Genomic DNA, 288,358 nt, shown 5'->3' with positions numbered 1-288,358 from the left:
ATTTGTGTGGGTCTCACTGTTCACTGCTAACACTAATTAGACGTTAGAAATTTAGTGTCACCACCTAGTTGGTGACGCTGAACAGCTCAGCAACAAAGCCTGAGAGTACTACTGTTCTTAGACCACAGCCCTTGACCACCATGCCAGGTATGCAAATAGGGATCAAACAGTTAACCCAGTGTGCATTTGCATTGCACACTGCAACTGGCTTTTGGAGCGGAATCCGAAAATATTAAAGTCACTCAAGCTGTTATATGTGCTGGCACCTGTGTAAAGGCGTCTAGAAATAATCTATACATAAGAAGGTATTCTATGTTAAATATGGAGATTCAGACTGAGTGCACCATTAAAACACTATTGGCTGTGTCTACAGTGCTCTGAGAGTCTGAGAATAACTAAAACATGTAGCTCACAAGAATATGCACTTTAGTATTGCCTACAAAACATACAGCTCCTGGGAGGAGGTGATGCCAGACACACTGAGGAAGAAGGTTGGCTTAGTTACCTTACAGAGTTTCTGCCTGAACAACTTCATTTGTTAAAGGGTGAAATGATTTTAAGTTTTGCTTCCCAGCAGGATCCAGTGCTTGGCCAACATCCAACCCTGTGGGCTAGAGCCCAGCTCAGACTGTATATGCATCCAAGCAAGGCATCCCTTTGACTGAAACACAGATAGCTACTTGCACTGACTCATCAGTAGTTATTCAAATATCTAAGCACTTCCTTGGAATATTATGGTACTTAGCTGTGACAACTCATTCTTCAGTTGCCAGTCTACACAGAAATTGTTTTGCTGATATTTTATCTTGGAGGCATTATTAGATGTGATGATTATGGTAGGTCAATCCAGTTCTCTCATCTGCCTTTTCAGTTTTCCAAGTGGTTGTATGAAAAACAAATTGCTCCAAACCTCCACTTAAAGATATATTTCCTGGTGAAATAAGTTCTGTAGCAATGGGCATGTATTATTTAATGAGAAATAGTAAATGAAAAAAATGCTGTATTTTGTACCTTCTCACAACAGGTAAGTGTATGGCTTTGCAGTTTTAGCTCAGTTTAATGTACCAGTTACTTAAGAATTATTGTATTCCCTTCTCATTCACAAAGAACTAGAAGAACATGGAAAAGGTAAGAACAAGCAATAGGGAAATGGAATTTGAGCTTCCTGACTTGCCATCCTGGACCCGAGTGAGTTGCGGTCCTGGTCTTCAGTCCCTGGAGATGATCTGAATGCACCCTGCCTGTTGCTGGAGTCATGCAAGTTCAGTGTGTGACAGTTCTTGAATAATTTGAGAAATGAACCAAAGCTGGTTGCACAAACCTCGTCATATTTCATGCAGACAGTTGCCAGTCTCTGCACCGTTTGCTGTTGTTTGTCATTTGTGTCTTCTGTCACTTAGATAAGACATCACCAAAAATAAATAGCCAAATCCATGGAACAGAAAAAATGTGATCGCTCTGCAAAGCTTGCTGTGCCTTTTTTCTCTGCAAAGCTTGCTCTTTTTTTTTCTCTCCATGTCTATATATTGTGTTATTCTTTCCCTAAGCTCTAAAGGAAAAGAGCAAAACCACAGATGTACTCGCCTTTTAAACAGACTATAAGAAAAACGTTATTAGGTACTCTTAGTTCAAATACACATAGTCACTTTTTTAAGTTAAAGGTTAACTTTTGGTTTGGATAAAGGTTTTAAAAATCCAGGATCTGTAACATTTATCCTGTATCTTTTGAATAATATTTTCACTGCACTAGCACTGGTCTTCAACCTATAGGGCAACGTGTTCAGAGAAATCAGGCTGCTTTATGTGGAGGTCACTGCTAAGTAAAAGTGACCTGATTTTCTCAGACATCAGCTGACTGCAGCCCTCTCTGAAGAATTGAGAGCTCTGTGTCCAAGCCTAAATTTATTTGGGTATCTATACCTAGATTTAGGAATGCATTTTTAGCATCCAAGTCTGAACATTTTGGAAATGTAAAAATTGCTGCTGGCAAGAGAGAAAATGAGGAGAAAATCTGAGTTTCATCAGAGTTATCACTGAGACATAATTGACAAACTGACCTCATTATTTAATGGAAAATCATGCACTAAGGAACTGATTCTGCCTAGATCTTGTAGATAGTGTGAGACAGAAAAGCCCTATCCACAGGATCAGGCCAAGGGTCGTGGCAACACAGCATTTCTTCCCTGCTGATTTCTTCCCAGGTGTTACCTGCCCACAGGGGAATATGAAGCAGAGTTAGAGGCAGGGCAGAACTGCATTTTTCCTCTGCCTTAATTTGCCTTTTTCAATAATGATGGCCAGTCACTGACAGGGAGCCATGCTGCATCTTTCACAAGAATTACAGAGCTACTGCTCTGGATATACATATTGGATCAAATTCCTGACAACAAGTCTGCTGTGGGATTTCAGCCAGAGCACAGGGACTGCTGCTGGCTCCCCTTGTCCCAGTGTCTCAGGGAAGCCCAGAATAACCACAGCCCAAATTCAGTCTTAATTTGTTATTTACCTCATAAAATCCCCCAAGAAGAACTGAATGACCCCAGAAGCGCTATCATCACTCTGCTGCTTAGCAGGGCTCTTCAACTCAGTGACACGATGCATCAATCCTATTTTGTCAATCCAGCTCTTTCAAGCATTAGCATGGGGACCATTACACCATGCATAGATATGAGAGCATGATGGATGCTTGCCTTCCTCAGACAAAGAGCAAAACAAAGCCTGAGTCAGGATGTGGCTCCTTCCTGGCAATGATAATTGAATGACTTTATTGGTGTAAGAACAAATGGAATAAAAAAATAACAACCAATTTAGGATAGAAATTTGAAAGTGGTGTGGATCGTGAGAGCAGTGAGGTTTTGGAGCAGCTGCCCAGACAAAAGGGAGCAAAAAGTCCTTATTATTTTTTTAGAAAAGAGATTTTAAGATGTGGTTTTCTGAGCAGGCAAAGATTCGGTCCCTTCCAGTCATATGTGGATGGGAGATCTGCCTTCCCTCCCAATACCCACATTTATGTGGCCATCTTCCAGATGTAAGTTTGCCTAGTGCTCGATAAAACCTGTGTTTATGTGCACAAATAACACATTCCCCAGACAGCCAAGGCTGGCACAGGCCTGATCACTATTTATATGTGTCATGCTGCTGCTCACCTCTTGCACATCTTCAGCATCCCTTGGAGGAGCTCTGCTGTTTAATTAAATGTAAATCTGCAGGCAAGGCTTAGCTATTATTTTATGCTCGCAATGCAGTTACCTCTTTTATCTGGGTCAAAGTAAACCCATTACACTGTATATTCTGTACATGGTAAGAATATTTACCTAATAGAAACTGTAACCCTTTAATGTTTTTTAAATGACGTATTGATTTGCCTAACCTTGGGGTCAATCTCATTTCTAGCCATGCAGATGAACCCTGGAACACTTGCATATTTTGATAGAAACGTTTCAGGACCAAAAAAGAGATGCTCTTTTGTGCAAAAATCATCCTTGGGACTTTTCCTAAGTTCAAGACTTGCACACCAGTGCTATATGGGTGCCCTTCTGCCCATACCCTTCTGATGTAGGACAGGCAAGGCCTATTTCTCTGAGCAGGTTCAGGAACCCTTGCAGGCTCACCTCTGTCCAGACCATTCCCAATGGGCATTTGTACAACTTTCAGTCTTGTACAACTCGAATCTAAGAGAGATTCTCTATGAAACATCTGTTCCCATTTCAAAGTCCAGTGACCACAGTCAGAGGCAACCCATTGAAGCTGGTCTCACTCATATGGCAAAGTTCACTGCTGGAGGTGTGAAATTAAAGTTTACATAGGAAAAGGCAGCTGATTGTCTTCCTCAGGGACCTAACAGCTGCAGATTCTACAGCCTGTTTTGCAAATGATACTACTTAGACATATTTGTTATTTGCAAGTTTGTCCTAAAATCTAAGATTTGTCTTCTCTCTTCCTGTTTAAACTGATTTTTTGTCCTGCTGTACCCCCACAGGCTGCCTTAGAAAACCACCCCAAACTCTTTTAATATTGTTCCATTATGTCCTTATTTAGATGCCTCATTTCTATACCAAGTTAATCTAATTTTCTTATTTTTTTAGGTTTAATTTTCTATATTTCAGATAATTTCTATTGTTCTTTGAATGCAATTTCTTCTAGAGTCTTTCTGGGTACAAAAACTAAGCTTTAAGCTGCCCAAGCTGTAATTCTCTAGATCACAATTTCTTCCACTTGAAAAAAAAATGTCTTTTTAATATTTGCCCTTCTCCATTCTTCTGGGACTTCATTATTTTTTGTAAATGCATTTTTTGTATTTTTTAAAAATCATAATTATTCAAGCAACATAGCTTGACCTGTTCCATAAGGAACAGAGGGTGTGTTGAGGGTGTGTTCATCTTGCACTTTCAGTCTGAATATATCCCACACACCTAAACAGTCTTTAATCTACTCTTTCCCTCTCCTGATGTGGACTTGCCTCCTCAGTATTCATCAGCTGTTTAAACAACAACGTCTATGAATATTTTTGTGAAAGCTACACAAAGTAGGTCGAAAATAAGCAGTTTAAACCTCTTCCTGATAATTATTTTTTCTCCCTTTCTCATAAGAGATATATGGGTGAAAACATACTCTATTACTTAACTCCTTATGCATTTAGCCGATATTGCATTTAGTTGCAATTTTTGCTCCTTTCTCTTTGAAATTAATTTTACTCCTCTGCTGTGGCATTCAGCTATAAATACTTATATTTACTAGCGCTGTTTTCACTTTTTATTTCTCTCTGATTTTCTGGTTCTTCAGGTGTGCCTCATCCAGCCTGTATGGCCACTGTGGTGTTTTCCTATTTTTATTCCACAGGAGGACAGAATGGTGTTGTGTCCTTGATATTGGTTTGTATAGGATTTGCCATCTCTCCTGATCTACTTTTTCCCCTTGGGATTCTTCTCTGTGGGCACCTTTCCTCCCAGTCTGGAGGCTGTTGGCCCTTTGAAGCACACTGCTAGCAGTCATCATCTGATCAGATTCATTCCTTCATCTTAGGACCATGAACTCTATCAGGACAAGATCGTTTTCACTCAGGTTGCTTTTTGTAGATTTTTTAAAAAGTCCCCATCCAGCACTGTGAAACCCAAGTCAGCCAGGGACACTTCTAGAGCCTCCAATCTTGAGGACAGAGAGAGTTGTGCCCCAAGCAGTCCAAGGTATCATTGTGCTGTCTGAATTGTGCCGTATTGCTTTTTCTATGAATATCAGGAAGAGGAAACGTGCCAAGAAAGCAACAATAGATGCTTGGTATTTGCATCTGTACGTGCAACAAAGGGAACACAAAGCAAACATGCTGACTATACAGAGGAATATGTATAACACGAGTCTCCCTCCCAGAAGGGCTAAGAAATGCGGACATTTGTGCTGATGAAGGGAAGGGGTGGCACAGTGGTTTTAGCAGCAGCAGCTTTATGGGCAACACCATTTCCCTTGCACAATTGACCTCACTGTCATGTGAAACCCTGGCTCCCCATGGCAAAGTTAGGCAATTTTCCCATTGAATGGTGTTCAGGTCAGTTACCCTTTCTCTTCTTCTTTTGGTCCCCTTTTCTATCCCTCAACACTCTTCAAGTAAGGGGTTGCTTATTTCCCTGCTCTCTTTAAATGCACAGGGTGCTGGCAGCCCAGCTTATTCCTTGTGGAGCTCTGGGAGATGAAATCTTCATCAGATGCATATTTTTTTGCTCTGGTAAGCACTCATCTGTTACTGAAAGAACTATCATTCACTTCACTAAATTGAGTTGCTACCCATCAGCAATTGCAAAGACATAAGGAAAAACTACATTCAGGAAGTGTTACAGCAAATAGACAAATTTGGAATAAACAGTACCAACTATTTTGCATGTTTCTTCTTCCTCAGGTATTATCTCCTTTCTATTCTTCTTCCTCCACTCCCACCACCATATCTTACTTGTTGGTCACTGAAGTGTTTCATGCCCCCAGGTAGTAGAACAGTTCATTGACAGTATGACATGAACTCTCTCCTGTTCAAGTCTGTACATAGCTGTATTCATGTGGTATCTGAGTATAGCAAACAACATTGAACAAAAGTGCTGGTGCCCCAGAAAGTTATATGCTTTCCCTAAAAAATATAGCAGGAGAAAGAGTGTAGAAATTAGATTTTTTTTCTGTTTTCAGTTGTAAAAATTGTCTCAGAAAAAACCCTGTTCTCAGAGGGTCCCTATGTAGGGTGCACAAACAGGCCCTTAGCACCCGTTGTTGGGAACAAGATGCCAGCAGGTCTCCTCTGGTTGAATTATGGCTCTTTACAGAAATTTTAAGTGTCACTTCTCTAGCACTGGCACCAGTGCCAGCTACAGCTGATCAGAAAGTTTAATGAAACCTGCTGAAAACCTCATGTGAGCTTTCTTTCTGGTGAGGGCTGGCTGGCAAAGGTGCAAAGGCACAAAGTCCCTAGCACTGGGGTAGACTTCCCCCACCTGCTCACAGTCTGAAGTGCTTGAAACCCCTGCATTTATTCTTTTTACTGACAATTGATATGGGATAATTTTACATTCTTAACACAGCTATAGAAACCTACGTCTTTGCTCTTTTAAAGCTTTTCTGGAAAGAAAACAGGTAGGCCTGCCATGCCTTGCCAAGACAAGGTGGTGCCCACACATATCCTCTCAGCTTTTATTTTTATAACTGTGTAAGATAAGCAGATTGTCCCAGTGAAACCTGCTATTGCCACCGTGTTTCTCAACATGAATACCACCCAGGTACTTTGATTTGGTTGAATAAATAATTTATATAAGCATGTATATGTGCATGCCTACGATGTGTTTACTGAGGTGGCTGATGCTGGCATTTGTTCAGCTAAATACTATTTATGCTTTGGCACAAGAAATAATTTTATGCCCATTACAATCTTGAGCTCCAAACCCACTAGAATAAGCATCCTGACATTTAGAAGAAGAATAAGCATGTCTGCGAATGCAATATCATCATAGACCTTAGAGAAAGCTGAAAATATTTAAAAGGAAGATGAACAGCTGCTTTAAACTGGGAAGGTGGGAATTAGTTCTTTTTTACATGATGTTTTTTACACAATAGTTTTTGACTTTGTGTCTGCATTGTCTCTGCACTAGACTATAGATCTTAACACTCAGTTTTAGATCCCAGCTGGGTATTGAGCATTGCTTATAATCCTTATGTACAGAATAGTTTCGCAACTTGAAATGAATATTTTTGCATGTGTAAACTTCTTTCTTTCTTTAGATGTGTCTCTCTCTCTTAATGTCTATTTCCTCCTAGTAAATGAAAGCAGCATCAGAAGCACAAACACACTGCCCTGAGAGCTCTAGTAAAATCTGCTTCAAACTATTTCAGCACACACTCTGAAATAAAGCCTACCTTGGCCCAGTCTCTGACTCAGCACTCATAAATACTTGAGCCCTGTGAGCACTGGATATATTTGAGCAAAAACTGCACTACTCCAAGTGCAGCGATACACAGTAAAAACCCAACCCCAATTCCTTTTTGCTCCCAAGATCTCCCTTAAAGTAAAGACACAACAGAAGTGTAAATGCTGGAAACCAAGAGGGTATTGCAACAAATACCCCACAGAAGAGTACCTTTTTAGGAGGGGGCAAAGCTTAGCAAAACTTTCATACCACAGAGATAACTACTTGCATGAAGGCAAGTTTCAACCATGGTAAAGTGAACCACTTAAAAAAAAAAAAAAACCAACAAAAAAAACAAAGAAAAAGATGGGAAAAGTTCCAAATGCCCATACTGAATATTTACCTTTAAACAGTAAAATGTATCATGAAGCATACCCTGATTCAGAGCAGAAAGAACCATGCCATGAAAGTAAACTCTTTCCTGGCTATCGTAGCTGCATAAACTCTAGTTTATATCCAGATAATAAAATGAAGAGCTTACTGGTTTCCAGGCGGATAAAAATTGGGCTCAATAGCAAAAAAAGAAACACAAAAACAAACCAAAAAACCAAAAACAAAACCCAAAACAAACAAACAAACAAAAATCTTGTCAAGTTTCAAAAGCAAAATAGTGAATTTTAAAATTGTCTGTTTGCATCTCACTGAACCTTGAAGAGATCTGGGCTCCTCAAGGTCATCTTCTCAATGGTGCTTACTGCAGGCTCCTGTCTCTCAAAGGACATCTATATGCTGGTGTTTTCAGAAGTACCCTATAGGCAGTGGTCCACACAGGTTGCTGAATTCTCCCACCAGCTTGCAGGCCATACTGTGATAGGTAAACCTATTCTCTTCCAGTGTCTGATATTCCCATCGCAAAAGCATTGATGTTTCCAGTGTCAATATTTGCACAGGCCCTCTTGCATTTTATCAAGTTCCCTGCTTTTCCCATTCAGCAATGCCTTTCACGTGCATATTTTTTTTTCTTTTCACGTCCTCTACTGAGTAGTTTTGCTCTTGTCTGTTTTACAAATGCAATTTCTTGGCAGCGGTATTAGTTGACACCTGAAAGTATATTTTTCTTTGACTATATAACATCCATTCAGCCTTGGGGAAAAATAAACAAATAATCTTATATCTTTAGCTTTCTACATGAATTTGTGCAAAGCACAGATAACAAGGTTATTTATACATGTGTTTGGCAGGACAAAGGATTCCTATTTTTGAAGCATGGGAGAGATGGGAAAACATGCTACTTCCTTCATTTTATGAACTATGGGCTGGTAACACGTCTGCCACTTCCTCCCGACGACTGTGCATGGAGCCCAGCCCTGCAAAGCCTGAAGAATTGACTCAGGATGCCTCGTTCCTGCAGGTTACTGCTGAGCTTTTCGTCCCAGGAGACTGACTTAGTTATGTCAGGGGAGAGAAAATCCAACCCAGAAAGCAACTACTATTACTGCATGTCAGAAAATGAAAAGCCTGATGCATTACTGTACACAAAGTAGACTATGAGACGAGACACCCTGTCTTTTGCACAGGTCCTTCACTCACGTATGTGACAACCTGTGATAGGAGAAAGTTGACATCAGAGGTATAAATTCAGCCCACTGACTGACGACTGAAGTAACTTGCATGCTTTACCACATAAACAACTCCTGAAAGCTACATTTATTTATAAGACAATACCTTAAAAAGACATTACTCTTTCTATTGATTGTTCATTTTGTAAGCTGCTTGGAGTGGAGCATAGAATAAGTGCTGGGTTTTTCCCCCAACATCACACACATGAGAATGGAAGATTTTTCCCTCCTTTAAATAGCAGAACAAACACTGAGAAACACATCCACCTAAGGTTTTATAACAAATTCTGCATTTTGCTCAATTACATTGCAAATTTTCCCCAGTCTGCGGAATTCTTCAATATACTCACACCAAAGTTGAGAAGTTCAACCGACCACCTATCCCATAACCTGTGCCTTGCATGCAAAGACTTTTTGTGGAGTCCTTTTACTTCATGAAGAGGTCGTTCAGGCAGCTTTGGTTTGCCTGTTTTACAGTGTATTGTTTTGGTTGGGCTATTGGAGGTGCCTTGGCTGTGTGGTCAATCCCATAGTCTTCTGCGCAACATATACAGCTGCCAAATAGTCCTCATATCCCTGAGTTAGCATCTTCTCCCTCCCTACCTATTTTTTTCTGATACCCATAGCCTGACCCAACCTTTGTGTTTTCACAGGGCACTTAACTACCAGCCTGAGGGAAGCTGGAAGAAGCAAAGGAAGGAAGTGAGTAGACCAGGAAGCCACAAAGCCGATTTCCCGTTAACCAAATGTGCAAATTCCTGTAAATTTTCCACCTTCTCTGAAGCCTGTTTGAGGTGAGGAAGACTGAAATGTGAAAGTCTCCCATAGCCTTCTGTAGGTCACTCAGCAATTCATGTCTTATTGAGGCTTCCAGACAGTATCCAATACTGATTTTTGCGAGCAGGGCCATATCTCAAGCTGTGAGTTTTCAGCCCTGGACTATGCACATAGTAGAAGAGAGAGGCACAGTGTGGTCTCAGCCTGAGGTCCACTGGGCTCTGCTTTCTTCCCTTCATCCATTCAAGTGATCCATGTCTGGCAGAATGTTGGGGTCCCTGTAACCCTACCATGTGCCCCGTTAAAAGCCTGGTGTGCACCGCAGCACATAGCCATCTGCTAGAGGCACCATGAAGTTAATTGAGTTGTGACCCATGAATTGAATGAACGTCCATTCCGGTCACCCTACATGATTGAGCAGAGTGACTCCACTAGAAAGATCGGACAACTCCTTCCCCCATGTAATTCAGTGTTTTCCTTCCTAGCTGTATTAACTTGTATTTACAATAGCTCTCTTATTTTTGAACTCATGTAATTCCTTTTTCTTCTTTAATTAGACCTTGTTCTTAAGTAGGCTACACACATACCAGACTACCATCTGATAAAATGAACAAATTGCCTCTTTAAAAGGAAGATGATCCCCAGAATAAGGGAAGCAGAGAGGTGATCAAAGCAAGATGCAAATGTGATAAAGACAGGCTGATATCTATTGCCTTGTTCCAGTAATATCACAACAGACAGGCTTATAAAAAATCAGTTCTGCTATGTAAAGTCAGCTGTCAATCTCCAGCAACGTTGCTCTAAACAATGTGGTAGTGTTGTTTTTTTAGGAAAAGGAAGCTAAAAGGAACATCCTCTCACTCTAAAATAAGAGACATCCATTTCAATTTGGAATTCATGCAGAATTTGAGAGTTGAACCTATTTCATAAACAGATTAAATTTATTTTAGAGAGCAATATTTTTTTTTTCTGGACTTAAGCATAGTTTTGCACTTTTTTTTTCCAGAGACCAGGAAAATATCAGAACAAAGATATCACTCCTCAAGATAATTTTTTGCCATGTTTTGAAATTTACACTTCACAGGTGAAAACAAGATTTTTGTGGAAAATTGGTGCCAACTGTTAATATCTAAATAGGATTTATTGTTCAGGATGGACACAAAGGAGCTCTGTGGAACTCCTAGGCAGACAAAGAGTTGCTGGGCAGTTTCATGTCACACAATGTATGTGTATATATATACACATACGTATGATTCATCCCCATTTCCTAGAAAGATGAAATGACATAGTAAATCCACATTGCTGGATGAAAGATTATACTTTTCATTAGCATGTAGTACAACCTCATAGACAATTATCACCATTAAAAGAAAGTTATTCTAAGAAAATCTATATAAAATACTGTTTTTCTTGGACAAACAGAAACTATTCCTCACCAGAAGCTGTGGAAATCTTCCTGGGTAAAAAAAAGTTACTTCATTCCCTCATCCTGAGAGACACTTGCTAAAAACTAATCCAAAATGTCTCTCTTAGTCTCTCCTCCATGTCAGAAATATTTGACTGTGGGTTACACCTCCTCTGGAACTGGAATTTAACAGTTCATTCATGATATAGGCAGTTCCAGGTTCTTGCATTCCTGAAAGCAAAAACTAACTGCTCTCCGTCAACCCATGCACAAACCCCAGATTTTCCTTTTCAGCTTTTGCACCTGGCAGCAAAGTCAGTTTAAGAATTCCTTGTCCCTTCTCTTCCTTGGGTGCTTCCGTTTCTTCCCGGGTGCTTCATTCCTGCTGATGCACCACACTGCCCCTTTGTCTGCACTGGCACTGCTGCTAGAGGGATGTGTGCTGGGAACCGGCACTCAAGCTGGTTTTTAAAAGATAAAAATATTTAGATATTTTAATCCATATCAGTCCCCTATCTGTTTCCCAGCAGGGCTCCTTGCAAAAAAAAAAAAAAAAAAAAAAGCAGCATTATGAAGGTCATATCCTACAACAGAAAGGCAGGAATGAGGGGTTAATGTGGAAAGAAATCTTGAAAGTGGCTGAGAAGCTGACTGCCTGAGTGCTAGGTAGTCCCTGGCAGAAGGTAGAAGGACACATCACAGAATGAAGACAAAAGACAATTATGTTTTTTAAAAGTAGGGTCCCAAAGTAATACTCAGTGAACCAGAGTTGTTAAGTGCTATCATTTCTTTGCTGTGCACTGTGGACTGTGATTTCTGTGCTGTGGACTGTGGAGACTATTTTTGACACCTAACTTGTTAAAATAATACACTCTTTAAACAGGAAGGTGTCAAAGTGCAGCATTCCTAAAACAATATCATGATGCCATTTGTATCCCAGGGACTACAAATTATGGCTGAATTTCCATGGTAATCTTTGCAGTCAAATTTACTCTCCATGTTCAGATTTTGGGTAAAAAGGAAAATTCCTCTTCCCATCTCCTGGGTAGAAGGATGATCATTCACCATATAACAAGTTGTATAGCTTTATAACGGTTTTACTATGTGAATTAATTTTACTTGCTAGTCTGTTCAGCTGTATCTGTTTGGGAAATACATCAAAAGATGTCTTGAATTTGATTCAGGAGATATAGCAAAAAGCATTGGCTGAACAGACTGACTCACTTTAGGGAGGTGAAAGACACTATGAAGGGAGGGAGGTAAATTAGACCTCTCATGTATTACAGTAAATGCTCAGCACATGGAATGGACCAGATAGGAGAAATATTCCATGTACAGCTCTATGTGAGTCATTATACCTTACCAGGTGACTGATCAGCACATCCCCAAGGCTTTCCTGTGACTTCAGTATGTCCCACTTGTGATTAGATATAGCGTCATTCAAATAGAGAATCATTGGATTCTTATTTTCTTCCCTCTTACATCAAGCACTCCAGGAGCCAATGCAGTCAGAGGGGTGTAAGGGTATTAGCTCTAATTCCCAGGCTTTCATGTGAGTAGCCTGTTATTGAACCTTTACAGCAAAACAGATTATTTTCATGCTTTATCCCTAGGATTATTTCCTCAGCTTCCCTCCTACCTCTCGACGAAATAGCAGTACCCAGCATAGATTCAAGCAGGAAAGGGTAGGCTTAAGCAGCCACCTGATGCTCTCTGAAGAGACCACTGTCTGGATAGATATAGAAAATCCATTGTTTTTTTCATACTACAGTCAATACATTTTTGCATTGAGGATTAATCTCTAGGAGCCACTGATGGGCATAGTAAAAGTGCAGGTTGTTAGTCTGCTTATGAGCAGGAGTCAAAGGCTGATAACTTTCTGAATACTGGGAAGGACTTTCTACTGCAGGAATAGACTGAGCTCTGCCTGAAGACCATGTTTTGTTTCAAAACCCAGGAGTGCTGCTGTTCCTCCTGTTCCACTTCACGTCTGTTGGGTGTGTCAAGTCACGCAGCTGCCATGATGAATAATTTTGTAAACAACCTTCTCCTGGAGGCTCCAAAAAAACACCCAAGTAACACCCTCATAAGAGGGTGAGAGTGAGCAAGAGCAAGAGGTCTGAAAGGAAAAGCAGTTAGAGAAGCACTTTCAGTGATCCGTAGGGGGGGAAAGATTGCAAGACACAGTGAGATGCACATGAAGGTGTAGGTGCTTAGGTGCAGCAGGGCTGGTCCTGGGGCAGAACAGGGATGTTCATCTCCCTCCAGATGGACTGCAGGAGTCTGCACTGAGCTCCTGGGTGACCCCATGCTCAGCAGGCAAAAGTATCTTACCCAAGGAAGTGCCCAGCCTCGGGGGGACAGCATTTGCTGCCATGAGCAGCGGTTCTGGTCTGACAACCCGCTCTGCCTGAGAGGGATGAATTCACCTCTAGAGCATTTGGCTTTCATGGGGGAGAACCTTGCTGGGTTTTGGCCAACCTGCTGCTCAGCTGGCTGAGCAAAGCACATCCATGCCCTAGGGCCAGACCCAGCACCCTTGTGCAGGAGATGCTGGCTGAGCTGCGAGAGAGCTTCTCAGTAGAGAGGGAACGCACATCCCATCCCTGCTTCTGCCCAAGGACTTAAACTCTGTTTTTCTGGAGAAATCTGAAAAAAACTCTCAAACCCCAGAGAAGGGTGACATGCCAGATATAACTCTCTGACTGAGCTTTCTTGATGGACAACTTCAGGTCCCATCCCCAGAAGCATTAACCTCATGGAGCACCCCAGCGCTCTGTGTGGCCCTCCAGGGGCTGCTGGCCATAGGGCACTTTCAGCTCAGCAGCCTGTTTGCTGCTAGTCAAGATATTGCTTAAGCGATGGGCCAAATATTCTCGTACTTAGATTTACTCAACAGAAGATTCAAATCTGCACATAGAGAGCCTTAACTCATCTGTTTCAGTGATCCACATGGCTTTAAGGGAATTAGCCTTCTTTTTTTGACTTGGGATTACCTGACTCATCCACAGCTGGGATACGTCAAAATGCAGATTGTTTGAGGAAAGAGAGATGTTTGCAACTGATTCAATAGGAATTTTCCATCAGCAGCATTCCCCTGTCCAGGCGAGCCCTGAGGGTGCATTTCAGATGTGTCCTTGACACTGAGAACCTCCTAAGCTTCTGGGGAGACCAGGTTTATCCTCCAGGACACAGGGACAGCTCTCAGCTGGACTCATCATTTCGCTGCTGGTTTCACAGAACAGGTAGCAGCTGAGAAGTGCCTTTTTTCTCTCACCTCATGAAATGCAGATACAGACATGTGAAGTACAAGCCCACAAAATGGGCTAACCAGCACTGCTTTGGAGTCATGGACCTGATAAAAATGTTCTCTGTGTGTCAAAGGAAGTCTCCCTGAAGCACACTTCATTCTCAGTTGTAATAATTTATAAGTACTGTGATATTAGCCTCACTGTGTTATAAAAGGCACTGAAACACTAAACCACTGTATAGAAGATTAGGAGATTCTTTTTATAAGAAAAATATCTACGCTAGTTCTCTAAATAATGTCTAGGGGGTTATTTTTTTAAATGACCTTGTGTATTTTGCTCTCAGCTTTTGTTACATTGTGTTAATGTGTTCAGAGTAATTTATAGAATTCAAAAAGGCAGGAAAAATCCTTCATTTTCTTATAAGAGCAGACATTTTCTCAACCATTACCAGTAACTGGGTGTTAACAGAAACGCTGATACTGCAGGCCTCCTGATAACACCAGTAAAACGAATTGAATTTTCTGTACTTAAAACTTCATGAAGAACATATGTATATATATATATATGTGTGTGTATATGCACAGATCATATATGTTTTAAAATAGAAAATTATTTGAAATATACAGCCAAGATTGTTGCTACTGTCCATAATAAATAGAAATGTAAAGAGAGGACAAGACTGTCATTCTTGTACCAGCAGCTTTATGAAGGGAACAATGGTACAGAGCTGTGAAGGAGTCTCCTGACAGGTGCATGATGCTGAAAGATGCCGAGCACAGAAAAGAAAGAGTTAAACGCACAGATTCTGTGTTTAAAGCCTTCTGATGTAATAATAATAATAATAAAGATGATCATCAGAGAACTATTACTATAAAATCTTTGCAGAATGAGTAGATGACTGCTTAGTAAAGGACCACTGGAAAACATACAAAAATATTTGTCATATCAAGTGAATAAAAAATAGATAGCCTAAAGTCTCCTGCCTTTTCTCTAATAAAACTTTTTATCTTGATGCTGGACATAACATTTTCAATGGGTTAAAAGCCTGAGCCTCTTAGATGTCCTACCCCCATGAGATTTGTCTAGACAAACCAAGCACTTCCTTTCCTAAAGGATGTTCATACCACAACAGGAAAAGCCACAAGACCTCGGTCATCTCCTCTTGTGTAAAATCCCACAGCAGGAGAGGGGGTGGGGGTGGGGGAGAGCCCTTGCAGTTTTCCCCATCACAAGATAAATAGAACATTTGAACGTTTCATAGAATGATTTGGGTTGGAAGGGACCTTTAGGGGTCATCTAGTCCAACCCCCCTGCAGTGAGCAGGGACATCTTCAACTAGATCAGCTTGCTCAGAGCCCCATCCAACCTGACCTTGAATGTTTCTAGGGATGGGGCCTGCACAACCTCTCTGGGAAAACTGTTCCAGTGTTTCACCACCCTCAGTGTAAAAAATTTTTTCCTTATATCCAGTCTAAATCTACCTTCCTTTAGTTTAAAACCATTACCTCCTGTCCTGTCACAACAGGCCTTGCCAAAGATGTTGTCCCCATCCTTCCTATAGTCTCCTTTTATGTACTGAAATTCAGCAATAAGGTTTCCCTGGAGCCTTCTCTCCTCCAGGCTGAACAATCCCAACTCTCTCAGCCTGTCTTCATAGGAGAGGTGCTCCAGTCCTTGGATCATTTTTGTGGCCCTCCTCTGGACCCTCTCCAACAGCTCCATGTCTTTCTTGTGCTGAGGGCTCCCAGTATTCCAGGTGGGGCCTCACCAGAGTGGAGTAGAGGGGCAGAATCACCTCCCCCGACCTGCTGGCCACGCTTCTTTTGATGCAGCCCAGGATACATTTGGCCTTCTGGGCTGCGAGCGCACATTGTTGGCTCATGTGCAGCTTTTTGTTCACCAGTACCCCCAAGTCCTTTTCTGCAGCGCTGCTCTCAATCCCTTCATCCCCCAGTCTGTATTGATACCGGGGGTTGGCCCGACCCAGGTGCAGGACCTTGCCCTTGGCCTCGTTGAACCTCATGAGGTTCTCACAGGCCCACCTCTCCAGCTTGTCCAGGTCTCTCTGGATGACATCGCGTCCTTCTGGTGTGTCAGCTGCACCGCTCAACTTGGTGTCATCTGCAAACTTGCTGAGGGTGCACTCGATCCCGCTGCCTATGTCATTGATGAAGATATTAAACAGCACTGGTCCCAGTACGGACCCCTGAGGGACACTGCTCGTCACCAGTCTCCATCTGGACATTGAGCCATTGTCCACTACCCTCTGGATGCGACCATCCAACCTATTCTTTAGCCACCGAACAGTCCGCCCATCAAATCTGTATCTCCCCAATTTAGAGAGAAGGATGCTGTGGGGGACCATGTCAAAGGCTTTACAAAAGTCCAGATAGGTGACATCCATAGCTCTGCTCTTGTCCACTGATGTAATCACTCCATCATAGAAGGCCACTAGGATGGTCAGGCAGGACTTGCCCTTGGTGAAGCCATGCTGGCTGTCTCAGATCACCTCCCTGTCCTCCATGTGCCTTAGCATAGCTTCTAGGAGGATCTGTTCCAAGAACAGATACTGATGCTGGAGCTTGCCTCTGTAGGCCCAGTCCTGCTCCATGCATGGCAATCAGCCAAGCCCATGATTACAGCTCTCTATCAGCCATGGTCCTTTCAAGATATGATGTAAAAAAACCCCATGAGCTACATTAAACCGATATTTTCTATAGCATAAGACCCAGTGAAATCTTAATAAAACTCCAGTTCCTGTAATGCTTTCTCTGTAAAAGGCAAGAATAGGGCTCATAGCTCCTTCCACCCTTTTCACTTTCCTCTTTCCTTTATGTGCTATGCACAGTTTGTTCCTTTAGGTGAAGAGGTGGGACCTGAAGTTTGTCTTCTGCATCAATCCACTGTCTCTTTTTCCATGCCCTGTTAATATTAAGGGTTTTTTTAGCATCTAAGAAATTAACATCCATAGTTTTGAATGTTGCCACTACCCTTTATTAGCTATATTGCTTTATAGTCAATGGGGACTAATACAAGAGTTGCAGAAGTAGGTAAATTATAAAAGATACGAGGTAAATTGTGTAGCAAGGGTTCAATATGACAGCAAATAAGCAAATAGTTTTTGCAGTGAAAAGTGATGCCATGAAACAGTGTTGCTGTTATGAGTGTTAAGAGTGTTTTTGCACTCATTACCTCTCATTAAAAAACCTTTTCCTCACTGGAACACAGCAAAACCCCATTTCACACTCAGTGCCTCTGTAAAGGCTCAGCCCTGCAAGCACCAAGGTGAACCCTCACCACTGGCACAGCACCTCCTCCGAGGCTGCAGAGGCTGAGATCCTGTTACTGCTCCTCTGCTTCACTCAGCTGTAGCATCCTTCACACCTGCAAAAATCACTGATGGAGGAAAGGCACTGGGGTTAATAAACAGGGGTGAAAGAATTAGCTGGAAACCACTGGGAAGCACAGATTCAGCTGAGATTATAACTGAGTTTGATGACTCCTCATGACCAGGAAACATGTTGCAGAATGGGGAAAAGACAGAATGTCAAAGTGTCAAGTAATCTGCTAAATAACCTAAACAGGAAACAAAAGACAGCACCTTCATCGACATGGCCTAAATAGGACAGGTCCACCTTCAGATAAGATTACTTACACATTCTTCTCTAAGAAGTACAAGGTCTCCACCTTTGACCTATTTGAAGTAACTGTGGCCTCAGCAGGTCTAAAGGTATCAGCTCTGGCTCTGCTTGGTGCTTCCTCAACAGTTTCAAAGCAAAGGCTTTGCTTCCCTGTTCCCTTCCTCTGCCACGCTGGCTCTCACTAGACTGCTAAACAATTGACATTTATTTAAAATTAAATCAACAAGGAAAACCAAGGATTAAAAGTCCATGTATGACCAATTCAGCTTCCTGATGCTGCTTTAGGCACACAACACTACAAAATTATATTACCACTTAATTGACAAACAATTTCACATGCCAGGAAAATCATTAGGTAACAAATCCAAATAAATGGGCTCCCCTACCATGAACAAATGAGGGGCTGAAGTTATCTGGCTCATCAGATGGATGGCTTCACTGTTCATTCTGATTAACTTTTGTGCCTGTGCCAAGGCTGAGTTGCTAGTTACGCTGTACACTTGTTTTGTGAGTGGATTTAAGAGCCAAAGAGAGATTTCAAAGGCAGTCCGGCTGTTGCATGAATACACACAGCTCTGAGCATGGCACAGACCTCAGGACAACACCTCCTATGAGTCTATCCTTCCAAAATATCAGGTGATCATAGAGCTGATTGCTGCAACTTTCAGAAATGTAGATTTTAACTCAAAACCACCTTTGTGAGCACGGCAGGTCCTGCTGATCACAAAGCATGAGAGGGAAAATTTTTGCAGCAGTCCTGAGTTCTCTTAATGGTTATAAAGGGGTTTCTTACTGGTGCTTTACTGGTTTCCTTCAGAGCACAGCCTTTTTGAGCTTGTCCCTTACCTGAACACTGTAATTAATAACCAGTTTTTGGGCTGACTGAAGCCTTTGGGGTCAGTGAAGAAAGGGACTTCTATCAGCTTTTGGGCAGCTTCTCCAGTGTCAGTGAGCTGAGTAAACACCAGCACCTGGATGTTTACCTTGGAGTGACAGGTGGGAGGAAAGGCCTCTTGTGGACTCTAGGTGAACATGCTTTTCAGACTCATGGACGGGGATCAACAGGTCTGATTTGTTGCCTTTTCTTCTTGTAGCTGCTTATAATCAGAACTACTCATGGATAGAATAAATATTATGACTACATTTTCTTCTGTTAATTACAAATGAGAAACAGCAGTGAGTCATCTTCAATCACAGGGAATAAAAAATGAATCGTTACTAAAACCAAAACCAGTGTTTGTCACACCAACACCATTTGCATTTATCTCCTGCCTTCTTTCCAAAGCACTTTGCTGGTTTGCAAAGTGCAAAGACTTCCTTGCAACTAATGAGGATTTCACACTTGCAGGATTATGACCTCATTGAAAACCCAGGAAAAAGCAAGAACCAGTGAACTGCTAAGCAGAAAAGATGACGTTTTCATGAAAGGAGTCAGAGAAACAAAGCAGCTTCCGAGTCGGGAGATGTAAATGTTGGTTGGCCACCAGGTGAGCCAGGTTCACGCTGAGGAGACAGGTACTGCCAGCTCTAAGCAGGAGTCGCTCTCTATGGGTTAAAGCCAGAGATCTGATTAATCCAAAGGTGTGTTGGGACAGGCAGCATGGGCCCACTCCCTCCTTTGCCTGGGCTCCAGGTTCCCACTCTATACCTCATCAGTGTTTTTGGTGATAGCTCATGGCCAACATCAAGCAGAGAATGTCACTTACCAATGGGCAACCAAGGCTTCAAGGCAGCCAGAGCTTGGGCTGCATAGACAGAGCTACAGATGTCTCACCACCTGTACCTCCATGTCCAGCAGCAGTTCAGAGAGGGCAAAGGACTGGTTGTCTTCTGCCTTGCTCAAAACCAGAGCAAGGGACCATTCAAGAAAAGCAGAATATGTAAGATTCACACATATGGAAATGGTATTAATGATTTTTAAGCCACTAGCACTCCTTCTTGGAAGGTAATAATAAAGAAAAGGACTAAAAAGAATTCAAACTGGAACTGAAAATTTAGAAGCCATTGAATGTTTTTGGTTGCATTATACTTTGGAAGCTTTGGAAATACTGTAAAATTCATGCTGTATCTCTGAGCAGGTGAATGTGGGAGAGGTTGGAGGAGCTGGGAAAAAAAACCTGTGGGCAGATGATTTGGTAATTATTGACATGAGGGTTCTTGTGCTTCCCCTCAGAAAGGAGCTAATCCTTTGCAGAAACAAGACATGAACATACACTAAAGACTAAATTGTTCCAGCAATTGTTCTTGCTCCTAAGCATCCCCAATAATATAAAGGAAAGGATAATACCAAAATTGCAATCTAGCAACAAAATTTCCCTCTAATCCTCTCAGTTTTCCACTTAGGTTTTTAATGCTTCTTTAATGCCTAAAATTGCCCTGTGAAGTAGAATGTAAAAATAGTTTTCTGGCTGCTGTATCACCAATTTTTCATATTAGAACAAAGTAGTTTAAAAGAAAAATGCTTACTTCCCTACCTGTCTGTTGGGGTTTTAGGTGTTGTGGGGTTTTTGTTTGTTTGGTTGGTTTTTTGTGTTGTTTTTTTTTTTTGTTGCTGGGTTTGTGGTTTTTTTGTTGTGGTGGTGGTGGTGTTTTTTTTTAGCATTTATTTGTTTGTTCTTTCTTTTTTTGGTTTTGTTTTGTTTTAAAAGCATGGTGGCTTCTTTATGTTTTGTGCTCCATCCACAGTGATAAAAATTCTTACGGTGAGTTTTGACCTTAGAGATACTTCTATAAATTAATTGATGTCATGAGCATCTGAACACCTCCACAGTCTCCCCAACAGACTCTCAGAAGCAGTCTGCCCTAAACAGCAAGAACCAATAAGCACCTCTATTTCTCATTGATTTCCAGTGACCACTTCTTGCACAACAGTGATTATATTTTATCTTTGAACTGACAATCTCCATAATCTGCTTTAGTTTTAATGACATGAACTAGGACCTCCATGTTATATGAGTGGAATTCAGTCTGGCTCTTACTATGTATATGTGTCAGCCACAATCACTTTGAGGTATTGTGGTTACTTTTCTCCAAAAGTATCCCTACAGTAACAGTATAAAACACCAATACCATTCGATAATAATTTGTACAATGCCATTTGGATGGGCTAGATGGCCAGTCATCAAAGCAGAGTGGACTCAGAAGGTTGCATTTTAAGAATATCTTAATAAGTCTACCAGGGACATCATCAACACATGGTGCGATAAGAAAACAATGTGTTGTGTTTTTACTGTAATTAATAATAATGATAATAAGAATAACAACTATGTTACTAATAATACATGGATGTATATCCCATTTTTCCCCATCAGTCTTGAAATACTTCTACAAAGGTAGGTGAGATATGTAATTTTTTTTCTCTACTTTTACTGGAGTTGAAATAATTGGCAACCAAATATCTGCTTTTCCCTGCCTAGTTAGAGTCACATCACAACTCTCATTTTCTTTGAGTATCTGTTATTTTTCTCCAGTCCCACAATATGTGTAGCATTATAAAATAAATAGATTGTAGGGCCGCTATATAAAATTTGCAGCTGCTTAAACTACGAAGGTATGGGAGGAAATAACTTGCAGCAGAGCTGAGCTGTATTAGCAATTTTCCAATTATAATGCTGAGAGTGCACGAGAGCTAAGAGATGCTAGGTGTGCATATTATAAGCAAAGGATGAATCAGTACTGGAGACTTTTGGCCTACCTCATCTCATTAAGATTTAATAGCTGGTTTGTGTATCACACTCTGGTCTTACGAGGTCACCACTCAGTGCTCTTGCTGACACTGCTGAGGAGACAAACTCATGGCAAGCTGATGGAAATAACCTTTTTTTTTTCCCTGAGGTAGTAAGTTCAAGAGAACCTGCCAGTTTGAGAAGAATGGGAACAGGTGTGAGGAGAAGCTGTATTTTGGACAAAATTCCTGACACACTAGTCTAAAAGGGGCATAAACGTGCAATGCTTCTCTTTGGTCAGTACATTAATGACCTGAAACATGGGCTGTAAGTCCTGGGGCAGGCAGACCCTCCTCTTGCCCCCATACAGGTGAGGGGAGCTGGTCACACTGGTGGGGTATGGCATGGGCTAGGCACCAGCCCTGCAGTGTCAGAACCACAATCAACTGAAACTATGATATTTCTGTCCATCTCTCTCAGAGGATCCACAGGCACCAGGGAGTCCTAGTGCTGATTTAATACCCGGAAAAATAGTTGTAGCAGCACTTATTATTATTGGTGCTATAGCAGCACCTAGAGACCCATCCTGGGACTGGGAATCTCTGCCCTGGCAATAGGCAAAGAGGGGATGAAAGGGGGTCCCTGCAGCAATGGGATTACAGTCTAAATGGAAAAGACAGATAAAAGCTGGAGGGGGAAGGACATGAGGAGCAAAATGGAGAGCTTGCACTCACCAGCAGATAGTCTGGGCTACACTTGGATTTAATGTCACCTAAACACAAGGGGACACACAACTTGCTCATGAGGTGGCTGTGTTGACATGCAGTGTTTTTGCCAGAAGTTTCACATATAGGGTTCCCTTTGGGCTTAACTTGTCAGGAAAAGCATTGTTAGAAATTAAACAATATGAATTGTTTAATTTCTATACACCAAAACAAGTTTCTTGTTCATTGAAATAATTTCATCATTGAAAGAGCTAATGATAAGGCTTTATGGAAAATAAACCTTTACATACCAGTATTTATCAAAATCAGCTGGACTTTCTGAGTGTTGTTACAGTGAGCTGGAAACCTGCCATTCTGGATTTTATCCAAGCTATTGTAAGAATAAATAACTTTTTCTCCCTGTTGCCTGAAATGAACAAACATTCATCAGAATATTTCATTTTTGTTTAATTCAGGAAGTGGACAGAAAACCCCAAAATTCTCATTTTCTAATACTGAGGTATTTTGATTCGTGGTAAAGACACAGACTGTATTTTGTTTAATGTATTTCCAATGTTAGGATCCTAAAGTCTCATGTCTGAAAAACTAAACATAAAATTAGAAGTTTAATTACAGATATCCATGAAAATACTGGCCTTATTTCCCTTCTGATCTTATAATACATTCTTTAATTTTCTTTTGTGTATCCCACCACCAACCATAAAACTTTCTGTGTGTTTATAGAAAAGACAGAAAGAGTATTTGGCATAGTGTTTATCAATTTTCATTAGAAATAATATTTTTCCAGTTTTCACAAGTAAGGCTTTATATGAGTTAGGAACCTAATGGGACTTAATGGAAAGTGAGTATTTCCTGTATCTTGCAGACAATGCTTTCAGGAATCAGCATTTCTAGAAATAATAAAAAAAAATCTTTTTGGTTTACCTTTTTTATTTGTAATTAATGCTGTCTTAAGGGAATTGTTTACTCTTTAGTGCCTGTGCATGGATAGGAGTGATACACAGCAAAATATAAGCCTTACCAAAAATAAATAAATCCAGGAATGCTTCTGTGTTTATTTTCCAGTGGCTTCCCCAGAGTAGTGTAAAATTAGATAAATATGCAGAGTCTTCGCTGATGCTGTGGAGTGAAGGATATCCTCTGCCCTGGGAGAGGGAGGCTCCAGCAATCAACCTCTTTGGTACAGTCCCTTAAAATAGCTATATTAGCACAAATTCTCAAAATCTGGTTCTCATTTTTAGATTCTTTCACTAGGAGAGGAAAAAAAAGAAGAATATTTTGTAATTTTTCATCTCCTAAACACCAACATTCCAGTCCTCACCTTGAAGCATCACCCTCAAAGGACGCTACAACAAGGTAACAGTATAGTTTAACCACACTAACAATTCCCCAACCAAATGGCATTCCCAGGATGTCACATCTGCTAAACCTAATGCTCAAATCACTGTGAAAGGTCCTCTGCAAAGAAATGGGCTCAAGTGGTCCACAAACTGTTTTTGAGAGAGCATATCCCTCTTCTAAGCACTCTTTCTTCGGAGTCACATCTACAGGTTCTAGTAAGAAAAATAAGAAGGTCCCTTCAGGGAGAAATAGGCGCTGTTTTGGAGTTTGCTGGGCTTTTTTCTCCACGCAGCGTTCTCCGTTGGCCACAACCGCCGCGGTGGCCCTGGTGGCTGGAAGAGCCCGCGGCCACCACCAGGTGTCAGCACAGAAGAAGGCTCCGAGGGCCATTTCCCTCCAGAGCCCCCCGGCCCTGCCAGACAGGTTTCTCCGAAACCTTCTCCGTCTGGCTTCACCGCTCTTTGCCGAACTGAAGGCTCAGCTGAAGACGGTTTGGTGTCTCAAAGATCCTGCAGCCAAGCTGCTGAATGATTCCCAAAGCAAGCTCGGAAAACTCGTGTGGCTCTCAGGATTTGGTGTGCAATGCTTTAATGCAAGAGAAGACAGGTTTGGTTTGGTTTGTAAGTGAATGCCTCATCCCGTGCCTTTCTCTGGCTGGAAATGTATCTGGATTTTGGTCTTTCTTTGCTAAATAGATTTCAAATGTAAGCCTTTAATTTTTTTTATTGGCTATTTACTGTCACACCTTACATATTTAGAGAGCTGCCCAGAAGAGCTCTCAAAGACACCATGCAGCCTCTCTTTCCATGGCATCCCACCATCAGGACTCAAAATGTGGCAGGTGAGGCAATGTGCCTGTCTTTCTGCAGTGCTGGTGGGAGCTGTGGAGGAATCAGCAGGACCTCTTAACAGTGGTCAAAGACCACGTACTCATAGGTACAGAGATCACTGACTCCCCTCTGCCATGGTCCACTGAACTCTCCTTCCTTGGGAGGCTTCCACTGAAGACCCACTCTGTGCAAGTGTGCAGGACCCTTGCTTAGATCATCACTCTGTTAGTGCTGAACAGAATTTTTAATAAACTCAGTATGGAAACTTCCATTAACTACAAGGTATCTAAGAGCTAGGTACAGCTTCCCAGGTGGGCGTAGTTCTTTCAGTCAGTGTGAATTAGTCATGGAGGTAGCTTGTACTCTTCACACTGTCTGACTTTAAATATGGTTCCAAGTGATGAAATTTCAATTAAATTTAGTTTTCACAAATTTAATAAATGTGAGGTTTTCTTTTTATTTGCCTTAAATTTGCTTGCCCTTCCTTTTTCAGCTGCCTCAGTTGTTCTCCTATTTACATTTTGCTGACCTGTGTGTGTTTAGAATTTTGACATTTATTATGTTACAGAGTGAACTAGTTTTTCGGTTAGTAAATAGCACAAAGTACTGTGCAAAAGCATGTGCTAGCCAATATTTGAAACAGTCCTTAGACTTCTGGTCTATTACCTATTCCCTATTCTTTGTATTGCAGCACGTATGCCCAAAATTAGCCAGGTCAGACATGTAGAAGAATAATGATTAGTCTAAGGAAATAATTCCCGCAAATTGGCGATTATGTGCATTGTTGGTCACTTCACCAGTAAAAATCAAAATTGGAAAAAAATGAAAGCTTCAGATATCCAAATTGTCTTTTATACTGAATAACCCGAGCTGTGGAAATAATACTAGGGAATGGGAACATCTAGCATTTTGACTTTACATAAACCAGGAACCTCTTAATTCTTTGATTATCACAGTCATGACATAACCAAGAGGACTAGGAAACAAATCTCCTGAAGTTGGGAGTTTGGTGCTATTTTGGAGTTGAGGAGTAATTGCAGAGCATGAAATGGGACCTGGGTCACTGGTGATACTACGCTGTCAGCAGCAACTGGCTTTGCAGTCCTCTCTGCACTCCTGTCTGTTGTTTAAAGGGAGGTACTAGGAAAAGACTCTTCTCATTCTGATGAAGCTCACTGATCATGAAATAGAAGACAAGTTCTCTGAAGAACTAAAGATTAGATTATTTCAGTTGCCAGTATTTTCCTGGATGATTGATATTCTAAGGGAGGGAGGGAAGGTGCATGGGTACCCGATGAGAGCATTAGAGACAGAATTAATAGCACTCAAGTGCCGCTTCCCAGTTCAAAGATGTGGTTGTGAAGGTCACGTTGTTTGCTCATGAGAACATACAAAAGCATATGCAAGTACCTCAAAGTAGTTTGGTGTCAATCAGATTGCACAATGTACTAGTTTATTCAGGACGAAGTAGTGACCCAGGACAGTGGAACGCAAAGGGGAACTGGCTGCAGGTGAGCTCTCTGTATTGTAGGAGAATGATTTGCTACAACCAAGACCTGAGCAAAATGAAATAAAGCAGATGAGATGCAGGCACAATACAGAATCTTTGGGGAATCCAGAATATGTATAGGAATATTGGTCAGTAATTAAAAGTGCTTGGAGTCTTCAAAGGATTTTGTGATGTTTATGAGAAAACTGATACCAGGTGGAACACCTGCAGAGACATGGTAAAGAGAGCATTAGAAAGATTGTAGAAATAAATCAAAACATAACAGAAAAAGAATGGTTTGATAAAGACTGCAGGAAAGCAACTGAGATTGACATATAGCAAGGCTGTAGCCTTCAGAACCAGAATTGAATTCTGGATGAGAAACACTCTAAAGCCAGAGGGAGAGTCATGAGGCCAGCAGTATAAGGAGAAAGGCAATACTTTCGTGGCTTGGGAAAAAGATGAAACAGGATAGCAAGATTAGAAAAATAAACACATGTTGTAAGTGTATCGATGCATGGAAGAGAGGATATTAACCACATCTATGTCTGATAAAGAACAAATAAGGAAACCTTTCATTATAAAAAACTCAATTACAGAAGAGCAAGGAGGAGTGCTTTTATGTGTCCACTACAGGGAGATGGTTAATAGTGAATAAAAAGCTGTCTCCCAGACACACGAGCTATTTGTGGAAGAATTAAATTTTGGAGTGACTCAAGAGGCAATCACGAGCTGAGGAACAACAAAACACCAGGTGCTGATAATGTTGCCACTGAATTATTAGAAATGGGAAGGAATATGACAATTTTTTTTCATGATTTAGAGTCTTGAAAAAGAATTCCAAGAGAATGAAAGCAGGCAGTCATATTGCTATTTGGAAAAAAAGAGACAAATCAGAAAGAACACCACCCTCATTTGCTCACTCATTATGGCCAATAGTGTCCTGTTGCTGGTATTTTTTCATCATCACATTCCTATTACTGAGGATATGTATGAAATGTACGTTCTGGAAAAGTGTATCTTCTGTGAATTGGGTGTTGTCATTTTGTCATTACCGGTGAAGAAAAAATGTTAAGATGATTAGAATGCCTGTATAATTTTCTTACATTTTTAAGATGGTGCCTGAGCTGAAATGGAAGCATGTGGAAAACCTGGTGCATTATCAGAATGGTGTACCTGTTTGTTTGGAGTGCAAAATATAGTGTAGAAAATACAGAATTGCGTCTGTCCTATTTTGGAGACTTAGGGCAATGCACTAACCCTGCTGCTGGTTTATGTCTTTCTGGAAGGGGTAGTACAGTTACAGCAAAACTCCCAAAATACCCAGTTTTTGCAAACATAAAACCATATTTTGGTAATCATGTGAAAGGGAAGTGAAGACTTGAAGAACATTATGAGAAAACTAAGACCAAAGTGCAATGAAGATAAAATCAAATGCACAGTTACATTTGGTTCAAATAAAGAGGACAGGGAGAAATATGCCTTTAACAGAAAAGAAAGTACAAAATTTGTAGGAGGTGCAAAGAATCCCTAAAGCCTTTAGCACTATGATTTTATGTTAGAAGTTTTTAAAATTTAAATCATAATACAACTTTAAATCACGCCATTCACTAGACAGAATCACAGATTGTGTATATACGAAAAGGAAGTTTCTTCATACATAATTTCATTTAACTACATTAAAATGCTACAAAACATCTATATTTCAAACCATGTGTTATACCAAGAATAAACAACTTTTTGAATCCCTGGTCTTGCATTCTGTTTTAAGTCAATGCAGAGATGTCCATGTATATAATGTTCAAGTAGCATCAGAAAGTGCCAGTTATTTAAAACTCACCCTGCAACCAGCCTTATAGCTAACTTTAAGGATGTGAAGTTTCCCTTTTCTGCTCATATTCCTGATGGTAGCCCAGGGTCCAAGTGTAATGGCACAGTACAAGGTTGGCAGCTCTGGCTTAAAGAACAATCAAGTCAGTGTTATGAGGCGCATACATTTATTTTTCCAGACTATAGGTCTGATCCCACAAACTCCACTGAAGATTATTATCCTGCCTTTTTTATGTGATTACAGTACAGGCAGTATAAAACTATTATCAAACACTGTGTGCTGGAGCACTGAGCTCCCACCTGCACCTATGAAAAGGATGATCATTTGGATGTACTTAATACCCCCTGCTTGGCTGAGAGTTCAGAGCAGCTTTCCATTAGAGGAAACAAGGAAAGACAGCAACAAGCACAAAGGAGACTCTTTGATGAGCAACTGCCTAGAAAAAAAAGCACAGAAAGATGGAAAATATTATGGGCACCTACTTTTCCTAAAAAAATATAACTCAGTTTCTCAAAAAAGGCTGCAAAATTAGATGTCATACGCCTTCTTCCTTTCTGAGGAAGTAGTTGCTTTATTTTCACAATAGGCACCCAGATCTATGGGAAGGCAGTTGGTTTCTGAGACCATCCCTGAGCCTCTGCAGGACCCAGGTCTGCCTGCTGCTGATCTGGCAAAGAAGGGAGAAGCAAGAACCAGCCCCAGCAATTGCCTGTGACGCCGGCTCCTGCTCTCCAGCAGCCTAAAGGTGCTGCAGAGATTTCCTACTCTTTTCTTTCTTATACCCTCCCTGCAGCTGGCTAAAGCAGCAGCTGTGTGGGTAGGAAATTAAAATGGGACCGGCACAGATTGCAGAACAGAGCTTCAATGACATGGAAGGCCTCGAGGCTGGAGTGAATTTACATTACCAGCCTCCAGAGAAAGTGTTCCTGTGGAGGGACAAGACCAGGATTGGTGCTGGTATGAATTGCACTGAAAGGAAAGCCTGGACAAAGCACATAATCTGCAGTTGCTGTGCCAGAGAAGGAAAGTTAATTCCCAGGGTCCCACTTGGTGCTCATGCTGGGCAGTTCCTGCGGGACCTTTCTTTCCATCAAAGAGCTGTTTGTCAGTGTATTTTGCTTGTGCCACATTTGTGGCATTTTTCATTAATACGCTGGATTTTTATTTCTTTTCTAATCCTCTCCAGAATGCTGTATCAGCGGCAGTGTAGGGTTTGCTTACTCCTGCTTTCACCATTGCATTTCTATTTTCTCAGATGGTATAATTACAAAATACAGAACTCATAGCAAGGATTATCACACTGCTTTGCAACCCCTGGATAGGAAGCCAGAGAAGATAAGTCTTTTCAGCTAGAAAGGCCTGTTACTTCTGGCTTTTTTCCCAGCAAAGGCAATTCCAGGTTGAAATCAGAGAGGCGTCTTTTGTAAACTGAGGCCTCTAGCACAGACAGTAGGCTTTTAGACTTTCAGGCAGGGCAGCTGGGGAACATTTAGCTGGGGTGTGCTAGAGGAGCATCTTAGGATTGCATTTAAGACTGGAAGGATTCATCTAGTTTGTCCTTTTCCCTGAATCAGGTTTACACACGTACTTCACAGACTGACTGTGTAGGAGAAACATTTCTGTCCTGTTGTGGTTAGATGTTATATTTCTGTCCAATTTCCAATGTGGAATAATGGAGGCTCTTACTGTGTTTTTCCCTTGGCTGTGTAATTAGGGACTTGGTGCTGCCTGGAGCCCTCTGTGGCAAGGGAGGGAGAGAAAAGTTTTTAAATGCATTAGGAGGTGTGGGTGAGAAAGCAGAGCTATCGAAGATATCGAAGAGCATCATGGGGCAATGATGAAGTGGGAGGGAGAAAAGGTAAGAAAAAATGCATTAAGTATGAAAAAGTGCAGGAAATGCTTCTAAAGTGTGGAAGATCTGATCTCAGCTGATCTCCCCATAGCTCTGTTGTTGAAGATCAAAACCACTGCAGCACGCTCAGAGTGCTCTAAGCCTTGGTAACATGCAGGCAAGGGCCTGTCCAGCAGCATCTCTACACCTTGCTGTCTATGGAAATCCACTCCTGCTTTGTGGATAAAGGACTTCAAGCGTCCTGGGTCTCCTGATAGTAAAAAAGTCACCTTTTTTTTTTTTAAAAAAAAAGTATATTTAGATAGTGAGAGAAAGCAGACCAGAATCTGATGGGTTCATTTTCTATATATGGAAAAGTTTACAAGAGAAAACTGCAGTCATTCTATCCAGCAACTAAATAACAACTTCTGAAAAGAAAAGACACAGCATAATCCAGTTGTCTAAAGGTTAAGGGAAAATGTGAAGTGTATTACTGAGAAAAGTGATCCAAACCTTTAGTGGTAACAAGGTGACTGGCAATAACATTGTATTTAATAAAATCTAAAAAAGAGCTTTTTCTTGCAGAATTACTGCCTTATTTTTAAGTGAGGTAAACTCTATTTCTCCTGTATTGCATTGATTTTAACTTTGCTTATATACACCTTGGAAAGCAATAAAAGTACTTTTTTCTTGTATAAAATAGAATACAAGTAGACGGCAGCAAATGTGTCCTTTTTTTCCTTTTTGAAAATCCATTTTTCTGTTAAAAACCCCCAAAAGTTAGACTCTAGGCATATTTTTGGCTGAAAATGGAATCATCTAAGTTTTTCTTTTGAGGAATAAAGAAATCAAAGCTGTCTGCAGAACACAGGCAGTACTTGCAAAAATACTGTTTTGCTGAAAACTTAATTTCACATCAAAATCAATTTCGAGAGAAAGCATTTGATCAGCCAAAGTACCTAGCCCAGGCTGTTTGATACTCCAGTTGGGTCCTGTCCCTATTGCTGCTCCTGCTTGACAGTAATCTCCCAGTGCTGGGGCTGCCCCATCCCCCTCCAAATCTCATCATCTGCCCCACCAAGCTGCAGATCAACGCCCAAGCTGTAGAGAACAGCTCTGCCTTTGGACTATTTACTAACAGGGGATGGAATTTGGGGAAGGATGTTCCTAGAGGTTGTCTTCTGAAGACAGCTGTGGATCCACAGGATAATTTATACCCTCAATCCTCCCCTGCATGAGGATTGCAGATGGTTGAGCATCTCATATTCCTCAATAGCTGTCCACCATTCTTTCAGCTGCACGTTACTGTTCAAGAACCAACTGAAACCGCAGTGAGTCTCAGCTGTTCAGCACTTCTCTCATCACTGGGTATTGGGAGGAATCAGTCCTGGAGCTTGTCTTCTCCATCCTTCAGTCATTTCACTCTATTTTGGTCTTTTAGCATCTGCATCCTGTAGACAAAGGTCAATATAATGGCTTAAAAGCTGCTTTAGAAATCTATATGATGATTAAGCAGTATATCTTAGACTGGAAAAGCGATGGAGTTTGATAGGGGATAGTCGTGCTGTACAATCCTAATGATGATGGGAAGGTTTGGTGGCCGGTAAGGTGGCTCACATTGCTGTGTGACCGATGAATGCAGCAGAGGAGATGGTTGGGTAAAGTCAGGTCTGTTTCTCTGTCCATGTCTGGCTCCACCTCTCTCATCTCCTTGCTTGCACACAGATTTTACTACAGGATCACTAGGAGGTATTAGTCACCCTGACGTGAGAAAAATAGAGAAGAAACACAAGAGAAAAACTCAAAAAGCACAAATCAAAGGCTAGCTCCATTTTTTCCTCTCAGGAAAAATGGACTCCCTCAGTCATTTACAGTACAAAGCAAATGTCTCCAAGATTTATACCTCTGCATTGGCTTGAAAAATCCTTCACAGGTTTCTGGCAGTCTCTTGGAAAGTGTCTGAGAAACTCTGACATAACATCACCTCTGAATGGCAGATCTGTCTGAGTCCCTCACCACCCAGTCAGGATGTTCAGGGTTTCCAAGGAGGCTTTCTTTCCAGTTCTCAGTGTTGGACAGCATCACTTCTGCGTAGTTTTACAGCTGAGAGAAAGGATTGCTTTGATCATGATACAATGAATTTTGAATAAACAATCACCAAAACAAATCAGGCCACTGCGGTCTGTCCCTCAGGCTCAGCTCCATAAATGAGGAAGATTTCATTCTGCTTTTCAGTGATAGTTTGTGGCTTGACAAGTTTGTTTGCAGAATTGCTTCACAAATGTGGGACTGTACCTTGGCAGAGCAACAAATGTTTTCATGAAGACCCAATGATTTTCAAAAACTGACCTCTGAGACCATCATTATCAAGGATTAACATAAAAATATTATTTTCAAGTGTTTTTTAAAGTTACAAATGACAACGTACATGAAAAATACAAATACAGACTGAAGTATGTTGAAAGTAAGGCAAACTTGAAAAAATGTATTTATTATCAGATGGTTAGTAGAATATGGAACAGCTTCTGTAATTTCCTTTTCCCTTGACCCTTCTCACACTGATGCATCATCCAATTATGCATTTATCTCATAAAGTTATTGAAGAAAATCAGTTCTGAAAAGTCTTCTTATTGATCTTCGAGTACCATAAAATTCCTGTTCCTGTTACAACAACAAAAAAGCCCTTTTGGGGCTCAGCTATAATAAGGGAATGAAACGTAGCATGGAAAATGCCCAAGCAAAGCCACAGTCAAATGCACCTGCGTTTCAGCCAGCAGTTTGAGAGTATTTTCTTGGGAGTATGTTGGGAAGTCAGTTGTCAGCTCACTTCAGAAAAAAGCAGAAACAAATTAATCATTAAAATTGGCAAGCAAAGCTGATTATTTAGAAGAATCAGAGACCTCTCAAACTCCCCTGTTTTGTTGGTTTACTGCTATACCATGTACCTTAATTAAAGAAATAAATGGCTGAGCTGCTCAGGGTGGGGGTGGGGGGGCGTTGGGGATTCCTCCCAGACTCAGTTATTCCTCAGAGCAACCAATGCTTTATTAGATCATAGGTTATTTGTGCCAGATGGCTTCTCTACCTACTATAAAGTTTGAAATGAAGGAAAAAAAAAAGGTGTGATCCACAAAATTGGCAGTTCTGTTGGTAGTGCAGATTAGCACTGCTGAAGAACAAATGCATGAATTTTGAGATTCAGATCTGTTGTTCCTAAAACAAATGATACCCAGGCAGGCCAAAAATTCCAAAACATTGCTGACTGAAAAGCAGAGCCCAAGACTACAGTGAAGAGCCCAGGATCTCACCTGATGGACTCTGTAGTCCCGTGAATCCCTCTTGACCACTCCCAAACACCCCTGCCCCTTTGATAGTCCCCATGGCCTAGGCAGTCTCACGTGCTTGCCCATGCACCCCCTGCTGCAGGACCAGGGTGTGAAAGGCTTATTTTGTGCACTGTAACAGTACTACTGAGCTCCAAAAATATGCTCATGCTAAGGTAAACATATCTTTTTATTTCATAAAAAGCACTGAATTAGCTTCTCCTACCATAGTTATTCATAGCAGTTGCTCCAGCTTTGCATAACATTACAGTAATTTTAGAATAGGCTCATCTGCCTGTGGGCAGCAGTGAGTGAATGGCCATGCTGAGCGCTCGACAAAGGGACATGAATTAGAAAGACTGTCTTCAGAAGACTGCCACATGCTGCTTGGCCACCCTTGTTAACCCGTTTGTGGTAACGAATGAAAAAATAGTCCTCAAAATAAATAAAAAAAAAAGCCCAAACCAACCCATAAACTTGTGGCATACTAAAAGGTTGATTTACTAGCTTGGGTACCTGTTTCTGAATAACAGCTAGGTTTAATAATCTTGGTTTCCATGCATTTATCCAAGTTTGTGAAGCCTTCCAGATATTGATCTTTCTGATGTTTTGTATATAGAAGCATGGAACAAGCCTCTAGCCCTGGACATTTTGAATTCTTAAGCTTTTCCTAAATGAGGAACAAATAAGATACATTACCAGTGATGTGACTGTGCAATTTTTTTATTCATAAATCTGTATATACAATCTAAAGCAAGTTTCCATGGCTGGTCTTTGTAACCTGCTCATCATGAGGCCTGCAAAGCTTAAAATAAATGCTAAAAACAGATGCACTGAGTGCTCTGCAGTGAACAAAGCCATATTTGAGCTTGGGATGGTCTGCTTGTGTTGGTACACATCTTAGCTGCTGCATGGTAGGAGGCATGACACGCACACATGTACCGCTGCAGAACGACACTTAAAAGCTTGTTCTGTCTTTTACCTCATTCTCCCACTCCAACTTTTCTCACAGAAAGCATAACCTTGATACATTTTCTTGACAGACAGGGAGGATTTTCCCGGTAGGAACCCAGCTGTAATAAGAAATGCAGGCAGGCAGTGCAGGGGGTTTCACGCTGTGTGTGCAGTTTGAGGGCAGTAAGGGGCTACACAGCAACTATCACCGTCTTGAAAGTGGTGTTTTAAGATATTAGAGGCTCTAAGGGAAGATTTTTGCCTGTTTCTAAAACAGATGGGAAAAGTTAGAGGAATGCAGTCTGAAAACTTCTCCTTGTGAACGTTCTCTACAAATCCACAGCTGTGAGCTGAGCTAAAGAGTTACGGTCATTAGATATTGTCATAATGGCATTTTTTAATTAATTTTACTGTTACCTTTGCTCAGAATTCATCTACATTTTTGGAGGAGAGTGCAGAGAGGGTAAAAAATAAATGTTTCTCACAGCACTTTCCATAAAGAATTCAGATATTTGCCTTCACTCTGGATGGGTAAATGTTCTTTGGCAATTGATTGCATTATCGATCTTCACTGCATGAATATAGTTAAATAGGAACCATGGGATCTATGTGTAACAAACAGAAAAGGCAAACAGACATGAAAAAACTACAGTTTTTACTTTTTTTTTTTCAATTGCTTTAGTAATCTATATGTGCTGGGGAAGGAGAGAGTAGGACTGCATTTAAAGGTACCAAGATGTAATTCCGCTCATTTTAAAAAAATCTGACTTTAACAAGAAATAACACGTTATGCCTATGTACTATGTCTGTAAACTTAACTCTGACTTTCAGTCTCATCCCTTCTGCTTGTACAGCAGTGTTGTGCCCTCATTCATTTACTTCTCGGGCAAGTCAGTCAAGATGAATGAGGAAACCAGTGGGATAAAACAATATTCAGCCTGAGTAAGGAGAGCCAAATGTGGTTGATAGCCTTCTGCTCATACTGGTCATTTCTGATGGAAGGTGAGGTTGGGCTGAATGAGTAAATCAAAACTGCTTCCAGTCCACACAAGTAGTTCATATTTGTATTTTAAAAATACAAGACCTCTACTGCATATAGCTGAACTGATCAAGCCTGTTGAGCAGCTCTATCATGCCAAATACATTGCTTTATATTTTTTACTGCTGTCTTCAACTGTGTCTGCAGCTTGTGCAATTCTTGCCAGACTATTGACCCTGTAAGGTGTGCTGGTAATGTGTCTTGCTACAGATGTGATATGACAACAAAGTTAGGACACAGGATGGAGGTACATAGATTATTACTAGGAGTAGTTGTATTCTCCTCCTAGTCCCATGTGCCAGAAAGCTGTTCCAAAATAGATTCTGTGGAATCCTAAGACAAATGAAACAGATGGAGATGTAACTACATTCTTCTGTATTATCCTGAGTACACTTAAGCCTAATTGGCAACTACTGAGTTTACTAGCTTGGAACATGTACAACACATCTTCAAGTTTTTCTGGTTTATGTTTATAAATATTCTCATTCTGTTAATGACTTTTTTTTTTCTAAATACACTCATATTTTGTTTGAGTAAAGCCCATACCTGTGTAGCAGAAATCTGGCAGTCTGAAACACTGTATGAGGAAGTAATATGACACAAATCCATCTCCCTATTCAAAGAGACAGTAACCTTTCATTATAAGCTCTAATTTGTGTTGAGAATTCAGTCCGTACTAAAAAGGAGTTTTTTATATGAAACTATCACTTTAGTTGACCTCATAAGTAAAGATCTTTGTGCAAAAGCAGCAGCAGAAGTTATGACTTATCACCTGCTTAAGTACTCTCATTTATTAAAGGACAGTGGAAAAGGTCCAAGAATGGCTCCAGTTAAGTACCAAATTCCCTTGCTAACAATAGTGTTTTAGAGAAATTGCACCTGTTGAACTGTGTTGCCTTTATGTTACAGAGGAACAGGTTGTGGTTTTACCTTCAGGAGCCTCAGATAGTATGCAAAAAGGAACTGGCATGCCAGAACAGGATGGGGAGGAGAGCGAGGCAACTTGGAAACTCCACCACCATCCCAGGTCACCACTGCTTGGGGCTCCCAAAGCATGTGGACACTTTCTTTCCCTTTGGAGAGAATGCCCTGGGGCTGCTGGGGTCCCCTTGGTGCTCACCTTAACGCAGCTCTGGGACTGGGGTCATGACTAAACTGAGTAACACATGTAAGCATGACAGCTGCCTCTAAACCTTTAATGAAATTGTAATTATGAACCAATTTACAACCACAAGTACACAGCTTCACGTCCTCTCTTTTGAAGGTTTCGTGCCCGAGAAATGACAGCTCCAGCAGTATCATCGCTGCTATGGGAGCAGGGGTTACATCAGAAAAGACTCGGAAAGGCTGAGGCTGCTTCCTCAAACACCAACAGAATGTTTAAGCTGAGCTGCCTCCACTGGGATCCTCATTCAGAGTGTCCAGGGAAGCTCAGGATATCCTTAACCAGCAAGAGACTGCTGAAGGAATTAGGAGTGCTTGTAGGCTGCCAGGATGACTGTACATAGCTCTTTACTGTAGCATACAAAACCATCACAAACACTAGCAGCCTTGAGAACAAGCATCTAAGTGCGCACAATAGGAAAAATGAAATCCATCAATGGCATTTACTTGTCCATTAATAAAAGATATTCACATATGGTGAATAGCATGTTATATGGTTCATTTGCAGCTTCATAGTAGTTACATGATTTTCAGTACTAGAAGATCTTTGAATCTAGATTTTTCCAAAGGAGTCAAATGGACTTGATTGAAAGCAGTTTCTTGAAAGCAAAAAATTATGCATTGACTCCATTTAACACCATGCTATATGTCTGTGATAATTAGTGACAAAAAATGAGAAAAATTAGAGCGTTAATCATAATATGGTGGTGTCAGTTTTCCAGAGACTTTAAACTTAGCTATGCAGCAGATTTTTTTATTTTACAGTGTAATTAAATTACATTTTTTGCTAGATGTGTATTAAATTAATATTTATGAATCTTTTGTGAAAAGAGATTAGAGTAGGTCTGAGAGTAACAATAACATTTTTTCACCTCCTCACACAGAAGAAAAAGAAAAATATGGTATAAACTGACAGCATGACATAAAGAGCCATAAACATGACAATATAAGTCCCCAACCAGCATCACACCAGAGGTCCCGTTTCCAAGCTGAAGAATTGTAATCTATTTAATCTTTATTGCAAAACCAAAAGGAAAAGAAAGAGACAAAGCGAGTACTTCAGAAAGGCTCTGGATTTATCTCTGGTTAAAACACTTCAGAAGAGGAGGTCAACTGGAGCAAGAAACTTAACAGCCTAACTCAAAAAATAATTTCAAGTTTTTAATTGTAGCATTTTTAATTGCAAACAGAGCTTATGTATACTGGCAGGACAGGAAAAGCATTTTAAGCATCTCTACAAGCTTTCCAGGACAGCCTTTCCTTCTGACTTTGAGGAACTTGTCAGAATTTATTCACAATCACATTGTGAATAACTGCTGAGGTCATGAGATCTCAAATGACATTAGGGATTAGAGATAGAGGCCAAACAGGACCCTTGCCCACTCAGCATCCAGATGACAACTGAGATCAGTTGTATAATGCTTCCTTATGACATCAATAGCTATTAAAACTGAAAGTGATTGCCTGAACCAACCAGCTAAGCCAACACTAAACTTTGTCAATAACACGACATGACTTTAAAATGCAGTGACGGATCAAAAAAATAAATGAGGAAAAAAGAATACTCTGAGATGTTTGTCTCAATTTTATGCCAGGTATGACTCTCTGGGGGAAGAAGAGGCTTTGGAGCTTAGTGGCTGTATCTCTTCCAAGCACAAGAATCCAAGAGAAAGGATCTTTACAAGACAATGACTTGTCATAGAGGGATAACATTGCTTTAGTAGATGCTGGAGGGAACCATAGGATTGCACTTACATGGCCTGTTTAGGCTATGGATTGCATTAGGAGGCTTGTTTTTGGTTTTATTTTTGTTTTGTTTGTTTTTTAAACAGATAGATGAAATACTGTTTCATGTTTCAAGAAAGAAACATTCTTTTACCATTCTTCAAAGTTTAAATTAATCCTAGAAAGCTGAATGGCTTTTGCTATTCCTAATTGGAATCCTTTATTTTAAATACATTTATTTAATTTTCAATTGAATTGAGAGTTATTTTGAAGACAAGTCATCTCCTTTTGCAGAAAATATTGCATTTGCTTCTTATTTTTCCTGCTTTTGAAAGCCCTATTCAGATATAAAGACAAAGATGAAGCTACAGGCTTTGCTCTTAAAAATGCTTCTCTGTCACTACCTTTTTGATGCACGAACATGATAAAACTCTTTGATGTAGCCTTGATGAGCTCCAAATGTTCTTGGACTCATGCAAGCAAAATGGATATAGCTTCAAAGCAGAAATTCTTTCAGCTCTTTTTGTCTATAACAGATGAGCACCACTTAAACGGAAAGAAAACAGCAGAATTTGTTCTTAAAAAAAAAAGTGTAGGGATTGAAGATATATTTCATTATGTTTACTGCTGTGTGAAGCAGGTTCTACAATGATCTGTTCGTAAGAAATAAAACTCTTCTATTCCAGTGGTGTTTGCAAGGATATTTCTACATGAATTATATGTACATTTTAAAAATGAAATATAGTTTTTTACTGCTTCATGGCAATCCCCAGTTGGGGAGCACACTTCTGTCTTTGCAGAAAGAGAAACATCCAGCAGTTTGAACAAGAAAGTGCAAATCAGGATCTGCAGCTCTATCATCTGCTACTGATTTAATCAACATGTATTGTAAATGAGTTCTCACCCATAAATACAACATCAAGAAAATGTGTGGCTGGACTTTCAGCCTGTATTAACACTCAACAAGGCTATTGACATCTGCAGACAGTGGACAACTTCAGACAACATACTGTTATTAAAACACATCACTCAAAATGAAGCGGTTGTGATTTTAGCTTGTTTCTACAAGAGAAGCACTCCAATCAGCCATATAACTTGTGAAGTCCTGAAAGACCAAGGATTTTGCCATTACAAACTTAATGGAAAAAGGAACAAAAGGGAGATTCCATTTTGCTTGATAAGTCATTTGAATATATTTGAAGGAAATTGGTTTGACAAACCTCAAGACAGAACAGACTTTAAATCAATGGTTAAGATGAAACAATCTTCTATATGCAATGAAATAAGATGTATAATAATGGACATCCTTCAGTTAAGACAATCTAATCAGTGGGAGGAGGGGGGGGGCAGTATAGGAGAAAATCCCCTCAACCTCCTATTACTTTTCTCATCTGTAACTAGTCACTGTAACTAAATCACCCATTATTCACTATACTGAAAACAACAGGAGATTATTCTATGAATCAAACTTATTGCTTTGCTTCCTCTACCCACTAGCTGAAATATAGCACTTAACAGAAATTGTACCTGCATTAAACTGACATATCTCTGGACAGTTTTGGTTGGTGAGTGAATAGCTGGGTGGGTGTTTTAGAGATGGTCCCTGTCAAGCGGGAAGGAGACTAGAAGTAGATGGAAATTGTTCAGTGGAACTTTTTTCCTCCAGGACACACCAATCTGGTGAAAAATAAACATCTTTTCTGGAAAGACAATGTGTTCAACAAAAGTTTATGCAAAACAAAAAATTGAAAAGCATGTAACATTTTGAAATGGTATGCTCCAGTCTTTCTTGATTGGAGTATTATTTAGTTTTCCATTGCTCCTTTCAACGTTGTTTGACCAAAAAGCAGGAAAATCGTGAGTATCTTTTACACCAACCCATCACTGTTTGGTACGACAGTACTTGGAAATATCTTGAATGATTCGGAGTCCTATTTGTTCTCCAAGACTTCTTTCCATGGAATGAAATAAAGTTTTAAATTAAACAGTTTCCCTTGAAAGAAAAAAAATGGAGCTGGACTGAAGTTTCATTAAAAAGAGGGTATCCAAAGATGCTCAGTTTTTCTAGTAGCTGGGGGGATAAAACATTAAGGAACCATAAAGGTCATCAAAGTACCATCCTTGAGTGACCTGTAACCAGCTCATTTATTAGGAACTTTCTATATAGTGCCAGGCCAGTGTCTTTCCACTTCTACGAAGTAGCCAATGCTGCTATCCCTCTCTGTGTTTTGAGTTGGAGGCTCTCAGAGAAAGGATTCACATGATTTTGTGCTCCCTAGACATGGTGTTCTTGTCTTGTCTTACTGTGTGAAACATGCAACCCAGGAAAGAAAGGAAAAATCTATGCTGTTCTTACAAAGTCATGATTTTCAGGACAAAACAAGTCAATGCAGAGCTTGACTGTTTTGCTAAGACCGCTGGCAGCTACCATTTTCAGAGGCACAAAGCAAAACTGCTATGTAACACAACGAGAAATGAAAAGGAAAATTAGGGCAGTGGAAAACACTGTCAACAGATGAATGTCTGAGAAGAATATCCTCACAGCAAAGCAACACAGACCTCCTTGTCAACAGTCATTGAGCCAACCTCTGGAGCCCAGCAGTGTGCCGAATCCATTACCCCCACTAAAAAGCATGCAATACAATTCAGTCCTTCAAGAACTTCCTCAAAATTGAAATGATCCACACATTTTAGTTTCTGCTAAGCATTGCTGGCATCATTGCCCATGCTGAAAAAAATAACACTTTAAAGGGGGACCTGCCAGTGTCCTTCTAAAACTAAGGCAACTTGGTAGTTTTGTCTGAGGCTTATAGAGAAGTTCTAACTTGTTTTCAGTTGGGGACGTAGGGCCAGTTTTGGGTGATGGAAATAAATATCGAAAATGAAAGAAAATGTTTGCACAAGCCTCTAGAAAGCAAGTTATGTTGTTTTCTACAACTGTCATGAGCTGGAGACAAATGCTTTCCTTTCTTAAGTGTGACAGTAAATCCAGGATGCTGGAAGCAGATTTGCAACTCACCTGCCATTGCCATGGCTGTGATTCACATGAGGAATTTTGTACTCAGAGCTGTACACGGTGCTCCAGAGCTGGCTGATCCTGCAAGTCTTCTGCCTATCTGTGGATGCTTGGTTTGTAACTCTCAGCCTGCAACTGCTATACAGAGAGCTCTCCTCGGAGCAATAAAAAGTAAGAAAATATTTTCTCCTGCAAAAGGAAAAAAGGTATTCTAGGTGCTTGAAGAGGTGCTGGTAGGCTAAAACCTGGAGAAAAATTGAGCCCTTTTCTGTCCTGTTATTTAGGAAAAAAAGATTGGGGTCCTCTTAAAACATATGCAACTTTTTTCAGACCCTTTTTTTTGGCTCCATTATGTAGCTGACAGTCTCAGCCTTGCTGGTGAACTTCCTCTGGTGATCTAGAAGGAGTGGTAGAAGAAGGCTGCTGGTTGTCTGGCTTGAAAGAGATGCAGGTTGTTCTGTCTAATCCCACCAGAAGTGTCACTGTACATATTTTTAGCTGGTTTTTTTTTCGTACCTGGCAAAGAAAGCCGGGGGCTGATAAATTATTCTCTTACCTGCTGGCTACATTTCAATGAACAGAGCTGCAAGCAGATATTGCAACAGCCTTCAAAAAAAGCACTCTTACTCAGCACTGAAGACTTTTCCTAATAACAAAGTAAAACTGTGAGAATGTCTTTTCACTCAGCATCATGCTAGAGAACTGCCAGAGTTCCCCGGATCCCACCAACAATGGTAATTTTTGCAATTTAGTGGAGAACAGAAACTGGCTGAAGTCTTTCAGCCACATTGGTTTCTGGTTACTGTTCCTATGTTTGTACAGGGTTTCTCTGTGCCTTTCCAGGCTGGGAACACAGGAGCTTAACGGTCTGCCACTGCTATCCTAGGAAAATGGGGTATTTTGGTTCTTCCCACCTGCAGAGCCTTGTCTCCTGGGTTCAGCATCTGCAGGCAGTGGCCAAAGGCTATTACTATTATTTCCTGTATTGTTACAGTGCCTAAAAATTGAAGGCAAGAATCAGGCCTGATTGCGATGGGAGTTGAACAAGCACAGCTGGAGAGTCCCGCTCTGGAGGATTTATGGGCCCTTATAGCAGGAATCCTGACTATAATAATTTACAGACTTACACTAGCAGAGCCTGTGGCAACATAGCCTGTGGAACATATAAACAAGGTGTGGAGCAACTCAAGGAAATGGCACAAAAGGATATTCACATTAAACAATTCATACACCAAATTTAGGAGATTAACCTCACTTTTTATCCACTGGATGGTGGGGAGGATCCAAGAAGCAATTCAGAGCCCTTAAATTAGACTCCTGCACTGAATCACAACCTGAAAAAGCTCTTGTCCCATCTCTCCTGAAAAAAAGAGCACTTCCAAGTTGGACACAAACAGTAGGCACCAAGTTTAGGCAGTTTTAACACCTCCACATACACAATTTCACAGAAGGTGAATCCTGATAATGAGTTTGATGAAAAGTGAAGTTTTATCAAAATTTAAGTGTGTTGTGCAAGGAAGTTAGTTGTAATGAAAGGGCTGGAAATAACAGTTGGAAGTTTTCATTTCTACCCAATTTTTTTTTACCTTATTACTACATAGAATACTGATTTTAACTTTATAGCTAATGTTATGTCATTTGAATGTGAGTCTAAGTAAAATTGATGGAAGGTCCTTAAAACTAACAAAATAAAGTGCTTTTTAGGTATTATTATTATTATTCACCTACACAGATGCTGTTTACCTCTAAAAGCTAACCTAAACTGTATCTGATATATAGAGAGATTTTATAAGAAATAAGATTTCTCCATATAAGAGAGACATCATATCATACTTTGGCTTATTGGAAGTTTTGCAGTGTCAGCCTTTTTACCACAATTTGGAGTTAACAGAAGGAAGATAAGAATGAAAGGCCACAGCAGTTTGGGCTGAATGTCTGTACAGCTCAATATCCTCTTTCTGATTGTGTCCCAGAGCATGTGACTGAAGGACAATATAGACATAGTTGAGCATGTGTGTGTGCTGAATACGCCAAGCACAGTCATGGGCCTCAGGACTTAACAAGCCCAGTGTGGTTTCTATGTAGTCCGTAACCCTTAATGAGTTGCTTTTTCCTAGACTTGTCCAGTTTCCCATGAGTCCATATAAACTTTTAGCATCATAGCACTCTGCAGCCAGACCATCCACATCCCAAGCTTTTGCAAGTATGTTTTTAATCCGTCTCCATTCAGTTTCCTTTGATGCTCCCTCTTCTTTTACTGGGAGAGACAGCTTCCTAATTCACTTTCTCCCTGTGACAGTCATGGTTTTATGGATTCTGCAATTTTTGGAACACTGGAATTCTATTCTACAGAAGTTTCTATGGAGTGGACCTCCAGTTCTCAATCATTTAAATAGAAGGCTCTAATTAGCAATAATGCCATCCCCTTCAACAGATCATCCTCTAGTGGCTTTGGTACCGTCTTATGGGTAGCGTATGAGGACATATATTTTTTCTAGGTATCAGTTTTTTAGAATTGATTTTTGCTTAGAGAACTGCAGGAAAGCATGTACACACACACACAAAGACTGTTATTTGATTTCTCTGTTAAAAGCAGAGGAAAATCCAATGCTTGCCAGTTTCATATTGTTCACATGGTTCCTAAACATGACAGGAGGCTGTGAAAATTCCCCCTAACTGCAGGCAAAGAAGTCTTTCATTTGGTTTGTGTTTATCAAGACTACATTGTACCATGAAAGACAGAAGATTTGCAACTTTTGAGGGTATTTTGGAGTCCAGACACTTAGTGTTATTAAAAAAACAGAGGCTTTCTAGGGTAAAAAACCCTGAATTGATTAACTCTACTTTTAGCTGAAGAAAGTGATGTATGTTCTACTAGTGCCCAGGCCATCTTTCAGCAAAATACCTTTCTATCATCTCAGATGGCTTGCTATTATGAATCTCACAAAGTCTGAGTATACTTTGAAAATATTTTCAAATGTTATTCTCCAAATACCCAAAAATGATGGCAACTCCGAAGGCTTGCTCATATTTTTGAAGCTACTGTGGCTAACACCAAGGTATCTATCAGATTCACCTTCTGGGTAAATCAGGTGGGGCAACTGAAGACAGAAATGTTTGATTTGACTGTTGTTGCTCAGAAATAAAGTGCAGAAATTGAAGGCATTATAAAAAAGAACAGGGCTGAAGAATTTGGGAAAAATTTGTAATTTATAATAAGCAGTATCACTTCCGAAAATTCAGTCTTTCATACTTCTTAGGGATATCATCTCTTATCAGCAAGGCTTCAAATAAACATTGCATCATTATTTGCTGTTTTACCAGCTCTTTTATGTGTATTATCTACCATGATTTTCGTTTCCTTCCATTTTAATCAACAAATCTGGAATAATATGAATAAGCAGCAAATTTCTGCTAAGCAGTGCTGGAAGAGCTTCACTGGATACAGATGCTCGTGTTTAGGATAACTGTCAGGTAATTACAGCTGGGTTGCTGCTGGCTGCAGTTGGAGACAGAGGGCAGGGAATGGACCTGGAGCTCAGCTGTTTGTACTGGCTTTCTTTGGCTCCCAAGGAGCCACATACTGCTCTGTGAGAGTCTCAGGAGAACGAAAAATGTGTGATGTTTTAGCTGGAGCAGCTTCGTCTCATTCTTTCAGAAGTCTGTGATGTCCTATGTTGTTATTGCTATTATTAATAGCAATGTGTGCTGCATCCAGCACGCTAATTGTGCTTATTATTAGTAACAGATGCTGCAGGATGATATCGCTAATGCAAAAGAAGAAATAAAGCAAGAAGTTAAACAACTGTGAAAATGTTCATTGCTTCTTCAATACTCCATTAATCCCAAAGCAGTTATAAAACTCACTGTTGGATATTGGCTATGAACCAATGTGACAGATGGTGAATAAAAATAAGAGTCTTTTAAAAACCACCCACAGCAATATATTTCACTTTTATATTTTAGGCCTGCATCTCCGCTCCTAGCCATGAGGTAACACAGCATAAATACAGATGTCTTTGAATAACTGTAATGAAAGGAAATCCAAATGATATTTAAAATAAAATACATGGACATTGCTTAGAAATAAGTAAACTAATTTTGGAATTTATTTTCAAAGCATTACAGAATTTGTGTTACCTGATAGGACTAATATGATATTTAATTAATTGTGTACTGAAAATTCAAATGGAAATAGAGAATTGTCTTTGAAAGGCTGATCTCAATGTGACCCAAAAAGTCATACCCTTCTTACAAAAGATGTAGTGCAAGGGAATGTTGTTATAAGGATTACATAAAGGAAGAAATGTGCATCAAAAACTAATCTTTCTACCCTGCACCCACTTTTCACTACTGTACTTGTTTTTCAGTCCCTGTGTTACTGATGCTTCTACTGTCAAGCCCACTGCTGAGGTAAGAGTACACCGGATTACTCTTCTCCTCTTCCTGTAATTTTCAACATTTTCTAATTTTGTGGCATTATAAAATGTTCTACACTTGAAGTATGGATATACCTTTAGAATTTTCACATGCTAAGTCTACAGATACTGTGTTTACACACAGTGTTATACTGTGTAAAAATAATAAAATTAAAATAATTATTTTAGCTTCAACTAAAACTATTCAGGTATCCAAGGAGAATATGGTTTAATATTTTTGGATAAAAACCAAACAAATTTCAAAACATCAAATGTTCTGTTTAGACACTCTTTCAAAAAATGGTTCTGATTTCCAGAATCCAGAAAAAGTTTTTCATATTTCTAGACTACACAAAGCAGTTGCCCCACATTATGCTGTCAGCTGTAGGCAACAAAAAGGTACCGATGGAAAAAATCCCACTGTTTGATGAAATAGCCACTGACTGATTTACTGTGCTGACCTACTGTGCTCCTTTCCATTTTGTTATTTAACTCCATGATATCTGAGATCCTTGCTTTTAATTACTGAACTCCTTCAAGTGTGTCCCTATCTACTGCCCAGAGGATCTGCCTCTTTTCAAAGATATACTTATCTAATATGCCACTTAAGGCGCCTATTTATGTATCTTCAGGTTAAATAGGGAATGTGAGTGCAGTGATTTATGACAAAGAAAAACCATTTGCTGGAAAAATCATGGGCCTGGATTCCACCAGGATGAAAAATGATGGATGCAGGATTCCACCATGTCTCTCAGTTTACGACCATCTGGGCAGAAAGCAAATAACCAGTAACAGCTCTTCAGATGGCTTACATGAAATATATCTGCGGGCTGAAGTAGAAAGGTATACAGATGCCCAGAAAACGTATCATTACGACCTGAACAACAAAGCAACACATGTTGGGCAAAAGCCAGGAGGAAACTTGCTCCAGCTGGCTGTCCCAGCTGCAGAGCCTCGGCTGGCCTCAGAGATGACCCCACAAGTATGGTTTAGGGCTGGGGCAGGCAGGTCTGTGCTGCTCTCGCACGTGCCTCACGTGCTGGGTGGATGAAGAGCAGCACAGCGGCAGAACGGTGATGTCAGCTCTGAACAGCTTAAAAGTGCCAATATCATGTGAACTACAAAAGGTCAGATCAAGATCTTTGGTCTTTTCTCTTTTTTTCTTTAATGGCTAGATATATTCACAAGACAAAATCCTTATGTCAGGTTTGATTGGCTGAGTGTAGTTACAGGCACGTAGCCCATGCTGTCCTGCCAATCTCAGGTTTAGACCCAGCTTTGTCCATTGCTCCTGGTACTGCCGCAGGATTTTCTTATACCAGATATTTTACTGTTAATGGGTTATTTTATATTTCTTTATTGCTTTTTTTTTTTCTTCCCTACATGACTTTCTTAGCAGTACTCCTAAAGGAATAAGCCAATAGCTGCACAGCAGTACTGGTGAATCTTCTAACATCTAGAGCATACACAATTAAAGCTCATTATTCCAGCTTGCTTTACAAGATAATACATTTTTTTAAAATCCTACTACAAGTTAAGCTCCAAAATGCTAATTAAAAACAAATTAAACATCTTTACATGTTTAAAAGCTGTAAGAAATTTATATTGTGACTGAACTGTCAACAATAACCTTTTATTAGCAGTTCTGTGCACTGTAAAACTGCCACTCACATAGGAAAGGGAGCAGACACAGTACATCTCGAGCATATGGAAAACGGTGTCATAGATTATAAAAGCAGAAAATCTGAATATATTTCCATTAAAAGCTTTGATAGTCATTAACTGATTGTAAACAAAACATCAAACATCAGGATAAAATCCATAGTCTATTAAATATCCTAAACACAGTTTGTTCTAAGTAGTTGTATGAAGCAAACACCCATGTGACAGTGTTGAAAAAATTGCAGCATAAACCAGGTATTTTACTACAGAAACCACAGACGGTCCCACTCCAGAACAGTGGACCCAAGCGTGATATCTGGTCCGAAAGTTAACATCAACACTCTGACTATTTACAGTGGGCAACATGAACAAAGCTGAGTGAAATTTCTGCATCCTTTGCAGATATTGAAAATCCGCCTATTCTTTAATTGTGTGACCTTCTAAATGCATCCGACTACCTAGACTGAAGTCGTTAAACCTGAGGGTGAATGGCTCAATCCTGCACCGCTGCAATTATTTCCTGGGAAAACAAGATGCCATAGGAGAATGACCTGCTACAGCTGAAGTCTTCTACTCCTCTGCATCTGTTTATGCCAGAAAATAATTTGGTATAAATCACCACATAGGAAACACAAAGCAGCAGCCCACTCACCCTCTCTCCTCCTGTCTTATGAAGTCCTGCTCCTGCAGGTCTGTAGTTATTCATACCAGCAAGTTTCACCAGCATGTGCTTCCACTGCTGCACATGGAATCCCTGAAGACACTCCAGCACTGCCACTGAGGCTTTATGCAAGAAAGACCACAATGAAATGGAGGGAGCAGGGCACCAGGACCCCACTGGAGATCTGGAGAACAAGGAGTAAGCGACTGAAACAGCACCAGCCGTGCTGCATGCAACGACAAGATTTAAGTGTGTATTTTTTTCTGCACTCAAGGGCCCTTAGCAAAGGAAGCTCTACTCTTACTTCTGTGCCAAAGCAGACATAAAATGAACACAATCATATAGACAGCAGGGGCAGCTGGTAATTAAGACCCAAGTACAAAATCAGAGGCATGTGAATATGGGCATACAGATACACCTGCATGCCTCTAATTTGTCAAACAGCACTTATTCATTGTATCAAAGCATCATGATCCCCTTATCACAAATAGGTATATATCAGAGGGATGGCAAACCTAAGGTAAGTCTGAATCCTTTCTACATTATGTAGTTCAGGTAAAAATAGAACTCAGTTACCAAGTAAATCTGATCTTACAAAACTGAGCTTTTGTTTATTACAGTTAAGACAAAAATGTAGCCTTTTGGCCAGACAAAATTATTCAAGCTTTAGTAACACAGCTAAAATCATCCTAGGTCTGCACCATTATTATCGGGGTTTTGCAAAAAGCCTACAAGGCTTTGCAAAGTCTTTGTGGAGATAAACCTAATACGCAGAGTCAACCATTCTGCTTCAGAGGAACAAAAATGTATCTTTCATATTCCTGATACCAGAGCTTGTAATGAAACAGAGAACATGATTTTATTCCTTTTGCTTTCAGCTATATCTGTAATTCTTTCTTCTCTTCTTTTGGTGGTTGGCAACAAAAGAATTTATTTTCCTGCTCTGTGCTGACTGAAGTGACGTGGTCCTTTTCTTCCTTGCCCTCAGCACTGCCTGAACACTACTGTATATTAACAGAGTGTAAGACAAGCCATTAGGTATTAACTAAACTTCACAGGGTGAATCAGTGGCTATTTTACAAAGCAGAAGTGTGGGACGAATGAAGGTGAATCCTATACTCTCTGACCTGCAAGCAGTCTAAAGCAGAGAGCCATCGTGAAACAAAGCGGGCAACTTCTGTAAAACTTTAATCCTCTTTCCTAGCTTCAGCTTTCTGGAGACACATGTTGCTCACCACGTGGCTGTTACCCAAATGCCTGTTCTGTTGATTAACCAGTGATTTGGACCTCCAATGTAGTTGATAAAGCATTTCAAACCTGTCTTTATGAAGTACAGTGATTAAACAAAATGGACACACAATCATTCCCTTCTAAAACAGATAAAGTATTTCTCTAGAGCTTTATTTAGTCCCTTTTTTTATTCTGAAAATAATTAGATCCTCAGAGTCAAGTGCCACACAAGTTTGGTACATGGGTTCATAACGGAAGGTAATGAAATGAGACATTACACCAAGTGTTCCCCAGAGGCATCTTAAAAAGCCTTCTCCTTGCACCATTGCAGCCACCTCCAGCTAGATCATTCAGAATGAAATGTTTGATTAACAGAATGTATCCAACACAAACCCGTCGACCCATGTCAGCCTTAGAAAGAAACTTCCCTTCTCTGAACCCAGGTCTGCTGAAGCCAAAATATTTGCATTAATTTCAGCAGACTCAGGTGGTGACATGCAGAACCTGCCAGGATAATCACCCCTACAGCCTTTTCAACTTCTCCAAATTGTTATCCTGGATAACAACTGCAATCTTATCATTTTAGACAGGGAGGGCCAGGAGCTCCTTTGCATGTAAAACATATGGTTTACATTTTACGTATGTAATTTGAGCCCTGCTGTCACAATAGGATAATTCCTTTCCTCCTCTGTGTGTGTTGGCAGGGAGGATAGGGACAGATGCTATGATTCCCAATATAAAAACGGAAAATTTAATCACAGAGAGATTAAAGATAAATATTTATTGATTTGAATGTCCTGTTTGAAGTGGTGGGGTCTGAATTTCCAGAAAGCTTTGTGTAATTTAGAAATATATGTGTTCAAAATAACACAAATTGCAGAGATTCCAGCTGCAGCTGTGATTTCTGTGCTTTTATAAATCAGAGCTCCCAAGTCAGACAGCTGGGAAATGGGTAACACAGAGACTGCCTGTGAAAATTTTGGTTTACCTGATCTGCCCAGGGCCACGCAAGACCTCAGTGGGGAAATTAGAAACAGGCTCCAGTTTCTGGGCCAATGTTCACTGTCATATGGTGACTCCTCTCCTTTAGTACCCTGCCTGATCCTCTGCTCAATGTCCATCTTCTGGAACAAATTAAGCAGAATTCATTCAAACAGGTCCTGATTCATTCCCAAAACAGCTCCACACCAGGCAGCACATGAGGCAGGAATCCGAAAGTTAAAAAACACGATGACCACGCACAATGCAATTTCTAAAATTGTAGTTTTCTCTAATTTCTCTATGTTTTTAAAAATGCTTTCTCAGTGTAAAAACAAACCCCAAAAAACCTGACCGCCACCCCAAAAAAAAACAAAACAAACAAAAAACCCCAAACAAACAAACAAAAAAACAAACCCCCAAAACCACAGTAGCTCTTTAATATAAAGGAGTCACAGGATGTGGCTATGTCATCTTTTTCTTGTTTGTTCGAGCAAACTGAGGAAAATCCCAAAATTGCATCATATTGATGAATATTGGTCCCAGCAGGAACTTTCTGATTCACTGCTCCTTGAGCTAATGAATCCTCAGTAATGCATTATCATCCTCCCTGAGGAGCAGCCCTAGAGAGGGAAAGAGATATCCTGTGAACAAGTTACGCAGGAGTTTGCCAGCAGGAAGAAATTATAAGCCTTTCTCCAAAGGAAAGGCAAACTTACTGGAACTATCAAGCCATATCTCTTCCCTCTACCCACCCCTTCCCAGCTCTGGCTTTTGACCCCTCTTTATTAGGCAGTTCTGCTCTAGCTGAGCTTCGGATGTTGAGATTGATGGGTGAATGAGGGTAGAAAGCCCCCTCTTAATTCTGCATCCAAACAAAATGCAGCTGGCAGTGTGCTCCCCTGGGGAAGGTCTTGCTTAGCTTTATTTACTCATTTATTTTTCCATCAGGGAAATCTATCTGTCAGACGTTAGTAAGTATCTAGTCTGTACAAGATGTGAGAGCAGTGATAACAAAAGGTATATCCCCAGTGTCTTCTTTTTCATATATTGCTCCAAAACAAGCAAACCAAACAAAAACCCAAATCTAAAACACAATGCCAACATTTTTTAGGCAATCAGGATAGTGTATTTGACACCAACCTGCAGCATAAAAAATTGGTAGACTATGTTGTCGAAACTAAATTAAAATATTCAGTCTCTGGCAGATGCTTAAAAAGAGAATTTCTGTTAAAGTGCTTAAATTCTAGCAAAGTTATATAACTGGAAAAAAAGTAGAAATAGTAGTGAGAAAAACTGAGTAGGTTTAAAATAAAACTAGATCTGGAAGCAAAAATTGTATTAAACTACTTTTTTTCAAAAGTAATGCATATACAGGTTTATGAAAATTATTCTTAAATTCATGCTATATTTTGATTTTTGTCACAAGAAAAACAGCTTTACCAAGAAACTTAGGGTAATTTTTTACCACTTTTAATGAATTTATTTTCCCTTGATGTGACATTTTGACAAACAATTTGCCTAACTTTGAAACTTAAAAAAAGAAGCAAAAAAAAGTAGGAGAAAGTTTACCTTTCCATTTCAGGAGTGAAAGTTTAGAAGTTTATTTTCAAGTCAGATCTTCAGGAATTATTCTTTTGCCTGGTTACCAAATCAGAAAAAAATTCTCTCATACAACTCTAAATAAGTGTCATTCCTGATCATTCCCTCAATTCTCTACTTTCATTTAAAAATATGGAAGTGAACAGATTCACTCTTTGGCCCTGATCCAGTGATGACTTAAACATATGTATAATTACACCTTTATTCACAAAGTACCTACATGGTTTTATCACATGACTGGGTCCTCTTGGAATTTGAATCTGAATGTTGATGAGGCAGGTAAAGTGCCCCCTAATGTTGCCTCAAAGCAGTGGCCTCCCATTTTTATCCTAAAAATCAAATCACTTCATAAGACAGAAAATGAACACTTAGTCAGAGGCAGGATTTATTTCCAGGATAGCTGATGAACCTGTGACAATTTGGTATGGCAGTGATTTCATTCCTATTAAGTCAAACAGGAAAAGGCTGAGCACATGATGGTATTTGGCAGATGTTTTTGCACTGAAGGAACAGCTGTTCTTGTAAAGGTTTCTGTCTCTCTGGACCCTGACTTACAGAAGTGGTTTCATGTCATTTTATTCTACTGGAGAGGGAAAGAGGCTCAACAAAAAAAATAAAAATGCACTTTTATTAATAGGTGAACTTTGTACCATTGGAAGGTCTTTTGCCACAGGGTAGAGATCAGCCACTGAAATATTTGACTGGCTGCCACCAGCCCCATCTTGTCAATGGGACCAATTAATCAAAATAATACCACTAAAATAAATCACGTCACGAACATCTCTTTCACGAAAATTCTGGCTTCCTCAGCAGCAGACTACTCAAGTGGGTTAGAGCAGCTATGCCAGGAGTTAGTAATATGGAAGGAGGCACCTGTATCCTTAACACAGTCTAGACTGTGTTAGAGGAAGAAGGTACAAAACCCCACTTGAGAAGAGGCAGTTGACCTGCTGAGTCAATGTATTCATTAGGCCAACAATCCCAGGAAAAGCTTCTTCCTCACAGCACTGGCTTCAGCTGCTGTGTGCTGCTTCAGGGAATTCTGGCAGCCTATTTCATTTTTATCAATTAGCAATTAATTAGCAGTTTCTTACAGGAAGCATCTGATAAACAAACATAAAATAAGCTCATAAAGAATTCCCTGAAGATGACCTCCTCTTCAAAACGTACTTGAAAAGAAAAGCTAACATAAGAACTTTTAAAAAGAGGAAACCAAAGAAAACACTCTTTAGTTTCAAGAGATTTAGGTAAAGTAGAAGATGGATGGTCTTTGCATCTTTGTCAATCGTTCATTTATACTTGACAAATACAAAGACCTTTGAAAAGATGAAGGTGGCACTAGAATTGACCATGTTCCCTCCTTGCACAAGATTGCAAAAGCTTTTTCAAACAACGGGGACAGCACCAGAGCTAGGAATAGAGCAGGAGAAAACCAGCTATTTTAAAGGAAGCCTAAAAGACACCTTTTTGTGAACTGTTTTAAGGCTACTTGAAAGGAAAATGTAAAATGCTTATTAAGACTACTTATTAATCACGTCTCATTCGTTTTCACTCTGGGTCTTGCCTGAGCTTTAGTGCAAATTAGGTTCCTTGAGGTATAAGGAAAGCACAATACTATTGATTTAATCGCTCCCTTGCTCTCATACACGTGACTTGTAACCCACAAAAATCTTCTCACCCTCCCAAAGAGCACAAGAGCAACAAGAAACATAAAGCTTGCACAAGAAATATAAAGCTGTAAGGTTTATCTTTTCAAAGTAAAGATTGTCCACAACCTTAGCTGCATGATCCTTCATTTCTGATGCAGTGATGAAGTTATACGATGCCAAATTTGTTTGAAAGCTAAAGAGGAAATGTTGGGACCAAGTATGGTATTTTACCATACGTAAGTCACCATAAGAACTGTGACCAATCCTCACCATTCTATTTTCTGAGCAAACGTGGAAATTTGGACAGCTCATTCTCCCTGTTGAAAACTCCCTTTTCATTGAGAGGGGATGGAGGGGATCTTATTCACTCATACATTCGTTGTTCTTACCCAGCTGGAGCAAAAGCTGGGACACCAGCTCCAGCTGTAGATTCACAAGTGGAGGGCTGGTCTGCCACACCAGTGGCTCCGAGGTCAGGGTTTGGAAAGCCTCTCAGAGGGTGCTTTGTTCTATGAGGTGTGCACATCATCCTCTAGACTAGTCTGTATATAGCAGCTGTTGCCCTGGTGGATGCAGGCTTAGTTATACAAGTCACTGTCGACACTGTTGTGTGCCTGTTGTCTTGTGCAGATTCAGCTGTTTCTTGGTGTTGTGAGCTTACTGGTTCCTGCATACTCAATAGCCTCTGAAGCTTAGCACTCCGGGGAGATTTTCACACACCTCTTTCTCAGCATGCACTTTTCCCCTCTTTGGCCTCCTGTTTTCTGGTGGCTTTTCCTTCACCCAGACTTAGAGTCACACAGAGAAAAAGGGACTTCTAGGACATCCCTTTCTAGTACAGTGTGCTTGTCAGAGATGGCTTCAGCCATCCCCAGAATTTGCTTCTCTATAAACACAACAGTAGAATACCTGCAGGGCAAAATGGTGCTGGTTGAGGACAGCATGGTGTGCTGCAGGTGTGCTCTTGCACAGGTGGAAGCACTGGGTTGCTGCTGGAGGCAGAGTGGGCTCCCGGCAAAGACAATGGCAACCACTCACAGAGAGAGGAGGGCAGGATCCTGCCAGCCCTAGAACATATCTCTTCTCTGATGTATATGTTGATGTTGCCAAAGTGCTCCTTTTACTGAAAGCTGGGTGTCCCAGCTTAAGCAGTAATGCTGACCCATAGCTGGAAAAGCAGGCCAACCACACAATTAGAAATCTCATGCAGCCAAGCCACCAGGCTTTGCATCATGAATCATGTCAGCTGCCACTTCGAAGAATCATTTTGGACTGCCATTTATGCCTGCACGTTTTATCAGCTTAACATAGGGTTGCTGAATTAATAATTTCTCCTTTTTTGAAGGAATGGCCGTTAAAAGGGAGCACAGCTGTGAGTCCTCTGGAGGATCTAGCCATGCCAATACCAAGAGGGGAGTTTCAGAATAGTAGCTTTAAAATCCTCCTGCCAAAGCAGAGCAAGGAATGATCCAATTTACCCAGGTGCATGATCAGGCTGTCCATACAAAAGACATTATCTGCATTCCAGGTGTCTGGGAAGATTAGTAATTCACTCAAGTGTGTCTCTGGTGGCTGAAGAGCACATCTGAATCCCCTGCTATATCTCATGACTACACAGTTGGGAATGCAATCAGAAATATTATGCAAAAGCTTCTGCATGATAGTGGCAGGCACTTGTCAATCTCAGCTTGCATGATGTGATGCTGAAACGTTAAGGCACATAAGTCTTGGGTTTCGATTCTACATCTGTGCCTGGAACAGGGTAAAAGGGGAATTTAAGGCACCTGAAAAATAAATTGCCATCCCAAATAGACACCATGCAGTTAAGAAATTAATGCTCTGGATACCTCCCTGACCAAGACTCTCCAGGTGCCTAGATCTATGTACCCAAAATGTCCCCAGTCAGACCATCTTGCAGCCTACCTCTAAGCGCAGCTAATGTCGCACCATCAGATCTAGAAGACATTGTCAGATTTCACCTCACACATAGCCATTATATCAGGGTCCCATGAACCTGTAGTAACATAGTCGCTGCAAGATAGCGTGGCTGAGTAACTAGATAACTCACTTGTCTAGAGGGGGGAAATGGAAGTCCTTCCTCTCAGACACTTCATATTATACAAGCACCTGTCTTATACATTTTCTTTTAACAGAGTGCTCTTGCTTCACTTCCTAATCATTAATCTCCAGTGCCAAGTTTCCTCTTGCACATTCTCACGTTCACCCAAAGGATCTTACATTTTCTGCACTGCAGTTGAGATCCAATGGAAAGGGAAGGGGTGCCTCACAGGGGACAGCCTGCTCACCCATACACTATCCTGCAGGGTGAAAAAGCTGGGTCTGCACTGTATTAGGCTGAAGTATAATTGAACCCCCATCATCCGTACAGTGGCTGGCTATTATACAGCAGAGGCAGCAGTGGTATAAGCCTCATCCTTAATCTTTATGGTTGGCTGGTTCAATGGAGGATGGATGTTGTGCTCCCATCCTAAGGCATCAGTCTTTTCCTGTGTATTTTACAGGGAACCACAGTGTTTCTTCCACGACTCTGTATTTCATCTAAAACCTTCAGTGAATCTTGCCTGTGCTTGTTTGTCTGCAAAGAACAACCACAGCCCTGAAATACACTGAGTGAAATGGTGGATAAATATAACCATTTGAAAAGGTCATCCAGTTACTAAAATTGCACTCTATGAACAAAAGATGCCTGAAGATAAAATCATCTTCAGTCATTTTCTAGTAATGAGAAGTACAAGTTAGCTGGGCTTTTTGATAGCAGTAGCTGAACTTTGCTCTCAAATCTGTATGACAACAGTTCTGAGAATGGTGATCTATGTCAGCTGAGGAACAGCATTTCTCCTCAGGGACAATATTCCTGTCAATATATGTAAATCTTCTCAAGATTCCAGCTTTAATTTCACAAACACTCCATCAGAAAGAAAGCACAGTCAATACCTATCTCACAAAGGAATCCCTGGCAGCAGTTACATTGCTTATGATCTCTCTTGGATTTGGAAAACCCACTCCATGAAATGAGATGACATTGTAAAGAAATAGAAAACAGGCAACTTACACGTTGCTCTCACTTCCTTCCCTGAGTGAATGCTTCTAGCACACCTGGAGCTTTTGAGTTTACCTGATAATTATATGATGTTCTTAAAACATTGGTAGTTGACTATTCTAACTACTAGAAATTTGCTTTCAGGGAAGAAGTTCACCACTTAAATAGACCTTGAATCAGATGTTTTCCTTCCAAGCTCCAGTCTTAGCATCTGAAGCAGTCATCATGCTATCACTGCTTTGGTTGTAGAGCTTAAATATGTGCAGTTGTATCAGTTCTTCTCTCTGCTCTAGACCCTGTCCTGTCACATGTTCTGTGTGAACTGATGCCTCCATCTCTACTGAGTCTTGCTGAAATCATGATGGTGGCTGAGGATGAGAGATGGCCAAACTTCTTCATTTGAATCTTATTCATAAAATTGTTATTGGAGGAATATAAATGACTTCTGTTATCCAACAATGAATATTAATGAATAGGGGAATATTATTTCTTTGTTGTTTTTTTTTTTTTCAATGAGGGCTAACAAAAATTTTTTCAGACTTCTATTTTTTCATCAAGAAGGAAAACAAGCTAATCTATGAGGATGATTTTTCCACTTCAAAATGTGTCCGAAGGTACCTAGAAAGATTAGTGTTAAAAAGAGCAACTTCCTTTCGTTTTGGTCCTTTCACAAGCAAATCCTCAAATCCATACCTACAAAACTGTGACTGTTTTCACAAATCCCTTTGCAGCATAAGCTCCTTTGAAAAGGCTATGCTATACAATTGAATATCTGAATATCTATACATATATACATAACACATATTTACTTGTCTTTTCCTAATTTAAACAGAAGCAATAAAAAGGGTCCCAAAGGTTCCTAGCTTCACTGAACTTTAGGCTGGATTTATAAGTAAGTGAAATTTGGTAAAGAATTCTGAACAGTGCTCATTCATTATTAACTTTTTCCCATTTATAACTGTGTGTGGGTCTCAGTCTCAATTTTCTTTCATTATGGGAAAATCAATTCCTTTTTTTTTCCACCTTTTGCTATTACTTTAGGGAAATTATTATTTCAGAATACAATATTCTTTCCCAGTTCTCATCATGAAAGTAGCAAAAGAAATACATATCATACACTGCTCCCTGGGAAGTCCAGATTTGTCTTTCCTTTTATTGAGGACATATTTTAGATTTGTTATGGTTTTCAGGAAAGCCAGTGCATCAGCTTGTTTAACAGACCGTTTACACAGAATTCTTCTTCATTCTTATCCCATGATTTCTGACCGATGTGACTATACACATCTCCTACCACTCAGAGCTCCAGAGAAGATCTTTGTATTGCTGTATTTTATTAGCCTGTTATATTATGTTACCCTCCAGGCATCTGAAGTAATTAAAGGAAAGGCTGCTTTTGGAACAGCTCTTTCGGGGTGTAGTGAGTGTGGGCAGCTTGGCAAAGACGCTGCTGAGCCTTTATCATTGTCTAAATAGTCACAGCCACAGAAGTCACACTTTTCCTACTGTGACAAAGGAAGGCACCATGGAAAGACGACCTTATAAAGGGGGCTGTGAAGGTTAGAACAGCAAGAAATGAGTTTGCATCTATCAAAAAGAATGGATGAGGATGAGGATAAAGGGAATTTTGAGCATGGTGATCTATGAAATAAGTTCCTAACTTGGTATTGCAGGAAGAAATAAGCATCTATGCAGGCCTTCCCTCCCATGAGATATTTGAACTCTGACATCTCACTGCCATTTGGAGTCTGCTTTCTGGAAGATTTCTTGTAGTAAAACCCTTGCCTGGGGGATGGACAAGTTTTCAAGGTGGATAACAACTGTGTACACAGGAAAGCTATTTACAGTAATGTAGAACAGTTATCAATTATCCTGTTGCTTTTAGTGGTTTGTTGGGTTCCCCCCCATCGTCCCCCCCCGAAAGCTATAGGTTTGTCCATAGAGTAGAAGGACATCCCCAAGTTACAGATAAACAGATAGAAAAAGCAGTACTGGTAGCATCTCAAGGACTTTTATATTTTCCTAGACATTTATGAAAAAATTTATGATTAAAGCTGGACAGAAAGTAGGCTTTTTTTCCCCTGTAAATTTTGGCAGAACTCTGAAATCCAAATACGTTTTTGTTTTCATTAACCCTGCAGAGATTGCTTAGTGTGCTTGTGACCTGAACAGAGATTAGCAAGATGCAAATCATTACATAAGATGGAGGCTAGGACATTATCAAAACTGCCAGCTAGAGCTGGTCCAGGAGGGTGACTTGTAACAAAAAAAAAAAAAAAAAAATGCAGATTAGTCTCAGAAAGCCCGATAAAAGTATAGAAATCACCACAGACTTGATCTGAATGAACTTCACATCTTGGTTAATGAAACTATCCATTTATTGCTGTCATGGGCCAGCTCAGCTGTAGACCCACAAGACACATTGGCGCTAATCATTGTTGCTAACTGTTGCAATTGGTTGTTGCCGAAACACTTACCAGCTTTGTATTTGCAATGTGCATTTTTTCACTTGGAATTATCTATGTTAAGTGCATGGAAGCGTAGCTAGTTTACACACTAGCCTATTTGTACAGAATTTAGGCATGAATATTTGGAAACCGATCCTGTATCCTCTTCACGCCAGGAAATGGATTCTATATATTTACATATATGCTGCTGAAAAGGCTGTACTTGTTACAGCTAAGGAAAGAATCTCTGTTGGTAACAGTATAAAAGGCCAGCTACAATAAACTATTGCCAGCAGGCTTCCATCGTTTTAAGTCCCAAATCGAGTGTCCAAAGGTTGCAGTGATTTGAATCAGTTCACATAGTGTAGGAAACAAGAACTTGACAGGAATCTTTCAACTACAGTCCTTATCTAAGTATTCTGTTTAATTTTCTGCCAATTTTACAGCTAGCAACTCATTAAATAACCTGATAAGAAAAGAAAAGCCACCAATTTTCTTTGCATACATTTAAATTGAGCAGGGACTTTTCATGCTTTGACCCATGCCTTCCTGTATGGAGGAAAAAAAATGTCATGCTTTTACCTTTCCTGGTAGTTTCCTGGAACCTGACTATCACTTGGTCAGTGACTCTCAACACCCTTATCAGAAACAATACGAGATGATTGTGGGCTTCTTTGATAAATGGGAGCAATTTTTATGGTAAATCTGTAAGGTGCCTTTGATTGCCAAACCTTGTAAAAGCTCAAAAGGAAGAATATTTCTCCTAGCTGTAGGCAACCAGCCATAAACATCTGAGATGCAGATGAAACATGTCCAGATAATGTTTTATGTGCTTCCAGGGAGCTCAGTCTCAACCTTATCATTGCTAATCAAATCTTTACTTAGGAATATAGCTTCTTGCCTTATAAGTGGGTACAGCAAAAGGTCACCCGATTAATACAAGCCTGAGTTTCACTTATAGTCAAAAGTCATAAAGCATATAGGTTTTCTTTTTCAGATTTATCTCTCATATTTTCAATCTCATTCTAGACTCTGGATATGAAGCTCCTGACTGTAAATGAAGCAAGCAGAAGACTGCAAATGAATGAGCAGTAAGAATATGACCAATGAAAAATGCAGTGTTTGAAGGTTAAGGATCTCTAAAAGACAATTAAACTGATAGTAGGTAAATTCTGCTAATAACAATATTTAGTGGGTTGTTAAACCATCTGAAATCAAAACACATTTACATTGCTCCTAGAGGTCTACTAATGCCTTTACACATTACAATAACTTATGGTTGTACAATATCAAAATACAAGGAGTGGAAAACCTGAAGTGAGTTCCCTGCCAACAGATCCTACAGTGAGAAGAATACAAGTGACACTTGGAAAAAAGCTTACAGCTCGAAAGAAGGGATACTGTTTTCAGGTGTTTCAGGTGCTGAAGCTGGCATCAAAAGTCTTAAAAGTTTGACCTTGCTAGTAACCTTGTGCACAGATGATGGTCTTGATCAGGATCTTCTTTAATTCAGATAGAGATGAAATGGATTACAAACACAAAGTGGGATCTGTTAAACTGCTCAAGCTGAATTAAGCCCTTGCAATAAAGTTTTCTACAGCATGCCTGGAAATGGTAAGCAGAGGTATGAGGCTTTATCAAACTGGAACAATTCTCTCACTCCACATGGGAAGTGAGGTTAATCTAACAAAAAATATTGTATAGACTCATTAACTGTAAGAAAAGCATCTGACTCACTAGATGCTCACCCAAAGAAATAAGTCTCTGATCAGATATTTACAGCTTGCAAGCAGAAGCGGGAGACATGCTTATCTGTAATCTCTTTTTTATTGAATTTCCATATTGACTGTAATGTGTATATATGTCCCCATAACTCACTGAAATGAAGGCTCAGACCTCATGACTTATTTTAATGACTGTGTAATCAGCAAGCGACACAAAGGAGCACACAAAAGCATGACAAACTAGAACACAAAAAATCACAATCAGCATTCAAATACTTATTCTCACAAACAAAATTCTTTAGGGACAAAATGTAACTTTTCCAGACACACTCCAATTATAATAGGAACTAGAGTTAACATGTTTTTTTCCTCTGCTGTAAAAGTATGAGACTGGAACACCTGCTAGGATATCAAAATCCTCAACTTGTAACAAAAGTTTGTGCATGATATACTCACTCATTGTATGAAGGAGTAAAGATATTAAAAAGCTCCTTCCAGCCCAGTCTGTCACAAAGCACACAAACCAGAACCAAGGCTGCATCATGCTAAAATAAGAACTACAACAGAGAACACCAATATAAATCACAGCATCCTATTCTGCATTGCACATACATCCTATTTGGTTCAAAGACACATAACCATTCCTTCTTCTCTTAATTAGGGTACAGAGTTATTGCAGAATAGAAACTTGAGACATGTAGGAAATAAAGAGACCATTCAGAAATATATCATTCAAAAACTATATATTTCCAGAATTTCTTAACACTTTCATTACTTTCCTGTCCCAATCCACCATGAATCTCTAGATCATTTCTTTGAACACAGGTGGCTATCTGCCATAACAAATTCAGTGAGCATAGGAAAGTATAACCTCCCGTTCCTCTCTTTTTTCTTACTTTCCATGCCTTTCCTTCACACTTGTGTAGTTACCATCATGATATGGTTGAGGCAGCTATGAGTATAAAATACACTATCTTGCTTTCACGTAAGCTAAGAAGTTCAGGGCTATCACATTTTAACAACTTTTTTTACCCTGTGGCAATTTGAATTATTTTATTCTCTCATTAGGTGGACCTAGAGGCTGCATTTCTGATGGCAGAAATTTCCGTTCCCTCCTACAGGAGTTGTTTGCAAGGTTGCATTGACCAGGGAGGGACTTCTGTCTCTGACAGAGACATTGTCTTGCAGTTTGCAGGAGCTACACAGCAAATCTTTCTGTAAGGTACCTTCCCCCAGTAATTTCAGTGACTTTACATTTATTTTCCATTAGCTCAATTTCTTTTAACTTTGAACATCATAGCAGCACTGACGCTACTAGTAGTACTGACACATAGTAGTACTCACACTAGGTAGCCTGTCATCAGCATTTTCTTGACATTTTTTAAAATTCATAGTTCTTTGTGGAAGATGCTGGATTTGTAACTTCAGAGGCTATCTTTGATTTCTCCACCTGATACATACACCATACAAAATATCTGAATAATATAGCAGTAATACTACATTTTACATTTTTTTTAATATAGCCTGGGATATCTAAACATCAGTTATGTACCCAGATACTCCAGTTTTTCTGCACTTATGGGATATTCATGCACGTAATAAATCCATATAATTGTGCATGTGCAAAGGCATGCCTGTGGCTTTTGAAAGATGGTTTGAGAATAAAATGCCCAAGAAGTTAAATATATGGGCACCTCTCTTTTGCTATGGATTCAGGCAATGATTTAGAATGTTTTTGAAAGTCTAGAGGAAAATGTGAACAAAATCCATCCCACCTGGACTCTGAGTAAGAAACTTCTCTTACAGATACTAAAGGATTATGCTGGAACCTGTTAAAAGCAGATACAAATGCATCCAGAATCAATGGTGTTGAATCTAATTTAGCATAGAGAGACTTAGCCGGTATCTTGCTATACCTAATTTTTATTTCTTGCTTTACTTCCTCAGTGGTAACAATCTCTTTTAAAATTGCAGTATGAATGGAGCAGCTGCTGTGTTATATCAGACCCGTCTTTGTAGTATTTCTAATAGCACATAAAAAGTTTCTCACAGAAATTGCCACTGCTGCTCTAAGACCTACTTGATGTTTCACAGAGCATCTTGATTATACAAGTATAGTCTAAGCACACTTTTATTTCTGTGGGTCTCATCTCCATGTGTCTAATCATAGCCTATACTTCTTGCATTCTTGATTGATAATCAACTTCGTTAAAGCAAAATTTGAGAAATTACAGGAAGCCTAGTTGTTGGATCAAGGAGAAGAGATACAAAACCACTGTGAATACGTGATGAATGGAGGAGCCTGTGGGACAAGACAGACACATGAAGAAATTATTCACCCTCAACAGGAAATCATGAGAAGGAAAGTAATAGTTTCGAGGCCAGAAATGAGATCAAGAAACCAGAAATGAGAATACTTTGGAAGACATCAAAGCAGGAGTTAAAATACCTGTCATTCATCAATAAGTTTGGAGTATAATGTTCTTTGAAAGGTAAAATAAAAACCTCAGGTAAAATGTCTAATTACTGCAGAATCTTTGGAGGCAGAGACCTTACATTAGTCTGTGATATACGGTCCTTAATACAGCTGGTCTATAATCTGGTCAGTCTCAAGTCTAAGCAGCAATAACCATAATAATAATAACACTATACATAATATCAATTTAAATGCTATGTTAAAGAGAGACCAAGAGACAATGATTCTGTCTTTTTGAAGACTGTGAACACTGTGGCAGGTAAAATGTTAATGTTTAATTAGGACCAATGTGCATCTAGATGCGCTGTGATGAAAAATACCAACTTTGAAAGTATCCCACAGCATCACCATAAAATATGCACTTCATTTTAACAACTAGAGGAAAAGAAAAAACAAATTAAATTACTCATCACCCCATGGAAAGACAAGCAGGAAATTAATCCATGTTAAACCCACCCCAAGTATGTCTGGGAGTTTAAAAATGAGCAAGCATTGCTTCTGCAGCATTGCAGGTGGATTGATGGTGCAGGCAGACACCATCAATCCACCCTGCAGCCCCCAAAGCCCAACCTGCCTCCCCTCGGCAGCAGGACAGAAACATGCTGGAGGAGACTCTGAGCTTCCAGAGTTTAGGGAGGCTCCCACTTCTTGGGTATTAGTGTCAGCTTGCAGCATCTGAAGAATCCTTCCATAGAAATGCAGCCAAAAGCTGAGCTAGAGACACCGTGGCATTCTGTTCCAGGAATACTGTGGTCCACTGGCTTGCATGGAATTTCCCTGTGACAATGTCAGTGGTCGCCAAGCAGGATTTTAGAGCTGTGGAGAGATCAAATCTGAACACAACCACAATCAACTTCTAAGTAGTCATTTTAAAAAGAATGCATTGTGGAAAGACATTCTTCTGCATACACCAGTAGTGAGTCACAGCCTTTATTTTCACCTTGTTTTATTGATTTTTCCAAAGATAGACCAGAGCAACTTGATATAATGTGAAAATTGCTCCATTGTATCTTTTATATTAAAACAAAGCAAATACCTCTGAGATATGATATCAATTAAAAATTAATAAACCAACACATAAGGAACAAACAGGTAATAAAGTATTTGTTCTTAGTTAATTGCATACATAAACTCATTAATCAACAACGTAAAATAATAAAATCCCCTGTCCCCTGAAATAGAATACTTCCTCCTCTGTAATAAATATTCAAGCATTTGCATGTCATTAAACAAGTAGTTTTGAAAACCGCAGAAAGGACAGGCAGGAGGAAAAACAGTCGAGATACAACTGTACTGCAGCAGAGGACAACCAGTCAGTCCACTTTCAGATAGTATTGCTATCCAACACAGTAATTGTTATTTGAAGACATGGTAGCAACAAAACCTGCTAAGTAAAAAGAAGCAAATCACTGTTTGCACCAGTTCAGGGTTGATATTCTTTTTAATTTCTATAATTTGGCATTAGTTCCTTTATGATCAATGTTACTGTTTGCATTAGGGAGCAAGATTTGTCCCTTTCTTGATTAAAGTATGTCAAGGGAATAAGCCGAGGGCAGTAGCTCTGGAAAGTTGTGTTGCTCTTTATGATTTAAGCAGAAGCTTGAGAAATCAATATTTTTTCAATTGCAGATGATGAGGCTGTTCAGATTTACAGCTCTTTGATGATCTGATCCTGAAAACCAAAAGGAAATAGTTGAATACTGAGAAGCGGAAGAATGTAAGTAAATTTTGTGGTGCCTGGCAGCACAGTGTCATCTGTTTCAACCTATTGGTAAAATGTGACCAGATCTGCAGAAACAGAATCTGCGTGTGGTCCTTTGGTCAATGCCCTCAAATCTGCCTGTAGTTAGTAAGATCAGCCTACAGAAGAGAGACATGAGAGAAGTGACACACTGCAACTGCATATAGCAAATGGAAGCTGAAAATATTTGATTTAAAATTAATGTAACGTGACAAACAAGGCATTTCAAAGACATGCCTGCCTTTTTGATGGCTCAAATTGATCACACAACAACATGAGCGGTATGATGCCATCGTGGCATTGGATTTCCCAACAAAGTGAAATGTACTGAAGCTAAATTGTACATAAACATAAATATTTTGTGCTTTTTGTAAGTGGAGTTAGAAAGCCTGTATTTGAAGAGGGACATCAATATTCAAGTAGCATTTAAATCTAAGATTTTACAGCTACCAAGGTAGTGTTGTCAAAAACATCAAATTTAATTAAATTGAAAGAGGGTACCCTACAAAGTTATTCTAAAAGCAAGAGAGTCATTATTCTGGTGTCCTTCTTACAGTGGTCAGTTGCCTCCTGGCCTGTGCTGAGAGTGCAAATCCATACTAGAAGCTGCAGACAAGTTTGCATACCTGGAAAAGCACATCATAATTAATACACTGAACACGTGACAACAGGTATGCATCAGCAGCATGTATTATAAGCTAGATCCTCAGCATCTATGATTAGAGAGACAAATGAGAGCGAGGGGAGCAGTCTGTAAGGGTTTGTTTCTTATACTATTGTGTTTACAAAATGCATTGCTTACTTATAAAAGGACAGGGGCTAAATAAATAATTACCGATTGTCCAGTAATTTTAAAGTTTATAAATATGTAGTGAAAATGGAAGCAAAAATTGATAATAGTTATTAAAATGCTTAGACAACCCTTGAAAGGCAATGCTTCTATACTGTATTTTATAGTAGACCAGTTGATACAGTTAGGAAAAGGAGGAATGTTTTTCCTGTGTTCAGAGATCACATGCCTTCCACAACAGAAGCTTTGAGCAAAGCACAAATTTTCTGGAGCTGAAGGAATTATGTTAATCAAATTAAAACAGCTTGAGAGAGAAAGATAACTAGCATTTGTGGAGATAGAGTAGGTATGGTTTATAGAAAAAATCAGAATAGCAGACCTAATTTGTAGCTTTTACTTAGTAGCTGGGTGGGACCTCAGGATGTAGTAATTTATATATAATATTTATCCAGAGCTGAATTCCCAAAGGGTACATCTCACAAACAAAGCCACTTCTGCATAACTGTATTACGGTACTTTCCATAAAAGTACATGGTAACAATAGTCATTATATCCCAAGACAATTAATCCATTGAGCAAGGTTATATGACCTCACTTATCTGAAGTCTGTGAAGTCGTCTTTAGCCTGAAGTAAAACAAAGTGGGATTCCCATCTAACATTTTAATTTTGGGGCAATATTCACAAACTACTTGTTGAAAAGAAATTCTAGGATCCAGTTTCACTGAGTTGTATGAAAGCAAAACCCTCAACCACTACTCTAAATTCAGCTTGGGGGAAAAAAAAAACTGGTTGGTTTTTTTTTTTTGGGTTTTTTTTTTTACTTTATTGGATTCTGCAAACAATTGCAAAACTGAATTAATGAACGTAGCAGTTTTGCTGCACAAGTGTGGGTTATATAAACCTGTGACAGATTAGATAAACTCACGTTGCAAAAGCTATGCTGCAAATTATAAAATCCCTTTCAGATCTGTTCTATGTATTTAAAAATATGGGTGGGCAGGAAGAGTTTCTAGTCCCTTGAAAGCGTATCTTACTGTATACCTTTCAGACTGCCAAGAACAGAGCATCTCATGACAGTTACTACAAAACTCTGAATAGGTAATACCATAAAAATTTACAGATCTCCTTAATGCATAGGGCCGAACAGGATTTGATTCCACATTAAGATCTATACGGGCAGAATTCAGTGCCACTAGGTGATTGACTTCCAGATCTTGTTCTCAAAGGTAGTTGAAAAACTACAGAGAAGGTTGCTTAGAGTTACCACAATAAAAACAGTAGTAACAACAATAAAATTAAAGACAACAATGTTATGTTTACTGTACTTCTCCTTTAAAGTTATTCTCCTTTAAAGTATTTCTCCTTAGAAGTTCCAAGGCTGAACAATAGAAAACACAACCCCAGTTGTCTACAGGCTGTGGTAGCAACAGATCCTAGTTCCTACTGATTCCATGTCCTGCGTCTCCTGTGCATCTCCACCCACACACAATACTACTAAATCTTTTCTGTATCCTGTCCCCCAGGGTGCCTCCAGCTCCTTCCCATGGTCCATGCCTACTGAGCTGAGTAAGTGGCAGCATAGTTAGGAACTAGTTCAAAGCTAGAGCTGCTAAATCACCTGCTGCTCCTCATCAGGGTTTTTACTGGGCAGAACTAAACCATCCTTTTATTGAGTGGTATGACCAGTTTGGATCTTGTCTGTCTACCCAGTCACTGATCTTCATTATAGTATTTAGAATGTAACGTTTTGGAATACCCTACCCACTGTCAATTTTGTTGACATGATCTAATTACTTTAAATGCTATATAAGGAGGATAAACAGGCTACAAAGTGAGAGTACAATCACTGAGAAGTTACACAAGATATGCTAGGGCATCTCACACTTTCCTGCTACAATTCACTTCCTCTGATTGGAACTGCAGCTCACCATCAGCACGAAAAACCTCTAACAAGCTAGAAGCATCCTTTGCTTTCCGTCCACTGGCTCATGCATCAACAGTTTCCACGTCTTTATCCCAGATACAATACTTAACCTTCAGAGTAACTTTTGGTTGCTAAGGCAAGGACAGAGGCTGGGAGCTGGACAGCATTAGTTGTTATTTACACATTGCTGATCTTGCAAAGCACTTCATTACTGACTGAATATCTAAGACAAATGATAAATGCCAAAGTTGACTGAAGGCCAACCTCTTTAACACTTTCTAGGATCAAGGTTCGGTTGTAAAAGATGATCTACTGACACAGCAAAGATGGGTCCTGGCCTCTCAGGGCACTCTGTATAGAGATAATGAAGAGAGGGCACCAGCTGGAGGTAACATTTCCAAAGCAAAAGAAAATACAGTGACATTTAAAGATTTGTATAGGGTTTTTTTCTTAATATTTTTTTGATTATGCTATTTTTTCTATTAATCTGAGAGAGTAGCATGTCCTGAACATAAAATATAAGGGATAAATGGGGTCTGAAGGCAGCATTTTGAAGGATGGAATGGAAACTGTAATAGCAGAGGGCTCATTGGAGGACAGTAACATGGAGAAAAGCTAAAGCTACTTGTGGAAAAGGAAAGGTGACATGTGAAATTAAGTGACGAGAAATTAACAGAAGGTGACTGAAAGTATCTAGATAGAGCCAGGGCCATGAAAAGATCTCTGACCACAAACCTATGTGCTCTGAATGTCTCCTTTAGTATCGCAAGTACAATGGGTCAGACTGCGTGCCCTGTGCTACTGGTGACAGTAAGGAGTAATGGGTTTTCTGGGCAGCACACCATCACCGGATGGCTATTTTACTGCTTAACATGAGGTACAAATTCTTGTCATGCACTAAGGAGAATTCTTTTTGTTAGAAGGGGACTTTTGTTGCCAGAGCAATTATGACCCTACTGATCTATCTAAGCATTTTAGTGAAAAGCCAGTGTCTGTAAAACCTTGACTCAGGGCCACGTTGCGCAATTCCACAGATACCTTCAGGATCCTGCCACAGCTCAAGTACTGTTGCTTCTTACTGAAGTCACACGAAGCTGAAATCAATCAAATCTTTTAGTTAAGCCTTTTAGTCTGCTGTTCAGGCTAGAGATGCTAAGAGGTAAATCAGTGCATAAAGCAGGGAAGAGAGAGAACACATACAGCAAAGCGAAGAACGCTGACCAACAGCTCAAAGTCTTAAATCAGCTCTGAAAAAAAGACCATAAACCTAAACGAGCCCGTTGTCAAAGGGGCTCCACAGTTCAGCAAAATTTATGTGAAGAACATTGACTATCTACATCTCAGTTAATCAGAGTAGGCCCTGTTTATCATTAGTCAAAAGCTTGCCAGGGGCTCTTGTGAGCAACTTATTTCATTGGAAAGTAGGTCTAAAATGGGTCAGACCATAGCTTTAAAATATATATTTCTCTTCATAAGTTGAAAGAGAAACTATACTAATTTTCTAGGATGCTTGCTAGGAGCAAGTGTTTAAGATCAGGTGAAAGGTGTTCTATCCATGATGTTTTGACTTGGACAATCACTGTCAAATCCAATTGTTTGAAAAAATGTCTTATATACTTGCATATAGTTCAAACTGACAGGTCTGACTCATGCAACTCTTATAAGAAATGAGATCCAGTCATGTTGAATTAACTTGAATAATACCCATAATAATCAATATAATCCCTGGGTTTATCCTCAGATTGGTTGTGTTTTGGGTTGAAATATAAAATTTGCAGAAAAGTTACCTCTACACATCACCTGCATGTTGTTCTGTGCCTCGCCATGCAGGTTCAAGCATTTCCCAGAGCAGCTGTAGGGCATGATTCTGTTGCAAAGAGGGACCAGCCTTCAGAAAAGCCACAGAGGAGCTTCTGCAGCCCTTGCAGAGCCGCACTCATAGAAATACCTTGAACAGAACATAGGATACATGAGAAAAGCTGTGTGACAGAGTTGTGTTCTCATCTACCTTTTGTGGAGTGTAATAGGTTATGATCCAATTGCCTGAAAGTCTCTGTGGCACACACAGATCAGTTTTCCAGTCACTTCATGTCCTGGCTATAAACTAAGGGGAGATGATTCTGTCTGTAAACCCAAATCTGTTTATTTACTTTATAGAAATGCTACCCTGAAAACGGTATTCCTCACTCTTTGTAGGACACACCTGCATTTTCACCCATTCAAAAAGTGTAAGTTTTGTTTGTATTTAGTCTTGGTAGACTTTTAAAAGTTAGGATAAACCTGCATGTGTTCACAAAAACAATTCCAAGAAATGTAAAATCTAGGTATGTAGCAGGCTTAGAAAACCTATTTTAGTAGTTTATACAACAGGCAAAGGTAAGACATGGGTTTAGACTTATCAGTTCCTCACATTACCAATGCTGTGCCAGCAATTCACAATTACCCCATAGGAACTGTAAAAAATACACCTGTGAAGAGTGAGTTTACCCTCAAAATCTTGTGTGGCATACAGGATGTTACAGTGGATTGAGCCATAGACTAGGATAACACTCAAAATGCTGGGAGTGTCAGAGATATGTTTGTTAGAACAAAAAAAGCAATTCTCCGATTTCTGTTGGGAACTGACAACCTGATTCTGCCATTCTTAATACAAGTATTTTACTTGGTGGAATGATATGGCTGAATTTAAGCATGTAGTTGGGGGCCCTGAAAAGATGAGGCTAGATCCTCTGCAAAAACAATGTTGTCTCAGTGACTAGAGACAAATAAATGTCTTTCAGCCACAGTCACTAACAGTAGAAATGAGACTTGGAAGATAAAAAGAGGTGATTAATATAGATCTTGGTATTTAAAGAAGATGTCTAGTTCTTCATATACACACTTCCTTTCTGTACAGTGTTATTTTCTGTTCAACACCATTTTTGTATTGTTCAAAAAGCCATTTCAACATATGTGTTGCATATTAGACTCTGGAGACCACCGAGCTGATGGTATGTGCCTGTTACTGAGGGCAAAGAACAAGTTACATATTTCAAATATAATGACATAAACAAAAGACATTCTTATACAGAAAGAGGTTGATCAGCATTAGTTTTAAAATAAACAGGAAAATGAAGTGAGCAAGAAGGTGGGCAATGGATTCAAAATTACCTGAAAGTCAGACTTTATGAAAGATGGGTTAGTACTCCTGGGAGCATAACAAAATTAGATATTATTATACCATTTAATACAATGAAAAAGAACCCCAAAATCTGTAATATTAAAGATTCAGATTCTATGGGTTTTTTTTAGAAGCATGTACTTCATGGGTTCATCCTAAATGTCCAGATCTAACAGTCTTCAGGCAATACAACAATGGATTTGTGGTAATTAACTTCCTAGAATATCAATAAATTGGGTATAGTATATTTGATATATATTTTTACCTCTCTTACAAAAGTAGAGATAGGGAACTACAGCCATGAAAGCATTTCATATGCTCTGCAGCATTAATATTGGAAAAGTTTAATACAGGGGCTGCCAAAGCTGTTTGAAATACGTATCTATTCTCTAGCAATCCCTGCTTTAGATTATGCAATGCTATGATTTGAAATGCTTAACTATTTCCATTTCCTTCGACTCAGCTATAAGAAATACAGTGTATTCAGTCTCACCCTCTGGCTGCTAGGCATTGTCACAGCATTGCAATGTAAAGGTTACAAATACTTCAAGAAGCTGATTTAATCCAGTCAAAACATACAGTTGCTTTGAATATTTTTTTCATCTCTTTGGGAAGCACTGCAATAGATTGTCTGGGGAGATAGTGGAGTCTCCATTGTAAGAAATCTTTAAAAAGAGACTAGACAAATACCACAGAATCATAGAATTGTGGAATAATTTAATTTGGTAGGAACGTCACCTAGCTCAAGCCTCTGTTCACAGGAGGTGTAATCTCCATGTAAGACCTGATTGTGCAGAGTCTTGACTAGCTGAGTTTTGAAGATCTCCAAGGTTGAAGACTTTACAACCTCTAGGTAACATGTTCCAGCATTTAATCACTGCACCTGTAAAAAATTCTTCCTTATAGCCAGTGAGAATTTCTCTTATTGCAGCTTGTGGACTGTTGGCTCTTGTCTTCTTGCTGTGCTAAGCTGAGAAAAGTCTGGCTTTGTCTTCTCTGTAATTCATCTTTAGGTAGTTGAAGATGGATATTAGGTCCTGCCATATTCTTCTCTTCTCCAGGCTGAGCAAAAACAGCTCCCTCAACTTGTCCTCATAAATCATGTGCTCCAGCCCCCAGAATACTTTAGTGATCCTCTGCTGGACTCTCCCATTTGTCATTCCCTCTCTTGCCAGCCCCACCTTACAAGAGGCAGATCTGGACACAGCACTCCTGACATGGCCTCAGAAATGCCTCCTAGCAGTCAGCCCGTTCTTTGACCTGCTGTATGTTCTTGCTAATGCAGCTCAGTAGGCAGTTTCATTGCTTGCAGGGGCACACTACTGACTGGTGTTAAACTTGTCCACCAAGGCGCCCAGGCCTGGCTGCTTTCTGTCTAGTTTGCACCCAGATGTATTATTCTGTCTAGTATGGAATAGTGTTTATATATATTCATTTCATAATTTACATATATGTATGTATATCTATCTATCTATCTATATATGCACACACTGATTTTGACAAAATCCTTTTTTCTGGAGCTTTTTCATTGCTTTACTCAGTTTCCATTCTTGCCTTACTGTTTGGTGTAGTACTGAACACAAAAGCAGATAAACTCTTCTGCTTGGTATACAGAATTGGGTGAACCTTTTATAGCCTCAAGTGAATAAACCCTTTTGACCCATTTTTTCCCCTTGACTTGAGTGCTGTTGTGCTTTACAGAAGAATAAGATGAAAAAATGGATCATTTATTACCTGCATGGACCTGAGCCTCTTTAACTGTATTTTAAATTTTATCAATCTTTTTCTAGTAATAGATCCCCTTCTTAGCATTCACTCATTAACAGTTCTCAGACCTTTGGAAGACCTCAGAGGGTTTCAAATTCAGTAATCAACAGCAAGTAGCAAAATGACTTGCTCTCATGCAAAGCATAGCTGAGTCACAGCAAATTTTTATCAGTGGCAGCTCTCTCCACATTGAAGGTCTTTGAAGTCATCAGCTTTTCTAAATTGTGCTGGCAGACTGGTTTTTTTCTTTTGTCTAACATGCAGGGCACAATAGTCTGGGAGCTGTTTTTAAAAAGAAAGCTAGGGAATGAGAAAATTATTCTGAGCCTTCTGAGTGCTTCTTCATGGTCTCATTTTTAACCTATGGAGTGGTTTTGGAGAGGTCTCCAACAGCAGATATTGGTACCAGTTCTGAAGATAGCATTTTATTGCCATGGCACAGGTTTTTCAATTTAGATTCCCAAGAATTTGCTAGGTTTGGAGAGAACTCTTGAAGTAAGAAGGACAATGAAGGAGAAAGTCCTTGGAGACATTTCCAAGGGCCCTAGGGGACTAAGGCCATTGCTGAAGTATCTGAATACCTTATATGTTCACCCCTCTGAGCTGGTGAGCAGGCTTGAGTTTACCAAGGGGAAGAAAGAGAGAAGGGGAAGGGGTAAGCAGCTCAAGGCATATCTTCCCATGTCCACTGGAACTGTCAAGATGAATTAATTTCACACTTGAGAGGCAGAATTGTAACAGGAGATTCTTAAATGGTTTTTACTGAGTGGCTCCTTACTCAGGCGAGCACCTGCAAAAGTTCACAGAGCTACCTGCTCTATGTTCCTATCACAGCATCCCCAGGGCTGCCATATTTTGCCCTCTCAATGGGTCAGAATGATATGCAGCTCACATCAACTAACAACTGACAATCCTACAACGGACAGTAAGTTGTCAACCCACACAGTTACATTATGCAGGACAAATGTTGTGCTAGGGCGTGGGGTTTTCCACTCTTTGTATCAAAGAGAGTGACTAGATGACCAACCAGTTTGGTTCCCAGCTCAAACCTGTCTCTGATTATTTTCTGCAGCAGATCACCAAAAAATAAGGCTAAACAGAATCTGGAGAGAAGTCAGCCGGCTTATCTCTCACAGTTATATCTCTTCATTATCATATGCCCCAGATCATTTGGACAAGAGATCTGCCGGATGTAATTTTGTCTCCTTTGTGTCCTGCATGCTATGTTTTGCTTTGCCTGGAAAACAGGGCAGGGAAAGGAAGGAGATGATGATTATTTTGTTCTGAGATGGTCGGTGCACTGCAAGGGCTCAGCCACACCGAGGAGCTCAGAGCGTCCTGCAGTACCAATTCTTCAGGTCTTCCAGTGGGAAAGATGTGACATATCCACAGGTCATCTATTCCTCTGTTTCGCCCTGCTTACCATCAAAAAGTAGTTCCTGATATCCATCCCTAAATCTTGGTTACTTAAAGTTAAGACCATGATATCTTACCCCTTACCTGCAGTAAGTGATCATAATCTGCTTTCCTTTTTGATGATCTCTTAGGTCTTCTCTCAGTATCTTTTAGACTGAACAAATTTCCTTAACGCTTCTTAACCCATGCTTGTTTGGCTGCTGATCACTCTCACACCTCTTTGTTTGTCTCTTTGTATCCATCTGTCTTTTGATGGTTGAATACAGTTCTTCAAAAAGAAGCAGCTGTCTTATTAAAAGCCACCATCATGGTATTCCTTGCTTTCTGCCTGGGTACAGCATTTGAAAGCTATTTGAACATGTCACAGTTAGCTTCCTAAAAAGGGCTAAGCAGTCTCTTTTCATTGTTTGCAGAAAGTTTTGAATCATATTTTCCTTAAATGAAACTTGCTGTAAGTTAAAACAGAAAATATTCTAAATTTTATGGGTCTCATTTAAAAGGTCAATACCCCTTCCCAAATCCATTCACCAAGAAAAAAAAGCACTTTAAAAGGTAGTTAACAACCAAAAGTGTAAGCTAGAAAATAATTTGATTTATTTTCACTAAAATGAAACACGGCCGTGAGTATTTTAATGGAAAATTTAAAAAATCCTAGCCACAAAATTAGCTCTAAAACAAATTTTAAATTTCATTCTTTAAAACATCCAATACATACATTTCTATAAGAATATTATATTATTTTAAAGACTTAACATATGAATTATATATCTTTATTCGGGAATTAATTTTCTTCATAGCACATCACACCCTTTGAAAAACCCTATTGCCTCCAAATCTCTGGTCATTTTCCATTGAATCAGAATAGATATTTCGAAACAGCATTTTCCCACTCCTCTGTATAATCATTAGTTAACCAAATCCCTCTTCAGCCCTAGACAATAGACATCAGACATCAGCTGGGGTACAACAGCACTACTGTACTTTAGAGATACTGTATGTTTCTGGCTTCCTCCAATTCTTCACAAAAAGCTTTTCCAGTCGAGGTTGCTCCCCTAGTTAACTGCCCTTTAATTTTATTCTTCCACATTTTTTATTGCCTGGATGCCTTAGGTTTTGCTTGGTTTTAATAAGGGTGGCCATTTTAACCTGTTATATTTAGTGTTTAAACTTCCAGAGTAAGTGGAAACCCTTCTTTCCCAGGGGCAAGGTGCGTGAGAGATGCTAGCTGCTGCCAGGTTCCTGGCTGCGGGCCAGGACCTGCTGCCTTTCCTCGAAGCAGGACTGACAGCATCCCACTGATGCGAGAGGAAGCAATCCAAACCAAGCAGCTCCACAGCACCTGCAGGAAGCACCTGATTGCCTCTATCTTGTGCCTGAGAGGCAGCAGCTCTCGCTGAGTTCCTACTGGCATTCTGAATGCAGCCACTTTTTCCTCCCCCAGAGTGGGAAAATAGGTCTAAATTCACATTGAAAGGGGTGGTATAGTATGCCACCCTATTCTGCTTCAGTCTGCACATGGATCATGCTAACAGGGAAGTGTTATTCTGTACCGATTCAGTGAGTGAATCTATCTTCTCACTATACTGATGCACATTAGACAAAACCACTCTGAAGTCATGACACTTATTTAAAACAACTATATGAAGCAGGCTGACTGACCCCAGTGAAATAACTAAATCCCATCCACAAAAGCTGGGACAGACAGGCACTCATCAGCACTGAGCAGTAAAGAAATCTGGCAGAGATGCTCTTCTAGCTGACATATTCTGGGATGCTACAAGGAGCAGGGCAAGACCATTACAAGAATGTTTGTGGGGATTCTGTTTTTCTGCAGACAAGTGCTGTGGAGACAGTTCAAATTCACTCAGTTTTCCATATGCTTTGCTTGGAAACGTGCTTATGGAGTACATCAATCAAATGTTCATTTCCAGTCACCAGATTTAACCATTAAAACACAAACTATCTGCATTATCCATTATTTTCCCAAAAATAGCTCCTATAAGTGTAACAGCAAATCTTCCTGTATGAGCCGTATTAAGGTTAGCTGACAGGTTACAATAATGTTAGATATAGACAAGAAAGAACTGTATTTGTGAACCATAAAATTTTGAGGGCCAGGGCATCAAGGGTGGGACAGAAGGGGACAGAGTACATACGGAAGACAGCTGACAGAAGTGCCAAGTGCGTAGATTTGGGTTTTCAAATATAAGAAGAGTTGGGAGACCTCTAGAGGCAAATACAGGCTGATTGAAGCATCCCTTGGGTTCTCCTCGATTTACATATGCTGTCTCTGGTGGTTTCCACACTAACTTTGCCCATAGCAGGAGAGAGGGTAGTTGTGGGTCAGGAATCACAAAGCATCTTCATGTATGGATTGGGCCATGAACAAATAAGCTTCTCTCTCTTAATTCCTAAATTTCCAAGAGCTTCTCTTACATTGCTAGCACACTGCTTCGGTCTATTTCAAGCAGTTCCAAAGGACATTAGGGGAAGAGAAGTGCATAAAGATGATTAAGAGCAAAAGAATTCAAATACAATGACAAAGACATTCCAGAGGTATCTTATAAAAAATGGAGGGTGAAGGGTTTCCAGTCTACGAGTGCCAAACTGGGGGGGGGGGGGGAAACCAAACCCAAACTTTTATTTTAAAACCTCACCAAAATCTACAAAACAGGTGCTGAAAGTAGAACCAGTAAATGACTTTCAGGGTCCTGGAGCAGAATTTATGCAGGATCCCTTATTTCATGTCCATATCAGGAACTTCATAGTGATGAGCCAAAGCAGATGAGAAGATGAACAGGAGCCACCATATTGACTCTCTTTGTGAAACAGCCCTTAACTGTCTAGTGGGAAAATATAGACAACTGGGATGATTTCTAAACCATTGCCTGTCAGGAATCTTTCTAAGAGATGCAGAGAAATGCAACCCATGTACCCACATACTCAGATTCCACACCTGAGCCTTCTGCACAAAGGAGTGATACTGCCTTTGCTTCCGAGAGCATAAAACCTTTTGGAGGAAGCAGACACAAGATGTCAGGCTCCTAGGTTAGGTTCATTCATGTTCCTGAGAACTTTAAAACCCATATCTTGCATCACTTTTATTCTCTGCTCAATCACTGAATCAGGAAGCAACCAAATTCCTAGAACACCAGGCAGTGGATGGGAAAATCTGCATTCTCGTCAATGCTCTAAGGAATAAATGGTATTTTAAAATGTAGCAGTTATTTACCCAGTTTCCAAGCAATAATGAAAGAACCTGATTTTTCAAGCAATTTGCTTTTTAAAGCTCTTGATGCATTCACCGTCCAGCTACAGTCTGCTATAACTGCAGACAGCACTGCAATTAATGCTCAGACTTTGTGCTATTCAGATCCCAGATGTTTCTTGAAAACATGGAAGAGACCATTAGTGGACAACGTGCAAAATGCTGTTTAAATAGACTGCTAAGCATTATCTAGAAAGTCCCTGAGAGCAGCAAGGAGATGATGTCATTCTCCAGAGGCAGCAGAAAACATCTTTAATCGTGATTTACATGCTGCAGAAATTTGGCAGCGTGGAGTGAAAGAGACTGGTTTTATAAACAGAAAAAGGATGTTCTCCCAAATTTGGCAAGGAACAAGGTAAAGGGAAAGGGGCAAAAACCAAGATAAATAGTTGCAAGAATTAATTTAGTTCTAAAGGGTACATCCAGCAGTCTAAAGTTAAAGTTGTGTGGAAGACTATATGCATTTCAAAACTTTGGTGTACATGACCATGTGCAATAATGTCTCAATATTTGACTCCAATTTGCCATATAAATACTCTACATCTGATATTCTGCTAGAGACGCAGTAATGATGAGGAGCAGTGAAGAAGACTTATAGTTATTCTGAGTCCAGCATAACCCCCTTGGAGAGCAGAGGAGTCCCCAGAAGTGACTGAGCAGACAGCTTGAGCAGCCTTCTGGGCTGAGGCAGATAGGGAGTAGGAACGACTGGAAGCAGAAGGCCAGTAGCAAGTCTGCACAAAGGTGCTGAAGTGGCACAAAGAAGGGCTCAGAAACAGCTCAGTGTAGTTTGTTGAACCTGTGAAATATGAAGCAGGACTGGAAGAAAGGACTTAACCTTGAGGACACAACTGACAGTGAGAAGATTTATTTTCAACCTTTCTGTTTAACGTCTCACCCAGCACATCAATATCTGCCCTACCTGAAGAGGAAGCTTTCCCTACTTATTCTACTCAAGTCTTTTGTGACCAGCAAAACACAGCTGTAGGGATTGGAAGCCTGTGGGATCATCTGGGCATCTGTAATGCAAGAAGAAGAAGATGATGACAGTTTTATCCCGAGGTGCTGGAAAAGTCATGTCCTGCCACGCTCTGAAACACGAGTCTAACATATAGGTGAAAGTAATCCCCTGCTGTTGAAATATCAAGACAGTAAATCAGAAACAACATTATCAGGAATGTTACAGGTCTGTTGGGTAAGAAAATAGCTAAGCAACACGGGAGGCAGACCTTCTGTTCTCAATTTCAGCACCCCTATGACCATAAGCATTGATAGACAAAGGGTGTGGAAGCAGCATGATAAAGGGAGAGCAGAGAATATTGATGTACAACCAGAATGGAGCACACATGTAGACGTGTCCTGTTTGGTCAGCACGTAGGCACTGAGAATGGGTAGAATACACTTGCTTCAGATGATATCTTTAATGAATTTATTGCTAGCTTACCAAAATCTTCTCTGTAGCATGAGAGAAGGAGGTTTCCATTCCTCCACAGAGGTTTATAGTTTATTCCAATTTGATTCTTCTTTCAAAAGCACAAGTATAATCTCTGACATCTATGCAGACCATTACTAACCTTCAACTCCTGTCTTCAGATCTTGAAGACAGGAGTTCGCATCAGTGAAATACTCATGATAGCTGAACACTACCAAATCAGTGTGCTCTTCCCAGGCACAAAATTTTAACTGAAATTATTTCACAACTCCCTGGAAAACTCAGCCTAAGGCAGGGGTGAATAGGTACTCACCTAGCAAGGAAAGTTTCCACAAAAATATTTAAGGAAGAGCAAAGGAGTTGGGATCTAAAGGCATGGTTTGGATCAGAGTGAGCTATTAGCTCTGTCTACAAAAACTTCTTAGATGCCATTAATGTGAAAAGCAAAATTGCACTCTTACTTGGGAGAGTACTAACACAATATGAAATTGGATAAACTGGCTTTTAAAAATCTATCAGGTAAGTTGGCTTGCAGGAAAAAAATGCTAAAAGAATGCCAGGAGTATTGTTCAGAATTTGACCCTGCTGTTCAAGAGGGAATTTTAGAAGTATAACACCTGCCATCAAAGCAGAGAAAAGGAGGAAGAAAGTAAGACTCAACAGAAGGGGGGAAAGGCTATAAATAAGCAAAGGATAATAATCCATAGCTAGAGATCTACTATGAAAAGCAAGAAAAAAACCCCAAATGGATTCTTTATTCTGAAGCTGTTCTTGCTTGAACAGCTTTTATGCAAGCATAGACGGTAGTAATAGGATAGAAACGACATGCCCTGTCACTGAAGTCAACAGGATGCCTACAAAAAGAAACTAGCAGACAGGAAGCTAAGGCAAAATTTAACATGCAATCATTCCTCCATGCTAGTGTCTTAGTGACAGTTTCAGTGTGTGCAGAGAATGCCTTTGTGCCACATAACTTATTGTGCTTTGAAAACAGAGAGAACTGTCTTGCCTTTTGCATAGTCTAAATGAGTCTTGGAGGAAATCATTGTGCCTAAAGTAAGAAGTCAATATTCAGCACAATAGCTACTTCAGATGGACTTTCCTCCATAACAGGCCCAAAAAGTCAAATTCCAGGCAGCACCACACATCATCATGTCTCTTAGAAATGATTAAAAAACCCCTGTTTTGATTTCATCACAAAGTTATGAAGCAACAGAATAGTAACTGATTAATATATTCTGTTCCCAGTGAACTGAGTATTAGGCTGGGCAGGGGCTTCAGGCGACCCAGGACTGGAGAGACTGGCTGTATAACCTTAGTTTGAGATCTGGTAGTAAGTTACAAGTGTCTTCACTGATACGATCCCCAGTTCTATTGTCTTGAGAAAAAAATGAAGCATTATTTAATTCAACTAAATGAACTTACATCCTGCACTAGCTTTATATCAAGGCTCAAAATGTTCATTCATTTTGGAATATACACTTCTAAAGCAGTATTGTATTATAAGATGTCTTGGAAATCTTCAAATAGCATTAAAGTTGGCTGGCTGAGTCACTGAAAACTGTGATTCTCTTGTATTTTGGGGCTGGCTTTTTTTGCTTGCTTGGTTGGTTTGGCTTTTTTTTTTCACAAATGCATACACCTAAAATATTCAATTCAAAATACTTGAAAAGAAAACTAGTCCTAGTGGACTTTGTACTAGGCAACAATACCTATAAAATTACTAAATTCCATCAGCCTAGATGGTGGGGCAGGGCAAGGAGAACAAGATTTCTTTCCTCCACCGTCTTCCTTCTCAAGGCATTATTTTGTCCAGTTCCTCATCTACTATTCATATTCTTCACAAATTATGAAATTAACAACTTCAATACTTGTTTGCTACAACTCATCTTTCAGTTACATACACAGTTAGTCTGAACGTTGGTAAGATATATCCAGTTTCATACAAAAAGCTTCAACCAACTTTGTAATCTGTTTCCTGGAAATAGAATTTCAGTATTCAAAAGTATAGCAAACTTCTGCTCAGCATTTCTGTATTCCTCTCTTCATTCCCCTCTACAGATACAAAGGAAGTGCAGAAGTTATGTTCTCAGGCAAACATTCTTAGTAGGGTACTCAAATCTACCTTTAGGCAACCATATAAGTGCCCTGTTTTTCATCGGTTATCTTTTGCTAAGGTATCCCAGCTAGACGTTTCTCACTTTGCTCTGCCAGGCTGATGGCTACATCCTTCTGGGCACTTGGTATTTGAAGAACATCCTTCTTGTAACAGTTCCTGAATCAAAAGATAATCTTCTGCCCCGACTGTTGTGAGCTCAGAGCAAAAAATCTCTTCCAATAGACATGGTCCCACTACACAAATCTCCAACATTTGGATTTCTTTATTGGCTGAACTAAACAGTAAGAAAATTCATCTTCATATAATGGCCTTGCTCTGGGCACAAAGATCTCTAGCAGCTTCACAATAGCTACAAAAAGAAAAAGAGAAATCAAACAAAATTTTTAGCCCCCTCTCCTAAACATTTCTGAATTCTCAACCTTGTCCTGAAAAAAACGCAAAACTTAAAGCAACAGCAGCAAAAGACCAGAGTCCTTCACCTTACAGGAAAAAAAGATTTCTTGGATCTTGAACAGCTAAAAGAATATCTCATGAACAATTTATAGGCTGTACTAGAAAGTAAAATGAACTTAGAATAACAAGTTCAGACCACTGAATGTCATGTGCGTATTGCTTTTAAATGACATATGTGATAGTGGTGATGTGTGACTGAAGCTATTTTGGTAAGAAGGGAATTCTATCCTGTCTGACTTTCCTTGGAAGGGATTGGAAGGGAAGGGATTGGAAACATTAAATTCATTTGCTAGACCTTTAATAAGAATTGTGTCATCTGAAACGTATTTCATGCCACATACCATCTGCTATTCTTGCAGGGCGCTGTGAATTGCAACACTGTTAGAAAGAACGAAAATCACAAATGCTTCAGTTTTCATTATGGTTTAATTAATATGGAAGCAATTTTACTGTTAAACACTTTGTTTGGGTATTAAGAGTTACTGACCATCAGTTTCCAACTCAGTTTCTAAGGAAAAGATCTTGCAGACACATGTGGTGAGCCAGTTCTATGCCTCAAAAAAATTAACTAATCATCACCCAATATTGAAATCTGGATGAGTAAATCACTAGGAAAACTAATCTCCAAGCCTGCAAACAGATACAAGTGAAGCGAGTTCAGTAATGTTACATTCATACAGATGATGTTGACCTGCACAATGAATCAGGATTTGCATTGGATTGGTATGCATTCAAACTGGTCTCACCACATCCCAATTGCTGCGCTTGGAATTCACCCTCTTTAGAAAGAGTGTATGGAAATTACAACTATTGAAATCATACCGTGTGCTAAAACTGGGACCAGAAATTTTAAAGCACATCTCTCTCAGATTTTCTTTTGTGATTTGCAGCCTCCTTTGAGTATTCAGCTATCACTGATCACATTTATCTTGTGTTCACAGCTCAGTTGGTGAGATTTAACTGGACAACAAATGGATTGATAATATTGCTAGAATAAAGATGCAGTTGTGTACATGCGTATGGCTGAGTGGTGTGGAGAGAGGTGAGAGTCCCCGGTATGCTTGCTGCCTGAATTTGAATGAGTTTCACACTCCTGTGTAAAACTGCAAGTTAAGTGATAGAAATCAGGCTATGATGAATTTGAAAAGATGAACCTTGTTAAACCCCTGTGAGGTGAAGCACAACTCGGAACATAACAGTACTGAAGATAATGCCATATTTTTATTTTTAGTATATGCAGCAAAATGTAACAGTTTAAAAGATATTTCAGATTTTTAAAATGCATTAAAAACATATCACACAGGAAGTTATGGCAGAAAAAATATTTTCCAAATGAAATTTACTGGCTGAGACATTTGTTATTTATGTACAAATTTCAGATTTTTCACTTACTGGTATCTGAAAAAAAACCTGGAATCTTTTTCCAGATTTCTTCTACAGCCAAGGTCCAGAACTCAAATAGAAAAGATGCCGTGGGCCAAGACTGAAATGCATTTATAGCCCTCTGACTGAAAAATTCCAATACTCTTGCTTCTCAATATATGGCAATAGCTAAAATGACAGCTTTGGACTTACAAAGGTGACAGCTTCTGCATCTCCTCCCTTTCCAACATGTTTTTTTATTTGGATAATAGTGTTCAAAAACAGAACACAGAAGAGTATTTTAGACATGACTACCTGCAAAGACTTCATTATGATAAGAACTAAGGAGAGAGTTTTGCCTCAAAGCCATAAAATATAACTAGAATGGGAATAGAAAAAGTGCCAGAGAAAATGAGGCTCCTCTGGGAGAGCTTGTTACATTTTAATGTCTGGAAGCATTACCTACAGCCAGACACCTCTCTGCACTGCGTCTCTATATCTGTTTTAATTGGCTGAAGAAGGACCAGCCTTACGGTGCTATTTCAGAAACAGAGGACCAATCTAGGAGCTCTGCATGTCATTTCACTTATGTATCAGGAGAAAAGGAGATGCAATTAAGATAGACCTCAGAGGCACAGCTAGGACACCCATACAAAGTGAATCATTAGGTTCAGATAAAGGTGAGCAAGATTTTTACACCCAGACATTTCCCTTAAGACTTGTGTTCTGTGATTTGCAACTCACTCTGAGCAGCTGACCCTCAGTGACCACGTTTAGTTTCTGTTAGAAGTTTGGCTGGTGAGATTTAAATGGACAGCTGTTACAGGAAAACCAGTGTTAAAGATAGTCAATCAATAACATTGCTGGAATAAACGTGTACCTGCGCTGTGTGCATGTGTGAAGAGAAATGAGAGGAGAATAACACTGAAAATGGGAAGGTGAAAGTTTGTTACTTGAATCAACTTGATAAGCATATATCTTGTCGCTGTAGTGGTTTCCTGCTATCTCCCTCTTCCAGGCTCACATTTGTCCACAATACATCCAATCTCATACTTGTTCGGTCATCAGAACATAAATTTAAGTCCTTTGAGATGCAAACATTCTTATCCTACTGTCTTTAATATATGCTGTATATTTACAGATCTACTCATAATTATGCTCCACATTCCTTACAGAAAGGTTAGCTATAAAAGTAGTAGCTGATCTTCTCATGCTAATCAAACTCTCCAGACTAACATGGGTTATAATTATGATGCTGGATGAAATGCTGAAAGTTAGTCCCTATTCCAGATTCCTTACAGACTGCACAGTCAAGAAGAAGCAAAGACTACAATGGAATGCAGATGTATCTGCTCAGAACCATCTGAACTTTTGCCTCTTCAGCTCAGCTGCACTCTCTCCCAATATTGAATAAAGGTGGTTACCAATTTGAAATTAATTCTACCAATTTCTTCTTTACTTAAAGAGCTAAGAAAAATCCATTAGATTTCTTCTCTAATGTGTCTATGTGATACTGATAATCAATCATGAAGGCAGATGAAATATTTCCCAGCTTTCCTGTACTATATGATATTATGGCAAACTATGTATAAGGCTTCTCCCTTCACACTGCTCAAGTACATGGATGCATATATAGTCCTAAGACTCTGTTAGGCATTTTATTCATCAGACACAATAGTGTCTCCCCCCAAAGATTATGATTAATGCCTCCATCCTGCAAGCACTTCTGTGCTTGACTAACTCTATGTCAGTCACTCCTCCTGCTGCTGCAGGAGAACTTTCACAACCAACATAAGGAGATTCTTATGTTCCACTTGTTTGGAGGGGCAGGACTTTATTTTAGACATTTCAGACTGAGTGACAAACTAATGATGATAATGAGAATGATTAAGACTACACTTACTGTCAAGAGCTGGGGTTTAGTCAGTTAGGTGCCCACTACAGTTACATTTTCCAGGCAATGTGACTTTTTAGAATAACATGCTGGTCAAACTTACAGACATAATAAAAATTTCTGTCTAGCAGAATAAAGATTTGAGGTAAAATTCACCTTTGTTCACAGAACTAATATGAGCTTATAGCACTGATTTAATTTTACTTAAAACATTTTTTGAGGGGATAAATAAAGCCTGAATGATACACAGGCCCGGGGCCATTCTTACAAAGATATGAAATTTTATCTGTATAAAAGTACATGGGTGAGTCTTGAGTATTAATAGATTCTTGCACTGCCTGTAACCCCAAATGTGAAATTTCTCATATTAAAAATACATTAGAGAATCAATTAATGTAAAGGTTATGTTGATGGGACCTTGCAAGTATGTTTGATTTATGAAATATGCCCGCTGGTCGTTTGCAGAATTTTCATAGGGCTCTTGGAATAGTTTCCAGAGATCATTTGTATAATTTACAATGTTTTAAGATTTATATACAGTACATACACCCGGGAAGACTTTTCTAGCAGCTGCCAGTTCATTTAATTCTGAAAAGCTCTTCTTTTTGATGTGTGGCTGAGGTTCTCTCTAGAATGATGTACAGCTACGCGCCGGCTTAGCGACGCCCAGGGTATCAGCTTCTGAGCGAAGCTGCAAAATACCTGCCAATTCTGGCTGAGTCAGGTGCTCGCTCTTTGGAAACAGTCCCATTGCATAGGTTTTCGTTACTGTGTTTGTTTTCCCTTCCTTTGTCTGTACAGAGCAAGCAAAGCCCACTGTGTTTCTGCTACCAATATGTATAATTACTGCATACTCTACTAATGAAAGCATATATTGCTAACTCCTAAATTAAAATAGTCTCTTCTATATAGAAAATTGAATACAGTATAAATACTAATAAATGAAATGTCTATATCAGCAAATCTATTAATTTTTCCTTGTTCTTTGAAAACATGAATACAGCTAATGTTCCTGTATTTTTCATTTCCTATTTTTTGCTTTTGTGTTTCCTAATTACTGATTGAAGGGGCTTTCTTTTAGAAAAATCTTTCTCCTTTGGAGGCATATGTCTCTTTTTTCTCTCACTCTAAAATGTTTTGGAGGTCCTCTAAGAATGTTCTGACACATGAACTAAAGATTCAATACTTGGTTAGATTAAATAACATAAACTAAAGCTAGAAAATTTAAGCAAGGAGGCAAATGTAAATACCCATTTTTTATTGTACATTAAGAAATGGATTAAAATCATTGTACAGTAAGCAAATGATTGAAATAAATCTATTCTGACATTCAGACAAATTGTACATCATTCTAATGAGATGTTTGATGTTGGATAAACACATAAGTCTTGATCTTCATGTTTCTAAAAACAAAGCTAACATAAAATTAAACACAATCCATTAATTTTTAAAAGGGCTATCTTAGTTTTCTTGGATGACTTGATGGCTTCAGGGATTAGAAATAAAACACATATAAAATTGCCATCACTGAGCTGTTTGGGACCCAGATATGGTGTCCTCCTGACACTTCCACCAGGTTGTTTAACAATCATGCCATTTCTTCTCTCAGAATATTTCTAAAAATAAATGCTCTTGTGTGTCCAAATTATTAGAGGAATTGCCCAGACACGCAGTCTTTTCCACTTCTCTCTCATCCTTTATTTAAACTTTCTCTCTGAGTCTCTCTAACATTTATTAATTCTATCAAAACTCGAAAAATGCTGTTCTTGAAACCTTCTTTCTCCATCCTGCTTAACTTACTTGGGAGAACTAGAGCTTCAAGTTAGAAGTGGTTTCACAGAGGCTACAATGACAGCAGAAATAACATTTACATTGTAGCTTAATCAGAATTAATCCTTACCCAAGCACAGTGGTTCTCTTATTTCAAGAGAGAACCCTTGGGTCAACAACATGCTGCGAGGCATGTGAGAAATTTTCAGTATTTTGCCCTACGGGAAGTTGCTTCACCTATTACAGAATTTCAAATATGGGTAAGACCAGTGATTGTTATTATCTCTGCATTTGCTGAGGAAAGGAACATATGGGGAAATGTACCTTTAAATATGTCTTGTATTGTGTTATGTGGTAGCTCATTTATGCCATGCTAACCCGCTAGAACTAGGGGTGTAAGCGGTGCAGAATATCTGAGCCTGAGATTCCTGAATAACTCACACATTGTGCCTCATTTTGAATATCCCTGTTCTGCTCTCCTGGTTTTGTGCCTCCTCATCCATCAAATGTACTCACACACCTTCCTGTAACAACTTTCCTAACCTACATTCATCTCTTACGGCACAGCACTCTTCTGTTCCATCAGTAATCCTAGTCTAAGTTGTTTATATATCTTCCAGCCACTTAAGCATCTCTATACTTCCCCTGATGTTTGCTTTTCATGTTTGGAATGCACTTTTTCAACTGGCAGGAGCTTCATAAAGCAGTTTACTTGTCATTCTTCAAAACCCTAATTCCAAAGTGACCTCTTTTCCTGAAATTCAAAAGAAGTTGTCCAGTTAGGGGTGCATGGCCTGAACACCACTCCATGAACTTCCTTCTGGCGGAGCTGACGTATTTACAGGCAGACAGGGCTAGGAAGCCTGCACTGCTGCTGATAGTGGTGTAACTATTCTGAGTTTTCAATCAAGTCACTTCGAGGAGTGCAAAGTCATGATTACAAAGTTGTATGCAAAAGAAATATTCCCATGGATGTCTTAATAGGGCTGATCTAACTTGTGCTGAAGCTAATGGCAAATTCCCATTTTTTTCACCCTGAACTGGATTAGGCCGAATTTATTACCATTTTTGTTTAAATGTTGTCTTTTACTCCTTCCATTTTGTTGTCCAAATTAGGAATGTAGCCCTTACTCAAAAGCATTATTTATGATCCTTTTATCAAAGGGTACAGCATGCCTATACAGCCTTCTGGAGACAGCTCAATGCTCACTCTTCCTATGCTTCAAGCAAACAAATCCTTACCTGAAGATACTGTGCTCCAGGTAGTCCCTATGGGGTGCACCATGCCACGCAGGGAAGATACACAAAATATGATGGACAATAGTTCACCTCCAGACAGCTCGCAATGCAGGCATCTGCAAAAGATTGTGGCAATATTGCTGCCCAGTTTGTGGAAAGACTATAGGTCCTGCAGGGAACTTTGGTTTTATTTCAAATTCTGCACCTGAGAAACAAAATTAGGGCAGTGCCTCTTTCACAAGTGGCATCATTAGTTGTAGTACCATTAAAGGTAGACCAAATATATTCGGGAAAAAAAAAGATTGTGTGAACAAGACAAACTACAGAAATGCACAACTTCACATACTCTCTGGAAACAAGCTTTCTTTCATAACAGAATGAAATCACTGAAGTTTTGGAATCAGGTTTTGACTTAACTTTTCACATACAAAGCAACACTAGAATCTCACAACATAAAACAGTAGCTCAGCCACCTCTTTTGTGCAGAAGTCTGTGTTGCAATGACTCCTGAGCACAAACAGAAATAAAACCATCAAGGTACAGTTAATAATAATATTCCAGTGGTTATTTATGGGCCTGATCTGTATTTCACACACACGCCAAATAGTAACTACTCATGCTTGCAGTCCCATGGGGCACAATGGAATTGCTTGTAGCAAAACAAATCAGAAAGGGTTGCTTCTGTGTGCAAGGTAATGGTTAACAAAATGGGAGTTTATAAATAAAAAAAACCCACTCAAACCTTAGAAAAGCTATTTCCAGGTTATGGGATGACAGATTTATACTTCAGCAGATGAACACTACTCAGTAAGAAAACAGACAAACAAAAATCTGTTTTGAAATAGGTATAAAAACAGTAATTGAGAAAGTGACATTTTCCAATCATAGAATGAACAGTATTAGACAGACAAGACACAAAAACCCTGAACAGGTGGACTGTGGAAGAAACCACTGGTAAACAGACCATCACCTACCTTCATGTAATTCTGCTGCTTTCTGTAGCTTTTAAAGCAAACTGTACTCATTTAGTGACCCACCCACTCACTATCCATCGTCCCCCCTCCCCCCCCAGAAAGGAAAATATTCCAGGCTACCAGATATGAAAAAAACTTTCTATTTTTCCTCTTTGAACTCATGGCTGCAATGACAGGAAGGGGGATTCTCTACTCTCCCTAGGCTTCAGCTTAGGGTTTTGCTTCTCAGCGGTTCCTCTTCCACAAACATCTCAAGCACTTTGAACCATGACTCACCCGAGCCCACCTAAGGGTAGCCGGAGTATGAGAGGGACACGACTGTGGCTGGTCCGTAGGGGTGCTGCTCCGTGGCTCCAGATATACTGCAGCTAACTTTGCTGTTCCTGCCAGAGAAAGCTGTGAACAATGAAGTAATTGTGGCATTATGAGAGCTCATAAAAGCAGCTCCCACTGGTTCTCCTTGCTGTCTCTGCAAGAGTAAAGGGTGAAACCTACCGTGAAAGTTTAAATCTTAAAGGGATGACGACTTGCATCAGCATTCTTTGAGTGTCTCATCTTTTATTATGTTTCCCTCGCCCCCTGCCTCCCCACCCCAATATATCCTAAGGAGGGCAAATTTCTTTGACAGTACTATCTAGAGCCAGCCTTTTAGACAGCTGCTGGAAAAAGTGGCAAGAGGTTCCTTTCTCTTGGAAATTGGTGCGTGCCCAGCCCAGCGCAGCCTCCTCCACTCTAAGCTCACTTGCTCCTCTCCCTCCCTCCTCCTCAGCATGGCCCGAGCTATGTGGAAGGAGGCAGAAAGGCAGCCGTCTGGGTTTGCATGCAGGTTTTTATAAGGGCAAGCTGTACAATTTGACTGTAGTCTGCAAGAGAAAGCGGTAGGTGGAAGAAAACCGCTTGAGAACCACTTCGAATAGGAGCTAACTTTCCATTCAGAAGTAAGCCAAAACGACTTAAAAGACGGCATCAAAGTTGCTTTTATTTGATGGCAGAAACGTCCTTAGAGCAGAGAGACGAAAGAAGCAAGCTATTCTTAGCCGGGTGGTGGTACCTTGTTAGCAAGTTTGTTTGCTGCCTGACTCCATCTGCTGGGAAGACACCTTACTACCTGCTGTCCGCACTGCCACGTTTGGCAGGAGTGCAGAGGTGAATCACCGTGCGTTCGCTCACTCGCACAGCCTTACTGTGGCTCTCTGGATATTTAAATATTGGGCAGCCTGGAGCAGTCACAGCAGAGAAGTCATCCTCCCCTGCAATACTTCGTGCACAGCCACTCGACGCTCTCCCGCAACGCGGGGGGTGCTGGCTCAGTTGCCTCTAGCTGCCCGTGTAGCGGGGGGCTGCACTTGCGAGGAGACCCGAGGCGCTCGGAGCAGGGTGTTCTCGGCCTCTCCCTTTTGTTTAAGGCGCTTACATAACTTCTGGAGCAGAAACGGGAATTTAGATGACTTTGCCGTCAGGTGAATGCTGCGGCCACCCCGTGTTGGTCTCCCCCGGCTCGGCGGACGGTAGGTAAATGGTTCAGGCCAGCTGGAGGAGCAGCGGGGTAGAGGGGGCAGGCGGGAGGACGCGGGGCCGCATACACGGGGCCGCATCCCCCGGGCGGGCAGGGCCCCCCGGCAGCCCGGGCTCCGCTGCCGCTGCCTCCCACCCCGGTGCCCGAGCAGCGGGGTCTCGCCCTCCGCTCCTCCGGCTTTCCTCTCCCGAAAGGTGCCCGCAATGGGACGGGAACGCTGGCTTGGGTCAGAGGAACTCCGAGAGGAGGAGGAGGGTGACGGGGACTCCGGACGGGCCCCTGGGCGCGCAGGGCCCGCGCTCCGACGAGGAGCCGGCACTGAGGGGAGCGGGGCACCCTGAGGCGACGCGCCCTCATGGTGGGTCGCGTCCGGCCAGCGGCTGTCCGGGGACCCCCAGCCCCGCACGGGGGTGCGCCGCCGCGCCGGGACAAAGGGCCTCCGGCCGCGGGCAGCCTCGCTGCCGCCCCCGCCTCCTCGGCGGGGCCGAGCGGGGGGACGCGCCCCTGGCCCCACGGGGCGGGCGTCGCCTCGCCTCCCCTCTGCGCAGCGCGGCCCCCGCCTCAGGCGGTGCGGCGGGAGCGGAGCGCGGCCCGCCTCGCCTCGCCGCCCCCGCCCCGCCGGCAGCAGGCGGCCGGGAGCGGCGGGGAGGCGGGCGCGGGGGAGGCGCTGCCGCCGCCGGGCGCTCTCCGTCCGCCCCGCACCGACGTCGGCGCGAAGCCCGGGGGGGAGCGGGGGGTGGGCGCGTCGCGGGCGAAAGGAGGCAGATGCTTGCCGAGGCACGGCCCCGCCGGAGGGGCTCGGCCCTGGCCAGCGCCTGTCCGTACGCCGGCTGAGGCGGCCGGTCTGCCCGCCCCCTCCGGGACGCGGGGACCCACCGAGCGGGTGTTGGGGAGCGGACGGCGCCATGCACCCCTCCGAGGAGTGAAGGGCCGTCCGGGCCGCGCCGGTGCGGGCGCCGAACCGCCGCCGAGGTGGCCCGAGGTGACGGGAGGCCGGGAGAGGTGCCGCGCCAGCGCCGGGAGCGCTGCCACCGTAAGTCCCGGGAAGTTCGCCGCCGCCCGCCCTTGCAGCGGGGAGGGAGAGCGGCGGGGGGTCCGGCGAACGGCGGGGAGCGGGCTCCGGGGGGGGCGGTCCCGGCTGGCATTGCAGCCAAAAAAAAGGGGAAAAAAAGAGGGAGGTGGTCGTAGGAGCCCTGAGCCGCAGGAGCGGCGTGTGCCGTGCCGCCCGGGGGAAGGGGCGCGGGAGTGCCCGCAGCCCCCGCGGGCGCCGGGGGAGCGGCCCGGGGCGGGGAGCGGCGGGCGAACCCCGAGTGCCCACTGCGGCTGCTGCACTGGCCAGCAGGTCGCTGCCGGTACGGCGTAGACGGTTATAGGGAGTAGCCGTTCTCCATCCTGGAAGTACAGGGGTAACAGGGCTTTTAAACGACACCTGAGTCACTAGTCCGTGCTTCTCATTCATGCCAGATACAGTTTCCGCGTTATTTTTCATCTGCTGGACCGCTATTTGTACTTTCTTTGTCATTTGACACCGCAAATGTAAAAACATTAGTCGGTTTCAGAATATTGCCGTTGATGACAGTAGATTGATGTATGAGACTGTTTACTGGATGTGTCCAAGTACAATATAAATGCCTGCCAATTTTGTCTTTAAATTGCTATATTGATTTCATTCTTGCGGGCTTTTTTACAAGGTTAATGTCATTGACAATTTGTAAAGAAAGTGAAAAACTTCTGGTTTATTTTAGTTACAGAATATCAGTTGTAACCAAAACGATGAATAAAACAATCATTCATAAGAAGAGTAAATAGAAAGATGTGTATCCCAAGACCTCTCAAAGTCAATATTGTTAATATCTAACAGATGCCTTCCTGCCATGCTTTTACATACACTGGCTACCACTTGAACTTCTTATGGGTAATACAGCCTGTGATGTTCTTCCCAGGACTGTGTGCTCTCCCTCTTAAAACAAAGTTAAGTAGTCTGGCTAAAGGGAGTTTAGAATGAATCAATCAAGCCATTGCATTAAAATGCCTTTGTCTTTTTGTAGGCACTGAATGAAATAAAGCTCTCGCTTCTGCTGGTTTTCCCCTCCAGTGTTCGCAGTGTGGTACTCAGCGGGGGAACCCTAGTGTTTGGTCCGTGGAAGGGTCCCTGCGCTGCTCTAGGGCTGAATTTATCAGGGCTGACCAGGGTAACATTTCTCTGCTACCAACAGCTCAAACTGCAGGTGGTGTCGAGCTGAAGAGGGAATTTAATTCACCACTCAGAATCCTAAGCATAATTGTCAAGTAGGTAAATTAAATGCAGGAGAGTTAATATTTCCTTCTAATTTCCTCAGACATCTGACAACCTTTACCAGTAGGTAAGCTTTGCTAGGTTACCTCTCTGGTGCATACAATAGCTGTCATATGCTGGCTGAAAAGAAATTATTCTGAATGAACTCAAACAGTGTGTTTCAGTACCTACGGGCATGTAGTAAAGTATGCTGACTTTCTAAATCTTGAGTAAGTGTTGGCCCTGTTACAATCAATGGCAAAATCCCAATTAAGCCCTCCAAAGAATGGGCTTCACCATAGGTCTTCATTATCATTTATAGTGAGTGCCAGCCAACTTTGGTTAGAAATTCAAGTGGCAATGTTTAAATTCGGCTAAGTGATGGCACTTCTAACAACTCTCCGTAGCACTGCTTTAGAATCATGGGTAAGAGCCACATAGGTCTTAATATTTTAAATGAAGCTTTATCTGTAATAAACTGTATTGTACTTTCAAGAGGAGTAGGCAGTTTGGATTTGTCTTATACTCCGATTTTTATGGGCAGTTTCATCAGAATGGATCGTAAGTTAGGTTATAGTTTGTATATGTACCATATTTTAACAGAAGTATTCAGACAGCATGGGGGGGAATATTATCGGATTATGTTGCTTATGGCAAAGAAGTTCATAAATAAACTGCTAAATATTTGGCTTACTATAAAAATGTCAGCAAACAATTGATCTATGTTACCATTTAGTTCCCTGCAGCTCATAAGCTTTAATGGGAGATGAAGGAACAGAAACATCTTTTCTGAAAACCTTGTTGAAATATTACTGAATAATATATTCACAGGGATTAGCATAATAAACTGACCAAATCCAATTTAGTGAAATTCTTTTTCTTCATGTCTACAGCAGAATGGTTTTGAGAACCATCTGAGGAAGTTGAAAATTTCCATTAAAGTTGAAAACAACGTCCTACAGAGTGTTTGCTGAACTGTTTTTCTTCCAACTCTCTTCCAGATCAAAGTAGAATGGAAAAATGCTTAAAAGCTAGCCAGTTAGTATTATATGGTATTTTAAAATCTGGATCTATGGACCTGTGAGAAGCTAAATGGGCACTTGCAATCCCTGTTATATAATAATATTGGCATGACCAATGTAACTGCCATTAATTTCCACTATTTTTGTATAAGTGAAAATGGAGGAGGAAAGAACATATAATGATTTCCTGAAAATATAGAAAAATGTTTCTGAAAATCATGATATAGAAGAAAGACTTTTTAATATTTCTTTTTAAAATTATGCATGAAAGTACAGTTTTTGAGAAAATGAGCAACTAAATAATTGAGCTTACACTTGAATGAAAGTTGTGCTAGCAAGTACCATGAAATTTTGTTCTGCAAATGCCCATTGGTTCTACATATTAGTAAGCAGGTAAGCTCAGTTTTGTTTTATTTCTGATAGTTGATGTTTGGGTCCTGACTGTTGCCATTGAAGTCAATATTGAAACTCATATTAATGCTAGCACAGATCATACCTGTTCCTTTCAGGAGCGATCCTGTTATGTGCTGAGCACTTTGAACCGCTGTTTGTGGTGTCCAGTCAGGTCCCTGCTTAGAACTACAAACACAGAGCGAAATTCACTCTCATGAAAAATTTGCAATGTAAATAGTCAAGAAAGACGGAGACGTCTTGCCAAAGGCCATGTAGGGGCCAACAGATGATCTTGGTCTGAAACATGAGTATTCCATACTTAACAAGGGTACACCAAGCATCTTTTAACAGGATTGAATGTTAATTGAGTCATTGATAAAGGTACCCAGAAATGAATGACCAATGCCTTAAGGTTGTATGTTATTTCCCTCTGATCTTGTTTATTCAGTATTAACCTCAATGTTTACTAGCAGTAGCCTGCCAAAGAGCAGCACGTAATTACATGTTCTTCGTTCTGAGCTGGTTTTTGGTCTTACACCCACTTTACATTTGACATTGCTTTTAGTCACTTCCTAACTTAGGATGGAGTGGGTCTGGCTGCTAGAAGCCTCTGGTACATGAGTGCAACAGAAGTGCCAGGAGCGAGACATGCCCCTGTGGCCCAGTCCTGAGAGGCAAAGCGCTGGTCTCTGGATGGCTTCCGTGCCTACGTGACAGAGATGCTTCGGGTACCTGAAATGACTGCTTCAGGATGAGCCCTGGGATCTCTGCATGCTACTGCGTTACAGAGGTGGTGTTTTGTATGAGAACGTGCTACAGTACAGGTGCTGTAACGAGTGGTTCTGATGCAGAGAAAGACTAGATGTAAATTTCCTAAAAGGTAATTCTCATTCTTCTGAAGCAGGAGAAGCTAAATAGCACTGTTAATTTTAAAAGAGGATTTTGCTTATAACACATATACCCTAGATATTTTGTGCTGAAGCTTTTTGTTATTTTTGTTACAGTTATGCTTCCATGCATAGCTTTGATGATGGGATTTGGCAGGTGGAAAGAATGGAGAATCTGTATGCAAGACCATTTTTAAAACTTTCCTTAATATTGGATAAAATTTAAATTGATTTTGCCTATGAAATGGAGAGACATTCTGAATTGCTCATATGGAGAACTAGCTAATACAAGGTGACAATGGCAGAGGTATTGGCCACATCTCAGTCAATAAGCAGCACTGCTAACAATGTTGGGCTTGGTATTCACCCAAAGTTACAACTGGAACATCCATGCCTCATATTATGTGTTTATGGGTATGTTTCATCTGGGCACCTTTTTAATCAAGATGGTATCCACAGATGTTGGAGGAGTCTTACTTCTGGTGATCTGATGAACAAACCAAGGACATGGTTTTGCCTCACTAGTGAGCCTGTGAGCCGTTCAGCTGGCTCTATGCTTTTGAGGTGACCCTTGGTTAAGGGTATGGGTCCCCAGGGTGGGGAGGACCTGGAGGTGGTAGTTACACTCTAGTAGAGAGCTCCGTTTGACTGCCTGTGCTGGCTTGTATGGACGTATGAAAAGACATTCCATTAAACCAAGGAAGAAAAGAAATTTTGATATGCAGCTATAACAAGAAAGGGAGCAATTGAACATAGTTGATAGGAAATAGCACTGGGAATGCGAGTAGATGATGCCATGGCTATTTCCATGGTTCCCAAAATGCCTTCTGAATTAGGATCATGTGGTGGACAGGCAAACTAGTAATGCTTTTAGTGAGTTGCATACTGAAGTGCTGTAGTCCTGAAAGGTGGGTTACTGCAAGGATCAGAGGTGGGTACTGCAAGGATCAGAGGTGGGTACTGCAAGGATCAGCTTAACCTGTGCACCAGAGACCCAGGGAAACTGCAGGGAGGAGCTCTCCTGGGTCCCGGAGGAGACAGACTGATGGCGCAGTACTAGTATTGTTACCTGTACATACAACGCACAAAACAAAGTGAAAAATGCAGTTCATGCAAGTGCATCTTACCTACTGTACCTTGACTTGAGGTGATTGTAGTGCACCTGCTTTTTTTCACAGTAATCCTATGTGGTTCAGTAAGGGTGACGTGGAATGGCATCTATTTTAAAATAAGCTGCTGGAGCTTGGCTTTTTCATAATTTACTTCAGGCATACTTAATGAAAGACCTGGCACAAATGTGGCAGAATTGGCTGTTTACACCACAGCTTTAGTAGTGTTTTTGGAAATAAGCATGCATTTCAGCTTCAGGTGTCACATTTCAGTGTCGCAGTTTCATGTGACACTGTTTAGCAAATAATCTCCTGCTTGGTCATAACCAGCGGCATATATAAGACCCATATCACTTTGTCTGTGGCTTTTGATGAATATTATTAACTCATACCAAGAGTCAGATGAATAATACATTTGATAAATTTTGCAGTATTTTTGAATCTCAAGTTTCACTCTATTGTAGCAGCTCTAGCAGTATGCACCTTAATGGAGTAGAAAGATACAATGTATGCTTGTTGGTGGCTTTGGCATGTTAACTTTAGTTTGTGACGTCCTCATTAGCATGGGGTAAAGCGCGGTACAGAAAATTGCTGTTATTCAAAAGCAGGTGTTTGGAATGCCATTGTCTTCCTGGATATGCTACAAAGGGCTGAACTACCCCTCCAAAATTAGAAAGCAGATTTTTATTTTTTTGTTTTGTCCTAGAAATTGGGCACTTCTGCAGGCAATGCAAGTGAGTTCACAGACATATTTGGAGGTTGCTTGAGTGAAGATGAATGGTGTCTTGTCTTCAGAGTTGCCTTCTCAGAACTAAGCTGACAATTAAAAATATATCTTTTAAAAATGTGAAATGCTTCTGAAAACACCGTGTTGCTATTATAAAGATGTCAAGGCTCCATGGTTAAGATTGTGCTGAGATATACTTGTAAAAGAAAAAGAAACTAAACTTCTATTTTGCTTTTTTATTAGTGACTGGAATGAGACTCCACATCTGGCACTGTGTCACTTCAAAGGTCAACTGAATTTTCTGCGTGTGGTTTTTTATGGTGAAATATTTACTTAGTTTTCAGTGCTCGTGTAACAAAAATTGCTGTAATCTGTGGCACTGGTTAGAGCTTGATGGAAAAGTGAGAAAGGTAATCAAAGAGTGAATAAATTCACAGAGTGAATTAGCCACTTCTGTTTCTCTCAGGCAGCACTGAGGTGTGCTCTAACACGAGAAAGCTCATGTGACTGTAGCATTTCAGCTGTGATGTATGCAGATGGATGACTCCATTTCATTTCGTTTTGATTTCCCTCCAGCTGATATCAGTAATGAGTGTCAATTGCTTAATAAAATCACAGGTAGCTCTGAGTTGTATTTTGTTGATAATGTTTGTATCTGCATCTTCCCTGCAGGTCATGTGTGCCAGAGCGGTTATCTGTAGCAAATCAAGCTGTCTTGATTTAAGTGATCTGTGAAGAAGTGATGTGACCCCCCCAAGTGATTTTTCTTTTTAAATTTACCCCTGTTATGATGCAGGACCAGACTGGTGATGCTCCACACTGCCTTCAGTACAGAACCTGCTGGTGTCTCACTTTCTGTTTCCCAAGCTACGTTCTTTTGTGCAGAGCTATCACGATGTGATTTGCTCCAGCTTGCTTTCTCTATGTTTGTCTCCATTCATGTAGTCTTAATTACCTGTAGCCCTAGTTACCTGTAGCCTGTATTCTGTAGTCTCAGTTACCTGTAGCTCTGCAGCTGCTTCACCACTAGGTCCTTCCTTACATTGCGCTCCCTTTTCATTGTTGAAGCATGATGGTGTAATCTGCTGTATGAGAGCTAACAAGCAGATGGTAGGCATCTTTGGATGGACAAGTATGATTGCTCACAGAAGAGGAATGAATGCTGTCCCATAAAGTTACAGCTCTTTACATGTTACGGGCTGTCATGTCTCATCCGTTGGAGTACAATGAACAACAAAAGATACTTGATGATCTTCAGATTGTGATGACAGTCCCTCTACAAACTATACTAGCAGCCTGAAACACCTTGTGGGTGTAAGCATTTCATACTCTTAAATAAGCTGTGTGCAAACTTCTCCAGCCTTAAATACTGAAGGAGAGGAGAGAGGATGTTTGCACCTTTTGATGCTTACACCTTTGATCGCTTAGAGAAACTTTTAAAATTTTTTCTTGGCTTTGGTAGAGAAAGTTATCTAAGACTGCTGAGCTTCCTCATGTGACTAAAAGTTGGATCTCTCCTGATAAGAACTCCTGTTCTCATCAGTCAGTCCAGGTCCCGGTGGGATCCTCATTTTCTTTTGTCTCCAAATCCCTACTCTCCAAACATGGAAGGTGAAAGGGTAGGTTTGCTGCTGTTATCCTCAGCTGTGCTGTTGCTGCTGGGCAGAAACACTATTAAGACTGAAGGATATGGGATGGAGAAGTTGTGTCAAATAACAAAAACTTTAGAGAAGGAAGTGTTTTGCAGAAAGGCAGAACCCAGAAGAAAGAGATGATTTGAATGATCATGCACCTGTGCATTTATGGTAGAGATGACCTTCTGGAAAGCTATGTTACAAAATGCCTAATTAGCTTATAGACAGCCCTGTCTTCCATTTATATATATTGTAGCAGGGGAAATTTCATTTACGCGCCAATATTTAGTTTTGCATATGCAATATATTGGTAAGGCAGATCACTGGTATTGGTTTAGTCGCTTATACAGGTGTTTGAGTGGATTATTGAATCTTAACATTTTATATTGCAACTCTTCCAGGAACTCTATTTCTAACAAAGGAAAATGGCAAACAGGATTAGTGTGAGGCTGATTCAAAGGGTAGTTTAGTCTGACCAATTTAGAGCATCTCCGGTAAGTCTTTGGCTTCGCTTTAGGCTGTTTAAGAACATCTGCTGAGAAACTGAAAGAGTAACCCGTAGACAGTGGATCATGTGCTCCTGACTGTGCAGAGTTGTAGTGCTTGGAGTTTAGGAACTCCTTTAAGCCCTTGTCTTGAGAAAGACTCAGTGACGTGGAACAAACTGGGTGCAAGGAGACTTCCTTTAATTTTCTGAGGGCTACTTCCCCTACTACAGGCTGCTCAAGGGCTTGACTCATTTAAGCCCTTGAGTTGTTTGCGTTACAATACAATATTTCCCTCTGTGTTCAAATATTGCCAAGTACATTTTGGCTTGAAGCAGGATCAAGTAAAAAGTAATAATCATTGGTACCATATGTTCTCACAGATAAAGCAGTCCCAGTATTTTTTACTCCACTGGGTTTTATCGTATTTTTCATTTTTTTTGTCTCATGGTATTTGATAGTATGTTTCCTAAAGATTGCAGTAATTTCAGCACCGAAAATAAAACATGTATGTTTGGATTTATAAGTGTTTAAACACCTGATGACTTCATTGGCAATCAGACCTGCAGTGTTTTGAAGGAAATGTGTTCATCCCATGAAATGCCCAATGTAATCAGAAGTCATTACTGGAAAAGCCTGGAGGTAGTCGTCATATAACTCTATCCCTTCTTCTCTTTCACCTGCTATCCAAAATAATTTATGTCTGAGATCTACATGCAAACTAAAAATCCAAGCCCATTCCAGCATTTTGTCATTGCTGTGACTGTTTGAGTTGTCTGCGCAGTGATAGAAATGACACAAATCTTTGTATTTAAACTAGTCCATGGTGAAAAATGTAGCACCCACCCCTTTAATAAGGGGAAAAGAAGTGGGGCTTAATGGCCTATAGAGTGTGAGAAATTAGTATGGTTAAGCCAGAAGGAGGTGTGGATGCACCGTACACAGAAAGGGTCCTGTGGAACCTTGTCTATTAACTGAAGGTATCTTCATGTCCTTGCAAAATACAGGGACAATGTTTTATTAATATTAAAGCCTATACTTTCTCTACTCACAGAAATAACTTGCAAGATATGGTCAGTATATTTACTATAATGCAGGTTAAATACGTTACATTCATGCCATGTATCAAAGAATACGTTTGATAAGAAGTTTCTTGAAGTGGTGGACTGTGGTTTTCAACTCATGTTAATTCCACAAGGAGAAATCACATGGGTATAACATTTAAAGGTAGTTAATTATGCCAATTACTTCAGTGTAGGATTTTATAAAATGTATTTCAGAACTAATATTACCATTGAAAATGTTCAATTTTAAAAAATGAAAATTGAAACATATTAATGAATTGCAGGAATTTTTGAATGAAATCTTGATTTTTACTCTCATTATAAAAATACTTTTGCAGGTGAGCAGAATTTCAATTATGTATAAAAGTATTTTATTTATACTAAAATACTATTTTAATTCAAACAAAGGCACCATAATACAATAAGCATCTTGCACTCTGCCATGGTCATGGTTTGGGTGGACAAGGATGCAACAGCCTGGAGAAGATATTGGGAGAGAATACAGCCCTTTTCACAATGCATACTGACAAAAAAAGAGAAGTTAGCTGTCTCAGTCTTCAAACTGTTGAATTTATTTGGAAAATCTTGGCAAGATAGTTTTCATCATCTCTGAAAGTCAGCTCTAGCGCAGGATATATTGTTTTGCTTATGTCCGCAAGTTCTGGTTGCTCTTTATCTCTGAGGAGTTCCTGTGCTACCACGTGGTGGAAAATGGACTTGGCAGTATACGGTTTCTTAGCCAGGACTGAACCTTCTACCATTTATGTAAGAACTTATCCACACATGTACAGCCCTGGTCTTCCTAGAACTTTGGTCTGCAATCACAGTTTTGAGGTAGTGTAAGCCAGTTTATGCTGCCTAACTCAGAGCAGGTAGAACAAGACTAAAGCACAAAGGAGGAGCAGGAAGAGGTATAAATAGTGTGGAGTGTGGGAAAATGGGAATGGATTCAGACACAGAAGAGGGGTACTGAAACTGAGATTAGGAGTTAGTACTGAGGGCCAGTGGAGTTACAGACAGGAAGCGTTTGAGAAGGATAAGCTTGTTTGACAAGTTAGATGCTGGGGGACAAAGTGCTGTCTGAAAACCACTGGCATTCCTAGGAGGAGGCATTTAAGTGCTAGAGCTGCAAGGCGGGAGCTAGCAGGACACCAGGGCAATAGGAGAAATATGGATTGGAAGAGACAGAATTCCCTCCCCTCCCTTCCCTGCTAAATATACTGGAGTCATGAAGCAAGGAAAGTGAGGTAGTTAAGAAGGGGAGAAACTGAAGGCCGGGGAAGGAGACTGGTACTGCAGTGGCAGAAAGCTTGGAAGGAGCTAGGTCTGACTGGGAATTGTGAATGGAACGGAAAGAATGGAGAGTGGAAATGTGTGGGAAGAGGAGACAGGAGTGGAACAGGAGAAGGTTCATAACGGAGGAGCTCAAGGTGAGAGAGGCAATACCCTTGACATGCACCAGTCATACATGACCTTCTGGAGCCTCAGCAGTCTTCTGCTGTCAGCAGATATCTGTGAAGATTTCTGGTGATGTTTTATTTTCCTTCAGGACGTAGATGTACAGGATGTCAGTCTGCCACTGCTGTGACCAAATCAGCCCTGCTGATGTAGAGTTCTGCAGTGGACTTTAAAGGTTCTAGTCCCTTTCAAAAGCCATTTTCACCATGCATAGTTAAAACACTGGTGTACTGATCTTAAGACGATGGTATTTGTTCTTCATGCACTTATTGTGCTGAGCTTCAGAGTGCATCGTGTAGACACAGACAGAGTCTGGAGAAAATTCTATGTTCCTCACACAGAAAAAAGCAAGAAGTATACACCTGAACTTCAGAAAGCTTCATTTAATGCACAGTTTTAGTTGATGGAATCAATTTTTTGCTGGACTGCAGGCAGTATTCTTTTGTACAGGCAGATGAGAACATTTATAGATGTCTATAAGGGAAAACTGAAGTGAATGGAAGAAATGTGGATGACGAAGCAATTTGAAGTATGTGGTTTTATCTGTTCAGGGAAGAAATCTTAGGAAAGTTGAGGACCTACTGAGTCCTTTGGTGTGAGTGAATCAGCCATCTGTAACTGATTATAAAGACTGTTTTTGTAGAGGAGAGTAGGGTTCTGGAAACTTCTAATAGGATGAGGTGAAAAAGAAATATGTATATATGTTAATGGAGGGCACTTGAACATCCTAAAATGCCACTAGAACAGCTAGAGCATGAGAGATACAGAGAAGATGAGATGACACCTCAGTAATGCTGATGACGTGTAGATTATAAAAAGTGGGAGGTCAGCGGTCAGTCATAGGCACAGTCCCAAAGAGAAGCATCAACCAGAGTTCAGATTAGAAAAGAAGCATACTGCAAAGGCACAAACCCAGCAAATTGCCAGTGACTGTGGAAGTATCATGCAATGAAAAATGAAAAGCAGGTGTTTGAGAAGACGAATGTTAAATACTGCAAAGCAAACTGAGGAGATCAAAGCCTTCAATCTGTGCAGCTGAAGAATGTCTCTGGGGAAAGTACCCAGCAGCAGTGTTGCTGTTAAAGAAAGATTTATAGTCATTAGATGTGGAACTTTTAAAATAAATTAAGAAGAAAGAGCCATAAAAATTACTATCAATATTGGGGTACAACTTTGGGGACTTACTACAGGAAAAACTGAACCTGTGACACAAAACAAGGCTAGTAGGATACAAGAACTTTTATTCAATGTAGGTAAAAGTCCAAGGATACAAGTAAGTGTCTGGATATCTTTATAATAGACGCTCCTGCAAAATTAATTTTGGATGTAAAGTGTAGCTATTCATTAAATTTGGTAAATACATTAAGAGCAGTGCAAACTGGAGAAGGAGGTAGCCTGGCAGGTCTGTGTAATACTAAGTGTCTGCGTGTGTTTGAAGACAGAGGATGTCAACTGCTTGCTGCAAAATCTAGCTGTAAGGCAGTACCAGAAGTGCATACTGTACTGTGGTAACTATTATTTCCCTTTGAGCCCCTTGGCTATAAAGACATTAATTAGAAAAGTGAAGAAGCCATGGGAAAGGGTGCACTTGATGTTGGCAGCAGAGAAGCAAAATGATAGGGTATTCCGTGTATGCATAGAAATTAAAGATCTTTAAGGCAATGAATCAGGAGCAAATCAACACAAGAACAATCATGCAGTGATAAAGGAACAAAACAACCCACTCCTGCTAAATGACATCACTTCCAAGCCCTCTCTAACAAGCATATTCATTATGTTAGATGCACAATTTAGTACTGGAAAGTCAGATAGGACAAGGAGGGCAGCTAATTAATGCCTTCCAACACTTTATCCAGAAGGCAGCATTTCAAAAACGCTTGCTGATAAATCATCTGTGCAAGATATATCAAAGAAGAGAGGTCTTGAAATAGCAGAAAATCTCACCCTCTTACCAGAGTGAATGCCATTAAAAATTGATAGTGTTAATCGCATGATACTAGGGACATTTCTAAATCACAGTCAGATGCAAATCATTAGAGAGCAGATGAACGAGAGCAGTTGAGCACTGGAACAGATTTCCCAAAGAGGCTGTGGAATTTCCATCCTTGGAGAAACTCAAAACTAGCCTGGATGTGACCCTGAATAACCAGATCTAACTTTGAAGTTAGCCCTTCTTGGAGCAGGGGGTTTACGAGGTTATCTCCAGAGGTCCATTCCTGCCTAGTTTTTTCTATGACTCAGGGGGTTACTGTGGTCTGGAAAGGAGGCATCCAAGCATATCCAAAAATGGGAGAAAGGAAGAAGGGCTGAAAGCACTAATAACCCCAAAGGAAATGAAACTCAGGATGGGGGTAACAACTTACTTGCTAAATAGCAGAAATTATGTCATCTCTGTAGGAACTTAAAGGAGGAAGAGATTTTATTGTACGATCCAAGAACAGCCCAAGAATTTTAGAAAATATGGACACAGTTTACTTTGAAATAAAATGAAACGTTCCACGGGGAAATATATCTACAGGATGTGCAGCATGAGCTGGGGACATTGCACTAGTTATGTACATTTATAAAAACACAACAATACACTGGCAGCTCTCTTTTAAACTTTTTACCTTCCATGTCTTAGGTCTTGCTTCTTCATCCTTCATATGTATGATATGCTGAGTTACTGAGAGCAGGTAGTGAGTTTTATAAGTATTTCTTTGTTTAAGGAAAAAAAATGCCAAGCCGTCAAAAGGAAATGCTTTGGCTCCTCATCTGTGGAATCATGATAATACTATCTCTCACCAAACAGCAGTAGTTTGAAGGCGAGTTAGTTGTTAGTGAAGCATTTATATGGCAGTAATGAGCACCAAGGAAAAAGACATGTAAAGAAATCAATAAATCTGTCTACCATGCAAGGTTTGATGTATGTACAATAAATTAAATCTATTAAATACCAGTGATAAAATAAAGCATTGAATCACTTTTCATTCAGTGGTCACTGTTCATCCTTAGAAACCCAGTGAAAAAGGATTCCAGTGGAAAAAGAAGTGTGAGGACAAGTAATTAAAAATTGTAGTACCTATCCCCAAGAAGGCTAAATAAAGGTAACCTAAGTGGCTTCCAACTTTGGAGTTACCTTTACAATCTGGATAGTCTTTCATCATCTGACTTTATTACATTAATTTAGTTTAATTAATGTAATTCTAAGAGACATTATATTTCTATTTATTATGTTCCGTTGACAGGACAAGGGGTAATGGTTTTAAACTAAAGGAAGGTAGAGTTAGACTGGGAATAAGGGAAAAATATTTTACTATGAGGGTGGTGAAACACTGGAACAGGTTTCCCAGAGAGGTTGTGGAGGCCCCATCCCTGGAAACATTCAAGGCCAGGTTGGATGGGGCTCTGAGCAACCTGATCTAGCTGAACATGTCCCTGCTCACTGCAGGGGGGTTGGACCAAATGACCTCTAGAGGTCCCTTCCAACCCAAACCATTCCATAATTCTATGATTCTATGTTATATATAAAGGTACCAGTGATTACAGGTGCAGGGACATACTGTATGTTTTTGTTTAAGACCTTTCAATGTCATTGAACACAGAGTTTTTGCTAAAAAATTAATCCGTTAGTAAAATCATGGGTGGAAACTGAAAACAATACAGAAATTCAAGAGCCTTAGGCTGCAAATAAAAAATTCAGAAAGCTAAAGCTGATACACTTAGGATACTATTGAGGGCTAACATTAAAGTGGTCTTAATGCCACTGAATAGTTGAAGCTCATCAATCTTAAAGAAGGTGGCAGTATGACAGCCAGTCTGTTAGCTTTTACATTTAATGCTAGTCCATGAAGAGCTCTTATTTTCCCTGTGGGTCATGAGCATTAGCATGATAAAAGAGGTACACCTCTGTTCTTCATCCTCTGCTTCCTTTTAAGGTATTTTTTTAAGAGTAGATTGCACATGCTGCGAGAGAAACGGAGTAGTGCTGAGGCCTGAGTTCTCTCCCGTAACTGGAAGCACTGCCATCCTGTCATTGGGACTGAAGCATGTTGGGAGCAAGTTTTTCTCTGACAGGAACTATTGCAAGATGTGATCTGCTGTTCCAAGTAGTTAGAACATGGGATACTGTAAAATGGCAAAGATGCTTGTTTACCATACTTGAGACGCCTCTAGTGTTACTCATATGTTTTCATACCTGTATGTGCATAACAGAGAGAAAGGAATAACATACTGGTGAAATCCTGTTTGGTAACACTGACTTCCTCAAATTCTGCTGATTTCAGAGCAATATGATTATGGATGACAGAACTCCCAGTTAATAGTAAAAAAAAGAGGAATAGATTTTTGGAGAGGGAGGAAACCACTTCAGGTATTCACATGTTCATTTGAGAGATCTAGTGGAAAACTGTCTTTCCTCTTTCTCCTTGTTTAACTTATACACTGCTATTCCTGGGCAGTTTCCTCCTTAATTCTGTTTGACATTTCAGCAAGGTATTATCTGGAATCCCTGGGTATGGTCAAAACATGAGGGTGGAAAGGGTGAGAAGGTGGCTTTGGTGTCCTTAAAACTTGGTGATTTAGATTTTTCTTATGATTTTATTAAAGCAGGATTTCCCAAACTATTTTCCATAATATCCTCATCCTAAGTGAACTTAACTTTTTAGGCAAACATAGCAAGTAAGAAGCACTGTCACACAGACAGGGCGAATGTAGTACTTCTCAAAGTACTGTACAAGCTAACTTGTGCCATGCAACTTTTCCCATGTGTAGGTAGGTAGAATTAGGGTTTTCTGTAGCTAGGAGATACACTCTTAAAGCATGGTCTGTGTGCATGATGCAAATTCCTGTCACTCTGAAACAAGGTCCCTATCCCATCTGCTTACAGATCTTGTTTTGCCATCCTGCCTAGAGGCGATCTGGTTGGCTAATGAAAATAAATCCCCTCCCCTCTCTTTTGCATTTTTTCTTCACATAATTTCTGCCACCCTTGGGCAGGACTCTTTTTCAGGGATTGGGAAGGAGTATATAATGGACATTTCCATAAACAAATCATAACAACTTAAATCACTAGCCTGAATTCACACATTATAATCAGTGGTTATACAGACTGGAGTTAGAGCATCTGTCCTTTTATGCCTGGAAGTAGAATGGTAAAATACAATAAAAATGCATGACTCAAAATTAACCTCTTCAGTGTCTAATGAGGAGGCTGGGCTGATCTGAGGTGCTCCCAGCACTGAGGCCACATGTGGTGGCCTCAGAAACTGTAATCCAGGGAAGCTAAATGTCAGCAACCCTTTCGGCTTTTTCTGGCCAGCAGACATTTGGGGCAGGGATGTGCCTGTTGTAGCGATGCTGCTCTGAGCCATGCCAGCTCACTCTGGTGCCAGCAGGGGCCAGAAGTGATGTTGCCAGCCCAGTGTAGCACTGAACACAAAAGACTGCATCCTTGCCCTCCACCCGCTGCCCCAGCACCGCTTTCAGACATGTGCACATTTGCCCACTCTCAAACCTGGCACAAATGCGACTGTTTGTCCCTCCACTGTGCAGGCATGCTCCAAGATTTTTGTAACATAATTGTTTCTTTTGAAAGTCACAGCCATGAAAGCTCTGTGAGCATGCATTTAAAGAGTGAGCTTGACTCACTGACACCCAGTTGCTGGCTGAGCACAAATTATTTTGCTGTGGTATTAGAAGTAGGATGGTAAAATCCAGCAGAGTTCCCATGGAGTGGGTAGTACAACAATGTGCGCAGGTTCTGCCTGATGTGAGTGAAGAAGAAACAATACTGATGGATAAAAAGCATATTTGTGTTGTTACCACATCAGTTACTGCACTAGATACTTCTTCCAATTACATCATAGTAGTCATAGTGATACTGGTTTTAAAAACTATGTAAACTTACCCTGTGACCTGCTGTACATCATACTTCTACTAAAGCCTTAATTCTTACTTGAAAACAGTTGATTCATATGAAGTCCTCTTTGTCCTGTCAATGTAGTGAAGGGTGACTATAGTGAAGATGATAATAGGACCTAATGCATAGAATTAAGGTCCCTTTGCACTAATCTGTTAGTGAAACAGAGTCTAGAGATGGTAGGTATAAATGTCATTCATGTTTCTTTCAAAGTCTTTTAACTCTGCTGGAATAGTATAATTAGTCCCAATGGTAAATGAGGACATGGCCTTCTGTTTTGTTAGTCCTCTGACTAACAAACTGCACAAGAAGGTTTATGTTTAATCTTTGAGACTTTATAGACTAATACCAATTCTGCAGGTTTCTTCTGATATTTTGCGCTCCACGGTTCCAAGGGACATCAGGCATTACAAAAGTAATTCTCTATGTGCCTCACAGTTTCCTACTGAAAGCAATATTCTAATTAAAAAGGAAACCCAATAGTTGAAGCAGAATGTAGAGGCAGAACAGTTAGGTAAAAGGGCTGAGATAATCTCACAAAGCCAGGAAATATAAACTCAAAGCTGAAACCTCATTTTTAACTTTTCTTTATGACCACATACCAATGAGAGCCTAAAGCACAGACTGATTTTCCCCTGAAGCATGATATTAATTCCATCACATTTACTTGTGTGTATCTCCGCACGTGTGTGCATCTATTGCATATTTTTAATTGTTTTCTGTGGGAAGCCTGGACAGTGCCTGTTAGCCTAAGGGAGGAGAATGAAAAAAAATGGTGAACAGATTGTTAAGATGCAACATTCTCAGCAGGAATATAGGCACCAGAAGGGGAAGAGTTAAGAGGAAAATACAAAGAATAAATGCTCATGAAACATGGCTATTGCTGCCATTACTACTATAAGAGAAAAAGGATGCATGAGAAAGCTGGCAGAAAAGAAAAAAACCCCACCGGCTTTTGGGAAACCCTGAGCTTAAGGAGCACAGATAGCTATAATTATTTTTTTCTTTTTCTGTTTTAGGGAGCTTTCCTGCAAATCAGGCTTTTTCAGTTTTCTCAGACCTACCTACTTACCTCTCCAGGTCTTTTACTGGAGGTTGATGAGATGCCCAGTAGGTGGCATTCTTTTAACACAGTGCTAATATCTCTTCAGATTTTTTTTTCTTAAAAGCATTTTTCTGTGGAATTTAAATTGATTATTGCAGAATTGGCACATGCAGAAGTTATATTGTTAGAAGGAATTTAAGTCAAAACTCTCAAATTTGGAATCCTGATGCTTCAAAAAAATTGTATTTGGGAATCTAAATGGAAGAAAGAGAGGGAGGCTGCGTTTTCCCCTCATTGGTTCAGAATGAGTTTCTGAGGAGGTTTACAAGAAGCTACAGCTTCACAGCACCTACTGAATCTACCTGTGTGGTTGCTAACTTAAGGGCTCTAGTCTAACCTAGTCTAGTCTAATCAGTCTAAGGACTGATTTTTGGAATATGATGATTAGGACATCATGTTTACATTTGACAAGAGAGGTTGTGACATCTTACTGTCTGCATTTACTTTTCCTCTGTTACTTCTTGTTCATTTTTGGAATGTGTTAATTTTTTTCTTCCTAAGAATAATGCTGAAAGTAACTGGGGAAGTGGGTGTTATTACAAACCCATCTCTGCTTATGTGTTTGCATGTAATTCTGCGTGTGAATGATGTCACTGGATGTAGTTTGACTAGGCACGTACTTCAAGCTGTTAGTGTTTAGCACAGGACATCGGTGTCAGGTACCAGCTGTCCATTCAGTTAAACCAGCACCCTGTCTGAAACCACATAGATAATTCACAGAATGACTGCAGGTGGAAAATAAATAGGCTTAAAGTGTTTGAGAACGTGTAGTGGATCAGAATGCTGAACAGCCAGGGATAGCTCTGCTCTACATGAGAGAGCGTTTCTGGACATCTGTTCTTCAAATTGAACAGCCACCTCCCAGTCTGCCTGCAGGTTTACCTTCCTTGGAGCAGAAAAGTGGCAGAAGTCTGCTCCAGTTCATCATGGCTGGAAACAACCCAAAAAATCACAGCCACTGGCTAGTAGTGCAGGATCTGCAATAGACGTACTTGGTTCCTGAGCAAATCTCACTAGTTCTAAAGACCATTTTGCACGGAATAGGATTGACAGATCTGCTTCAAATGGAACATAGGCTCTGATTTTTTGGAAGCATTTTTTTACAGTTGACTACTCTGAAGTTTGTGAATTACTGTATAAAGATGTCATACTGTCCTTTGCTTATCTGCAATGGATCAAATCATATCTCACAGTCCTAGTACTGCAACAAGTCAATTTTTCAGTTGAGTTGCATCAGATTTTCAAGTCACTCTGAGAAGTAAAGTTTCAAAAAATGAGGTTGAGATACTGACCTATTTTCATTCTGTTATTCAAGTGAAGATTTATTCTGAATGTATATTTCATCCCAAATTGTGCCAAGGATGTTGTTTTAAGGGGCATACAGCTCTCTAATATTCTCTGTACATGCTTGCTCAGTGTTGCACTTCTCACATATAGACCAATCAAAGAGTCCATCTCTGTACTTCTTCCTTCCTTCTCTACTTGTCGTGGTTTAGCCCCAGTCAGCAACTAAACACCATGCAGCCGCTCGCTCACTCCCCCCGCCCCTGTGGGATAGGGGAGAGAATCAGAAGAGCAAAAGCAAGAAAACTCATGGGTTGAGATAAGAAAAGTTTAATAATTAAAATGGTAATAGTAATAATGGTAATTATAATAATAACTATAATAATAATAATGGTGGTGATGATGATGATAATATAATAAAAAGGAAAATGAGAGAGAGAAATGAAGCATGGGAAAAAACCCACAAGCGATGCAACCGGCCACCGCCTGCAGACTGATGCTGCCAGTCCCCGAGCCACGATTGCTGCCTCCCCTGCCCAGCTCTCCCCAGTTAATATACTGGGCATGATGTCATATGATATGGAATATCCCTTTGGCCAGTTTAGATCAGCATTCTTGGCTGTGCCCTGTCCCCTCCTGGCTTCTTGTGCACCTGGCAGAGCATGGGAAGCTAGAAAAGTCCTTAACTAGTATAAGCACTACCCAACAACTAAAACAGTGTGGTATCAATGTTATTTTCATACTAAGTCCAAACCACAGAACTATACCAGCTAAAACCATGACACTACTCTGCATCAGACAATCTGTCTTTACAGAGACAAAACTCCCTCAAAAGACAAAAATAAAAAAACATGGTGTGTTATTGCTTGTAAATATTTAAAGTGAAAAAATACTTCCAGGGCTAGGAAAATCCCTTTTACAGCAAGAGTATGGGGAAACTTTTCCTGGTGGAATTGTTGAAAAGCAGTACCACATTAAATGAATGTGTCTAAGGATTACAAGCATAATCTTCTACCCCAGTGTGAACTACAAAGTCATCTTCCTGAGTCTGCAGACAGACCATCTCAGTTTATCTGCTGTGAATGATAACTTTCCCAGGTTGTACCAGACTGGAATTCATATGATGGCTTCATACCCCACCTTCAGAGTGTGAGTGGCAGGATATGAATCATGCTCATTTATAAAACTGCTGCTGCTCTTTGGAAAAAGCTCAGAGGAGCTGTACTACTAGGGTCAGAGGAAAGACCCCGATAAACAAAGTCTTAGGCTGGGATGGACTGAGAAAGTCTAAAATAAGCAGGACACTGGAGGAAAGTGAAAGGGCAAAATTCTTCCTCCCTCTGAGGTTACAGCAGGGGTGGAATTGGTGGAATTTTAATATTTGAGATAGACGTTGGGGAGGGAGAAATAATAATGGAAAGAACACCCCGGGGCAGTGCTCTCTTAGATGTTGCAGGGTACACCGTCACAGCAGACAGGCATATTTGTCTCAGCACTTGCTCAGTGATGCTCTGAAGCTACTTTAATGACTCGTCTTCATTGTTGATGTTAAAGCAGTAGGAGTCTGGTAACAAGGACTGCCTGTAATCATAACTGAAGCTCTGTAGCAATTGCTTAACAAACCGGCAGCCTAGTCAGTGCATCTGTCACAGGCTAATGTGCAAGCACAGAGAGCTATGCTGACACAGGAACCCCCAGGGATGTTTCAAGTCTTTGTGTGTTGGAGCTTGCGCTTAGATTTAGCTGAGAGGTGTGCAGAACCAAACACTGCCAAGCAGGTACCTGAGGAGGGCCATATAGGGAAGTTTCTTTTCTTTCCAATAAAAGGTACCCTTTATTGCTGTGCTAATAAGTGGTCTGTAGGAATGACACCACACATATTTAGGCAAACTGAGGTCCAGTTTGAAGAAAGGAACAGTTTTGGAAGCATCCCAGTGCATTACTAAATATGTAAATTTCTATAGGAAAACTTTATCCCTATGTATCATTACAGTCTCTAAATTATACAGTTGTCAGTCTCAGAGTAGTTGGAGACTACTCTTCCAGGCTTTTCAAAAACTGTATCAAAATGCTGCTTGTGTCCCAGAAGATTTGCCAGCTAAGCCACAAGAAATATGTATTTAATGTTGGTAGAACCAGAGCTAGTTAGGGTGACAGGCAGTAGATAATAGCGACCTATTCAGCAATACCACAAGTTTGTTTGGAGTGCTTCTTTCCTGCCAGGTGTTTTAGAAAATGTGACAAAGTTTAATTATAGAATCATAGAATAGTTTGGGTTGGAAGGCACCTTTAAAGGTAATTTAGTCCAGCCCCTCCCTGCAATCTTCAGCGAGATCAGGTTGCTCAGAGCCCCATTCAGCCTGACCTTGAATGTTTCTACGGATGGGGCCTCCACAACCTCTCTGGGAAACCTGTTCCCATATTTCATCACCCTCATTGTAAAAGATTTCTTCCTTATATTTAGTCTAAATCTACCCTTTTTTAGTTTAAAACCGTTACCCTTTGTCCTATCGCAACAGGCCCTTCTAAAAAGTCTGTCCCCATCTTCTCAGCCCCCTTTAAGTACTGAAAGACTGCAATAACATCTCCCCAGAGCCTTCACTTTTCCAGGCTGAACAACCCCAACTCTCTCAGCCCATCTTCATAGGACAGGTGTTCCATCCCTCTGATAATTTCTCTGGCCCTCTGGAGCCACTGCAACAGTTCCATGTCCTTCCTGTGCTGAGGGCTACAGAGCTGGACGCAGTACTGCAGGAGGGGTTTCACCCCAGTGGAGTAGAGGGGCAGAATTATATAGTTACAAAGTTAGTTGAGAAATTATAGCAGGCACGGAATGAAATTAGGAATTGTAATGAGGAAGGAAAAGGTTTTTGTAGATCAACTTTGAAACAGAAGTGTGAGCAAAGCCAAGAGACAAGAGAGGAGGAAAAGAGATAGTAGGATGAACTAAGTAGGCTCTTGACACATCAGCCAGTGTGAATGAAGATGACGTGGCAGAGATCTAGTTATTAGATACTAGCAAACATAAATTCAAAAGAAATCCTAGTATTAAAAGAGAAAATACAGAAGAGATCCAGAAGACAGACTGGAGCAACTACATGGAAAGTCTGAAGCAAGAAAAGTGGTTTTTAAAAGGATCCAGAAAAGAATTCTAAGCTGATGAAGTTAAAGATGGGAAGATGGGGTGAATAGGTATGGGTCTTTAAGATATGTCATGGCAAAAAGTTTCTCTAGACAGCTAAATGCTGGAGTGTGTCTTGAAAGGGGTTGCAGTGAATAGCTGCACTGGATAAACCAACAAAAAGAGAACTGTGTAGGCAGTGGTGACTTTTATGGCTGCAATCCAGTATATTTTTTTTTTCTCTGTTAATGATTTTTCCCTTTATCCTTTCTCCTTGATGGTAATATTTCTTTAGAAACACATCTGTATTTGGTGATCCCATAGAGAGGTTTGTGGTTGGATTGTTGGTTTGCTGTTTGGTTACACAGTAGCTTACTGGTGTTGTTTCTGTTTTGCTTGTTTGTAAACGTCCCCCAGATTTGCTTTGTGCCTTATATCCCTTAAAATACAAACCTTGTAAAAGAAAGCAAACTTCATAAGTGTATTAGCATTTGCTTTGTAACGAATGTTTGATCCTATATTTTGCTTTTGAACCTAGTAACTTAGAGCACCTTTCAGTTGTTTTATGTTGTTAGAGAAAATGGAGTGATTTTGACGCACAAAGGAGAGCTATTGACGGTACAGTTGCAAAGCAATGCATGGTTTGAAGAGGCAAATATTTGCTTGAGCTAGTGCATATTTGTTTTCATAATATGAAGCAGTCTGGGTATTTAACAATTGTTACTGACTAGACCAAATTAGGTATGTCATGACCTTTCATTTAGGCATACTTTATGTAGTTCCTGCTTACATACCGGACTTGATATTTGGGCACACCGTCAGAATCTAATTGTCCTTCAGCTGAAATCACCACTAAGACCAACACAGTTAGAGCAGGACAGGCAAGTTCTTAGTAACTCCCTGCCATACCCAGGGTGGATAATTCTAAGAGGAAATGATTGATTTCATTGTTGTTTTATTGATCAGGAATTACATAAGGTCTAAGTTAACAAAACAACTGAGCAGTTCAGAACACAACCTTCCATACTTTGTGTTGTGTTTATCTATTTATTACATCTTCTGCAACTATCTCTGCCTACCAGATTGGCAACACATATGCAAAACCCACTTAAAACTATTTTACCACAGACAGAGGTAATGAGCTCATTTCTATGGAAATCTTTCAAAATTGTTATTGTTGCCTGCCTGCCAACTGATTTGTAAAAATATTTGTCTAAATTTAATAGCTTCTCATTTATCAAGAAAGATTGAAAAAATAATAGCATAAAACCACAGAGGAGGTAATTGATTCACAAATAATCTTGGGTTTCTGTGAGATAATTGATCAGACCTTAATTCAGAAGAAAAATTGATTAAATCATTGCTACCAGGTAGCACATAAAATGGAGAGCAGCATCAGCTGTAAGACCAATAATTACGTGTCTTGTGTGTTGCAATATTTCATCAATGCAAATCCCTTAATCCTTCTGAAGGTGATCCTGCTCATATTCAATAATGTAATGCAAAATACCTTTGCCTTGAATATGATGATCTGCCTGAAAAAAACCCAGACCAACAAAACCAACTCTAAATCTATTCCTATTCGAAGTTTGCATGAGCTTTCATTGTTTCTGAGGGTAAAGGTATGCATCAGAAAATTTGTTTGGAAAGTTAGAGTGGGAGTCAAGCTCTAGGTGCTCAGAAGAGAAGGCTTGAAACACATAGATGAAGGGACTCATCCAAATGCATTAAGTGCTATGTATACATTCTTCCAGTTTTCCTTTGGGCACTGCAGTGCCCCATGTTTCTTCAACCTTTCTGCTTTTTACAAACGGAATTGCCTCTGCCATTAAAGTTATGTCTCAGGTCAAGTCTGAAAAGGTCAAGTGCTGATCTGATCTGACACCTGATGTGTCAGGTGATTATTTCATCTGATTTCAAGGGTTTATTGGATTCAGGATTGTGTGAAATCACCATGGAAAATAAGCAAAGAATACAAGAGTGTAGTGGGTTGTTCCTTAGATGGTAGTCTTTATCCAGAATCAATACTGAATCTGCAGGGATCTTTGATGGCTAAACACAGGCAGTAGTCAAAAATGAGATTCTTATCACTAGTCAGTGGTAAATAAGGACAGTATTTAGTTTTTCTGTTTGTTTATTTCTTTATGAGATTATTGGTGGTAACTATGCTGTCTAAAAATAATTCCCAGCAAGAGAACACAGACAAAAAACATTGCAAAACGTTTCATTCCTCCCCTGGCATCCTCTGTTCAAGTCAATGGAAGGCAGGAAATTTTTGAGACTTTCTCAGAAAAGATTTTATGAAAAATTATAGAATCCATCTCTTGTAATTACATCATACATCTACATATTCTTTCTCCATGCAGTTTCAATAAAATGCAAATTGCAGTCACTCTCCACTGTCCTAGACCCTGACCCAGTGAAATATTTCATGTATTTGAGTGCTCCCAGTTGAAGTATGCACAAAAAATATTTGTAAGAGTGGTCCTTAAATTATTATGCGGTACTGCTGTGAAGTGTTAGAAGACTACCCTGATGCATCTCGAAAACTGTAGATAGAAATAAGGGTGATTTGGTATTTAAAGGTGTTATTTGTAAAGTACATTATAATCCTTTGAAATGAAAAGTGCCATACAGGCTGGTATTTTATCTCATACAAACAACTGAGGAACAAACTTCCTCTGCATAACTGCCATAGTGCTGGCTATATTTTGTCATGTGTGTTCATAATACAGTGCTAATTTCAATACAACAGAATTAGAATATCAATTGCCTGTTTTTATTAGAGCACATTAAAGTGTTTAACCAAAGTGAAATTGATTGCATTGAATTGCAAATTTCAAATGGGAAAAGCAGTTGAAAATAAAATTAGGATCACCAAAGAGAAGTTAACATCCTCTTTAGCTTTACTGTGCAGTCATATGAGCTTGAAATATGACTGTATTTTCTGCTGAAATTGGGTTATATGGATAGCTTTGTGTATTCAGCTTTATATAGTCTTTAGGTTGTTTCCTGAAATTTCTCCAGGTCTTACTGTAACCAGAATTAGCCCATGCACGTCTGCCAGAGGGCAGGAGCATCCATAATACAAATCATCCCCTAATCTCTGGTTTTAGTTCACTTGCATGGGAGCTAAATCACACAGAGTTCACTGATGAACCTTACTATGTTGCTAGTATAAAAATAAACAAGTATAAGGAGGCAGCACATTTTATTTTAATCTGATGTACTGCTCAGAAGCCTGCAAAACACAGCACTGCCCTTACAAGTAAATGGTTTCCGCTCAGATGTACGGAGTGCTTTGCACTCTCGACACTGAAGGTCCCCCAGCCAACTGAAGGAACCAAGTCTGCTTGTATGATGGAAAGGTAAATCTCTCTGAAGGTCATGTTGGGCCTCTTGCAGATTTTTCTCCAGGGTATGAAAAGGAGCGTTGGCTGGCGCTGACCTGTATTAGAAGGAAAATGAATCATTTCAAAGCAGCAATCAACCAGAATGACTTTTCTGTTGTGCTCATTTGTAGCAGTCAGCAGTTGTTTTAAACTTACACTGGTAATAAAAATGAATGGTAGAAAAACATGGATAGTAAATGCGAACATTTTTAGGGCTTGGAACTGAAGAACTTGCCACTTTCAAACAACAACTAATGTGAGAAGTTTTCTAAATGTTTGAAATAAATGAAATATTAGAAACACCAAAGAAACAGAAACAATCCTTTCTACCCAACTGTTTTATGATGCTTTGCTTTTTGTACTTCTCAACTCGGCATCAGGAGTCACCTACAAATACATCTCTTGAACAGTGTAGCTAGCTTGACTGGTTAGGAGTCATTTCCATGTTGTGTGTTGCTACAGGACGTTCCAAAAGTCACTATGGGGGCTTATAACTGGTTTTGTGTTTGCTAAATTAGTTGAGGCCTATAGCCCACTGTTTCTCAAACTCGGTCCACTTGTTGGCTGTGGGACTATAGAGGTGATGTTTGAAACAATGTCAGTTTAAAAAAAACCAGCACCATAGCAGAGTCCCACACATGCAAAGGAAACCCACTAGGGAAAATGTGCGAACGTGCAAAATTGCAGCTTTTTTTTTCACAGGAGAAGTGTAAAAGAAAATACTTTTACTTTTTTACTTTTACTTTTACTTTTTACTTTTTTCAAGATGCCCTCGGGTATTTTTTTCAAAAAAGTCAGGTAGTCCTTTGTTTAACACAGATTGAGAAATGCTGCTATAGACCCCACAACACCAGCAAAAAAAGAAACTTTAAAAGTTATCCTTAAGACAACTGCACACTGAAAATATTTGATATGCTTTTTATTGCAAACAATTGTGAACAGATTCTTTTTATTCTCTCTTGAAAGTAATTAAGCGCATGACTCCTGTTACATTTTCTTGTTTCCTGCATCTCCTTGCATTACCACAGGTGGATGGCCTATAGTATCTCCCACTGCTTCTGCAGGGAATGGCTCCCCCTCTGATGGGGAAGTTGGCTCTTGCTGACAGCTGAGTGAGAGGGAGCTGTTAAAACTGAAATTCCAGGGCATGTGGAGCCTGATTGGAGCTCTGGAGATGGCAGAAGTCCCTGGAAAGCACGTCTGTCTGGAGAAAGTTGCTTAAAGTTATACCAATACTTTCCTAACTGGTGTCCGTGGTAGAGTACTGGGTGGCGTTCTCATGGAACAAGCCGTCCTCGTTTCCAGCTGCTAAGTCACATTAAAGTCAGCTAAAAATACATTAGTTTCCTGGTATTAGTTCTGTCCATGTGAGCAACTGATGTGGGGTGAAACAGGATTTTGAGGGGGAACAGAACTGGTTTTTGAGATTGCAACCAGGGTAGCAATATGGATCTCCGATTTCAGAAATGAAGGAAGATGACGTCTGTGAAGTCCTGAAAAGGAAAGAAGTTTGTATTTCAGATCACAGATGGAAAAGAAAGATCTGTGTACATTCTCTTTTTGTTAAAATTTGTTCGGGGGAAAAAAATATTATTGGGGCTTAATAGCCTGAAATCAAAAGTGCTTGTTTAATTTGTGTGCTGGAACAAAGGCCTTGTTCAATGCTTTGAGCAGTTACTGTTGTGGGTGCACTGGGGGAAGTGGATCCCCTGCTCTGCTTCAGTTTTGAGTTACATCAAGACATTTGCTCCTTTACCACCGTATTACTGCATGTAGTTCTTGATCATTCTCCAGTTACTACAGCAGCAAGAGCCAGTCTGGTTCATCACCAGTAGGGAAGTTTTGGTGTATTTTTGGCATCTGTTTTGGGTGTTGGGTTGTAACTGAGTCTTAACAACAAGCTGTTCACATTAAAACTTCAATTAGAAACAACATGGGCATTACTAGATTACTTTGCAGTTGTGTTCCAATGATATGCATCTGTACAAAAAGTACTTTTTGAATTTCATTTTAGAAAAACTTGTAGAAATTCTAATTAGCCTCTTGAAGTCAGCCTTTCTGAAATCTTCTGTCTGTGTAAGTTTAGAGCTCCCTGTTTATGTACAAGGGCCTAAATTTTCTTATCTGCCAGAGGAAACTGTTCTGTCTCTTGTTACAGAGGTGTCCTCAAAGTGACGTGGCTGTAAATTCTTGAACGCCAGTGATCCTTTGCTGGCCAAGAGAGCTAACCAGGATGAGTTTCCCAGTTCAGGTCTTGCACCAAATCATCTTGAATAGGGACTCCAGTGCAACGCTAACACAACTGGCTTTCTTTTGATTTAGAAAATACTATTCAGAAATGAAGGGATGTATGTGAACAGGTTGCCTTCCATGTGACCAAATGGTCTGTAATCTGAGTGTCTGCCTGTGTAACACAGTACCTCCTTCCACTCTGTCATGCTTGTCTATATTTAGCTTGTATTCCCTTGACTCCAATCTGTCTCTTTTCCCTTTATTTTCTTATTTGTTAGCCCCATTGTAAAGCATTAGATTGCATCTGTATTGCACATTCTTCTGTTATAAATCACGACAAAATCCACAATATTTCTTGGCTACTGCAGTCTAATTACAGATCAAATTCACATTGACCTTTTAGGATCAGTTTTAATCAAAATAACAAGAATATACTTAGAATATTTCCATGATTTTTTGTAACCTGTGCCCTCACACTTGCATGGACATGACTTTGATGACAATTCTTACCACAAGAAAAAATACTTTTGAGAATAATGTTGTTACGGTGACTGTTGTAACATCTGGATTTTGAGCAAACTATTTTCTGGAAATGTTACTATAAAGTTACTTCATTAATCACATTTCTGTACCACTTACATGTGACATCATTAGCCTTGAAAAATATGATTCTGTTATTAATGAAAGCTGTGAAATGAGAACTTGACCATATCCCAGCTTAGAATCAGTACAGTTAGAATGAAAATGTTTCATATTATCCATAACTTCCTTTTGATTGTATATCAAAACTCAGTCTTAAAACAATTTAACTTCCTAATGGATAAATATTATGGGGTAGAATAGTCAAGAGCCAAGTAGTTGAGGATTTCAGATCAGGACTATGTAGGCTTGTTTAATGTTGGGACATAATATTGGCTATTATTGTAATGGCTATATAGAAAAATTACTATGGGTTTTTTTCCCTCAATATTGATGACTTAGGAAGGAGCAATGGTCTAGGCTAAGCAGTTCTGTATACAACTGTCCAAAGAAACAATCATCATATTTAGGATTACAATTAAACTTGCGGTAAGTTTGACTGAATTCTTAATTTTCAGTTTGATAACAATAACTACTTTTCCCTCTCACCAAACGGTGCAGATTAAATTTGGTTATGATAGAGGTTTCTCTGTAGTAGCATTTACATTCAGGATGGACTGGGTGATTTAGTACAGACTAATATTTTTTTAAAAGACATTAACAAACTGTGCCAATAATTTCCTAAAATCCCATTGTAGGGAGGAATTGATGAAAAGAAAAATGTATAAGCAGAAGATAAAAACCAAGAAGATTAAATTAATAGATGCAGCTTGTCTAACTCAGGTAGCCTGATTTTAAGGAGATTCTCTAGGGAATGGGTTACAAAATCTTTGACATTTTGCACTGAGTGTAAAATTATTGGAGTAAAAAGAGGCCCTGTAGCTCAAATCTCTCTACTGAGTCTTACTAGTGTAAAGCTCCTGTCCCTCATCATGATCATGTGTTTTATTGCATAATTATATGTGTTGCGCTGACAAGAATACTAAAAGAGTCTGCAGGCATGGCAAAAGATTTGTATTATACATAGTGGTATCAGTGAAACAAACAACAAACACATCTTAATTATTAAAAATACAACTTGCTGCATTAACTACTGTGAAAGTTTTTTCTTTCTACCTTTTTATATATGGAGCATGAACAGAATAGATGAAGAGGCTTCTGTGTGGGTTTGTACTTGTGTCCTTGTAAAACTACATAGAGAAAAGTTACATAGAGGAAGAAAAAGACTTTGATGAATTGCTATGTCCTGATCAACGGAGCAGAGTCTGGTTGGAGGCCTGTCCCTAGTGGTGTTCCCCAGGGATCTGTGCTGGGTCCAGTCCTGTTCAACATATTCATCAATGACCTGGATGATGGGATAGAGTGTACCCTCAGCAAGTTCGCTGGTGATACCAAGCTGGGAGGAGTGGCTGATCCACCAGAAGGCTGTGCTGCCATCCAACGAGACCTGGACAGGCTGGAGAGCTGGGCTAAGGGGGAACCTAATGAAATTCAACACGAGCAAGTACAAGGTCCTGTACCTGGGGAGGAACATCCCCATGCACCAGTACAGGCTGGGGGCTGAAATACTGGAAAGCAGCAGTTTTGAGAAGGACCTGGGAGTGCTGGTGGACAACAAGCTGCCCCTGAGCCAGCACTGTGCCCTTGTGGCCAAGGCGGCCAACAGTGTCCTGGGCTGCATTAAAAGGAGTGTGGCCAGCAGGTCGAGGGAGGTTATCCTCCCCCTCTACTCCACCCTAGTGAGACCACATCTGGAGTACTGTGTCCAGTTTTGGATCCCCCAGTTTAAGAAGGATGTGGAACTGCTGGAGCAAGTCCAGTGGAGAGCTACCAAGCTGATCAGGGGACTGGAGCACCTCCCTTATGAGGAAAGGCTGAGAGTCTTGGGTTTGTTCAGCTTGGAGAAGAGAAGACTGAGGGGGGATTTCATCAATACCTATAAATACCTAAAGGGTGGGTGTCAGGATGATGGGACTAGGCTCTTTTCGGTGGTGCCCAATGACAGGACAAGGGGCAATGGGCACAAGTTGGAACACAGGAAGTTCCACTTAAATATGAGAAAAAAACTTTCCTGTGAGGGTGGCAGAGCAGCGGAACAGGCTGCCCAGGGAGGTTGTGGAGTCTTCTTCATGGAGACATTCAAAACCCGCCTGGACGTGGTCCTGTGCCCCCTGCTCTGGGTGTACCTGCTTAAGCAGGGGGGTTGGATAAGATGATCTCTAGAGGACCCTTCCAACACCCACCATTCGGTGATTCTGTCATAGAGTCCAATAAAAGCCTAGAAGTTGTCATTAATGACTAGCTAAATGTGCAGAGTAGGTTAATTTGTCTTTAACCTCTGTGTGCTTACATGGACATAAGTGAATATACTGGATGCCAGCATATCTGATTGGGATTAAGAATAACATGATTTATATTGTCTTCTTGACTTGCTTTATCACTTTACACAAATCAGTTCATTACATCAAGCTTGTCAGTTATTTCTTGTGCTGAAAGGAGACTTGTGATCCTGTATTCAATAGACTCTTGGAAGGTCTGTGAGTAAAATTTGATCACATTTGTCCATTCCAATTTCTTCTTGTCTGTCCTTCTGATGATCTGTGCGTTACAGGGGAAAATTTTGCAGAAGCTCTGTACTGATTATAGGCAATATAACTTAATATTGGTATTGATGTTATCAAAAGAGAAAAATAACTTGTGCCAAAAACATGAACACTATCTCTGACTTTTCTGAAGAGTCATAGCTGTATTAGAAATCATAATTTTAAACAATGTACAGTGTCATAATAGAATCAGTTATTTTGAGAAGTCTTAATTTCCTTTTTTGGTTTCATGAGACAAATAAGAAAAATGGGGTCAGAAAGTTGTTCAACAATCAATTTCTATAGTTGAAAAAGTTGTTAATTTAGAAAATAACCAGAAGTTTTTAGGGAACAAAAAGTTAAAAAGGATCCCAAATAAGAAATTTCAACAGTAGGCAGATGCAAAGGATTTTGATATTCCCAAATAAAATTTTTCAGTGTTTTGTTGAATGATATTAGGCCATAGAGGGAAATACAGACAGCGGGAATGTGAACTCAGCTTACCTGAGGCTACAGCAGCTCAGGCAGCTACAGAAAATTGTCAAAGGAATCGGACAAGAAACTTGTTTCATTTTAGTTTAACAGCAGAAACACTATAATACTTCTTTCCCCCTATGTGTCCCCAGAAAAAAGGTATATATATTTTCCTGATGCAGTCATGGTATTTCCCAACTGAAAGTCAAAACACTTTGGTGAAAAACTTATTTTCCCTTGGAAAAACTTGAAGACAAATTTATGACCCGCTGTTATTCTAATGTGTATTAACAATTTAGTGGATAATCACCCTTAGAGGGCAGAAAAATCTTGAAAGACTGTTAATTGCCCAGATTATACATACCACATTTCAGTGGCTTCCTATTACAATAAAAAGACTGCATACTTGATTCATATTTATAAAGTTCTGACAATTAAGTAACTCAGAGCTTTTAAGGCTTTTTAAGTGTGGATACGTCTCAGACTACGCTCCTGAGCACTTCAACATCGTCACGCTTCAAAACTGTTGGAACAGCCTCTGGAGCATGCTTGGCCCCAGCTACTATAGAGGTCTCCCAAGGATGGCAGCTTGGGAACTAGTATGGGCCTATGGAACTAGTAAGGATGTGCACAATAGGCAGTCATGATGTGGACACCCTGTTTTAGAAGAGAAGACAGTTTTTAATATTGATGCTGGTTATTGCATGCCTTAGTGTAGACATATTTAAATTACTTGTATAAATGTAATCTCAGTGTCTTGAATGTACTGCATTTTGCATTGTGCTCATTCAGAAGTTTCATTAACAATTTTCTGTTTATATAGGTGGTACTTTTGAAAAGACCAGCTTTAGTATTGTTTTACAACGTGCATATGTAAATCCATCTTTTTAAGTGTGTCTTGCTAATATGAATCCAAACTGAAAATCTTAAAAACACCTCATGATATACAGCATTTTATAATTCTAAATCAAGGGATGCATTGATAGGATTTTTATCATGACTTACAAAAGGCAGAATGAATAGACTGATTTTTTCATGCTGGAATAAATTGTACCCTGGAATCCAGCACAGAAAATCCATTCCCTTTGGTGGAAATCTATTTCACCATTAAGGCAAAAATAATAAAGTGGGTCCATTTCTGTTCTCCATGTCCATATAGATATCTGCCTTTGGGGAAAATGAAACCATGATGAGACAAAGAGGGCAAAAGTTAGAGAGATTGTGCAAGAGGTATGCCTGCCACTGTGATTTCTTTTGTTTTGTACTCTCAGTGAGAATGACTTGTGCATGCCAGAGACCTGAGAACTAATGCTTTTTTGCCGAATCAAAAATGTTTCTGTGTAAACATTTATGTTAAGTAAACTTTCAGTCAGATGCATTGGATCACCTGACCCAGGGCTCCTGAGAGCTGAGGCCCTAAGAAAGCCACATGCGTCAGGGCATGCACTCTCTTTCTCCTCTAGAGCCAAGACAGGCCCAGTCTCCATAGTCTGGAACCTGAAAGCCCTGGGCAGGCCGTGGGAACTGGGGATTTGGGGCCAGCTGCTGTGTGATGGGGAGCTGGGGTGTAGCTGCTGGGGCAGGAGCAGGGAGGCGGGGCTGTGGGCTGGCAAGCCAGGCCGGCTGTGTGGGGCGCAGGGCTGGGGAGCCCCTGCAGCTGCTGGGGAAACCGAGGTGGGCGATTAGTGAGCGTGAAAGTACCAAGAATGTCAATTTTACCAAGCAGCTGCTGGGTGCAGTAAGGTTATTTCCTGCCGGAAGTTTCACGTGCTGGGACGTTCAGAATGAAATATTCTCTCAGTTTCCAGTTCATGGGAAATTAAAAAAAATATTTTTGGTCTGATTCAGAGTAAAACCAAATAACCCTCCCTGCTTCCCCTCAAAATTCTTTTCACAAATCAGAAATCCTACTGTTCAGCCAGCTTCACACAATAAACAGACCAATATCTTCTGGGAGAATACACATTATTCATGCTCAGACTGAGATCTGATCTTGCAGGCCAATGCAAGTTTGAAAATGGAAATCTGATGTTATACAACTTACCCACTGTAATACTGACCTTCTAAATCAGCTGGTAATTTCTACATTTGATCAGGTCTTTCATCTTCACATATGGTTTTAAAACTCATCTCAGAAGCTAACGCAGAAGTACTGATCAGAATTCACCCCAATGCTCTTCAGAAAACCAAATTAACATTTGGATTAGAGAGCCTATTCCCTGAATGTCTGGAGCATTAAAACGCAACTCACACTGTAGGTGTTAAATGTCAGTACTAAGAATAATATCTAAATCACATGAAACCCAAGCAATGGAGATGTCCAGGTAATGGAGGCCTGCTTTCATCTTGTGACAGCACAATAATATTTTTTTAGGGAGCAACTGTAGTTGTGGAACAAACATCCTCAATCTACATGACATCTAAGTAGGGCCATTTTCAGAGTTTTTTAGATGTCTTTCTGGCAAGGGTGTTTGCAGAGCTCACCCTGTGCCCGGTGGTAATTTTTACACCATTTACTACTCAGGATTAATTTATAAACTTGTGTTTATATTCTTGGCCTTGACCATCCCTGGATCAATGTCTGATGTGTTGGCCAAGAAATCAGCCATCCCATCAGTTGGGTCTTGTCTGGGATACATCAGTGTGCCATAGATTCTTAGGACACGTTTTTTTGGGGTGGGGGAGAGGGTGTGTCACTGTTTGCTGAATTTGTGGTCTAGTTTACAGAGCATGTGAATCATTACAGTCCCCTATAGTAGATTTTGCATCTGGTTCCTAAGGTCTCAGCTCAGTCCTGTGTCACAGTATTGTCACTCTTGCAAAACAAGCAGCTCTGAGCAAGTAGCATTTACCTGTTACAGCAGATTCTACAAGCTTATGTTAGCATGGAGAAAATAGCCAGCAAAATCCTGCTGATGTCAGGAACTGAGTGGTAAATAAAGTTCAGCTGAGTGAATCTTCAGCTACAGTGAGATAGCAAAATCACCACTGGAATTCAAATTAATTCAGAATAGTTGTTGGGAGATCTCAGCATATGTAGAAGAGGTGAACTCTGGTGTCCTCAGTGCTGTGGTTCACTCTCTGCCTGTACCTTTTGGTGATGTACAGGCTAGGGAGCTGTGGTTACTGTAGGCACCCCAGGTTGAGTTTAGAGATTTTACTTGCGGCTTGCTTAGACCCCTGACTACTTACTGAGCAGCACCCCCTTGTGCAGGTGCCACTGGCTTCAGGCAAAAGATGCTACTAATTTAACATGGAAAAGTAGTGAAATCTGGCAGGAAGTGGTTACTTTAGCCATGCTTTGCTCTTTGATAATCTCTTTTCTTTGGGGATAGTCCCTTATCTGTTAGGGAAAAGAGCATACAAATAAATCCCTTTCTTCCACAAGTAAAGAGGCAAAGAGATTTTTTTTGCATATGCATTACCTGCTGCAAGGTGGCAATCAGCGCCATCCAGAGGGACACAATAAAGGATTCTTAGATATTTTCAGAGAGTGGGCTGAGATTATGCTGCTCCAAGAAAGAAGAGTCAAAAAACTCTTTTGACAAAGACTTTCGTTGAGTCCTGTGTGGACTCATCTTTGCAGTTTTCTGATACATTCCAGAGGGTTTTCCAGATTATGTTTTTTATGGGATAATATCATATTATTTTTATCACAGAATATAAGAATATATCTTTTAAATGTGCTACTGGTTTTGAGACTGTAAAGTCATTGTAAAATTATTACCTTAGACGTGGTTGCACAGCCATGTTCTACTATGCAATATATGAGTGTTTCTTTAGAAATGAACATTAATAACTATATTTTTCTGAAAACAATGGAGAAATACTTGGCAACATAATGAACAGCAGGAATAATGTTCATTCTTCATAGACGCTTTTAGAAGGTGCTTAATTTTACATAAAATATTTACTGCTCAGGAACGTAGTCTTTTCCAGCTTCAGATGCTTTACCACTTCAGCTTCAGGGAGATAACTCTGTTTCCTACTTTTGTTTTCAAGGTCACTATTGAAGTAATTGGTTTTTGCAGAGGATTAGCAGATATTCCATCTTTTCCTAAATCTCCTTGAGATACATGTATGAAATGTCAGTGCAAACCCTGTTTCTCTCGCTGCAAAGTACTATAAAAGGTGAAATCTCTTAAAGCTTTGAAACTCAAACCAAAGTTGTATTCAGTCATTTAGGTCATTCTTAGTCTATTGAGCCCCAGCTCTCAGAGGATTGAGGCTGCATGGCTGATTCAACACCCGCTGATGCCAATGGAGAAGTTCATTCAAATCCTTACATAGCAACCTAATGACATCAGAAGATGACAGGTGCTATAATTCATGTGCAGATTTAATACAACAGCTGGTTCAAAAATGGAGATGTACTGATATCTGATAAACTGCCTTTTAAAGTTATTCTCAAATTGGAGTGTTAAAAGTGTGGCCATTTTTGTTTAGGGGCTTTTTAGTCAAAAATACTTGGCAAATTCCTTTAAGAAACAACATGGAACTATGTCAGCAAAATGGTTCTAAAACATTTTCATTTTTCAGAGACTTGCTACTTGATAAATAAGTCTATAAAGAAGAGGATCTTGAAAAACCAACACCTTGGTTAAAAAACCAGAAAAAAAGAAAAAGTCATAAAATATTTCATTGCAAGCACAAAACTGAAGTTTTTTTAAATGACATTGTTGGAAAAAAAAACATTTATCCATTTGCTCTAGAAAATACAGATAGCTTCATTTAATAATGGGAAGCAATCAATTAAGAAAACACAAAAACACTGCATTGGTGTGACTTTGAATCCCTTCCTAGACCATGAAAGGCAGTCAGCTTCTTAACCTTGATTGTGAGAGCTCATCGAGAAATTACAAGAAAAAGACTAAGAGGAATGGGTAATGTCAAGGTAACTGGATTGCATCTGCATAGGGTATCCACAGCTGGTTTGGTGGAGAAGACTGCAAAAGTAGATTGCCCACATACTTCCAACTCAAGTTTCCTGTGTTTATTTTGCTAGTAAAATGTTGTATTCATGGAAAGACATAAAACTCTTGGGATAACTCCATGTACACATTACACAGAAATTCTGCTGCAGTTCTTAGCAAAATGTATTTTTAGGATTATAGCTCTGGAGTGTCTGTAATTGTAGCCGCAAGAGTGGCTCAAAGCTAGCACTAGTTATGTCTTCTAAGACTTAGGGGCAGATCCTTCAATGCATATTGAGGAAAATTGCTCATTGTTTCAATGGGAATTTGGCCTCATCAGTAAGCACTGCAAAGTCAGGCCCCTAGAGAGTGCCACTTCATAAATCAATTATAATTAATTAATCAAAGAAAAAAATACTAATTCTGATTCAGTTTAGAACACCCAATCTCATTTCAAATCATTAGTTACCTAATCATGAAGGAAATTAAAATATTGTTAGAATTAATCATGTGTGACTCAGCAGTCCAAAAGACCTTCAGCTAACAGATCAAGTTAAAACTTTCCACTGATGCAATATGCTAAACAAATATGACTGGGGATTTTGTTAGATCAGATCATCATTTGTGCATAAACTCTTGTGAGGTAAGTCTAATGTAACGTTATTGATAGGGCATGATGAAGAGAAAGCGTTTCTGATAAAGAATGTGATTATTTAAGGAAAACAAGTGCTACTTGAGATTAAAATCCTGACTTTCCACTTGGGAGCTGTGTCTTGACAACAGAAGTGATGGCAGCAGTATCTGTCATACCGATGCCATTATAAAAGTGATGGAGAAGCTGCCTTTGCAACTGCCTTTGCAAATGAACATTGCTTGTTTTTTAGATGATGTTTAACACAGGAGCTATATTATCTGGTAGTGGGGACCAGTCATACTGCTTTGGATTGGTCATATTACTTTGGGACTATGATGCAGTGGTTGGTGCAACCATGCTCAGATAGGAACCTGTTGGGCTGCCTGTCCTTAAAAATCTTTGTCCCCATACCAGAGAAACTAGACAAAAGCAGTAGGTTGTGGTCCTATCTGTAAACAGGACAAGAAGTCAAACGCATGAACTTGTATCTGCTTTTCTTTTTTTTTTTTTTTATATTACAATAATTCTCCACAAACTTTCAGAAAGTCAGAACCAACCTGTTCATAAAACACATCACAGATGTGTAAATAAAATATCTTCCTCCAGTGATTCTATAGGCATCAGGACAAAATGCAATGCTGCTGAGTTCTGATTGTACTGATTGTACTCTTGCAGAATCTGTGTTGGCTGTGGAGTATGTGTGCAGCCTAACTGTAATGTTATGCTCTAAGTTCTGCTGTAAACAAGAAAATAAAATACCTGATGGCCAGTGGGGCTGAACAAGCTTTGGAATGGTAATTTTTGCATCTCTTGTCTATTCCTGTTTCAAGTATGCACCCATTCTACTGCACTGGGAAGATTCTTGTGTCTAATGAATTGCATTTCTTTTGAATGAATTCAGCAGGTAATACTTCAATTACATTTTGATAATTCACATCTCACCGAAGAGAATGTGATTTGTTCTTTCCTTTTGCACTGCAGCTGAACTGGATAGTTTTCTGTAAAAGAGAAGCAAGAATGTGATATCATGCCTAAACCCCAAGTTTACTTCACAGTAGTTTGTATATTCAAACATAATGAGAAAGAAATGTGCCTCAAATTTGTAATTACTAAAACTGCTGCACTCGTGGGTTGCTTTGTTTTCTTTTACTGCTCATGGAATGACAGCAGTGTGGTTACAGTTCCATTGAATACACATAATTAATTTTCTAGGACAAAAATAGAGCCTTCCTATGAGTGTATGTTTTCTTAATTAATTACAGTGTCTTCAAATAGTTGGCTTTAGTTTCTTTGGTTTTGATAACAACAGAACCTCAGAAAGTGTCTGTGCAGTAGAGGTGCTGTGGGTTTCTGTATGTCCAGTAGTAATGTGTGTTCATGGGTAGTATCAGAAGCCTCTGATATTTTTCTTCTGAAAAAAAAGTGTAGGATATAACAAGCTAATGAAAAATGTGCCCAGAAGAATCCCATTCTTCAGTATTTCTGTCTGTGCCTAGGAAGTTAGATGAGCCCCTCACAAAGATGTTTTGAATGTATGTTCCATACATATTTTGCACAATATCTGAATTATTTTTTGTGCCTTATATTTTACCAGAGAAGTCTCAATTCAGATCTTCACGGTAATGAATTGCTTGCTTTGCCATCAGAAGCAGCTTAACTCTGAATCTGAAGCAACCCTACTCAGAGGACGCATCACCAACAGCTATCTGTATGTGCAGATAGCAAGGACGAGACAAACACTTTCAGCCGGTCATTTCATCCCAAAATTCTGTTCCTGGAAAACAGGTCATATATTATTATTATCATCAGTATTATTATATTCAGAGAGAATCTTCCTGGGAATATCAAGCCATTTGTAAAACCTTTTTTCAACTCAGAAATTCTTATATGTATCAAATACAGGAGATAAACTACCTATAATCAAATCTTTCTCTCCTGAGGTAAGAGTGGACCTATAGTTCACTAGGCATTTATCCTACTCCCGGACAGTATTAGTTGGACTCCAGAGTCTAATCCTGCAAAAACTGCCTGAGGTACTTGGCATGTATCAGAACAAATTGGAAAGAGAAGCAGAACTTGGGATGAACAGTACTACTTCTCTCCTGGTCTTCTTTTGGAAATAGCAGAGAAGGACATTCTAGTGTCTTCTCACCTGGAAAGTAAACTGCATTACTGAAAGACCAGGTCATTGTACCACAGGGGAACAGAGCACACTCCTCCTTCTATTAAGCCTTACAGGATATTTGGCAACTGAGAAGGCAAATAGACAGATATTGTTCTATTTCTGGGGAGCTGTTATTTTGCTATTTTCTGTGGAATTAAAAGGAGCATGACCTGCCTTCCCCCACTGCTGAGGAGAACAGGAATTTGAATTCCTTTGTGCTTCCCTTTTCATATTCTGAATGTATGGTTATGAGATTGTAATTTTCATTGTACCTTTCTTTGTCTCATTTTAATGGATGGTACTTTTAAGAAAAAATAGTTTTGAAACAATAAAATGCTACAAATTTTAAGGATGTAACTGACTGAATGGCACATATGGGTCTAATTGAAGCCTTGAGCCAATAACCAAGGAATCGGCAATCCAACCTTCTGCCATACCTGGGAAGTGCCAGTCAGCTGAAGTCCCTTTCTGACAGCTGTGGTGGCTTCTGTTAGCAGAATTTGATCCATGTCCAGAACTATGGGCTTCATACCACAATTGGTGAAGTCAACAAGAATTTTCTCATTGCTTTTGGGTGTTGACTGGTCCCATTAATCCCTCAGAAATACTGGCTGGTTCAAATCCCTTCTAGGAGTAATCTGAAAGCTACCGAAGTCAAACATTTTTGATGATGTCAGTGGGCTTCAAATCAAGTTTGAACACTTACAGCATAAAGCCAAATAACAACTGTAACTTATCTCAGCAAACTGTTTACAAAGTATGAAAACTCACTAGACGATTGTTAAAATAGTATTTGACTAAACACCCATGTTTTAGTGAACTTTTGTAGTTGATGAGTTGGAAGGACGTATTCCTACATCAAATACAGATTGGAAGCTAGCTATTTCATTTAAAAGGGCACTTAAAGTTTTCCTGAATCATAAATTGATCTGGACTCCTATGTTGCTATAGTAATTTGTCCATGATGACTTTAGTGAAAAGTAGTACATTTACCTCCAAAAACTGTGTGCTTGGAAAAATAGATTGATTCCCTGCCACAATTTGTTTTTAGAAAGATTTATCATTAAATTTTAATTCCTCTGACACTTGTGTTACACTCTGGTGAATGCTGTGGGCTGTCTTGTGTGAGCAAATATTATTTCTGTGAGTAATGGCTGCGAAGACCGAGCCATCTGGCAGCAACTGACTTCTTTTTCTTCTTACTGCTTCGGCTGCCTTATTGTGGTAGCTAAATGAGATATTATAATTAGGGATCTACCAACACTGTATTCATTTTTAGAGGTCAAACCCTGAGCACACTTTTCTGACAAATCTCCCAGTACTGTCTGTGGGAATGTTATTTATGCCAGGATTAAGGCCCATATTTGACTGTTAATTTCATGGCACTGTTGCACAGCCTGATAATAGGGAAGCTCATAAAATAAAGGTGCACTTAGCTCTGTGACTAAACTCTGAAATGCATGTGAAAATTGTTTTTCTTTTTATAATTACAGCTGGCATTTCAGTGCTCTCCGCCAGCCCTCACTTTCCTTCATCCACACACCCTTTATTTCTTCCTGATATTGGCACAAAAATTTATTTGATCACTTCCCAGCACATCTGTAGAAGAGATCTGGCATAATTTATAGCAGGATTGCTGAAACTAGACAACTGATATATATCCATATAACTGCCTTGACTTTCATTCTGGTTTATGTTTGCAGAGGATACAGGTGTAGATCTATGTTGTCTTTCTGTCTAAACAAACAGATGAGGATAGTTTCTTTATAATACATTATGAAGAATAGCAGTTACAGCTGGTTTTCCTACCGGCTACATTTTGCAGCTATAGGAACTATTCATTTCTCTGAAAAGCCCCCATTTTTTATCTCTGCTTCTGACACACAACAACCCACCCCTCCATTTCCTGCATCCACTGCAGCAAGAGACCTGTCAATTCCCATACTGATATCTTTGTCTATCTTAGCAAGTAATTTGGTACAACAGCAGTAAATCAGTAGATCAGAGGCACTGGTGCTTGTTTGTCACATCTTCATTATGCACATTTTGGCATTTGTTCTGGTCTAGGGTTATTCTAGTCCCTTGACCAAAACTGAGCCCTCTGCTCCTACACTTGGTCATCAAGACTGGTGGCAAGTGGGGAACAGCAGGGTAGAGAGTTGGTGTTAAGCAGTGAGAGTGGAAGGAGGCTCCTGGAGGGATACTGATCCCTCATCTTGATTTTTGGCATGCACTGAATAGAGAGTGGGCCAGAACCTGCTGCTGCTCCAAGAGCCCCCGGGGTAGCAGATAAGGCCTGAGCACAGCAGAGATGTCCCTGCAGCTGTTTGCTGTGACTGTGCTCCTACCCTGACATGCCTGTCCAAACTAAAGAAAAGCCGAGCTCCGGTGCTATAATGGACTGTTCACAACACTCAGGGCTGGATCTCCGTGGCCACAATGCAACCACCTATCTGGTATTCCTGCCTGTGCACAAGTTGTCCTCCATCCTGTGGCTGCTGAATATGTCCTTCTCTGGATTAGGGCTCCATCAGACTATGTGGCATGTCAGCAACAGAGAACTGCTTTCCCCTCCCTCTTGCAGGACCCACCACCCATTCCTGATCCCTTATCTGCAGGCTACCCCCCAAAGCCGGGAATGAAAGCAGTACTGTACTTGACACCCTTCCCACAAACTCCTGGCTCCCATGCTGGAGCACAGGGCAGAAGACCTCAGGAACAGAACTGCAGAATCACTGCGCCTGCTCCGCGGTCACAGTAGTTTTCATTGCATGATATGGGGAGGGGTAGGAAGAGTTGCAGGGGAAATTTGTCACTTTACCACAGCTTTTACGTAACTTCATACCACGTAAAAGAAAAACTTTGTTCATCTCATTGGTCAGGCAGGGATGGGATCCATACAGTTACTGTGAGTATTGACGCTGTCCCCGTACCATCAGGCTATAAGCAGTGTGTTCAAGGAAAGGAAGATGCCATGAAGCACAAGCCTCTGTATGAGATGCTAGCAGGGTTGTATTATGCTGCCTGCACTGTTGGACAGTCACTGGCACACAGCTTGTACAGGCTGGGACTAGGAGGGGAGCTTCTGAGGCAGCTAGCTGTCACATAGAGGAGTTCATCCACAGCTCATAAGCACAGACTATTTTTAAAGGCAAAACAGCCTTTGTAATATATATCACCTCTTCTCAATCGTGACCCATGTGGCAGAAACCTCGTGTAATTCTGATACCAGTATAACAACCTGCACAACAACCTACACAGAAAAGCAGTATATTGACCCAAATTGGACTCTGGAGCACTGACACAGAGATTTGCTGAGGCAAAAGGACTAGAAGCAAGGCAGAGATGTACTCCTGTTTGTGCTTTTGTAGTGATGTTCTGTGGGGTCCATGGACAGGATCCCAGAGTGGCAACGGGGAGTGTGCTCACAGCTGTGTTGTCCTGTATCCCAGAGCACAGAAGTCCAATTGGGCAACAGAATAAATGATAGTTCTCACCAGGAGACCTATTCAAGCTCTCCAGAACAGGGACACTCCTGCCATGCTGCCCCTCAAAAGTGGTTGTTGCCATTGGTCTTCAAGAATGATTTTCATCCTGTCAAATTTAAGGTTGTTCGGCTCATCAGTCTTCTTCATGCAGCAATCGTGATGCAACCTACTGAGACTGGCAGTGCTTAGGCTGCTACTGGAGAAACTTTCAGCCCTTTCATGGCACAGGATAATTTGCACCTTGCTGGATATTCTGGAATTTTGCACCTCACCATTGCAAAAGAGATAAAGACCAATAGAAAAAGATTAAAAAATATCAAGGTTGTCCCTGAAGGGATCAGAAGGGGTGGATGGACAGCAACTGGTGTAGGGAAGTTAAATAAGGATTCCAAACTAGGACTAGAGAAGATGGAGGAGGAAGGAGTGCTAGAGATTCAAAGAGTCAGGGGCTGATAGTTGATGATAAATATGGCAGCAGAAACACTTGATGGTTTAAGAGCCTTTTGATGTTCACCCATGTGGCACAGAACTTTGTGACAGTGCAGCCCACTGTTTGGATTGGACCTTTAGATCTCTTCAGGGGCAGACATGCCTTTCATTTACACTTAGAGCACAACCTCTGGTATATTTTTCTCCTAAAGGAGAAAACCAAGCAGCTCTGCCAACAAAACTGACATTCACTAAGTGGAATTTTTTAATGGGTTTGTTTCAAAACTGTTTTACTGCTCTGAACTGAAATGCTAATGGAGATTGGCCAGTGAGTCCCTAAACTGCCTTTTTGTGCTGTTGGTGTGGATCTCTGCTCTTCTTTTCCCTTTATTTTTTCATTTCTCCTGCACAGGCTTCAATGTATTGTCCTTTTCCCAACTACTTTCCTAGCCTCCCGGTATCCCTGTCTGCTCTTCTTGGCACGCTAGCTCTTTCTCACCCTTGTCATCCATCTTCTGTTTCTTCCTTTTTCTTACCTTTGTCTTCCAGAGCAACAAACCCATTCTGGTATTTTTTATTTTTTTTATTGCTTCCTCAATGCTTGTCTCTTCTTCCTCATAATGGTGTTCAGCCATGCTCTTCAGGTACTCTTCTGTGCCAGACCATCTTCCTCCCTTCATCCTGTCCTCAGGTCTTGCCTGAATTCCGTCATGATTTCCAACTGCATCTCTAACACTCAGGCACCTTTTTTCCTGTGGGTTCTCTCAGGCAACACTTCATACAGAAATAGCTCCTATCAAGTACCCACTTGATGGTAAAGTACATCCTGCAGCTTCTGCATTCAACCATCTGCAATTATTTGGTCTCATCTGCTGCTACCTTAGCTGACGTTATCTTTTCTTCCCTGCCTCTCCCTTTTAAAGAATGAGTGACAACACGTCTCTTTACTGCCCTCTGCTAAAGGGGTTCCTATGTTAAATGTCTGCTTGCTGTTTTAAATATATTGTGTAGGACAGCTTGGCTCCCTCATTTAGACCCGGCCATTAACTGCTTGCTCGCTGTGTTCAAACAGTGTGATTTTTTTTTTAATCTTTTACCTGTAAGGTCTTTTTTCTACTTGCAACACAGAACTCTCTGAGCACCCTGCAGATGAGATCCAGAGCACCCACCCTGCAATCTGCAGCTCAGCAAGCCGGGAGGACAGTTCTTTTTTCACCACAGACAAGTTTAGTGCAGACTCTCCTGTTGACACTTTTGCATTTGATGTTTTTATTGGACACTTGTGTGGTTGTAATACTGATTGAATGAGCTGCCTCATTGCAAAGTTGTGGAGAAGCTGTTTTGTATTGCTGGACCTGCTTCTTTTGTCATGGGTAAATAATATAAGTAACATCACAGTTAAGAAAGTGATAACCTTGGACACAATTCTGTTCATGTGGCCAACAATGAGTGTTTTCACCTTGAATTCAGTAACAAACTTTTAAAAATATTTTTTTGGCTAGATGTTATGATGTCTGTCAGATTTGCATTGGGAAATTACTTACCTTGTTATTCCCCAGATGCTGATTTTTAGGTGACATAAATTGCCTACATAAATACATCTGCTAATATTAGCAGGTTTTACTACCTTAAAAATATGCCAAAATTCCTAAGAACACATTCTTAAGCTCTTTCAAACCACCCTTTAAGCATTTAAGTTTGATAAATTGGGTTAGTGGTTTAAAATTCATGTTTTGTGATATGGGAATACAGCTCATTTTCTTCAGGAAAATGAGAAAATTAAGTCTTCTCTTTTGAGACTTCCTTAGTATACCATGGGTGTGATGATATTCATCCTTTAAAAATGCATATAATTTATTTCAACATGACTGTGACGGCTGAGATAACCAAACTGACAATTCATAATGTATCAACTTAATTAGCACTTCCAGTCCTCTTTGTAAAAATGAACAGTTCAGCTGAGCCTTGGAACAATAAGGTGATTCTAATTCAAACTGTATGACCCAAAAGAAGCCACAAGAATGCTGAATTATTTCCAGTAAAGCCCGCAGAATTATATATTGCAAGCAGTCAGGAGTCATAGAACCACAGAATCACAGCCTAGTTAAGGTTGGTGACCTCAGGAGGTCTCCAGTCCAACATCTTAAAGTAGTGTCAGCTTGAGATCAAACCAGGTTGCTCTTGGTTTTATTCAGCTGAGTCTTGAAAATCTGCAAGGATGGAGACTGTACAACCTCTCTGGACAACCTGCTCCAATGTTTGGCTCACCTCATGGTGAAAAAGAGTTTTTTATATCCTGTCTGAAACTCTTATTTCAATTTATGTTCATTGTCTCTTGTCCTCCTACCATTTTGATGCCTCTCCACTGAACTTGTTTCAGTTCATTAACACTTTTTTTTGTTGGGAACCTAAAACTGTATGCAGTATTCCAGATGTGATCCAACAAGTGCCAAGTAAAGAGTGATAATCACTTCCCTGGATCTTCTGTCTGTGCTTAGTACAGCCCAGGATACTGTTGGCCAACTTGGCTGCCAGATCACACTGCTTGCTGTCTGCCAAGACCCCGAGGTGCAGGACTTTGCATAGATTATTGTCAAATTTCATAATGTTCCTGCAGCCGGTTCCTCCAGCCTGCCTAGGATCATCTGAATGACAGTCCTGCCCTTGTATCTGTTCCTCCCAGTGTGATGTCGTCTGCAGGTTTGATGGGAGTGTACTCCATCACCTCCTCTGGGTCATTGATAAAGATGTTGAACAGGCCAGGTCCCTGTACAGAGCCATGCGGTAGTCTGCTTGTTACAGGCATCCAGGTAGCATATGACCCATTAACTGCTAACCTCTGAGCCTGACCATCCAAGCAGGTTTTTGCCCATCTAACTATCCTCTCATCCAGGCCATAAAGTTCTAATTTGGATTTTAGAGAGACAGTGGGGAAAACCTTGATAATGAAAAGTTATGCTTAAAGCAATGTCATGGGATGAACAGTGAACCACCTTGCCACTCTACTGTAGGGCTAGTTTCAGTCAGCAAACAGAGAATGTGCAGGCAGGCACTGCTTACCAGTGGGGACCTGCAGCTGGGATACTTTCTTTATACATAGACGTCTGCTCACTCTTTTCTCCCCTCCTGCATCCAAGAACTGATCAGGGCTAACATCCTTTAAAATGTTAAGAATTACTCTATTTATGTGTGGTTACTGTATTGTAAAGGATCCAGGCTTTTTACTGGCCTCTTGTAAAGACTTGTCACTGCAGTATCACAAAACAGTGTCATATCCCCTCTTTGGTAAGCTCTGTGATGACAGTGATAAAGGTGCATGCCTGATCTGATGTTGAGGCTGGACTACCATGCAGCGAATCATAGAATAATAGAATCATGGAATCATTAAGGTTAGAAAAGACCTCTAAGATCATCAAGTTGAACCATCAACCCAACACCACCATGCGTCCTAAACCATGCCCCGAAGTGCCACGTCTACGTGTTTTTTGAACATCTGCTTGTGAAGAACACAAGCATCAAAGGTTATCCTTCATGCATCCAACCTGGGGGCAATAGAACTGAATCCTGGATCTTAGTTTGTCCATTTTGTGTTTTACTCTTTTGGGCAGTCCATATAAACTGTAGGAATTATCTAGGATTCTGGAATAGCCAAGCAGGTGACCTCACTACTAAATTTTGCACACAGCAGCATATTCCTTTAGGAAGAATACAGTGTATACCAGACCAGAACAGCCAACAAACCAAGAAACCATGTGTTTAGGTTTCCCCAGGAAAAAAAGGAGGAAATCGAGCGTGTTTTCTGCATTTCTCTTCCCCATAAAACTGCACAGTTATTCCTGAACTGTCTACTGAAAACACTTTTGGGCCCAAGTATCCCCTGTGATCTGCACCAAGACAGTCTCAAAGACAGTGTCAGTTGATGTGGGTCAAAATCATACCAAGATACCTTGAAACAGATAGGAGGAAGGATGGTTGCAAACCAGTGCTTGCACCATACCCTGATGCTGTTATAATTACAAATACAGATAGACTTGCAGTGGATTCTGACAGAGGAATTGATAATTTTTGAATGTTGATTTGGCTTAGGCCTGAGACAGGCACCAAGTTGCTCAAGTGTGTCAGGAGTTAAATAGTCAGGGGCAGGCACAGGCCAACTTTTCTATGTATGTGGGAACTTGTAAAACGTATAAGAAGTTCACGTACTTCTAGGCATTTTTTTAGGTCCGCAGTTATGCCAAAAATACCCCCAACCCTAAATTCCAACTGGATCCTGATTTTGGTGTCTAAATCCTTTTCTGACTCTCCCCTTACTGTCCAGTTCTTTTTCCCCAATACGAGTAGCAGTGGAGACAGCAAGTGTGTGCTTGTAAACAATGCCGGGGTTAAAATCAGTGCAAGTTTTCCAGATGACCTGGATGAGGACCCTGCTCATGGTTTACTTTTCATACTGCTTCAATGTTTTTCCCTGATAACACATCTTTATGAACTTGAGCTAGGAAATGCATTCCTAGGTCTCAGCAAATGACGGATATATTTCTAAATGACCAGTTTTCATTGATGAAACAGAAAATGACAAGGCTTTTGGTATATTGCAACTATTACTGGGTAACAGATGGTTAAATAAGAAGAGCATTTAGGCCAAATCCCACAGAATAAAAGCCTCTGCCAGGCAGGACTCTGGAAACCACGAAATCTGTCAAATGTTCACCTATCTTTGCAGATGTATTATCTTTGCTTATTATTTGGTATTTGGTTTTACAACTCTGTGTCTTTCCATAAACATTATAGCTTATGGATACACATAACTCAAGGGACATGCATAGTGGCTGAAATATAATTATGTGAAGATTAATGAAAGATGTGAGGTGCTAAATCTTAAGTTAAAACGAAAAATTGTTTTATAATAGTTTTGTGTGCTTGCAAAGCGAAACATTTTATCATGAAATTCCGTAAGACATTGTCAGTAAAAATAATGACACAGAACATTAGGACAGCAAGACAGCAGATTGTCTTTCTGTATTTCATCCTTCCTAAATGTTGTTGGATGAAATAATTGCCAATAATAGTTACAGCTTCTGCTTTTGTGGACACAACTGGCGATTTAATGTTGCTGCAGTTAATGAGTTGTAAGCTGAGAGCTGTGACACTGTTTAAAACTTTGCAGCTGCTGTGCTGCATCATAATTGGACTTCCTTCCACCTGCCTGCCCTTCACCTCTTAAAAAATTCACAAGTACCTTGTGTCAGGAAGAACAATATTTTTCTTTCTTTAACTTAATAGTAGAATGAAAAACATTTCATTGATTTTCTCTATATTCTTGCGGTGTTAGTCATTCCTTAATGCCTGATCAGTGAGAATTTTTTAACGTTAAATAAAATCTGCCTTTATATGCTAGCTAGTTGCAAAAGTTGAATTTTTCACATGGTTTATTTTAGCCTAGATACTCTGTATAACCTCTGGGCTTCTAAAGCATCCACAGAACTGAAGAACTTAATAACTGCCTGCCACCTCTGAAGACAGAAAATTATTTCCCATTTATTTTACAACTGTGTATGATTTGATGGTTTAATCCTTCTAAGTCCATTTGAGCCCTTTGCTTCCTCACTCATCTTCATGGTTGCAGGTTTTTCACCATGAGGACAGGATCCAAACACTTTCAACCCTTAGGAACTGGTACAAAATCACTGAATATCGTAGCACACTTTTGTAGTTGGAAATTTTAAGACAAATTTATTTCAGATATTTAAAGAGGCAGTCCTGTAAATTAGGAGTAAACCTGCCACATGTGTATATACTAGATTATCCTAAATACAAAGGAGTTAGTTAAATGCTTTCAATTTAATGATTTTGAGAGGTGGAAACTCAATATTCTGGTGGACTTTTAATGTCATTTATAAGATGCTATTGCTGCTAAGGGACAGTCTCATAGTCTGTTGTATTCATCAAAGGGACAACAAGGGACATCAGGGGACAATAAATATCAGCAAAAGATGATATCATGACTCTGCATTCAGCCATCACAAAGTTGCTCTGCTACAGTTGTGATCACAATAGGGGATAGAAAGGACACATACACCACCACTTGTAAGCTAAACACCTGCTCCTGACAGGGACTTGTATGTGAGATGGAGCTGACCAAGATGTTAATCAGGAAAGTCAGAGCCCTGTCAGTCATCTGAGCCACCTGTCCCTATAGACTCATGCTTTCATGGGACATTCCATAACGTAGTGATACATACACTTCCTTTTACTATTTACCTTTTTCTTAGTAAACTCCTATCATGTCTTAGTGAAGGGACACAGATGGCAATTTGTTCTTTAGGAAGATGCCTCAACTAGTATTGTAAGCAAAAGGCCAAAAGCAAATTACTTTCAGCACTCAGCCACAATGGTGACAGTGTTGAAATAGATTATTATATGAAGTGTTCTCTGATGTGCAGTTACAAGGCAATCACACGGTTAAACAGTACCAGCAGAAATATTTGCATTCATTTGCATTCATTTGCATTCATTTGCATTATGGGTGTGGCTTTGGCACCATTTTTGCCTATCAGGTTTTACCTGTAGTACAGAATTACATGGTGAATGTGAAATCTGAAATGGTAGGCTGTGTTCCCAGCCTGCCTGTCATTCAAATCCATTACCCAGCAGAACGTAATGTAAGACCTGGCTGAAGTTGCCACCTTTTGTACAGAAGCACAAGTGATTGGAAGTCTTCAGTCTGGAGAGGACAAAGCTGTGGGGATATTTTCATAGTTTACAAAATCATGAAGGTGGTTAATAAGACGAATGCATGCCAAATTATTAATTACCATGTCCCAGAAGACTGGAAATAATGAGCTGTAGTTTAAAACAGGTAAAAGCAAGTAGTAAACTAGTGGAAGTTCACTGTTGCCACAGGAGGCCGTGAAGAGCAGACAGTACTGGCAGGTTTTCAAAAAGAGATTGGACAAATTCATGGACAGCAGGTTGATAAACAGACACTGTAGGGAACAGGCAGACAAGGATGAGGACATCTGCTCTAAGCTTCCTTACTCCAACACTGTGGACGCTGGATGGGAAGGAGAAGGAAATGAGGAACAGACCACAGAGTTGAGCTAGATGGTCCATCAGTGTGACCTCATAGGCCATTTCTTGTCATCTAATGTCTATTTCCAGCGTGACCTCACTTTTAGGTTTTTGCCTAAGTCGTGAAGATTCTTCCCTTCATGGCATCTGTGAGTGATGAACTTCCCTATCCAGCCACAAAGCAATACCTCTTATGTAGTCTGTCACCAGTTTACTTCTCAGATACTAAGCTGTCATCTCTACTCTTATGTGCCAATGCATAATATTCTTCCTATCGCTGCAGAACAGTGAATGATTTTCCATAAAGGCACCAGGGTACCTATCTGAGTGCTTCCTAAACGTACAGCTGGAGTGCTTTTTGTGATGTGCAACCAGATCTTCCCTGTGGAACGCTAAGCAGATTGCCTCTCATCCTGTCACTGGTGGACAACAGAAAACTAGCCTCTTCTGTGTATTTTCAAATGCTGCTGAATCTTTCCTTTCCTAGATCTAGACATCTGATTCTTTCACCATGTCTCATGAGACAGCTTTCTATAATTCACTTTTACATTGCTCTCCTCTGAACATTCATTCACCTCCATCGTTATTGAAAACCTGTGCTCAAAAGGGGACACCATACTCCATGCATTACCTCACACACTGGTGAGGAGAGAGTTTGTAATGAAAAAAGTGAGATAATACCAGGCTCTAGAAAGAGCCCTGCAACATTGATATGTCTCCATGTTAACAGGAAACCATTTGTACCAATCCCTTGAAACTTTATTTTTCAACTAGTTCTGCATCCATCTTACAATGCAGTCATCTAGACCATGTTTCCCAGCTTTGTCTGTGAGAATGTTGTAGGAGACTGTCTTAGAAAAGTCATATTCAAGGCAACCTATGTAACACCAACAGCAGTCTCAATTACTAGATAACCTGGGATAAAATTAAGACTGGCTTGATATGATTTCTTCTTGACACACTCACGTGGATTGTTTCTTATCAGTCTGTTGTTTGCTAGGTAGTTATAAATTCTTTGTCCGCTATCACACTCCAGAATCATTTTGGATATTGAAGTAAGGCTGAGTTGTTTAATTTCTCCAATGTTACCTCATTTCCTTTTTTTTTATGAGTGGCTTTTCCATTATCTTCAGGGGCATCAGCCCTGCCCCTGTGGGAGTTCAGCCTCCTCAGGTTCACAGTCTCTTTTCCTTCACTTCCAGGCTCTTCTAGCCTGCACTGTGCTAACACTCTCATGACAGTCTAATCTCTCAGGCATTATCAGTTCACCAGCTTCTCTTTCTGCTTCTAAGTAATCCTGGTGTATTTCACTAATGCACCAACCACTCATTAAGTGCTGGGGCAAAAACCTTCATTCTGTTTCCTGGACCATCTCTCCTCCTTGGGAGTAGCCCCTGGTGAATAAGCACTTTTCTGTTCCCCTACAAATTTGCTTTTTCTGTGATTTTTTATTGACCTCAGCAATGGTGAGGCTGTTGAGACCACTGGCTATTACACTGGACACCTTCCTTCTTTTACTCCATGGTTCCTCTGTATTGAACTGTTTCTCTTGTCACATGCTTAAGTTTACTTGCATGGACATACTTTCCTTTGCACGCTTTCACTTCGCCAAACCCAAAGGGGTTACTGATCTGTGACAAGGTCTCCTGGATATTGTAATAGTACAAATAATGGTTAATAACGGAGTAGGGGTTGAGGTATCAGTCTACAAGGTAAAAACAAAACATGATTGTAGTAACTTCCTTAGTATATTAAGTCTTATCATTTCCTAGTAAAAGAAAGCACAAAACACAAATAAAATGTGAATTCAAACCAGAAGATGTTGTTTAATTACTTCAGTGTGTACTGAAAATACACTGCTAACCACAATACATCTCCCTTTGTTGAAAAAATATAGTCTGAATTCTTTCACAATTGTTCTACATTCCAGTAATACCTAGTTCATCTGGATAAATCAGACTGTTCTCCTAGCATAAGACTTTAGATCTGTGAATCACTTAAATCGTTCATGATGTGACATTTCAAAGCTTACATATAATTTTAAAAAAATCAGCTCCTGGCAATATTAAAATATCTTACTAAAATATACTAATTTAATAATATTACTGGAAAAAAATGTTTTCTTACAATTTGTCCCTCTTCCAGCATTTCAGTTTAATCTCATTCTCTATCAGTACTTTTGCTTTCAAGAATTACTGTGACAATCATTAAAGTAAACACTCCTTTTAAAATCTGTCAATCACTGTAGACATTTTTTCTATGTTTTTATGGTAGTTCTCACTGCTAGAAACACAAACTTTTCCATCCTTTGCTAAATGTTGCAGATGGCATAAAATTACTGTGCTCCATCATTCTAAGAAAAATAGTTTTTCTCACTTTCTTAAAAAAGCACAAATACATCTCCCAGAAAAAGGGAAAATAAATGATAGTTCTGGATCTTTTAAAGTGTTGCAAACATCAGAATCCATATTAATAAGACGTTTCCAACACAGCCGTGTTTCCTCTAACAGTCAGTCAGCTATAGAATGAAGTATCAATTATTTACTATTGCAGGTTACTCTAGATTCATTTATTTTGAGTTAAAAGCCCAGAAAACAGAACTGAGACTATAATGGTAGCTTGAACAATTTCTGTTCTGCTGTGGAACAGTTTTCTCTTTCTTCAGTGTCTCTTCTGCTGTTTTTCAAAGCTAGTCTGTTATAAAGTAAAGCTGCTCATTTATTCCTCAGGTTTTTTTCTTCCCTGATAAGTTCTTGTAAAGATTTAAAAACCTATAATGAAAATGTTCTGGTTTGGTTTAAAAAATATTATTATTCATGTGATCCTAAGAAACAGTTGGATGAAATGTCTTTGTAGGACTGTCTTAAACATTTTTGATGAGGCACTTCTCTGTTAAGAAAATTTTACTTAATTGGGATCAAAATATTCATGGAAATGTATTCTCTTGATAGACTTAATTGAGAATTGTCAAACATGCCCAAGGTTTCAATCACTGTCATTCTATAAATTTGTGTGGGTGTGTGGACAATGACTAATTTGGATTGGCCAATCTGCAACAAATTTCTTGATTATCCTTTGTGAAATATGACCTCTCTCTTTATGGAAACTGAAGAACATTATCTGTGTAATTAAAAAATACTCAGTTGGAAATATCCTTGAACACTTGAATTTACTACCCATCTCAGAGATTTACATTTCAAAAGCAAATATTTTCCAAGAGTTTTTGCTTTGCTTGTTTTGTCTTTATCTGAGAAGTATGTTCTTTTTTCCTGGGAATAGAGAAGCACGGATTAGAGTTTTGAAATTGCTATGTGTAGAGCAACTACAAATAGCATGCAAATTTACTTCAGAATGGAAGTGGCATTGTTGACAACCAATTTGAATGCACTGTCATGGCAGTACTAAGAAGGGTTCTTTCAATCTCCACAACAAATTAAAGAGGAAAAAAATGACTGCCTGTGACTCAGTAGTGGGGGGAATTTTTCAAAATCACTTCAGGCAGTTCACTGCTGGTTTTAGGACAGTGCTTTAGTCAAGACTTCCATTTTCAATCAAATATGAGTTTCTGAGTTTTACATACCTGACTGATCAGACTAGTTGGCTGCCTATATTTGTTGTCCCAACGACTGAGTCACTCCAAATAAGAAGTAATTTTTTAAAAACCCTGATGTATGGAAAGACTCTGGGATTTTCACTTCTGCTTCCCCAGGGGTGCATGCCAGAAGATGACACTTTATATTCCCAGTCAGCATTCCATGGAAGGCATTGAGAATGGCTGAAATGAGTCATTCATCAGTATGACTACCAGAAACAGCAGTGAAAATTAAAAGCTTTGGATATGCTTGTGCTCCTGTTGTGCCATACCTACTCTGTTAGCTCCTCTACCTGACTGCTGGTTTCCTGGTGAAATGCTAATCTGGTCTGATTCTTCATTTTTGGTGTCTTTCCAGCAGAGATGTTGAAATAAGAGATTTTAGAAAATTCCATGGCATGTGCTGAAGTGCAAGCCATGCTTCTGAAGGATGGGGCTTTTGGTAAAAGCAGACTGGAAACATGGAAAGAGTTTCTGTTGTAACAGGCCAGACAGAGGTAATGGAAGCTCAGTTGTGCCTTTGTCTCCCTTAGCAAACCGTTCTTTTCAGTCTTTCCTCTGATACAGACTAGCATCAGTGATGAAACTCTTAGGAAATTAGAGCTACATCCCCAGGCCAGCCAAAAAGGGCACCAGACACAGGATTCAAAGGTAGATTTTCATCCAGGCTCATTGTATTCCGTGTTAAAGAGAGATGTGGTCTGGAGTCTGGTTTGCAGAACATTTCAATAGACAGTAATATCATTCCCCTGTCTCCTGAAATACAGGCCAGTCATTTTCAAATTCTTTCCTTTTGTAAGTGTAGTGAAACCTGTGTATCGTGTGTGCTTTCTCACAAAAAATCAGATTATGTAATTCATGATCCTTAGAAAATAAGGCTTAAAAAATATTTGATGTTCACCTGAGAATAAAGACAAAACTATTACAACAGCACTAACCCATTGTTGCAGAATGATGAAAGCTTTTCTTTCTCTTTTTTTTTTTTGGGGGGTGGGGGGGTGGGGGGGGAGTGGGGGATGGACGGACATGCCTTACTATCATTGTCTTTAAGCAAAAGGTGCAGAAAAAATACTGTTTTAAAACAAAAGGTCAAAATCTTGCATTTACTTTTTTTTTTTTCAGCCCAAACTAGACAACATAGTTGTCTTAGTTTTGCAAATAGTTTCAGTGTAATATTTCTGGTGAATTTGGGATTTGTCTGATGAATTTTGTGCAAATTTAAGAAACTTATTTTCAGATAAAATTGACTTTGTTTTCTCTACCTGTGTTCTTTGGTCAAAAAACCATGGTATTCATCAGAAGAGAAGTCAATCACTGTGCTTTTTGCTCATTATTAAAGAAGAAATTCTGAATCGATGCTGTTTCAGAGAGGTAAAAGACTCATAATATTTTGTTTTAGCAACGCCTTTGACCAGTCCACTCAACAGCATTCCTCTATTTTCCCAGTTGTCACACTGTTGAACACCATTCTGGTCTCAGCTTACCATGCTAAAATGAAAAGTTTAAAATTCTCTTTAATTTTCCCATGCTCGTCTACTGAAAACAGGAAACATGTTTTGAAGTCCTTTGAATTGCTTGGAAAGCAGTGACAAGGTCTTACTGTCTCCAGTAATCTGTAATAAAAATTCCAACATAGTCATCTTCTTCCTAAGAAGCAGGAAAATTTACAAGAATTATACAATTTTAATAGGAAGGTATCACTGAATACATAAAAAGCAAGTGTATCGGGCAAGTTTGTTGTTCTCTTTGACTGTATGAGCAATGACAGACTGCCCATTGCTGGAGCTATCATGTAGTCATGTGTGCCACAGCTGACCCGCATGGTGATTCCCTATTCTGCATGGGCATTCCTCCCTTCCTGCCCCAGGACTGTGAGTGAACTTGTGCCTGTGCAGGTACAAGTTGTAAAAGCATAGCATGTCAATGAAGCAGGCTGAGGAGGTAATTTGGCTAAAAAGATATAGGAACAGGCAATGGGGTAATAATCTGTACTCATCCTAGTCCTCCAAGTGATGAAAACCACAGCTTTTTCCTTGAGAATTTAGTCACCCTTCCAATTTGCAAGGTGACAACAAGTAGAAGATATTCAATCCATTGCCTTCACCTTTGTCCTTTCTTCCATGTGGACTCTGACTAATGTCGTGTAGTATCAATATTTGCTTTAGATGAAGTCAGTCTGAAGTTTTTAACAGGCTTCATAGCTCTCAGCCTCAACAGTATCATGCAAATCGGTGCAAGTATTTTGTCAACAACCGTTCATTCAACCTCCTGAAATGTTCCAGCCATTTCTAAATTTATCATTTAGTACAGCCCTGTAGGCACTGGGTATACCAAACTTCTAAGAAAACTGGTATCAGAAATCTAGTTAAAAGGAAGTTTTCTTCATCAGTTAGATTTAGCACTAATAAAAGGAAATATTTGTTTCCAAACAAGCAAAACAGTTAAAACACAAAACAAGTTATAGCCGTATCCAAGCTAAAGTGACCTGAAATCTCTCTATTGCCTTTCTAATATATATTCCTTTGCATATAAATATGTATTTGCAAATACAAGTCCCTCAGTCAGGCCTCTGTGGACAACTTTACCCTTTGGCAATAGAAATAAAAAGAAAGCAATATGAAAACAGACATAAAAACTCCTATAGCATGTGGCATTCACTGAACACTGTTCCTAGTCCACTGTCAGTCTCAGTTACCAAGTCTCCATCAAATCTTGAGGAAACATCTAAGGTGAAGTAGGGTAAAGAAGAAAAAATATTTCCTTTAGTAGGCTGATAAAAGGAATAAATCTGAAAACAGTGGGTTATTTTCTTGGAAGGAGGAGGACTAGATACTACTGTATAATTGAGTTGGTCTACAAACTGAAACCCAGATCTTACCTCTCCGTAATAAGGGGATATGAAAAACCTGGATCAAAATCTATACTTGAATCCTGTGTCTAGAGGTGTTTTTTTTTTATTTTATCACAATTTGAAAATGCAAATATTTATTTTGAGATTTAACATATGGAAGAGAAAGGTTAAATGCCCATCGAATATCATGATTCATATTTGAACGCAAATTAGAGCTTAAGTGTCTTGGTTTTAATTACAGCAGAAACCTGCTACACTTTCAGCATCAAATTCTGACCTTTTGTTAAGGCTTATATGCTAGTTTTTGAAAAGAATTCTTTTTATCTGGGGTCATTTAGCTATTTTCCACAAATGTCATGTTGTAAACCGTTTATAAGGGCTAGGGGAGGCATTTTGAGAAGAGTTGTTCTCTGCCCGAGCACACCTGTATTCCCAGAGTTTTGGTTATTAGTTCTATCTAGCAAATAAGGGTTTGTGGTGACATGAAACTGTGGAAACAAAATGGTTGCCAATATTCTTCTGAGGAAGTGATTAAGGATCAATATGAAAGGACTGTCTTGAAGCAGTGATTGCTGCCGCTTCTTAATACTAGTTGATCTTGAATTACTACCTAACATGGAGAAATCCTGCCTTGAATTGCAGAGCTCTGACAGGGGTTCAGGACTCTGTGAGAGACAGTGCAGAAATCTGATTCATGATTAGAGTTCCAAGTTGCCAGTAGTTTAGAAGTTGGCTTAGGTTAAACAAATATAATCAATATGCATGTATCCTAATTAAGACAGACAGGTATATGTAACTATGAGACTGAGCATGCATGCAGAAAGCAGTGATGAAGAGTGACAGCTGAACAGAACCTGAGTGCTGCTGTATGTGGATGTTAAATATTTCCGATTTCTAAATTAAGCCATCTGTCATTTCCTCTACTTATCTATTAATTGGTGCTTATAAGCCCTCATGCTGCATGTTCAAGGAAAGATCTCCAGGGTAAATGTGATGAGATAAGAACCTGAAGTACACAGCAAATAATGCCGAGTTCAGAAATACAGAGTAATGGCCCAATTCATGGTCAATGGTCCTATTAAATTCAGCTCCTGTTGATTTCAATTTAGGAAAGCATGAAAATGCAGGCCTGAAATCTCTCTCCCTTAAATTATCTCTGGCTTTGCTGATTGCAATGAAACTTCAGTGCATGCATAGATTTACATATGCATTTATATCTTCTTCTGAATAAGGTTTTCCTTGAAAGGGAGTATTAGTCAGAGTATGCAGAAACTGGCTTTGTGATACCAGAATCCATAATCCTGATCCATCCTTTACTATAAATTATGCTGATTTGTAAAAGACTTAATCCTAGAGTGAGGGATGTCTGCATATAGGTTTCTTTGTAGCTAGTGAACTGTGAATTAGCAAGATTAAGAAGAAGAGTTGAGCTCCTTTTTTTTTTCTGCAAGGGTGGTTTGGCTGCTGGAACATGCAAATAACTTTATAGATCTACTTTTACATTAATCAGTGTTTAGCCAACAAGGGGTTATATCTCTGTAAGCCATCTACTCATGGCTGTTGTCACACTGTGAAGACATGTCTACTTCTCTAAACTAGTATTCTGTCTGTAGCACAGCTGCTTTGGATCAGTTGCACATGGGTAGATGCTATCCTCAAAAGGAATATTCTTACTGAGCATGAAACCTGGGGCCTGCTGCCACTAATTGCAGGCTTTCATTGACTCCACTGTATATTGGAAAATGCCCATACATGCAAAAAAGGCTAAGCTCTAGGACTTTAGAACAGTCTGTCTTTCTGCAGCCTTCATAGTTTCTTGTTCTGATAGATAAAGGTGGGGGATTGATGATGTGTGGTCTCTTCTGCTCCACTCAGAAGGATGATTGGTGGGGCTGTGCCTACACTGGTGATTTCATTTGAACAGTCAGGCAGTTTTAAAGCAACTCCTTCCCCCTCACTGCTTCTGCCCTGTTGTCCTCTCTGGTTTGGTTCTGAGATGTAATTTTGGTGTGCATGAAAAACACATCCTACACACTGAAGCTGTGCTTCAGTGTAGGAGGGAACATTAGGGCCTGAGCTCACAAGCCTGTACACCCACAAGGTTCCCAAGGCCATACCTAATGTGCATGTGTCCACAAATGATTCTTAACCATCAACAGCTCCCAAGACATACTGACACACATTTTGTCCTCCATAACAGGATAAAGAGCATGTATGCCTTCTAGTTAGCCCTTGACATCAAATCCTCAGTCCTTTGAGATTCTGCTGCTCCAGCCTGCTCCATCCATCCTTCTGTTTTGAAATCCTCACCCTTTACCTTCTATGCTGAACCACATGCTGAACTCCTTATTTCTTTTACTGCCTTTTAAAATTATCCCTCTTTTACTCCTTCTCTTTCTTGCACTGGTGACATCTATGGCCTCCCCAGCGTCTCAGAAAACTAATACAGTGTAACCCAGCTCCTCAGGGAAATGGTGTATCTCCTGAATTTGTGCAGTGAGAGAGCCAGAAGTGTCTCCAGCTACAGTGTAACTCCATGGCAATATCAGGAGGTTGCTCTTCCTGAGCACCAGGAGATAAAGTAGGACTGGTGAGCAGTGCAGTGTTACAGGCAAGAAAATGAAGGTTGCATTCTTGAAGCACCTTTGCACCCTACTTTTGGGCTGAAACAGCAGACATGCTTGTTATGGAGTGTCATCGTTTTAGCTGGAATAGAGATTGAAGATAACTTTGGTGGGAATGTAGCACAAAGCCTCCCACTCATCTGTATGCCTGGGTGCCAGGACCACCATGCAGAGCAGTGTGGAGGGGAGCATGATCTCCAGTGCCGTTCCAGCATGCCTTGTCTTCCTGGCTCTGTCTCAATACTGCTATGAGGTACATCTAGGGATACCTCTTTGGCCTGCTCCCACCACAGCCACCTTCAACAATCTCATGAACTAGAGTCTGAACTAGGTAAGTGAATTACTGTTTTATGCACATCTTTGGGTTTGAGGACAGGTAGTGCACAAGGCTTCTAGTGGAGTCTGGGATTTGGGCTCAGAGCTGTCATGAAAAAGCTGTTTGTAATTTGTCTGCTTAACAGGGTTGCTGTGCTTTTTTATACCATAAGAATATGCATTTAGAGCCATAAAATTCCCCTAGGGCTGCAAGCTGTGAGAGAAATCTTAATATAACTGTATTAGAAACTGTCTGCTCTTGATGGCTGCCCAGCTCAGCCCTGGCACCTGCATTATCTTTTGAGACTGTAACTCCCCCACCTTTCCAAAGATCCTGTCTTGTGTCTCCTTCTCTCTCCCTGCACAGCAGGTTAAGGGCTGATGATGTGACACCATATGCGATAAAACTGCAGACCCCCGACCTGCCCCACAAACACCCAGAGAAATGAACAGATTCAGAGGGTTTGTCCTGTTTCAGAGTGCTGAGCAGATGGAGGGGCACAAACAGCACTCTGTTGTGGTAATGTCCTTTCCTCTGCCCACAGGCACTTACCATCAGAAAGTACCAGGGTCACCTGCCTTTAGTCTGTGGCTGAGTGTGGGCAGAAATGGTGCAGCCCTGCTCCTAAGGCTCCCTCAACCTTTCCCATGCCTCCAGGGATCTTCCCTGGCACTGAATAGTCAGCAGTGGGGCTGGGGCTTCATGGGAGGGCACTTCTCATCTGCCCCCCTCAGATGGGGAGACGAAGACAAACTGTTGCATGGGCAGGGGTACCCACCAGGCTGTCCAGCTGGTTGCATGGTGGTCATAGAGGGCCATCCCAATGTTGCGCACAGTCTGTGTAGTGCAGGAGCTTGGTTGTACCTCAGTTTGGACAGGCAGTCAAGGGTGGGAGCAGTGTCATGGCAAACACCTACAGGGACATCTCTGCTGTGCTCAGGCCTCATCAGCTGCTCCAGGGCTCTTGGAGTAGCAGCAGGCCCTTGGCCCACTCTGCATTTGGTGCATGGTAAAAATCAACATGAGGTATCAGTATCCCTCTAGAAACCTCCTTGCACTCACTGCTTAGCATGAATTTTTTACCCTGCTGTTCACCACCACTCTAAAGCCTGAAGCCTCTCCTTCCCTCCTCACTTGATGCAGAGGACAGCAGGTTGCAGGATGCACACTCTGCTGGGGCACAGCAGGCTGCCAGTAGCCTACCCATTACCCCCTCCTGCTGTGGGGGCTGAGGGGAGAGGGTCACCCTGCCACCCTGTTCAGAGCCCAACTCCATCTGCCCCTCACACGAACTGGCCATGGCAGAAACAATGGACCTCACCGTGCCCAAATTGAGCCCTTGAAAGCCGGGGGGCTATCCAGCAATGGCTGCAAAGAGTAGACCAATGCTGTCAGACACTTGAGGACAGGCAGGCTTGCTTGTCTCTCCTCTGCAGGTCCCTCTGATGAAGAGTAGGGCCAGAGGAGCTACACTTTCCCTGTTCCTTACTTCAGCATATTGTCTCCATACTGCTGCAGGCAGCCAGCTGGGTATGCACCGGGAGGCCATGCTGGAGCCTCACATCTCAGGATGCACTACAGAGGAAAGAGAAGGGAAGGACATGGGAGCTGTGGTTGAAAGGCATCTAAACACAGCTGGCAGCAGACCTCAGCCTACCTTGATCCAGGCTGGCAGAGCCTCAGGAGCAGCAGGTCTTCAGAGGTGGCAGAAATGGCAACTTTCTGTGGATGGCCTTTTGTCCTTGGTGTTGGGACAGCAATGACAGGTTTTAGAGAAAAAGAAGCTTGGTCCAGTCCTGAGGGGAACTGCAGCAAGCTTTGATGGCAGCTCTGTGGGCCCATGCTAAGTCCTTAGCTATCCTTGCAGGTCAGTGCGGGAGGACAGCAGAGCACAGAGAGTGGCTTTGGGGCCTCTGTTGCTTGCTGCAGACCTTCAGGTGTTGTGACTGCTCCTTTAGTTAGGCCACAGTGGTCAGACTGTTTTGATGTTAGCCTCCAGTATATCCTGTTTGTACTGTTTGGCAACATTACCTCCCACAACCCTTTCGCCTGGACTTCCTCCCTAGTCCTCTTCCCCTTATGATTTTAGTATCTCTAACACTCACCTCAGTTACAGTTATAGGCATGTTCTTTTCCCCTTCCATCCAGCTCTTCCCCTTTATTCAAGTATTCCTTTGGCTTCCACTGTTTTGCAGTAAACACCTGCAGCTGGAGAGGCAGCATCTTTGCTGCCAGAAGTCACAGACTTTCAGCTCCAATCTTGCTATCTTGTTCAAAGTGTCTGTCCATACCTCCTCTAGTGCAATGTGGGGCTGGGGCTCTGGTCCCTGCAGAACCTGTCAGTCTCTGGTGCAGCCTCACTGGTGCCACACAGTCTGCTCACTTGCCTCAGCTCCTTTCTCTGTCAGCTCAGCAGCTCAAGCAGGGCTTATCTCCCAGTGTTGAGGCCACCATTCTTCCAGTTCCAGGCTTAGGGAGACCCTAGGCTCTCCCTGTAGCTGGAGGTGTGGATGGGTACATCTGCTTTGTGTAGCTGCATTCTGGTCTAGGACTCTGACTTGCCAGAGGTGTCACTTCTGCCACTTCCAGCTCTTTAACTAGTACACACTCCATAGATTCTGATTATACTATTTCAGTAATGTGTGCATAACTGATGGAAAAAGGGATTCCAGAGTGTGCTATGTCTTATTATTCTTTGGATTTGTTGCAGTAAATACCTTTCTCATTCCTAGAATTATTGCTGTCATATATAGTACTAAAATTACATACTAAGTGGTAGAGCAACGTATTTTTACAATGTTCAAAAATCACAGGGTACCAGACTTACATGGTATAGATCTAAATATACTGAGCTGCAATATATTCCAGTGATTCAGTTATTTAAATATTTAAATTGCAATAGGACTGAATTCAGGCTGTGATGGGCTTAGGGACAGGATGGAGGTTATATCAGTGTATAGTGAGATAGTCTTGTAGCTGAGGGGTTGATTTGACCTGGGAAGATGAAGACATATTTCCCTGCTGTGCTAGAGATTACAAGTGTGAACTGAGACAAATCAATGTAAAATACCATTGACTTCAGTGGGCTAAGTTGGAAGGGCTGGTTCTGGAAAAAGGATTTAAGCATTTTAAGCATGAGCAGCCAGATGCATTGCTCCTATATCACCTGTTTGTACCTATTCTGAGGGCTTTCATTCATCCCTTTTCCCTTGAAACCTCATCTTAACCTGCTGCTGAGACACTTTCTCTTCCTTTTTGCAGGGGTGTTTAGGTGCTGGGAGAAAGGCCTTAAGAAACAGGATGTTTTCAAAACGGAAACCTTAGTGCTGAACCCAGAGGCACAGATCAATAGCTTGAAAACTCAGCTTACTGCCATATTTTGCTAATACTATCCCTCTCCACAGGTTCCCGCAAAGTTCTCAAAAGTGTCAAAAGGAGGATAATGTACTAAGCAAATCTCATTTTAGTTCTTTTACCTTGTTGCCCTATATGTTCCAATGCTCTTCTAGGGAGTAGGCTAAGTGATATTATCCTGGACTATTTGGAAACCAACCTCAAAGAGAAGGATTGTAGGTCTGGCACAAGGAAATGTTTGTAATGCTGTTAGTGATTACTTCTTACATAAGTTCCCTGGAACAGGTGACTCAGACCTTGCGTTGGCTGTAGTTTTGGGGCAAGACATGAATTCTAATTTCTTAGTAAATAAACACAAACACACACTCAGGTGCTGCTTTCCAGAGGTCAGCAAATCCCTTTATGCCCCACGAAGCCCATCAGGGAGGGCTTTCTCTGAGGTTTTCAAGAGAGGTACTCTTTTTGTGTTGGATGCAATGGAGGTATATTAACTCACTAACCTTAGTTTGATGGTGTGCCTCAGTATGAAATCCTTCATGAAGGCTATTTCTTTCTCAAAGTGAGATCTGCCACACTTCCCTTTTCTATGTACCTTTTCAATACAGATTAGGGGAAGTTCAGCAAAATACTCTAGGCAACTTTGGCAGTTTTGTAGCTTGGAGCAACTCAATACACATCCAGACACCTAAAAGTTTTGGCCGAACTTTTAATTTAATTCCATATAGCCTCTACATAATTCAAGCCTCCTGAGGCAGCATAGTAAATACAAAGGCACTGTGGATAAGACTGTTTGTCTCGAGCAGCTGCGAAATATTCCACTGTGTATAATACTAAACAATGCAAACAACCAGAGCTGAGTATTACTGTTAAATAAGTTGTGTGGTTTCAAGCATCTGGTGTGCTGTGAGCTGTGGTGGTTTTGTCACACTCTTTTCTTCCTTCACTTCTTCCACTTGTGTCTTACTGCATAACCTGAGTCCTGTGCATGATTTGGCACTCTACTGAACAAGGTGCTGTACCAGTTTGCATCGTAGTTATCATGGTGGGGCTGGGGTCCTAATTTTGAGACCCCATGTCATTACAGTAGTGAAAATTAATAGCCTGGTAGTACTTGTGTCCTGCTCCTATTGCTTTCCTCCCTGAAGCGTAAGTAGTCATGAGCTAAATGTCTTTATCATTTGGACAGATAACAAATTGGCAAATTAGTAGAATGATGAGATATTTCCTGAAATAAAGCAATTCATTTAATTTATGCTCTTTGGTTATTTTTCAGGTCTATGAGTACCTTGGGCTGGTGAAATCAGAAAGTGATGCTGGAGTGTAGAGTCTGTGGGGATAAGACGGACTCTGTTTCATTATGCTTTATTTTCAAATATTCAGAGGTTCTCTAGGTATTACTAGTTCATATTCTTATTGTGCATCCCTCTAAGTGTAAAATAAAAGCATTGGGGAAGCAAAGTGAGCCTTAGAGGCAGTTAAATATTTGTATGCCTCCTTCCCTTCACTGATCTACCTTATCCTGATGGGCAAGTCCCAGCTCTTCCCCAGGGAGGAATGGCCCCACAGCCCCTGGAAAAGCCTGGGGGCAAGGATGAGGGATGCAGGCAGTCCTGCTGGTCATAGGCTAGCAGACAAAGAATGAGGAAAAGAGCTGTTTGACTGGAGAAGAGTTCATACAAGATGACCTTCCCACATATATGGGATACAAATATTTCACTAGCTGGTTTTATCCCTCTGGGCAGTACCTCTAGGAATTAAACAGCTCCTCCGTTTTTCAAAGATGGGTATACATGTGGACATGTCATGCACAAGTCCAGTATTTTCCTAATTAGATGATTAGTAGCCAAGGGTGCATAACACACAGCTGATGTGTGTGTGATTGTGTGGTTTGTGCACAAAAATATAGCATTGGGTTTTCTGGAAATGCTTAGGCTTTTTCTTTCTTTTTTACATTTCGTGGGTTTGCTGGTACTCATCAGCCTCACAAAATTAGTCCAACAACAGACTAATTATCCTCTGCCAAAAAAACCCACAAAAATACTATATTGGTATTCTTAGGGGTTTTCCAGACATCAGTGTGCAAAAGTTTGCACTTCTTTTGGACCCCTTTTTAACCATGTTTTCCATTTTTAGATTTGATTATGGATTTGATTATTGAAATTGGCTCCATAAAACTAGCAGGAAATTAGCTGCATATTTGAATAGCTTTCTTCAATGAAGATTAATTTGCTAATTTTTTAATTCATTTTCTTTAGTGCTTCCAACCAATTGGAGAGGGTCCCTTATCACTAATGATTTAATCAGAGTACTGTATTACAAATGCCATATTTAATTAGCAAAGTAGCATTAGTATTGATATCAGGTAAACTGTTATAGTATTTCATTAGACTTATAAATCTACATACAGTTATAAAAAACCTAGGAAGTCAGTAATCAGTATGATGGTACAGCAATCTGTGTTGTGTATCTGTTCTTATAAAAGATGTAATTTGGTTAAATGAGAATTTGAATTTGTGGTTTCGAGTTCTCAGATGGCATGGATTAGTGAGAAACTGCAGGACTTTGCACCAACAGGAAATTTTGCTTCTAATATATTGAGGATGAATATAATTCTGTATTGAAAATATTGCAAAAAGATAATTTAAAACATGGTTCTTTTAAATTAAGTTCACCAATAGGAGTTAAAAACAACCATGTCATAGTGACAAAGATTTAAGCTAAACAGTATTATTAACCATAGTTCAGAAGTAGTTGATACTTGTATAAGGAAATAAATTAAATGTAGTAAATGAAAAAGAAAGACCACTGGCCATGTCTTCTGGTCAAATTAAAGCCAACCAGTTTTTTCACAAAGAAAAAAAATGAAAGTCCAAGTTGTGACAAATACCTACTGCAGGACTATTCTACTTCACTATCCCTGCAATCACTAGTATTGTCTCTTTCAGAGAAATATAAATTAGTTCCACTAAATTGATTTTTGTCTGAGAATTATGTGAGGAATTGTTGAGATGAGTCAGAAAACACAGTTCAAATACTATAACATTAGTAAGAATAAAATTAGTTTCTGAATATAGGCCATGTTTAACCACTCAGATGAACTTTTAAAAATATGTGTAGGATCTGAGTTGTGCTTTAGGAATAATATGCAGAAGTTTTTTTTTTCTATTGTGCAGAAGATTAGACTTTTGAAAGTATTTCAGTTCTTCTGTAACCAAGAAGAAGTCACCTTTCTGAATACTTTCTGTAAAAAGGGAACATAGTCCATGTATTGTGTTAGAAAATCCTCAAAGAAATCCTATGTGCTGCTTCTGGCTTGTTCTGAGTTCCCATAATCATACTCGGCAGCATTCTATTTTTCTTTCCTCTTAGCAGCTCAAGGCTTTTTCAGCTAAAATAGGCAGGTTAAATTTATAAGCAAGGAAAAAAGTAAAAAAACCCCACAACCAAAAAACCACTCCAACTAACTTTTGCAATCTCCACGACTATTCTTGTTCATAATATTAAATAGATAGAAAAGTACTTGAAGATTTGAGGCCTAAAAATGGTCTTCACTAAATTCTATTCAGCCTTTACAGATTTCACTGAACTCCCGCTGAGATTTGCTTCAGTACTGAGTAAAGACATTAGGATTTGGCCCTTGTCATACAATCTTTTTTGTGAGAATACAAAGCGGTATTACGAATAACTACTTGCAAATAATCAGAATGCAAAAGCTAGAATAGGACTTCATTATAGCATTTGTTCTTTTAAAAGGAGAAGCTGAGCATACTCCTACAGAACTGATACGACTGGAGGTTTTACCCTCCCTGCTCTCAGTTCAGGCACAGGTTAGTCTGTGATTTGAAAGACTCAGAATAAAGATAGTGTTAATGAATGAAACTCATATTGGCATTGCCAACAAGAAATTAATTATGCAGTATTTTTATATTTCTTGGGACTTATTATTGTTCAGTCAAGCCATAATTAAAATGAACTAACTTTTATTTCTGATTTCCCATTTTTCCTGGTAACAGAACAAAGACCTGATGCCAGCTGCTCTTGGTCTAAACCAAGCACTCTGCTGATATAAGTTCAAGGCAGCCTGGTCTTACAGCATCCCGACCAGAGGGTGCAGGCTTCATACCACAGCTCAGTCCCATGTGCAAGTGCACGTAAAGTACAAGAGTTTTCTATTACAGTCTGTTCAACCAGGAAGTGCTGCTATTTAGTATCATAACATATGTTCTCTTGTTTACTTCAAAATAAATATACCCAAAGCTAGACTGAACTAGTGGCTCCTAGGAGAACACTTGACTGATTCATGAAATGCAGTGGCTGACTACAGAATGGATGTTGCTGTTCTCTGGAGTACAGCTGTCACTTAGCGGTGTTTGCCTTTCACTCTTCGCAACTTCGTGACATAAAGTAAATTTCTGAAAGGCAGAGGTTGGACTTGAAAAGAAAAATGAAGCCTAAGAAAGATGAAAGAAGGTTAGAAATGGCTTACTAATTCGTGGTATGGTAGTTCAGCTTTATGCACACTTATTAGCAAGCAAGAAAAGAATTGCTTTATCTCATTGGTCTCCTGTAATTTTTCTGAGATGAAGCCAATTACAAATGAAACTGTATTGTGAGTTTATATGCTAGAGGATTCTAATCTAATGTTTCACCTAATCAAATTCAAGCAGGATAAAAGGAAAACAGTGCTCCCTAGGGATAAGGCTGGGTGCGTAGTTCTAATATCCACATATACTATGCACTGCTGAATTTAAGACAAGGCTTGAAGTTACTGGGTAGAAGTTCTGAGAAAGCTGTCTTCTATCTGGATATTCAAGAAACCTTTCCTATCTCTATGATCAAATAATTGGTCTCGCCTCTCTTGTCATAACCCTTACCATCCCAGTCTCAGCAAAGGAGAAAGACAGGTTCTGACTGAAAGAACTAGATAGTTCTTTGAAATTAAGTCAATAACCTATGTAGAGCAAATATTCCACAAACATACTCCAGATGACACAAATCAAATTGGGCAAGAGAGGTATCAACCGTAAGCCAGGTTTTGGGCAGTCTTTCTTGAGACACCTCTAGAGAGATTTACAGCTGATCCCCTAAAGGACATTGTGTTGTCCTGTCTCGTTCATGCCTCTCCGTGCATCTGCAAGGAAAACTGACAATGCAGAACCAGATTTCACTCAAGAATACCAAGAAGAGTTAGGTGTATCAGGGTGAAATGCCAAGTATTGGAGGCTAGCCCTGTGGTAAGAGAGGAGCTAACACTGTTGATAGCTCCAGAGTAATGGTCTTGAATGCTCCCCTGCCACCAGGGGCTCACACCAGCTCTGTCTTGCAAAATCCTGCTCTTTCAAGCCTTGCAGTGACCGCAGCATGTTCATACACAGATGCCTTCAGGTAACAGGCAACTCTCCTACTGGAATTATGAGTAATATCTGGGTAAAGATGGCACCCCTGCAATCGTACTGAAGTTAGAGCAACCCAAACCTCTCTTCATACATGTTTGATAATGAAGACAAGCGTCAGTTATAAATATGTAAACCTGGAATATGAGGTTTACCATACACTTGTGATAGTTTGTGGCATACTGTGTGTGTATATATATCTCTATAGTCCTAGCTATGACTTATATTTTATAGGTACATGACTGTAGAGACAAGCCGTGTGCCACAAAATAATGCAAACACGTGGGAAACAACACTGCAATACTACAGTTCTATTCTGGTGTTGTTTTTCCACAAGTTAGCAGCACAATCTTTACCTCTGCTTTTGATCTGATCTGACAGAGTGAAAAGAGCTGTTCACAAACCATTCAGATATTCACAGATATGTCTCAAACCATTCAGATATTCACAGATATGTCTCACAAGTGTACTTGAAAGAATCTGCTATACTCAACACCATGCACTTGCACCTGTCACCCATGAGATCAAAACAAACCTGAAGACTGCCAATATCTTTATGTACAACTATTTGCCCAGCCACTGCTACATGTTGTTCTGCCGTCTTATATCTTCTTCATATGCAGCAAATAGAGCTTGAAACCATTGTTTTCATAAAAACAGAGCATCCAAAAAAGGCTGCTTTCTCATGCAGGCTGACTGAAGCATGAGTTTGTTGGCCACAACTTTTTGTGGAACTCAGAGAGGGACGACTTGAATCTCAAGTGAAAATAGCAGCACTAAAAGGTGGTTTATGTCTTAGAATTTTTTCTTTGGTGTTTTAGTTTGCAAATTTCATGAAATACAAACAGAAATAGCTTGCTTATTTTTTATGTTTGATCAAGTGAGATCTCAGTTGACTGTCTAAGGTGAAGTTGGAAATCAACAGGAGCAAAGCCAATTTATTTGTTCAGGTGTTTTTAGCCAGTCTGTTTAAGTTCAGCATTATTTTTATGCTTTCCAAAGGATCCATTCTGACAAGGTGCCACTTGTTTAAGAAAGGAACAACAGCAAGAAAGTTTCATAAGAAATGACAAATTTTTTTGAAAGAGAATGCTGTCTGTCAAACTTTGCTTTTCAGTCCTTGAAAATCCAGACACCAGCATGTTTCTAGTATTCAAGCACCACATTCCAGAAACAGAATTACATCCAAAGCCCATATTTCCATAAGTGGAGCTCTCTGTAATAAACCGTTACCTCAAAAATTGCAAACCTTTCCAAACTATAGCTGCCCCGATAAAGAGTGTCATGAGAAGGATGTAAGTGTATGAGAACCAAACACCCGTCCCGGACTCAGTCTTGCCAACAGTTCTGTCGTGGACTCGATGACAGTTGAGTAAATAATGTTGCTCTTTTGTTGGGCCTCAGCTTCCTCACTTGAAAAATCAATGTAGTAAGTTTTGCTGCATTTTCCATAGTGTTTAATGAGATCCATGAACTAAAACATGAACCATGCCTAAACAGGTGGGACTAAACTTTCTTTCTGGAGTTATGGTACGCACCTTGGCCTCATGTCAATGTAGCAGCTTCTATGTGCTGTGGGAAAGCTAGTGCCATGGGGCCCCTGCTGGAACTCCTTCAGCTGCCATTTCCACCCTAGGAATGACTGGAGAGACCCCAAACCCAGCCAGATGGCCCCAGAAGCTCCTCATAAATTGAGATTTGCAAATTGTTCCCTGTACCAATGCAATATCCACCTTTATTTATCCTAGAAGAATGCAGAGGTGCCTTTGAACTTGTCTTTGATCCTGTCTTTTTCACCCTTTTGCCCATTTTGGCCTTCCTGAGAAGCTTAATGCCATCATTGCCACTGTGCCCTAGTTGTCAGTGTTGCATATCCCACTGTGTCCACTAACACATTGTAGCTGAAAGTAGTCATATCTGTGAAACAGAACAATAAAGTCATTGCATTGCAATTATATATTGTATGCTTTGGGACAGAGTTTATCACCCTTAAATGGCAAAGAATAAATAAGAACATTGCCAAGTCATGCATTTCTTTGTATTTATTTGAAGTATCTGTAAAATACTGAAATAGTAGGCCTTGTGAATCAATACTGAGAAATTTGGACTGCTGTTTGTTTATTAGAGCTTCCTTTCTGCCACACTCCTAAATATGTAATTATGATGGAAATTGTTCCCACTAGGAATGTAATAGGCCAGGTGAAAAGAATGAATAAAAGCTCAGTTCAAAATAGCTCGAAGGGGTATTGGAAGTCTTTGATAGAAATCCAGCTTCTGTGGTGTAGAGTCTTTTTAAAAAATGAAATGGGCATTTTTACTGTAACCAACAAACAAATTATTGCTGGACCCTTTGACAATAGAGTCTGGTGATGCAATGCAATAATTTCTTTTATGCGTGATCTACAGGTAGCTCATTTGAGGGATTTAATCTCACAAAACTGCATTATAGTAAATTGCTATAATTTATTTTGTGCACCCTAAATAACTGTGTATACATGAGAATGTAAATTTGTTTCTAGCCTGAATGAGGCATAACTGATAATGAGTATTCTGTTATTTCTAATGTTGCTTGGGTCATTTGTATCAAAATGTTTTTTCTGCCTCATTATTTTGGTGGACAATGCCAATTTGTTGAAATGAAAAAGCTGCAGGAACATATACATTTCAATAATTTTCTTATATGGGGAAGTTTATCAGGTGCAGGGCAGACCATTTGCAAACAAACAGGGAAGGATAGAAAGACTGCATGTCTTTGCTAAGACTGGGATGTGTGAGACTGTAAGGGTCAGACAGGGCAGTATGGAAATAAGTCACCTACAGATTACTAAGCATGTGCTAAACACATAGGTATTAGTCGGTCAGAGCTAGTCCTCATCAATGAAGCTCTCATTGTTTGTATGAGTCATGAAATATTAATTGAACCAATTGAGAGAGATTGATTCTCATGATTGTAGGAAGCAATGATGCACCACAGTAGTGCAGCAAAGCGCAAAGTGAGACCTCAAGTGAGGGAAAGGTGGTTTTATTTTCAAACTAAAGCAGTTTTACTCAGTCACTCTCTTGTATCACACGTTCACAAGTTGCAATATGTGTGTGCCTGAGTCACCTGTTCAGCATGCAGACACCACATTGTACCCAGGTGGTCTGTCCAGGTTTTCTTGCAGTTGTTTGGAGGACAAGGAATGGAAGCTGTTGGATCCTCCTCCCTTCTTATCTTGGAAACCCTCGCCATTATTGAGTAGGCCTGTTTGTACCTTTTAGAAGTGGATGGTAATTGTGATTTTTGCATCTCTACAATGTCCCAGCTCTCTGAATCATCAGGATTTGTACACAGCTTTTTGTCTGCTTATATGGGTCTCTTATGGCTCCTACTCTGTTCACTGTCTTCCCAGCATCATCTCTAAATGCACCGAGTCTTGGCTTTAGTCTGCTTGTAGGCTGCTCTTATTTTAGGATGTCACTTCTTTTGGTCTGTCTTTGGTTGCCTTGGTTCTGGGTGCCCTGAGAAGATGCACATAAATGAGCTGTCACCTTGGTGACCTGCTAAATAATGTGCCATCAGCACATGCCATTCCCATAACCCTTCTCCTGGGATTTATTCCTTCCAGTGATCCAAACCCAGATGTTCCCAATCATTCTCCATTCAAGTGATCTTAACATTTCTATGACACATAGTCCTTCTGTCCAGCATGAAAGGTGCTCAGGCTGTACTGCTATGCAGTGCAGAACAATGGGCTGTAGGCAGGCTGCTCGCTCTGGAGCTCATACTCAAAGTAGCTATCAGCTGCAGCATTCAAATTCACAAGAATGATAAGTGATTCAGATTAAGAGAAAGAAAAATTCAGTAGTCAGATGCCTTGCCTTCCCCAGTTGCCTGTCTTAAGGATTTCCTCCTTCTGAGTCAGCTAATGGTATCACAGTCCAGGGAGTTAGCAATTCTGGATAGCAGGTAATAGAAATTAAACACCACTGGAGTGATGTGCTAAACTGGTCTTTTTTGCCGTAAGAGGGTAATTGAATACAACCTCACATGACTGTATCTCTAACCATTCAGCTGACGGTTTTTTTGGCTATTCTCTTGGACTGCATCTTTGACTTGGGCAAACTCTTGTTTGATGTCATCAGGATTACTTGATTGCGAATATTGGTTTGGAATGTACTAAAGCACCCTGAAGTATCAAGCAAGGGCAATGCTTGCAGTGCTTTTTCCTGTTGTTCCCCAGTAGATGGTCTTTTGCAGTTTTATCAGAACTATGAGATGTTGTTCTTGTGACCAATGGAGAAATTGATAAAATTTGTAGAAACAGATATTTAGAAGTATTCATTTGTATCACCCTAAAATAAACCTTTAAAACCAAATGTGAATGAATCATGTCCTGTTTGTCTCGACTGAGTGTGAAAAGAAAGATGGATGTATAACTCAGATATAGCCCTCCCCCTGGGAGCTGACTCTCACCTGGAAGTGGTAGTGTTTCTAACATTCCCTTTTTAAAAGAACATTAACATGAAAGGACCAGATTTTTCAAGTATCATTCAGAGAGGGGGATTTAATATTCTTGGGTCATCTCTTACTTTCAGGCATCCTTTAAGAGCATCTTTGCAGAAAGAAGGGAAGGGAAGATGCCAAGGAGGACAGAACACGCTCTTATAAATATAATATACATAAGAGATCAGGCACAAACTTATTAGCATAATCATTTGAGCATCCTTGCTTTGTGCTCTAACTGTTAAATTGGTCAAAAGTGTTATGCACTAGAAAATAACAAGTACAAGCATCACTTATTTTTTTGTGTGGTATTCTGCTTTTCCTCAGAGAGAAATGGATGTTTTCCCACCTGATCTTTTGGTAAAATATAAAGCAGCAGCTTGCTTTTTTTACTTACCACTGTAATTTGTATCACTAGTGTCAGGCCAGTTCTGGGAAGGGGTTTTGTTGAAGGGAATTGTGCTCCTTGTGATTACTCTGATTACTCTGGATGAGTATGAAGTACCATAACAAAAGAAATGCTGGCCAGATCCCACTACTTTTGCTCATGCTTAGCTGATCTTTATCCCTTGAATGGTGACATTGAAATCAATGTGTCTGCTTGGGAAGTAAAACACTCTTTAGTATGAGTTGAAGTGTGACAATTCAGACTGAGGATCAGGTCTAGTATGTTGATTAATCATCGTTAAACATTAGATTAAACCTGCACACTTATCTCTGGATAGGGGCACCGTCACAGTTGTCTCACAACAGAGAACCTTTGGGATCTAACAGTGATTCAGACTAACTGTACCTGCCAGCCTCTTTTGTTTGCTCTTGAGAAGGAATTTCTTGCAACACTGAATATGAGTATTTGGTTTTTTCCCCATCTTGGTCAGGACACTGCTGCTGGTCCACTGAACCGCTGAAGCCGAGTCTCCAAGTTCAATGTTCAGCGCCTTTAAGAAGGAAAGGTTTTGGATGTATCTTTTCTGCTTGTGTCTGAGCAACAATCTACTGATATTACAAAAGGTAGAGATGTAGGATTTCAGACATAGCATTAAAAATTAAAGCAAATGAAAATACATTTAGAAGAGCAGGTGATATAAAATCTTAGTAGTATTAAGCCCTCATATTTCTGCCAAGATCAATTGCTGCCACAGAGGTTTTCGTACCACTGAGATAATGGAGCCTGCTGTAATAGCCAACTTTTGACACTAATTTGCATTTTGTTGCTGTTCTACATTGCTAGGCTATTCCATTTGCCAAGGTTTTGCTTGCTATGGAACCAATGCACTGTCTTCCTGTGCCGATCACACCTCTGTCTCCTGTGGAACATAGCAATAATAAGGGATGGATAACAGAAAGTTACCATTATTTTATGAGTATTTTATCAGGCATTTAGCATGAAAAGGATTTAGGTTAGGATACATACTGTAGCTATGATACAGTAACCAAGATGATGAACTAGCACTGTTTACATTTTTATTCTGGAAAAAAACTTATTTAAGCCATTTCCTTTTCTTGGCTGGGAAAATCCTCCAGTACATGATGAATGGATTACAACATGCTTGACATATCAGGGGGAACACAGAAATTAGTCTGTGAAGCAGCAGTCTCCACGTAGAGATTAATTTCAGAGATTGTAATTAAACCCCAAGGAAGATTTTTGATGACTTCTCATCATACTTTCATCAATCTGAACATGCGTATACTTACATATAGTTAGGGTTTAATTAAGGGACAAAGCACTCTATAGATTGTGTGGGTTAGCCTAGCTGTTTTTGTCTTGAGATTAAAAAGTGGATCTCTATATGCAGTGGTAGTACTGCCGTGTATGGGATTAAGTCCCATTTACCTATGATAAAGGATGAGGATCTGTCCCATTATATTTAAAATTGTTCATATCCTGTGTCTCCAAGGCAAAGATTCTGCGTGGGACTGCAGGCCAGGTACTTTATTAAAGGTTGTAACATTGATTTGTTTAAAAAGGCTTTGGCATTGAACTGTGATAGCTTCTGAATAGTGCAGTTTGGTTGGACAGATATAGTGGCAGGAAATTGAATAAAGCACATCAGTGTATTTCATAAACCCACTGAAGCGAGATTTCTGTGCTGATGATTCACTTTAGCCTGGATGTACAGACAATATAGTTATCCAATTTATAACTATATACCTACATTTATAAACAAACTGCTCTTGAGGGCTCTGACAGGTGAATTAGAAAGAAATGTTAGTGAGAAAGAGTGTAAATTTGTTTAACAACTTAATAAGAAATTAATGCTTTGAGGAACTTTCTTCAGCTCTCTTTGATCTGCTGCCAGAAGGAAAACCTCTCTTTCTTGCTGTCGGTCCCCTATGTGTGAGAGGCTCTCCATCCCACTGCAGCTGCAGTGGTGCCATGCCATGTGGTGGACAGCCCAGGGTGGCCTCACTTTTTGCATTCACTTCCATGACATGGGCAGTGCACCTTTACTCCCCTTATACAGTTCTTTTCTGGGACTACTTGGTGTGGGAAGAACAGATTGGCTGCTTCCATATAGGCATGAGCTTATACGTACACAGCTCACAGTCCTGAGATGCTGGCCCTAATCTTCTCCATCTCATGATGAAAGAAGAAACCAGATCAGGAGGCAAAATTTCTAGATGAGGAAAAAGAGAAGTTAGTCAGCTGGTTGCCAAAAGAACTGGATTATCATCTTGTCTTTGAGGCTCCTCATGTTGTGCATCCCATTCTCCTCCTTGGGTAAAATGAAGTAGATGTTCTGGACTGTTATTTCTCTTGCCAGCAGTAAGAATGACTGCACATTAGAAATTGAGTCATTGTCATATAGTCTACCCAAAGGAGACAAAACAATTTGTAGTCAAGATAAGTAATTCAGAATTTGTTGCACTAGCTCAGATCCTTGTTTCAACTAGCCTGGTGGCTCGTCTGCAGCTTTTACCAGCAGTAGATGTTTCAGAGGAAGCAATGGTTTCCGTCTTCCAGGAAAACTGTTAAATATGAACCAGAGACATATGCAAAAACTTGTGCTGGTTTTGTTCATATTGTGTCCAAAAGGGCAGAAGCCTTGCTAACATCCGTTACTTGCCCCGCAACTTGTACCACAACTTCTGTATGCAGAATGTAAACTGGATCCTTTCCTCTCAGATTAGCCCCAAAACAATCTCTTTTTGCAGCCTTTCCCTGCACCTTTTCCAGCCTCACCAAACAAATACAAGGTTTTGCATAGTGTGAGAAGGTTAAATGAGACCAGGAGGCTCACCAGTCACCTAACTAAAACCCATCTGCATCATCTGAGTAGCACAACAGAAGGAAGTATTAATTAACAGCCCTATAGTGTCCCTGTTACTTGCAAGCACATTTGTGAATGTACCTCGATACATCTGTTGGTTCCACATTACATGCAAAGTGCTAAAAGCATGGATAGCTGTATGCGTACCATTGTGAACATCTAAAAGTTTGCAGATACAGGTATAACTACTTTTGGCTGTATTTTTATAAGCCAATTGAAAAACTAAACTAAAAAGGAAAATATGAATCTGTAGACAAAAATGAGAATAATTAATAGAGAAAGAATATTTTATTTCCTGGGGACTAAGGCTTGTCTAGTGGTACTGCCTGGGTGTGCATGTCCTCTGTTGATAACTTTTGAATCTGTTTGTCTGTTTTTCCCAAACTGGACATGTCGCAAGGGTCCATAGATTTCCTTACAAATAGGTGGATGTGTAGGTGATGGAAACCCAGTATGGGTCTCTTGGCTGAGAAGAAAAGTGCCAGGGTGAGTTCTTTGTTAGATGACATGCTATCTGCATAGGGCATAATAAATGTCTCTGCATCCAAAATATCTGTGTTCACGCTTTGAGATCAACCTTAGGACATGAAGTCCTTACGAAAGAAAATGTCATTAATTCTAGCTCTTCAAGAATATATTGTTTGCAGTTTTCTCCTTCTGGGTATATTTTCAAGGGGTAGAATAAGGATTGTTTTTCTATGAAGTTTAAACTGCTTTAGTTAATTTGGCTAAATTAGCTAAATAAAAATTTGCATGTCAGCTGCACTACAAAAAATCACTACATTTAACTGTTAAAAAATTCGGTTTCTTTCCACTTGGAGAAAACAAATTGACCCTTCTGTGTCTCTCACTTGGTTTATGCTTATTTGACCATTTAACTTTTTTTCTCTCAGCTGTCTTCCTAGTATATTTGTTAGTGAAATAAATTACTTCTGAAGAGTATGCTGGAATATCTTTCCAAGGATGGATAGAAGCCAGATTTTACAAGAATTTCTTACTTTGGATAAAATATAGCAATGCTATTTGTATCAGATATTTAGTTAAGTAAAAGCAGATTATTTAATGATAATTTCAACATACTTTGGTCTTAGTTTTAGGTTTGTTGTTAAAATTCACAACTCTCTATATGCTCTCCTCTATTTTTCCCATTCTGAACAGAAGTCTTTGTAAATGTACAAAAAATGGATCAGAAAAATACCACCTTTCCCATCGCCACTCCTTCCTCAAGCAAAACCTCTAGCTAGTACCATGCCCCAATATCACTCCTACCTGAAGCAGCCTATTGCTTTCCGTGTGTAGAGTGAATTGTGAAAACTTTAAGGCTGTTGGAATATAAAGGTAACACAGGATTTGCATCCTCAGTCCCAACCCTGCAAATTCCTACCTTCTTTCTCTGTGTTGCTGAGTAATGAAGGAGCTACTGTTCTTGGTTTGCATGAAGAATGCTTTAACACCTCTCCACAGAGTACAGAAAGATGCAGTCACGTCTTCACCTTTCAAAGTTTTACCTTGCTTCAGTTCCCTGCACACTTAAAAAAGGGATTACACTTGTCTTGACATTAATTTCTAAATCTGTACATGTCAGAGACACTGTAGACCTGAACCATTTCCCCTCATTCTGACGTAAACCAAATGGGAATTAAATGTTCGTCTGGTAATTCTGCGGCAGTGCTAGTCAAGGACATTTGCTGCGCTTGAAGAGGCATGAAGTTATCCCACATAGCTCTGCCCCGAGTACAGAAAACAGTACACCCAGCAGACTCTGGTCCTCTCTTCATACCTTTTGTACCTTTTAACTACCTCAAGGATAGTAAGATATACAGATTTTATGCGTCACTTAACAGACAACAAGAAAGGTGGGAAAAAAGAGTAACGTGAAATTGAAAAGGAGGTTCACAGATGCCATTTTGCCTTCTGTTCTTAGTGTTTACCCGCCTTGGGTGTACCTGTTTGTGATGCCAGCATAGAATACTACCGGAGTAGCCTATTTTAAAAACTTGTGAAAAAAAAGTATCTGTGGCTTGATACATGGGGAAAGAGAGAATGTTACATTCTTCGTTCTGAAATATCTGTCACCATAGGTGGAGAACGCATTCCCCTGTCAGCATTCATAAGTTCAACAAATATATTGTGTACTTGAGTCCCATGTAGCTTTTTATAATAATTACACAAGCTGCCTGATGTATTCTCATGCATCCCAAAGCAAATTTTTCTCTCTGGAAGTCCCTAAGTAGTGTTATAATGATGCTAATTCCAATGATCTAATTCCTCAAATGATTTTAGGGACCAGAATCTCCAGACAGGCTGCTGTACTTAAGCAAGAGACAAAACTCTGTCTGACCATCTTTGCCAGGCTGTTTTTCAGATGTGCAATTGTTGTTAGGATTACTTCAAATATGAAAATACTCATTTTATTTTCAAGGGAAAGTAAGAATTTGCATAGTTTCATTAAAAGGCAAACCAGAAGGCAGAAATAACAGTCTGTATATATGAATTTAGAAAGCAGTTATACAAGCCGAGATGAATTTACTTTAACTATGAGTACTGATAGAGCATGTTTAATGTTATTATCTGATGGAACTGTATCAGCAGAGAATTGCATTAATTTTGACAGCACTGCCTGATTCCCATTTTAGAGGTTTTTTTTCAATCTCAAGGCTAGTTTGGACGTTTTCCCACTGTTTTTAACTAACTTATCTTGAAGTAAGGTGCAATGTCCTGTTCAAATCATAGATAGTAAAGTGAAAAAGAGTCCTTAATTTGTATCCAGGAAAGCAAAAAGAAATAGCTTATCTTCTGTGCCGGCATTAGAAACCATAACTGTTCTTTTTGACATTACACTCACAATCCACAGGGTTTTTCATCTTGTCTCTTCAGCATAAAAAAAGGTTATTTTCATGTCTGACAGCAAACTTTGGCGAGCTGCCAATACACGAGTTTGGCTTCTGAAACAAGATTTCAAGAAGCAGCCCAGTACAAGGAGTCACATAGACTCAGCTGACTGTATGAGAAACTTGCATTCCCAGAGACAGCTTATCCCATGATTTTAGCAAGCTGCAGGAACTAAACTCTGTTTTGGCTTTGGAGCCTCTGTTGGGGTTTGTTGGAACTTCAGCTTGTGCAACCTCTGGAAGGAGTTCAGAGGAGGAAAACAAACTTCTGGCAGAGTGTGGTGGTAACAAGTCTGTACAGAGATTTTGTTAAAGTCTGTAAGACTTCTAATTAAAAAGGGTAGTCGCTTTCTCCCAAGCCCTCATTATTAAATTTGATTCAAGCAAGGCATGGTTGTTTGTGTGGACAGTGTGTGTGCCCCAGCTTGGAATTGCAATTATCAGGGAGGATGTTTTAGTAAGAAATCCGTGATGAATAAAAGTGCTTTTCTTTTTGTCAGCTTTGCTCACTGCAGAAGCTTGCCCTTCTCTTTGCAGCAGCATTCCTTTTCTCTCTCTGCTCCAAACTTCTTTTCGTCAAAATCAATACCAAATGTTGACTTCATTTGAATGGCACCATTGGCCCAAAGTAAGGCCAAAGTTAAATCTGAAAAAATATTTCCTACAACTTCAAAGTTGATAGTAATTAAACAGTTGTTACATTTCATTTACAATTTATGGGACAGATGTTTATTCCTATTTAATCAACAGTATGTAATATGATTAATGACTGAGACCTGGAATTAAGTCCTGAAACACCACTCAGGAATTAATCTACTTCAAAATATTTTTCAGCTAAAAATCAGTTTAATTAAGTGCCTACATTGATTCTTAGTGAAATAAATAGGACAATAATTTCTCCCAGAAACTTGTCCATATTTCAGATATTTTACATGTCTCTCAGTATTTATTCCACCTTCACAAAGTTAGAGTCAGAAGTTCAGCAGCCAGCAGTATTCTACGTCTGTTATGAATGCTGCCTTGCAACGTTCAAAATCCTGAACTGAGATCAGCTTGAAGAACCTGACATTAAAAATAAAGTTGCCATACAACCTTGCCCAAAACTGTTACTTCTATAATTAAAAAGTCATGTGAGATATTTATTTAGCTATAAACGTCTGCTTGAAGCACTGACCTCTATCCTGGTGCAAGAACTCCCAGCGAGGCCCTATTGTACACAGTACTAGTACTGACAGTATCACTTATCTGGCAATGGTTGACAACTCCTGTTCAAACAGAAAGACATGGACTTGCTGCCTGAAAGATCACAGTCCTGCTCTTCCAAAAAATGAGTGCTGCCAACTAAGCATTTTTTCCAAAGAGCTGTCACTGCAACTATTTGAAAAGGTGTAGTGCTGGGGAGTTCTGTTAAGAAGGAGCTTTGCATTGCTGAGTATCCAGCATCCAGCACAGCTCCTAAATAATATGATCACTTCATTGTCTTTCCTTTGAAAATAAAAGCTGAAATGCAAATGCAGTGTAATGAGAGTTAAAATTACAGCACTAAATATACATCACAGATTTTCAACACATCCAAGCAGAAGTTTCCTAGAAAAATTTCAAGGTCACTTTTTGTGTATCTGCCAGTGACTCCTTACCTATCTCACCAAAGCAGAGAAATATCGTGGCTTTCTGATTGATAGCTATAGCAAGAAACTTTAAAAAGATGCACCTTGTAGGAACATACAATAAGCAGACCCTTTAAATAATTACATTCACAACAGAAAGGAAAAGACTGATCAAATATACATCTTAAAATAAGTAAGGTTAATAGAGATCAGCATCTGCTACTAACCTGTTTCTAATTTACTGTGTTTAATAGTATTATGTTACTCAGATATCAAAATGCAATGAGATTGATGATAGAAAAAAACACTTTTAGAATAAATTATCTATCTGGAAGTACTACAGAAGTCCAGTCTTGTAACCATACGCACTTCAGGACGCCAGGAATGAGAGCTCTCAGCTGACCAGTATAGCAGTGTGAAACATGCCGAATATGCCACAAGGTAACACCAGTTCATATGCAATTTGAGCACCAGTCTCATACCTTTAATATCAGTAAATTCAGAGGAATTACCCTAAATGGAGAAGGAAATATATAAAGTCCAAATAAAACTAGTAACATTTAACTGAAGCATCTGGTAAGTTTTTGGTTGGATCAACACAAACGTTTAAATGAGTCTATTCATGAAACATCTTGCTCACATTGTCTCTACTCAAGGGTATAATGCAGGACTACTTGATCACATCTAGACTAATATACGCAGTCATAACTACTTGACTAAAAAAATAAGCCTTGGTTATGCAGGAACACTATTCCGTAAGATGTAAGACCTGTACTTACAGAAATCAAAGGGAAATGTATTCCTCTGATTTCAAAGGGATCAGATTCAGCTTTTATGTTAAAAATAACTCAGGGGCTGAAACATGGATTGCATAGGGTTAATGTCCAGAGCTTTGGCACTGCTCTAATGTACCTGGGGCTTTTACTAGGAGCTCTTTTGAAAAGGCTGGACCACTAATCGCACCACCTTGCTTTCTATACCAAGACAAAACACAGAGTATTTATTTCACATGCAACAGGGTGCCTTTAATTAAATGTCCTGCAGAATAGTACTGAAGCTCTACCTCCCTGGTACACAGACAAGTGACCACTGTCAACCCACCTTTGATACCTTAGCAGGCAAAGAATTTAAGCAGGGAAGTGTCCCATCCAGCAGTAGCAGTGAACAGCATGTGACATACACATCCATTGACCTCAGGTAAGAGACATCAGACGTCATCAGAAGCCACAGCACCTTCATGTGATGGAGCCTGCCTAACTGTTCAAGGTGTCGACGGCCTTCAGCTACTGATCGGCTGCTGCTGCCCCCAGAACAGCTATGGCTGCACAGATAGGAAGGGATAGCACTTATAATATGGGGCCTGGTGGACTAGGGGTCAGTGACTTCGGTAAGCTAACGTAGGAAACACCAGCCATGTGTGCTATGCCTACAAGCCCTGAAATATGACCACTGTAAACCAGGTTAATGCTGTATATTCCTCATGAAGACAGGAACATTGGCGGTATCAGGATACCAATCCATGCTGCATCTTTTTGGCTGAGCCATCAGCTTAAGGAGTTGGTTCAGTATCTGTTGCCAGAAGCCCGGGCAGTGACTGGGACCTAGAGTCAAAAGCTCCAAGCATCTGTCTTCCTATCATCATCTTCCATGACCTATGCACCTGAATTTCCCTGTGTAAGTCCAATGTGTTATTATTTGGCTTTAACCAAACCTTTCTGATTAAGCAAAAGCAGCTCTTGCCAAGGGTTCTCATTTATGTGTGACGATCCTCTCCTGACTTTTACAGTTTGTCAACCAGAATGCACTGCTGATCAGTGTAGAGTACCAAGGTGATAGAGGTGTCTTTACAGATGTGTAGTTCAACTTCAGCCTATCAGATGTTTGTAGAGAGAGAAAAAAAAAACACCCTACAACTCTAATTTTGTGGATGTAATGGAGTGAGTCCAGCAGAGGGCCATGAAGGTGATTAAAAGATTGGAGCATCTCTCATATGAGGAGAGGGTTAGAAAGCTGGAACTGTTCAGCCTGGAGAAGACGAGGCCTGAGGGGATTTTTTCAGTGAGTATAAATATATGATGGACAGAGTAAAGAAGATGGAGCCAGGCTCTTCTCAGTGGTGCCCAGTGAGACAATGAGCATAAAGTGAAACACAGGAAATTCTGTCTTTTTTCTCAGCTTAGGGATATTTTGATTTGTTGTGAAGCTTCAAGAGCTTGTTCTAGATGAAGTGACATGGTTTTTTATCTGATTCAATGAAAAGTCCAATAGGGACATGCCCTGCAGTTTCACCCCTCATTTCTACCAAAGAAACTACGGAAAAGTTTCATTGTATTTAATAGAGCTGATCTTGATTTATACGGAAAAGGGAGCAGAGATGGTTCACTGGTCTCTGAAGAAGTAACGCCTGAAGACAGGTTGCAAGTTTGAGCCGCTGCAGTAGCTATTTGTGACATATTTATATGTGCAATTATATATTTAATTGATAATTTTATTATTTGATAGTTGCATGTTCTGTACATACACGTTGACTTGAAAACCCAGTAAAACCTGATAGTTACATTGTTGCAGTTACTAGTAAAGAACAATGAGCATTTGGTTCCTGCAAAAAATTCATCTTTCCATTCTTCCCATCCTTCTCCAGCTACTAACCATCAGCTAGCAACTGCTTCAGCTGGGAGGCAAAATACATCATTGATTAATAAAATATATCTTAAAATCCTGATTGTGCAAGACTGCCTGTCTCTTGGATGCCTTGTTTTGTTCCTCAGTACCTGGCAGGACTGAACCTCATTCTGGATGAGGAACCAACCGAGGGGCTTCTCAGGTATATGATACAAATGAACATTTTTTCATCTTCCACCCAAACCTATTTTGATATATAACCAAGAGCTCTAATACACAGTAATTCTGGGTTGCACTAGGCCATGCACTAGGCCCCACCAGATCATAAGTGAACTTTTTGAGCTTTTTTTTTAAGCAATGCGTTTTTATTTTAGTTACACATTGAGTCACCTAAGGTAGTTCCTCAATACTTGTGCATAATGTCTCATGGCATACAAATTTCACCTTACTTCATCAGGACAGAAATTCACCGGGCAGTTTTGCTGGGACTTGATAAAATTGAAGGAAACTGAACTGTCATCTCCTCCTTCTGCAAAAGTTACACAACTGCTAATGAAATGTAAGACTAGGGCATTGCTAACTGCTTGAAGTCTTCTAGGCATTTGCCCAGTGAGATCACTAAAGTTCCCAGCTGGAAGGGACCTCATTCTGCAGTGCATCCTTTTAAACACAGAGTCCATCAAATACACCCTTACTGCTGCTTTCATGGTCAACAGCACAATGTCCAATGAGTAAGCTCACTGCATCATCTGAGTGACTTCAGCTGTTGAACACCAGAGCCTCATTTTAGCAAATCAGTTAAATGGCATTTAGAAATGGTATTTAAAGCTAGGCTTGCACTTAGATGCTGTGCTGAACAGGGATTGAATGTAGTGCATGTCAAAGGGATGTAAGTATTTCAGACCTCTGTTGAATTGTGTTCAAAACATAGAGTATAAGTGTAGAGTCTCCCTTGTGGTATTGCAAAAAGGGCCTGCAGACATTTTCAGCAGTATTTATGCTCTGTTTTGTGGTTGAGGAGGGAGAGTAGCTTGAAGGGAAAGTAACTTTGCTCAGGAAAAATCCAGTGAGACAAAGGAAGAGTGCTTCCTGCAAACAAGACCTAAGTACAGCACAAGGGAGAACAATGTGCGTTCTCACTACTGGAAGCTATATTGGTGGAAAACAATCTCAAATATCCCCAGCAGAGATTTTCTAGTACTCAATGAGACTTTTTTTGCTGTGGCATGAAACAAATAAAAGGGCTCTGTCAAATCTTTTCACTGTAATGGCCTTCTCTAATGCAATGATACTATGCTTGCTGCCCTGAATGGATGTCATCGGCACTTGATTTTAATAGTTGTCATTAGCTGGGTTTGAAAGTAGGTCACAATGGACAGGCATCACAGTGGGCAATCTGACCTTTTCCTTGTAATTTTTACCAAATACCAACCCCCTAAAATCTGTACTATTACAATAAATATATTAATGCAAGAAGTGTATTGTCTTAAGGTGTTTTATACTGCCTTTGATGTCACAGGGAATGTTTGTAGTTCATTTCATGTACAGATTTTTTTCCCATGTATCTTCCACTTTTCCTGGCAGAATTCATGAAAATAAAGCCAAGTTTGTGCTGCTAATGATCAAAGGCCAAGTTGATGATCCAGTCATACGTGTCAAAACTTTTGAGACAACATCTGGTTTCCACTGGGAAAAGTAGCACTGAGAAAAGAGCAGGATTAGCTAGAGCGGCATTGGGAATGCCATACCAAAATACGGTTTTACTGGACGTAGATCAGATCACTCAAGAAATAAATGGTATGAAACCATATTATGCTAGTTGGAATATTAGTTCGTTATTTGATTTTGGACCATTGTTTTAACTCAAATGTCTAATAAGCAAGCTGATAAGTAGAATTACTCCATATAGATGAAAGGCTGGGCAAGAGTTCTACTTAAAACTTCAAGGAGTGACTGCTGTTGCATCATAGGAGCAGCATGATTTGTCAGATGCTCTCCCACATTACTATCAGCATTGTGACAGCGGACTGATGTGATGATTGTCATAGTTAAAACACTCCAAAACAGCCAAATCAATAAACATGTCCCACTGCCTTTGAGCACTGCCCTTATTGGAGTAAAAGTGGAGTTTCCATCATTCAGGACTGGCCAGGAACCACCAAAAGTGGAAGGCTGTTATTTTACATCAGTTGTGGTAAATTAAAAAATACATAAAGGTACTCAGCAATATGTACCATTCCGATGTCCAGCAGCTGTTCTGTCTGTATTGCAATGTGTAATTGCATGTTGATGATGGTGATACAGCGGGTGTCTGAACGCAGCCTGCTGAGAGAGACATTTCTGAAGGAGCTGTACCTAGACTGCCCAAGAATGATGCACGGACTTAGTCATTCCTTGCAGAGCAGCTGTTAGGACTGTACAATGTGAAAGCATTTAATCCTTTAGGTAGTGGTTCTTTCAGAACTCACTTTCTGAAGTAGGGTTTGAAGAGTTGTTCGTTTGCTTGGGATTTTTAGGGTGGTTTTTTTTTTTTGTTTTGCTATTGGTGGTTTGCTGATCCTTTTTAACTGTTTTCAAAGGGATTGTGGGATTCCTCATTGATTGCAACTGAACCTGGATTACTGACTCCATTGATTAAGAGGGGAAGTAAAGTTGAATGATTTAGGCATGGTGTGATCCCTGGAGTAGAAATGTATAATCAGAGCTCAATAAGCCTAGCCTAATTCTATAGCAAAGGGCTGGAGATTTTGCAGACATGATACAGCCAGCTAGATATGCTGTATTGAGATAAATTCTGCATTGGTGTTTTACTGAATCAGTATGGAAAGCAATTAGCACAATATTCACTGACAATAAACTAAATTAATGTTGCACCAGATTTTCCATTCTCATATGCTGTGGAGCTCTGTGCTATCAGTATAGGACTGCATTATGGATATATTTAAAGAAGGTGGGAATAGTATCTTCTGGAAAAAATGCTGCTGGAAAAGGAGATAAAGGATAGTGCTAAATATAGGGAAGGGAACTATGTCTACGAGGTATGGAAGGACAGGTTTTAGGACATACAGCCATGGAGAAGCAAGTTCTGTTACTTGTGTCTTTGTTGTGAGCTGTACTCTTAAATAGGAATAGTCAGGATGGTTTTCCACAGCTAAAATATCAGCTTATTTGGCAAGACTCATTCTACAAAAAAGTTGCATTTGTAGACTCCTCCATTCCTTCTGTCCCAAGCAACACTACCTATCACTATAAGATCGAGGCTACAGAGCTATGCAAACATACAACTTTATTTTCCAGTGCCAGTCCTGCTCCTGAGCTCATTTGTCGCTCTACAGTGATGTCTTCCTCTGTTAAAGCATTGCTTTTTGTTTCCCTTGTAGCTCTGTGAAACACCTGCTGAAATGGGATCCATGAATGAGGCTACAAAAGTGGTATTATCTTGCACATACTGATATCAAATGAGTCAATAAAAATCCCAACAATCAAAATATGAAAGATTTTTTTTTTCTTAATAAAGAAAAAAACATCCAGATGCTGTTTGCAGTCCACAAATTAAATATGTGGCTTTCACGTTGCATTTTCTTGTGTATCTGCAACGTGTGAGCCATATGATATGCAAAACTAGATCTTACTCCAAGAAACCAGAGTTGGGCATCTCACTGCCTTGTTGAAGGTGGCTATCTAAATACAGTGTAGAAGATTCAAAATGCAGACATAATTAGAAATATTTAGATTGTTTGAGAAAAATATTCTTTAGGTGCTTTTTAATTTGATGGTGCCTGAAAAACATACTTCATAGAAAGGTCAAGTGCTTCATCACGATGAACACTTGGCAAGCTTTAGGCAAAAACTACAAGCAAATAAAAGACTGAACTCTTTGCATCACCAGAAGGCCAAATCAATACCAGAAAAAGGGCAAAAGCCTCAAGATGCAACCTCTACAGATCCCATAAGAGCTAGGCTGTGTTAAATTCCCTACATCTTGAGATTTTATACAGCTCTGCAGAAGCTTACAGACACACACACACACACTTGGATGCAGCGAGACAGCCAGGATGTCAAGCAAGGTCAGCCCTAACTGCTGTTGAATAGACTATGCTGACTTCTTTCCAAAGCCATTAGAAATCTTTCCTGAATCTCAGTGCTCATCCAAATAGGCTTCCCTTTTGTCCTCTGTTTGCTATATGAAGTACTTTCCATATGAAGGCACTTTGCCTGGCAAGGTAATTTATGGAAGAGGCCATCTATTATTTTTCCACATGAAGCTTTTGATCATGGATGGATATTTGAAGTTATTAAGACCACAGAGAGGCTAAAGTTTCAGATCTTTTTACTCATTGCCAGTGAAAAAAATACTAAAGTTGGCAACCTATGGTGTAACAGGAAAAATCTTGCTGAGAATTACAGACTACTTCCAAGTTTTTATTTTGAAAAGCCTTACAAATAGGCTGCTATATTGGAGGTGTTCATTTTCCTGTTCACCTTTATCATTTGTGGTCCAGATTATCCTTTGCCTCTGCAGCTGGATTTGGTAGGAAGATCTGGGACAACCCTAAGCCTTGCTGCTACATAAGTGTCCAAGTTTTAGTGCTATAGGGTAAACTGAAGAACAGCTCTATGGCACCTGCATGGGTCTGGGCTGTGCTCAGAAAGGCAAAACTGACTCTATGTTTTCAGCTGACTCAAAACTTGGAGGCTTGTCCTCATTAGTGACTTCATCTGTCATTTTCGGTTTGGTTCTGAATTCCTTGGGTGGTGGAGCCAGAAATTCAGTTCAGCAGGCCCAGCAAAATAAAACCCTGCTAAAGACAGGTTTTAGCCAATGTATATCAAGATTTTACCAAAAGCAAATCTTGGCGTAAGGAAACATTCAGGGTTAGTTTTGGCAGCCTTAAGAAATACATTATATTACAAGTGATCATAAATAGGCTTTGACTGACTTGCTTGAGAGTTGCAATGGCCCCAGAGGCTTTCAATCCTAACAATGGAGCAGGTGGGAGCCAGACCACATAACGCTTTACCAACAGCATGTGTCACTGGCCCTGGCTAAACAGATGCTTCAGAGCAGGCCCTGCTCCCCATCAGTGCCCTGTCCAGCACAAAATTAGGCTATGCAATATCTGTCTGACTAGAATCTCATGTACAAAATAATGCATGAAAGGAGAGCAAAATCAGATAAATTAATTGGAAATAATCACAGTAATAGCAAATGGGACAATGAAAATACCAAGAGGCCAATAAAAAGATCTGTATTGCACTGAACAGGTTCTGAGGAGCCAAAATTGGTGACAACAAATCATTCCCAAGCTATGCTGTTTCCTTTTTCAAGGTGTATAGGTTAGCTTCCAAGTGCTGTCTCAGAGCTCTGCTTAACATATGTAATGTAAGAAGGAAAACCCAGGCCTCACAGAAGGGTAGTGCTGCTTTGTGTCTATGCTTCTGCTGAAGGCACTGAGAACCTTGTCGCTTTGGAGGATCCTGCACTGAGATTACCCCCAGCATTGGGGGTAATCAAAGTGTCGATCTGCTGGAGGGCAGGAAGGCCCTACAGAGGGACCTGGACAGGCTGGATCGTTGGGCCAGAGCCAACGGTATGAGATTCAACAAGGCCAAGTGCTGGGTCCTGCACTTTGGTCAAAACAACCCCATGCAACGCTACAGGCTTGGGGAGGAGTGGCTGAAGAACTGCCTGGAGGAAAAGGACCTGGGGGTGTTGGTTGACAGCCGACTGAACATGAGCCAGCAGTGTGCTCAGGTGGCCAAGAAGGCCAACGGCATCCTGGCGTGTATCAGGAATAGTGTGGCCAGCAGCAGCAGGGAAGTGATCGTGCCCCTGTACTCAGCACTGGTGAGGCCACACCTCAAATACTGGGTTCAGTTTTGGGCCCCTCACTACAAGAGGGACATTGAGGTGCTGGAGCGTGTCCAGAGAAGGGCAACGAAGCTGGTGAAGGGTCTGGAGAACAAGTGTTATGAGGAGCAGCTGAGGGAGCTGGGTTTGTTTAGTGTGGAGAAGAGGAGGCTGAGGGGAGACCTTATCGCTCTCTTCAAGTACCTGAGAGGAGGTTGTAGTGAGGTGGGGGTCAGATTCTTCTCCCTAGTAACAAGAGATAGGACGAGAGGAAATGGCCTCAAGCTGTCCCAGGGGAAGTTTAGGTTGGGCATTAGAAAAATCTTTCTTCACCGAAAGGGTTGTCAAGCACTGGAACAGGCTGCCCAGGGGAGTGGTTGAATCTCCATCCCTGGAGGTATTTAAAAGAAGGGTAGGTGTGGTGCTTGAGGATATGCTTTAGTGGTGGACTTGGCAGTGATAGGTTAGCGGTTGGACTTGATCTTAAGAGTCTTTTCCAACCTTAACAATTCTATGATTCTATGATTGTGGGCAGCAAGAGAAAAATGACAGTCTGTAATCTGTGAGACACAGCCCAAATTCTCATTGTTGTCCTCAGATTGCAGGATAGGAAGAGATCTTCAGTAAATGCAGCTTAATACAAGCAGAATTTCACTAACTTCTCAAGAACTTATTCACAGTAGCTCATCTTAGCAAAAAGATGCAGTCAAAGATCTACAGATCTAAAGCCTATACTCTGCTCTTCTGGCTGGCAAGGTTGTAGTGAAAGGGCTTCTTTCTCTGTTGTACTGGGTTCCTCTTGCTTCAGGATTTTTCTTTTTTTTGGGAACATTACATCCACCTCTGATCTGCCAGAAAATAAAGCCTTCTTCCATGGACTTGAATAATTGGGTGCCAATAAAACTTCTGTGAGAGCTGGGTTGGTCATTCAAAGTCATGCGTATTTAGGATTTGTGCGAGGTCTTTACTGAGACTCTGAACCCAAGTGGTTATGATAATTCTTCTGCTTATTAATATTTAGGAGCAGAGGAAGAGGTCACCAGAGCTGCTGTTTGCATGGCAGGGGGGTTGGCAGCTGATTTCCCAGAAAGGGAAACCTGACAGACCTTTCAATTCACAAGGCACAAGCACACATTTCAACCACCATCTGATTTAGGTATCTCCTGCCCTTGTTTTCTTGCAAATATCTTGTGCCTCACCTGGACTCAGCTATCCCTCTGGGATACCTGGATGAACCCTGGACTCCAGACTGCAAGCCTGGAGGGACATTCGGGACAAAGAACCAAGGTTTTTAAAAAACTTTCTAGGAATATATGAGTGAGTTACACTAGTAATGGCTTGTCTCACTGTTCAGGTGATTCCCATTCCCTTGTCTGTATTCCTTGATAATCCACTCTAATTTACAGAAGAAAACAGGAACTGTAAAGAAAACACTAACCTTCTCTCTGCAGATCTCTGCAAAGACCCATTCCCCTCTTTATTCTAACCTAAGCACATGTGTATCTCCTATGAACCTCACCTGCCTAGTTATCATTGACAGTAAGTTTCTTCATGTGTGTTAGCCTGGAAGACGTCCACAGAATTTTAATTTAAGTGGCTAATAGCTACCTCTTGGTAAAATGTCAGTTCACAGTAATTTACTGTATGTAAATTGCCCTGCTGAACTTCTGTAATGAATGTGTAATGCCATAGTGAGCAATGTGTGGATTTTACCCTAATTGAAACTGGAAATTTAGACTGTTACATTCAATCTAACCCTTTATAGTAATGGTGCCATAATTCCTGACAGGGACAACACAGTATCCAAGCACTACAGCTGTGATATTTAATTAATCTGTAATAACTACATGATCTTGTTTTTACTGACTTACCCAAGTTTCCTTGTATCTGCATCATTCATGACATCATTATATCTTCATTCATCATTACATCAGTTGTAAAACTAATCTAAACCGCAATGACAGCTTTGGGTCACTTTTCCATTTATTGTAGTGTAGGTGTGGTAACAGAAATATCAGTGTTGCAGTAGACATAATAGTTTAAGAGCATAGCTAAAGCAAGATTTACCAGCAGAGGTAATAACTGTTTAAGTAGCCAACTGGTGTATCTGTAAAAGTTATCCAGGACCTCAGACACACAAAGCCTTCTTCAGAGACTGTCACAAGAGTGCTTTCATGCCCCAAAGCTTGTCTATTAGGGTGTTTAAAATACCCTGTTAGATGCAACCCTTCCAGATCAAAGGTCACATATTCTGACTTCAAATCATAATCATAATCATAATCAGGATTTCTATTCATTATTAGCAGAGCTGCCACAAAATTAGAACCAGACTCAAGAAAAAAGTATTAGTGTTTCAACGGGCTCATTTTTGTCAGGGCAGAAATGAAACCTACATCCAGCTGTAGCATGGGCTATTCTGCTGCCAAATGCTTTGGATGTGTGTCATGTGCATTTGATTTGTAACAATCCACTCACAGGATTTTTCACACTTTATATGATTTATATAAAAACAGTGATGTAATAAGAAAGTATAATATTTTTCTTGGTTTTTTGCCCACCCCATAAAATATTCACTTGCTTCAAATAATCTATAGGAATGCATGGTTACAAAAAATGGACCAGTGGGAGTTTACCTGGGGAAGGATCAAATGGAAAACTAAGAGGGAATTGGCAACAAATAAATATTTTTCTTTCCAGTATATGCTGCAGCTGAAAGAAAAATTTTAACAAAAAATCTCAATATATGGAATCAAAAAAGTATTGATCCAAAAAAATATTGACCCAGGAAGGAAGGATGTCATGTATGAGGTTTCATTCACCCAATTAAATGAAGATCCTTCCAATGTGACACAGAAAGAATTGGGGAAATGAAAAAGGTTTCATTCATCCAATTAAATGAAGATTCTTCCGATGTGACACAGAAAGAATTGGGGAAATGAAAAAGGAACACCCTTATATTCAACCTGTATCCTGCAGTTTTTCCTGCTTTTCCCTAACTCTTCACGTGTACTTCCAAAGTCCATCCAGATCTGCTGTGTCATTATATTCTTGTTCCACTGAACTCAAATACTTGTTAGAATATTTTTAAATGCATTGACTGGCATGTACTGTACGTAAGACCTAGGCTGTATGTATAGCACAGTCAAGATTCAGGACCAGTTAAAGTCATAAGGCAACCATGGAGGTGGCTTTTTCCTTAACTCACAGAGTTTTTACTGAAGCTGAGTAATATATTTCTGTTTATTTAGCAATGTTTATTTAGCTCTACCCCTCACAATTCTCTTTGTAAATTATACTAATGTTATTAACGTTAGCTGCAAAGATTATTTTGCAGGTGATGAGAACTGTGAAAACTTTTTTCTCAGAAAAAAAAAGAGAATTATACTTACAGATTCATTCCAAATATCTGCTTTTATTTTGCAGGTTATGCAAAAGATTATAATCTGACATAAAGATATGCAACTCCTTTGAAATCTTTGCTCTACAGCAGAGTGGTATTAATCCCAAGCTTCTGGATGTGATCAAGCTGCAGTGTCACCAAGATTAGATAATTGCCTACTTGCTCATTTTACAAGCACCGCTGCAAAGCCCTCCAAAAATTGCAAGCACTTTTGAAAAGCCCTTTTACAGCCGTGCCTAAAAGGCTAAAATTATACTGTGCTACTATGTGAGATGCTAAACCACAGCTTCACAGTGTAGCAAAAAGGCAAGGAAGTGTTCTGCTTTGAGGAATATTCAGTGATGAACTTGACATTCCTGCAGTGTGGTTCTTTCATCTATCGCTTGATAGACCACTAGCCAAAGCTGCTTCATTTAATCCCGTTATTGAAGCACTCAGAATAGCAGGAATGTTCTGCTATAGATTTTACTCCTCTGCTTTGTTACACAGTTTTCTGCTCCTTTGTTCTATAGCTTGAAAATATTCGACTTTATCATCATCACATTTGCTGACATTTAGTAAGATTTTTTTTAAAATATTGCTGGTTTTATCTTGTTATCCATTACTGAAAGCAGAACTAGTAAAATCTTGGGTGATACTCCAGAAACGTAAGTTTTGTATTTAACATTAGCATTACCAATCTGATTGTAAAAACAAACAAAAATAAAGCCTTTGGCATTTGATATGAACAATATGATATGACAGCCATACCCTGGGCTGCATCAAAAGAAGCATGGCCAGCAGGTTGAGGGAGGTGATTCTCCCCCTCTACCTTGCTCTTGTGAGACCCCACCTGGAGTGCTGCGTCCAGCTCTGGGGTCTACAGTATAAGAAAGACACAGACCTGTTAGATCAGGTCCAGAGGAGGACCACAAAGATGGTCAAAGGGCTGAAACGCCTCTTCTGTGAAGAAAGGCTGGGAGAGTTGGGGTTGTTCAGCCTGGAGAAGAGAAGGCTCTGAAGAGACCTTTCTGTGACCTTCCAGTACCTGAAGGGGGCTTAAAAGAAAGATGGAGAAAGACTTTTTTACCAGGGCCTGTAGTGACAGGACAAGGAACAACAGTTTTAAACTGAAAAAGGGTAGAATTAGATTGAAAATAAGATAGAAATTTTTTATTATGAGGTACGTGAGACCCTGGATGGGACTTTGAGCAACCTGCTGTAGTGAAAGATGCCCCTGCCCATGGCAGGGGTTTGGACTAGATGATCTTTAAAGGTCCCTTCCAACCCAAACCATTCTGTGATACTTTGAAGGGTGCTGAGAGCCTGGCAATTCTTATGTAAGCCATAATTGTTTTGTTACAGTGAGATTATTTTAAGAGTGTATGCTTTGAATAGTGATTGAAGAGGACTAACAGATTTTCCAGAGATGCACTGTGATCCACTTGCTGTTCTGCGTTGTGGCTTGAGTACAAGTGTAGTTGCATGTGTTGTTGCCTCTTTCACTGCAAAAGCACCAAAGTCGATTTTCTTTTGATTTCAATTCTACAACAGATTAAACTGATCTATATCATGACTGATGTGCTGTTGTTACTTGCCATCTCCTCTGAACTAAGTATCTTTACCCCCTTCCTTTTACCACTGCTTGTATCACCAGAGCCTGTGGTAAATTCAGAGAGTTGCAGAGGCAGAAAACCTTGTCACTCATGCACTCCAGGGCTCAGTTTCTGCTGGGGCAGCTGTCTGGGCCACATCTTCACAACACGAGCACAAGGGAGGCCTGGAAACATGGCTGAGGCACAGTACACCAAAAAGCAATAGTCATGTTATTTATTGCAGCAGAAAATGCTTATTATTTATGTTTAAAGATGAATTCTACAATATTTCACACACACACACAATTTTTTTTTTAAACAAAGATGGTTATTCCTGGCATAACTTTATGTCCAGGTTAAACCAGACACACATTCCTAATATTACAAAATAGGGTCATATACATTGTTCAGACAAGTGCTTATGGGTAAAACAGAGTGATTTTACCGATTTCAGAGAAGTGCAGCAAGGTACAGGGAGTCCTGTAGAGGCTAAACTCCAGAAGTGGTTGGAACACCTCTCTTCAAATATTCCTGTTAACTCTTTGGGCTAAAATAATTCATGTTTTATACCTTCCTAGAGTACATTTGAAAAAGGTAAAAACTGAAGCTTTTGAAAGAAACAGCACAATAATCTTTGTAAGTATTTAAAACTTCGGCTACCAGCAAACCCCCTGAAATACTTTGCTAGTCCCTTCCTGAAATTTTCCTTGCTTTTGCTTGCTTTTAAACCTCATAAAACCCATTGGCCAACAGCCAGGCAGAGGATTAAGGATGGCTTCCTAAGTACTGAAAAAGTAGTGCTTTTCTTGGCTACTAATATGTGGTAGGAATCACCTCCCAACAATATCCATTAGAGGATGTAGAAATACCATACCCATATCTATGTATATTATGAATGGAATTAATTTAACTTCAGGGACCTAGAAGTTAGGTGCTGATGCTCAGCTAGCTACCTCAGCTCCCCTCCTAGGTAATGGAAACCTCCCAAGGGCCCTTCACCACAAATGTCCCTGGCAGGTGGAAGGAATCAGCTCCTCTAACTCCTTCAATGCATTACTGTCTTTTATTTCATAAAAGGGTTCAGCCTTTTCTGAAAACCTTCTGGTTAATTTGCCCTGCATACTACTGCAGTCCCAGGTGATTAATTCTCATTCAAAGCACACTTCCAGTATTTTCTGTTCTTTCAAAATATACTTCTCTCTGTTGTATTACCCAGTATAACAGCCGTCTTAAGTTTTCTCTGTAGTGTGTATGATCGCATTGGCTGCTCAGATATGTGGTGTGGGGGCTTTTCAAAACTTTGTGATTACCTTGAAAGTAAACACAGAGAAGTTTGTAGCTACTTTCTGTTTCTTTCTATTCTTGTCAACTTTATTGTCAAGGATTTGGTTAACAGGAAGCCTAAGGTAAAATAGCCCTTTCTTGCTGACTGGTTTTCAGTGGGAAAATGAAGCATCCAACCTTGCAGCTCCCATGTAATCCAAATGAACCGATAAAGCAGATTTATTTGATCACTTGATCTGTGTAGCTCTGAAATTGCCTATTTGCCATGGCTAATACTTCCAATTTGTTTAACTATTGCACACACTTAGCTCTACAAGACACAGTTCACCATCTCCACCAGGCAAGCTAATGGAAATTAATGATGGTCTGCTTCAGTAACACTGAGTATTAATCACACAACTGAGCATTTGGCTCTCTGATAGTGAAATTATCTCCAAGACTACCAAAAGGAGTGAGATAAGATCCAGCAAGTGACCTAAGTGCCTGCAATTTTCATGTAGCAATGCCTTTACATGCCTGACCCCTGAAATTGAGAATTTGGGACCTGTATTTCTCAGGAGATTTTCATATGAAAACTTCAAGAGGGTTAGACAAAAGATCAAGGAACTGTGTAAAGGTAACCAATGCAGGACTGCAAGACACTAGATATGTCTTCTGCCTTGCCTCATCTTCTTGGACACTTGACTAGAGGTTGCAGGGAGGCATGTCTCTCTGCCTGGGACTGACAGTCACCAGCTTTCTGACATATTAGGAAGAACTGAGCAGAGCTCTACTTCCTGTGGAAATGTGGTTGCCAGAAGATCCTGGTACAGGTTAAAGCATTTGCAGACCATTTCAGGCTAATGGCTAGAGCATGTTCTTGGGAAATATGAGGGGCTGGCTCTATTACCTCCTCACACATGGGGATCACACCCATGGCATTTCCTCTGCCTGAAAGGGCTATAGCTACAATGCTGGTCTGCGCAGGACCTAAGATTATAGAAGTGTGATGTACAGCTCACTCCTGGCCCAAAGCAGTAGCCTAAATTAGGAACCCAGGGGTAAAATGTCCAGTTTTCAATGAGGGGATAATTTTAATACTTTTCCCTGAGGCTATGTGCACATTTGGCAATGCAAGCAGACCTGCAGCCTCCTCCTTGGATCCAAATTCCCTAAACACTTAGCAGCTGGCTTGCCTGTGTCTTGCCCCAGTGCCTCTGACCTCTGTTTACCTCTCCAGTGTTAACACAGAGTGGATTGGTGCCCTTCTGTGCTGAGTGGCAAGGCACTCCCCAGGAGGGTCTGCAGACCTCTCCTGTAGTTAACAAATCCTAGGGACCTTCCAGTTGGAGATGGGTACACAGCTTTTCACCCTGAAAAAGCTGTATGGGGTGGAAAGAAAGCTGTCTAAGGAAGTTGCAGCCAAACAAGGAAGTAGCAAGTGAATTTTCAAAGTTTCTGGGGGTAAGACAATGACTGAGAAAGATATTTTTCTGTCATGCTTCTGTACTTTGCCCCAACCCCCACAAGCCCTGTTTTCTGCCATAAAGCCATTTCTTCCTCCAAAGAGGAAGCCTGTCATGGTTTAACCTGGCAGGCAGCTAAACACCACACAGCTGCTTGCTCACTCACTCCCCCCGTTGGATGGGGGAGAGAATCAGGAGAGTAAAAATGAGAGAACTCGTGGGTTGAGATGAAGACAGTTTAATAGGTAAAGCAAAAGCCATGCACGCAAGCAAAGCAAAACAAGGAATTCATTCACTGCTTCCCATCAGCAGGCAGGTGTTCAGCCATCTCCAGGAAAACAGGGCTCCGTCACGCGTAACAGTTACTTGGCAAGGCAAACGCCATCACTCTGAACATCACCCACCCCCCTTCCTTCTTCTTCCCTCAGCTTTGTATGCTGACCATGACATCATACGGTGTGGGATATCCCTTTGGTCAGTTGGGGTCAGCTGTCCCAGCTGTGTTCCCTCAAGCTTCTTGTGCCCCCCAAGCCTGCTCGCTGGTGGGGTGGGGTGAGAGGCAGAAAAGTCCTCGATTCTGTGTCAGCACCGCTCAGCAGTAATTAAAACATCCCTGTGTTATCAACGCTGTTTTCAGCACAAATCCAAAGCATAGCCACATACTAGCTGCTATGGAGAAAATCAACTCTATCCCAGCCAAAACCAGCACATGACACTATTGTGAAAGATGGCATTGCAGAATTATCAGAGCAGAATAATTAAATAAGAAGGGTTTTTTTCCAGTTTTTCCTCCAAAAAAGGCCTTTCTTTCTTATTGTTTCTTCAGACCTTGACAAAGAAATGTTGCTTTACTGCCCTCTTTTGAATCTTCCCCCTTATATCCTCCTTTCTGACTAAATTGGACCCCCTTTGTTGGCCTTGTGCAAATGGCTGCGCTGGGAGGGTTGTCCCACCTTCTGGGTAACGCAATAGTAATTGTAATTGAAGCCCTGTGCAGCTTAGTACTGCAGCTGTAGAAATCAGGACAGGGCCAAAAGAGACATCATTACTATGTAGGATGCTGTGCTTGTTCTCAGATGAGCTTCAGGACTAATCCCAAGATGTCAATGGTATTACTATAATAGCTGAAGCAGGAGGAATATCTTAGCACATAATGAGTTATGCTACATTTACAAAGAAAGAACAATATTCTAGTTTAAAAAACAGACAGGGCTTTCATACATAACTATAATAAACATGGAAAAGTACTGGGCTTTAGCAATGTGCTTATGATTAATCATTACATAAGGATGTTCTAAAATTTAAATGTGTGAAGCACATTATATTAACATCAAGCAAGGACATTGTTGGACTTATGGAAAAATGGTAAATAGTATAGAAACAATAATCAGGACAGCACCTACGGTCTCCATGAGGATGCTCTGGGTTATCCAGCCACCCTTCAGCTGCAAGTAGGCTGCCCATGGGTGGTAATGCCAGTTGGTGTAAAAAAGTGATAGTTCTAGCACAAGAGACCCAAACCCCGGGGCACTTAAGTGTGCTGCTTTGCACGTCCCAGCTTGCTTGTCATGTCACACCTGAACCTGGATCGCTGGAGATGGGGCAGAGCCATGGAAATGCTGGTCTGTTCCTCCGCCCAGAGGCTGACAGGATCTGTCTCTCAGGGCTCCCCTTTCTGCCCTTTTTCCCCTTTCTGTGAATCTTTCTGCCTCCCTCTTGTTTCTGCCCTGCCCATTGACCAACACTTTTAACCCACATATACCTTTTCATTTCAGTGCAATCATCACTCTTCATCCAATACTGATGACAACCCGAGCGTGCTGTAGGGAGGAGGCAGTCTTATGGTTAAAGTAGGGAAAAGCCACTTCTTAGTCAGAGGCTTTATACAAGGATTGTTCAAATATTATTGTTCAACAATTGTTTAAATTATTGTCACTGGAAAAGACTCCTGTGAAAGAGGAATAAAACAGTACTGGATTTTATGTAGCACGTCAGCCATTCCTGTGGTTAGAGCTAGCCAGAAGAAAGACTAGAAATATCAAGACTATATAAGACTTAGCGTAGGAAATACTTCTTACTCATTTACTCATATGTAGTATCATATGGCACAGTCATCACAGTTAACAGAGGGGAAAATAATGTGTTAAATATTTTACAGATGGCTTTTTTTTTAGCCATCTGTAGGCTAAAAGTCAGAGGAGCACCAGGAGCAAGAAGCATTTTAAATAGCTCTTTCAGTACATAATAACAAATGTTCGCAAAATCTCACAAGGATAAGATTTACCTGCAGCTACAGCTATAACCCAGCATAGTGCTGCAAGCACTCCCAGCTTGCAGCTGGATGTATTGCAGGTAACTTCAATTGCTATCGATTTTGCTTATGCGTCTTAGGTCACAATATTGTGTTCATCTCTGTGCCATTTGTGGAAAGTGACATGTATTTTTAAACTGTTGACAGTTTATAAGGCAAAGTCCTTCTTTTGCTTGCTTTTTATCAAATCCCTATAGATGCGGCAGAAGTAATGAGGCTAGCAAGAATAGAGGCACCTACCAGACTAGCTTTACACCACACTACAGAAAGCTTTATAGTACAGTGTGTAACTCTATGTACATCATGTTCATGTTTGTACATCTGCTCGTTGCATAGCTGACCAAGGCCTGTGTTTATATGCCCACAAATCTTTCTGGCAGTTTTGAACCAATACACGTGGCAGTGAATAGTCTGGAGAAGACGCAGACAATTCCAGGCATTTTCCCCTGATCTAGCTGTCCAATTTTTGCTTCAACTGAGTTGTCTGCCATTGCTGATCAAATACAAATATGTGGCAGACAGTGTAATTACATATTATTTCTGTGTCATTTGCCTGTCCCATTACCTCTGGCACACCAGAATGGTTCTGGCAAGGCTCAGACAGTAATAAGGCTACGTCTTATTAGAGGCAAATCCTCTGAACCCTCTTTTCCATCACTTTGTTTTCTGTAATCTCAGTGACACGACTGCAACGCTTTCATTTGGATACGGTAGGAGATTACATCCACATGTGCTGCACTGAAGCGGAAGTGCCACATCTTTATTAAATTTTGAGATTGTATATTTCTGCTTTAGATGAGGACAGTTACAACTGATCTCATATTTTCCTTCCCTTCTGAAAATGAGTGACCTTCCAGACCATTTCAAGGTGAGGAAAGCTGTTATAGTGCCATTGGAGAGATAAGCGTTACACAAGTGATTGTGTTGCTCACTACATGTCAAGTAGACTAAGCATCCAAGTCCATGTGCCTTTTCCCCGTTAAATTTATGGGTTTCAGATATGTAGGGTGCTCACAGGATTGTTTGGCCAGGTAGAAAATACCTCACTCTTAGTTTTTAAGCTATCTGAAAGATAAAGGTGCATGAGTGCTCACTGACTCACTGTGGGTGAAGGTGATCTATAGGCATGTTGCCCAGCCCATGCACTGCTAGTGCTCCATGAGACATCAGAAGGCAGTGTGTCTTGACAAAAGCCATGTTTCTCACACTAATGCAGAAGCTCTATTTTTATAAAACTAAAAGTTATGTGTTAATGCAAAAAGCTTTGCTTGCTTGAACTCCACAGCTGACAAGCAATATGATGATACATGGCAGCCCCTGGATATTTTTCCCAGAAAGGCCAGATGGGTATTGATTTTGTAAAAAAAAAGAAAACCAAAAAGCTGCTGATCAAGTTCCCTCCAAGCCTATGGAGTCGTGTCCATGCTCTGCCTCTCCAGTAGTTTGTGTGGCTGAAGCAGTCATTCCTGATGGCTTGAGGGTCACAAGGCTGTGTGTCCACAGGAAAGCAGGACGTGTGCAGCTGCGTGTCTGCAGCACAGCCAAGCTAGCTGCATTAGGGAGTGTGTAATCCCATGGTGGTGTCCCCAGTTTCTCTCTCTTCTCCTGCCACACTTGCTTGTTCACCTAGCTAAAGATTACCCAACCTCTGGCACTCTCTAGCCCCATAGATACGCCTTTTGAGCCGCCATTATTCTTACCTGTGAACCAGATCTTTCTGGAGTTTTAGGTAATTTTTCAAATATTCGGATTCTTCATAGGTCTGCAGCAGTATGTGTAGGTTAGAAGCAGCTGAATCAGGACAACCAAGGCAGCATCAGCTGGCAAAGACATCAGCATCAGCTGCTGATGACATGGTAACACAGAGCTGTACCCCACACCAGCTCAACTCACCACCGGAGATCCACAAAGGAGACCAAATTAAAAGCACACTGGCCTCTAGTGAAATAAAACATGAGGACACTCAAGGCTGGGGCCACGTGCACACACACAGGCACACATACAGAGTCCACTTTAGGTCTAGAAAGATGCTCATACACAAAGACAAGGGATTTTTCTTAACAGAGAAAGTCTAATAACGCTTTTGGTTTTGTTGTTTAATTCCCAGAAGGGTCAACTACAACGTGTCTCTCCAGGAAGACTCCACAATGAAAAAAACAACCCACAGTTGCCTCTTACTCATCATCCTTCTAATTGTAAGTACGAGAAAACTGAACTGCTCGTGACACCTGACAAATTTAAACTTGTGGTGATGTTCAGAAAAATGAGTACTGGGTTATATTTGTTATACACCACAGGTAAACAATGAGTTCCCTTACTGAGATATTTCAAAATAAGGTTAATAAAGTTCCTAAATAAGATATCTCATAAAAGTTTGAACTTGAAACCATTGTTTCTTGGTGAGACAGAACTCCAAGTCTGAAGAGGGTAATGCATGTGATTTTTCATTTCTATGTTTTACAGGCTACAACGTATCAGTGACATGGAAACTTATGTGTTTGAAAACTTCCTTAACGTTGTTGTGTGAGACTTAGACTGACTTAAGTAATTGTCGATTTTCACTGTTTATAGTTACTCAGCTACTAGGAAAGCAACTGAAACGGAAAATAACAGTATAAATTTAGTTATTCAGTTCAAATGCTGTTTTCAACCGTTTAATATCAATATTGTAGTTATTGCAATGTATGCAACATGGCTGAGTAACTCTTGTTCTAAATATGTAGTAAACTCATTTCTACCTGACCAAATACCTCTCATATAAATTGAATGCTTTCTCTGATTTCTACTTGTGAAACCTCAAATTATTAGCTATTACAATAAAATCATAGACATTACAAGTAGTCAGAAATGAGAATACTGCCCAGAGTCTCAGTTACAGAATGTTCAGAACATGTCTGAGTGATGCTACTGGGAACAAGTGCCTCTCTACCCTGGCATGGTACAAGTAACTTGTACTCTGGATGCCCCCTTATTCCCCAGCTAACTCTTTATCTCTGTGTTCCTGAAGAAAGCTTTGATTCTTATTCTTCTTGCATTTTGTTGGTTAGCTCGTCATGTCCCTCTGCTTATCATCATCTCCTCCAAAACCTAAATGGGGGACATTTGTGCATGTATCCTCATCAACTCCCATCCTTTCTGGCTGTAAGTTGCAGAAATGGGGTTAGATGACATGTTGGGGAACAGCAGAAGCTGCTCTCCCCGGTTTGTTTGTTAGGTTGCGTCCCTCCTCTCAGCCTAGCATAACTTGCCCACAGTGCTGTTTGCCACTTAAATTTGTATGGATAAAAAGGAGGGAAGGAAAGTAGGGAACAGTAAAAGAATGATGGTCAGAAGGAGGTAAAAAGAAAACAATTAGATGAAATCATGGACAACCCAGAAAAAACAGCAAAGAATGCCTCACTTTGATAAAATACTGAATTCATAGTTCAGGATTAGGACCCTCAACCGAAAAAGAGCTGGAGAGCAGGAGAAAGAACAGGGGAGAGTTAATACAATTCTGCTAATTCGGTCTCAAAAGAATTTGTCCAGAATTCATTAATTATTTAAGGAATCATCCCTTTGCTTGGCAGAAGTCTGCCTTGAGGTATGTTGGAGTATTCTAGTATTTGGAGTTTTTGTGGCTGTTCCACATAGCCCTGCAAAGGACGCACGTAGCAATGCACTGTCTGGGAAATCACCCACGATCAGAGATGTCTCTAAGAGAACAGAGCTTCCTTCTGGGTTTGAATCCCAGTTGATCTGCATAGCCTGGCAGGGGCCTTGACAAAGAAATGTGATTCTTCCTATAACAAGCCAAAGCTGACTGAAGAAACAGTTCCAGATTATAATTTCTTCCCCAGTCAAGTGACAGGACTGTAAATATTCTGATAACTAAAATTGTCAGCAGCATTTCTGAGTGTCTGAGGTACTCTGACCTACAGCATGGATTTATAGGTCAACCCTGAAGGACTGGACTGATCCTTTCCCTGCTTTCCACAAATCTTTTAGATCTCTCACCTGTGACGGCATGTGTGCAGTGTTAGTTCTGTACTCATTCCTGCAGTACTCCAGGGCTAGGATTTCTTTTAAAACTGCAGTGACGTCTGCATCCCCTTCCCTTTAGAGATCTTTGCACTAGAGGGCTTTCCAACTTCTGATCTCAGTGGATAATTTAAGCACAGATTTCCTTACATTTTCACTGTTCCAATCTCTATATTCCTTCCCCACTGCAGTGGCCCTACTGTGATCTACTTAGACACCTCCCAGATTAATTTATGTTCCGGTAAGGGAGAAGCCATGGTCATAGACGTAGATCATAAACAAACTGTTTTCATGATGACACTTTCCAGAACACTGATTTTAGATCAAATATGAAAAATATTTGGTATCAGTCATTTTTTCAAAAAATTTCCCCACCTGTAGCTTGTAGAAAGCATTCATTTTTTTACATTTTATTTGTGGTCAGTAATGAGGAAAGGGTGTCTTTCTTTCTTTTCCAGAAAGACTGTTCCCACTCTGTTGGTTCTTCTAATCACTTTTGGTTCCCAAAGCCATGAGCCCCTGGGACTTACATGTCAGCCACTGTCTGAGGTTGAGGAAGATATAGCAACTGAAGTGATTTGTGACACGGGGTGATCTGCCATTCCTGTTCTCCACCCACCCTACAAACCATCCTCCAGATCTTTCTGCTTTGATGGCTTTGATGGTTTACTGTCATTCTCTTGTCTGTGTCCTGCAGTCTCAGCTGGTGACTGCAAGCTGCTGCAAAGCAACATGACCTATTGAGGTCTTTGCTTTCTCCTCTGGGCTCCAAACTCTCTGGTTATGCCATCTGTCCTACTGTAAGTGCCAGTCCACATGCAGTGGTCACCACTATTGAGAAGGGCATGCTTTTTACCTAAAATCTCTTTTCTTGGGGTAGCTGTGATTCCCTAACACATTCTCAGTGTTAGAGCACTCTCTGACTTGTATACCGTGTCAGTGCTTTGCAGAAGACTTCCTCAAATTCATCCCATATCTCTCCTTGAGATTTGTTTGTTGTAGACCCTAGTTACATGGTGTCCATAGATATCCCTTCCCCACAGTCTCCTTTAGACTTGTCACCAAGGGGTTTTGGTACCTTCTGATAGAAACCATCTGTCTTACATGTCATTGTTTTGCATAGAATAAATAGCACTTTTCTCTGAGCAGGTCCTTAATAATTCGCCTTTGTCAAACAAAAACTAACGCACCAGTTGCTCCAAAACCTAATTTAGAAATAAAACTAACTCCTTATCATCTCCCTCTTTGATGGCTCCCTGTGCTTTTGGATGCACAATAATGCATCACCAGATAGTCCTCTACACTTCAAAGTGGATTCCATTAGAAAATTTAACTGTTCATTATTTCTTAGTTCACTTTATTCCCGATGCTCTCTGGTTTTTGGTAATTATTGAGAGCCACAGAATGTGACAAATTTGTTTCCTCAAGTACGTGAGCCCCTGTGCACTGGAGCAATTAGTTCATCTCCTCAGTGCACATTTCTCTCTGCAAGAACGATGGAGCGTCAGCACCGTGTGTCCAGGGGCATCAAACTGCAGAGAAAGAGGAGGAGAAAACAAGCTTGAGTCTCTTTTCTGTGTGACCGATCAGTTTTGCAGGACACTGAGAAAAGACACTTCTATTCTCTGCATGATTTTGAAGATTGTAAGAGTCGTCATCTAGTGCCTACAAATGGTAGTTTGGTCTTATCCTGTGGATGAAGATTGATGGAGTAGTTTTTCTGACATATTCCAATTTTGTTATCCTGAGCCAACCACAAAGTGCATAGTAGGGACCAAATGGATGCTGCAGCTGAAGACCACACTGTTATTAAATTAGGTCCATTAAACCAAGATTGTATTTTAAAATAAATTCATTTTGAGGGAAAAACAAATTGTACAAGTTCATTAAGTCCAAATCTGTCAAATTGTTACCAAGCCACAGTCACTAAGCTATACACAGTCTGGCACATTGTGCCAGCTCCTGAAAGGCTTGTGAATAACTCCCATTCACAAAAAAAAATGGGAAATTAATTATGTGAAAGCCTAAATGTGCTTTTTGGTCACTGCACAAACTGGCATGTTTTGGAACACCATTGTGGTAGGTTCAAGTCTCCAGAAGCCAACCGGTAAAACGTTTGCCGCTGTGGTGAGGGCACAGCTCATCGTGTACCCATTTGATCCTCACAGCTGGGAGTGCAATAGGCACAGGTGGGGTGGTGCAGCCATGTGCTCCCCTGGGCTCCTGCCACCTGCCCAGCTCAGCGGCTCTCACCACGCGTGTCTGTGCCGGTACTGTAAGCACAAGACTTTTCCTGCTTAGACCAGCTCTTCCAGCATCTGGTCCAGAGCAGGTCCCAACCCATCAGTGGACCAGAAGAGCTGCTGAAGATCTGTCACAGCCTCCTTTGGCATGCTTTGTCAGAGCCTTGCTTGCTGTCTGGCACTGCTGGGAACCCAGGGGCTTCCCCAGCCTTGGATGGTGAGATTCCCCTGGGTCTCTTCATGTAAGACCATGCCTTTGAAAGCTGTTGTTCAGAAGTGCGCATTTCCCTTTGTAACTGTGGATTGCTTCAAGCTGTAAGGAAGTGGACTTGCAAGTTCCGGAGCTCATCTCATGCAAAAAGAGTCAGGAAAGCAAGCTGATGATGATTTAAGATAGTGAGAATTAGTGTGAGAATTTGAGATTCAAGCTGCACATCGTTTCCCAAGAGGGAGAGGAATGTTGTATTCTGTTCTATTCACCCAGTTTCAGGGGTGAACAGGACTTTTTGTCTCCATCTTTGTTTTTTTTTAAAAAATAAGAATGTTGCTATGCAGCTCATTGCCCTAAAGAGGCCTCTCACAAGATGATGATCAGAGCTGCAAGCAAAAATCCATGAATCCTTCCTTTAAGTCTGCAGTGTGCATCAGGCTACTCTGGGAGTAAAGCTTCTTCGTGTGAGCAAATCCTGCAGCAGTGGAAAAGAACTGTAAGATTCGTGAGTTGTTTTTCATTACAAGTGCCTTGTCGTCATCTGCTGGGGCTGATAATCTTGTGCTTGTTTAAACAGCTGCCAAAATCTGCAGTGTAAGTCATATGGGATCTCACTGTGAGGTAATTTCCATCCTGCTTCAACAGCAATCGAGTACAGGAAAATTTTAGCATTCAGTGGTTAAGTAAAATATGTCATGTTGGGGTATTTCCCCAAAGAAATTGTCTGCTGTTTCCTAGCATATTTGTGATGGATAAGAAATTATTGTTATGATTACTGAGTACCATGCACTAATGACCTACCTAAGGCATCACAGACATTTTCTTCTCTGTCCTAACACTAGCAGCTGTGAAAAGTAGTTTAAACGTATGAGAGGGGTTCTGCAACCAGACTAAATCATGCTGAGGTCTTGCTCAAAGATGTGATGTATTGAAGGGCAGGAGTTTAGTGACCCACAAAGTGGTGACTACACATAGCAGTTTTAAAAGGAATTTACCAAATGAATGTTTGAACTACTGAAATCAATAACAGTTAAAGCATTGAGAATTTGAAATGCATTTTGACTGAGCTCAACAATAAATGTTGCAAAATTACTGAATTTAGTGGAAGGAGGGAAAAAACAAAAGCAAAGAAAGCTACAAATACCTCCTTTTCCTAAATGTCATGTATAGTCAACAGCTAGTATACTTCAAGTTCCTTGATGGTGGAATAAAAAGATTTGGGGATGTTTGTTCATCGCGTCCAATATTTTGTGGAAGAAAAAAGGAATTTTATGCTTACATTATCTGGATTCTCTCTTGCAGAAATGGGCACGGTCTTGCACAGGTTAATAGCAGGTGTCTGTCTTACAGAAATGGGGCACTATTTGTTCGTTTTGATATAGATTAATAATGAAGCCAAATTGCTTTCTCTAGATTTCTTTATTAATTCTAGCTACAAAGTGAACTTCAGCATTCCCAGCAGCCTGTTTTTTCTCTTTGTAATGATAATTCATTTTCTTATAACAGTCATTTGTCACGTGGTGGGTTGGTGGTCGTATGTATGACGTCATTTACTTGGACTTTTAGGAGTGACATCATATGTACGGCTGCTAAACTGCTGCATGGGACATCACTTAAACAGTTTTCTTCTGAAGAAATCAAATCAATCATTTTCAGGCTATGAACACATCCTGATTATTAAATTGTGAATTATTTATTTCTATTTAATAAAGATTATTTATAAATAAATGAGACATTCCTTTATTGTATCAACATCTTTTATATTTCCATCTGAAGTAACTGATGGATGGATGGGAAGGGTTTTTAATGTGCAGTAATGGACTCTGAACATTCACAATTTGCTCAATACCTTAGGTAGTAACCAGGAGAAAGTTGTTTAATCTTGGTTTTTCTATGGTGAAAACATGTGGTTTAAAACTTAATTCCTAAAAGACCTAGATATAATCACTAAAATATAGTAGCAGAGGTGATTTCTGATCATGAATTCCATGAGAGCACACATGCACGGACACACAGAGACTTGTGGGAGATTCCCGGCCTCTCCCATTAGCATGATACACATGAAGCTTACCCTGCTGTATAGCCATGCCCAAGCTCCTGCTACTTCTGATGAAAGAATAAAAAGCCAGAGATTTCTTTCAGCCCCATTTGCCCTTCCCTGACCCCTACGGTGAGGAGTGCAAGGAGACTAAAACAAATAATAATATCTGTACCAAGATTTTTGTCTGACTGAGCCCCCAAAATATAAGGCTGGATCGTCAGCCCACTGAACTGACTTCGGGGAGGTCAGGCTTTAGGGCCCGAGTCCCACAGCGGTGGCGGATGTGTGATTCTCCTATGCACTGTAGAAAACACCAACATTGCAAACAGAGGTGTGATTGCTCAACATCCAGCAAGCCACTAAATTTGGTTTTCATTAGTCTGCTGAAAGGGTTATCTGATTTTAAGGTAGAAGAAAATATTGTTCAAACTTCCATGGCCAGCTTTTCAAATCTAGACAAACAGAAATGAGTAATAGCAATCAAAGGGAAGAGTAGATTTAAAGGACATATCACAGACGAACAATAGCAGTAACACACTTAAGGATGGCCCCTTAATTTGATTTCATGTACAAGCTATTTGATTAAATCAAAAGTGCCTAGAAAGACTTGTGTGCAACTAACTAAGAAAATCTGAGTCTTTGTGTTTGGCAATAAGAAAAAAAACCAATCAGATCATTTAAGAGACAGCTGTAATCTAATATATTATCCCAGTCTTTATCCAAACTTGCTTTAGATTTACTGTACGCCATTAAGTGATTTCTACTGATGAGGTAATTTCCACTGAGCTTTAGTGACACAGTCTCATCCATATTTTTAATCTCTTTTGCCAACTGTGGGCAACAGAAGTTTTGCTGGCAATTTCATCTGGGCCATGATTGCCTTGCAGTAGAATGGGCAGTCCTCCTGGTTACACAGTTGAGAATTTTAAATAATTTTATGCACAATCCAAGACATTTATCCTACCCACCAACACAGATACTGTCTGCCTCCAAGGGTTAAAATATTCTTATTAACCTGTACACAGCAAGAGCTGTTTTCATCAAGAATTGGATTAGGCCTTTACGCACAGGGAGTTATGAAACTGACATTTAAGGGCAAGGTGCAGTCTCTGAATTGTATCTTACCCTTCAAAATTATCATCCCTAGTTAGAAACTGTTATATATTCACCAGTTAAAAGATGTAAATACAGCATTCCTTTTCTGATGGCGCATCATACTTTTGATTTCAGTTTATATGTTTCTGTACTGTGCAATCTTCCGGGAATGTTCTGTCCTTTTAAAAATGGTGTGTAAAAGAGGATACGAAAAAAAGTTAAGAAAGGGGAAAGATGTCCCAAAGCACTGAACAGTTTCTACAGTTTCTATCTGTGTAGCTGGCATTTGCCAATTGTTTCATGTCTGTGTTGTGCTTTATTCTGTACGGATAAAACAAATGAAACTGCAAGGGGATTTATGGCCAGCAACACCAGTATTTCTGGTCTCTGTCATGTGAAATGGTTTTGGTCTTGTTTGGTCAAACAGATCTGAAGAACAGATCATGTCCTTCCTAGAAGAAAACAAAGATGAAATAAAAGCATTGTTTCAGGGGAAGGAAAATTAGTGATGTTTTCCAAGCATCATCAGATGGTTGTGCTTTCAAAACATGAGTATGTTCCCAAACTGGCCCGGAGTAACAGAGGGATCATCGAGAACAGAGGCAATGCCATGGAAGCCCCCCTAGCTTTCTTTGACGATACCATTATTCCTCTCTTGAATGCAAACAGCTTGGAACTGAGATATTATAAAAAATAAGAAAGAAAAAAAATAAGCATGAGTCACCACAGAAAATTACCAAAGCCTGTGGTGGTGCATGGGCACAAAGGGCTAAGACAGACCTGAAGGCATCTGAAGAACTTTATCTGCACTTTCTTTCACTCCTTGCTGGATTTAAGACATTGCTTGGTTGTTTTTTAAACAATCTTCATAGGCTCTGGCTACTCCCTTTAATCTTCTCATAAACGAGGGATCTGTGATATGTTCGGCTTTGCTTCTGTATTTCCTGTTCTGGCTTTCTAGATGCTTAATTTTTCACTTGGACAGCCAGATGAAATGTTCCAAATGGCTTCACTGTCCAAGTATATCTATATGTGTGTGTGAGTATACATACACATACAATTTATATAAAATTGTATCTGCCAGAAAATATTTTCCTCCTTATTCCTCCCATTTTATTTCCAGTACCTATTTAAGTGCAATGAGATAAACTGCTTTAATGTCCTCCAGTCTTCAAATAGTATCTATATACAGTTCAAAATGAAAATGCTAGTATCAAAAGAGATTCATTTAAATTAGGAAAAAAATAATTGAAGTGGTTTGGCAGAGAAGTATCAGGGTAAAGTAATGCCTGTTTTTTTTTTTCAACTAGGTGAAACATACTGTGGTTTTGCTGTGTATTTTACCAAGGTGTTTTAGCTGTGCAAATGGAAAGAAAGTAATGTATTAATAAGATACAATTGCTTGTGATGTGCAATAAAAAAAAAGAAATAACAATTTAAGAAGTAGGCTGATATTTGAACTTTCAAACCTGTCATGTTTTCAGTTTGAACAACTGAAAATGGTTGCTTAAAGATCTGTGCACTAATATTTGGTGCTAAAAATGTAAAATCTGTGTTTGTGAGGATCCTAAGCTTTAAAGAAGCCTGTAAATTACTCTGTATGTTTATGATGGTTTTAGTATGATTTAATATAGAAAAAAAGTAGAGGGTCATACAAGGAAAGTGCCACAGCAGCATTGCTTTTGCTTGGGGAAGCAGAGGAACTATTTCTTTCCTATCACCTTTGTGCAGAGGAGTGTCCTGTTATAGGATTAAAGCAGAACAGAATTAACTAAAGCTCCACACTCTCATTCCCACCCTAGCTTACAGACCTGGACTATGCAACAGATGGATGGATGGATGGATGGATGGATGGATGGATGGATGGATGGATGGATGGATGGAAGGAAGGAAGGAAACAAAGATAGCTGACCTCTGTACCTGAGATTTTTGCCTTCTAGAAGCAATGATCATTCCCTTTGCTCGTATCAGGAATAGGGTGGCCAGCAGGAGTAGGGAAGTGATCGCGCCCCTGTACTCAGCACTGGTGAGGCTGCACCTCAAATACTGGGTTCAGTTTTGGGCCCCTCACTACAAGAGGGACATTGAGGTGCTGGAGCGTGTCCAGAGAAGGGCAACGAAGCTGGTGAAGGGTCTGAAGAACAAGTGTTATGAGGAGCGGCTGAGGGAGCTGGGTTTGTTTAGTGTGGAGAAGAGGAGGCTGAGGGGAGACCTTATTGCTCTCTTCAAGTACCTGAGAGGAGTTTGTAGCGAGATGGGGGTCAGACTCTTCTCCCAAATAACAAGCGACAGAACAAGAGAAAAATGGCCTCCAGTTGCATCAGGAGAGATTTATACTGTGTATTAGGAAAACTTTCTTCACTGAAAGAGTGGTCAGGCATTGGAACAGGCTGCCCAGAGAGGTGGTGGAGTCACCATCCCTGGAGGTGTTCGAAAAATGTGTAGTCGTGGCACTTTTGGGACATGGTTTAGGAGGCATGGGGGTGTTGGGTTGACAGTTGGACTTGATGATCTTAAGAGGTCTTTTCCAACCTTAAAGATTCTATGATTCTGTCATCAAAGAGGACTTTGTTATTCAAACTCTCAAATTTAGGGTCACTTTTCCTAGGTACTTAACTAGGAGCTAGGCCCAGGTAGTGAGGTTTAAACTCTCTGCTCTGTGTTTCTATGATCTTAACAGTTAAATGAGATCAAAGCAGGTGGCATAAAACATCAAATAACCATTTCTGAGGCTGGGGCATTGAGGTATCTTGTCTGGGCAGTCTGGGGAGATATCAGCATAAGCGAGCGGAAATGTATGGGTGTAACTTTGGGAAGATACAAAATTTTTCTGCAGATCGCTAAACTAAATGAAAAGATTTTGAAGACTTTATCAAGTATTTAATGGTCCTCTCTTTTGCCATGAAAAAGTGCTTGGGTTAAAATCCTGAGTTTATAGTGAGGTAAACTAAAAAAAAAAAATCCAGCATTTACTTTGCAGGAAGTATAGGGCTCACCATAATGCTAAACATATGTGCAAATAAAAGGCCTTTGACGAATGCATCATAGAGATTTCTGATCCTCACTTTTTAAATTTTATCCTCCTGGTTCATTCACTTTTACTAACAGTTTTTCCTTTCTGTACAGAGAATGGTTCCAAGTCTTTCTTCTACTGTAAATTATACTGATCCTACATTAGAGCCTGTAGCAACTGAAAATTCAGTCATACGACAGAAGATAATAGATTCGCAGTTCAAATGCTATGAGAGGATGAACAGAGCTCCTCCATATAAGAAAAAAGGTAAAAAAGCTTAAAAAATAATCCTTTTGTATATTGCCACGCTTGCTTATATAGCTATAAAGAAACCTTTTCTTCTGTATACTAACCCATAGTCTTCCTTGGGGTGCAGTGTCCTTCCCATAAGCAATAGTCAAACTCACACTTATTTAGCATCCTTTTAAGGGCGAAGAAAGAAAAAAGCCTGGAACAAGCCTGAGGAATGAACAGCTCTTCCTTCCTCCATGTGCAGACAGTCCCTCCATCATCTACATTTCTGGCTCAGTGCTTTGCTGCCTGAATATCTCTTGTTCTTGCTTAGGGAATGGCATTCCCAGAACCTTTCAGCAAGTTCACACAAGGACCTAATTGTGAATGGTGATCTCTTAAATGTAAACATCATTCTGTTTGCTTCACTCACTGTTTCGTTTTTCTGTCATTCGTGTATTGATTGATAACTGTTGTGCTCTGTACTGACACAGATGTTCCAGGTATTCTATATTCAGCAGTTACACTAGGCAAAAGGAGGTGTATAAAGCACTAAGCATGTATCTTTACTGAATACAAGGCATATATTGAGATTAATAAAAAGGGAAATGACAAAACACAGTGGTGCTACAATGGCACAGTATAAATGAAGCAGCATTTCTGGTTTGGACTGAGCATTCTGGTCACTTTTTCTCACTGAAAATATGGAAGATGTTATGAGGAATCTAGAGAAAAAAATATTGGAGGTATTGTGGGGTTTTATGTAAGTAAAGGACAGAGATACTGAGGACAGTTTAAAGAGAAAATATATTTTAAAAAATCATGATTTAAAAACCCCACCCTAATAGACGGGCTGGAGATAATGTGGGACTTTTTGTCATACAGGAACAAAGACATTTCTACAGCTTTTTACCACAGAGATTTTGCTGGGTTCTGTAGACTCAAAGAATAATTAGAGGTTAAGATACTGATGTCTTGATGCAGAAATATTTTGGAATGAATATAGAGATTCCCATTGCTTTCAGTAGGGTTTCATTCAGGCCAGTAATGGGGAAAACCCACAAATATTTAAACAGGGTTATGGGATGTTCATGTTTCAGACATAAACAAGCCTTTAGTTCCTGGGCTTGAGGGGGCAATAACTTACTGTCTGCTCAGATTACTCTTTTAGTCTCTAGCTCTATAAATATGTAGGTTTTGAGTCCTTTGATAGTTCCACTGGATTCACCTTTCTTTTGCACCTTGCTTGTGTGATTAGTTGCAAAGGGCTGAAGTGTTTTCCTAGCATGAGCTGGGTATTCATATGACTCATGACATGAATTCCTAGTACTGTTCTTAAGAGCAGTGTTGTCCCAGGAGGACAACAGTGGCAGACCCACAGCCATTGGACACAGCACATCAGTTCCTGCATTCTTTCAACTGACAGCTAGATTTAAGTGATGCCATTGGGGACTGTTATATTCATAGTAACAACCACCTAATTAATTTATAACACAAAATGAAGAGAATGAGTGACTAAGGAATGATGCCAACGCTATTGAAGTTGTGTTTTCAACTGAATTACAGGATCCTCACCAGCCCTCCAACATTTACACTTCATAAAGGGTTGGAAGCAGACAAGGGTCTGAGTCTCTTGGCTGCAAATTTGAAAAGGAGGGTGGGATGAGATGGGAAATACCCTTAATGCAAAGACAACCATAGGGGTATCCCTTGAAAGGAATAGCCCAGCACATGAGCTGAAGGGGTATACTGGGTATGCATTTTCAGCACAAACAGTAGTGGAGTCTAACACTGAAGTTCCTGGGAACGTTCAGTGTCTGGTACAACTTTACAGGGCCAGCTGAGATGTGTCTAATTTTTTCCTGGTATCTCTGCAGTCCCTGATGTAGCTTATTTGTCAACTGGCACAAAGGTAGTTTAAATCCTTCATAATCTGCAGCTCAAAGCTGATGTGATGAACTACAGAGAACTGCATAGTATCTCACGGTCAGAGGTCAGAAAGATGGTATAATACGGGTGGCCTGTGGCAGCATTACAAGTGGCCATGTGTCAGCAGAGCCAAAGTAACAGACCACATGCACACACTTACCTTGCCCATTTCAATGTAGAACTGATTACCTTAAATCCCAAGGAAATAACAAAATGAGGACCACATGGGAACACCTGACCTTCCCTCCAAGATACTGCAGCACTCCCACACACCCTGTCCATCCAAAAATAGTTTTAGCTGGTGGTACAACAATATGATGTTCAACTCTCCTGTTGTATTACTTACACTGTTTTATTTCCCTGCAGCACTTAAAAAAACATATGTATGTTTGTATATATATGTGTGTGCGTGTGTGTTTATTCATGGATGTATGTGTGCATATATATCTTGTTACTTACCTTGAAAGACATATTCCACAATGTATATATAGATCAACATCAGTGATTTTTTTCTTTATCAGGCAAGGCAAAGGATGTAAAGCTAGAAATTCCTACCAACCCTGTTCTGCAGTGTTTTTCAGATACAATCTCAAGCTGCAAACATTTTCTACTCTTCTTTTTCTTTGATATTACAAAATGGTTCATAAAAGTCTTTCAGATACATCTCAAAGCTAGAAAATGACGTGAGAATGCCTGAAGGAAAGATAACAAACTGCTGATATGATGGCTGGTTAGCGAAGGGAACAAGTAGCATTAGCACATATGACTTGACAACGGAAAAATAGATGTGCATAGAATCTTAGCTAATGAAAAAAACAAGTGTTCATAAGATATCTTTTTCCTAGACATCTAAGCTGGAAAAAATAATTTCAAAAGTTTTAACCTTTCAATTTTCAATACACAATTATTTTGTCTTAAAAACAGTTATTGGTGCAAATTCGAACAGTTCAGATGTCTTTTTACAGCTTTGTTGTTTCAGTAAGAAAGCTTATCTGTGGATAATTTCAAAAGCACCAGAAGCAATTAGCTGCCCATATCTTATTAACTTTCAATGGTTATTAGGTGCCTTCCATATGATTCTTTCAAAACCAACCTACATGGTCATAGCAGCAATTCTGAAACTCCCTCAGGACCAGAGCAAAAAAATACAAGATGTATCTTCTCACTGTATTTCCCTTTAACCTGATGGTCGTTATGTTAAATATTTTTTCCTCCAAACAAACTGATTCTAAATGGAAAATAACTAAAGAGTATAGGGGTTTTTTTTTAATGTGTTACTTGAACAAATCCACAATGAGTCAGGAAATCATGTTAGGGCAAACAGTCTTATAGTCTTATATTCTCTGTAATGGGAATCAAGAATGAGCTGTGTTCTGCCTCCCCAGTATGGCCATTGTTTCTGGGGCTGGGAACAGTCCTTATAGGGGACACCACCTCGACAGCTTCCCAGAAGGGGTGTGATGAGGACAGGATCACAGCATGCCTATCCAGACAACATCAGCAGGCAGAGTTCACCTGTTAGAGATTGGTCTTGCACCTCGCTTCACTGGATCTGTAGCTATCTGACTGATCTCTAGCATTGAGCAACGCAACAACCTTACAGGGACCTGTCTCTGCAAATGTTGCCTTTAGCTGGGATGTCCCTGCAAGTCCTTCCTACCTCTACATTTGAAAGACTTGATTTTGAAACCTGCTGAACAATGGAAAGTGAAATAAAAAGTAGGTGTCTATAAGGTCTTTGGATAACTGAGGCCCCCCTTACCACTAGTGTACACATTTGCAGCCAAGGATGGAAGGAGGATCAAGAAGAGGAATTTGTAGGATCTGACCCTACATTCAAAGTTCAGTTCAACAGTCTTAAAAACATTACTTCTCAGTAAAATTAACACCACTAACATCAGGTCAGCAAAACCAAGTACCTTGCAGCACCTGAATGCACTGAAATTATAGCAATAACAAAGGGTATTATTGCAAAAAGAAAAGCCAGTTGTCTGCAGACAGCAGTATTCCTTGGGTGGCTAGAACAGAGCAGGTTCAGGAGCGACTGTGTGTGAATTAACTACTATATTCCTCTTAAATGTCCAGGTCTGTTCTGCAACAGAACCTGGGATGGCTGGTTGTGCTGGGATGACACGCCTGCTGGAAGAATCACTGCTCAGAATTGTCCAGATTATTTTCCAGACTTTGATCCAACTGGTACAGTATTTCTTTTTATCATCTTAGCTTTTAAAGGAAGTCTTAGAAACATTTATGCCATTGAGTGGAAGCATGGTTCCAGTGGTATTTTTGCAGCATTGTGAAATCTCAGAGTTTGGCTGAAATTAAAATATATCAAGATTTTGGGTTGCCTAATTTATATATTTTCATTTGTAAAATATTTTATATGTATTTATATTTATGTAAATATAACCCATGGATTTATGGAACCTAGTTTATGAAAACATTAACTACTTAGTTATAATATAAAAACATTTTCAGCACCTCGGTCTAAGTTTTTGTAATGAAGAAAAAATGCTTATGTGCATGAAATATGTATCACCATGTTCTTTGTTCAGTTTTTATTGGAAAATACAATTTTTATGGAAGAAGATGAGCAAAAATAATGTTCTTTCAGTCTCCAATTTCAGTCGTTAATTGAATTCTTCATACCAATACTAGCAGCCATGCAGACTAAGAGAAGTAATTCAAGAATGTTTAAAAGGACAAATTAAAGGAAAAATCAGGAACAGAAATATTGCTAAATAGATATGAGGAATATACATAAAATATATGTGTTTTAAACTCTGCAGAGCGTATTGTTTGAAGAAAGACATAGTTGAATGTTCCACTCTCAGGAAGTGTTGCTCATAGGTGGTGCTTGATGCCATGGTGTGCTAAATCCAGCACAGACACAGTGTACCAATTGCACCTAAAAGCTGTGAAACTAAATATTTGTGGGGGGAGGGTATATAAAACTTTTCAACAAGGTTAAACCAAAATATATGTGGCCAACTGGGAAGTAAGAAAGCAGGCTATCACATAGCTGTCGTGGTGGGTTGATCTTGGCTGGACACTAGGTGCCCACCAACCCGCTCTCTCATGCCCCTCCTCAGCAGGGCAGGGCAGGGAGAAAACAAATGGAAAAAACCTTGTGAGTCAAGATAAAGGCAATTTAATAAAACAAAAGCAAAGGCTGTGTACAGAAGCAAAGGAAAAACAAAATATTTATTCTCTACTTCCATTAGCAGGCGATGTCCAGCCGCTTCCCAGGAAGTAGGGCTTCCGTACGCATAGCAGTTGCTTCAGAAGACAAATGTCATAACAACAAATGCCCCCCTCCCTGCTCTTTCTTTTAACTTTTATTGCTGAGCAGACATCATATGGTATGGAATATCCCTTTGGTCAGTTTGGGTCAGCTATCCTGTCTATGTCCCCTCCCAAGATCTCGCCCACCCCAAGCCTAGTGGTGAGGGAGGAATGTTGGAGAGAGAGTCTTGATGCTGTGTGAGCACTGCTTAGCAGTAGCCAAAACGCTGGTGTGTTGTCAACACCTTTCTAGCTACCAATACAAAGCACAGCACTACAAGGGCTGCTGTGGGGAAAATTAACTCCATCTCTGCCAGACCCAATACAGCTGTGAATTTATTACCCAGTACCATTAGCTAAAAATATTGGTTTTGTTGAGCTTGTTGCCTGTTCAGAAACAGAGGAGTTACTAGGCTGGGTCAGATCCAGTATGCATTTTGCTGAATCCCATTTGCAGTAGCAGCTAGATTCATCCATATCTGTTCTTTATAAATCAAGCTATCCACAATTAGAGAACTCACCCAGCAAGTGGGAAAATTCCAGTCTGAGAGGATTCAAACCTGCATCCTAACTTGGATGGAGGAACCTTCCCCTTTCCAGGGGAAGCAGGCATTGGACAGGGTGGATTGAAGGCTTTGTGTGCCTGAAAGTGAGCTCGTGTGACAGTGTGACTGTCCACCTCTTGTGGGAATACCGAGACCTATATTTTACATCCCTGAGACACACAATGGGCACTGAATCACAAAGTCTTGTCTTTAGTGACTTTTTTTTGCTTTCTGACACGCTTACTCTTGACCTCTTTTCTGTACAGTATCATAGTTTTCAAGGACGAGTCTTGTAGCAGGGCCACACCCATGGCTAACCACTGGAGCACCTGCAAGGAAACAGGCTGAGGAGCTGAGACCCTCAGCTGGAGGTGTACCTTTGACCAAGGTCTCTCTCTCTGTGGATGAGTGCTTCGACCATGAGGCTATTTGCACAAAAGATGTCAGAAGAGCATTTTAAAAGAATTGGCCAAATTTTGTTCCATTCCCAGACAGAAGTGCCCACATTCAGGAGAGAGCTTGAAGCTCTGGACCCTGAGGTTGCACAAACTGTTTCCTACACCCATGTTAGAAGTGCCTTTTGCATAGGGTCTGTACCTTCCATTTCAGCCCCTATTTTGTTTATGATATCCTCCCCATGTGACAACAGCCCCTTTCATAAATACGACAATTTACTACAAGGCTTCTCCTTTCCCTGCCTCCATGTTTTTCATAGAAATAAAACTGTGGCACTAACAGTCCTAGTTTATGTACACTCCATGCACTCTTCAGCTAATACCTGCAAAAGTGGGTGTTGGGCAGCCCTGTGATCACAGAATTGTCCCCATGTCTCGAGACCCTCATAACTCAGTGCATGGGGGTGATTACTGAGCCACTCTCCTGCTCTTTCCCAAGCCACCTATTCCCAGCTTTTCCACTTGCCCGCTTGTCTCCAGTGACTTGTTGTGAACTAATTGCTTTGCTACAACAGCACTCTTCAAAGTAACACTTGAAGCCATCCATTGAGAAGCAGCTCACTCCTTACTAATGCTTATTAGAGCCAAGGTCTGTGCTTCATACGACTGATTGCAAATCACTCCTTAATGTACAGATGTGTGCTACAGAGTCTGGCCCACAGTGTGTGCATATTGCAGCTACTCTTCCTGCTGCACTTTAAAACTTGCAGATTTGGGAATTTTTTAGTACTCCTCTCCTCTGTACACAGCCATAGGATGAAAAGCCTCCTCCAGTAATTAATTTCCTAATGTTCTCTTTGTTGTCCTGCTTAGGAACAATACCTGTGGTCTTCTGGACTCAGTATTTTCCCCTGGGACATCTCTGTTCTCCTTGTCAGAACCTCTGTCAGCCTCTTTGCCTGCACCCTGGTCAGTCAACACTGTTTCCCTGGCTCAGTGGCAGCTCAGCATCTCCTGGCTGAGCTAGACCTGCTTTCCTAGAGTAGCTGTTGTGTTCCCCAGCATGTATTACAGCTGTGACATCAAACCAGCAGGTAGCCAGGCTTTGCTTTACAGGTGGCTGATTATCACACTGGGACTTAAAGTAGAGGGAGACAAGAAATTGTGGGGGTGAGTAGACGTCTTTCAACTGCTAATGGAAGTGGCTGCCACTTAGAGGTGGCCAAAAGCACAGGTGAAGCTGTCCTGAGAAGTCTGTCAGGTTTTGTGTCAATAGTCATTATTTCCTTTTGTAACTTATGCCTGTTAAACAAAATACAGTTAGATTTTCTGCTGAGAAACAGAAAATTCATCCTAAAGAACAACGATTTCACACAATGAAAACTGCAGTGCCTGTCAGATTTCCTTCCCATTAAGTCTCTGTGATATCAAACCACCTCAGCATGTATTTTAGGTGTGCCAGTAACCCCATGGACTTTTAAAATTAGTATGGGCTGCTTTGGGCTGCACTGAGATCTGCAGAAACACTGTGTATCAGCTCACTGATGGCTAAGTTACTTTAGTTTGAGGCCATGTATAGCTTTGAGTCCTGGAATAAAATGATGTCATTCCATTTTCTTCTTGTGCTTTGATACTTACATCATTTGTAACTGAAAAATTGAAACATTATCTGGTAACATAGGATTGGATCCTCCTCCCGTGGGTGCTGTACACCAGCTCTCTATAACTGAACCCCCAACAACATTCAGCATCGATGCCAAGAAGAAATTGCTAGAGTGTGTTAGAAAGTAAATAAAGTGAAATCATATTCTGGAGGAAAGGGCCCAGAAGCAAAATGATGGAGAACACCCTCATTGCTTCATTCATTTTGTGTCTGGCAGCTTCACAACTAACTACCAGATATAGTCCACTTATTTCACTGACCTTGCATTAGTTAACAATGGATAGAAATCTGTGTTCTGAAAGAAGGACCACTGTGATAATCTAGCCTGTTCAGTTAGCTGGGGCTTCCCACACTTCTTTCCTCACCTGAGGAAGCTCTGCCCTGTGAAAGGAAATTAGGATCTTAAAGATAACTGCCAACAGGGCTGCCTCTCTACAAGCTGTGACAACTTTGTCCTGTTGAATAAACAACTGTTTCCTCTTGTAGCAATCTCTTTTTCAAAATGACCATCACGCACAATGTGATAATGCATAAAACCAAATCAGTTTGTCTGGGAAACATACTGAGACTTACTGATTTAACTCCAGTGGCAGCAGGAAATTCATTGTCTCATACACTCCTGACTGTGAAGCTCTGAGGAGGGCTGAGTTTTATACTCCCCTCTTCAGGCAACATGCACAGTTTCTCTTGAACTGTATTTTATATTCATATTTTATCCAGGTTAATCTTTGGTGTAATCCCTTTGAAATGGTTCCAGGTCACGCTGAAATTGCTAGGAATTGAATTTGTCAGGAATATAGTATGTAACTCATGCTGGTAATATTCCTGCTAATAATTAAAAAAGGGAAATATATTGTGGACGTAATGGGCTTCTAGCAAGGCAGATTTACTGGGGGCAGCAGGAGGAGCAGAGCATTGCCCTGTGCCATGCACAGGCTATTGGGTTTGTGGCAGGAGTGTGTTATATTACTCACCTTACTCTCCCTGCACGGTGCCTGTGGTCAGGATTAATTTGGTGCAATCACAGCAATGGAGCTGAATGTGCAGGTTGTGGCAGCCATACCTTTCCTCCCTTTCCTCTTTGGCAAAGAGCAGTGTTTAAGAGCAGTAGCCACCCCAGAAGGGAGCAAGCCTGCCCAAACTTTGTGATCCAAGACACATTTAGCAAAACTCTTCTCAGTTCTCCACTTGGCTGGGTTTTTGCATAACTTTTCATGTGGCTCCAAGAGCAAAGTTTCTAGAACTGCAATCTGGAAACAGATCCATATGTATACATAAGCAATTACCTCAGATGATGATTAATGTGTTGTTACCTCTCACAATTGAGGAATATGGATGTACAACCTTGCCTTTCTGCACTGACACTGACCAGAGAGAGTGAGGTCTCCTTGCTGTGGTGTGTGGATCACAGCAGCGGAGGGGGCAGAGGCACTGTGGTATTTGTATTCTCTGCAGCTCTCTTCTTGTGCCATACTGCGGTCTCTGAATCACTTTGTCTTCTTACAAAATACCTTTAGAGAAATGAGGATAAATGCTCTGTGCAGGAGAAGGGGGAACAGATTGAACAGCTCTGGCAGACCCTTTTGGATTTACCAGCTGTGACACCTGTGACCACAAGGGACCGGATTTCAGGGACACAGGCGCACCCGTCTCACAGCTGGTAAAATGCACAAAGCACTCAGCAGAGTAGGTTGCCAAGCTGACAAAAGCAGTCATTGCAGATGAGAAATCACGGCCCTCCACAAACCAGAGAGGGAGAGAAACTTTCTAGGTTGCAGCAGCAGCTGTGGCTCCTCCCACCCCACCAGCTCCTGGCAGGCAGGGAGAGCTCTTCCTCAGGCATCCCCTAATTCAAGCACCTCCCCAGCCGTGGTTTCCCCTGCTGCTTAGCCAGTCCATCATGTGCTCTTTCCCATCCAGCACTGAGCCTCAGCAGGGAGACGTGCCTGCCCCAGCAGGGCAAGGGGCAGCATCCTCGGTAGGCAGGAGCCCCAGGGACCTGCTGGAGCACCCTGAGCAGTGCAGGGAGGGCTGGGCCTGGGAGAGCCCTTCTCTTGCTGCCACAAATGCAAATTTCCTGACTGCCTAAAAAAGCCAGCTCTGTATTTCTGCTGGGCCTATTTTTCTGTCTGGAAGTGATATAATTTAGACAGTGATAAACAAAACAAACCTGAACTCTTTGTCCAGCTGCTTCTTTTTACAGAATCACAGAACCCCAGGTTGGAAGGGACCTCAGGGATCATCTAGTCCAACCTTTCTGGGAAGAGCACAGTCTGGACAGGATGGCCCAGCACCCTGTCCAGCCAACTCCTGAAAGTGTTTAATGTGGCCGAGTCAACCACTTCCCTGGGGAGACTATTCCGATGGTTGACTGTCCTCACTGCGAAAATTTCCCCCTCGTGCCCAATCGGAATCTCCCCAAGAGCAACTTGTGTCTGTTCCCCCTTGTCCGCTCCATGTGTCTCCTTGTAAAAAGGGAGTCTCCATCTTCTTTGTAGCTACCCCTTTTCCTCCTACCCTTCTGTATATATCTGGCCTGCTTCTTAACAAGCTTGACAGCTGTATTTTAAAAATCAGTTCTTATCCTCCCAGTGCACAATATGACTTTATTATACGGATTCCAGTTCTGCTGACTGAAGCATTCTGATGATAGTGATAATTCTTCACTTATTTGGACACTGGAATCGAAGCCTTCTAGGGTCTCCATTGTATTATATCAGATTATTTCTTCTGTTTATGAAAAAAATTCTTCTAGAATATTTTACTGAGTAAATCAGATGTGCAACATCAGCTATTACCTCATCAGCAAAACTAAGTACTACATCAGCCTATCCAATGCCAAAGAATCCAATGCCTGGTATGTGCTGACCACGCACTACAACAGAGGAAAACTTCTTTCTACTTCCATCTTATAACTCAAAAATAAATTTAAAAAAATGGTGTTGACTCTTTTAACATCTGAGATGGTCTAATTGTAAAAAACCTGATTGATAGAGCTATCATATTTGTTCCAGAGTTATTGGGTTAAGATATTTGTTACATATTAATAGCTGAGCTGTTTTTATGAAAATATGGTACATAAAAGCACTACTGGTAGCCCAAGCAATACCACATGCAAAAATATTACTACTGGTTAATCTTTTTAGACACTTCACTGCTCCCATAAAACTGCCCTCATGGACAAGATTTCTCTTATCCAATTTTCCTAGACAGCTCTTGAAGTGTCTGTCTTTCTAAGCTGACTACAGAAAGCCTGCACAACTGCCTATGAATTGGCTAACTTTGAGGTTGGTAAAGTCAGGTGAGACGAATTCCACGCAATGTCACTGTTCCTCCCCTTTGAATAAAGTGGTGCCCAAGCGGTGCCCTATCCAAGCTGATAGAGTACAGAGCCTAAAAATGAGTGTTTACATAGCATTTGAATAATCTTAAATCACACACTTCAATTTTGCCTTGCTAGTATTGCCTTATCCATCTTTACACTTTTGTGGATTTCTTCAGAGCTTACTAGATTTTTCTGGTTAGCATAAAAACCAACATATGCCCAGGTTCATAATCCCACTCCTGCTACTGGGACACTGTAGAATAACTTGCAGTACAACAGTGGTTGGGTTACAGACTCACGGTTTTATTTCTTTATAAAATCATAGATTTAGAAGAGGTGTTTGACTTGTTTGAGTCGCTGGGATGAACAGTAGGGAGGCTTATCCCACAGTCCCATATTCTGATAACATCACAGCAAGAAATCTGTGGGCTGTGGCTGCTTCCAGACCAGGATCAGTTGTGTTTGTCTGGCTTCAAGGAAAAGTATGAGGCAACAGCTTTGTCTCTAACTTACAGAGGCCACATTAAACTTCGGCAGAGTGCCTATCTGGGCACTGAAGTACAGAGATGATAGATGATATTACCATTATACTCGATAGCATATTAACAAAAGCTGTGTACTTTGCAAAGTGCATGGGATAGTAGGTACGATGTTTGTACACTGTGTTCCGTGGTAGCGTAACCATTAATCTTTATCTGTGACTGAAAACTTTTTCCAGCTTTAGATAATATCTGGCAACGAGTACAACGGGAACATTGCTACACAGGCAGTCTGAGATTATCTCCAAGTTGCAGCGATGGAAAGCTGAGATAGCATGTACTGTTCTTCTTCATGGTGTTGATGCACGTATTGATTTTCAACAAGTCCCCCAAAACAATGATTTGAAACTTACAGTGTTTTCAAAACTATGCTGTATTCTGGAGTATTGAGGGGTTTTCTGGTCTGTTTTTTTGTGTTTTTTTTTTTTTTTCCCCGCAATGGCCGTATATAGAGTGTATTTCTAGCCAGAGGAAGATAGCTCAGGCTATACAACCCTTACCTTGCCAGTATGATCGATAGTTTTCCTTAGGGTTTATAGAGGGAATACAAATATTCCAAATTAATAGACTTATTAATCATCAAAGCTGATTAAGAAAAATAAATTGAAATCTTGAACACAAAAATTGAAAATCTTTATGTTCTAATTGTAATTGGCTCTGTATAAGTGTATTGACTGGAAATGTTGATAATCTATGTATAAAGCAAAAAAAATTATAACGCTAGAATAAGCAAAGAGAAGTCAAGATAGACTTTTCAGACTATTTTAAAAGTCAGACTTGGAAAACTGTGTTTTTCATAAATAAATAGCTGTGTAACTATCTAAGAAAACATCATATATTTTAAGTTTCTGATCTTATCCTACCTTTGTTACTCAGGCAAACTTTCCAATGACTCCCATGTGGCTAATGCTTGAGGGAAGGCCAAAGGAACTAGTCCAAAACTTGACAGGTGATTAAGAGTGACTGCGCTTCAGCGTCCAGGGTTTCCCAGGCAGAAATGTGAGCGTGGCCAGTAGGACACAGGCACAGCGCAAATCTGTGACTCCAGGCATCCCTCAGAGCTGTACAGTGCTGAAACCCCAGCTGCCCCCCCGTATAGTAAAAGGACATGTGCGAAGGAGCATGAGCCTGGAGAGCGATTTGTACGTCAGGGCTTTTGGGAAGGATGCCAGAGCCACCTGTGGTGCAGGAACCAGCACCAGAGATGCAGGTGGAGAGGCCAAACACACATCAGATTATTTAAACAGAGAACTTTGCAGCCATTTTAAATTAAACTGGACACGTGGGACCTGCGCCAAAATGTTTGTGAGGCTGCTTCTCCCAGTGCCTGTATGCCTTGCAGCCTCAGAAGAAAACAAGCAGTGCTCCTGCTCACCCTGGCAGGATTTAGCTGGCACAGAGGCTGGGCAGGACTCTTCCACCCTTCTGCATCAGCACATGGCAGGCGTTGGGGCTGTCACCAGCTCCAGCACCCAGGCTCCAGTTTATGCACTGCTTGCTGCCCTTTCTCTACACAGTATTTTTAACTAATTATTTCCATTGATACCTGAAACCCTGCCGTAAGACTGAGTCTCCTAATGTCTGTGTATGGGTACCAGCATATCTTAGCAAGTGTCAGGTTTGAAAACAAAAAGTCAGATTTGCACACTAGATAGTGGGCACATCCATTTTCTGACATCAATATTGCAGGTTGGGATGAGAACTAACGATATGCAGACACCACTGTGTTTGCCTGTCTGTACACACTTCTGTCAGGTTTGGCCTAACGTTACTTTCTCTTCCATAAACAGCTTTCAACAGCCTCTTTGACTGAATTATTATCACATTAGTAACTGCATCTGAACGAAGGCTGGGTATATATACTCTACTGCATTCATTCAAGGCAAAAGGAGACAGATAAATGACAAGTATACCATCAGATAAATCCTCGAGAAAAAAAACCAAAACTGACAAATGTATATTACTTGCACAAGTTGAAAATCCTTTGGATTTTGTTACACAGGTTTTTAAAATGTATAATATGCATATGCTAAAATAACTATTATTGCAATTTATCATCAGAGAGGGCTTCAAAATACTGCGATGAAACTGGAAACTGGTTTCGCCATCCTGAGAGCAACCGAACTTGGTCCAACTATACCCTGTGCAACTCCTTCACCTCTGAAAAACTGAAGGTATGCTACAGTTAAAAAGGCAGTGATGGTTTGGGAATGGGTTTGGGCTGGGGTAGCAGTAAGGCACATATGAGAAAGAACAGAATAGTCCTCATCTTTCAGCTCTATTCCTTGCACAAGAATTTAATAGCATTCTCCTTGTGATTTTACCTTATTAAAATTATTTGTTGAGTGCTCAAACCTAAATATAGGTTTGCTACAGGGTGGATAATTTAGTAGCAATTCATGTGACAAGTTTTGCAGTATTTTTCAAATGCATTTTTTAATTCCTATGGTTTTCCCTGATTGTCCAACAGTTATAAAATGATCCCTTAGAATTTCGATTTTGCTTTCTGCAACAAGTATCTTCCAAGCTGTTGATGTCTTCTCCAGGGCTAGAAATATTAACGTAATTTAAAATTATTTTTCTTAAGCAAAGAATATCACCCTGTACTCACTCCCTTTGAAAAGAAATAGTTATGAAGGTACCATTAACCCAAAAATCCTACAAGCCTGAATGCATTTAACTTTAACAGTTTCACTGAAGTAATTGAGACTATTTGCAATAATGAATTAAGCATTTGCATTAATATTTCCAAAATCAAGTTGCTAAGCTGAAAGAGGAGATCTAAATATAAAAGCACCAAAAAAACCCCCAAGAGAGAAATCTGAGAAAAGCTTAAAAAAATAAGTTATGGAAGCTCAAGAAAATAAACATATTTCTCAAATGTGGGGGAAGCTCCATGAAAATCTGTTTAAAGATTTGTGACAGAATAATTTGTGACTATTTGGAATTGTGGAAGGAAAAGCATCAAAAAGTGATTTGATTTGGGATTTGTGTTGGTGGATCTTTTCTATGCAGCCAAAAAACTGTATGTGGTTATATTTACCAATGATTGAGCCTAAAAGGCCTTGGAAAAGTCTACTAGACTAGACAGGAGGTGAATTCTAAAAGTTTTTGCAGCATGAGGAACCATCATGGTAAAATGTGGCTCACCTGTGTGACAAAGAGAGAATAATGCTAACAAACTGAGCTCACAGAGGCATTAAATGGAAGCACTGTAAAAATATAATTTTTCCAGATGTTGGCCCATGTAGGGAGGCAAAAAATGTAGTTCTGTTGCCTATTATCCATGCCTTCCAGAAAAGCAATTTTGAACATCATTCAAGCAAAGTGCAGATAGAACACAAAGGAAAATTATACATATGTTGAGATTCTTCTGAAACAAAAAAATGATGGAAAACGCAGAAAGAATCTATCTTTACAGAAATACCAAGACAGATTATGACCTTAAATCCAAGTCTTCAAAAACAGGTGCTTGCTTCATTTGTAGACTATTTCCATGTACCTACAGATAATATAATTTACTGAGTAGGAGGTATTCCTACTAGACAATTTTCTTTCCTCAAGTGAAGAATTCTAGAGGGACAAAAAAGAACATTTAAGAATTTCTCTTAGGCATTTTCTAAGCCCAGGATGACAAAATCTGCATAAAGTAAAAATTTGGTGAGTCAGCATGTTATAAATCCTGTATGTCAGAAGGGGCATGACAGATTGCCAGTTCAAGGAGTGCAGAGGTTAATAAAATAGTTCATTATTTCTTTGAAGTTAACTGGAAATACCAACATGCTATACTTTTGAGACAGATCACTTGAAAGAAAAATTGCAGCCAGGTCTTAAAAACGCTGTGGTAGTCCGTATGCTTTGTTAGCTGACAGTTCAGTCAGTTCCGATATGTCTTCATTGTCATATTTGGAAAGCTTTTTTGAGCAGTTACCATAGTAAGTTTACATGGATAATTCAAAAATGCCATCGCTGAGTCCCAGATATACAGTTAAACTAATTTAGCAGTTGTACACTGAAAGGTAGGTAGTTTGAATAACGAAGAGTCCCCTAGGGTGCACACAGACTTGTATGTACCTTTCTAGAAGCCTTTCCTACTTCTAGTTGTTTCAAGCTAAGGACTGTGTACAGGATAGGCAGCAAAGCAACATATGTTTGAACAGTTTGTCTGTAAATTAAATTCAGGCTTAAAAATTACATCAATCTAATATCATGAAAAGCCATAGCAACCACTTAGTATGGAATGGAAGAATTGTCACATGCACACAGGTAAAAACCTCTCCCACTACTCTGTATTCAGAAAGTTGTCTTATCTTCTCTGCACTCTGGTCTTCCCTCTCTGGGGTTGCTGGTGCTCTCAGAACAAGTTGTCAAGCATTTGCCCTCACTTGAAATGTTGTGGTTAGTCTTTGTGAAGGAAAACTAGGAGACCTAGGGTATTTGCGGTAAATATGCATAGGTTTCCATAACTTGGTGAATGATATTTGCACTCAGATCAAGTCTGTTCTGCATGGACAAAATGGTTTAAATGTGACTTTGGTTTAAATCTGCATCATGCCACAACCACTTAGGTTAATGAAAGCAGGAGCTGATTCCAAAGTTGTAAAATGACTGAAGAACAAGCTAGATAAGACGATGTGCACCTTTGCCAGGAGGAATGGCTTTGCTTTCTGAATGTTATTCATATCTGTTTTCAAATGGAAGTTTTAAATTACTTGGAAACACCAAAAAATATGAGTGGCAAAACTTAGGGCTACAGAAAGCAATTCATCTAACTGTTAAAAAAAGGAAAATTGCTCATGCATAACAAAAGAAGAATGAATGAAGTGGAGCTGAAAATAAATAAGGCCAGCAGAGGAACTAAGGCTTGCTACCTAGTCGTTTTTTCAGGCCAGGCTGGTACAGTATTAGTGCTTTCAGAACATAAGGCAATGGTGAAGCCTGGCATGCCATGTAGCCTCCTGCAGTCTTCTGACAACTGGGTGATGCTTAAGAGCTTGGCTGAGACCAAAGTACGACATTTAAATATCACAGCATTCTGCAGCCCAGTTGCTGTCCCGCAATTTTGTTTCACTATTGGCATACAAAATATGGATAAACCTATCTTAGAGTTCACTGATATTAGCCACGTGAAAGCCCAATTATCTGTTCGTGCATGCTGGCTTCACAGCACTGTAAGACTATCCAGTTGGCCAACAGCAAGGTTCACACCAGTGTGAACCAGAATTTGTCTTGGGGTGTGCTGTTCTAGTGTGGTAAGAGTTGAGGATAATTTTCAAGTCATCTGTTACTTTCATGACTCTGTAGGCCCTAATCATAAGCCCCCTCTGACTTCTCCTCTCCAAAGAGGAGAATCCCAGAATTTGTACCCATTTGTCATAACACAGTTACTCTACATCAGTTATTTTAGTTGCCTGCTTTGTTCCTTTCCTAGCTCTGCCATGTCCATAAGGTGTGGAGACACAAAACCACATACAGTTAAGATGTGCGATGTAAGTTTTAAACAGAGGCATAATGAAGTTCTACCCTCAGTGCCTTTCCTGATGATATCCAACATTTTGTTGACTTTTTGGCTGTCATTACACAGTAAGCCAATGGTTCAGAGAATTGGCCAGGATGACTCCAAGATCTCCTTCCTGAGTTTGGTTTCTGGTTCTGAGTTCAGCATTGTGTAGGCAGGATTCATTTATCCCTAGGTATAGCACACCACTTTTTTCTGTATTAAAGCTCATATGGCATCTTCTTGTTTCCTGTTATGTAAGGCCCTTCTGGAGTCCCTCACTATTATCTGGAAGACCTAAGATTCACCTGGAAACCTAGAGATTTCTCTGCATCAGGTCACTGATGAATATGTTGAACAAAAAGCCAGCCCAGATACCAGTCCCAAGGGCACCTAACCACTGACTCATCTCCAAAAGTGACCATTAAGCTTTTGCTCCCTGCCATTTACGCTGCTTTCAAACCATAAAAGCTTTCAACCAATCCTGCAGCAACCTATTTTGAATAATTTTTCTGGTGTAGAAACTTATCATGGGCTTTTCTGAACGTGGCATATCTGCTGTGCCCTCCTAGAGCTTGGGAAAGTTAGTAACGTGTAGCATGAGCAGGGATCTCACCAGTTTCTTCAGTGCAGCAGAAACAGATCAACTCATGTAAGAAACACTTATCTTTAGATCATGAGTCATGATATTTAATAGATTGCTGATATTAAAAGTATATTGAAAAAGAACCTTTGAACAAATGGGAGGTTGATTTTGTAGATTCTTCCACAATGAGAAAAAAACCTAAGTGCCTACAAATTGTTTATGTTTGCCTTTTCTTTTTGTTAACTTTCAGATGGCGTTCATACTTTATTATATGGCGATCGTTGGCCATGCTTTGTCTATAACATCCCTGTTGATTTCCTTGGCAATTTTCTTCTATTTCAAGTAAGTGTTTCTTACAGACACTCTCTCTTCTTTCCCTGAGGGCTCCCAAGTGGTAACCAAAGAAAAGCTTGACAGAGGAATGGCCGTGAGAAACGGCTCTTCTGAGTGCCTTTTTATAGGTAAAAAAGTCTCAGCACAGGGTCCTTTCACCAATGGGACATCTCCCAGTGGTGTGTAGCCAAGATCATGCTGTTATATTTGCCAAGACTGGTGTAAAGTGCAGCCCATAGGGAAATGGTGTAACTGGGGATGTGGTGAGGCCCTTCAATTACCAGTTGCCTATTGTTCCTTGAAGGGCATGCCCAGCCCCTGGCAGATGCAGTGACTGCTTGGAGCCCCCAGCTCCTGAAAAACAGGAATACCTTCATCTGATGCTGAAGGACTGAGCTATTGACTTAAGTAGGTACTTAAAGGACTCATCACTAAGCGTGAATCTGACACTAGTGTGTAGCCTGTTGTCATCATTAAAAGGAAAAACAATGATGTGGTATATTAGAGCTTCAAAGGAGGCTAAACTGATATTCACTGAAAACAATGCAGCTACTGTATGGCATCTTAACTACAGCATTTAAATCTTGTCCTTTAGTGAACCTGTCTGCACACTATTTATTATAATGTGTCTGCAGTGAAGGAGAAGAGGGAGTTCAGATTTGCCGTCAGACATGTAGTCACAGCTTCAGTTGCAATCAGTAGTGAAGGGCTGTTGGCGAACAGCCTTTGGTTTTCAGCTCAGGGAAATAGTAAGCAGTAGCAGATATCAAAGGCACTTGGGAAAATATTCAATAATAAACACTAGACAAGATCCTGAGCTATTGTGCATCCAGAGCTATGACAACTTGTATAAGCTGTATTCTTCTAGCTCTTAAGCAATCTTTTTTAAGTATTTCACTTTCATAACGTTACTACAAACTGCAAACTTCCCGGACTGATAGCACACTCAGAAATCAGGGTTATAATGTCCCTTCACAGATACTTTGATGAAACAGAATGATACAGCCAGTAAAATGACCCAAATGGGATGATATCTTACTAATTTCAGCAAAGGTGCATGAGTTACTTGCAATCAGATAGCCAGACCATCAGTTCGTGACCAGCAACAGGGAAATGCTCACCATCAGTGGAGTATATCTGGAGATAACTGCAAGGCAATCTAAAAGGCCTGGTAAAGTTTTCTACCTTCATCTGGATAAAGGTTCCCAAGGATAGAAAGGAGTATTCCACACACTGCACACTGGGAAAAAAAGTAAGACTAATATAAGAAACAATTACAAATGCTTCTGAATAAGTAACACACAGAGTGATAACCTGATGGGCTTTTATTCCCAAAAAACTTATCTCATTCAAGAGTACAGAAAACCCCAAACTCTTTGAAGAATGCAGTGTTCTTTGAGCAGTCAAAAATACAACAGGAAGGGAACACAAAACTGGCTTTTTCTCTTCACAAGCTTCTTTACAGAGTTTAAGAAAGAATAGTTTCACAATAATGGCAACCTGTAGTAATTAAAAGTCCGTCATTGGTGTTACTGTAAGAGTATACTGTTTCAAGATTGTAATTTAGCCTGCAAGAAATTATTTCAAGCTAAAATTATGCCAGAACACAAATAGACCTGTGTGAAAGTATTAGTAAGCTGCTTTATACATTATTTGACCCTTTGATGAACATCCAAAATAAAATTTTTTGTTTCTTTATCATCATTCTCGTAGAAAGATAAATTATAGTCCTTTGAGTATTCATCAGTCTATTTCAGCAACTCAAAGACATGTTTGCAATCCAGAAGCGTAGAATACTTCTAGGGATTAATTAACTTTCCAGCAGACAGATAAAGAGCATGACTTTTGTGTACAGGTCAGAATTTAAAATTTCTTTTTATTTGGTTGATGTTTCTAGAAAAATGAAAGCCAAAAATAGGGCCTCAAACCTCCCAACTCAAATTTAACAAAGAAAGATATCAAATTCATTTTTTTCAGATCTTAGTGACCAAAATAGTAACTGTGAATTATGAGCAGGTTCTAAATTAATATATTCCCACTCATGCCAAAGCATGAACGCCTTATTTTCAAAAAGACCAGGGTTTATCCTGTGTAGAACTTTTATTTTCCAAAGCAGTTTTTCACACTGAAATTTCCAAGTCTGAAAGAGGAAAAATTGGTCATTTTTTTCTATTTTTTTATTTTGCAGCCTTAACTTAAAACAAAGGGCATTTCTGTAAACATTTAGCTATTCCTTTTTGTCACCTCTAAGGCCAAGGAATCGTAACAAAGTACACCCAGGGAATTTTCTATCATAACCGTTTAGTTTTAAATATTTACTATGATGTCTTTAGTACAGAGTTTCTATGTGTCCAAACTAACTTGCATTTGTTAAGTGTCTTGGAATTGGTAGATTTAATGATTTGCAGTGTAAGTGAAAAACTTTCATGCAACGTGACAAACTTTACGTGCTGGATTGTGCTATACCATCAACTTCATTACCTGAATTTCTGAAATGTGCTTTTTTGGCCACAAATGCACATATGAAGATTTGAGGAATTCATCAGTACATAGCAAACACAAAATTCCAGCTTACACATGCATAGTAATTGCATAAATCTGGGGATAAAAAGAACCCCTTGCTGAACCCTCAGCTCTAGCAGACAAGGGATTGTTGCCTTGCTCTAAAAATCTGCAGGGAAAGGTGCTCCACAAAACCCCAGATTCCTTGTGCCTGTGCTTAAATCAGTTCTAAACTCAGAGTCTCTGTATTATTTAATCTAAGTATTACATGAGGCACCTTATCCTATTTCTGTTCCTAATTTTGATCTACTTGTATTGCATATCTATAGGTATGTTTTGGTTGTGTGCCTTCTAACAGTAATTTTCTTAGTAGCATTATGCAAAGCTTCTCCCTAGTTACTTCATCTGCTGCTAGCCCCTGGAAAGGTACACCATGGATGAGGGTATCCATATATGCTGGAAAAGGGTATGCTTAGTAAATTGAGAGACCAGAAGAAGGTGGCATAAATCTTAGGGGTATACAGTTAGATGTCTGCGCCACAACTGTCAAACAGGAAATGTAGTAAAAGAAGAAGCCCCCAGCATCACCTCCACCAAGAGTGAGTCTAGGAAACACAGGAAAAATAAATGGTTAGACTTCGCATAGCCTGTAAGAGTCTGTAAGATTACAAGCGCAAAATAGGTGGATCCAAAATACAGGTTATGAATTCTGCTAATTTCCAGTGAGGCAGTTTGATAAGTGACTGTGATAACATGCATTAATCAGATACAGAGATAGCTAGAAACTCTGCCCAATAAATGATTAATTCCATTTCTATCTATGTAAAGGTAAAGAGCTGAAAACCACAGCCAGAGTAACACTTTGAGAAAACTCAGAAGAGCACAATTTAATCAGATTTGGAATCCTATTCCCAGGCTTCTGAGTTCTTTGGGACAGTTAAGACAGGACCTGGTTAAATTGGCTGCCCAAAGTGGACCAAGAAGGTGATTCCTTGCAGTGAGTGAGGCAGGATCGGGCTGTCTGACTCACTCCTAGTTCTGAGTCACGGACAGCGCACAATCCTGACCGGTCCCAGGCCGTGACGAAAGACTATCTTTGCGGCAGCCTTCCAGACAGTAACACACCTCCTCCTCTCTTTCTCCTCCACTTCCTCTTCCGCTTCCATGACTAATACATGACCAAAGGTTACAGGAAGAAGTAGAGAAAGGAATTAAAACAAAGCACTGCAAAATGGGAGGACAAAGAGGAAACAAAACCACAATCACAAGAAAGTGAAAATAAAGCTGTATGGGAGCAGGGTTCATGTTACCTTCAGTTGTTTTCTATCATGTGGCTATGGCACATGGGTTATTTGACCTTCAATACAATGCAAGCTGTCAAGCAGATAGCAAGAGATGGTTTCAGGGCCATATAATAGCCTTTAACTGTAGAGGCAGCAATGAACAGCTTGCAGAGGTTGCTGGTTCCCACATATGTGTCCTTCCTGTCAGAGGTTTGTTTTCCTTTAAGTTTTGGGTGTCAAGATTCATAATGATCTGGCATCACAGATGTTGCATCACTTTTGGAAGGGAATATTGAATCAGTAGTGACAAGCATCACTAAGCAATAGTAACTCAACAGCAGAGAGAGTATTCACGAAAAGTAGTGTCTAACAGTTACATGCATCATCACATTATCGCAATATTTTTGTAACTGCAAACTGAGACCCCATTGTCTTATACGATAAAACACACAAAAAACCCTCCTACCTCCAAATCCCTTCCAATTGAATTATTAAAACAAAGGCATTTGTATAAAGACAGATGGGGACTACAATAAGTCTAGATTTGCCAAAATAATAGATGGTGTGTTGTGAATGCACGTGCAGTCTAATTGTTGCCGAGGCTTTTAAAAGGATTTAAAGAAGGATAGTAGGTGGAAGGATAATTTGTAGAAGTTTGTTGGGAGTTTTCACCAGGGGTAAGGGAGACCATCATAGAAAGCATGAAAATAATTTGAGAACTAAACAAGTGGGTAGGAGATAGAAAATAACTGGCTGGGGGTGAAAATTGGTGTTCTGACATGCATGAATGAGAAGAAACGTTAGATTTGCAGTGCAGATCTCTGAAGAAAATAATGCTAAAAGCTCCTCAGAAGTCAAAATATCCTAGCTACAATAAAGAAGTGGAGATAAGAGCTCAAAAGTAAGGGTGACTGTGAGTAGACAGGAGGACCTGTCTCTGTCAAAGGAAACATAGGAGACATAGGATAAATGTGAAACAGAGGGGAACCATGAGAAACACAGGACACACTGAAACTCTAAGACACAATTGATAGATGCCTAGTGATACAAAAAACTCACAAGTTTTAGACCCTGATAACTGGTTTAGTGATATCTTCTTCCATACTGATTAAAGAAGCAGAGTAAGGCACATACAGAAAGACAGGTGAGGGGTGAAAAGGAGCCTTCAAAAATGCCATGAAGGAATGATTAGGAAATCAGGAAGAGGACCACGAAGAGAGCTAAGAGGGGTCAGAGAAGAATAAGATTACAGATGATTGTCAAAATCAGCAGTAGAGGATGACTCGAGTAAGAGTTTTGCTTTTGCTAGAATGTTCTCTCAGTGTGAACTGAGTCAGGCAGGTGCTGATGTCATTTTGATGGCAAAGACTGAATGTCAATTTAAAAAGTGCTAGTATGGAAACATGCACTTAATGATCCAGACTGGTCTTTCACATGAAAGATGGAGTCAAGAAAAAAAGGTGGGAAATACTGCGAGGAAAGTAGGAGAGCAATGCAGGTGTAAGACTAAGAGAGGAAGGCAGGCAGGGAAAGGAGCTTAGACAGATGAAGGCAACATGCAGTGAAGGACAGTCCAATTTAATAGAGTAGTAACACTGGCAGAAGTCAAGTGGAGCAGTGAGGAAGGAGAGGAATGAGAGCAGAAGCACATGTACCTGGCAGAGTTATCACAGAAGACCCTCTCTCGGTACCGGTAGCCATGTGAAGAGGCAGCTGGAGAGACAAGAGTCTGCACCTCTCTGGCCAGGAGCTGAAGAGACTGCTCTAAGTAATAGGGAAATTTTTATTTCTTGGGAACAGGATTGGCATCACACTAATCCTATTCCCAGGACTCCCAGAGAAAGACAGAGGGACATGGGCACGTGAGAGTGTTCCAAGAAAAGTGGAGTCAGTAGCACAGTAGCATAGGCAAAGTATAGTGACAGAGAATGGAGCAAAACGAAGAATCAGGACTGGATAAATACCACCAGAACTTAGGAGCGAAAAGGAACCTTAGACTGGATTTGTGATGGGGGCAAATACAGATAGACTAAGCACCAGAACACAATGTAGAAAAAAAGGTCCAAAGGTTGGTCTGTTTTGCCCACTATCCTGTCCTACAGTGGGTCAAACAGAAAGTGTGCCTAGCCCCGTATCTGCTACTCAGCAGTTGCCAATATCTGATACTAAAGGAATATAAAATCAGGGCAAGTATAAAGAGATACTGTCACTCTTAGCCCTTGAGTCCGGCATCTCAGGGATATCCTGAACCAAAGAAAGTGTCTTGGTAAATAAGAAGGTCAACTAAAGTGATGAGCATTGCGGGATGATGACAGCCATACCCAGAAAGATGACCTCAAACTGAATAATTCCATCCGATGACTCAGAAAATGGGTGTAATGAGAACTAAGAGTAAGTGGCAGGTGACCAAAAAGCTAGAACAGGAGAATAAATAATCAAACCAGGAAAAATAGGCAGAAAAAGAGTTCAGTTGGTTAGATTAGCTCTCGGTTTTTAAAGAAAGTGCATTCTGTGTTAGGCTCCACGTGCAGAGCATCAGAAAGTCACAGCCTGTGCTCCATTCCAGACTACAAAATAATCCTAGTGCTGAGGGGGAGGCTTGCCCCAGTGAGACTGTAATACTTGCTTTTAGTTGGTTTTTTACCTACTGGTTTTGCCTGCTTGCTCTCAGTGATCACTGAATACAGACATCACAGCATTATTTAACAACTCCATGATTGCCTTTCTGCAATCACGTCCTGCCAGCTCCAGGCTGTGCTCTGGGGCATGGAGCGCTGTGGGGGTGTTGTTCTCTGCGACAGCAGTAGCCGAGGAGGTGCCATGAGAATTTGGGCATGAATTAGAAAGGGACGATTGTTCAGGTCTGAAACTGCAGTCATGATTTGGTTGCACAAGAATCCTGTGAAATTCTCTTGTGAAATGCTGCTACCCACAATAGCAGAAATACTAGCGTCCACAAAATCAGCCAATTTAGAAAAGATTGCTGCTCCTTCTGAGCAGGAAAACAACCTCTTCTGGTTTGGGATCTCAGCTGGAGTTAGAAACATGCAGGGTACCAACCCAAATCCCCCTGTAATTTAAGGGGATTCCAGCCCAACTTTCCCATCCTGTCTCATCACTAATTCCTAAAGTAGCAAATAATTTTCATCTGAATATTTGAGAAATTGAGTCTCCAGGGAACAGTTACTTATAAAGCACTATTCCTGATGTTCATTACTTGTATAACGCACATCTAAATTCTCAGCGTTCTGCTTCACCATTTAATATCTCGATTACCATGAAATAAAGAAAGGCATCAAGGGCTAAGAATGTAGCTGGATGGCTCTTTACAACATGGTCTAAAAAGCATGTGGTACTAAACAGGTGTAAAAACAAAACCAAAAATTTGTCAGAGGTTATGGCTGCAATGCAAGGCATGTATTTTCTGATTATGCCTTGCCAAAAGGCATTCTTGAGAGACTGTTGCCAGAAAGAGCTTGTTAAAGTGGCATCAGAAGGAAAATACTAATTTACAATGTGTGCTACATATTTTTCAGGAGCCTCAGCTGTCAAAGGATAACACTGCATAAGAATTTGTTTTTTTCTTATGTGCTGAACTCCATGTTTACAATTGCCCACCTCATTGCTGTTGTGCCTAACCCAGACCTTGTAAAAAGGGATCCTGTAAGTACTGCATGACTCCTCTCCATCTTAATACCAGAGTAAAATCACTATGGCTATACCAAAACCCGACATTCCCATTCATCAGTTAATGACAGCCATCTGGTAAAACATGAATGGATGGTGCAGATTCTGATAATTTCACTCAGCATTGCTCAGATCTTTCACCAAGCAATAAAAATCTTTGATTTTGGTACAAGAAGCCTCAGACTTGCTTCAGCCAGTCCATCCACATAAATGTGTGTCAGATCCCCACCGCTCTCAGCATTAACTACCCGACATTTACCAACAAAGCCCTCAAAGGGACGGGTACTCTTGGCAGCCGCCTGTCCTTTCTGACAGACTCACACGCTGGGAGGGGCAGGGATGGAGAGGGATACAGCCTTTTTCAAAACTCTCCCCCAAAGACGTTTGCTGCTATTTTTTTGGGGGGGTGGGGGGAGGTGGTAAACCATAGCAATAGCTTGCTTGACGGCTCTTAGATAGTGATACAAATTGTGCTGATAAATATGTATGCCAAATCTTAGTCACCCAGCTCTGATCTTGTTCTCTAACAGAGCACTCACATTGTGCTTGCCATCAGTACAGCAGCCCCAGCTGATGTAAAATTAATGCAAGCCTGGGAAACTCTCAAGTTATGTCACAACACTGATCAGCTTGTCTTCCAATAAGATCGTTCAATTACAGTTCAACCATTTATCCGCTTCTAATTTTTTGAAAGTAATTAAACATTAGCACCTGATATTATCTGATCTCAAATGTGTCTCTCAAATGTGTGCTGGTTAAGTAAGCTAATTAAAGTTTACTGGTTAAGTAAGCTAATTAAAGCAGGAAATATACAGACTAAAGAAAACATCACCATTTCCAGGGACCATCTGGAGATTAAAAAATAGAAGAGCAGAAGAATAATTAAAAAATCACACATTTTGTTTCTCCTTACTGCAAAGCATCTGCATTGCAGTCTACAGGGGAAGAGGAGGGGCAGGTGCTGATCTCTTCTGTCTGGTGACCAATGACAGGACCCAAGGGAGTGGCAGGAAGATGTGCCAGGGGAGGTTTAGGTTGGATATTAGGAAAAGGTTCTTCACCCAGAGGGTGGTGGAGCACTGGAACAGGCTCCCCAGGGAGGCGGTCACGGCGCCAAGCCTGACAATATGCAAGAAGCACTTGGACAATGCCCTCAGAGACGTGGTGTGAATTTTGGGGTTGTCCTGTGCAGGGACAGGAGTTGGACTCAATGATCCTTGTGGGTCCCTTCCAACCCAGGACATTCTACGATTTTGTGATTCTGTGATTCTATGATCATACCTACACCGCCTGTGCAAGACATGCAATGAAAATATACTTGATATTTAAAGATAAAAAGCTGGCACATTATATCAGGCACCTAAATTGAAGCAAGGCCATTATTTCAGGGTTAAAAGTGATAGTTCCTGACAGCAGTAGTAAATTACCTGAAGTACTTTAAACTTAAAGTTGAGGCAGCAGCAAGGACTCTTGTGCTCTAAGATTTCATTAAGAAGTTGTATCTAGTGCCTTTGGGCTGGATCTTTATTTGGAGTGAAATCTTGACCCCAGTGAGGTCAATGACAAAGCTCTCAGATGCTTTGGTAGAGCCATGTAGCCACAGGACAGATACCAGCATGCTGAGCATCACCTGATGAAAACCCCAATCTCTGTTGCTACAGCAACGGACAGTATAGAAATTATATAAGTGGTTATCTTTGGAGGCCATGGAGTCCCAGAGCAGCATGGAGGTTCGCTTATGCAGTCAGCTTTCAGGTCTTGGGCTGGATTATGAAGAGAACCCTTAGTGCTGAATACAGTCACAGAAATAGCCCAAGCCAGTGTCCTTCTACTGATGTTACTAAATATAGCTGTGTTAGCAAACCTGGCCACAGCTAGTTAGCGTAGCACATGCTTTGATGAGCAAAGCCCTAGCTTTGCACTTTCTTCTTCCAAACCAAATTCGCATGTCTTTGGCTCAGCGGTGAACTCTGGAGGCAAGGTACAAAACTTGGGGCCAGAAGACCTGAGGTCTCCCGTTTTTGTTCTGCAGTCAAGTATGGGATGAGGGTACACTCACTGCTTGATCTTGCCTCACTTTCTAGATTCCCCTTCCTTAAAAAAAAAAAAAATCAGAAAAAAAGGAGTTGAGGTGACCTGCTAGTAAGTTCTAAGTCTCGCAATATTATTAGAAAGTGTATTCTGTTATTTTAGTAACATAATAAACTTGTAAATACATAACTGGGAGAAGAAAAGGAACTGGCAGGGGCAAGTTTTTAACACATGATGAAATTACATATAGTCTCCATTTGAGTATATGAAGACTTAAAGGATTTGTGTTAAAAATTTACTTATTCCCCCAGGTAGATTCCCATAATATTTTTATTTTAATGCCAATTTACAGAGCAAATGAAGGCTTTATAACTTGTTTTTTTTCTATCCCTACTGCACTCTCTGTTTAATAAAACAAAAAAAAAAAAGAGGTAAATTTTAAACATAAAAGTCCATTTTAAGATTACTATTTCTGACTTTCTGTAGTTTGCTGCATTTATCCACTTGCCACCTGTACATCTTCTGAGCTTGACAGGCTTATGTGTGTTTGTCTCCTACTTCCAACATATAGAGAAATACTGAAGTGTGTAGAAAGAATTTCAAACAGTCACAGATACCGCATATGTAATGGTCATATATAGAGATGAAGTTGGTGGCATTTATTCTGCAAAGTAATAAATGTGTTTCCACCCCAATAGCTCCTGCTTTTTTTTCCTGCATAAAGTTGTACAATTGATTTAAAATATGCAATGCCATAGGAAAATACTTACAGTGAATACATACTTCTGAGGATATCAACAAATCCATAAAATCTTGAAAGAAGAAAGAATGTTCTGTTAAATAAAAAGAGAAAAGACAGGAGGAATAACAGAGGAAATTCATCCCTAACACCAAGACGCACACATTCTCCCTGTATCCAGACACAAATAATGTGAGACAATCCAAAGCATCATTTATATGAGGAGAGGTTATACTGCATCTTTACTCACGTATAGTTTGCTGTACAGAATTAAACCCTTTGGTGATCATTCTGCTCATATAAAATGGTAAGTCAAGGCACTTTTTCAGTATATCTTAATTTGCTTTTTTATACCATTTTTTCCTGCTTTGAGGTCATATAATGCTCTCTTTCTCTCTCTCTTTCTCTCGGATTTATCTGGATCTGCAATGATGGAAGAGAAAGATGGGAGCTCAGGTGGCCATACAAGAAGCAAAGAAACAATGAAAAAGGTTCAGAGACAGCTGAACAAAAAAACCCAGGGTACACGTATGAACACTTGATTACATATATTGAAAAATGTTACACAAGCTGAATTTTTGCATGTTGTATCTAAAGCAACTGCATTAATTACAGTATTACTGGGACAGATTTTACAGGAAGTGATATCTTCTATCACCTTCTTAAATAAGACTGACCCACCGAAGAAGAGGAGGAGTGATCTGTGAACAGCACATTATGTTCTCCATTAAAAACCATGGAAATATAAATAAAACTCTTGCTGACTAATCTTTTAATATAGTCTTGCACATCAGATATGTATTTTTCATTTTTTGTATTCCACAAGACTAGCAATTTTAATACTCAAATCTGATGGGGGTAAAGGTACAGCTAATGACTGGAGGGATAGCTCTGCTAATGAGAAACTGAATAATTGATCAGCTCCATGGGCAACAATATAAATATGCTTGTAGATGGGACTAAGTTTGGTCACAAATCAGTAGTAGCTCAGTAATTAGAAACTCATCCAGAAAAGCTTTAAGAGATCTTATTGCATTTGTATCACGTTCCTGTTCTAATAGAGATAGCATCTGCTCTCTCCTTTCTCCAGGGTCTTCTGTAGCCCCTTCATTTTTCTTGTGCTAGTTTCTCCTTTTCTTCTGGCACTGTATGGTGTGAAATTTTCAATTTCAATTGCAGTTTTATAGAGTCCATAGCAAGGGCCAGTGCTCTACTGAGAGCTCCTGGGAGGCCTGTGCGGGCTTCCATGCTTGGCCATGGTATATCAGAGAGTAAGGACCCAGCACCCATTCAGGCATGCTCCAGTCTTATGTCAAGTCCCAGCTCTCTGCCACACAGCATATTTAAGCCTTAATGTATAATAATCTGTACCCCTCTTGCAGCAGAGCTGGTAAGGGAGAACCCAACGCAATCCATGTTTTATTACAAGCACCATGATCTCATTTTCTTAGCAAGGACAGATAAAGCATGGGGTGGGCTGAGATTGACACAGTCCTTTTTACTAGCAGTATCTGTAACTCAGCTCTTGCTGAGGTGAAAAGTGCCTTGGATGTGGGGTATGATAACACTGAAGCTTGTTCTTGCCTCCATGTGTAGATGTAGATATATTTTAAAGATCCTGAGCTAGTTTACCACTCTAGCTGATGGTTCAGCATGCACTCTCTGCCTCTAACAGGACCAGCAGCACAAGCATTTCACTATCACTGAAAAGTTGCTATTACTGTAGGCATGATGTGGGATAACAAAGGGCACTAGGTTTATCTGTACTGTCTGAAGCCCATCTCCTGGTAGGAAGCAAGCCTTCAGGAGAAACCACTAAGCTGGTTCCCATGGAATATTATTAGTGAGACCAAGAGAAAGTGAGAAAGCAAGCACAGAAGCTGGTGTCCACTAGCATGGTCTTTAAAGCAAGGCCATGGTAGTAGTAGTATTAAAAAGTTGGTATCCCCATGGACACTAGAACACTATAAATAACCTCACCATTGACCAATTCAAGTGAAAACCATGACTATTTACGTGTATTAGGTTTTACTCCTTATCACTGTAAAACAATGGAAATTAGAAGTTGAGCTGTGTGGGAAGATGAAGAGTGTATAAAGCATGGTTACTGTGATTTATGGGGTTACAATACTGTTTACTTTCCCTGTTCTCAAAGGAACAGACAGGGAATGAGAGCCAGGAAAACAAAGGATATTCACAGGATTTCAGGAACAGTGTTAATTATAGGTCTGGTTACCATATAAGTGTTACATTCCTTGTCTTTTGTTGCTTTCACTTCTGATGTAACCTGGCAGAGCCAGGGGCAGGGTTAAACATATTTTTCCTAAATGAGGGGCACATAGCTGATACCAGTGAAAACAAATGGCAAAAATGCTACCCTGTGTGACTTGTGTGTACCTTAGTAGTCCCAGCAGTCCCCACGGTGCAGCCTCCACTGGAAGCAGCAAAGGTGGAGTTCCACAGAGGAGAAGGGTCCTTTGATCCTTTGAGTTGTTTCATGTATTATGCTCCGGGAAGAGCTTCAGGAGGCTCAATTCTTGTTAAATTAATTTGATTCTTTATTAATGTAACTATTTCCAGAGCTTTCCTGTCACTCTCAAAGCATCTCCAAAAGTCTTTCATCTTGGTACATCTGTTCCTCAGTCCTGTTTCCACTAGATTACTTACAGGGGCCTCCACAAAGAGATTAGCACCAAAGAGATGACTAAAAGCTATTCTAGAGTATCATAAGTAATCAAAGACCAGACTTCCAGCAGAGAATTACTGGCCAGTGCCTAGTGGTTATGTCTCCTGGGTTTTCTCATTTATCTTCTAAGCTAGCAGAGGGTCAGTGTTTTTGTGAAAGCTGTCATCATCTTGCCTAGAAAGCCCTTCATCTAATGAAGCATCCAACTGGCTGTTTAAAACATTGCCCTTCTGCTGCCTCAGGTATAGAAATAAGGCTTGGGCCCAGTTTATATGTGTGAATTTACAAATTGTGCAGATTTTGTGGATTTGCAGATTTTATTTGTGCATTGTCTTCACTCAGACAAACTGGCTCAAACAACGTTGGCCTGGAAAGAATACAATGTATTACTTACTTTTGTCAGTTTGTAAGTCAAACAGGGCCAAAGTCAGCCTCCAGTCACACCCATGCCAAGCTCTACTGAAGTCAAAGGGTTTCCACCAGTTTTTTGTCTCACGCCACCATATTCGTTATGAAACTGGCATTTTTTATTCAGCTCCCAAGTATAATATGGAGCAAAAGTGCCTGTTATGGGTGAGTGAACCAAACTTTTTAATTCGTAATTTACAAGCAAAGGACTGAGGCTGTGCTTTAGCCTTGTAGGTGCCCTAGAATAATTTTTGTAATCTACAAATAAATACCCAATTCCTATTTGTTTTCCTTTCCCTGAGCAGTTTCATGAAGACAAGGTCATGCCTCTCATCCCTCCTATTTCCCCTGTGTCAGATACTTGTCTTAGCTTTAGATTTCAGCGGTAAAGCAGAGAAAAGCCTGTATTTGAGTGGCACAAGTTCTTTCCTGACATAGCAAATATTATACCAGGACAGGAGAGTCACAGACTGTCTTTTGAATCAGGAACCAGTGTAGTCACTAACATCTTTCTAAGATCCATTTAACGTTTTTAACACAAAAAGCATGCCACTGGTGGTTGGGAAATCAATAGGAAGAGAGGGAGAACAGGAAGGCTTGGGTCTAATGCTCAGGTTTAGAGTTAAACTGTCCCAGCTATGGAGCATTTCAGAATTGGACTACAAAGCACCATATCACATTTCTAAGGTTCATAGGTGCAATGGCTAAGCCTGAGAGGTGCAGGCAAGCACAGTGCTTGATGTGCACGTGTCTACATGGGGGTCACCTCAGGAGACTACAGGGAAAGGAAATTCCTGCTCTATCTGCCTCTGCCCTCATCCACAAAACAGGACTGACACATGGCGAGGACAGTGCCTTCTGCTGCCATTGCATTTCTCTAGTATCAGCACAATTGCACTTCTCAGGGTATAATTCTTTGCTTCCTAACAGCATTTGTTGTCTCGACTCCCCCTTACCAGCCACAGGGATAGGAAAATGAGCAGTACTATGCAGGATGCCCAGGGATGGGATCTCCTGCTCTCTGCGTCTGACACCCAGGCACAGCTGGTGTGGGATCACTGACAATATCCTATGCCTGTGAGCAAAGGGCAGTGTGACCTTCCCTGGAGGCAGAGAATGACTGTGACTCCAGTTCAGGAACATGTGTTCACCTTTAAGAGGATGAGTTTGTTTTATGCTGGTGAATCATTTGCAAATGAAGTTTCTGCCAGCAGTAAGCTCATGGGCAGTGACAGGACTGTCCTGCACCAGTTTTACTCTCGTTGAAAATACTGTGTTGCACTGGTGTAACACTGTGGTAATCCAGATGTAAAGCAGAATCTTTTCTTCCATCCTAGGAAAGATAAAGTCTTCCCCATCCCACGAGGTTCAGTGAGATTTATGCAGGTTAAGGGACGTTGTGAATTCAGAACTAGCCAATATTCGAAGATTTCTCACAAATTTTCAGGCTGGAATAATATCTGCATTCATTTTAAGACAGATCTGTCAGGGTCTAAATAGCATGAAACAGAGCAGTAATTCCCATCATTTTTCCCAAGGTCTTTATATTCTTGTTTATATTCTCAGAACTCTCAGGGTAATGGAGGAAACAAAGCACCATGTAATCCTGGTGGTGTCAGATTCACTGATCTGATGTGGCGTACCATGCCCAGAATATGAAGTACAGATGATTAAAGGACATTCACAACATTCACAAATGACACTTCTGTGAAGAGTATTTGTAGTTTATGTGGAACAACTGAATCTGGGCTGCACAGTCGTCAGTCAGTAGCCATCTCTGAGAAAGATCTGAGCTTTCTCAACAACATTTTTATGGTTGTTTTCTCAATGGGAAGGCACCATCAAATTAACAGCTACCATCAGGAGAGGATAAAAGAGGTTTTAGAGTCTAAGAACAAGTATTTAATTTAGGACAGATTTCCTCATCTTAATTTCAGTTGCTTGCTCTTCTTTTAAAGCAGTATCTATTAGTAGGCTCAGGTTTCTCAGAATTGTTGCAGCATCACAAAGGGAGAGACGACAGCTCTCATGTAGCTCAGTCCCAAGGTATTTCATGTCAAAATAACCCAGGCTTTATCAGATCCTGTAGATGGTATTTCAGCAGTGTGATCCCTACATGCAGCCTCTTACATAGGAGGCAGAGTGCCATTTCCTCCAGAATTGTGATTCCAGAAAGGACTTTCTACTGCAAAATGCATTATTGTCCCGAAGCAGAAGTCATCAGGTCCCAGGGCTTGTTCCCAGGTTTTCAGGCTACATCTTTTCTGCTCTGGTGAAGAAGACCTGCACCCTCAGCCACAGCAAGGATGGAGGCCAAATATCTGGCACAGAGGCCAAACTGCAGATTTAAATGTCTGAGGAGAATCTCATTTCACCTGTCATTCTGCCTAATCATTATGCACCTGCACGATCTCTGGACTCTGAAGCTTTTCTGTTGTGGCAGTGAAAAGTGAACACTCCCAGGACAGCTGTTTTCAAAACTGGCAAACTTTCAGCATCCCCTGTCTTGCTGTAATCGACTGCAATTCTCCTGTCTGGCCACAGTGGCCGTTTGCAGCCACTGGGATTTTTATATAAGCTTTTATTTAAAGCACATGCTGCCTGTATGTGCAAAATGAGTGAATCCACTCCAGATTTGCTAAAATTCATGACATGCCAGAACTGCTGCTGAAGAAAGGTGTACTTATTTTACCCTCAGAACTGAGCTGTAGTGATCCTTGAAAGGTTGTTAGTCTTTCCTGGTGTGGAGTTGTGCTTGACTGAGTTCTGACACTAATTCAATTCTCTATGATTTACTGAGGCTTTTTACTACTTTTCCCTTTGGTTTTCCTCACAACAGGGGAGAGGTTTGTAACCAGAAAGTTAAGATAACCTTAAAACATAGGGTGGGACCTGGGTGACCATAAATTTCTATCAATTGCACTGTGTCTTATGCATCTCAGAGACTAAAAGGTGAATAGATGATATGTCATTAGCCCCTAAAAATGCAGGCATGGAAAAATGTCAAGTTCTGTCTTCTAAAATGTCAGATCAACAAGTACAAATGCTAACAGTTGCCTTTTTGGTGGATTTTGTGCTACGCTGCACGGACATGACATGCCCTAATGAACCTGCACTTTCCCCACAAGGCCTCCCACATGAACAGCACATTTAAGCATCTTAGGTTTTGATATTTCTCTGGGAGTATAAAACAATTATGTTTAGAAAATTTGCTGTTGTAGAAGCAACTACTAATTCAAGATAATTCAAATTCAACTTGAGGTTCCTTTCCAAGATTTCCTTAGCGTGTGTCTTTAAAATGATCTACCTAAAATGTGAGAAATTTGAGTGTGAATTGGTCAGAAATCAGATTTTTCAAAATCCCTTAAAGGATGCACATTTCCAAAAGGAATTACCCTCAGAACAACAGACCATAATGTTTCCAAAACACAATATTCTCCCTGATATTGTGCCACCACAGCTATTTTCCTCACTGAGATTTGTCTGATTAAATGGCAGTGCTATCAGTGCAGGCAGCTGTGTCTGAGTCCAGGAGACTATTCTCACTCATACCTGGCTAAAACAGCTCAGGTGAATTAAATGCAGAGTGCTTATTTCTCTCGAGAGACTACTTCAGTCTACACATCTATACAGTGAAGTCAGGCATCCAGGTTAGCGGAGATGAATGTAATCCGCGCTATTTCATTGCCCTTCAGTGACTTTTGTGCAGACTTGTATTATTGCCCATTTTCGGTCATGACCCAGCCACCCTGCTCTTCTTGAAGGTATTTAAGACTAAACAGAAGTAGCCAGAGACAGAAAAGTAATAAATGAAAGGGCATCAAAGTGGTGGAGGAGAGGTGTCTGGAATAACTGAAGCTCTTACGCCATTTCATTGTGGATTACCTCCCACAGCTGGGAGAACGTGGTAGCAGATCTTATGAGCACTCTGACTCCATTTCCAGTCTAAGCAAACAGCAGGTTGAGTAGTTCCTGTACTATTTTTTTAGGCTACCCTGACTGCCCTTGTTTTCTCCTCCTCGGGGACCCTCTCTAACAGCCTCTCTGCCCTCTTCCATCAGTCAGGCTCATACTTACGATGCATTCCTGAAAAACTGTCTCCCTCTGGCAACCCCAGCTTAGAAACCAGGGTCATTGGGGGTTACCACGGTGCACTCCGCCAGCGAGGAGCCAGTGGCCACCATGCGCTTGCAGTGCTGGATGCGCCACGGGAACCCACAGGAGCTCAGCCCAGCATGGTGCCTTGCGGAGTTCAAAGCTGCAGCCCCAGGAGAGCAATTACTACGGCAGATGGGACAAAAGGACGTGTGAATGTAGCTGTATTAATTCTTGTCCAGAATGGCTAATTCTGGGCTGGCTGCTTTGTTATAGCGTAGACATGGACAGCGATGCTGTTGAAAATATCCCCTGTTGTTTAATTTCGTATTTTGCTTTCTTGTAACACAAAACCAAGGATCCCTCTGAGCAACTGTGGACATTTTGTTCTGTAAATGGTTTAAAAGTATATTAAAACATTAATCTTAGCCCAAGCTCCTGTGTGCCAGATTTCTGACTGGAACATAATTTAATGGATGACTCACAGTAGATATATTGTATAATGGTATGACATTCTGATAGCCTGTGATTTACAGCTACAATACTTAGCACTGTCTTGCTTTGGAAAGTCCTTTTATTGCTTATTTGTGTATCATATGGCTACTTGGAATTTAAGAATATTTTCATAGAATAGTGTTCTAATAGTCAGAAAGAAACCTGAACAAACAAACACGTAAGGCAGATCAGTAATCAAACTTCAAGCTACTCCTTTAAAATGCTAATTTAAGAATGTCTGAGAATATATTGTATTGCCTTCAAACTGAATTTGAATAGATCATGTTTGGCCTCTGCGGCAAGCAGTACAAACTCTCCTCAAACAGAGTCCCTTGCTGCTGAGCACCAGGGAGGTTCACAGAGGTTCACAGGAACCAGACTAATAATGTCAAATATGTTTATTTCCCTTTAAATAAAGAAGTTCACAGCTGTACTGATGGCCCATATAACTGGCTTGGTTTAAAATCAATAACCTCGGTTGGCCCATTCTTAAAAAGTTACTTGATATGTCAGCTGGGGCATTTCAATGGGTAGCAATAATTTGAAAAGAGAAGTTTTGTTATGCACACCAAGGGAATATCCACCCTCACTTTCCATAGGGAGGCTCTCTGGAGTTGGCAAGGACTGGTGTAAAACACAGACCTCCTAATTTGCCCACCTGAGTCCCTTCATCTGGGGAAGCATCGTGGGAACAAGGACACACAGGAATCTGTACAACTTTCCTATGCCAAAACTGAGTCAGTCCTTTTACTCTGAGTGAACTACTAGGAAGACCTGCTCAAAAACAATTAGCAGTTTATTTCACATTACCTTTTGTTATTATTGTTGAAGACAGTATTCTGGAATTTATGTAGTCTGTGTATTTCGGTTTGAATTGCCCTGATGGGTAGTGGTGGTAATTAATGTTGCAGCTTCCTGTCCATAAGTTAATAACTGATAACCAAGGAGAGCCTTACAGAGAAATGACAAGTATGTGTGATGAGGGGCTGCTGGATCAGCTGAAGAGAGTGGCATGCCAATTACATTACTGTGCAATTGCAGGGTTCTGCATAGACAGATGAACCTTTGGGACTCCTTTGGCAGGCCCGGAACATTAACAGTATTTATAGTACTCCAATATATCCTGCAAAATATCATAGACACCAGTTCTAGCTCCTTCTTGTGAAAGGATAATAAATTATTTTATTTCTTCTCTGTGAAATGGTTCCAGCATCTCTTTGAAGTGCTTTCATTACATGTTGCAGCTGAGGAGTTCACAAGATTTACATGACTCTTAGCAAGGTTTACAAGGAAGAAGAATATGATTGACTGTATCCCTACTGACCCCTTTTGCCTCTGAGCAGTTAGCCAGAATTTAAGGCCACGGCAGGTTGCTTTCGTGAGGAAGGAAAATTAACAATAAAGGAGATATTTTTTTCTCGGGTGCTCTTCTGCAGATCTGTAAAGAATTTTGCTCAGCTCTTGTGTTCACCAGTGCAATGAGAACACGTAGCAGGAGGCAGCATCCTTGCTCACAGATCGAGTTACTCGCCAGGTTGTAGTCTGACAAAAAAAGGCTTAATTCTCGGCCATCCTCCCAGAGTCACAAAGGACCTGCTTTCTTAGGTGGTTACCTGACTTGGGGGGCTTTCCTGGTAATTGTATCACACTTTCTCTTGCTACACAGCCGCCAACCTGTGCAGTGCAATGATGTCTGTCTCCAGGCTCTTGAAAAGAGGAGCATTTGTTTATTCCTTTTTTTAGGAGACAGGCACACCAGCCTGAGCAACAGTTACTGGGCTGCACTAGAATGGACCAGCTATCTCCTCTCAGCCTGCCCTGCTGATGAATTGAAACCCACTAGCTTCAGTCACCTGCACACCCATAGGCTGAGAGCTCATGACATTTTACTCTCCCTCATAGTATGGAGGTGCTGTGATAATCCTTTGAGTCCTGGATTTGACTGTGCTGCATATTGTAAAGGACACAACAAGGACAGAGCCTCTGCCTCAAAGAACTTGAACAAAACTTATCTTCAGCAGATGGCAAAACCCCTAGGCATGTGTTTTATCTCAAAATTAACAATCAGTCAGTTATCAAGCATGGAATTTGTGGAAGATTTGCTTCTGTATCATCTTGCAGTTTTATTTTACTTGTTTCTGCAGGAATAAACACTTCATAAAACTTACTAGTTCTCCAGTTTTCCCGGCTAAGACTAATGTATACTGAGACGTCGGTTACATTCGTCATGTTTTATTTGTACCATGCATGAATCCAGTTCTCATCAGTAACAGTAACCTGTGCTGGCCTAAGGAAAACACTCTCTTTTTATTGTAGGAATATATTTCTACTGCATCACTTAGCCACAGATTAAATGTGCTGCACTGTTACCTCATCCAAAGCAAAGACTGACTTTTGCTGTGGTTTGATTGATATGAATTTAGCATAATTCATCTCAAAGTATTGTTGTGCTTAAACTCTTTGTGCTAACTTTTTCAGATTCATTCTCAGATTAATGTGATTAATATGATTAATGTGCTATGGATCTAAGTACTAATCAGACCCATCCTTCATGCTTTGCCAATAGTATTCTTACTTCTTTAACTTGCTGCATAGGAAGTGATTAAATTCCTCGAGTCATGAGCTGTCTGCATGGCCATTACTCTGAAAGATAGCTATATGATTTCATTTTTAAAGCCACAAGTGATAGTTCACAGGGAGGGTACAGGAAAAAAATAATGTTGAGGAAATGAAGTAAATGAAGTTTAGGTATGTAGTTCTCAGGCAGTGTGCTTCCTATGTGTGCATTGGAGCTACAGATAAAAGTTCCAGCAAAGGCTGACTTAGTTCAAATGGAAGGTATGCTTGGTCAGTCTCTGCTCAGAGGGTCGGTGAGCAGTGCAAACAGCTGGCAAAGAGAAGCAAGGATACTCTGTAGTCATCTCCCTTTCTGTTCGGCAATATAAAATGCTGTAAGCATTAAGTTAAAATTAAAGATTTGAGAACATACTGTGGATTTTGTTGCAGAACTCAGGCTGTGCTCTGCTCCCGTCCAGCTGCTGGGGTGCAGCACAAGACCATTCCCAGAGCTCCGGTGGCTGGATGGAAAGCTGGGGTGACTTCGGCACTGGCAGGAGCAGGACCAGCCTGTGTGCAAAATACAGGCACCCCAAGTCACTCCCACCAGATCCATTGGGGAAGCAATCCCTTGAGCTCTCAGGTCAGCTCCCTGACCTGCAGCTCCTCAGAGGAGACCCCCACAGGGGAGCATTGGGCTGGCCCAGATCAAACCTGGGACACAGTGGATTTTATCAAACCCACCTGGAAAACTGCTGTAATGGCTCAGAAAGTTTGCTGACTTTTTAGAGGACGGGGTAGCTGGCTGATGTCTGGGAGGGTGCCACCTGCATGGATGTGCAGCCTTTGGGAAGCACCTGTCAGTCAAGTCAGCCCTTGTGGGGATGGCTGATCGATAAAGGGAGAATGGAGAAAGGCCAGACGCCAGCTGGGAGGCTGCATCGAGCACAATCGAAGGAACAAGACAAGAAACATATTGACCTACACCTGTGAAAAACAGTCCAAGGATGATTTAAGAACCTTAAGGAACACATTTGCCAACAGAAAAAGGAGCAAATACTTCTTCCTTTTTCTTTTTCTTTTTTTTCTTAACCTTTTCAAACCACTATACAACCCTTTTTTGGCATACTTGGTAAGAACTGTTCAGATGTGATGTGGAAAGAAGATGTGACTGCCTGCTCTGTCCTGTGCAGTGAGCAGAAAAAACGAATCACCAAAAATGAAAAACAGTCCTTCAAGATAATCCTCTCAGAATCCTATATCCTAACCTATTCTTTCATGAGCACCAAGCTGAACTGTAAATATTGAAACAGAACTAAATGCACATGTTCGGGCAGTTGCTTTGGGAATGCTTCTCGGCAGCAGTAGGTGGTGCACTGGATGGCTAACAAGCTTTTCTGGTCCAGAGGGGCAGTCTGAGTCCCCCAGAATATACAGTCCTCTACCTGCTGAACTGCTCAAATGTCTCTTTAAAGAGACAAGTAAATCCTGAAGACATCTCTTACAGTCCAGGTAGTCAGCTGGGAAAATTTCTGCAGAAGTTAAGAGGAAGGAGGATTTTCCTGTGGCCACAGATGGCAACTGTCACTTTACCATTGCTGCTGTGACCTCAGATTTCTGGGAGCATGTGGTGCTCCCCCAGGTGCAGTAGGTGTCTGCCAGCACAGCAATGCCCTCCCACTCCTCCTGGCCCTCCTGGGTGCTGGTGGCATGGAAGCCCATGTGGCTGGATAGACCTGAGATACTCTCAGAAGAGGAACAGCATCATCCTGCACTAGCTGGCTCTCTGGTAGTGGACAGAACGCACTTCCCTCTACCATCTTCCCACTGCTTCCCAGCATCTCAAAGCCACAGTCTTTTGCCAAGGTCTATGTCTGCAACCTCATCTGAACCACAGGCAGGAGCCACTTCCCAACTTCTCCAGATCTGTTTAGCTCCATGTGTCATTTTGTTATCTGGACAAAATAAAGTAAAGCTGTCTTCTTGCAAAGAGGCAAAGCCAGTATCCCTGGTATCCTTGGTACCCTACTGAAAAAAAAATCTCTGCTGCCAACAGTACTTGCCCTTCCCAAAGGTCTGAGTTCAGAGCTGGGTGCAGTTTAAAGAGCGAGTGACTCCGACTCAGTGGGAGAGCTGAACAAACCTGAGCAGTGTTTGATCAAAAGTAAAAGAGATCACCCAAACTGGAGCCCTACGTTACTATCTTCTTCACAGCCTTTCTTGTACACCTAAAGCAAGTTGCTGTTTCAGTTCTAAATACATTAGGTTTTGAAGGGGAATTTTTGTTACGTAGTACTTTTTGGAGCATTGTTATCACACATCTTTTCTATTTTGTGAGGGCTGTTTGTTCCATTCGTCTCATTTATAAAAGTTTAAAATCCCTGTCGCTGATAGGTGCTGAAGAAACCCAGCAAGAGCTGGGGATTTTTTTTTCCACTTTGTTTCCTTACAGCCTAGCAGTAACATTTGTCTTTGCCTGCTTAAATGCAAAGTGCTGGTCAAGTGTGTGACATTATCTCATTTGTCTAACAGGTAAGCTGCAAAGTGCTGCAATTCTTTCATCAGTACATGCTGGGCTGCAACTACTTCTGGATGCTCTGCGAAGGCATTTATCTTCACACATTGATTGTGGTGGCAGTGTTTGCTGAAGAACAGCGTTTGCACTGGTATTACCTCTTGGGCTGGGGTATGTATGTTATAATTTGTAGCAAGATGGTCAATTCTTTCAGACGTTTTAATTCTTCTAGCACTTATAGACATGAATTGTTGTATTTATACCATTAAATCATCACTTAAGATTGAATTCTTGGGTCCTAAATTTGAGTGCATTTATTTGGATCGGCCTAGAGACTTAAAAAAAAAGCAGAAGTCAGTATTCATTATTCGCTGCATCTTGGGATTTGTTGAAATAAATGCTTAAGTTTTGTTAAGCAAAGCTTTGGGAGAGAAATATATTTCTATCCAAACAAAAGTTGACTTTTTTGTCATTTTATATGCAAAAATATTCATCTGTGACAGTACCTATAAAAGTATATTTTTTCTGGAGTGAGGAAGAGGAAAAATCAGTATCTATGTCTCCCAAAGTGAAAAAACACAGCATGCAGAAAGAGGAACCAGAATTTCTCTGGAAGTTAATCCAGTATCAGATACATATTTTGGCAGATGTTGTTTTAAAGGAGAAGATTCCATTTTAGCCACACAGGAGTAGATAGTGGCTCTGCTGTCAAGGCTGATTTTGGCTAACAACAGTAATCTCTAAAGCATTTCAGAGAAACATACAGATGTCAATAAGCAAATCACAATGATATTCTATGAGAGAGGTTACAAACCTGGACACTGTGGATTCAAATTTTATGGAGTTGCATGCATATTGCCCAAGGAACCATGACTAGGTCTGGTCCTTCACCTACAAATATACAGATCTGCTCACTAAGGGATCCCTTGCCTTTTAATTAGTAGCAACAGCTGATATTTATCCTTTGGACTGTCCGGTCCAATAAAAGGCCATATAAATACAACCAATGTATTACAGTGGAGTGCAATCTCTTTCATATTTAAATCACTATTTTAAATCCAGTCCACATCAGTGTTGGCAGAAAATCATTATCAAGAGCTTTTTCCCAGTTTGGGAACCATGAACCTCTGGCCTCATTCCAGTTTCTGGTGAGCCAGTCCCCATATCTTGAAACCACTGGTGCAGCTAAGCAGCAAATGATGGACCTTTATCCATCATCCCACTGCACTTAGGGATGTTCACTTGTATTCATCTCTTGCAATCCCAGTCCGAAGCAGATAGAATGCGCTGCTTGAACAGAGAAAAATTAGGAATTAATTAGATCAGGGAAAAACAAGCCAGTTCTGAATGTTCTGAAGAACTTTAGAACTCTGACTTCAACCACTAGTTAGGCATCCAATATCAGGTCCTAAAGAGGCAGTAACAGCAAAGTGGAAAGTTGTTCTTCCCCTATTTGGATTTTCATTTAAGAGCCTGGTAATTTACTTTCCTCTTATGGTTTAAGACTTAGTGTTTTCTGGATTCTTACACTGGATACCTAGAAAATTAACATGATTTTCTAGTTTATATGGATTGTAGTGCCAGATAACAGCTTCCAGGCAAGTAAGAACTCACCTCTCATCCTTTTTTTTTTTTTTTCTTTTTAATGAGTATGCCATCATGCACTCTTTTTTCTTATGAGAATGGCATCTTTTCTGAGAAGAGAGGGATTTGTGATCTTGGAATTAAAAGTATGTGGAACATCATCAGCTCTTAAATGAAGACAGCCTTACTGAAGAACCCTAAATTGAATTGAGGTTTCTAGACTTTGTCAATCTAAATAGCTGAGCCCTCTTGGAGCAAGCAACTGTGCTATCACAAAGTTTTCATAGTTCAGAATATTTGAATATACAAAGTCTAATAGGGCTCCCCTTCTGAAATGGCAGCCCTATGTGAAGAGTCATTTTAAATGTTTCCTTCCACATAAAGCTTTTTCCATTTTCATGTCTTGAGGTACATAAGCCTTCCCAAAATAGTGTCATTCCATATCCAATTATGCAAGACAAAAATGGTCGTAAACTTTTTTTTTCAGGTGACGTTCAATTTAGGCAGTGCAATTTAATGCAACTGTGACAGCTAGCCTGCAGTGAAAGCTTTTGACCTAGCTGTAATATTGCTGAAAACAGCACTAGCAACATGGTGGTTAATTCAGTAAAGTTATCAGACAAGATACTCATCAGTATCTGCAGCACTGCCCAAAAAATAAACAGGGTGGTGGTTGTGGTAATAGAGTGATGCTATCTTGAGAAGCAAAATGTTATTAAAAATGGACACAACTCTTGGCTATGAAGTCTGTGGCCTTTTTAATGAAACTTGATTAATACTTTCACAAAACAAGTAAATCTTAGCACCTTCTAAGGTAGAAATCATTCATAGCAAAATGATCTAATTAAGACTATCTGTCCACCCCTTAAGTTTGCATATAACTGTGTAATTCCACTGATTCCAGAAGCAGTAGTCACACAGTCTAACTTTAAACATCTGGCTATGTCAATCAATGGAGAGAGATACATTTCTCCAAGGGGCAATGCAGAGCAACGAGCACAGGTTGTGCTCTGAATTACAATTCAAAAGATCAAGGTAAATGTACAACACAAAATGAAGTTACTCATTATTCATTCTTATAACTAATCCTTATGCAAGAAGATCTAGATTATTTTATTTGGAAAAATCACTAATGATATTTGTAAAATAGCTTTATAAGAAAAATAAAAATCTGAGCAAATATAAAACACTTTTACAAAAGGTTTGAAATGATTGAATGGAATCTGACATGGACAGAATTATTTCAAGTCTGATGCCTTCAGGTGACCCATTCTCTGGGAACTGCTGCTGGGGATGTAATTTCTCATTTGTTACGGTTTCACTGGGTCTGGAAATCACCCTTATGCAGGGCAAGGAAGCAGTACCAAGTGTGTACATCCAGCTATAGTCCACTCTGGCTGCTTCAGGCAGCTTCATCCACATAAAAGTGAAAAGGAATCATTTATTTGGACAGTGCTGAAACAGTTCGCCTTCCAAATTCAACTGGAAATACAATTAAGCATAATTGCCAGTTTGTGCCGTAAAGGACCTGGCATGACCTGAAGGGATATGTCACACTTTTTCCTGGGATGGCTGGGGTAAGACCTTTTCTACATTACTCACTGCTCACTACTTGTTGGTGGGACGCCTGGACTGATACATGTTGTGCCACCAAGACCCAACAGACCTTGGTGCTCCACTTCTCATTAACTCTCTGCCTTTTGGCCCTTTACAAGAGAAGAGCAACATCTAGCCCTAGAAGAGCCCATCCAGCCTGCAGCTGGAAATTTGAGCCGTAGAGAGTCATGAGCTTCTTGCCCTGTAACTGACTAATGAAAACTTTCCGTTGCGTTCTTCAGATTTGCTTGTGTGTTTGTTGAGCCAAATATTCTAGGCTAATGCATTTAGCAGAAGAAACAAGGTCCCTTGGCATCATGTGGAGTGCTCTACTCCTGATACTCCAGGCCAGAGCTTTCAGATGAATAATTTTTGCTTTTACAGAAAGGCCCCTTAAAAATTGCATTTCAGTCTGCCAGCAAAACTGGCCCAGACTTGCTCCATTTCCAAATCAAAAGGATTTTCTCCAGCTGTCAATGCCATAAGCTGACCCTGAGGTCAGAAGCTCCTCTCTTTCTATTCTGAGCTTTTGTTGTTCTACCATGCTTCGTCACCCCCAAAAAAAGGCATTCTGCATCCAGAGGCCAAGTACTCATTTTCTAACAATATACAAAGGAGAAGGCAATCCAATTTATTCTCCCACAGCTGCATTGTCCTCCCAAGGTAAACTACAGTAAGAATATTTTTTGGCAATAGAGTAAGTACCTGTTGCTTAAAGATACCCGGAGACATCAGTGTGTCCTATTTACATGCTTTTTTGACCTTATTCTCACTCCAGCATTGACTGGCCTGTGCGCTGAGGTAAGACTTCCCCAGAATTTGTCTAAGGATTCTCTGTCTCTTCTAAAACTGTTTATGAAATCACTAACAGCCGAAGTAACAAGGACCCACATTCTTCCCACTGTGACTACTCACAGTATCAGCAGGACTTTTTCACACATTCTTATCTATAATTATAGAATACCTAAAGCTCAGAAGAAATGTCCATGGCTTATAGGAAACAGGGAGTAGTAACACCAAAGGTGTCCCCAAAGCTCTCTGCACAGAACAGACAAGGTAGTAGATCATTTTCCCACTGGCCATCTGTCTCTATGTGCAAGGCTGTACAAACTGGGGTCAGTTTTATAGTACAGACTCCCCAGTTCCAGGTTTCTAACCTATTGGAGAGGGACACAACATACAAGCAAGCTGAAGAAAGATGGATGTGAACGGACCAAACTGTCACTCTTAATGTCAGGCTGGAAAAAAGAATTAGAGGCTTCCAGTTTGTTAAGCATGACATGTTCCCAAGCCTTTGGCCCGGTGCGAATTTGCTCACAAATTTGGAGGTGTCTACCCTGAGGCTTCACAGAAGAGTCAGGAGATGTAAATTTATGGCATCCACAGCTCCGTTCCCTGCTGAGATAAAGCTGCCTAAGGTGGGCTTGGCTGCAGAGAGGCTGGGAACTTGCAGAAGATATCACAAATCACCATCCCAAGAAAAACCCTCCTGGCTCCAAATATTTTCTCCTGCCATAGGCTCAAAAATTGCAACTCCCCACTTTGTTGTTTATTGCTCCATAATCTGGCATGTGAGTTAATGTGTCTTTCTTGCTCAGCAGTGATTTACGTGGTTTTAACAAGTGTCCCTCATTTCCTGAGGGAATACTCTGCTGAGAACCGAATGATCCCTGCATCCCACGCTGCCTGTTCACACCCTTCCCTGCACAAGCCGCAGCAGCACAGGGGAGCCTGGCAGCAGCTTTGCGATGCCCCAGGAGAGCATGGCCTGTCAGCTTTGCTTCTCCTCTTGGCCTGCCTTGGACTTTATTCCCTTTTGCATCTCACCATTGAGGTAATGCTAGGGCCCTGAGTGCAATGGAATTGCACTTCTTTCCTGAAAGCTGTGATTTCACATACATGTGTTTTGTGGACAAGACTTATTACTGTGTGTGACACATTATGAAATCCAAGTTAAAAAAAATACCAAGACTGACCTATAACTTCAATCTTTTCAGGGTTCCCTTTAGTGCCAGCATCTATTCATGCTGTTGCAAGAGCCAGGTACTTCAATGACAAGTGAGTAGCATGTCTCTTTTTGAAGGAACTTAGCATTTTTTAACTGTGTAACACATTTTATTTGCCTTAATAATAAATTTTAATGGTGTATTTCCCTTCCAGCTGCTGGATGAGTGTTGACACGCACTTGCTTTATATTGTTCATGGACCTGTAATGGCAGCTTTATTGGTAAGAATGTTATTTGCTCCACAGTTTAATAATTATTTCAGAAATGCTGCTAACATGTACAGAAGTTTCTGTACTATGGTATTTTGGTCAAAACTCAGAAGTAGCTAGAGGTTCTCTCTACTCAGTGTTACAAGGGCAGGTGCTCAGTACTTTTCAGAAATAAGTCCTGTAAAGAGGCCTCCAAGTAAAGAATCAGATTTTGAGGAAAACAGAATCACTAAGTGTTTTTGAAAATCAGGGTAGTCACTCTTTCCCAGTGTAACTTAGTTGTGACAAATATACTGCATTTATGCGACAGCAAAGAGGCATTTAGCTTATGCCTTAGCTGGGGTGGGCTGAGCACGAGTTTTACTGGGCACTGAACTTGTATGGTCCAAGATAGGTAAGCTAGTCCAGGGAAGGGACTGGACTGGGCTGCTGGAGTACAAGATTCAAAGTGCAGCTCGGCAATGTGTATACATATAGCATCTTGTATGCCAGTGGTGCCTGTTGGCACAGTAACCCTGACCCTCCTGAAAGGTGCAGAAAGGGTTTTATTTGACCCAAGCCCCAAGTTTACCTCAAGTATGTCACCCAAATGCATTTTCAGCTTTTGAGCTGACTCTTGCTTACATACTTCTTCATGGACATACCTGCAGTAATTACCTCAGAGGTGAAACAGTAGGGCAGTGAATACTGGGAACACCTTTGAATAAAGAAACAGCTTTCTGTCTAATAGCTGAAAAGCCTGAAAATGTTTCTACCCTTTCTTGAGAAGCAGTCTTGCACATCAGCAATGTGAAGAAGCCCATTCCTCCCTGCTGTACAGATAGTCTGCTGTTCCCATAGAATTGCATCTACTGTGGGTTTACTGGTTCAATCTTGATTGCTTCTGCTGTTGTAATGCCAACTAACTTCTAGGAGAGGCCATTCAACCTTTATTTTTACCACCATGCTCCAAGTCTATATATCTTTGCTACAAAAAAAAAAAAAAAAAAAAGGAAGGACTGTTTTTTATGGAAAAAGAGCAACCTTTAACTGTTTTCAAAATAAAGCGTTGTGATTTCTGGCTTGTGCTTATGCCATTTCCAGTCTTAATTTTCTTGTGGAGATGTCAATGCATATCCTGCATGATTTGCTACAAAAATCCCATAGTAACAGACTGAATCGGAAGAGCTGTGGACTTTTACCTTTGTAAAGTCTTTTTTCCACCTTTCATAGTTACTTCCAGATATTCTAAAAGTGAAGGTTAAACAAAGTGAGTGAAGTCAGAGCAGGATGGAGAATAAAGTTTAGATTTAATGCTGAATGGGACCTCAGAAGTCATTTATTATTCCTTATTTCCAGCAGAGCACAAATGTAAAACTGTTGAAAGGTTTCTCAGTAATTAAGAAGTGATGAAATGATTTTAAAAAGCTTACTGATACATGTTTTATTGTTCTGAAAGATTCAACTAAATTTCTCATATATCTATGGAATTTGGGCTATCTATGGAATTAATGCAACTTACAAAAAAAAAAAAAAGCTGAAAAAAGTCTATTGACGTTCCAAAGCATAGGTGCCGGGTATTACTGTAACAGAGTGGAAGAGAGTGATGTGGGTACACTGGAGAAAAAGGATGCCTGTGACACCTAGGATGTCCACAGGGTACCCACTGGGCTCATTATCAGCCTAGGTCTGTCCTCCCTGTCCCTCTGCAGGCTCTCAGCACATCCCACGAGGAGCCCTCTGTGAAGCCAGGGTCAAGAGCAGGTTTCCGTATGCTGAGAACCCACAGCTGGAATCAGATTTTCAGAAATCTGAGGCCACATCTGAGGAGATGAGATGCTGAGCTACTTGGCATTGCTGACCATAAGGGTCAGGGGCAAAACTTTCTGAAGTGCCTGGCATCTCTGCTCTGTGCCAGCAAGTATTAACTTTTACCTGTGGGTAGTGTGCCACAGGGTCCATGCAGTCTGGTGGAGGCAAGGGGTAGCCTAGTTTTTCTCAAGAGCAGGCCTGCCCCTTGCTCATACGCAAGCCTGAAGTATTGGCCCATGTAAGCTGGAGCACATTCCTCAGAGCAATTATGTGCCCCCATAGGTCCCACACACACAGGAGCACACTGGGGTTTGTCTCACCTGGCTGCAGGCTTCTTCAGTGTGGACTGAAGCAAAATATCTAGGTGACTTTCAAACTCAGAATAGAAAACAGATGCTTCTAGGGGACAATTTGTCCATCCTGTTTAAACTTTAGACATAAAAATTAGATTAATTGTTCCCTGAAAATCCTAAATTTGCCCACATCAGTGTCAAAACAGCCAGTGCTTCCTAGAACTGATCCCTGCCTACCTGAAACATCCATGCAGGCTTGTTAGGGGAAGCATGTAGAGTAGCTTAACATCTCATTTCTGAAGACATTCAGGGTATTTTCCAAGGCCTGACTCTTAAGGAGTTGCCCATTATGAGATGTGATAAAGCTAGAAAGTTGCATTTTACTGCCATATATGTACTCCGTATTTTTATTTTGGGTGTCTGTTTAATTTGAATGCTTTCACATATAATGGCTCTTCTTTTGCAGGTCAATTTTTTCTTTTTGCTTAACATTGTCCGAGTTTTGGTGACAAAGCTAAGAGATACCCACCGTGCTGAGTCCAACATGTATATGAAAGCTGTCAGAGCCACTTTAATCCTGGTGCCCTTACTAGGAATTCAGTTTGTTATTATTCCCTGGAGACCAGAAAACCGACTTGCTGGAGAAATATATGATTACATCATGCATATATTAATGCATTACCAGGTATGTCATACAGTATCAAGCAGGTGAGGATCTTGCTGTTAAGTTAATTTAGCCAAAGATGCTGTTGTCAGTTGTTTTGCCCTGAAACTGAGCATGACCACAGTTTTGCAGTTCTTTTCCAACCACTTTCACATTATTGGATTACATGTCTTTGCACGAGTAGCACCGCTGCATAAGGAACAACCACAAGACAGCAAAACAACGAAAAATGTAGCAAAAATTATCAGATGGCACTATTGCTAAACTAAGGAGGGAAAACTGAGATGACAGAGGGCTTTTATGTTCCAACACAGTTTCTGTTGAAGTGCTCAGATTGACTGAAACTGCTGCTGTGAGTTTAATATTAAAATTATCTGTGTATGCAAACTGTTGTACAGAGAGAATGCCAACACACAGAATAAAAGACTGAGAGAATGAAGCTTCATTTAGGAGTTAAAATTCCATTATTAGGCAGTTTAAATTAAAAAATAAGACACATTTTGATTTCATAAATGCTTTGAAAATACAGTATCATTCAGTAAGTCTGGTTTATTTTCTTTTAAAAAGAAAGCAAACCTAAATTACTTTAGATGCTTGGTTATCTGGTTTATCCAGTCCTATATTGACTAGGAAAGGCAGGTTTCTAATGCATTTGTGAATAGTGGTCAACATGGGTCTGTACAGCGACCCACTTCTTGTTTCCTTTCATACAGAAGGTAAATGCAGAAATTATTTTATTTATGTAGTGAGAAAACAACATTAAAAAAAAATCAGTGGTGTTTTTTCCTTAAATGAAGTGATAAATAATGCTACCTGCACCCTATCATCTTAGATTTTGTTTTCTGCTTGTCGCCCTTATCCCTTCAAAACTGTGAGTGTGAATGCTACTGCATAAATAGAATAACTGAAGGTATAGGTCTATTTTTTGCAGTGTATGCCAACTTACATTACAGTCCTGCTTAAAATGAATGAGATTCTGTTTCTTCTATTGTTACCTGTATTGTCACTTCTTTGGTCTCAAGGGCTATAGAGGAATATCTTCAAATAAGTTTTCTGGTGACAGGTTGCTTACAGTTTTAGCAAGTTAGGATAAGATGGAGTGTTACAATAATAATTTTATTCTTAAAACGTCTTTCAAATCCTGTAAGGTTGTTGGAGAATTACAAAAAGGATGTTAATTAACTTAATTAACAACCCTATTTACGATCTTTATGCAAAAGAAAGTCACCAAACCAGAATCAGAAACAAAACCAAAGTATTGTGACACTGTTGTACTGATGGATGGGATTAGGTGAGGGAGGGATCCAAGGACGCAAATTTTCGTCTCCGATGGATTTCTTCTGCCCTGTCCCAGTGACGAGGAATGGGTGTCTCTCCATGGCTTGTTGACCCCAATCACGCCCTGCCAATACATTTTGTTCTGTTTCAGCAGCAGGGACAGTGCTGGGGACACCAGCATGGGCACATGGTGGAGTCTGCCCGTGCCCCACGGCTGCTGTGCCCAGAGAGGCCACCAGGCATGCTGAGGGGTGACAGCCCACCCAGGGCTGGCGCCAGGCCAGGACAGCAATGCAGACCTCACAGAAGAGCTCCTGACACCTCTACAATATAATCTAAGTGTGCTTCCCACCAGCATGTAAAATTTAGCCTTTTGGGAGAGCTATGCAGTTGTCCTGCTAACTGCAGCCGACTGTGACGCTTTTTTTCTACTTAGAGTGGATTTTTAATCGTATTCTAAAATAAACTTTCTTAATCCTTTCCCAAACATTTTTTTATGCATATTTAAGTTCGCCAGCTATATAATCACTCCTCTGCTGCTCATTTTCTTCTAGGACTGATTATGTAATTAGCAGATATTGTATTACCTTGTGTAATGGCTATATTTCCCTGCTAGCTATTGCACTGTCATAAACTGCAGCTCAGCCTGCCTCTCCATAAACTAGCAGCAGTCTATTAGTTTTTGCATTCTGTAGCATGTCAATCATAGACAAGCAGGCATCATGGGTGCAATTATGATTTTTTTGGTGGAAAATATAATACATTCTCCATTTCAGCACTGATTAAATGATTAATTTTTATGCCCTTTCTAGAACAGAAAGAGAGACAGTTTTTCAGCCGCACATCACTGCTTTAAGTGAGCACAATGGTTTGATGTGTTAGTTATGTCATCCATGTACACAGAAATGGTGCAAACAAGCACTGCAGTCTATTGTAAAATTCAGAGATTGAAGATGATGAATGAGAAAGAATTTGTTCCCACAAGAAACTGTGTAATGATTTTTCTTTCAGAGAATGGCCAGTTGAAAAATAACATGTTGAGATGTTATGTGTTAGGTTTCCTCTGCTGAAGTCACTTTTGAATTACAGAAGCCAGTCTGGTTTTGAATTGTCCTGCTCTTTTTGCACCATTGTCGTCAATGCTCACCATTTGAAGCAGAAATGTTTTTTCTAATATGACTATATGACCAATTCACAAACACTGTATGGCTACCTCTCCTGTATCAGCTTATGTCTGTTTCACCACATAGACCAGATTCTTCTTAACAGATCTGTAGATTAGGTGTATAAATGGTAAAAATATTAATTGAAGGCTGTCTTTTGTGCTGCAACTAAAATGCACGTACTTTTCCTGCTCAGCCAGCCAGCTTCCCATGGCTCCTGTAAAAGTAGAGATTAGTATCTCCCCTCACCATCACCAATACCAGCTCTTCAGTCTCCAGACTGTGCTGAAATAAAGATTGCACCAGGCAAAAGAAAGATATTTCAGCCCTTAGGTGGAATAACTTATGCACAGAACGGAATGCTGTCGGTGCATTGCTGAACACGCAGTTAGCTTATTAAACAGAGCTCCTAAAGTAGGCACCACATCTGCACTCCAGAAGTCAGTGGGTTGCAGATTTTCATAGATGACCTGACTTTCGAAATCCTGTTAGATGATGCTGAAAGCACATGAAAGATGCAGTCTTCTCAGGGTGTAAAACATTAGAGTACAGGATGTGCTGGCTCCTTGCACACCTCTGGCGTGAAAACTCATCTGTCACTTAAAAGCCTGAAAAGTCCCATTGTGCTGCTCAGCAAAGATGAAGTGGTACACCTGGGCAAAGAGGGTGCCTTCCGCGACGGAGTGAAGCAGCAGCAGCCCTGTTTCCTCCCTGTAACTACACTCAGGTGTCTGTAGCAGGAGAGGGCAGGAGGGATGTGGCTCATGCCTCACAACTCATCAGAGCTGCCTGCACCTCTGCCAGCCCTGGGGCTGCCACTGCCAATCCTCCCACCCCGGGAACCACTGCCTCTTTTGAGGGGTCTGAGGCTGCAAAGAGATCGGGGTGCTGCGCACCTCCTGTTATCCCAGCTTCTGATGGCTGACATTGGTCCATAGCAGGGGCTTCACAGAAAAAAGGGAAGAGTAGAAAAATGCAATAACCCATGATACATCAGTTAGTCCCACATATAGACCCACCCCACCCGACCCTGAAAGCTCTCAAACAAACCCAGTGATTAACACACTCCTGCTTGCAAGCTCCATCCACCAAAGTCCCCTCTCACCAAATTCTCCCTCCAGCATCTTGTAGCTGGGTTTGTAGAGGTTATCAGGTTGCCTAACACGGCACTGTTGCTATGCCAGAGAAGATTGGATGGAGTTCTGCTTGGTGCAGTGAAGTAGCCCACGAATCAACAGCAATACACAAGCTTCTTCTCAATACCTTGCTGACTGTGGCCCTAAATGTGCAAGCCTGCTTCTAATGAGAAATTAAAATGCTATTCAGCATAAGGGCCCTGGTTTATATTGGCATATGAAAAGTTTTTTTCTATTAAATGGAGAATAATCAAAGTTTTCTTTCTCTACAAGTAAGATTATTTCTGTGTCACGCAGCAGATTCCAAGCAGCACTCTCAGGACTGCAGGACCTGCCCTGCCAGGCAGGGAGATCCAGCTCATAGGGGCCTCATTTGTGTAAACTGTATTTTGTATTTTTCAGGTATGGGTTTGGATCACATATATATCCACCCTGCCTCCAAGTTGTAAATTTAACTCTCTATGCAGCTTTATGCAGAACAAAATTAACCCATTTAAAAGTAGCTTCTTAAAAATAGTAAGGTATTGCAATGCATTTTAGAAGGTAATAATTCCATCTGTTTCTCTATTTAAAGGGGAATAAATATTCTTTGTGATGTCAAACCAGAAACATTTTTTCCTTCTGTGCAAAGTTAAGGTCATAGAACTTCTTTTGACCACATAAGTGGGGTTTTTTGTTTCATAACTCTTTTTTTTTCATTATTAGTCATTTCGAAATGTTCTGATATTTTGAGCCAATAAAAGTTGGGGAAAATGGCTTTTCTGAAAGCTGGATATTATAAAGTGCCATTTTTGTATGAAAATTTCCTGTACAAAATGACAGTAATGAAACCTCCATAAGAGAGCGGGAGAAGCGAAGTGTGAACTTTGGCTGGTGGGATGTCCCCATCACTTTGCAGCAGGTGGGCTGCTGTCTTCAGCCCTCTCATGACAATCTCCCCATCTCAGTAACAGCAGAAACTTCACAAACACATTCTTTGCTGAGATTTTTTTTTTTATCCTAACATAAATGAACACTTCATAACATAGTAATTTACCTCAGAGGTGCTGTATGAATGTGCTGTGAATGAAAATGATGAGGAACACAGTAGTGTTTTCCTCTAAGCTCTTTATCTTTGCTGAAATGAGGAGATGGGAATGGGAAGTACTGCAGTGTTGTTTTTTGTTTCCTGTCCATTCAGATCCAGAGGTGAGAAGTGAATGGACATGGACCAAAGCCCACACAGAGAACCAGAAACTGACATTTTATATTATGGCCATCTGTACGATTACATGTGCCATTATCTTCTACCATCAATAACAGTTATATCACCCCACTAAAGCCTAAACAGCAAGACAGTGTGTAATTAGGGCAGAGAATAAGGCCATGGACAAGCTCATGAATAACAGAAAGAAGCATATCTATATATGCTTTATTGGTTTTATGGAGACATAAGCTGGAAGAAAAACAATGAGGTATCAGAAACCCTTGAAGATTTGTGGTATCTGCATAGGTTTTTTTGTTTGTTTCTTTCTAACCTGAGAAAATCACTGGATCTTCCTTTGAAGACACACATGTCCTCTAGGAGACTGAGATACAGATTAAATACCTGTCAAGTAAAGAATGTCCTTGGACTAGTATAGGCACTTAAACACAAGGAAAAACTCACTATGGTGTCAATAAAGTACATGAAGATCTGAGAGCTGCTATCTCTGGACAATCCCTAAGGCATGTTTTGGCCAAAAGCCACATCATCTGGTCTTCACACAGTTCCAGAAATAAAGAATTTCAGAAGCAGTTATTAAAGGCCTTAATCTGTAAATGTATTCTTCATCTCTGCCTTCAATACCACAGCCAATATTATCCTGCTGTCAGCAGGCAATATATCACAGGTCAGTTTAACAACTCCACACGGTGGCAGAGAGATATAATTGACCTAGAGATCTCATCCCCAGCAAGACTTGTACCCTGAGCAAAACCCAGCAGCAGTTAGAATATGGAAGACGTATGTCAAAGAGGTATGAGAATTAACCTCTGGGCCTTACATGAAATAATTAACCTACATCTAATCTGTCACATGTTTTAATAGATCCACTGTAGAGTTGTCATCATCCCAAGCCCCCCTGGCTCCAAAGAGACAAAGCTGCTATGTGCTATAGATATCTCTGTAGCTTTACAGTTGACAATAATGACAGTACTCTTAACTATGGGCAAAACTTTATGTATAAATTGGAAAAAGTAAAAATAGAAATGGAAATAACAGAAATAGAAATAGAGACATAGAAATCATAGAAATAGAAATAGAAATAGAAATATAGCAGAGCCCAGAAAGCTGTTGCTGATGGAAGAAGAGCAGTGAGATGTATATGGGACAAACCAGAGAAAATAATTTCTTCTGCCAGAAGATGTACAATATCCATGGTCTCAAAATGACAAGGACCCATATCTGCTCTCAGCTCACTCCAGACCAGAAGAGCAACTGAAGGGATATGAAGCACCATCACAGCTTCCCCTTTAGCTTTTCTGTTAGAAGTTGCCTGGAGGAAACACTAGTTAAGGGAACTGCACTCTCCAACAGAAGAAAAGTAGAGCAATTGCAGGATGTAGCAGAGGAATTCAAATACCATACAGGAACTGAAATGGAAAATAGCTTCACTTCAATAGTTCAAGTTCAATTTCTGCCTTTAGGTGAATTGCAGTTCCCAAATTCTCCCTAAACACTCCCACTGACATCCAGACTTAGGAAAATTTCTCCAGTTCTTTCTCTCCTCCTGGTGTCTTTTGTATCTGCTGTGCCTCACATGGGACATCCATCGAGCATCTCTGCTCCCAGAGGAGATCAAGACCCATCTCATTTCCCATCATGGCTGACTGCTGTTAATATAAACACATTTTCGCAAAATAGTGAGACCCTTGCTGAGACCATGTACCATGCAGTTTAACAGCAGATGTTTTGCAAGACTACAAACTAATGTAGCGCACACAGCGCAGGAGAAAATAAATGTAGGGCACTGGGAAGTGATGCATTTGCTCCCCTTGCATAAATGTTTTATTTAGGAATCTGTGGACTGACAAAGTCCTGCTTTAGATGTGTAAGATTTTGGTTGACTTTGTGGTGTTTCTGAAACCAGAGCTTATGGACAAACTATTGTGCATTGTATATTGTATACTGAGATTTGAGTTTTTTGAGAATACTCACTGTTTTTCCAAAACATGAAAAGAAACTGTCTTTTTCTCACTATGTCTACCCTTCCTCCTCCTCGCACATGCTGTTCTGTGTTCATATTTGAAGGCATGTCAAATTACAAATTCTGCCTTAGAGTAAATTTATTGGCGTGAAATAATTGCCAAAATTCAGGTGCTCAGCCCCTCTTCAAACCAGCTCATACATTCTTAATATATAAGCATTTTGTAAAAACAGTTATTGCTGACCTTACATTTGTGGTCCAAAATATACACTTGAGAGTCTAAAGCATTTTACAAAGAATTAGCTACAATTTAACTGATAATCAGTTAAATTAAGGTTTATAAAAAAGATACAGCTGTAAAGCTCTTCAAAGCAGCCCTTGGGAACACAAGCTATTGTATTGCAGTTTTCCCCTCAATTTCACAAACTGCCATACGTTTAGTTTATAAAAACTGCTTTAGTTAACTCAAAATGAAGGCATTTGGCTCCCATTGATGCTATGTAATGCTATTTCAATAAGAGCGAGTGAGGTTTAGAACACGGACCAGTGTAACTACATGACTCTGAATGGCAGGCTCTCTGTGTGTGACTTTTCTCTCGTATTAATTTCACACTTTCTCACCTCATGTCCCTTGCTTGGCCCTGTAGTAGCAGTAGTGAAATATTATCTGAACAACTGTGGCAAGAGTTAAATTATTTTTAAGCCATTTAGGACCAAACTATGATCTGTACTTTCTCTTTTTTTCTCTGGCCCCTACCTTCTAACTCACCTGTTGTGGGATGGGTTTTTTTTCCTTTCTCTGGACATTTATACCTCTTTCACATCCCTGCCATCCATCATGATGCCCCACATACAAGCTCACATACCCTGACATACAGTTCAATATAAAGCCTTCCTGGGGCAGCTGGATTCTCCTTGGCTGGCAATTTTAGCTGGATAACTGTACTCTGACAAATGCGTGGCAGCATGTAGGGCACAATTCCTCTGCCATCTCTTCAGCAAAGTCAGTACCAGTGTGATACTCCCCTGTAAGCAAGATGTTTACCTTACGTACCATTTCATTTTACTTCTCTAGGTCTCTTGTACAAAAATAAGTTTATAGCCAAAATAGATCGTCTATAAATGCTAGTAATATAGAAGAAAATGATAAAACATGTTGAAAAGATAAAAATCAGTGTAATAACGTAACTGTGAATGAAGGGGAGGTTAGGTGAAGTGTCTGTGGTGCAGAGAAAGTGGATTACTGTTTTTTTCTTTCATCTCTCAAGTCTGAATTTCCAAACAGTGCCAAAAATATTATATATTCTGATCTCTAAACTCTTTTCTTTTCCGTTCTCTTAGGGCTTACTTGTGGCAACTATATTCTGCTTCTTCAATGGTGAGGTAAGCAAGTGAAATACAGCAAATGAACAGAACTCGAAAAAATAGTCACTTCATTGTTGATTAATGCAGAAATGAAGCATGTTGCATTATGAACTTTGAAACCACACAAAGTCACTTTTTATTGTCTATATACAAGCAGCAGTGTTCATTTTTGAAAGCTCCGTGCAGAGTGTGACTTGAATATCTCTGAGCAGATGAATCAGGAGTGTTACCATTACAAAGCAGATGGCACCAAATGAGGTACAGGCGTGACCCTCTCCCCCCACCATCTGCAATTTTGAGACAGAGGTCTAAGTAAAAGAGAAAAATGCTCTGCTTCCCTTTCTGCCCCATAATAGTGGGGTGGATTGCCTGGAAAGACCACAATGCCCCATAAGAAGCAGTGAAGGTCTTTGGGGGCTGGCCTGGAGAGCCGTGCGCTGCGTTCAGCCCCAGAGCCGTGGCAGATGCTGTTCCCGGTAGCGCTGTCAGAACAGAGGAGCCTGGAGGAGTGTGATTACTTTCACTCCTTTGAGGATTAACACTGGCCTTTTTAAGGTCAGTGTTTCTCACATAGTAATTGAGAAATAAAAACCCTTGAGGCAAAGATGTCTTTCATTCTTTTACAGCTGGATGAATATTTTATATCCCTACAGCTGGTTTTAGCTCCACTTCACTATATTTTTTTTCTACAAAGAAATAGCTGGTTGAAATATGTCAAGAACCATTTCAGTTCCTACAGTAAGCCATTGTCCAAAGATGGTTAGCAGAAAAACGCTTTTTCAATACATCAGGAGAATTCAACTGTAGCAAAATAAAACACCTCATTATCTTAGAAAAGCTAGAAAGTCCTTTAAAAAGTTAATTTTGAATCCAGAGCAGGTGAATTAGGTACAGGGCAAGCTTTGTGATGCTAACACTCAGTATGTCACCTAAAGAGATATTCGTGCTCCTGTTTATCCCTGTATATTATTAGAAAGTAGCAAATTCCCAGTCACAATGTGACAACACTGATGTAGTGATAATGAAGCAAGTTATCTACTGATGAGGTGCTACTGACTGGTTTGCTAACTTTCGGAATGGCAGAGGGTATTAAATTCTGCCACCACTTGCCAACATAACTATACATTTGCTTCTGGCTGGCTTGCTGCATAAATGTACAGGGAAATACAACAGTAGAAAAGATTAGAGGCCTGCCATTGTAATTCTGCAGCACAGCTTCTCAGGAGAATAAAAAAGAATAGCAAAACGTGAGCAGTTAATGACACCAGAACCTAACAAGAAATGATAGCTGTAAAGATCATGCTAGAGAAGTTCATGGTTTCATGGGTCCAATTAAAAAAAGTTGGAGAGATGTACAACTGTTTTTTCCTATCATGTTTCTGTCCCCAGGATCTGCAGGCTACTACCACGTTTCTTCTTCTTCCTTACTGTCATCACTTTCTGGCACAGTGCAATCTCCATCCCCTGGAAACACAGAAAGACTTCCAATTCTCCCTCGTAGGGAGGACCTGGCATGGAGACGGCAAAGACCAGCCAGGCAAATTTTGAAACATCCTTTCCCCATAGGAATGACTGTGTAGCTATGTACGGGCGGTGCTCCAGTGTTTCCTCACTTGCCTCCAAACAATGTGTTACCCCAAAATCCTGGTCTTGAGCATCGCCGCCTTCCTTCTTCATTCTCCCCGGTGTCACCTTCTATTTTTTTCAGATTAGATTTTGCAAAACAAATTTGCTTAATGTTTTATAGCTTTAGAGTAACACTTTGATTAGGCTGTAATTCTTCAACTCTAATGAGAACATACGGATTTGTGCCTAGAAAGGCTGTAGCAATGCTAAAAATGAGGAAAGACAGCAAGAAAAATGCACTAAAAATGTGAACTATCTTAAAGGCTATTTGTTTCTTAGGTATGTTTCATCAGATAGCTCTAATTCCAAAGTACTTTTGGCAATACAACGAGGTCAGAGAAGCTTATCCACCTTTACAACTCCAGGAATACAATTTTCAAGTTACCCCATGATGAATAGATCTGGCACATCTTCTTGCGAACATCATGGCAGACCATATGTATCATTTAATTCAAAATTAGAGTGTAGCCTATGAATGAGTTTACCTGTCATATGAACTAAACTAGGGCGCGCTAGGCAGAAAACTAAAAGCCATATTCCAGAAATTAAAATGAGCCTAAATAAATATGCAGCTCTTTTGCTTGTGAACTACTGATTATGTTGTTTTAGGATTCAGAATAAATATATTTGGATTAAGAAAATATACAATATGCATACATGCTATTCAGATGTCCAGCCTCAGAGACATGCTGCACTTTGTGGACTTCTGCACTGGCTGAGCTGCTGTTAGGAAGCTGCAATAGCAGCCAGTTGTTCCTTATGTGGACTCAAGATGCATGGTCTGGCTGCAAATCCTGAATAACAACAATAGTCACCTAACCCCTAGTCGTCTGTAACAGCCTTTTGACACATCTGGCAGCACACAGCAAAATGACCTCTTCCTTGTCAAAGGCTCTCATCTGGATATCCACTTTTGATACTTGAATTGTCAGCAAGCCATCACTGAGGGGACACATCTGGAAAGGATGATGCCCAAAATGAGATAAAAATGAATCTGCTATTGAAATGTGGCTTCCAGTTTTGTACTCTATTGCTCCCATGAGTAATCACATGGCTGGCTTAACTACCTCCAGGTAGCTGCAGACTGCATGTAGGATTAATGACTCCTTGATGGAGTGGCTGATCAGAAACATTCATCAGTGTCAGGCAGTAAGAACAAACAGCCGTGGGGGTTCAGGTTTTCCAGACAGGCTGAGTGTGATTTTTGTTGGTGCTTGGGTACTTTTCACCATTACACCCATTTTTTAAATTGTTGTATCTGCTGGAGACTTGCCTAACATGATCAATGGCAGGGATGCTGAGAAACTCCCTCATTATTTTCTTACATGAAATGTCATTTACTGGACAATAAAGGAAGCTTTTTTTAGAATTTCCCATTAAGGCAGGCAGAGAGCCAAAGATGACATCTCTCTTATATAGACTCAAGACAGTTTGGTGCTATTTGCATCAGCACATTACCAATAAACATCACGCAAGTTTTTGCACTAGAGTAGCTGTGCTGGGCTGTGCCAGAAGAGAGGATGGAAGGATTATGACCCCTTTCCTCCAAGTCCCATTTATTCCAGCAGTTACTCAAGGTGTAGATATCTACGGCAAAAAACCTAGAGGAGCAGCAACAGATGCCTAGATGGCATTAGGTCCTTCCAAAGAGAGCACTGGTCTAAGTTTAGCTGCCCAAGAGAACTAAGCTAATTTCCTCCAGTCTTGCTGTGTGCTATATGGCATAGACCAAAGCCACAGTCTGGTCTTCAGTCATGGTAGGAGATTGTTTCCAAGCTGCTGTATACTTCTGCTGCCACAGAGCTCAAAATTATTTCTCATGAGAAAATTCAGTGTGGGGCAAGGAGATTAATTTTAGTACCACAGGAGCCTCGATACTCTGGGATTTACTTTTTTCCTACTGAAATATCTAACTTCAAGGCTGAAATAAATGAAGTTTAGCCAGGACAAACAATGCTAAACTCAGTACTACCTGACAGTGTTTTATATTGCATTCATCACCTACTACCTCACCAACCTCACTTTAGTACTGTGAGCCTGTCTATAGAAAGAAATGTAAAAATAGTAAGAAGAAGTTGTACCAATGCCTGTATTCATGTGGAAGAACATATAAACAACAGATTTGTTTTGGACCTTTAAAATAACAGATCTTCTTGCGCATTTTCATATAATATCTCAGTGTCCAGCAGAACTGAAGTTTCTCTGTCCAACAGCAACAGTGTTGTACAGATAATACAAGGTCTCTGCAATAGTCTGCTCACCAGACCATATTTCCAGGCCTGAGATTGCTTCTAGACTGCAAGGCTGGCCAACAAAATGGAAAGTCTGTTTGGAAAAAAAACAGCTATATATCTTGTGTGCCAAAGAGGCATGAATGGCTAATAGAGAACAGAAAAACATTTTAAGCCCTGAAGAGCAGAGTAAATAAACTCAGACTCTTCATTTCTTTAGACTTTACTTCTTCCATCTGCTATCACAGCAGAAAGCATGGCAGGCATGGCCCTGCCCCTCCCAGTCCCCAGAAGCCTCCTTGGACATTAATATGTTACGGCTATGCATGTGATTTTCAGTAATGCTACTTACACTTTTAAAATCCATGCATGAACAGTTTTAGTTGGCACTGAATTATGATCATCTGAGATCCTTGGAATCATGGCCGAAATCTAGATTAACACATTGTTTTACTTAAGTGCAGGAGCTTGTGCTATCCATTATCCACTTATGGCTGGATTCTTGTATTGGCCAGCAGAGAATAAAAACACAGCTGCCTTGACCTCATGCTCTCACTGCTCTGTGAAGTCTTTTAAACCTGACTAATGGCACTTCTAATCATGGGCTGAACTGGAACAGATGTGCCTCTCCCTCCTTGACCAGACATACAATTTAAGTGTCACCCCCTTCTAAGAAGAAAGCTCTAAGCTCCTCACGGCAGGCTTTGTAACACTCAGTGATATTGTTCTTCCTTCTTCAGTTAACCTTGTTATGATCTCAGACCCGTGGTTGCCCTGGTGGCCTGTCAGGGTCCAGCTCAACTGAGAGCAGTTTGAGAGCTCAGCAGGTGCTCATCACCTTCACAGCACTCTTCTCCCCATGCAAGAGCAATCAAAGCCCTGGGGCCTACGCAGGGGGCAGGGGAAGGTAGGCTAGGAGAGGAACAGGAAGGCTGCAAGAACATACTCTATGCCACCTTCACTGGAGACACTGAGATTAATCTGAATGGATGAACTGCTGTGAAATGCAACCACACTCAATACTTAGGGGCAGAGGTGATGGCCAGAGGTGCACAGTGACTGCAGGCACTAATGATTGTAGCGGTGGTGTTGGAGAGATGGCTGCAGGCAGGCGGAGGTGCTGTACACATCCAAGATTTCTGCATTATTCTCACTGTCTCTGGTCATAGGTTACAGGAACTTAAGTTTCTTGTCACCTATTTGTGTATCATACACTAAAACTGCCTTACTCTTTCATGCAGTAATTCTTTCTCAGTAATTAACTTTGGTGATGGAGTGATATGAAACATTGCTGCATGCAGCCATTTCACTTTAAATCTCATTATTGGCATAGTAAGCTTTGCTCACAGCCCCAGTAATTAAAGTGCCATTGTAACCATATGCCTTTCTACGCTTGATATCTAATTAACCTACACTCAGCCATTTGTTTTCTATTCTGTATGTGTTACAAGAAGGTGAATAGGAATACATTTCTCCAGATGAAAAGAACTCTTAACTACATTGTTTTATGCTAAACAACAGCAAGAAAGAGCTAGCATTGGAAACTGGGCATGGATATAGTTTTCGGTTAGTTTTAAAGGACTAGTCCAGCAAACGTTTGTTTACTCAAGAAGTAGTCATACCAAAGTCAGTGTAACTACTTGCATGAGTAAGGATTTATAGCATCAATCCTCATGCCTTGGCTTGTGTCTTGGATTAAAAATAAAAAACCAAAGAAATTGAAATAGCCATTCTTGGCATGCTGCATAGTTGCGCTGTACACTCAGTAAATATCCACGATTCATGACAATTCCTTATGAAGCTTTGTCCTTATGTGACATAAACAGCTGTCTTGCAGGCAGCTGTGAGTGGTGAGTAGATGCCATTTTACTATATACATATTAATAGAGCGATTAGAATTGTGGAGAATATTAAAGTTATTCAGATTCATCTATATGAATCAAATATATTGTTCTGCACAGAGCCTAGAGAATGACTTCAGACTGCTGTCGAGCAAAAATTACATACAAACACCCACCTTAGCAAGAGCACGGAAACTCTGGGACTCTTCTGTCACCTCAGTGCCTCACCTGTGCCTGCCTTCCTCTGGAGGGGTGGTCATTTACAGCAGTTATTACAGCAAACTGCTCCTGTTATCACATTTTGCTGGCTGGAAGAGTTGAGCTGAAGGAACAGGAGCCAGGGTTTGCCCGCTCCCTGCTTTGGGAAGGAGCTAGCTAGTGCCAGCACACCTGAATGTGCAGCTGGAGAAGGATGTCTTATTCCCTGTCAGGACTCAATAGCTTAAGTCATATCCTAGTGCCATATATAACATCACTCTTAATGTAAATTTTGAATAAAATGTTTTATTCCTATAAGATGAATGTCCAAAGGTTGACATTTTCTGCTATGCAGAGGGCCAGCACAAAACCTCTTCTTAAATTACCAGAACAAAATCTCACTTTAGCTGTACTAATCTTCCAGCCCTTTATCTCTACAAAATTAGCCCTGGCAAGCTCTTGAAATGTACTTACACTTTTCCATTCATGGCCAGTTATACTCAAGGTTAAGTTTCTTCAGGGATCACAATGCCTTAGCCATTCCAGGGGCAAGAATCCAGCTGTAGTATCAATGGGTTTTAATCCCCATCCCTCCTTCCTCTTCCCTCTTCTACCACAGCATCCTACCATGTTCCCATGCAGCAATCTGTTCCACATTTACCTCTTAGGGGAACAGCTAACCCATACCTGCTCTTCATAAGCAGCAACAACTGCAGAAACTCTAATTGCTGCCATAGGGTAAGCAGGGAGGGAGTTAAGGTCGAGAGCTAAGCAACTGTTTCTGCTTCTGGAGCTGGGACCAGAGGGTAGGAGAGAGGCAGACTGAACCTGATGGAATTAGACCTGGAGCTTTTTCTTTTCTTTTCTTTTCTTTTTTCCTATTCTTGCCTTTCTTCTTTTTCCTTCCCTTCCCTTCCTGCAGCATATTTTAAAATGTCTATAATTATAGGGGTTTAGATTATACCTTACCCTAACTATGTGTTTCTTTAACAGGTACAAGGAGCTTTGAAGAGGCAATGGACACAATACAAAACCCAGTGGGGCCAAAGGCGACGAGAGCACTGTTCGACGCGATCTACCTCCTACACTGCAACGTCAATCACAGAGGTCCCTGTTTACCTGTACCATCATGATTCTAACAATGAACAGTTAAATGGAAGATATGTAGAGGACTCTGAACTTGTTGCATTAAAATCTGGAGAGACATCTGCCTAGCTCAGCACCAGCCATTTCAAACACATCATTTCACATTTTGTTTGTGAACAAAGTGGGGAGAAGGGTGGGAGTGTGGAAACCCACGCCACTGCGGGAAAGGGCAAGACCAGGTGAAGGACACATCATATTCAAACCACATCACCCTCAGCCAGCGATAGCATAGAGGCAGTCTGATGCAGAATTGGGAACAGCATTTCTTCCTGCGCACTGCAGCAGGGAGTGAACTTGGACCTGCCCACCAGGCTATGCCATCTCCACATCTCCTGATACCAGCTGTATGAAGTGACCATCCAATAGTAGTAACAGTGCCAGGTAGCCCATAGCAAACAGGAAAGAATGAACCAGTATGTTGTGACTGGAAACTCTCAGCAGTTTTTGCTTTCAGTCCTTTCCTTTAACACTAGATTTTGAACTATCAACTTTCGCAAGATGTAACTGGCTTGGAGTCCTTTACTTTTCTCCTTTTAATAAGCTTGATTACTTTTATTTTGCACATTGCAAGACAAATCAAACAGAAGAATAGAAAAAGAATGACTCCAAAGTATTCAAATGTTGATAATCTCCAAAGGATTCCCCAAAATATAACATCCCCAAAGGATACCCCAAAACTATCCAGTTAGCAGATGCATAAAATAAATGAAGGTTAAATAGCCATTGCATACCAAGTTCTCAAACACTCTCAGAGAAACAGATCAGTCCTTCAGGCTGCCTCAATCAAGTCCTAAAGGCATCTTAAAATAGTTTTTGTTTAACAATACTGGTAGTTCAAGAATATTTATTTATAGGAAAAAATCCCATCCTATTACTCTGCCCAGAGGCTCATCATTAAGGCACAATTCTTTAACTCTGAATAAACTGTGAAATTTGTTTGGAAATTATGATTTCCTTTGATAGCCATTCTGAGATGAATGCTAGATGAATGCTTGTCACTGTTACAAAATTATGATCATGGCAGTAAAGGATCCCAGGTAAGAAATGAGAAACTAATATCTTAGCACCAGAAGCATCTATTTTTAGAATGTAGTTGCTGTTCTGAGTCCCTAACTATTGAATGTGACAATATCATGTGTGTCTGTCATCAGGAAAGCATGATGAATATACAGTTTTGTGAGTAATAAGCACCTTTTATCACACATTCAGAGCATCATTAGAGGCTCTATGTGATTACTGAGGCGGAAATCAGGTCAGGGAGAAGTTGATTTGCAGTTAGAATTTACAGTACTGCAAAAGTTCTGCACATCACAAAAGAAATAAAATAGATTAATTTCCCACATGAAGCTAATTGTAAAGGACCTGCAAGCAGCAAGGCCAGTGCCAAGGACATTTTACAGGGCTGTGACTCCTATGGAGTTTTATGCATAGAATGTCTAATGAATATAATATCATTCCTTCTTGAAAAACTGTCCTACAGGTTCCCACTCCTTTCCCTTTGGCTGGGATGTGCATGGGATATTTCCAACGCTAAGAACTTCAAAATATTCATCACAGTCCCCCTTGGGTTTCCTTGCTAATCCACTTGTGTCTGATGCTTCAACCCCAGCCCAAGCAGGAAGAAGTGGTCAGAGGAGGAGGCAGCTGCAAGTGCCAGTGGTGGCACTTGCTCATCTCACGTATCTAAATACCAGCCCTGACCTGGAAGTTGTAAAAATACTGCCCTATGTGGCAGGTGAAGGGGGAGAGACAGAATGCCATCTTTTATACTGCAGTTGCATTCATGTGGGACTTCTGCTGCTGGTGTTAAATACCATCCTTTCCTTCATTTGCTTGCTGCAGTTGCATCCATAATGATTTTTCTCCTTAACACTGCATAAGGTACTTAAAATATCATAGTTTAGAATAGCCTTAAATCCAGATCTTGATAGATAGTAAAGGAGAAAAGTCTCTTCCAGGAATGAGTATGTGAGGGACAGGCGAGAACCCAGCACTACGAGAAGGGACTGGATTCCCACTACCTGTATCTGAGGCAATGCCTTGCAGGGATGGGGTTTGCTCCATTTGTGCCACCAGCACACACACGCAGCCACTGTGTGCCACTGAATCTTCCTCCCCAGTGGGAGGAGTGAGCTGCCTGCGCTGCGACTGTAGAACAAGAGAGAGGAGCTGGGGAACAAGAACTAACTGTCCACCAGTGGTGGAGATCATCGCATGGTTAATCCAGTGGAACATTTACAAAAATATATGATCATGTGTATTTGTTCAAGCCACATACCTATTTTTCAGCCTTCAAGGAATACAAAGGTGGTTATTTTTTCAGACAACAGTATTTCGCATATTGCTATTTATACTTTTACCAGTGAACAATGGGAAGTGAATGATTTAGTCATTAAAGAAAATAAAGTGGCTCTGCTATGAATGCTGTATTTCTAAATAGCTTTGGGACACACTGCACTTCCCAGGAGTGCTCCAGAAGGCATTCCTAGTTTCTAAAGACACATATTAGCTGATTGTAAAAGAAGTGTGCAAAATATAGAGTTTAATAATGAACATGTTGGTTTTAATAATGTACATTTACAACATGTAAGTGCAAGTTGTTTCACAGTCTTTTATGTTCATGTGGATGTACAAAATGGAAATGCTTTGCCATTATAGTGGTGGTTTTCTTTCTTCACTGATGATATTTTCTTGCTCTGTTCAATAGAATGCTCTGAAAAGTGAAATTCGAGATCTGGGGTTTAGGATCGTGGTTTGCGCTTCAGGTGGTGGAAACACTGTGTGGTTACATCAGTCTTTATGGTGGCTTTGGTGTCAGTGGAGGGATGATGATTTGCAGCCACTAAAAATTTGGTCTAACGTGTACTGAGTTTAGGGCTGGCATCATCCTTTGGCTTTGTAGGAAAGGATGTGTTTTAGAGGTACTTACTGAATAATTTCTAATCAAAATATTTTCTGACAGAAGATGCTATTTTTCTTCATCTCAAGATGCTTTGAAATGTTGTCATTGCACACATAAGGTAAATTTCACTTCTCTGCTTTATAAATAGTACCATACACTAGTGACAGTGATACTGGGAATGTGATACGACCTCAATAATTGCAGTGTCTTGGCAGTAGGGTGTTTGGCCTCTAATACATTTCACAGGAACAGCACAAATGCATAATTAATGTATCAGTGTATCAAAAAGTAGGGAAGGTGCTGACACCTGAATCAGTGGATTCAAGTTGTATTTTAAGAGGAAACCAACCTTACATTAATCACCTCTGCAGTACCTGGTTTCTCTCAAACATCACACCCAACACATGAAAACTCAATTTAGTGAACATGTGCTCTGACAGAGGGTTTGTGTGGTTGCTTTGTTTGAGCAACTAAATCTATCAGGAAAACGCTGGTTGTTATTCTTTACTAGGTGCAAAAACACAGCACAAATCAAAAGACTTTTTGTGGCATGGGATGCCGAAAGTAAGACTTGCTTTTTATTTGATCTACTTAATAAATATGTTTTGGCTGAAATAAACAGCAACAAAGGTAGAACAGACAATTATCTATTAAAATTCGTAGCAATAAAGCTACCTTAATTAAAAGTCTGCCAGTATTGCCATTACAAAGTGCTCATGTGTTCATAATGTAGCAACATAAATTTGTTTTGGGATAAAACCAACCACACAAACGTGGTGAAATTCTGTCCTCTTTTCCTAAAACCTCCTCCATCCTTTGCCAACCTTAATAAACAAAATCTGAGCCATTTTCAAACATGCAAATCCTAAACACGATGTGAAGGTATCTGCATTTCTAGTGCTTGGAATTTTAAGTCAGATGTATCTTCCTGAAGCTAAATATGCACAGTTATTTGATTACTACTCAAAAATATGAGCATTTGTAACCTAAAAGTTATTTGTGTTGAAATAGTAATTGATCCCAAGCCAATGAGACTCTGCAGTGTGTGAGCATGCCCTCTTTGTCCTCTGGCAGCACAGAAGAACTGAGCCCAGACATGTGCAATTTGAACTCACTGCTAACCACATGGGGGGAAAAAAAGCAACAAAAAAGGAGACTTTGCAGATAATGTTAGTGTCAAACTGGGAATTTTGAGTTCCTGGGGCAGCTGGGTCATTGCAGTGTACCATTGTACTTGTTCTAGGAACACCCACTTCAGAGGCACTTGGCAAAATGAAAGCGTGAGTCCTACCCAGCAAGAGTTATCGGCCAGCAGTGAGGGAAAGTCAGACCTCTGGCTTGAAATACCACCTCGGGAGGAAGAACATGATTAGCTCCTTAGTCAACTATCTAGTAAAGTTTAAGCCCCTGGCCAGCCCTAAGATTTAGAATGGTGCCAAAGTTATTCTGCTTTAACACCTATAGTTCTGTGGCAGCAACTTATTTCTTCTGTGGAATCAATTAAGGTACCTCTAAGGTTTAATTTCAAAGTATCTTCTTCATGACCTGTGATTGTTTCTGTACAGCACAGAGTTTTGCAGGTGCTTCCAGATGAATCAGAAATTTCTATTTAAGCACCCCTTTACTGAGTACTCAGAGCATCACTGAGAAAATAAAAGAAAGTATTTCTCAGCATCCCAAGTTTAGATCAGTATGTTCCTTTCAGCCTAATAAAAGACAGCCATTTTAACCAGTAAAATTAAGTGGTAAGAAGGTTATCATTACTAGGCATGTGACACTGCTGCAGAAAAAACATCATGGTTATCTGACTAACCAGGGTGTTGTATGTGAATCTCATGAAACACAAATCAGCCCAGTGTTAGGGATGATTTAGACCTTGTTCATCTGCCTTGGCAGAGGGACCATTTCAATGACCTATCAAGCTCCTGCCAAGACTAATTTTCTATGATTTTACAGCAGCAGAGGTGGGCACTGTGCTTTGCTAGGGCAGGAAGGTACTTATCTCTCATTATATGCCATCTGAGATTTTCTTCAGAATCCGATTTCAGGATCCAACAAGCCTATCTATAAAAGAAAAAAAAACAAAACACCAAACCAAACAAACCACAAACCACCAAGTATCTTCAGTCAATTTTTAAAGGACATCAAATGTCTACACTGATTTTAAGAAGCTGGTTCCTTTCCTTTCACTGCGAGCAAATGCAACTTCGAGAAGTGACCGCAAGGAGGTTACTTCAGGTACTGTCTCATGTGAAGCAGCATGACGAGATGCAACTCCTCCATTCCCAAGGGCTGGTGGTGTTAGTTTGCATAAATATGGTCAAGGGGATACAGCTCCTTCCTTCATCTGCCCTGCATTTCTCTCCACCTCAGTATTGCCACCACAAGAAGTGTTTACTCCCCAATCTGTGCATCTTACACATTTTCAGGAGGAACTTTTCTCTGGTACAGATTGTACCTTATGTAGACATGCTGTTGATCGAGGGCACACTTGGCACAAGTCGAACTCGAATTATGCATTTTATTCCAAACCGGTACATAGACCTCAGGTGCTTGGCCTACATTTTTTTTTTTTTTTAAAAATACCAACACTGGAATTATGAAAATGGTAGGTACAGATTTAAAACTAAATTAGGGATAGAAGTCTGAGCACACAGATCAAATATCTTTAGAAGCAGAACATCACCTTGCTCTTTTTGACAGAATGTAATCCTGGTATCTAAAAAAACTAACGTCCAAAAGCTCTTGAGAAGCTGACTGTTAGATAAAAGGCACAAAAAAGAAAACATCTGAAAATATTAGGTAGCATACATGTATTTATAATTAATTTTTATAAGAACTGTGATCAAGTAGAGAGTGACCCATGGTCCCCCTGAAAATGCACAAAGCTTAAGTCATGAGTGGGAGAGTCTGTGGGGCAAGGAAGATATGTAGCCCCTCTTGACTACCTTAATGCTTTCTGGAGACCCCATATGGAGCACGGGCAACCAAGGGCACCCATCTGCCCGCTCCCACACCAGGTGGGTTCATGGTGGCAATGACTGGGCCAAGAGACATTGGCTACACTGCGTTTCTCAGCTTGCTAGAACAATGCTGAGATGATGGAAGGGGCTGACTGAGAGGCAAGCAGAAATAACCTCTTTCCCAGCTGTATATCTGCTCTCCAACAGGTAACCTCATTTGTATCACCAGCATAAGACCCACTATTGTGGAGAAGACTGACCTGAGACTAGACAGCTCCTTGGTATGTAAAACCTCTTATTTCACTGCACCTGTGTAACACAGCAGTAATTCTCACTGACTTCAGCAGTGTGGCTAAGGGCAGGATTTCTCCCTCTCTGATTTTAGAGGTTGTCTAAATATCTAGCAAACATTGAAAACACTTGGTGAAATACAGTCTCACCTTCAACCTTAACATGAAAGATCCCAATTCATCAGTATTATGCTACATATAGACTGATATTTCTTTAGCTTTGAACAAGTAAGGCCAACATATCTCAGTGCAGGTGGTGGCACAAGGCTGACCACCAGTATATTGCATGGATAGGTGCTTCTGGGAGGTGACTGGTACACTAGGAGACATACAGCTCTTCCCAGTAACAACTGCAGGGGATAAACTTCAAGTGTGTGTGTGTACATGCACACACGCACACACATTTTTGATGAATAAAACCTTTATGGGTAAATACCATCACAATTAACATCCCTTCTGAGGAGGCCCTCAGAGGGAGCTCTGCACAATTTAAACAATCTGTGAAATAAGTTCCATGAAGAAAGAGGCCATATCTCTGGTTTAGAGGCAGCATCACCAGTATTGGCTTCCACAGAGGTGAAAGTTATATAGAATAGCTGCCCGTGAGTGTTGCTCTACAAATGGTCAGAGCTCATATTCCGCTTACTGCAGATTGTGTGTTCACGCAACAAATGAACATGAAATAGCTGAAGAAAAGGTTTTGTTTATTAAATTGTATTGTACTGCAGGCTTTTGTATTTTATGAGCTCTTATACTGTCTTTGGGTATATAGCAAATACTTAATTCCCAAGGACTTAGCCCTTATGCTCACAACTGACTCTCCAGTGACCAAAGGGAGGTGACCCTCTGGCAGAAGATGTAGCTTTGAACTAACAGCAATTCAGAGCCTTCAGAAGAATTATAGTACGAGGATGTCCAACACAAAGTAGATACAATCCATACTGCAGCCTTCATTTTTGAAAGGAGGAAGTGCAAGGATTTTTTGATTTTATTCCTCTGCTGTAAAATTTCTCCTTGGTGATAGACTCCTCAGGAAGTCAGAGTTAGTAAAGATGTGGAAGGTTAACAAGACACTCTAGATGTGCCATCACCTACACAGGTATCGCCACGCACATGATGAACAGTTTGTCATGAATTGTCAGATTTGGGAAAATACTAGAAAAGAGCCAGAGCGTGTTCTCATTTCTAGCTATAGTCCATGTAGGAGTAACTTGGTAACAATTTTTCTTATAGATCAGGATATTGTGAACAAAGTTCTCTGCTTTTCAGCCATTTGTATTACATTACCAAGTACTGATAGTCTTAAGTGCAGAATGGTGCATCAGTTACCAATAATGTACTTCAGCAAAATAAATTAATGCAATCACAACAAAGAAACATAATAAATATATTTTATGTTTAGCATATGCAGTCTTTGTAAATTAACAATAGAGCTTCAGGAAACATACACTATAAAATCTGGACATTTTTTAAACAATTCCCCATGCATATAAAAAGTGTCGTCCCCCCATTTTTTTTAAATTCATCTCTAGAGAGAATATTGCTGTATGTTTGTGACAGGAAATTTTTATGCAATCAATTTTTATTGGATTATGCTTGAAATGCATGGTTCACAAAATTGAGAAGGCTTGAAAACGTAGCAAGGCTCCCTATGTTGACAAATCTGAGGGACAGTCTATAAGCCACAAATCTGTTGTTCATGACTGGTATAAATGAAAACACAGTTCTCATTGAATTATCCCTTTGTTTTTTCTATAAGCCAGGAAATTCATTGTTTCCTTTAGCATTTACTGCATAATGTGTTTTTATGCCATAAAAATACCCTGATGATTCTCTACACCAGATGTGTATTTCTGATTGTAAACCAATTCTTCTGTTGCATTGTCTGCTGTACATAAGCTGAACCTTGCTGTAAATAATTCATCATGTAAAAAACCTTCTTACAAAGAAATACTGACTGATGTGAACCAAAACTTACTGATTACTGATTACTGAAATCAAAAACATCAGCTACTTTAGTTCTTTCGAAACCGTGATTTCACCCTTTTCATCTCCTGTTTTATCAACTTTAATGGCTACGAATGCATCAGAGAGGAGATGCTTGGTACTGCCCCTGCAACACCCTCGTCCTCCACAGGGTCTATAAACATGTTGGGGATGCTGTTGCCTCTTCAGGTCATTCTCCCAAAGAACTGGGGAGGTTGCTCACAGAGGAATGTTGGAGGAAACAACACAGACATTAAACCTCAGTCTGTTATTTCCTATCACAGCAGATACAGGAGGACGGAACTCTGGAGTGGGGTTTCAGATGCCCTGGAAAGCCTGGTCCGCTCTAGCCCTTGCATCAGGTGATACCTGGTGGGTTCCACACTGAGCTGGGTGCTAGTCAGTTGCCCTTTCTTGGTTTATATTACGTGTTGCATGGGTGTGTTTTACATGCAATTTCTTTGGTGTAGAAATAAGCACTCAGGAGATTTTGGCTTTGTGAGTGGCAAAAATAGATTTTTGCAATTAAAGAAAAGTAGGACTCATTTTAAAAACATTGGAATGTCTTCTTTTACAGTAATCAGATATAAATGAATACAAAACAACTAGTTCTTGAACAGCTGAATAACCCTCACCCCCTTCAAGAACTTTCTTAAAATCTCTGACAAACCCAGCTATAAGCTAGTAGCACAATAGCATAAAAGGTTACAGAAATATCTACTAAAATCAAGCAAAAAACCTGTGGTTAAGACATTGGACTGCATGGACTCAGCAGACCTACATTTGAGGCATGTCCCTGCCACAGACTTACTGTGTGGTCCTGAGTTCACCAAGTCCATTGAAACTACCACTGACAGATTTAGGATCCTACACTCAAAATTTAGACTTTTACTCCAAGTATGTTTTCATTGGTACAAACTCCCAACCTGTCAGATCATTTTATTCTAGGCACATCTAAAACTGTCTTTAAGTCCTGACCAAAGTTCCCACAAAAGTCAGAGGGGAAAAGCCATCTCTTCCTCCCCCCAGACCACCTATTCCTGAGTGACTACCTGCTTTCTGCTCTCTGATGGGTATTTTGTACCAAAAATCTCTTCCTTCACAACACTGCTCAGCCACGAGCTAATGAGTTTCTTCCCTACAGTTAGTGAATTTTCAAAATATTTAAAATATTCTGAAGTGTTAAAAGGAAAAATGTTCAACAGCTGTTTCTGAGAGAGCTGTGTCTTAGGGAACCCTCTAGAGTGCTGTGATGCAGAGACTACACACACGCTTAAACATACACATATAACACAAAATTGCTGGGCAGGGAGGGGATTCAGCTCCTGCACTTTATGTAGCCCTCCAGCAACCAGTTTGCTAAAAGGAGTCTACTAGGCTGAGGCGGGGCTGCTGTGCAGAAATGCCTGGCTAAATTGCACATATTTTTTAGATGCCTCATGTAGTTGAGGGAGCTGAACCCTTCTGCATGAATTAGGCCCATCTACATATAAATATATATTTTTTAAAAAAAGATTAGCATATCAAATGCATGCAATACATACAGTATTATTTGCATGCTTTGCTATCAACCTTTTGATATTCATTTTCTCAGCTTCTGCTATAAAACTGCCTCTTTCTGGGCAACACAACAACACTGAAAATCATTGTGGGTACTAGCAGCGACAAAGTCAGCAAGAAAGTTAGCAAGAAAGTTAATATCTCCTTCATGTCACAACGACCCAATGAACACACCTCTGTTGGCACAAGGGCAAAATAGACATAGGTAAAGCATCCCTACATTGTCTGTGAATGTCAGCAGTCCTCAGAAAGACAAAGCCTGAAAGCTCTTTCCCAGATTGGTTCTGTAACACTCAAAAATGCCAGCTCTTCAGCAGAACTCATTCTGGCAGAGGTGTTTGTCAATCTGCCAAGAGAGCGCTGTTTCTGAAGCAATGCGGCTGAGCTGCAGAAGTCCGCTAGCATAGGAAGACTTTGGAAGAGAAAAATACATCCTGGCTCAGAACAACTTATATTAAGAGATGTTTTGCATTAGATGAAGCATCACCAATGAACAATATACACAAATAACATTAGGTAATTAGACAAGCATGGGACAGAGCGGTGGTCAAATGTATCGTAAGAATATTTTCATTGAGCCAAGAGACAAGGTCTTTCAGTGGCACCTCCCAAACACAGTTGCATTTGCTATTCTGCTCAGTGAATTATAAAGGTGCTCAGGAGAGGCTGGAGCGTTGCTACCCATCAGGTTCCTTGGGCTCCCAAACATGCCTGTCAGATAAATGATTTTTTGGTGTCAAGTATGTCTTGCTTTCATTTAATGAAAGGTGCCTTCTGCACCTAAACGTTATCTGCAAAGAAAAAGGGGGGAAATACTTTTTTAGTATTCTTTGGACAAATGACAATGCTGATGGCTTCAATTAGCAGTTACAAGTTATCTGTCTTAGAATTAAGAAGTCTTCCCTCATCTTGGGGACAGATGGCCCCACAGGGTCCTGAGTGTCTGTCTTGGGGATATTTTAAGGATGGTAAACAAACAAACTCAGAACTGATACAGATGTACCTAACTGTTGTCTTTGATAACCATAGACCTTTAAAGGTCATCTAGTCCAATCCCTCTGCAGTAAGCAGGGACATCTTCAACCAGATCAGGTTCCTCAGAGCCCTGTCCAATTGACCATGAAGGTTTCCTGGGATGGGGTATCTACCACCTCTGTGGGCAACCTGTTCCCATGTTTCACCACCCTCATTGTAAAAAATGTCTTCCTTATGTCTAGCCTAAATATACTCTCTTTCAGTTTAAAGCTATTACCCCTTGTCCTATCGCTACAGGCCCTACTAAAAAGTTCGTCCCCATCTTTCTCATAAGCTCCCTTTAAGTATTGAAAGGTTGCAATAAGGTGTCCCTGCAGCCTTCTCTTCTCCAGGCTGAATAACCCTGACTCTCACCCTGTCTTCACAGTTCCATCCCACTGACCAGAGTGGAGTGGAGGGGCAGAATCACCTCCCTCGACCTGCTGGCCACGATTCTTTTGATGCAGCCCAGTATACATTTGGTCTTCTGGGCTGCGAGCGCACATTGTTGGCTCATGGGCAGCTTTTTCCCCAAGTACTTCTCCGCAGGGCTGCTCTCAATCCCTTCATCCCCCAGTCTGTATTGATACCGGGGGTTGTCCCAACCCAGGTGCAGGACCTTGCCCTTGGCCTTGTTGAACCTCATGAGGTTCACATGGACCCACTTCTTGAGCTTGTCCAGTCACTCTGGATGGCACCCCATCCCTCATGCATGTCAACCACACCACTCAGCTTGGTGTTGCCTGCAAACTTGCCAAGGGTGCACTCAATCACACTGTCTATGTCACTGATGAAGATGTTAAACAGCACTGGTCCCAGTTCGGACCCCTGAGGGATACCACTTGTCACCGATCTCCTCCTGGACATTAAGCCATTGACCACTACCCTCTGGATGCGACCAGCCAACCAATTCTTTATCCACCAAACAGTCCATCCATCAAATCCATATCTCTCCAATTGAGAGAGAAGGATGTTGTGGGGGACCATGTCAAAGGCCTTACAGAAGTCCAGATAGAGGACATCCATAGCTTTTCCTTTGTTCACTGATGTAGTCACTCCATCATAGAATAATATGTGGTAACAAATAATAGTTTATTATCAATTTCTTATTTTTAAAGTGGGAACTCCCTTCCAAGCCTCAAACACCTGACTTTTGGAGGGCTGCTTTTTATTTCTCCTGGTAGCAAAGCATCCATAACATTGCTCATCAAAATAGACTTCATCCCTACTGATATTTTTCCATCATATTGCTAGTAGTTCTGATTTGAAATGCAGAATAATTGCATGCGTGGATGCAGTTTAAAAGCAACAAAGATGATTGCTCCATTTCCAAATTGAAAATCACTTTGCTTCACACAGAATTTTGTACGTTTCTCTACTGGTTTCAGATACTGCTCTGCTTTTCTCTATTGTGAGGCATTACTGACTTTCACAAATGGCTCTTGAGTGTGAACGAATTTTGTAATGTGAAAACAAAACAAAACAAAACCACCGAACGCTTTTGCTCACATGGATTTCAAGATCATAGGTAAGGGGTGGATTGTGTTCAGACTCTGTGGCAAAGACATGTAGAATGGGCGTGAAGTACTTTACATGTTACACCAACAGAGAAAGCCTAGCTCTTCAAAGGTATTTTGGTACCATGGATTTCCCTCATTCATTTCAGGGTGGGATCAAGCTTAGAAAACAGTCCCACTGGCTCTGGTAGGTGAAATATCTGTATTCTTATTCATCCTGGAATGTATCCATCTCACATTTTCACAATGCCATGTGGCACAGCATGAAATATGTTATGAACATTATGTCAGAATAATCATCTCCAGAGCAAGACTCCAACCCTTAATTGTGTAGGAGCAACACAGTGAATACTTCTGCAAGTCTAAGCTTAAAATAAATGCCCAAATAATCTGCCATAGCAGGATGGATTCATAACAGATCCATAACTCTATTGTGACTACAGCCTTTGCCCACTGACCCCAAATACCCACCTTATTTCTCCTCAGAGCCCAAATTCTCCCCATCATGAAAGCCTTGAAAAATTCCCACTGCTTCATGTTGGAAAGACTCAATCCTTTTGCCTTTCTCTGGCTGATTTAACTGGGGACATTCTACTAACCATTAAAAGTGCAGTTTTGTCCTTCACTGGCAAGAGCTACAGCAGTAAAAGTCCTAGCTAACCTCCATCAGCTTTCTTTGGGATTGGTATCCATCTCCACCATTTGTGTGTTAGCTGTGAATGATCCAGAATAGGCAAGGACCAAGAACCATTTTATTGCACTTTTCTATTTTCTCAAAACCAGGCTGTGTTGGACATGACACCTTGGAAAATATATCTGAAATCAATGGAGGTTTGCTTTTCTTTTTTTGCCCTTCTAAAAACACAGCTCATTGGATTCCTTGGGAAATATATCCGAGTAAATAGTAAAGCCAAGTTTCAGTGGGGTCAAATTAGAAGCAGCTGAAATATTAAACCTTAACTTCCAAGGTGGAAACTACAATAAGCAAAATACGATGTTACAACTGGCACTAAGAAGAAACTGGGATTAAAGAAGAGCTGTGGTGCACTGTGGTGGTAGAATACAGGTGTTCTAGCTGCATTTTTGCACAGAACCCAAAATGCAAAATTCATACTGGAATCATATTTTCGATATCATTTCTTACAGTATGATTTTTCATTTCTTCATCTCTATCTTTCAGAAAACTGTCCTTGTCTTTCTAATTCTCTGCTACAACTGACTCCATCAAAATGTAGTTTGAAAATGTCAGGGTTTCCTGAGACCGTGTGCCTGAACACCCCACTTGCTGAGCTCCTTGTCAATAGCATGTTCTTACTAGCTTTATTTTTTTCTGACGTTGAAAGAAGGCATTGATAGTGGAAGAACTGTCTTCCTGTTTACTTGGTTCTGGTTTCTGGTTCTCACAGACCTCAGAGGAGGTTTTGGTGGTGGGGTTTGGTTGTTATTTCTTCCCCAGTGATGGTTCTGGTCTTATATGGCGATGGGGCAAGAAGGGGAAGGCAAAACAGTTCCTTCACAGCCCAGACAACAGAGATTAGAGTGACTATGCCAAAAAAAACCAGCTGGGGCCATAAGTCAAATTCTTGTGACCTATGAGTTTTCTCTGCCACTGGTTAGCACTGCAGATATGAGAGGGTGATATGGGCACACCTTTTTCTCTTTGGAGATGGTGTTTGCTCCTCTAATTACAGCACCAAAAATGAGAATGAAACTTTCTATTACAAACAACTTTTCCAGCTTTTCTAGCTATAAACTGTGTGCCATGGGGCAGCATACTGTATGTTATGAGGTTACTTTCTTTCTTAGGCTTGGCAGGAACTCATAAAAGGAGCACCAGCACTACTTCACTGCATGATGCCCAGTCCATACAGAAGTCATAAGCACTCTGCCTAAAGCTGAGAAAATCTCACTGGGCTAGTCAGATCCAGAGGGATTTGGAAGGTCATAATTTTTCTGACAATCCGACTGTAACTGGACGTACAGGAGTTAACATGTTTGAATTTATTTACCCTTAAAAACATGTGGACTCCAAATGGAGACTCTTTCCTATTCAAAAAGCCAAGCCTGAGAGCTTTCAAATCCCACCAGCATCACTGCTGTCCTGAGACAATTTGGCTGCATGAAAATGGTGTTGACAAATCTTGTGTTGATCTGTTTTTATTTAGAGTTAGAAATATTTAAAGAATGTGGAAAACACTTCTATGCATCCAAACTTCTTTAGCAGTTATTCATGTTGCCTCTCAGCTTAGCTGCTTGGTTTCTGATCTCTCTACTGATCGCCAGTAAGAAGAGAAAATTTTGAAGTTTTCTGTACCCCTCCCAGATATGAGGATTACAGTGTCCTTCACTGCTCATGGCTATCCTTCAGGTTCTATCTAAGCTATGACCGAGGAAATCACAGTCTCTATTGTGAATATTTCTTATTTAAGGGTTTTCATTGCCCAGATATCCTACACAATGTCTAGGGGTGCTGTTATCTGGGTGCAGCAAGGCAAAGCCAACAGGAGAGCCTGCTCCATGAAGAGCTCAGAAGTCTGTCCACAGAGACTGTTTTCACTCACCACACTACACAGCAATGCTGAAAGTTCGCAGAGCAGGTGAGTGAAGGGCTGGTGCCTGGGCATAGAGCACTTCATACTTTGAGGAAGGAACACTGGGCATTCAGTCTGCAAAGTGCAGGAGCAGTGCAAGTCAAAAAAATCAGGTAAGTTTTCTTACAAATACACGTATGTTTACATGTAAATGTGTGTGTCAACACTTGGACAAATTTCATTTGCAATGAAATGCAATTCTATGCTATTATGCTGTGTTATGCACTTCTCTACACGCTCCCAAATGGCAATGAATGTTAGGGACATGCCTTGTTTGGAGCAGGCAAAGTAACCAGGAGGCAAGTTAGGCTGCTATGCAGCCAAGTATTCTCTGAATTAACTAAGTGGATTGGGTTGACTAAAACTATATTTTGATTTAATGAAGCTATTTTCCATTAAAATTACTATCTTAGGTGGGTTTGTTTTGTTTTGCTTTGCTTTGTTTAGTTTGGGGCTGTTCTTAATTGTCTTGCACCTTGGCTTCAAGGAGCTCTCAGCACCTGCAGCAGAAGAGACAGCCTTGCTCACAGCTGCTCTCCACCCCACCCTGCAGCTCCATGTTTTCAACCTCACATGATTTGTTTTATGAAAGTTCCAGCAGAGTGTAACACTTCATTAACAAATTCTACTTCTTCTTTAAGGAATTTTTTTCCCCCCTAAGATCTCTCACTTCCTAATTAATTCCTCTGTCTTTTTTTTTTTTTCAGTGCCTGAGCCAGGGGAGTATAGTCTTTAATGAATTAAACAGCATCATATTTTTGTCTTAGGGCTCCAGGTATACTGCTTATTTAATTCTGATGTGCATTAATCTACTCAACCCTCCTTTTAGTCCAGAGTCCTTATCTAGGAAGAAAAACATTTGTTACTAACCAGACTAATGGTAATTTATGGAAGTACCTTAAGTGTTTTTGCTCTTCTCTCTCCCAGCTCAATAGCCATTTCTATATGCCCAGGTTGAATTGTAGCATTTTGATCCTGTTCCCTAAAAATAAATAAATAGATAAATTGCACACTCCAAAAACGTTCAGGTTTTTTCCTTCATCTGTCTCAGTCATTTGATAGATTTCACTGAGAATAGCACAGTGAGGAGATGGTAAACTGCAGTGTGGGAAAGGAGGGCAGAAAAGGAAGACCCTGGTATTGGCTTGGCTTCCAGAGAAAATGCAATATGGATCCACTTCCTGTGTTTAATTTCCTTCATCCTGAAGGTTGAACTGGTGAACATCCCTCTTCAGTTATTCTCTGGAAGAGAAAAACACACTTCACACCAGTAGAGCTGAGGGGAATGGCAGCAAGAGAAAGGGTATTGCCTGACATCCCCTGTGAAAGAGAGGATGAGCTGGCAGAAAATGAGTGTGGAGAAAATTGCAGGGTAAATTGAAACCTCTACTTCAGTTGAGGTGATTTGTTTGGTGTTTAATACTCTAATCCTCAAGCTCAGCTTTTGAAGGTATTTTATACCCTAATCGTATAGGTTGCACAGAGGAGGGGGATTTCATAGGCTCTCAGCACTGAAAATCCATATAGCACAGAGGAAGGGAACAGCTGTTACATGACCATCTGGAAGTTATGGTTAGAAATATAGCAGGAAGGACTTGGAAACACATTTTTCTCCCTGAAAATAAAATGTGACCTTCTTGTCATTTCTCAGAGTCTTTTATATATATATATTTAAATTTTTTTAGGTCTTTTTTTGTCCAGTTGAAGACCCCAACAAACTACGCATTCTCCATTTTCCACTAATGTGAAGTCTGGAAACTCTCTAGGTTGATTTCTAACATCAATGTTTTACAGTTTATTACAAAAGGCTCCAGAATTTCATTATGACATTGAAACTTCAGCACTTGTTCTAGTTACAAATCTTTTGGTTATATTTTCAGATCTATGGTTCCAAACAATTACGATGGCCGATCTCTGCAAAATGGGACTCACAAATGAAAAACTATTGGTTTCTATAACACTGATGCACTGGAACATTACATCGCTGCAGCTGATGATTAAAACGATCAGCTGAGAAAGGCTGAGACTGCTTCTGCTAGACTGACCCTCTTATCTGCTTCATTAATTGGCTGTCCACAGTTTGCTGCCATCTCCATTTTCAGGAGTTCCAGTATTAAATTCTAGGCAGACCCAAAGCCCACTCTGAGGTTAACTGAAACATGTCTCCCTATAATGGCTGTACTACACTGAAGATTCAGAACAGACTGATAAAACCAAAATTAGTTCAACCTCCAAGCACTGAAGCCAAGGAGATTCCTGGAAGGGCCGTAATAATTATAACTATTCCCCTGTTGCCTACCCCTCCTCCTGCCAGATGTTACTGCCCCCACAGCTGATACAGCAATATATCCTTTGTCTGGTCAGAATTAAATCAAACCAGTATCAATTTCAGGTCTTAGGCTAAGGTGCAAGCACTTTTGCTGTCTCTGATTTAGGGACAGTACCCTTCAGAACCCAAAATGACTGTCACTGTTTTAAATGAGTCAATTATTCATAGAAAATTGTAAATCAATAGAAATAGAATATAATACATAAAATAGAAGTAAATGTAAATAGAAAAAATCTATTAATTTTCTGTCAAATGAGGTTCAGGGAAACTGAAGCTATGTATACTTGTGCTTTTCCTTGAGTTATTTTTCCAGGTGTACCAATAACACAGAGCAAATTAAGTAATTTTAGAAGCAAAAGTCACTACACTTTGCCTTAAAATTACATTAAAAACCATAAAAGAAAATCATATTCTATCAACATATTTTCAAGCAATTTAACAAACTGGAAAACTCTTAATCCAATGCCAGAAGGCTAATATAATAATTATTTTAGTATATGCTCCAAATCTCTATAATTGCAACAGGAAAAAAATCTCACCATTTCATGAAAATAAACAGTAGCAACTACTTTTATTCAGAAATCTTGTAAAGGAAGCCAATAACCAGTATTTTATCTTTGGTTACAAAACACAAAATATCCACCATGAAAATGTGCTTACCGTGAAAATAAACAACTGAAAATTATTGTATGATTGCCTTGTGTAAATAAAGAAAAAATATTTGTGTATGTCTTATAAAGGAAAGAACAGGAGGGTTTTTATTAGCTATTTTGTATTACTGCAATTAGGATTCCCAGACTTGGATTTACCTTAAAGGACTTAGGGTTTTCATAGGTCAAATCCTCAGCAGAGTCTGGCTTGGGTAGGTTTGCTCTGAAGGGTGTCTCAAGGAAGCCGTAATATAGAATATTATTATATTTTATTGCTATAATATGTATTAATATATATTTATATCTCATTATAGTCTAATATATTATTAATTTGCTATATAATATATCTATATGTTATATATTGCTATATTATCATATGTTATAATAATATTATTATGATACAATATAATTTTGGCCAAGCATTTTGCAATGGAGTAGAAACAACACCCATCAAATTCCAGTAGGAATTTTGCTTTAGAGAAGGATACCCAAAGAGAGAGCTAGGGTAAGGTAAAGAAGAGAACTGCAGAGTAATTCACCAGCCACGCTATGAAGAGAGAGGAACTGTGGCTGTAATTAGTTGAGAATCCGGATTTCCATCAGAAGCCCAGGAGCTCTTAAACTGGGCAAAATGGGGCAGAGCTGCAGTCCCCCAAGCCCTGTTTCCCACGCAGCAAGCTGACAACGTTCGCAGCAGCTCTCCGCTTGAATCCTTGCTTTGCTGCATGTGGGGCAAACATGTCCGTGAGCAATTTCTGTGCTGCTCCTGAGCAGGTGGGAATAGGCATCAGCACTTCTGTTTGGTTGTTGAACTTTGGAGGGCTTTGCTGCCTTATGTAAGGCTTCTAGTTGCCGACAGGGAAAAGCACCACTAATACAAATGAGATCAGGGGAGAAAAAAAAAACCTGTATTGCGGTTTTTGTAAGGAAACAAAAACACACATAAAAATTAAAGACTCACTTCATGGCCATGGCCTCAAAGCAGTGAGTCGGCAGAACAGGATGCAGAGGTGTTGTAAAACAATCTGGGATAAATTGCTCACAGAAAAGAAATCCATTTCGAACACCTGAAGAGGGGCATTGTGTCCAAGCCGCCTTCCCTTTTCCTGTACCCACCTCGGCCTTTGGAAGTTAATTTCCTCACCTGGACTCCTGTTCCCAACGATCCAACCAGGGACACAGTAAGTGCATATTCTACGTGCTGGAGATGGTTAGATTAGTATCCGAGCTCTACAGCTGTACTCAACGTGTTGAGTACAGTTAGGAGAAAAAAGAGGCTCCAATAACAGCATTGTACCTGAGATGAAAGTCATATCTTACGGGAACTCAAAGGTTCATTAGAATGAAGCAGAGTGAGCAGATTCCCAACCCATCTGAACATATGTTAGAGCAGGGAGCACCATTAGCTAGAGGATGACTGGACTGATGTACCACCTAACACAGAACAGCACAGACAACTGGCAGTAGCTAAATTAGAGCTGGGTGCGGATCTGGAAATGCATCCTGTCAACTCATCAAAACAGCTTTCAGGTCGCACAGGTAACGGACATCAGCTCAAACAAGAGTTACGGTTGTGATTCATGAACAAGACCACTTATCTGTGAATGACAGCAGTTGCTTCCATCCCCACTGACCCATACATGGGCGTATAGTGCCAGCTAGTCCCTCTGGCAAAAGTGGGAGCTTCTAAAAATCAGCGGGACAGATAGGAAAGGGCAGGAAAAGCAAAGTAAGTTATCTTTGCTCAGACTACTCAGAGCCCTGACTCCTGCAGTGGAGCTGCGTTGTGCCACACAAGCACATAAAACAGCCAGCGGTGGCCTCCAGCCCTCGGGCTCCAGCTCACCTGCAGTTTACAGAGGTTTGGTGGCTGCTGCTGAGACGGGCAGGGAGGCAGAGCCTGGCACCATCTCCCTCCGCCCCAGTGTCTCCTTCTTCAGAGACTGGGCTGACAGAAGAGGAGGAAACCATTTGGTCTTTTACCCTGTGAGCTGTGAAGCTCTCTGGAGCGAGACGGTCCCTGCTGGGAGTTAGTGAGGTTTTGAAGCTTATTGTACTGCCTGAGCAAAGATGTTTAAACCTAAGGTTTCAAGGAGTAACCAATAAAAGTAATAGGCTCTCTGGATTAACTAAACAGTATTTAATACTTCAAATCTCATCCTGCTGTTGCAGCTTTTTGTAACTTCATTTAATATAAGAAACACATACCATCTGTTGTCTGACAGCAGATAAGGGACATCTGTAAGGTGTAACATCCCCGCAGGATCCCAGCACTTTTACTTGAAATCTCCAGAGATCTCTTGGATACACCTCGGACAAATATCTCCTCGTAAACCTGACAGGGTTTTTGGAGCCTGCGACACAGAGGGCATTTGATGCAGCAGTGCGAGTAGAAAACCAGATGGATGAAATGATCAAATTGTCAGCGCAGGTTTCTGTTTCAGACACCACAAGAACACCCATGTGTGGATGCTGCCACAGAGCATACTCTACCCTGTCTTCAGCAGAACAAGTTTAAATCTGCTTTTATAATCATCTGATTCTCTTTTTAGCGAAGAGAAGCAGCACCAATAAAAAATCTTCTGAGGTTATTTAACATTACTTCAAGAGCTCAATTATTCTTAAGAAAATCTTGAAAATTTTTCCCCTCCCTTTAAGACAAATGAAGAAGTAATCCCTCAAAACAGACGGAATGAAAGCAGATGGCTAGGCAGAGAGAAACATACACTTTTGGAGGTTTCATTTGGCCAGACATTGAGAGGGCTTAAGAGTGATGGAAATGCAGATGTCTTACAAAGTAGAATTACCCCCTTTTCTTGCAACACCCTTACCTTCAAAAATCCACTGGGTTCAGCATCAAATATTAGTGTCAGTGTTAGAAAAAATAATGATAATGAGAGTTCTCTAACTGGCATACTGAAACGCTTGCTTTGCCATTTCATTCCCAGAGTGGTGACTGTACCTAAAACACCAGACACCACAAGCAGTGTGGTCCCTGGTCCGGCTGCTTCTGTGGCAGCATCCCCCAATGTTTTCTTCTGAGCTGTGATCTGCTCACAGATAATAGGGCCATTTTCAGCCTCAGCTATCATCATGACCACAGGTTTACCAATAAGCGAAGGGGTGCAGGAGCAGGGGCACCAGGGTGGGTGGGACAAAGGGACCCAGTGGGGAGGACTCTGGCAAAAGGGGATAAAATTCCTTTTCACTTCATCTTCATATACAATGGCCTGTTTCTTTCCTGTTCTTTTATAGCTTACGCCAGAGGATGACATATCTTCTGGTGCATATGTGAGAAGCACACCACACCGGGACAAACAGCCTTAATAACTATTCCGTAACCAACAGGATAAATGAAAACAGAAGGGCATTTTAAGGACAAGTTATGGTTTTCCCTGAAGCTTTGCAAATTTGATACGCTTCACAAAAGTTACCAAGAAAAGGGAAAGTTTACTGTCTTTGGATCATTTGTAGATAAACTCGATGACAAGGTGTAGGAAAAATATTTCAGTTTTCTGACTCTTCAGTCAGCCAAGTGGACAGACCCTTAGGACTGAAAGACTGCAAGTGCAGAACTACATTGCTTTTGGATCTAATACATCCTTAGGCAAAAATCAGCTCTCCATTTTTCCACTGCCTTCAAATAACATATTGACAGGCAGAATGTGGCGATTTTAATTAATGGGGCGTGGAAAAAAACTGTCGATTTTGTCTCCGAGAAATTTTCCCGATGGCTCCGTTACTCAATCAGTGAAGAATATGATTTCAGACAGTGGTACAAAGGCCTGGTATGTTTGCCAGCTCTGATCAAGATTGATGGCTCTAGCAACAAACAGCACAAGTGGACACCTTCCAGCTTCCCGAGCTGTTTAAACCCTGTGAAGGCTGTTCTTTTGATGCAGCAAGAGTCTTTCTTGCTGTAAGGAAAAATGACACAGCTACAATCTTTAAGCTAAATAACACATGTTTTATTTACCTAGAGAAAAGGTAGCTGATGAGAAAGACTCCAATAACCTTAATTCCTCCTTTCAATACCCGCGCTGTTCAGTTCTTCGTTCAATATGAAGACCTGATGTCACAGGCTTGAAAACTGATCTGGCCATAGAAAGAAGGTGCTCATTTAAAAGGAATTATAATAAAATAGTTTTGTTCCGATAAATAATGTAGTGGCCATTAAGTACTCAATTTCTTTCCCTGTTTAAATTTTAGCTAAGAGCTTTCCCAAGTGTTTCACTGAAGTGAGGCCCTAGTTATTTTTCAAAATCCAGTGGCTGCACTCTAAAATGTACT

The 288,358-nt window shown here is 40.5% G+C and overlaps 1 protein-coding gene across 2 annotated transcripts; it reads left to right on the top strand.

Moving 5' to 3' along the window:
* The first annotated feature begins 89,634 nt into the window (after positions 1 to 89,634).
* On the top strand, positions 89,635 to 266,450 carry CALCR (calcitonin receptor). 2 transcript variants are annotated; one of them, XM_075082844.1, is made up of 13 exons: positions 89,635 to 89,722; positions 191,132 to 191,219; positions 201,761 to 201,914; positions 205,893 to 206,003; positions 215,621 to 215,733; positions 219,893 to 219,984; positions 227,297 to 227,423; positions 242,990 to 243,143; positions 248,150 to 248,210; positions 248,313 to 248,379; positions 250,918 to 251,136; positions 259,201 to 259,242; positions 266,114 to 266,450. In XM_075082844.1, the coding sequence occupies exons 1-13, from the start codon at positions 89,679 to 89,681 to the stop codon at positions 266,333 to 266,335; spliced, it is 1,494 nt and encodes a 497-aa protein (XP_074938945.1). In that variant the 5' UTR covers positions 89,635 to 89,678; the 3' UTR covers positions 266,336 to 266,450. The 2 variants fall into 2 exon arrangements, with proteins under 2 accessions (XP_074938945.1, XP_074938946.1); XM_075082845.1 differs by lacking the exon at positions 89,635 to 89,722 and adding an exon at positions 90,605 to 90,763.
* Positions 266,451 to 288,358: the final 21,908 nt, after the last annotated feature.

Source organism: Phalacrocorax aristotelis, chromosome 2, assembly GCF_949628215.1.
Source record: "Phalacrocorax aristotelis chromosome 2, bGulAri2.1, whole genome shotgun sequence".
Classification (NCBI taxonomy): domain Eukaryota; kingdom Metazoa; phylum Chordata; class Aves; order Suliformes; family Phalacrocoracidae; genus Phalacrocorax; species Phalacrocorax aristotelis.
Note: the sequence above shows the minus strand (reverse complement) of the source record. Positions and strands in the feature narration are given on the sequence as shown.

What these genes read in the sequence shown, in the direction of transcription:
- CALCR (XM_075082844.1), top strand. Translation starts at nt 89,679, where the DNA reads ATGCTGCGGCCACCCCGTGTTGGTCTCCCCCGGCTCGGCGGACG. An exon ending in TCCTCCATATAAGAAAAAAG is followed by an intron (nt 201,915 to 205,892) that starts GTAAAAAAGCTT and finishes TTAAATGTCCAG; the next exon opens with GTCTGTTCTGCAACAGAACC. An exon ending in GTATTACCTCTTGGGCTGGG is followed by an intron (nt 243,144 to 248,149) that starts GTATGTATGTTA and finishes CAATCTTTTCAG; the next exon opens with GGTTCCCTTTAGTGCCAGCA.